Source organism: Musa acuminata, chromosome BXJ1-5 (assembly GCF_036884655.1).
Source record: "Musa acuminata AAA Group cultivar baxijiao chromosome BXJ1-5, Cavendish_Baxijiao_AAA, whole genome shotgun sequence".
In the NCBI taxonomy this organism is placed as follows: domain Eukaryota; kingdom Viridiplantae; phylum Streptophyta; class Magnoliopsida; order Zingiberales; family Musaceae; genus Musa; species Musa acuminata.
This window is the reverse complement of record NC_088331.1, coordinates 1,925,068-2,164,728: the sequence shown is the minus strand read 5'-3', so window position 1 is coordinate 2,164,728 and position 239,661 is coordinate 1,925,068. Positions and strand designations below refer to the sequence as shown.

Here is a 239,661-nt window from a genome sequence, read left to right as displayed (position 1 = left end):
ATCAATATAATATTTTCAAATTTTGTTTGGAATATCGATATATCAACTATAAATCATTTATCATAAAACTTTGAGTCTAACAAAAAAGGGATGGATATGAAACATTTTGAATACATCTTGCAAATAAATACCCTACATAAGTCAAGATAAAAAAAAAAATATTTTCGAATACCCAATTAACCCGAATTTTTACTTTTCAGTTGAAGAAAACATGAAGTATTTGCATTTTTTTTTTTGTGTCATTAGCCTCATTACTTGTATTGACATATATCCATGTTTCAAAATGGTATTACTATCAAAGCTTAAAAATAAATTTATTATTTTTATAATTTTAATTTAAAATTAGAAAATAAGAAAAACCCGAAACCCTCATATATTATATATATAATATTTTAACAAACCATAAGTCGTCGATATGGGATTTCACGCAAATATCATCAAGAGTAAAATATTTCTGCTAGCGAAATATTTGAACAAACACAAGTAAATAATGATAAAGGCAAACGAGCTCAGTATTTGCCACTTTATTTCGAGATTAGTCATCAAGAAGTTAGATCCGTAATGGACAGAATAATAAACCCGTGGCATTATTTTGTTTAATGGCACTCAACATTTGCATTTAAATCGTAAAATTAGACAATGTTGTAGTGAAAAAATAATAATTAATTAATTTGTTTTCATTAATTGGTCCAATAATTATTGTAAAACTATTTTGTTTTTAACATATGCGGTTGGGATATTATTTTGTTGTTATTATTGGTCCAATAACTCTGATCAAATCCGTTAAAATGTCATCCAACGTCTCCGATCAGATCTGATCTCGCACATCAACCGACGTTTGTGATCGAATGCGATGGAAACATTAAACCACCCCGCAGAAAAGACGGCGTGGGAGCTCCGTTATTGGTGACTGTTTTCCCACCCGAGAAATCGAGCCCAAACTACCTTTTATTCCCATTTTGTATTCCCCCTCTTTTGTCCCGATCGCGGCCCGCATTTCGTCCTCCCCCAGACCTCGAGCGCCCGCGTCCGGGGGCTCCGGCGATCAAAGATGAGCGGCGGCCGGCTGTGCGCCGTCCTGGGGGAGCTGGGGTTCGACGCCCAGGACGCGCTTGATCCGGACAGCTTCGAGTGGCCCTTCCAGTACGAGGAAGTCCGTCCCCTTCTCGATTGGATCTGCTCCAGCCTTCGGCCTTCCAATGTCCTCTCCCCCTCCGAACTCTCACAGTATAACCTCCTCCTCCTCCTCCTCCTTTCTCTTATTTTTAATCGCTATTTATCGTGTAATGAGGGAAAATTTGGGGATTACCGTGGTTTTAGGTGATGCAGGTTGGAATGTCTTTCTGTTTGGAGGATTTCTGGACTCACTGCCTCAGGCACGGTGCTATTGTTTGTTATTGTAACGACATGCCATTTTGCGTAGCTTTTGGTGCATGTGCTGGGGTAATGACCTCCTAGAAGAATGTAGCAGTCAGTAGAGGCCCCAAAAGAAATTTGAATCTATATTTGTTGATAGTCCCGGAAAAGGGTTCCAAAAATAGTACAAAAATATCAAAATCAAAACAATTCTCTCGGCGTCAATCGTAAGTGTGTTAGTCTCGAAGGCTGAAGGATCCATGACATAATAGATCAAACAAGACTGTTTTGAACCTACATTCAGTTAGACTCAAATTACATACTTCCAACTTTTGTCGTGAAAATAAGGCTCAATTTGACTCGAATAGATAAGAGTCTAATGTTATATACAACTAGGACTTAGGATCAATCTTTTAAGCTGATCTATACTGTATTAGATGTCTTCTTTTGTGACTGATCTTCTTTGGATGATTTTTTCTGGTTTGATGTTCAAGATTTGGTTGTGAACCTAATTCTCCATACTTGTGCATTATGGTTATTTCTAGCTTTGTCTCAGTGCCATATTCAAGTTAGATCTCTTCATATACTCCCCTCGTGAATGCTAGTCATATGTTCTTGGTAGTGTAGTCAAAGATGTCAAATTCTTATGAAAGTCATTTGAACAAGGGTGCAAAAATGTTATCAGCCTCGAAGAGAACAAAATCCAGGAAGAATGCTTAACTCCGAAAACTTAAACTTTATCAGTTATGGACAATTGGACACCATGTGTGTTAACATCTCAGATCTTGTCCCATTATGACAACTAATCCTGCGGCATCAGCCATCGGGGCATCTTGCCTCTAGTGCACATCTGAGTGTTGATTGTGGAGTTTCTATGCGAATGATAAAGAAGAATGATGATGTATTTTCTTTTTCTTCTTTTATAATTCAGGAGTAACAAATTCATCTCTATACATTAGGTCTTAAGATGGGACATACGGTTTTGTTGTTGTTGTATAAATTAAGTTTTGAAGAAATTTCAAGGGTTTGGACTTTGTATTTGATATGGTTGGATGATAGTGCCGTGATCATCATTATTTTTTTTAATTTTTAGTGTACAAGCCTTAGTATGTAAGAAAGGGAGTGATTATGGGCATTTGTGGTATGAATGGGTCTGGAGCACAGAAGCCTTAGAAAGTAAGCTAGAAGTTGCTTTTGATTCGGGATGGTATTTTCCTCGATATTTGGAAGAAAATATGGTGGTTAAATTTTATCTTAAATTCGGGTCCTGTTCGTTATCTAACATTTTTTTTTATTATTGGGACTGCAGGTATGAACACTTTCTGCATGAAGGAAAGCTGCTGGAGGTAGTGTATAGTTAATTTCTGAACATGGCCATTTTTATAGCACATTTGTTCTTAAAAAAAGTGAAGATGGAATGTTACTTTACATGGGCTTTGCTAAAATGAGATGAAAATGAAGCTGAAGCCCCTCCACTATGTATTACATATATTCTTACTATCCCTGTAAATAATAAAATTACTAAGGACGAAGTATAGGTTATCATGATTCATGTTGTCTACATGAACTGACCCTTAAACTTTTAACTACTTTTGGTACTGGAGTCCAGATGTGTTTGTTAAAAGTCTCATAGCTTATCTAGTAAAATCTTGTCATCGAGGCTCTCTCATCCACAACCGATGAATTCATGTTTGACAAGTATGAGATAAAATGCATATCCATGTCAATACTTCACATACTCTTTGGTTATACGATTAAATCACTTTGTGGTTGTTCTTTTTCAACAAAAACTACATCCTGTCATGCCTTGTTTTTCCTGATCTTATGTAGTCACATTCATGCATTAGTAAATTATAAGTATCCTATGGTATCCTATGTTTATCTTCGTTTGTTCAATGTTTATTCTGATACTAAACATGTTGATGTCCAACTGTTGTGCTTATGTTCGTGCAAGACTAGGTCTATATTGTCCACTGTTCTCAATTGAGTTTGTGAGTTGGACCTTCACTTAAGTTTGCTGCTGGATGATGTTGGTTTAAATCATTTTTGCAGGTTTGCTGCCATATCATGCCACTTAAGTGAGTGAGGGTTTTGATGTAGTATCAGTTAGTATTACGCATATAGCCTTGTCTACCTGTTCAAGTATGATCATGGAGTGTTGGCCTCTGGTTGGATGTTGAGCCGGAGTATAATTTAATTGCAAACAAGAGGATCACATGTTCCTCCAAGATAAGAAAAAATAGCTGAAACTGATTTGAACTATTCGGAGACCATCACAACCTGCCGCAATATGTATATTATAATCTGTCGGGACTACATTTAGCTTGACTTGGCCATCACAACCTGCCAATGTGTATATTATAATCCGTCGGGACTACATTTAGCTTGATTTGGCCATTGCCGATTTTGGCTGGTTCTTGTAGAGTCCAACCAATCCTTGTATCTTTCTGGATTTTGGTGTTGGACCTGACTGCTCATCAAGATCAGCTTTGAGTTAGGACCTGCTTTATTTGTTTAGCCAAGCCAAAATAGTCGTGAGTAAAGTTTTGTGTGGGCAGTTTCAGTTTTTAATTTCTTCTTCCTGCTCAGAAGTGTCGACGAATGAAATCAAACACTCTAGGAGGATCTGAATGCTTGTTAATTAAAAAAAAAAAGAGCAGTAGGCATAAGCTAATATATGAAAATGGTTATTATTATTATTAGTTTTTGTTGAGATGTTGCTTAGTTATCTGTCTGTTAAAATAAACCATATTGTATTATAAGCTTCTATATCTATAAGCTTTACTATTTTCATTGGCTAGGGGGAGGATTTGGATTCTGCTTTTGATAGCATTTCAGCCTTTTCAAGTAAGAAAGATAATCAGGAAGCAGTGTTTGGAACTGAAGAAAGGCTCATAGATATCAGGTAGATGCTATAGATATTTTCCTTTAAATTTTTTTATAAAGTCATGATTAGCATGTCTAGGTAAAGTGTTTGAACATAGACTATATTTTCCTTACACTAGTTTTTCCATATTTGTTTCATGTGTATTTATCAATCTGGATGCAGTCACATGTTAGCATAGACATTTACTCATTCATATGTGTATCATTTTTCTCAGATGTGATGCAGTATATGACATTAAGTTTCTGCATTTCGAAGTAGAAGTCTTCTTGAGATTATATTCACTATAAATTCAAAAAATTGATGTTAAAAAAAAATTAAAAACACAAGAGTTATCACTATTTAACTTGGTAAGACTGGTTTGACTACAGTTAAATTTAGAAATTCACATTAGACTTGTGGACATGTTATCATTAAGTAATGGATGACAATTTTGTCTACTTGTTTGCTGAAAATTGTCAGCCACTAATCTGTTATCATCGATTAATTTAGCTTTTATTAGGTCTATCTTGACAATTTTGTTTTATTTTAGGACTTTTAATATAATCAATAGGCAAAAGAAGTGTACATTTGTCTTTTTTGTGATTAATTTTTCTACGAAGCAAACAATTGAGATGTTGAGAGTTGTTGGAGATGCTAGACAAGCAGGGTTAGAGGTTAAGGAGGGTAAGAAAGTGGAGAGCAAGGTTCGTCGTACCGCAGCAGATCACTTGGTATGAGCTGTACGTACCGGTCCGTCGTTAGCACTACAATCTAAATGTCAGGTAGGTGAGAAGACATCTCTGGACTCCTTGTTTTAAGATCAGATATGCAGTTGTAGGTCTATTTCTGTTTTGTACATATCTCAAAAATGTTCTCTGTATGATACTTTTTATTTTTGTAAATAGTTTGGGTACTGGCAGATAGTATGTCTAGCTAAATGGCAGGTAGACAGCTAGATATCCTGAACTGTTATTTTCAGGTAGATATGTGCTCCTAGGTCTATTTCTCTTTCATGCCTCTGTCGAATTCCTAATGCATGCACTCATTAGTTTCCTTCTGGGGACTGACAATCACTGCTTACTTGATAATTTTCATAGAACTAATGCTTTCATTTATTACAAAAACCTTTCTTATTAGGGAGGCAAAACTGGCTTACAAAGCAGAAGTTCTAGAATTGCAAAAGCAGCTTGAGCGTCAACAGTCTCTATTTGATATGCTAGCAGGTCAAGCTTCAGCTCTTATCCAGGGAAGAAGGGCTAGAGTATCTGCAACATCTGTTGTCAATGCACAACTTATTACATTAGATGAGAAGCTTTCAGCCAGGAACTTAGAGGTAGACCTCATTTTTCTGAACTTGTCATGTCATGTTTTGATGATGGCGATTGCGTAAGTTCTTTGTTTGAAAGGATACAAATGTGCCAAAATGTTAGGTTTGATGTAGGGAGTTGAGGCAACCTTTATGCTGGTATTTCTTGCTGATGCGACATTCCCATTTCAAATTTGTGATTCTTTCAGTCTGCAAAAGAACCTCTGCTATTGTTCCAAGCAAAATTGGTTGTCCCTGTGTATGTCATTGAATACCTGCAAGATACTGGCAGCACATGTAGTTCCATGACCATATGCAGTGCTTGGATTTGGATTATTATTTCATTGTTTGATTTAGATTTATTTGTACTGAACCATCAAAATTTTTTTTCATATACTACTATAATTTCTATAATATTTCTAGGTTGGGCTAGGGTATGAGTGAAACTGCTTTTTTGATGTCTTTTCTTAACATATAATTTTGCATTCTACAGGCATATGCACATGAAGATTGTTTACCATCTTACACTACCTGTGATGCATTGCTGTTCTTGTTTTTTGAAGTCTGTTTCTACATAAATTTTAAGTTGCATTTACTAGTACTTCCTATGATGCATGGAACTCTATGTTCACATGTTGCACTATTAACTCATCAACAACTTAGCTCACTACTTTTCTTGCTTTTAGATGAATTCTGTTCTAGGGAAATTTGCCTCAACAGCTCAGGAATTGGCTCATTATCATTCAGGAGATGGTAAGTCTATCTTCATATCACTAGGGTCCAACTGTCAAGCTGCCTCAAGGATATAGGATATGTTGTTATCTTCTCCTTCATTTTATGCAGAAGTTTGCTTGACTCAAAATATTGTTTAATATCTATAATATATTTTTAGTATTCTGTGATATGCAGAGGACAGGATCTACTTAGCTTACTGTGACTTCCATCCTTACTTGATTGAAGATCTGGCCTGTACAAAAGAATTAAACCAGTGGTTCTCAAAACAGTTTGATAGGGTAATCTCTCTTATTTATTAAGTGCCATCTTTGCTAGGTCTTTTAAGATTTTAATTTCTTAAGAATGTTGTTTATGAATGTGTCACTCCATCTTTTCTCCTTAATTCAGTTACAGCAATTGCTGCAATAGTTGTTCAACTATACTTATACTAATTGAACAGATGAGATTGTTAGATTCTTAGTGCTTGAGGACTACCAGCTACTGCGAACTAGATTACTTTAGTCCAAAGAATTATGCTGAGAGGAGAATAACATTGAATTAATGGTTTAGTTATAGTTTAAATTTAGTTGGATGAAGCATGCATACTGCATAACGATTTTCCTAAAAGAGCCAAAAGGGCGAATAACTAGAAAGAGTCTTTGGAGAGAGATATTAAATAGGTAAACAAGTCTGAAATCCTCCTACGGCTGTTGCATATGTTCTTAGTCCGAAATCATCTATGTTTGCAAGTGTTAAAGTCGTGTCCCCAAATTTTTAAAGAAAGTGTCAGCAGTAGACATGCATATGAAAATCTTCCGAATTGCACTCACCCATTCTTTGTGCAGCTGCCTAGTAATTAGAAAAAAAGATGAGCTAAGTTGTTGATGAGTTGGTCCTAGGAAAGGGTTGGCTAAAGAAGGGCAGCCAGAGGACCACTCAAAAGGCTTCTATTTAGGATTTTTGGAAGACTTTTCTCTATAAATAAGAGTGTCAGTGAGCAAAAAAGCATATCAGACCTCTAATTTATTACCTTTACAGCATTGTAGTTTTTGAAGATATTTCTTAGTTTAGTGCCTTGGAGGTGTTTTAAAGGAAAAAATCATTCATGAGGAGGGGTTGTTTCTAATGGTTACAGGAATTCTTTGTCCATAACCACACCACTCATCAGACATTATATTTACTGTTATTATATCAAAATATATGTTAATGGTGGAAGTGAATTTTTAAACAATTTTGTGACATATTATGAAATTAAAATTATTTTGCAATTATCATAAAATTACAACAAAATTGTCAAATTGTTTTACTTTTAACTATTCTTCTAGTCTCCCTAGATCTTCATTGTCTTGCCAAATTGATATTCATACTTGTGTCCATGGAACCCTGCATGACAGTCATCTCTTACCACCTCATCATTTGCCATCGATCGTAACAAGTCTACCTTTGTGTAATAAGGAAGAAAAGTCATATGTATTTTTCGACCTGGGGGTCTATTTGTTGGGGTGAGGGGAAAGATATGATGGCAGTGTATCACTATGGTTGTTTTGTGGTTATAATATGTCCTGAACTGCATGATGGTTTTCATTTGACAATGTGTTGAGGCTTAGAGATAAATAGGCATTACTAATAAATAACACTGAAGTCATGTATTGTGCATCATCCTATACTAATGTATTTGACACTGTATAATGGCCCAACACGAGGTGCTTGTGTTCATTGTGGTGATGACACTTGCTACATACAAAGTTACAAATGCTAAATCTGCAATTTAAATGTTAAAGTTAATGATGATCAGGACTGGGCAATCCCAAGTCAAACTAAGGTGAGTTTTCTGATCTCTGGAAACAAAATAACCTGTGAGAAGCTTTTTTTTAAATTTTAAATGTATGTTGCTCAAGTGTTATGCCCTGGCTTGACCAAAGATCAATTTTAATGTAATTTGAGCTGGATGATTGGCATGGTCATGTCCTTTTCCTTGCTTCAAATGAATACTGTCATAGGTTGACAAATTGAAGACTCTTGGAAGCATCAACTTCTCGCTTCATGTTGTGCATTTCATGAATAGAAGCACCATGGTTGTCAGTTTCATTAAGTGAAGTATGAAGTCAGTACCACAAATTATTGCAGATCCTATTAGTGATCAAACAAGACAAGAAATATAGGCAATATTGGTATATGACATGATTGTTGCAAAACATGGTACATGCTTGAGAAGACAGGGAGAAATGAAGGGGCAGGAGAGATGGAGAAAGAAAGATAGAGAAAGATTGCTGGAGGAAAGAGATGAATATAATGTTATTATATCAATAAGTATATAGGCTTAACCCATGTAGCATTTACATGTCTAATAATGGCCACATATCAATCTTATGAACTCCATTATCAATATAATTATTCAGTAATATGTAGTTAAGTGCAATTTGATGGTGAGTACAGATATCTGTTGATAGAACTAATCTAGTTAATACAAAATAGCCTTTCAGTACTCCTGTACTTCTGTTTACTGACACTAATTTGTTTGTTTGGTTAGGGACCATTGCGACTTGTTGCTGAGGAGGGTAAATCTAAGTGTTCATGGGTGAGTCTTGATGACCTAACTAATTGCTTAATCCGAGGTATATTCCTGGTCTAGCTGTCTCACTTGTTGCACTTAGGAGTATTGGTCTTTATTTCTTGCAGTTCCTGCAAATTCATCTTTACATCTTTAAGTAACAGAAGTGATTAGCCAGATATTCTAAATTGTTAAAATGGTGGTATTGTGGAGTCAGATATCTGGGGATGATATTCTAAATTGTTGCAAAATTCCCATGTGGACAAAATAACAATTAGGGGATGATACTGTGCTTCAGATAACTGGTAAAACATAGTTCTTTTTGCTTGGTTTGATGATGATGGAAAGTCCTTCATACCTGATGATGAGTAATCTTTCTATTCTATAGTCTTAATGAATAGCAAGCTACATCAACACATCTTGATGACAAAGTCTCTTGGAAGGGGATGAGTCACCATATATTTAGTTTGGCTAGAGGTCCTATCATTGATAATTCTGTATTGCTGATTGATCATTCATTTCACGTCCGAGTTCTTCCACGATTCAGATTTAGCTATGAAATGAAGTTGCTTTTAAATACTTGGACTTTGCTTATCTTTGCTTAAGAATTAATTACGGGGGTTTCAAGAGGAAAAAACTCTCCTCAGTGCCACTATTTATTCTTATGGAAGATCATTTCATATTTGAGAGAAGGTCGTGGATTTTGTGATGGACATGTGGATAAGTTGCAATGCAGAGATTTCTTGGTTAAGGTTTACAATTTCGTGTATCAATACTGTACCAATTAGGGCTTGGGCTGGTACTGTACCAGTCCACACCAGTGTGCCGATGGTTGGTATGCTGGTTCATATTTAGTTTCCAAAAAAGCCTAAAAAGCTGAACATATAAGAAAAACTGCCTGGTACGAAGCTTGTACCGCCTTATACCGGGTGGTACCAGTCCTGTACTGATTGGTGCCGGCCCTGTATCACGCATACTGTCTGGTTTACCCTGATCAGTGTAATGTAATCACCTGTTGGACTGATAAATGGTGCCCATACCAAACCATACCTGATACTGATAGTATTGCAAATCTTGTTCTTGGTCAAGACCAAAGCTTGTACCACCTTATACTGGGTGGTACCAGTCCTGTACTGATTGGCACCGGCCCTGTACCAGGCATTCTGTCCAGTTTACCCTGATCAGTGTAATGGTAACCTGTTGGACCGATAAATGGTGCCCATACCAAACCATACCTGATGGTATTGCAAAGCTTGGTCTTGGTCACAAGGAGTGAGTAGTGGTTTGCAAGGTTAGTTGCTCAATGTGGTGAGGTTTGATGTCTTAAATGGACAGTCTGGTATTTAGTGGTTTGGCTTACCAGTCTGATCGGTTTTTATTGGTTAAATAATAATGGATAAGCAAATTGCCCTATACCACTTGGTTTTCATTAATCATTATTCCAATCCAAGACCTTATTAATCTTGGCTTCCTTAAGTTAAAGACTTGATCAGACTAGTTTAATTCTTGAGAAATCCAATCTTATGAAAATCCATTGGTTTTAATTATGCCCTAAATCTTTCAGTTTTTTTGAGGGAATGAGATCAGAAGTGAAGAACAAAATGGAGAAGGCTGAGCAACTTTGATATTTCTTATAGGAATAAGTGGGCGGATCATGATTTATATAGGGGGAAGGATTGTGGTTTCATGGTGGGGGCATGTCATGCCAATACCTTTTTGGTATGTTACAATCTCATTCGGTGTTGTGCTGGTTTGCGTAGGCCAAATATTTTGCACCACCTATGGCTTGGATTTCAAGGAATTTGTTGGTAGTTGACCAGTGCTGATCATCATTATTGATGTAGGCAAAATAGATTTTTAAGAGCACGAGGACTATGACATTTTATTTATGGGGGCAAGAAAGATGAGTGACCATTTTGTGGTTCTGCTCACTGTGGTAGGAAGAGAGAAAGGGGAAGAAGGCATTGGTTTAACATATGCATTAGCATTACACTTCTTTGTTTATTACATTGTTGGCTTATGGGCATTTAGTGTCACGACCTTACAATGGGCAATGGAATTGTTACCTAACTGATGTTAAGTGTGTACCAAAGTTGACCCACAACCATAAATTGGACTGGGCTACAAAGTAGACTTTCTGAGCAAAGATACTTGGCAGCTATTGTCTTTAGAATGTATCTTTTTTTCTTTTTTTCCTGAGAAAAGAGCTTATTTACATTAAAAGTTTTATAATTTGGGATGTTGAGGTTTGGAACTTGCATTGTATCTGTTTTTTTCACTATGAGCAAGAAATTTACATTATCTGTATGTGTTTCTTAACGCAGCAAATGTTTACTTGCTTAGTTTTTGGCTTTTCAAGTATTTGTTGACAACTAATTCTTCTTTTCTTCTCTTGGTGTTGCATCTCTAGGAGATATTGAGAAACATAATCATCATCATAATCGTGTAGCTGAGCTCCAAAGGCTTCGTTCCATGTAAGTTTCTTTATGCTTTATACATTATATTCATTCCTTAGTTTCCTGGTCACAACACAATACTAAATTGCCCTAGTAAACTGTCATAAATTTTATTATTAGTTGTTCTTTTGCAGTTGATTTTGAGAGATACTAGTGTCTAGGTTGAAGTTTTGCTTATTCATGATAAACAAAATAACATTATTCTCCGATATTTTGCTTAAAATATAATAAACTAGTAGTTAAACTGTTAGTATTAATATTTTAAAAAAGTGACTGCGGTATGAGCTGTTAAGGTACTGCATAGCACATAAAAGAAGATGCAACTTCCTATGTGATTCAGTTTAAATATTTTAAAAATATTTAGTTTTGTGTATATTATTAGAAAAATTAGGTAATAGTTTTAAAAATATTACAGTCCGTCTTGCTTTGTCTCATATTTGATTAGGCAAAATGGATCTAATTGGTCACAGTCACTCATTTTTTATCTGCATAATCTGTTTCATTGGGTTTATGAGTCAGATCCTAGAAATCCAACCAGAATCATAGCTGTTTAAGCAATACTATAGATTAAATATTGTATTCAGAATCTAGATATTCTTCTCATGACATAATCAAATCCAATCATTAGGTGCCTTTGAATTTTCCATATGCAAGGAATACGGTTTTGCTTTGACTGGCACATACTGGCCGGTATTTACACATCCAAGTGTGAATCAGGATGTGGACCACCCCTTTTGGGCTGTCTGGTCCTTTTTTTAAACACTGCTGCTTAGGGTTTGCATGCAGATGTGGAGTTGTGGACACTCCGGCTCACACCGGCACATATTACCGGCCAATATTTACAGATCTGAGTGTGAATCAGGATGTGGACCACCCCTTTTCAGGCTGTCTGGTCCTTTTTTTAAACACTGCTGCTTAGGGTTTCTATGCAGACGTGGAGTTGCGGACATTCTGGCTCACACCGCCTTACACCTGCACCACAGTTCCACTCGCTGCCATTGTATGTCCCCTCCTTCTCTCCTCTTCCTCCTTTGCCTCCTCTCCTCTTCCTCTTTCTCCTACTCCTTGCCACCTCTATGGTCACCTCCTCTTCTTTTCCTTCTCGCTTTGTGGTGCCATGGAATACACTAATGTACCATTTGTCAGTCAGCCAGCATGGATCAGATTGTACAAGTCTGGCCATGGACCAGTATAGGTCCGGTACCCAAAACTGCAAGCGTTGTTTATAACTTTCTCATGAATTCTTTTAATATGAAACTGCAAGCGTGGTTTCATATAATTTGAAGTTCTACTAATGATATTCTACAATTTGAAATCAGACACAAAAATCCTCTTAATATGATATGATCTTTTAGCCTATCTTCTCTCTTAAGAAATGTACTTGTCATGATTATGAGTCTTCTAACCTATGATGAAATTCTATCTTCAAGTACCTTTGATAAAATTCTATTTTCTTTATTACTTCATCCTGTAAACTTAGGATCTTCTGCATTTCCAAATATTTGTTGTATTTTGATAGGTGCTCATCACGATGTATTTTTCTATAGAATGTTTATCAACTTCAAGTATATCATTTCATCATATATACATATATTTTCTAAACCTCTTGTTGGAAAGAGCCTTTGGTGATGCTTTCTTCAGTCTCTCATATTTAATTTTCATGAAGTTGCAAATTTATTTTCTTTTGTTCCATTATATTTTTCTATGTACATGTATATCGTTGTGCAAAACTTAACAACCTGGTCGGTACGTACTCTAGAACGAGGTATAGGTCTCTATTACTGAATATTAATGCTTAGAATTTGAAACCACAAGAAATGATTTTTTTTCCTATTAATTGGAGAACTTTTTCAACAAAATATTTCTGTCATACTCTTTTTTCACTTTCTATTTCGCTTCATCATTAGTGGCAGCTATTTCTTATATAATATATTTTAATTTGGCTATAGATTTGCTACAAGCGAAAGACAGTGGGTGGAAGCTCAAGTTGAGAATGCTAAGCAGCAGGCTATTCTTTCAATGCTGAAGGCTCAAATATCTTCTGATGAAGCTCACATTCATCGGGATATATATTCTCTTAGGTACTTCATTCTTTATTTGGCTGCCTATTGTTTTCTACATCGTTATTATTTTACATCATTCGGTTTAAGAATTTTCTAGCTTGGTACTTTGCATTTGCTGCTTGCAATGTGTTGCTTGTGTGTCCTAAGAATTTTCTCTTACTTGGACTCACTCCTGGATTAACTACATTCCAGAGTTTTAACGGTCAAACGATCAGTCTACACATCAGCTAAACTGTTCTAAGCACTTAAAATTTTTAATTGTCTGCATATAGTTTTCTGCATCATTATTATTTTGTACCATTCGGTTTAAGAAAATTCTAGCTTGGTACTTAATATTTGCTGCTTGCAATTTTGCCTGTATGTCCTTAAGGATTTTTTCTTACTCGGACTCATTCCTGAATTAACTACATTCCAGACTTTTAATGCTAAAAAAAAATCAGTCTACACATCAGCCAAACTGTTCTAACTTGTTTTTGGATAATTCTAAATAACTATTTAGGAAAATTCTTGGCAATTTTCTTTTAACCATGAATATTGTTTTGCTTTGAATTGTGGTCCTTGATCGTGACTGATTACCAGAATGGCTTCAATTGTCGTTAGCGAAGTGGCTAAGTTGCATACACATGCATAAGGTGACACTAGTGGATAAGATTGGAAAGGTTGGATCCCAATGGGAGTTGAGCTGATTTCATGGATAAGTAATCTAGTTGAAAATAGAACACAGAAAATTGAGTCTTCAATAGGTGTTACATTCTCTCTTTGTCCATGTACAAATGGTAATGAGGCTTTTAGGTGAATCTCATTCCCAAAATTTTTTTTGGGCCAATCATGATTTATGTGCTTGTTTTAATGGGAACTTACTTCTAATTTATGTTTCCAAAATGTGATGCAAAGAGATACTTATACAACTCTAAGGAATTTTTAAATTCTTCTTGGTGACCTTTTATTATTTTGTCAATGTCATGACCTGGGCCTGATGAGTTAATTAGCCTATTAACTTCGTTTGGGCAAAATATCTAAACTGAAGTTGATAGTAGTCCACTCATCGGACTCTTATAAGCCAATCTTAATCTTGCCCACTTCCGATGTGGGACTAATTAGGGTGTTACAATCTCCCCCACTCAAGAGCTTGACGTTCTCATCAAGGTTGATGCATGTGAGGCATAGCCCAGCCCAGTGGTGGCTCTATGTCGTGACGAGTCATCAGGCTCCATCCACGGATTGCCCTTTCCTACTCGAGCCCCCTCACCATACCCAAATATTAGTTCGACTCTCATACCAAATGTCATGACCCGGGTTTAATGAGTTAACTGGCCTATTAACATAATTTGGCCTAAACCATTGACTAAAATGCTTAAGCTAAAGTTGATAATAGTACACTCATCATACTCTTATAAGTCAATTTTAATCATGCTCATTTCCGATTGTTTTTAATGAAATCCAAGGAGAATCGAGCAAATACACAAATGCCAAAAGAGATTATGAGATTGAGTTAGTTTTTCATAGCTTGATCAAAATTTATTGTTCTTTTCTCACATTTGAGTGTACTGCTACGAGTCATCTAGGAAGGAATCAGGAACATATCACCATCATTGTCAAGCAAGTTGGCGTTGACATAATGAGTGTAGAGATTGAGTGATCCTATAGTGAGAATCATGGTTCGCATTATCGGTCTGTACCGATATACCGATCAGCCATCGATACTGTACGTACCGATATACTGACACATGATACAGTGAGGTATACCGATTGATCAATATGTACCATCCATATCGGTTCCTTATCGGATCAGTACATATCGCCCATACCGAGTGGTATGTCACAGTATGGTGGACCTTGGCGAGGATCACATTGGCTAACCCTACATCTCCATTATGGTGGCGCTGGTTGCTTACGTACATGGTATTGCTGAGTCGCTGACAGAGTCAGGCTGCCAAAAAAGGATTTTTTTGATATGATACATATAGTACACTTGTAGCACAGTCATATTTAAAAGGAATAAAAATGTACTAACTGTACCTCAATGCAATGGCAAGTTACTGTGTTGGACTTAATGTCCAAACACGTTGCCTGCATGTAGCCTGGAACATTTCATAGATTATGAAAAGCCCAATTTTCATTGGTGAATACACCACCATCAATGGTATGTTCTTTTGATGATCATTCAGATTTTATATTATTAGTTTTAGGAGCTAACTGATAAGGAAATTGATAGACGCGGATTTTAGAATTTTGATATTTTTATTTTTATTTTGCAAAATTTAGAATCTGCAGAATCCTCACAAGATTTCTATGTTAACCCTGCAGGAAAAAACATTCTGAGTTGGCCGGGGAACTTTCAACTCTCTCCCATAAAGAGCATAAATTTTTGTCTGAGGTACTCACACTGTTTAATTTTACGTATGACACATCTCGTGGCTTCATCATACTAGTGGAGTTTATTGCACTTTGCTGCATTATATCAGTTAACTCTTCATCTTGTTTTATTTTATGCCTAATAGAATTCCTCAGCTGACTATATTGGTTGATAGACACTGTTGGTTGGAACCACTGATCTGTTCCTTGATTCTATATTCAAAGAATTATGTCTGTATTTGATATTTTTGACAACACAAAGGTTCTTGTCTGTTTGTTTATATCCTGCTTTGTCATGAAGAGCATATGAAAAGTTCTTTCATTTTTTGAGGCAAAATCATGTCAGCTTATCACCTCTATGCCTCAGTGTGTAAAATATAAAACCTTCATCTTGGTTTGGCCTTACAATCATTGTTTTTGACGCATTTTTTAAAACTCTACTTATTTCCCAGTCTTTCAAACTTCCAAACGAAGTCATTGTATGGGAATCATGCTGTTTTTTGAATTTTACATTCAAATTTTGGCATCAGTACCAAATACCTTAATCTGATATATTAATCACAATGATCTGATGTACATGGAGAAAGACTCGAGATCACAGCAACTTGAAATTGCTATTTTGACAAGTAATTGATGGAAGTTGATTGTTTCTCCTTTCTTAATTTCTTTTTCTGAATATTGAAATTAGTAATATGGTTTCACAGCTTTTGACAGGTAATTTAACATATGAAAAGTTCTTTCATTTTTTGAGGCAAAATCATGTCAGTTTATCATCTCTATGCCTCATAGAGTGAAATTTAAAACCTTCATCTTGAGTTGGCCTTACGATAGTTGTTGTCAACTCTCCTAACTTCCCAGTTTTTCAAACCTCCAAATGCAAGTGATTGTATAGGAATCATGTTTTTTTTGAATTTAACATTTAAATTTGGCATCAGTGCCAAATACCTTAATCTGATATATTAATCACAATTATCTGATGACACATGGAGAAAGACTCAAGATCACAGCAACATGAAATTGCTATTTTCTCAAGTAATTGATGTAAGTTGCTTGTTTCTCCTTTCTTAATGTCTTTTTACTGAATATTGAAATTAGTATTATGGTTTCACAGGACTCATCTAAATCTATAGTACAAGTTCAATAATGATAAGGACTCCCATTCTAGGGTTGTCAATGTTGAGGTTAACTCACTGGGTGTACTGGGTCCAACCTGTAGCTGATCCAGTTAAGAAAACCCGGCTGAGTGCACTTTTTGATTTCCTCGGCATCAGCTGTTTGGGTTGGTTTCAGGTAAAAGTCTTGGACATTGGGCCATGACAAACAAAATTTCTGATGGTGTAGGACTTTAAGTGTTATTAGTAAACCAAAATTGTTTTTTCTTAGACCATACTGACGGTAAATAATTGTTTCTGAAATATGGAAAGTAGTATATCTTTTTCCAATTTAATCATGATTTTTAAGCTTTGCACTTGTGGAGACTTCCTATACTAGGTTGAAGAAGAATGTCTCAGCGTGGGGCCTAACATGACTCAGAAAAGCATAAGCAGAAACCTGGAGTACATCAGAATTGTAAAGAAAAATTTTAGCTGCTTTTGTCTGCAGGAGAAATGAACCAGTAGCCACGTGTCTCAAATGACTTCTGCATTGAGTTGTGTTAGAGTGAACAGTCCATAAGAACCCTAATATTTGAAAGATCAAGAGATTGGCATGGATCTTCATTGATGCAAATCATAGGGTTTCAATGATCAAATAATTTAAGAACTAGTTTAAGTGAATTCAAAATTAGCAGTACTTTTAATAGGTGTGAATTGAAGATTGAAAATTTGCTGTAACACATTCTATTGGAATTGAAGATTGGTAATTAGCAGGAAGATTGAAGGGACACATTCTATTGGAATAGAATAGTGTTAGGCAAGGGTTGAGTCTTTCAGATTTAGACTCAATTTGGTTGTATTTTCAATTTTCTAAAGTTCAGTTTAGTTCCATCTTTCTTTTTCTATGTATCTAGGAGCTCTAAAAGAACTCCATCTTTCTAATATTATCTCCCTACAATCTACCATGTCACATTCTGTGTGTCAACTGTTAAATATGCTTTATAGACAATCTCACACATTATGATGTTATTTTGATAACTTCATCTTGTAAGCCTTCCAAATTTTTAGATAATTTTAATGAACTCAACAGCAATCGTCAAGTAATTTGTTTCATGGATGATCTGAAATTACTTGTTCAGCAACATGTTGAAGCTATTATAGACAAAAATACAAAACCATGATTCTTATATGTGATGTGGAAGTGGTTGCTCAACTTTTTTGAATCCACCATGACCATAGAAGCTCTATTGAAGCTGCAATCTTCTTTGGATCTATTATTATTAAAGTTGTTATCTAGTAATCTGACTTTATTTCAATATTATGTTTCTTAAGTGTTGAAGCCTACTATTATGTTTATCATGCTTGTTTCTGTAGTTGATTTGATCCTTTTATTGCTTCCTGTTCTCCTATTTCTTCTCCAGACTATTCCACGTCTTTGCTCAGATCTTGCTCAACTCCAAGACACCTATATTTTGCAAGGTATAATGTACAAGAAAACAAAAGTTATCATGAAGAGTGATATTTTAACCTTTTTTTTTCAATTTCTCAGGCGATTACGACTTGAAGGTTATGCGGCAGGAGTACTACATTAATCGGCAGAAAATGGTATGAGAATTTTCTCTCTATAGAATGCTGTTTATGAATTTATAACCTTTCAAATTCTTTTGTTGATGTTTAATAATTTTCTGATTGCTACCTGGCTTTTCCTTTTGCAATAAGCAACTTATTTATGTTTATCAACCAATTTCAAAAAGCTCCTCTGATAGATGATGAGGCACCTTTAATCTTGAAATTGTTATTGTGGATTGATCACACACTTCTACTCTTTAGTGCACTATATGGCATATGCAACTTTTTGTCTTGCTTCTTCATAAGTAATCAAATTCACACGAGTCAAATCCTGTAGCATCTAATGGAATATGGGCTAACATGCAGTTCATTAAGCATGAGGAATTATGGTTTGGCTAAGAATAACATTTCACATGAGAGACATTCTTTTCCTTGAATTTTCCTCCCTTAAATGCCAATTTTTTAATTGAACTCCCTCTTTTTTGTTCTTCAACCATGGAGTCTCCTTGTAATATTTGAGTTAATTTAATAAAATCCTTTGTAATATCTGTTTATCCGATTACCCATTATAGTTGTATTTGAAGAACACAGCTTGAATTGTCCATACCTTTCAGATGACTGTGAATTCCTGTTGGCTAAACCTGACACAGTTTGCTGTATGAGACCTCAAATCAGCATTTACCTGTTAAGACTTAGGTCAAATAATAAGCACTCCATGCAGGATCAGATGCTGGCCCATACTAACACAAAGGTGTGCTCTGATGTGATTTTTTTTTTTTTGAAACTGCACCTTCTTGCCTGCAGAGCAATGTAAAGTTCCATGGTTTCATGTAAACAATATAGTGTGCACTGTTTATGGTGCTAGTATCAATGGCAAGCAATCCTGATTGTAAATGCTGGGGCTTCCTGATATTTGGTGTTATAACAATAGTATTGTTTGTTGATTTCTCCATCATGCTGGAACTGTTATTAAAATGAGGCAACAAATAATTTTTGTTTAACTTTGCAGATTGTTTATTTAATATCTAGTCTTTCTTTTATTCTTGTTGCTTTTGGGACACATCATTTTTGGTGCCAGCGCCTTTCTATGTGTACACTTTTGACCTATGCCATCCTGTTCTAAACAACATGGTGATCCTTGTTTCTTATAAGAAAATTAAATTTACAAATAAGTAATGCCAGAAGTTCTGTGCAGAAGAGTAACCAATGAAAACTTTTTTTGGTACCACCATCTAGATGTCCCCATATCTGATGGTAATATATTTGGCTGAAAATATGTTTGACGTAATTATTTAGGCAATTCTCTTTAATGGTTGATGATGAAACAACCTGGAACTTTATCCCTTGTACAAGGACTATCCTTTTTCCTTTGAAGCGAAAAATAGACAGTGTATATCATTTTATCAATTAAGATTATGAAATAAGGACTACAAGAGAGAGGAAGAAAGAGTGTGACAATGAAAATGAGTGAGTGTGAGAGTGAGAGGGAAAGAAGCACAAGGCGATGACAACCATTATAGACTTAGCATCATTGCGAATTGTTTGCAAAAGTAATAAAAAAACTCTAGCTTTTTAGCTGAGATATTGACTTTCCATCCAAAAAATCCTCCTATCAGAAGTCTTCACCGAGTACGAGGACAATGTATTGTTATACATGACTTGTAAAATTAATGAATCTGGCAGTGACTGTCATGCAGCAAAATTACTGGGTAGAACAACAAAATTGTGCACTTTTGATCCCTTTTCAATGGGTAAAAGAAGCCTGTCTACATAATATGACATGACAATATGGATTTATTCATTTATTTAGTATCAAAATGTGAAAATTTTGTGGTTGTGACTTCTTATCGTCTTTTTGTATTCGGCGGAGTACTTCAAGCACTATTTTGATCTCATCATTCTATTTTACACAATATGATTCTAGTGGCACATTCTTTTCTTCTTTTGTTGAATTCATGATGGTGGATCATACTAAAGAATCTCATGTTTTGCAGTATATTAGTCATCTAGTTAATCAACTTGCCAGACATCAATTTTTGAAAATAGCTTGTCAACTGGAGCGAAAGACGATACTCGGGGCTTATTCATTGCTTAAAGTGATTGAGTCAGAGTTGGAAGGCTATCTATCAGCAGGCAATGGTCGCGTGGTATGCAAACACCTATTCATCATTTCAGCATCATATGTGGGAGGGCTGGTTCAAGTTCCAAATTGATACCAATGCTTGTGTTCTATTTGTTCAAATCCGATCCTCATTCCCATTTAAACTTTTATGTATTAGGGAGATTACCAAATAGAAATATTCTTGTATGTCACTTGTGTTTTGGCTTTTGCTTTCCATGCAGGGTCATTGTCTCTCCCTTATTCAAGCTGCATCAGAAGTACATGAACAAGGGGCAGTTGATGACCGTGATACATTTCTGCATAGTGTCCGGGATCTTCTAAGCATCCATTCGAGTAATCCTTGATATTCATAATGACTCAATACAACCTTGATTATAATATATTTAGTTACACTGATATGCTTTTCTTTTAGATTCTCAATCAGCATTACCGACATATGTATCAGCACATGGTATAGTTCAGCAGATATCAGGATTGCAGTCTGACTTGCTGTCTCTTCAGTTTGAACTAGAAAACTCTCTTCCAGAAGACCGAAGAAGATGTATCAATGAACTGTAAGTGAACTTTGTTTATCATGTGTACAAACATAGATTTAATGTACCAGAGACTGGGAATAGAATGAGTCAATATTGGACTAGCAGTTTTTGAGAAAAAGAAAGCGTTATAGCCAGCCCCATGTTATTGCATAAGTCATACCCTGTTTTCTAATAGTGGCTCATACTCGACCCTGACCTTCTAGGGATGGATCAAGTCAATCTTTTTTCCTTTTGAATTAAAAATGTTATCTAGTAGGTTACTTGGCAACTTTTCATATACTTTTTCATCAACTTTTCACATCAATGCATTAATATACATATTTATTAGTTTTTGTATATCACAATAGGATTTGTGATATGTGTACACATATTTATTCTTGTATGTCTTGTATATCACATAGCATTTGTGATACGTGTTTATCACGATAGTCACCTTTCATATGTTTTGATGTTATTCGTTAATATGCGTATTTAATAAATGGTTTGCATCTTTTACGGTGCAGATGCACCCTTATTCAGACCCTGGAGCAGTTATTGTTCTCGTCGTCAACGACAGCAGAACCATTGTTAACACCTAGGGTATGTCTTTCTACTGTGTTTGTTGATTCATACTAAGAAGCCTTGTTACTTTGTATTTTGCTTGCTTATCTTCAAATTTTTGTATATATACTTGCCAAACCTTCATAATACCATATTTGTCCCTCTAGATTTAGATTTGTGTATATTTGCTTCTTGATACATGTTAGGGTATATATGATTAAACATAATACCTATTGGGTTGGACGTGTAACTAATTTTCCATAGTGCAAAATACAAACAAAAGTGAACAAATTCTTCATGAGAATTTGGCATGTACATATTTTCTTAAAGATTCGGTAGCATGATAGACAACCGAAAAAGTAGAACTAGACTTTCAAAGAGTAACTTTTCTTGAAAATTATTGTCATGATGACCATGATAGTTAAAACAGTCTTGTATGGCACTGACACTAGACCTGGGGCTAAACATATTTATGCAAATGTTCTTGTAATTTCAAATATTTAAAGAAATTCTCTCTAAAAGTATTGGTATAGACATTGGCAACATGGCTGGAGCCTGGTGGTTGACAGTCTTTTTTTTATATATACATTTAATGTTTGAACAATGTAAGGGGTGTCTCCTCTTCTGTTTGACATCCACTACACTTTCTGTTTCCTGCTAAATGATGTGTTGAATCCCAACCATTATATTCCACATAAAATTTATATATTATGAAGTATTTTGAACATTCTACTTGGGAGTGCCAATAGTTCCTTTGTGCTGTTAAAATCAATGTTCCAGTTCTTTGATGTGCTAAAAGTTGATGGTTATTGCATGTTTCTGTTTTTTCGCTCAACTTTCTAATTAAGGTTATTCATGCAAGCTTCTCTTCTGGGCTCTTCTCATCTGACTTGTATGTGTCTGTTGATAGCCTCTGATGCAAGCACTTGATGATATGGAAAAGGTTAATTCTCAAGTATCTGCTTTTGTTGAAGAAGTGACAGAGGCTCATCGTCAGAAGGCTGAGGTATAAAGTTCATCAGACTTTTCTGATCTCCATTTCATTAAATTTAGTTAATTGAGATGTTAAGCCCAAAGATAAATGATAATGGCCATTAAATCATTCCACCCATTCTTTTGTGAGTTCAATATGTAGTAAGCATTCCTTGGCAAATTCAACAATTTGTAGATTGTCAAACATCATCCACATGAGGTGGGACGGGAGAGGCAGGTATTTGTTGACTTCTTCTGCAACCCAGATCGTCTCAGGAATCAAGTCAGAGAGCTCAGTTCTCGTGTCAAGGCTCTCCAAGAGTGAGAAGTCCACTCATGGCATCGACAATTTCAACATTTCTTGTGTTGGTACCGTGAGCAAGCAGAAGAATATCATAAACATTTATTCTTTATCACGTCATACTATATTTTAAAATTTGCTGACGGGTGGACCTTGTGCAGGCCTTTGTGAATGCAGAAAATAGTCAAGGGCAGTTTCTCCGAGAAAGATAATGGTCCCTGTTGCCTGTTTACCAAGGGAATATCCAATCCACCAATATCTTGGAAGTCCTTTTCTGATGAAGTTTGTGATTTATAGGAAGAGGAAGTTGCTGCATGTAGTGTGAGAGTCAGCCTCTCAATTCCCAGTGGTTTTTGTTGGTTAATGTTCCATGGGTGCCAGTTGGTGATCTTATGTAACCTGTAACCTTTGAGTAGCATATACCAATATGAGATTTCATTGTTGCTTGTTAGCTAGCAGTATATTGTTCCCCCGACACACCCCCCCACCCCCCACCCCCCAACACACTTCATCCAAGATTAAGATGGTGTAAGATGTATCGAAGTTATGGACTTTGTTATTCCTTCATTTTAAATTGTTTTTCCTCCTGAATGGTCAAGTAGTAGAATATGTTCTTTGCAAATTCATGGCCGAAAAAGTTTTCTTTCCATCCATCTCCTCTCCTGGGAGTAATTTGTTCCCTTTATTTTGATCAGATCTAATTAATTTTTAAGCTGGACAATATTGTGACCTGCTGCTAAAAAGCAAGACATTGTGAACCCTATTATTCAGATAGTAGTAGTATTCCTTTGTCAATATTTTGTTACTATACAATTTGTAGAGACCGCTACAGTTTTACATATGTTTGTCTTTTTCTTTCAACCCTGGTATTGAAGTTAAAAAGACACTCCAAACTTGCAGTGAGTTCAAGTCAACCCAATACAGAGAAAAAAGAAAAGAGAATTGAGATTTATTATGCCCCTTTGTGCTGTCTGCCAATTTGTAGAGACTGCATCTGGCTCGAGAGATAACCCAAGCTCAAACACATCTACCCAGTTCAACCGGCAAGTTATATGTGCATTAATTTTGAGTTTTCTGTTGATACAGTTAACATTGACATCACACAGTTATATCATTTTAATTGGTTCATAAGTCTGAGTCTTGGTTTTATAGGTAGTAAACAATCGTACCTCTCCACAATTAGATGATACCACTATTGAATTTTCATTGATACAAATGACTACCGTTATTCTTGTGATGACAGGAATTACAAATGAAGTCCAACCAATAAATATGATTAGTGCAAAGAAATGGCAGATTCAGCAATTACTATGTCAAAAATCAGAAATGTTCATATTTCACATACAGCAGTTTGCTTCAACTCTGGGGCATTAAAGCAGCCCTTTCCATACTACAGAGCACTGGCAAAGTTACATAGCAGAGGGAAGGCCAAAATCACATGATGTTGCTGGCAGGGTGAACAGTAACACCACTGCACACAGGCTGCTGTTGTTCAAAGAACAGAAACAAAAAAGCATGGCTTGAACATATTCTCCTTTGTTCTGATTCCAGTTCTTTTTCTTTCCTCCAGGACCTGATGCCCTATGCAGACTATACTTGATACGAATCAAAAAAGAGCATACTGATGCAACTTCTGTTTGATGCACCTATCAATCATAGTCAGGTATGTGTATATATACAATTCAAGGACATGTAGATTGATCATAAAAAATGATGCATCTCCCTCCCTCAGCATAAACTTACCACTACTGGTCTCCCTCACAAGAACAAAAGAGCTGGACACGCAACGAGAGCATGCACGAGGCTAGTCTCAACGTGTATCATCTATCTAAGAGGACGTGCTTAGGTTTCCAGTGTCCTCTGCAAACTCCTCCCTGTACATCTCCTCTATCATCGGCTTCCATATCCGAACTCGTGCGTTTATGAACCAGTTGGAAATCTGAACCAATAACACACCAAAATGAGAACCATCAACAAGCAGCTATTTAGCAGAGCAAATTATCCACAAGAGACTTGAGGAGGTTTGAGGTTTGGACATCACTTGGTTTCTTGTCAAGCCTGTCTTGGAAGCCAGCATGAGTTTCTCAGTGTCATCAGGATATCTGCAAGGAAAAATCAAAAACCACACACTGCACACTGTTAAGAGTTTTGGAATGCATGTTATATCAGGTGGTCCTATTTAATTAGGTAAGATAGAAAAGAAGTCCATATTACAGTAGGATTCCTTAGGAGATAACTGACAATCAATGCTAGAAGGGACATTTCTTTTCCAATGGAGGAAGTGTTCAAGCCTACTTTAGTAGTGGATCTATGCTTGGGCAGCTTAATCGATACTTCAAATACAACGATTGCCATGTCTGTATCCGATCGAACAGGAAAGCCAAGCAAAAACTCTCAACTTATCCTAGACCCTCTGCTCTCACCTATAAATAGACAGGACCTCTAGGGGCTAAGCGCATCATCTGAGTGCATCTGAGGGTATCTGAGTAGTAACTCAGCAATTGAGAGATTAAGATTTTTCTCTAAATCTTCCTCTTCCCTAATCCCCTAATCCATCAATCTAGGTAATCTTGTGAAAAGATAGGAAGAAAGGAGAAGGATCTAGTTCTCCTTGCAGATCCTTGCGATTGTAGAACAAATAAGGTTTATTCTTCTGAACAACAAGAAAGGTATCCATCGTAATATTGTTAGATCCAATTTATTTAATTTCAATCTTGACATAAAAGTTTTTCCGCAATACAGATAACATAATTATAGATTTTATGCTAACATATTAGAGTTCATACACATCGGGATCATTTCCTTTTATATATATATATATATATATCAATCTAAAACTTTTGTAATTACTAAAGACTAAATCGATTTATGTGTTAGAGAGGATTTTAGAGTTTATAGTATCTCAGGATTTTTTGTTAGAATATGAACTTTTGGAATTACTACTATTAGTCTCACATTATTTGTATGTGATGTTATTTTTCTAATAATTCAGTGCATATGATCTAAATATGAAAAATGAAAAAGAAAAAACATGGGAGCATAAGACAGTTGTAGTGCTTACGGATGAAGAAAGTTTTCGAACAGCCAAGTCCGGAGGACGGCCACAGAGTCTTCGGGCAATCCCCTGAGCGGCCTCCAAGCTTGCTGAGCTTGGATGATGGCCAGCTTCTGCAGAGCTTCTCTTTTCTGCCGCATGGTTTCGTCAGCCGGCCGCCGTTGCGGAGGATTCCGGTGGAGGCTTTGCAACTCTTCTCGGTGAGGAAGAGGCTCTCTTGAGACATGGATTTGAGTGAGGATGGCATCCCTGAGCTTAGAGAAGTGGCGGGACATGGCTTGAATTGTGAGAGCAGTGTAAGTTGCGGCAACTCCTCTGCCTGCAACAGCCTCAAACAGTGATATCACTCGGTCCATTCGATGGAAGTACTGCTGGTATCGGCTCTCAAGCTGAAACGGAAGAGAGAACACATACCACAACTTATTTCTTCAGCTGCAAAGATCTTTTTCCTTCATGTCACATTTAGCATGAAAGTTACACTAAATATGCCAACCGCAATAATTGATTCTACAACAAAATAAAGAAGTCGTAATGTCTCAACTATTTGGGATCTGTTCATATTTTTAGTTAAGTTTAAAATGTTTAAGCATTTATTTATAATTAAAAAGTAACCACAACACCATTAGCTCTCCTTAGCAAATATTGATACTCTCTTATAAGGTTTCTCCCTTATTTTAGAGCTAAAATAATTGATTTTGTTAAACTAATCTGCTACTGGTGATTTTTCCTTGAACAACAACACCAAAGTCCCAATTTTTTGGAGTTTTTTTTCCGTCATTTTTGAAATAGAAGGTGGGACATTTCTTGTTTTCTTTTCAGGGGTTACCGAGTCGGTTTGCCAGAACAAATATGAAGATATGAAAACATGAAAATGGCACAAATGCGCAAGTAGAAACACGATTTGCCAGATATGTAGACAAGTACTTATAAGGAATCCGATTTGTCATGCATGATGGATTGTTTTTCTAATTTAATTGCACAAGAAAATTGTGTCTGCAAAATAGTTTAAGCACATTTATAGGTTAGCCAAAAAATAAAAAAAATACTATGATCATTTAGAAAGTAGCATTTATATCACATTGTTCTCGAGAATGATTTTTCATGGAAAAAGGCGAAACAGACATTTTGTTGTTTGTACTGAATCAACATAGCAGTACCTTTCTAATTCATCATTTTATTTCTTACCCTTGCTTGCTACAAAGGTAATGATAAAGAACTAACATCATGATTGTGTCGAAAAAAGTATCAAGATTAATACTCACATTTTCTTTTTATGACACTACAGTTTTCTTTTCTCCGTGCAACATCAAAGACAACAAGAAGCCATAAGGTCCGAACAGTTTTCCTTTTTCCACAATTTTTGCAGTAAAATGTGGGACTTGTGCGTGTGGAAATTACAAGGTCAGTTTGCTATAGCAGATATAAAGCTAGGAAAAAATATGAAAATTGGCACATATGCGCGCAATGCAAACACACATTTCGCATTGTAGTACATGTAAGGAGTCCTATTTGCTATGTAAGATAGTGCCTTCTTTTATTTAGTTTAGGCACATTAGTAGGTTTGACAAAGAAATTAACTCATGATTATGCTAAGTTCCACCTTTCGGAATGTAGCGTTCCATTGTATATCAAACTGGCACGAGTGACTTTTGATATTCTGATAATTGTACTTGGATCGACATAGCACCTTTCTAATTCTTATTTCTATCCTTTCTTGCTACGAATGCACCTTATACATAATCACCATCATGATTTTGCCAAGAAGTATCAGGGCCAAGATTCATAGAACAAGATATGAAAGGAGGAAAGCAGGATCCATTAATAGGCCTAGTATACATGGTCGAAGACACTCGGTGTAAGCTTTATCAAGGAGGAAGACTAAATTGCAATGTACGATGCGAGATATCGATCTTTATATGCAGTTTGAGCTTCAGTTTGCAATGTAATGTGCCATTATTACTTGGGAAAAGGAAGAGGGAGTATTCAGTTGTGGTACCTCATCCAACAGGGCAACAAGCTTCACAACTCTAACTTCAACATCATGCTGCTTATCCTCCTCAGATGAGTAGTTGTTAGCTTCTTGCAAATTTCCTTCACAGTTGATGATTTCTTCCACCTGCAGAGACTTTCTACCAGCTCTGTTAGTCATTCGAGCTGACCTAATCCTTCTGAATTCTTCATCAGAACTCAGCTCGGCTGCACTTCTTACAGACACAATCTCATCAAGCAGCTCCTGAGCAGGCTTCAGATACCGAGAATGCTGGAGTACAGAAGCCATGGATGCCAGGTTTTGAGGAGTACCACAGCTTTCTCTTGGCCAATTGAGCTCCTTTAAATCTCGTCTTCCAATCTCATGTTCTTTTGCTGGTTCGCAGTCGTAAGCACCATCAGCATTGGATGATAAGCGTGAACCAAGAGTTAATGACAGGCCATGAGTCCAACCATATATGAAGTCATGCAGATCATCCTCTTTCTCACCTTGAGGATGCACCGAATGCCTCTTGGCGATCGCAGAATCTTCGGTTACTCGAACCTGAACTGGATCGGTTGGTCCGAAGAACTGCATTTCTGGTGAGTGGAGCTGATCCTGCATGCTGCTTAATTGAAGGAAATCATCTTGGTTTCTTCTGTCCAAGTGAAAAGCACAGGAATGGAAGTCCTCAAAATAGGTTGGCCGATCATCCATGTTGGTGACCGGATGTTGCCTTATAATTCTTGAAGATGATTCCTTGGCATGTTCTTCTGAGATTAAGGATTCAAACATAAGAACGGCTGGTGAAATGATGCACACACTGTGTGTTCTAGCAATATGGCATCTACTGTTAGAGCTTGCAAGATTAACACTTCTTTGTCTAATGGCATGGAGTCGATAGCAACTAAACAAAAAGTTTGTGACCGAAACAAAAGATTGTCCTTTGATTATACTTGAAAATCAACAACACTCGATCATCATCGAAGCGAGGAACATTAGTAAGAACAAATAGCCTCTGTTCTGCATACCACCCAAATCAGGCAGTTCAAAGTGAGAACTAAGCTTACATTACCTAGAAAAAAAGGGTCTGCATATATATGCACATTCAGATTTCATGCAAACGCTGCAATATCATGCAGGGTCTACCTCAATGGAATCTAACAAGCAACTACCACCATGAACATGGAATTCCCAGGTCTAGAATTGATGAACAAGGGAAGATGAGGGTTTTTCTCAGTTGACGACAGGTTGAAACATCATAGAAACTAATCAAGACTTCAAATTGAGCTGAAATCTAGCAGGAAAATTGCATACTGTAATATCTAATGCTTCTTCACTTACAGTGATGAATAGAGTGAAGATGTTGCAGAACTAGATGATGAACATCAATGAGCAATGTAACACCCTAAAACTCTTAAACCCCATCCAAGTTTCTCAATCCAACAGTACCTAGAGCATGATGCAGAAACACACATGGCATGGCTTGGGAAAGGCAATAAGAACTCCCATTACCAGCCACTCAAGCAACCCAAACAAATGGCAAGTGTTGTGCATGAGAAACCACCATACCCAGATCTCAAACATACATAGAAGAAGGAGAAGAAGATGCAACAAGGATGGCTGAGGAGAAGTCAGATAGCCTGATAGGGGTGGTCCCCCTTCCTTGAAATAAGTCCAAACAGAGTTTTAAAGCTTCAGCTTTAGTACCCTACTGTATAGTGTCATGTGAAGACTGATGGTCTCTCACTCCACAAATGATCCTTTTTCCTCTCTCTCTCTCTCTCTCTCTCTCTCTCTCTCTCTCTCCCTCTCTCCCTCTCTCCATTTCTCAGTTTCTCAGTCTTTTTGGGAGTTGTGTGCTGCAAAGAAGAGCCAGGTGAGGATTCCAAAAACATATCCAATACTCCACAAAAAAAAAAAAGAACAAAAAAAAAAGAGAGGGTAAAGTGGTGGCTCTTGAATGCTCAATGAGTAAAACAAGTACTGCCTTTCCTGGCTTCTGCTGCTCCATGAGGGCACTATCTCTCCCCACTGTGGTGTTGCAAGGATACAGGATTAGAGGTGACCCTGAAGATAGGAATGTGTGTGTTTGATTGTGATGTGGGTTTCAGTTTGCATTCACATCTGATCTTGAATTGATTTGATTGAACACCTGTTTTGCATTTGGTTTCCTATGGTAGTAGAGACTGCCACATTGCTTACCCACCCCCCACCCTTCCCCTCAAGCTTACTTCTCTCTTAGCTGGTCAGACCATAGGTGTTGATACTCTCTGTGGTTTGTTCTTTGGATATTTTGTTTCCCCCCCCAAATAAAAAATTGATTTTATTTGTTCCTTCATATTTGAAAGGAATTCTTAATTTTGATAATTAATTATTTATTTTTTTAAAAAAAATAAAAAATAATACTAATTATCTTAAGATCATGTTTTAATGATTCTAAGATGATTAATATTATTTTTTATTTTTTTAAATTGTAATAACTAATTATCAGTTTGGAAAACATATGTGATCAAGTTATTTTAGTAAAAAATTAAGCATATTTTCATTCAAGTTGAAAAAAAAGGAATACCTAATATGGGAGATGTCATTTTTATTTTTGATAAAATACCTTTTGTGGTTTTTTCATTTTTTAATGATTGTTCATGATGCTCTTGCATATGATATGATGAATTTGTCCTATTCCCACACACACACACACACTCTCTCTCTCTCTCTCTCTCTCTCTCTTGAGATGTATAATTAATAGGGTGATGGAGTGGGCAACATCAGTGGATGAGTTATGGTCTATTCACTGTAGCTACCCTTCTTTTGACAGGAGGACATCAATATATGGCTCATCTTTTAAAGCCTCTCTTAAAACCAATTAAATTCAAAAGAATGCCTTTCTTTATTCCTCAATTCTTTATACCTATATATAGTCCTTTTGTCTGTTTTATTTTTATTTTTTATAGTTGTATGGCTCAGACATCTGTCAATACAGAATAACTCATATATTCTTCCTAACAACAAGAGGACATTTATTTTCTTTATTTTATATTACCTTCTTCCTCACTCTCACTCTTTTCATGTGTCTTTTTTTTTTTTGTTGCTTATTTAATAATCTATTTGAGATTGAATAACTATTTATCTAAATTGTGACATGTACAAACACATGTTATTTATATTAAGAACAGTAGCCATATGAACCCCCTATCTAAATACAAAGAAATGTTAGATGTCCAACGATCTAACTTGAATTAAAATTTGGCACAGACAATAGAATCATTGGGAAAGAAACTTTTCAACTTTTTGGGAGACTTCTGAGGAGGAAGAAAAGAATGCAATCATCACAAAACTATGCATCATGGCAGAACAGCTTTAATGAAGAGGTTCTCCAGGAAAATGCTGTTTCTTGTTCCATTTAGATGTACTGTAGGGATTACCTGAAGCACCATTTGGAGATTTCATGGACCAGTAAACAAATACAGAGAGGACCAACAAGTATTCCATTAGATCACTACAGATATGACATCAAGAAAAATACACACATTTCAAGGATTGTGATGCATGGTCGAGCAGCTCAATCCTACATGCTCCTTGGGAGTGTGTACACCTTTCTGCTAAGAAGAAACAAAGAAGATTGATGTAAAGCACAACTCAGGATGTGCTTCCAACTCTCTGCCTTGATGCTAAGCTCTTCCCAACATCCACTTGTGCCAACAGCAATCTGTCCTTTTTCTCTGGAGTTGGTGTCCTCCCAATCTGACTAGTTTTCAGATTGCAGTTCACAGTGTTGAGTGTTAGGTGACATGACTTCATATCTTCCAAAATGGGGTGGGTGGTATTGATTCACATCTCACCATTTGGACCAGCATCCAACAACTTTCACCATCTTTGCCAAGCAGATGGGACACAGCACGGTTTGCTGGGCAGGTAGCAGGTTTTGAGGTCTTGTTGTCATGTGTGTTCTCAGTCTCCAAATGCTCCCCTGGACACGGTGATCTCCCCTCAGTGTAGGTGTATGTATGCTACTTACCAGTAGTACCTGCTCGTTCAGAGCTCAAGGAGAGCTCACTACAACCATGTTCATGAGTATGGCAACATTAAGGTGTATACAATTCACAAGGATTTGCTGTTTTGATGCTGCATCCTATCACTGCATTTAGATTGAACAAAGCCTTGCTCTTCAGGAAATGGTCAGCAGCAGTGCTTCTTGCACTGCAAGGCTTCTGGAGGAACACATGATCTTAGTTTATCTGTGATGAGATTAGTGAAAGAGTGAAGGTTAACCATCTTCCAATTCTTTGCAAAAATTGATCTCTGATGAGGTTACTATTATTGAGTTTAAGCATCTTGGATTGGTGATTCAGATTCATCAAACTAATGAGTTAATTATGTTCTTCAAACAAGTAGAGGAGTAAATGTTGGCCATGCAAGTCTGTTGATTCAAACAAGTATGTCTGTGATATCAACACTAAATAATTCAGCATCACAACTTGAAGCTAGGAAAAGAAGAGGAAAGAGAGACAAGGAGTAGAAGGCAGGCACAAGCTTGACTTTTGTCTCTCCTCATGTCCTACATAACCATCAATGAATGAGTTGATTTGAAGATGGTGTGTGGCCCGCAGACCAAACCCTAACATCTCATGTGCTCCTCCATTATGATTGGATCCAAAGTAAGGCCATGTTTGCGTTGGCTCGCCTCGATCACATGCCCACACATGGGCTGCCTGCCGTCAGATCGACGGTCGAGATCTTTCCGACGCCGTCCTTCGATGAATCCTAGCCGTCCGATCTTTGTCCCTGCATGGTCCTCGTGGGTGTCCTGCGGTGTCCAACAGACAACCCTAGCCAGTTGTCGATACCGTGATTTCCCATGCATGGAAGCCCGGAGACTGCATGCCTTCTCTCACTCTTCCTTCCATGTTGGACTACAAATCTATATCATCCCTCCTCTTCTCATCACCTGTGATCGTTGTGGAATCTAAGGGACATGGAAGCTGAGGCGAGCTACGTCAAGGACACCGAGCTAAGGCTCGGTTTGCCAGGCACCCACGCGCCGGCAGCAACGAGGGGAAGCAAACGAGCGCTGCCGGAGGACGACGAGAAGAGCCATGGCAAGAGCAAGTAAGCCTGCGAGAGCGGTTCTGCAAGAGCTGTTGGGGAAGACATGGCGGGGCGTGGCTTTTGCTGATGACTGTTTGTTGAAATGACAGGGCTCGAGTGGTGGGGTGGCCGCCGATCCAGTCGTACAGGAAGAACAGCTTCCGGGCGAGGAAGGCGGAGGCGGAAGCCGCCGGATCTTACGTGAAGGTTAGCATGGACGGGGCTCCCTACTTGAGGAAGATTGATCTTAGGGTTTACAGGGGTTACAAGGAGCTCAGGGAAGCCTTGGAGGACATGTTCGGATGCTTTTCTCTGGGTAAGGGAGCATATCCTCAGTAACATTCATGACAACCATGGATAACAACAAGCACGATGATGCAAAGAAATCTTGCATTACATCTTCCAGGAGAAGCGTCTGGGGCAGAAGGGTGCACTGGATCTGAACATGCCATGGCTTACGAAGACAAAGATGGAGACTTGATGTTGGTTGGAGATGTCCCATGGGAGTAAGTGTCTGATCTCTCTGATGGTGTTTGCTTCTCCCTCTACTGCATGAGCTGACATACATGCATCTCTTCTCGTAGGATGTTCATCTCTTCCTGCAAAAGACTCAGGATAATGAAAGGATCTGAAGCAAGAGGCTTAGGATGAAGGCAATAACAAGGCATTCAGATCTTCAAAGCATCAATGTGGAGGAAGAGGTTTTGCCTGTTCTTGTGGATTATTCCAAGTCAATGAATCTGCTGAATAAAGGGAGAAAGAAGAAGTCAGAAAAGAAAAAGAAGCAGAGGAAACAAAGCTTGGCAATGAAGAAATCTGAAAACCAACAAAATTGGTGAGAACTGCTAAAAAGATATCTCAAGCTTTGGTGTTAGAATTGCTTTGTGGTGTATAAGGGGAGATACAGAACTTGTTCTCCATGCAATTGTACAGAAATTTGCTGTAATCCATGTGCAGTGAAGAATATGGTTTCAAGTTCTTGCAAGTAGATCAAAGGCTTGCTTACAAATTCCTATTTGATGTATCATGATCTGAAAGAGAAAAAGAAACACAAAATCATGTTTGTGATGTCACCAGAAACTATCAATAGAGATTTAACTGAGCTATAAGAATATTGTATTGGAAATTAAAAAGTAGAGATTGAATGTTATCTATTATTGACTGGAAATGTTGTCTTGTACAGTGGAAAAAAAGCCACTCATTTCAATATCTCAATGATGTTAATCATCAGTGCTTCTTGTTCAAATGCAGATGAATGGCACAAGCAAACATACAATGTCTAATATTTCTATAACAAGCAACAAGACTTGACCTAATGCAGATTCAAGTTTGACTACTCCATGTATTTACCCACACAGCACCAAAATATTGTAGCCAGAAACTGGATGTTCCCAATGCAAACCTCAGGTAATAACATACTCCTAGTATAGAAAAATACTGGAAGAAACAGTGACCTCCCACATTCTTCACAACAAACAAGTCAAGTTGATCCCTGTGGCTGCATCTTGGATTGGTTCAGTTCTAATCCCCTGTTTTGTCAGCCATGTCAGGTTCTTGGAAGCAAGCAATGTTTCGTTGCTTGATAGGACATGATGCATCAGCAAGAATGCTAAAATGCTCAGTGTTCTTGTTCTTCTTCTTTATGGACTGTGAAATGATCTACCGGTTTGGAGCCCTCACGGGGATCCTGAATGTTACTGCTGCCATTGTCATCTCCCAGAGCTTTCAAGCTTGAAATAGTAACAACAACAAAAGAATGGCTCTGAGCTAACCTCTTTGTCCTCAAAATATGATAGTGTCTTCTGCCCCCGAGTCAACCCTGTGCAGTGCCCCTGTAGAAGATGCAACATATCTAATAGCAGAAGTAGCACGTAGAATAAAGCAAGGTGATCTCTCTCTCTCTCTCTCTCTCTCTCTCTGGCGCGCGCTTGCTTGCTTGCGCTTCCATCGTCTTTTTTTGGGACATGATCTTCTCCATACCATGTCAGGCAGAAAAGCTATCGACGCACACATTTGTCCCTGAGAGCGCTTGGCATTTCTTCAAACACCTTCACCTCTCTCTCTCTCTATGTATATATATATATATATATATATCATATTTAAGGCTTTGGGACCCACATTTGTCCTCGAATGAATGGGGCTAATTATATTTAAAAAAATGATATCGGAGGAAATATGTAGCTTCATTTATCCTATTAAAATGATAATTTTAACGTTCAATGATAGACGACGATACTATCGCATTGATATCGATGAAGTTGCTTAGCGAAGATGATATGATTCACCCTCATCGTGATTCCACTCGTCTTTAAGAGGAGCGTGTCACTAGTCTCATCACCACTTGTCCTACGCAACTCTACACCTGCGTTGACTCGACGAGAGATGAGAGATGATATCAGAACTGATGTGACAATGAGGGGAGCAGCATGTCGAGACTAGGATCCGCCCAATGAGTTAATAATGAGATAATCATCATCTTGACCATAGACGCCACGATCGCTATCACTATCTGCGTCAAAACGAACTTCATTATCACTTATCAATTATATCACCATCGACGTAAATATAAAGTTACATAGGATGGGTGACATGCTTCTTGTTAGGGTGGGTAACGTCGTGATAAGAGCGAATCTTATCGTCGTCGGAAGTAGCTAGACAATCACTTTGACATTACCATTCACCACCACCAAACATTAAAATTTTATTTTTATTTTTATATTTTCGCCAATAAAATTGATGTTAAATTGGTTTAGATATTTTATTTAATTTTTTAACAGGTGCTCTCTCTCTCCTTCGACATTGTAATCTTTGGCAAAAGGCTTTCCGGCCGATCGATCACCATATCCCATTGCCATGTTTTCGCCAGCGGCGCCCCTGGCGACCAAGAACCTCGGCACTCGGAGATCCACCGAGTGCTGTGCCGCGCCCGTCGCTCCCGGCAGGGGGTTTCTTCTTCTTTGATTTGATCTCGCGAAACGTTACACTTCTCGATCTCCGAAATCTGGGTAGCGTTTCACCTGGCATCTTTCTCCAACGCCCTGAACTACGTGAGTTCCTCTAAGGTTTCCAGTCTATTCGATAAATGTGCGTTTCTTTTCTGCGGATTCCGTTGGTTTCAACCCGAGATATGCTAAAGTTGCAATTTTCTCGTCAGCACTTTTTGATTCGCTGGAAGACAATCCTGACATGCCATGCGAGTTCGGCGAAGCACATAGGAAAAGAGTACGACATATGTTTCCATTTCTTGGATTCCCTTTAGCAATGTCGATTAATGAAAATTCGAATTCGGGTACGTGACGTGCTTACTGTACTGATGTTGTTCAGTTCTTTGTTTCCTACTGCTTCTTGATTGGTCTTCGCGTTGTAGTTTGTCCTCTGAACTGCCATGGCCATCTAGGTATCTTTCACGAATCAAAAGTTCTTGATTTGGGCTCATATCTTTGGATGATTAGGTCCATTGCAGCATAAACTGCAAGACAAATTGACAGCTTGGCTAGTCCTGATTCTGTCCACTGCTGATAAATGACATTTAGAGGAAACATAATATCATCCTGCTGCGGCCTGTCTAGGTTCATACCAGGTCCATCAGTATTATGAATGTCTATTTCTAAGATAATATCAATGATATTATCTTGTCGATATGGGGTTGCTTTCATGTCTCTAGTCACCTAAGTAGACAATTTCAATTGTGAATTCTTGATTCAAATTTAACAATAATACTACCTTTTTTGTACTTTATGCTTTTCAAAGTTTATATTGAACTGCATGTATATAAGTCTAAGAGACCTATATTCAAACTACAAGCAATCTGTCATTTTTCCCCTATTGGATCCTCAGAGCAACAACATGATAGATGGCTACCATTTTCTGCAATGAATGTGGTATCTATAATGGTACGTACCTGTGTATTAGTCTTTTCTCTATCCAAGGGGTTACCTATTTGTAGTTATCTAATATTTCTAATATGTTATCCAGACTGTTCATCTCTTATAATGAGTGTCACCGTTTTGCCAATTTATTACAAGTGTCTGGTTTTTCCTTCTCTATTCCCTAACTGTCAGAGAAGAAATACTTTTATATATTTTCTTACAAGTTGAAACGTAATAATGAAATTCCATTGAATAATAAATGTTTCACGTGGGTACTTTCAAAAATCTGCTAATTGTTGATTTGGTATCGTCTATTCAAAAGCTAGTTTGATGTATGAAACGATAAATATGAATTTTGAAGACCTTGTGAATTATAGGAGAAAACTCTCTATCCTTCTTTTCTTGTGCATGTGGAAGCATGATGAATTAAGCCAGCCGACCCTGATTTGATAGAGTAGATAGAATAAGGTTAACCATATGTTGAGGCACATCCATAATTATCTAAAGCAAGTCTTCATCTCTTTCATACTCTGAGTGAACTCTATGCAAATGATGACTTTTAGTACGATAAAGAGATCATAATCATGGTGTAATGCCACAATTTGCAAATGTTATATCAGTACCCCTTCCATTCTTTTTTTTCTTTTTTTCTTTTTTTTATTAGGACAATTGAGGTGGAGACCACCTCAATAAATATGTGGATCAAATACTCTGTCGGCTCCTTCATAAAAATTTGAACACAGTAAATCTTTTAGTGAAGTGTGAAATGACCTGAATAAGGCTTTAAGTACCACTTCATTATTCGCTAAGCACCTCATGTCTTCTATCTGTTCCAATCAGATCATTCACATTATGATGGTTGTGAAGCTGCAAGAACTATCTGCAAATCTAACACTCATCGGTGGCTTCTGTTTGTGATGCTTTGATGTAAAGGGGATCATGTCATCGTCACTTATTTCCTGCCTTTGTTTTCTGATTCTCTGTAGCTTTAGATGTAAAAGAAATCCCTATGTTGATACAAGATGCAGCTAAACAAAACTATTAGCTGGAATATAAGACCTATAACAAGCTTAAGTTGTATGGAATTAGGGTTCCTGTTCCACTAGGACTCATGATGGGAGCCATCTAATTAGTCTGTTAATATAGAGACCAAAGTGGTTAACAAACTAGAAAGGAGTGGATGATGATATGCAATGAAGAAACACACTAGACAAATTGCAGAGGAGGTCTTGTCTATCAACGTAAGCATCTATGGTGTACACTTGAAGTTCATTGTCATCTTATGACGTGGTTACTAGTCTTCTAAGAACATAGTGTTGAATCTCGTATTTTGATGATGAAACAACTTGATATGTGTTTATGTTTTAATCTGCGTTTTGAGTAACGCAGGATGCTTCGATCAGGATGAGACAATTAAAGCAGGAAAAATCATGTTGTGCCGGAGGAACACGTCTGAAGATTGGACGTCGGGCTGGTGGATCTGTCGACGTATCGATAGAAGGTTTCGAGCCGTGAACTCGGGCATCGGGCCAAGAAGAGCGGGTATTGTGCCAAGGATATCGGAGTTGCGGAGTCAACTGGCCGATTGGGCAATAGGCCGCAGAAGAGGACGATGCGCCGAAGAATCGGACGAAGCGTCGAGGGACCAATGACATGCCGGACAACTTGGTTAATTGCTTAGGATTAATTGTCTCGATCGAAGTTTTGTTTAAGTGTGCAGGATTAACTACGATGGAAGTAAGACATGCAACAGGAGTTGCGCCGGAGTCAGGACTATGATCACGTTGGGAGTTCGAGAGCTCGATGGAAGTTCGGACGGTCATCGGAGGTTCTGCGGGAACATATCCGAGAAGTCCAGGAGCTTGCCAAAAGAAGCTCGTCGGAACTCGCCAAGTGGATCGTCGCAAGTCCAGGAGTTTGCCGGAAGTCCGCAGGAGCATCACCGAGGGTTCATCGGATGATCGTCGAAAGTTCACCGGAAGCTTGCTGGAAGAAGCGGTTGACGCATCGGAGCAAGCTGTCCATCGAATTGTCGTAGTTAGCACGTTGATTAAGTTAGAAATGGGAGGTGATCCCACTAACTTAATCTTGGGGCAATTGGGCCCTCGAAAGACCCAATTGGGGCCGAATGGATCAGCCCATTCGGACCCAGATGACTTGGCCAGAGGTGGCACCACCTGGGTCGGCGGTGGCACCGCCCAGGGCTCGGTCTCCGAGTTCTGGCTGGGCGGTGCAACCGCCCCTGACAGGCGGTGGAATCGCTTGAGCTCAGTCTCCGAGCTCTGCCAAGTGGTGCAACCGCCCCTGACAAGCGGTGGCACCGCCCAGGAGCTCAGTCTCCGAGCTCTGACAGCGGTGCAACCGCCAGACCCCGGAATTCCGGGAATTGACAGTTTTGAGCTCCAAATTCGAACTGGTTTGGGGCCTATAAATACCCCACTCTTTCAGCAATGAAAGAGCAACTAAAACCACCGAAATCTTAATCTTACTCTGTGATTTTTAGAGCTCTAAAGTGTTGTATGAGTTAAAAGTTCTTCTCCTTCTCTTCTTCCAAGTTCAGATCTTTCAAGAGAGGAGAGAAAAGTTTGTAAGGGTTGTCTCCTAAGCCCGTCAAAAGGAGTGAATCTGTAAAAAGGTGGTTGGCCTTCGCCTATTGAAGGAAGGCCTCTAGTGGACGTCGGCAACCTCATCGGTGGAGGAAGCTAGAAGTGGATGTAGTTCAAGACTGACCGAACCACTCTAAATCGCGCTGCTCTCTGGTTTGCATTTACTTTGAGTTCATTATCTTTACTGCAAACCTCCTTCATAGCCTACTGTGTTCTTGCTTTTACGTCTGAGTTTTCAAGCTCAATACTTTTCGAATCGTGTTTAGACGTAAATCGGTTTTCTCGCAAATCACTCTAAATCGAGCTGTTCTCTGGTTTGCATTTACTTTGAGCTCATTATCCTTACTGCAAACCTTCTTCATAGCTTACTGTCTTCTGCGCTTTTACATTTGCGTTTCCAAGCTCAATACTTTCCGAATCGTGTTTAGACGTAAATCGATTTTCTCGTACGAACATCGTATTTCAGTTTGCGCTTACATTCTGATTTCTATCACAATAGCAAACTGCCTTATCAGATTCATTTTTAACTGTCTCTTGCCTAATCACAAGTTAAAGTGATTTACGAATCGAAGTTTCTGCTGAAATCAGCTTTGTCGTACGAACTCAGTTTTAAAACGCAGAAAGTTTTCCGCTGCACTAATTCACCCCCCCCCCCCCCCCCCTCTTAGTGCTCTTGATCCTAACACATAGCTATTATCATAAATTGTTCATATCTTGATAATGAAATTAGTGCAGGAAAAGTGATGTGTTGTAGGATATTTTTCTGTTTTTCAGATACATTGTCATCATCATAGTTCTGGTGACAATTTTGGATGTATTTAAAATCCCACTTTGAGTTATATTCATCTTTAGTTGTTATTTCATGTAAGGATTAGATGTTGTTATAATCAATGTCTTCAATTTCAAATAATACTGCCTGTACCGGGCGGTACGTACTGGTCCGCCAACATATCGATACACGAACCGCCCGCTACCAGGCGGTACCGTCGATTGGGTTATTTTCGCCCTGTTATCATTTTAAATCGGCAGTGACCGAGGAAGAAGAAAGAAGAGGGGTGACCGAGGGAGAAGAAAGAAAAAGGAGAAGAAAAAAAGTACCTACGCCGCTCTCCCTCCTCGTCTGTCGGCGACCTCTCATCCGCACGGGGAGAAGAATCTCAGCGTCGCGAGGAGAAGAGGTGATGTCACGACGAAAATGATATATATGTATATATATATATATATATACATATATATACATACATATATATATATAGGCGATGTCGCCTCGGCGACGTCGCCCTGCGTGGGGAGAAGAGTTCGACGACGTCGTCGAAAAAGATTTTTTTTTTACTTTATATATATACATACATATATATATATACATACATATATATATATATATACATACATATATACATACATATATACATATATACATATATATATACATACATATATATATACATACATATATATATATATATATATATATACTGAGTGGTATATCGAAATATACCGCTTGGTATACAGTATCGTACCGTAGCGAGCAAATCTCGAAACTCCAGTACCGTACGAAATTTCAATCCTTGATTAGAATTAGTGTTCTACCATGACTTGAGTTTTGATAAAATGTTCTTTTTTTTTTTTAGGTTTATAGATTGGTTAGAATACGGGTTTCAAGAGTTTATACATAAAAGGTCATCTAATGGACTCATTCGGACAAAACAAAGTTAATTAGTTAAACCACAAAGCCATTGTGCTTCTCTCCTTCTTTAAATTCTATTCTTTTTCTTTCATTGTTCTCTCATTCTCTATAATTTAGTGCTCCAGTACTTATGGTTGGAGATTAGCCAACTCATAACTTCTTTTTTTCCCTTTTGTGTTCTTATTGTTTTCCCTTAAAAGCTACCATTATTGGAGTTTTCTCTGTATCAGATCAAACCTCTACTGGTTAGAACTTAACGTTCTGCTTGGCCTTCTACTCGCTGTTTCATGCTTACTTGATAGAGACATGTAGCTTATGTAGAAAATCATAGTTCAAGTCATGGAAAATCTTTCTCTTGTAGGGATAGGACTGCATATGTTGATCCTTCTCAAATCTGCATTGGTGAGAGGCTGTGTGATGTCCTACCTAAGATGAGACAAACAACAAAGTAAAATCCAAACTAAGCAACAATATGGTCCCCAAATGTCTGACCTTTTGTTATTATTATTGGCAAAAGGTTTGGACATTTGAAGTGGTTATGTGAATGATCCACAACCATCATTGGCAAGGAAAGTTTGTTATGAAAAAGCGACTTTGCATTTCTTGATGACTTATCTAGACAAGCGTTTTATTATTTCTCATATGATGTGTTTCATCTTTTGTCACAGAAATAAAACAATTCTATACTGAATTCTATTGATTTTTAATATACTCCTGTTTTGAATTATTATCTTTTTTTCTTAATGCTTTTGGTTTGTGATATTTCAGGTGGCAAAGATTATAGACATTGCCCCTATATGTATTATGTAGCTACTTGTTGTTTTATGATCAATTGGACAAAGGTACAGAAGTTCATTATATTTTCTAAACATCCTGTCCTGTTTCAAATTGCTTGATATTGTAATCCATAATTGTTTTTCAGCAATCATATTTCACTTTCATTTTCTTTTACATGCTTCCTGCATGTAGTCACATTATTTGTGGTTCAGGCTGGTACCAGCTTTTGGTTTGTGGAACAACACCATGGATGATACATGGATATGGTGAAATCAGAGATGTGTTTCTAAAGCACTTTGGGAGAAAAGTGCTATGGTTAGTGTTTATAGTTGTACATTTCATGCACATAGACGATATATCATTCAAAGGTTTGAACCAGCTGTTTATCAAATCTGCAGAAGTGACAGAGGACGGAATATTCTTGGTTGGCGAATGGATTGCATGGTACAGATTCCATCATCAGAAGATTTTTGTATTTGAACTCTGCTGTTGTTCAAGACACTCCTGATTTGCTTCCTGACACAACAATTTAAGTTATCCTTTTTACTTATAAGTTTTTGCACTCAGGTATCTTTTGATCTATCATATGAAATTCTCTTTTCCACCCTTTTGGATTAACTTTCTGTGACAACAAACCACAACAACCTGCATAGGGTTAAGATTCAATCCCAGTGGTTTATATACTTGTATGCTATTGTTTGGTGATCAAGTGAATGAATTTTACAGGCATTGTCTTATACATATAGTTCCTTTCATGTTTCTCCAGGAAGGTGTCTCACCAAAGTTGAGTTGTTAAAGATTGTTGAGATATGTTGAGAAGGTATATAAATTGCCAGTAAGTGGTCAGGAATGATGAAATTAAACCTTTCCTAATCTCTGTACTTGTTTGATGCTTACTTTCATTGTTACGCAGGACAGAATTAAAATTGTGCCCAGATAAGTAGAGGAGCAGCTGGAGGGAACAACACATTGCTTGGGGAACCCAAACCTCCCTTGTACAGGGATCCAGGTACCTGCTGAATTCTTCTAAAACTATATCATGAATAACAGCAGCTATTCCTAGCTTGGCTGAGAGGATACTGTCTGAACGAGTTATTTCCATTGTTTCAAATTAATTCTCATTTCATTTCTTGGTTCTTTTATGTAATTATTCTGTTTCCAGTAAAACTATGGCTGTCACTAGTGAACAACCTTCATGATATGAAGCAAAATTTGGACCAACAACTTCTATTGCACTTCTTGTCTTCTAATAAGCTTTTTCCTATTAGTCAACTTAATTCTCTTTTTTTTTTTTTTCTCAGATTGGGACCGTATCTTTTGCGGACATTCTTCACAGGAATAAGTATGATATTGTTCTTATGGGAAAAAATTCTGTATAACCTAAACTGCATCAGCTAGCTTGCTAATGCTTTGTTAACACCTTCTGTTTGTTCAATATCTCGCATTAACATTTTGGTATTGCAAAACAATTATATTTATGTCTTCACACTGATTATTAAAGTTTGTGATAATAATCGAGAATTTATGGTTGGCCATCCCTCTGACTTGTGAATTAATGAACAGAATTTTCCAGGAGTAACTCATTTTCCTCGAAACTAGGTTTCTATATGATCTCGAAACATTGCTTACCAACAATTGATCTCTTTCAGGAAGTTGCCAGTTCTGCTGTCAATCTTGATTTGTTTGAATGTTACTGTACTTGAATTCATGTTTCTAAACAAAAATTAGTTAGAAAAAAGCAATGCTCTATATCATGTTATCAATGAATTTTCCATGGTAGCCGATTGGTGAACATCGGAGTAATAATTGTAGGTGGTGTTGTCTGCCATCACAATTTAACTAGAGATGTTGTCTTAGACAGAAATCAATGGTCGAAAACGAGACTTTGTTTGTGATGTCCCGTTGTTCTCTTGCAACAGTAATAGCTGGTTATTGATTAACATTCGAGTAATAGTTGTAGGCAATTGTTTGTCATCGGCAATGAGTAACTCGAGATATTGCCTTATACAGAGCTCAATAGTCGAAAATGAGGCCGTCTATGAGATCGGTCGGTCGCGGCTGATTCTTGAACATTTCGAGTAATGATTATAGGTGGTTGTTAGTTATCACAATATTTAACTAGAGATCTTGCTTGACTTATATAGAGCTTAACAATAGATAAAGATCCATGTAGCTATCCTCAAATGATCATGATATTATGATTTTATTAGTGGCGCGATGATCGTCAGTCAGTCGTCACAATAACCATATGAGCCTGCAGCAATGAAGAGGGGATAGTATTCCATTCCATATGGTACTACAGTTGCCAATGGAATACACTAACCCAGTGGGACAAGTGAACACAGTTCTGAACACTGAGATCTCACGGCAGAAGTCGGCACTTTTTGGCACACACATGTCCACTAGTTTGTGTCATGTGCTTGTGGGGGACCTGAAGCAGGAGAAGTAACACAGAGCAAGTGGCAGGACTGTGACATGGCTGGCTGTGCTCAGCTCAAACAAAGGAAATGAATCAAAGAGGAGTGGGCAGACAAAAGATATTGACAATGGTCTCTGCCTTCTCTAATGGCTTGAGAGCAACAACCAAAAAAAAGTACAGGCCACTACCAGGGATACCCCCACCACAAAAAGCAGAATGAGTGCATGATCAGCCACCCTTTGACTTATCTGAGGAGCAGCACTTCAGAGAAATAAAGCCAGCCATCACCACCACCACCATCATCAATTTCTCTGAGGTGTCATGTTAGCTCAAATCCTGCCATTATTCCTTTCCTGATCAATTCCACTACAGAAAAAGCACAGTCTTTTAAGTAGCACTTGAGAGAGAGAAAGTCATCACTGTCATCATCGACAATCATTACAACTTATAATCTCTATGTAGCATCATGTTAATCCAAACCTATCAGTATCCCTTTTCTTGATCAGGACCAGTGCCCACTACAGAAAAGCAGACCCCACAACAAAGTGCATTGTCAGTGCATTACAACCCCAGGAAAACAAATATGAGCAGGAAAGAACTTTGCCGACTTTCCTTCCATCATTCAAAAGCATATTGGAAGATTTGTCGAGATGAGTAGACTCTTCGCTAACCATAGGCTTGCAATCATACAACCTTTGACAAAAGAAAAAAGGTAGAAAATGACATCATATGATAGCTGAGTTGATTGGTACATATTGTTATACTGATGAAACAGGTTAGGTTAATTGCTTTCGTTATGAAGGGGTGTCGGGTTCAGGCTTGACTGGTTGGGCATCAGGCTGGTGTGCGTCATAGATTGCCATGGCCAGTGAAATCGGCATCATGCAGAGAGCCTTGGACTGAAGGAACTGCATTGCCGCTCCAATATCTTCCTCCATAAGCTTTGCTACTTGCCGTTCTGTGCCATCTGTCGACCACTTCTCCCACACCTGTTGGTTGGTACCGCCCTTGCCTGCCTCTCCCTGGTGACGACGAAGCAGCAAGGTCATCAGATAAAATTGAGTACTTCTTACTTAATTTTTGTGGAAATATTAATGTAGATAAACATTACGTTCTAAAAGGAGCAAATGTTCATGGGCAAGGAAAAATGGTGTATTGACAAACTGTATCAGTACGATGCACCAGCAAGAATCCTAACGACAATGATCAAGCAATGCACTATAATGTTTGTAGAAACATTAATGTATAATTGCACATAAACATTACATTCCTACATGAGCAAGTAGCCATGAACTGGATCAGTAAGATGTACAGCAAGCATTAGCAAGTGTCTATCAACAAAGAACAAAATCTCTAGATGCACTGACGGATACATGCGGTAGAAGGAAATAACTAATAACATGCCAAGTGCTTAATCAGTTCAGAAAAGAAACTAAATAATCTGAAAGTTTTTGTTTCTCCTTCACAATAAAACATGTTGCATACAAACATCACCAAGTCTGCAAGATTGTCTATTAGCCATTATATAAGTCTGCGAGAACACACAGAATGCATGGAGTGACTAACTGAAAGAAGATTGCCTGTGCATTCACAAAAGAAAAGAAAAGAAAAGCCTTCATCTTTCAAGATGCAGGTATTGGTTTATTACCTCAACTGCCAGGGGAATATCAGCAATCAGCTGTGCCACAGCACCAGCACCGCCGAGCCTGCTCATGCTTAGTACCTTACATTTTAAGGATGAAATCAGTTCAAGCATGCACTTTGGAAGAAAGGGGGTAAATAAATAATATAGATACAACATCACTTGGAAAACCTTCATAAATGGGATTCTGGCAGAATTCTAAGTATGCCATTGCGATAAGTTACTGAAATGGGATATAGAACAAGCTACTAAATGATGAACAGAAGGTGCAGTTCAAAAGCACAAGATATACTCAGTCTTGGCATGTTTCAAAGAAGACCATGCACCATGGTATGATGGTCCAGAAGCTTCTTTGAGAAAGTCTCCTGTAGCTTAAATGATGCAGATCGAGAAACTAAACTGGAATTGGAATTTTTTGGTACGCAACGAAGTGGCTGCATTTGCTGTTTCTGTTAGCATTTTTGGATAGTTCACAAACTAATGAGTGAATACGATACCATGCCCACTGCAGGTGGTCATTCCATATAATTTTTCATACATTTGGCAACAATTTAAAGTCATCAATAGATCTACTACGATTACAATAATAAAGTTGGTATGAGCTGCAACTCATGCATGACACAATGACTCTAATAGAAGATAGGTGACAAAAAAATTGGCAATAGTTTGAAGTCTTCGGTAGATTCATTATGATTGCAATGTTAAGTTGGCACGGGATGCAGCAACTAATGCAATGTCATGGATCACTGGATACAAGAACATACAAGTAAAAAACACAAATAAAGTACATGTATAGGTTTAAAAGTAATTTTTGAGAGGAAGCTGGTAAAGCAAAGGCTAGACAAAAGTTAATGTAAATTAGGTACTATCATTTAGGCAAAAGAAAGTTGAAACATTTTGGCTTCAGGTATTAACATTCATTGCAAGTGGAATGGGCATATCAATGAATAAAATTATTATTAATGGTTCAGCTTTTGACACATGAGCATCCAAAAGCAAGAGAGAGGGAGAGAGAGGAAGGAGTGCAGCAGCTATGTGATAAGAATTTTTGTTAATGCTAAAAGGGCAGCCCAGTGAATTTTTGTACATGCTTCTAAATTATTAAACAAACAGCCGCTCAAAACAATTGTGATGATAGACTGCACTGAAACAACTCTTAGATAATGCAAATTTAGAAAAAATAAGTTCAAGTCTAAATGAAGCAATGACCAGATAAATTTAGTTCAATCATGAGCATCAATTTTACTTCCAGAAAACTAATTATTCTGAAAACATATATATACCTTCACTTGCAACCTCAAAAACTTCACATAGTCTAGAATCTCATCAAGCATGGCCGCTCTATCTGTCTGCACAGAAAAAGGTCCACAATGGACAAAGACTAATACTAGTTAGTTCGCTAACCAATATCCATTAATTAAAAAAAAGACAGCTCCCATATTGCTAAGGATTGTTCCAATATTAATTAAGTTGCCAAACATTATCTAATCCACATAAAAAGAAGAATCACCTCTTCGATGCAAACAATAATGGAACCATTAACCATCTTTGTCTAGGGGAAAGATACTCTCTAGGGACAGAAATGTCACAAGACACTAATAGATCAAACCCCAAGAAGAACAATACCTAGGGGCAGAGTTTCACCAGGAACTTCAAATAATTTAAGGCTTGTGAAACTTTGTAAAGAAAGAAGAAACTTACGGTGAACGTGCTATTGCCCCTGAGTACACATGTTTACTTCATAGGAGAGCATGAGATAGAAGGGGATGAACATAATTTGTCCGACAATGGTTAAATCTGTAATATTCACCAGTTGTGGGTCTGGAAGGATGATGTTCGGTAGCTTTATATCTCCATAAGATTCTAATTTTATAAAGGTGCAGAGTTTATGCCAACAAGAAAACCCCAAGCAAAGACAAACAGCAAGTGCTTTAAGTTTCTAGAACTTTCCTAAAAGGGAATAATCTTTATCAGAAATTCTCTGGTTTCTCATTCTGGAATCAAGCATCATTGTTTTTAACTGATACAAAAGTAGCTTTTTCACTTATCTGCTGTTAGCTCACAGCTACTGACAACCCACAAGAACAGCAAATTATAGTCACAGACTCACATCTTCTGAGAGATTTATGATTGCAGCTAAATGAAGGCAAATACTTGATACTATAGCATAGCCTAGGCCAACAATGCATATGCAGACACTCTTCCATTCCAACCTTGTATCAAATACCAAATTTGGAAAGGAAATAAAGCAATAACTAGAAATCTCAATTTTATAAACTGCACAAACACCAGTTTGTATCAGGAAAAGCCAACTGAAGCGCTACTAACACCACTACTATTGATCGGGTTAAAACATGCAAAGCCAACCTCAAATTATCTAAGCTCCAAACATCTGAGCTTTTGAGGTATATAAGGGTATCCAACAGTCAAAAAGTAATTCAAAGGAGAAAAATAACCTGGTTGAAAGGGAGATGTAGTTTCATGCATACAGAAAATGGATCGTACTAATTTGCATATAATATTTACAATAGATCTGATTAATAGACATCAACGATCAAAGTTCATTTCACAAGACTATGAAGCAACAGTATTGAAATGTAGAAGTGAAATTTAGGTTTCCATGATGAATTATGTGTGCTACAGTGCAACTGAGAAGACAATTGAGAACATTTAAGAGTCATTACTACATATGAAAACAAAATCGGGGTTAGGTTGGAAGTTTTTGCTGTTCTTTAAGAATTACTTAAGGTTAAGATAAGATATAGCAGACAAAGTTGAGGATCAAGTTCAATACAATCTTGAACTTTCAAGATATTGTAATTTCTAAGGGATAACACAAAAATAAGATCTAAGATCCATGGCAATAGGACTACCAAGATGTCTGTGAAGCTTCTATTGGAATGCAAAAGCACAGAAAACAGTCAGCTATCCTCAATCATTCTGCAGATTATATCACCAAAAAAGATGCAGTAATCTTGACTTTTACCAATCTTTAGATTTTGGTATAATTTATTTACACTTCTCCCACATAATTTGTGATGGCAAACTGACATGAACTTTCTAATACAGCCTTCTTGAGAAGAACTCGAAAAATACTTGCAAATATAGAGGCCATAATGTATCTTACATGGATCATCAGAACTCCAATAGACCCATGCTCTACCTTTGATTATAATCTATTCATCAAAAGTACTACCTGATAATGATATATCACAAAACTTAAGAATAACAAGTTCTTTGCCCAATCAACTTGTTCCCCAAGGGCCCGGGTGTAGCAACTGAGAAAAGATCTCATCCATAAAGTCAAATACTCATATAGGTACACAGAGAACATTCTAAGATTTAATTGTGCTGTTGCATGTGTAAAACTTTGCTGGCACTTATTTTCTTTCTGCGGACTCTAAGAATATTATGTAGTACTGAAAAACGAGTGAAGACCGGAGATGATTTAGCAGGAAGAATAACCTTTTTGGTCCTGCCCCTTGCAACACATATAATTGTGCTGTTGCATGTGTAAAACTTTGCTGGCACTTATTTTCTTTCTGCAGACTCTAAGAATATTATGTAGTACTGAAAAACGAGTGAATACCGGAGATGATTTAGCAGGAAGAATAACCTTTTTGGTCCTTCCCCTTGCAACACATATAATAAATAACAAAGTTCAAGTTCTTTTTTCCAAAAAGAAACTTACTGACATCTAGTTAGTTTGGATATCAAGAAAATGTTGTTGTTTTATAGAGTTATACAGGACTCAAATAAAAACTAACTGAAAACATTGAATTATTTTCCTAAAATTAAGATATGTATATATTCTATGAAAACCTTAAGACCATCTTTCATGGAACTGAAAAAATGAAAAGGAAACCCATCTAGTCACCTTGTTAGTGTTGGGTACCAATTCCTGCAACGCTCTAATTCTTTCCGCTATTCTTTCTCTACGTAACTGCAATCAACAAGAAAAGAATGCAGTAGTAGAGCAGGTGTGAATATATATAAAGGAAATAATGTCTTCCATATGTACTAAAGAAAACACTAGTACCAGACAGAGTACAAAAGATAATCAATAAAACTTGATGAAATTGATTGTGCAGTATGTATATGTAAACATAAGATAAATTAAGATTGGGCAAGTTTCAAAGAAACTTCATTACTTCAATTATTGAATGCCACATATAAGACAATTAAAGGATAAAAACGAACAAGTAAAACATTAAATGCTTAAAAAAACTTTAGAATTCACAAGACTTTTTAGTAAAATCACGAACTTTAAAGTGATACAATTGATACGGAAGAATCATGTATGTTTAGAAATAGGAAAATATTATTACCATTAAGTGCAATGAAGAGTTTAGATGATAACATCTTTACGAAGTGTCAGAACTTACTCGCTCAGCAATGCTATGAGGATCAGTGGCCTGGCCACGCCTTGCCCGCACCTTTGGTCGTGGAGCTGGAGGTTGTGGAAAGGCTGCAACTCCACCTTGCTTGGCTTGACCATGGAAAGCCTACAAAATTTGGAAAGAGCAATTCAAAGAAAAGAAGATATGCAAAAATGACAGACATATGAACCCTCTCCAACAATTTAAGAAATATCAATCACATGAGAATAGGAATCAGCACGTAGACGAGAGAGGAACATACTTAGATGCAAGTACCTGCTACCATAAGCAGCTCTCCTCATCCTGGACCAGCAACAGATACTACATATAGGACCAAGCTTCTTAACAATTGGAGTTCATCTTACTTTTTGTTTTCCTTCCACTATATTTGCAGAATTCGAACATGAATTTAGCATGGAGTTGATTAACAATTAATGATTTTTCGTGTTTCTTGCTGCAGATAACCTCATTTACTTCATAATTCCACTTTTCATCTACAGAAGTTCATATGAATTTACAACCAAAAATTCAGAGAAACCATCAAGAAATTCAAATTTGGTGATACATAGTCCTCCAAAGAAAGAAATAAAAGAAGTCATTTTAGTTTATATCTGAACGACAAATGATTTTGGACAGGACTCTCAAGAACTTGAATACCTACGAAAACCGGCAGATTTACGCCATAAAACGGGAAGGACTTTGAAGAAACCAACGGACCTGAGGAGGAGGAGGATTAGGTCGCATTTGATGGGACTGGATGTGGCCGAACCCCGGAGCAAACAATCCCGCCGACGGAAACGTATCCCTCTCCTGCTTCAAAGCCACAGACCCCGGTCAGCTCATCAAAAGGTCACATTTGTCCCTCGACAAACTCACAAAAGACGAGCATACGTAACATCAACATCCGCCATTTTGGCCCAAGAGGGTGCCAAATCCGTGAGAGAGAGAGAGAGAGACGAGTCATCGGCTCACCGCCTTTCCCTCCGGGTCCTCGCGAAGACGCTTCCCGCTCGAGGAGCCCTGCTCCAAGCTCAGCCCCAGGGGGAACGCGCAACCTACGCCACCGGGTGCGTCGGCTGGCCTCCGGTGGAGGGGAACCCCGGCGAGGCTACCGTCGGCTCCGCCGAGGCCGGCGTCCCCGCCGGTGGTGTAAGACGAGGGCAGGGAGAAGATCTGCTCGAAGAAGTCGTCGGCCATGCCGTCCGGCTGCTGATGCGGCGGTTGGTTCGCCATGGCGGCGGCCGCTCGGACGATGGCTTTTCGTTTGGTAACGGAGAATGCGGAATGATAGAGAAATTATTATTGTTCTTATTATATTATACGAGAGAGAGAGATTTGTTTTAATATATTTTATTTTATGTCAAAAAAGCTCAAACTTTTGATGCGGACTCCAAATATATTTTTAATAAAAAAGAAGCATATTTTTAATAGAATAATATTATATGCAGACAAACATGTCATCAAATATTTATTCTTTTTATTTAGTCAATCAAACTTATCATCCCCAAATCTTCCCATCAACTATTATTTTTTTTTTAAATACAATACAATTATCTTATTATTTTAGTAAACTTACTATTAAATATTGATATTTGGGGTATTTTCTTATAAAACATTTATTTTAAAAAAATAATATTTTAAATTTAAAAAATCCAAATTATCCCTTAAATTTTTTTTTACTTGTTACAGTATTTTAGCTATTAAATAAAAACATTATAAAACCAACTTGAAAACACTAAATTGACTCGTAACCTTAATCAAATTAATTATAAATTTAAAAATATAATATTATAATGATCTATGAGCGATGATAATCAAAGTGATACAGATCTATAGTATTTTCAATATATCAATAAAATACTATAAATATTATTAAAAAATATTATAAACGATCTAAATGAAAGCGCTGTAATATAATAAATAGTTGAAAACTGATAGAAAAAAAAAGGGAGAAAAATTTTGAAGAAAAAAACTTTTGAGGGGTCTTTTAGATTTTTTTAAATTAGGAATATTATTTGAGAAAAAAAAATAAAGATGAGATATCTTTTGAAAAATACCCAAGATAGGAATATTTTTGTAAGGAAATCGCCCTTCATATTTTCTATGTTCTTAAAATTTTATTATATTTTTCAATCACTTTACATAGTTTATCCTTAGAAAGTTTGGAAATAACATATTTTCCATCCAAGTATTAAAACCCTATCTTTTCCTTAACATTCATCCAAACATTAATTGCACATAACCTCAAATCAATCATCTGGAAGCTCGTAATCCACTATAAGATGGATATGAATCAGAATAATATTCTTCTAATCCAAATCGCAATCCAACAAGTTTATTCGATGGATGACCAATTCGGATATGGATCGATCTCGATCCTGTCCTTTATTATGATATGACCAACATAATAAAAAGTATTCCCCTAAGAGCCCATAGAATGTTAGACCAGATTAGACCTCCTTGATCTAACTTGTCACAAGTCTAACGGTGGCATGCATGTCTCATAACCTTACTCCTGTTTGCCTCCGCTTCAAAATAATTACTACACTCATCTTGTCAAGCATCCAACAACACCATAAAGTAATATACCTTCTCCTCCATCAGGACCGATATAACACACAAGGCTTCAATCCAGATTCAGAGCCCATTAAGCAACTTAAAGAAGCTACATGCAGATTAGCATATGCAACTTCTGCAAAAAAAAATGCAGGTTAGCCATAATAATTTTGTACAAGTATTTTTCTTTTTTTCTGAAAAGGAAAAATTATCAATTACCGTTTCGGGTTGAATGTAAGAGTTCTTATATCTCTTTATTCGTCTTTTCATGCTCTCTTAGGTTTCTGGATTTATAAAACAATCTACTACTATGAGGAAACCAACCCTATAGCCCTAAAAAAAGAAAAAGGATTTGATCGATTAGCAAACCTTTTTATAACTCTGATAATCAATTTTCGTCCGAAAGTCGGACAAACAACAGGAAGGGATCCTCCGAATTGACTATTTTAGTCTTATCAATTTTGATAGGAAGTAATTCCTGATGTATATTTTGGAACGGTATCTCATGTAGTAAGCTACCATCATATCATGTTTCTTTCTCAAAGAAAAAGAAAAAAAAACACTTCTACAACAATATTCCTACCTGTGACATGGAAACTCACTTTTGAATATGAGCATTGTTCCGGGGGTTAGAGGTCAAGAGAAAACACTCGGCTCGGTTGGCCATACTATTTCTTTGCTTGCATATTACCAGGTGAATTTGGCTCTGGATTTCAAGAGAATTTCCACAGAAGTAATGATTGACCACTAATTTTGAGTGGGTAGACATAAACTATCACTCAACTTATTACTTATCCATTCAGATACCAGAAAATTTATAAGCAGCAACAGAAACTCAAGAAATGCCACGGAAACTCATGTCTGATGCATAAGAGAAGAAAGAACCCATATACCTAATAATACAACACTGAGAAATGGTTGTCGACGACAGCTCATAAGGAGCTCTCTTTGCCACCTGAGGTTTCAAGTTCCTTTTCTTCTTCACTGCTCATGGCTTTGTCGAGGCTTTCAGCTGGAGGTGATTTACTTGAATCTTCAGGACCCTTCTTCAATTCAGTTTCAAATTCTTTTGCAGCCTGAGCATTTAAGATAGGTTAATCAGTAAGATTAAAGAAGTAAACATCAACAGCAAAATAACCAAGGGATGTGATTCTTGAACTGTATATCATGCAGAATGCAGTCAAAATAACCAAGGGACTACATACTCTTAATCGACCTCAGGAAAAAGAATCATTTTAAGTGTCAATTATTCAACGGTGAAAAAACTCTGATTCTAGGATTATTTTACAATATTTACAGCCATAGTATCTCAACCTTGTTCATGATCTTGCATGCAAATGTAGCAATCATCATAAAATGTCAGTTGGCCAGCTAAATTTAATTTGTATTATATTTTATGCTTCCATGGGACCATCAATTCTCGACTCTGGGTGTGATACTGATAAAACCATACAGATACACCACATATGACCAGAGACTAATTAAATAACCAAGTATGATCATATCCTGAGTTGCAACCTCACAAATTGCATGTTTAATGAAGAATCATAAAAGCTTTCATAACTGGGGTGATTGTATCTTTTTAGAAATCAAAACAAAAGTACAAGAATAACCACACATCTTCTCCATGATGGTAAGTGAAATTAAAGGGGACCCTGCATTTGAAAGGTCATGCTTTAGTAAAATTACTAACAGAAGCAGAACGTGTAAACATGGACAACGAAGACTTTGGCAATCTCGATAAGTAGAGAAGTCAAATATTGCATTATTCAAAAAGATACCATAAAATAACTCATTGTTGATCTCATCACTAATAAGGAGACAAAAAGGGAACTTTGATTATGTTCTAAAGATCCATAGAAAGTCTCACCAAGAATTTTAGCCAGCAAGTGGCTTATTGGCATAAGCATCGCATCTCATCATATGTCATCTTAAGTCCTAATGCATCTATCTACAGTCAGTTTAGTCCACCACCATAGTTGCACTATAACCACTCACTAACTGAGTGAAATTCACAAGAGAACAAGGTTAATGCCATAAATTAGGCCATATTAAACAAAAGGATCCACTTATCCCATCTACGTTACTCATAACTATTCTTGATTTGACTGAAAATTCAAGCTTGATTTATGTAACTTGTATAATTGGATTAGAGTGGCTGAAGGACTAGGGAACATGTAACCTGCAGGAGCTACTCCACATTGCTTGAAAAAAAGATTGACACCAGTACAACTAACTACTTGATGCTGAGGAACCAGATTGCAGCTAGAATACTTGCAGGTTTTATCAGAAGTCCACTTTTATACTAATTATGATGCTTTGGAAGTGTCCCACATATCAAACAATAGGAGATCCAGAATCAGCAAGTATTGATGATTTAGCCTGCATATATCCATTCAAGATAGAGGGATTTGCCCGAGTTTTCAACTTCATATTCTAACATCTTAATCCTAAATTCTGTGTGTTCCTGTCAGGCCATAATTTTATTTGCGTATGTGTAGACCATACTGCTCTCTCTCAGAAATTAGTGACTGATAAGAGGCATGTTCAAGGAATGCTGTCTCAAACCTTAGTTCCTAGGTGCGACTCCTGAGTGTTATATACTCAGTTGTTTGGGCAACTCATACAAGGAAATTGTATACCTCGAGTCGATCTCAGTTGACCATAAGGTACATCACTCATAAAAGTTGATCCAGCATCCTAAATCTTGATCTAAAAAAGGATGTTCTCAAGATCCAGCAGACGCAGAATAGTTTCGCTACAATATAGGCACATAAAACAGAATAGAAAGACAACCAAACGCCCGAATCAAAGCCCGGATTACCAAACAAGATGCAGGATTCAAAGGAAAAAAGGGCATTCAATCCCTAAGAACAACTGGAATGAAACAAACCCACCGACCAATTCCTCGAGAGGCAAAAGAGAGGGACGAACCTGTTGGAAGCTCTTGATGGTCTTCCCGAAGCTGCGGCCGATCTCGGGGAGTTTCTTCGGGCCGAAGACGAGCGCGGTGACTCCTGCGATCACGACGAGCTCCGGGACCCCGAGGCCGAACATGCAGCGGCACCCGAGGCCCCGGTGGCGGCGGAGGCGGGGATGGGGCCCGAACGCAAGCGTCGACCGCGCGAGGGCCACCCTCTCTCCGCCGCCGGCGAAGAACGCGGAGTTAGGCGAGCCGAGGGAAAAGGCCTTCATCGGCTGCCGAGTCGTGCTCGCCATTAGGGATGCAGAAGAGAAGGTCATGGCCGCCATCTCTCCCCGGATGTGTTCGCTCCGCTGTCTCGATCGCAAACCACTCACGTTTTCCAGGTGTCTGTTATTTCTCTCTCAGCCATTGGCCTACTTCTTGACATGGGGTTACCAGCCGTGAAGTGGGACCCATGGATGACGGAACTGAACCGGCCCGGTCAATTGAGTCGATTTTAATCGGTTCGGAGCAGACCGTAGCTAACGTAAACCGATGCTTGAGCGGTCCGGTTTCTTTCTTTTTATAGAAATGGTGAATATTATTGGCCGTTTTATTGTCTACTCAAAAAGACTACAATGCCCTTTTTCACATATCCTAATTAATATTCCATCGAGGGCTAATAAAGTCTTCTTCACAAGCATAGGGAAGAGGAGAAACAAAAAGGTGAAGTAGAGTATGAAGATTTATATTGAACATAAACATGATATATCACAATTAAGATGGTTGTAATTGTAATATATTTGTATCACCACAAAAGTTGATGAGTCAATTAATATAGACTTATTACAAAGAAAAGACTGTAAACACATCAGCCATAATACCAACACTAAATAGATCTTATATTCTGTACCACAGCAAATGTGTTGTTTCAATAAAAATAACCATGATGGTCCTCCTTCCAGTCATGCAGCATACGAGGATTTCAATGCTTGCCAATAAATCCAATGAAAATAATTGCACGGCTGTACCATCCATGATAATGAGAAAAATAAAAGAGTATTGACTGAAGATGTAATTGAACATTTTGCCAAAATATATGTAGTATATACATTGCCACAAGCATAGCTGAAAAGAAAAAAAAATAGTTTCCACATAAAATGAATCTTCATCTGCAATTAGATACATCTATTCATCAAGAAATAAATTTCAACAGTTCATGTCGGCAGAGATCGAACAGACAAATGACAGAAGTAGTCAAACATTTGATGTATAAGGCTTCTTCACAAGCAGCCATAAGAATGGGTATTCGATGAATGATTCTGATAGTTTCTTTTGGTACACATGTCAAATGATATCACAAGTCTCAGATATTGAGAATAACATGACAAAGATGATAGAAACTTGAACAGATAGTAGCACAGAGAAGATTGTGGTGCTCATGGCAAAAGAATATTAAATAAAAAACACCAATCTGTGAAGCAATCTGCAAATTTCATGACCCCAAAAAACGCTTAATATCATATGTAGGATGCTTTGAAGCTTTTCATCTGTAACCATATCTTGCATGCCCAGATGATTGTGAGCATTGGCCAGGCACCATAAAAACAAGGCCCGTCCAAGATGAATGTATAACATGTTTGCTACCTTAAGAAGCTGAATACTGGAGTATCATCAGGAGGCTTCATTTAATCTGTTCTTGGACGATTGGAACCAGCTTTTTGGCGGCTATTGTACAGTGGCAACAGCGAACGAGACCCATGTTTCCTCCTACCATAACACCGCCAGTATACAAGCAGAACAAGAAGCAATATACCAATTGGAATTGCCCATCTGTTCCAGTATTGCAAATATAAAGATAAAAAGATCAGTGAAAAAGGTTGTTTAATATGGTAAGTAATCTGCAGTGTGATCAAAATGTCAGTTGAAACTATGACAAGAAATGGAGAAAGTCTTGCCTGTCCAAATCAAGAATAGGGCTATAAACTATAGTCTCCCATGTAGACACAATAATGTGCCAAGCAGGATTGTAATACAGTGATTCTGATGACCAGAACATTCTTGTGTATGTCTCCAAGAAGATGAACATCAGCCAACCAGAAATCTCCAACAAAATAAACTTGATGATAAATCGACCCACTATGGCCACAATAAGTGAGAAAGTCACCAACCAATTTGAGAGTCTTTGATTGTAGTCCTTGATGAAAAGGGACCGAGATTTTCCAAGCATCTGAAGAAAATCCAAAGTCATGATCAGAAACAATTCATTTGGTTCACTGATAAGATTACGAATCATCTGAAGAAGAGCCCAGAACGGTTTTTCTCAAGCAAACAATAATAGCAGTTAACCTGATTAGCTGATTTTCACATAGTAATTAGTTTAGATTATTACAACCTTGAACACATCTCTAACAGAAGGTGTCACATTAGTTAGAGAAACACGTCTCTAGTGAATCTTGATTGCATAATCTAATACAGATTATAAATGTCATAAAATGATAAAATCATACCAAAAATGTCGCAAACAAAAGAAAAAAAAAACAGAAACAAGTACATCCTCTTCTTATCCTCAAATACTCGTAACATCACAATTCACAAAGAATCACATAAATTCCTAAATTGAAGCATAGAAAGATCGTCAAACTTATAAATATAACAACCAAAGAATCCCTTGATTCATCACCTGCCAATTTTGATAGATCATAAGACAATTCTAAATTAGCACACTCTCAGAATACTTCTTAAGTATATACAACAAACAAAAAACTCACCAGGTTGAGTCAAAACTAAAATATTTGATATTCTCAAACTTAGGCCACCACTAAGTTTTAGTAATGACTTCCACATATCCTAATTCCTTATGGAAATGAATGAAATGCAACACAGAACACCTTCCTCGAACACAGTACCAGGAGCCCAGCTGCTAACCAAAATCACTAATAATGCAAAAAATCATTAGTATTCTACAATTCTAAATTTGTCTTGCATTGTCAAATGATCCTCTCTATATTTTGGGATGTCACCATCTTTTTATACCATGTGATCCTGCATAACAGCAAACTGGATGCCAGTGAACCACCTATCAACTGAATGCATAGTTTAGACCATAAGTACCCGGAAACTGGAATATTTTGGGTTGCGGTATGAAGTGTGGATACGCCAATTAGATGAACTTCATGGTAAGGTAAATGAGGGTGAGGTTGAAGTGGTTTCATTACTTCAGGTTGTCGCAAGGATGTGAGAAACCATAATACAACGAGCAACAAGCAAGAATTTAGCTGAAGAGGTGTTTATTTAAATAAAAAAGAAAAAGAACATGCTGCTATATGTGTCAACTGGCTGGACCTAGGCCCAATGCAAGTTGAATTAGCAGGACTCAGACCAGAGACTTGGTTGCTCAAACCAAGCCAGAGGATCTGGGTGGGACTGGTCCATTTATAGTTTACAACAGGGCAAGGCAAGATTTGAACTTCTGAGGATAAGACTGGGCCCGGCCGTTCAGGTTCATCAGCCTTGTGTCAAATCAACCCACTTCTTTTGGCACATAATTCAGCAGAAATGGTACTATCAGAAACAAATCTAAACACATTAACATATGCAACTAATGGAGCATCTAATACATATCCCTGCTGGCAATAAGATTATATCCAGTTAACGTAGCTCATAGCAAAGTATTTCAGAAGTGAAATAACATCATTTTCTTATGATAAGCTAATCCCACCAAATTCAGAATCTTCCTTTGAAGCATTGAAAAGACACCGTTATCTTTCCTTTAACACAATCTAATCACAGTCAATATTTCACCCATCAAATAAGAGGAAACTGATTGTAACAATTAGTCACAGGACATCTTACCTTCATCATCTTCTGCTTATATGTTTCTTTTGAAGGCCCAACACAGTCTCTTTCAAAAGTTTGATTGCACTGAAGAAAACCAGCATTGAATTTTGCCATGGAAGGAAGTCTCATGACTTGAAGGTGATCCATTTTATCCTCACACTCAGTGTATCTGGCTTCACACAATTTTGATGAGTGATATTCATTTGCCAGAAGGAATGTTCTATAAACCTGATAAGACAATTGTACAAGTAAGCACAAAGATAATTTCATAAGCATGAAAAATATCTAAACTGAATAAGAGCAGATATGGCCCATAAGCTACAGGTTCATATGCATTTCCTCAATGCAACACTATTGCCTGAACAGATTTCATAATCTCACTTTTAAAATTTATAAATGATGCAAAATAGACAAGTTATACTCATACTCAGATCTATATGAGAGCATGTTTTAACATCTTTTTTAGTATATCAACCAAAAAGTCCAATTACAAACTCAAATTCCCTGGTCCAAGTGTTAGGCTCTCCTTTTCCTATCAAAAATCAATTGCAATCCTCTCAATTAGGAAGCAGGTTATAAACCTTTCAGATCTGAATTCAGTCACATATTAGTCTCCATTTAAGTAAATCACAGATCAAGACAAATATGAAAAGATATATTTTTAAATACCCTTGAACAGTTCATTTTCAAATTATATACTTCGTTTCCAGTCTGACTTCTCTTGGTAGTTTTTTTTTTTCTGCAACCATCCATCTTCCAAAGCCACCTGAATTCCAGAACCTATTACAAAATTTTAAGGGCCAAAGATATTTCTAGCAGCTCTTCTACTGCACCACTAAGTATTAACCATAAGTTCATGCAAAACATTTGCAATTCCAACTGCCTGTATTTGCCAATTTTTTCACCTATTTAGTCCCCTTATGTGAGTGAAGTGAAAAAATAATGCTGGCGTAGCTCTTGGAGAGCTCTGATTTAGTATGTCTATGCAAAACTTCTAGCATTGAACACATTGTTGCACCTTTTGTATCTCATCGTCAAGTTTTAGAACAGATCTTTCAGCATGATGCCGACCAAAATGTTGTTGATCAAACAACTTTTTTGCTTCAGCCTTTGATTCTTCATGAACTTCCTGCAGCCTGTTCTCTTGTACTGGTAGCCGCAAAATGTCCATCCGTTGACTGTATAATTTCAAACAATGGTCAAGAATCACCTTGTTAAATACTTCAACAATAGAACCTGTGGATGGAATTTCTCCTTTATTCAGGGCGTCAAGAATCTGAAAAGAAACAATGGATGCAATAATTAGAGCTACTTATGATGCTCGATACTTCAAATTCAAGTTTAATGGTTTTAATTTGTGCATGAAAACCACATCAAGTATCCAAGCATAGGAACAGTAACAAACAGATAACTTGTGGAATGGACACAAATTCATGCAAAAGCACCTGCTCTAGGAAAGCTACAAAATCCTTTCCATTTAGAGGTTTTCCCTGGACAACTTTTGGACGTATAATGGTCGCAACAAGTTTTTTCAACTGGTCCCTTCTTTTCACATACAACTGATCCAGCTCAGTGTCCTTCATATCGCAAAGTTTTGTCCTTTGAAGATGAGGCTGTCAGAAGTTTCAAGGCTCTTGTCAGATCATAAAGTAACAAATTGCAGGAAATGTATATTAGAGCATATGTTAACTTATAGAAGCATAAAAGAATAACTTCCAACGTCCAAGTGAGGGCAGCAAAACACAATGATGCCAGTTTCCACATTCCAATTCAAACAATAAACTATCAGAAAGTTAACTAATATACTATCAACTAATGACAATAACAACATAAGAAAAAAATAAAAGAGCTTTTAAGCCCATGAATGTTGCAAAAGCTAAGACACATGAAACATGGACACTTAAAAGAAAATTGAGTCCTCATCCATCTCCTCTCCTCCTTGTCCTCATCCTCTCCTCGTCTCCTTCTCCTCATCCCTTCATCATCTCCTCCTCCTCTCCTCCTCCTCCGCTTCTCCTTCTCATTCTCCTCCCCTCCCCTTCGAGTACTGCAGTATATACCAGCATAAATTGGTATGCCATGTGTACTAGACGGCTAGACCCATGCTGGCCAGCCAGGGACAGGGATGGTTCTGGTATCCAAGATTGAGAACCATGATTCAGTGAATATGCAATCTTGCAGGCATCACAACATGTACCATGTAACAGAGTTACAGAATTACTAGAAAAACCTTGTTATTGTGTGTGCAACTGCACTTATGGCCCACATCACAACTGTGTAACAATTTCCATTAACTACTTAGATGATAATTCTTATAGTTAGCTATAAGGGCAAGTAAGCAAAAAATAATGCATTAACAAAATATCTATGATTTATACACAAAACCAAGTGTGATGAGCCTTTTAATAAAACAATCCTGGATTTAAGCACGTATGAAAACTAAGAATCTCAATTATCATTCAGAATATATTCATTTTTAGTACTAAATAACCAATAATAATCTCAGATTTCACAATTGTTGAACACAGTCCACATTCCAGTAGCAACAGTAAAACCAAGTCCGACTAGGCATAGCTGATGCCTGATCATATGCAATATAACAACAAGACATGATGTCATCCAGAAACATTAACAAATAAGAGACAATTAATGCTTATTGTAACAAAGTTTAACAATAAAAATGCCCTTTTATTAAGGAAATTAAATGGGCATACCAAAGAAGACTTCTGCAAAAGATCAAAATCTCCAAATTATATAATCATTGACTAAGATAAACTGTGATATTATCAACGATAACCAATGTTTACCTGTGGTAGGCTAAAGGCAGTACTATTGTCACCCATTATTGCTAAGGAATCTCGAATTTGGTTAACCTGATTCACCACATCAAAATGGATAGCAAAGGTTTTTAAGAAAACATAGGAGAGCTCACTAAACACAACTCTATTAAAAATGATATTAATGTTAACAAAAGAGCCAAGAGGCTTCAAAAGAGCAGGGAAGGACAATTTTCAAATATTGTTCATTTATACATAAAAGTAAGAATTAACAGTTGGACCATACCTGATCAATGTTTCTATCTCCTGAAACCATAAAAAATATTGAATATAAATACTAAGGTAACTTCATAAGATTCCCATAAATAGCAAATGAAAATGAAGTGACAATCAGATAAGACTGACCATTATTATTTGGTATGCGCCGAAGGGCTTCGTTCACCATTTCTTGAACAGACTTCCCTTCTGCATAATCAAAATATATAATTTTTAGTGAACTAGCCATGAAGAGATGGTAAAATTTTAATGCAGACATAAAAGGGATAAACGGCATCTCAATGTTCTGATAAATCAAAGTGCATGACTCAAAATTCTAGGTACATAACATAACAAAAAAAGTTGAGAAACTCTGATTCACTTGGCACTGCAAAGTATCAACCACATCAACCAATGTATAATCTGCTGGACTACTTCAAATACAACATACATGTCAAAATACTATCAAACAAAATCCGAGATGTAAAAAGAACATTAAAATCAAATCACTTTAGTCATTAAAAATGTTAGAAGTTGTCCATGGATCAAAAGACCTTTTCAGGTTGCTTGACATGCTACTCTCTTATTATAACATTATAACGTAGATTATGTAAAATACTAGTTGTATATATACTTCTGCAAATGCTAACTAATACAGGGTGTCTCACTTTGCAAACCTAGGTAGTAGCACCTATTGTATAAAAACTGTTTTGCAGAATCTTCTGTAGTCTCATATTCTTGGCAGTTGGCAGAATCTTCCATTACATCATATTTTTTCTTTTCCAGTAACAGTTGTCCTGATGTTCTAGTCTATCTTTTGTTATGGTGGTTGTTGCTGTTGTTGCCTACTTGTTAGCCTTTTAAAACTTTTTGTCGATTACTAACATGTATTGTCACTATTACTTAAAACTATTTCAAGCAAACAGATAAGAAAATAAACTTACGCAGGAAATCTCGTTGGATAAGCCACAAGAGTTTAGCAGGCTCAAATGCAACATCTTGCCCCTGTATAAACACACCATATTGTGAATAACTACAAGTATATTTGGTTACCTAAACCACTAAGCACATAATCAGTAGATTACCTTCACCCTGATCTCCATGAAGCAACAGATGAGCAAAATCCAGAAGTAATTAGAAAGGAAAAATCAACAAACTAACAATAACAAAATTTTTGCACTAACAGAATTCAAATTTAGACCTTCCATAAAATTCTTCTGCAATTTCAACAGCAAATGAGAGCCGAGATATATCAGCCTCGCGAATCTACAACATGAAACAGAAATTTGAAGAATAGAGATCATAAGTGAATAAAATCTCATCTAGCATAGAAAAAAGAAGTCGGTAGCACCAATTGTAGACTCATTAAATCCAGATAAATAACAAACCGTCTCAGGAAGATTATAAATGAGAACAGAGCTCATTACTGTAGCCAGCGCAAAGATCCTGTAGAAGTCAAGGACAAAGTTAACATGATTGTATTTTGTAGCAAAATTAATGATGTAAATTTTGGTATTACCTGTCATCATATACATTTGATTTGCCAACACTTTCAAATCCTTCTGTATCTAGGTACAATACAGATACTTTTGTTCCATCAATATCCAATTCCACTGGTGTTCCCCAAACCCAAATGCCTGTATCAAAAGACGCTTGCTTACTAAATACAAGATCTTGCAACAAACAAGAGAAATATTAAGAATAAATTACTAATGTTGACTAATGCAAGATTATAAGATATGGCTTGGTAATTACTGGAAAGGTAAATATTGAATAAATCAGTGTATATTGACCTTTGGTTTTGGTATCACGCATATGTCCAACCCCGAAACCTGCACATAACAATTCATTTATATTCAATAAAAATGTTAACGTTAAGTAATTTGTCAAATTAAAGCAAGAACAATAAGAAATGCACCTTCATCACAAGAAAGGGAGAGAAGTTGGTTGAGAAGAAAGGATTTGCCTGAGCGATATGGACCAATAACCTGAGATAGAAATCATGGTTATTAAAAAATAAAGAGAGATTATAATAAGGGACTGATTAAAATGATGCTAATTGACAATTATATTGGGCAATATTACTACAGAACTAAATTTTCATAATGACTTAAAAAGTGTGAAGCCATATCCATTCAAGGATATTATTTGGTGATGAGCAAGAATGATGCAAAATAGTTCAGTGATTTAAAAAGGTGCTCGGGCGAGGCGAGGCGAGGCGAGGCCCGAGCACCTCGCTTCACTTCCAGGCGGCACGCTTCAAAGAGGCGTCGCCTGGGCGCTCGCCCAAGCCCAGGCGCTGGGCGCTTCGGGCGAGCGCCTGGGTTAAACCAGGCGACCGAACCAGCGTTTTAGGTCTGGTTCGGTCTCCGATGCTTTAGTTGGTTCAATCGAACCAACTAAAGCACCGATATCAGCTGTCGTTGCCCAACCCTAACCCTGCTCGTTGCCACCCCCGCTCCCGCTGCTCGCCGCTCCTGCTCCCGCTGCCGCTACCTCTTTTCTCAGTCAGCACCCCCTTACACTCCTCTTTCTTCTTCTCCTTTTGTATATTGTTAACAGTATACTAATAATAGCATTTGTATTTATTATATTAATAATATATTTTTTTGATTTTATATTTTAGATTTTCTTAATTTAATAGCATATTTTTATTTAAAATTTTAAATAATTATATTTATTAATTATATTATATATTTTTATATCTTACCGCCTCGCTTCGCTCGGGCGAGCACCTAGCACCTCAGGTGTTTTTGGACCTTAGCGTCATTTGGCGCCTAGCGCTTTTTAAATCACTGGAATAGATTCAAGGAGAGGGATCATATGAACTTACTGAAGAAGACTCCAACATGATAGGTAGTAAAAGAACTTCTGAGAGAAGAAATCATAGTTGCAAAATTTGAATCAAGATCGAGATAAGCTGGAGATGAATCAACGGAATTGGTGGGACCAGCAAGACCACATTGGTAGTGTTGGAATTGGCAAAAATATTATTTTAAAATAAAAATATAACTAAAATGTAGGGAAATTAATAAAAAAATATGACAATACGTTATCTCTATATAGCAATTATTTCTAAAATCATCCAAAGATAATAAGTTAATTGATTAAATATATATAATAAGAAGAAATAAGCATTAAAAATACCCAAGAATATACTCGTGATAGAGCCCCAAAATGCTCAGATAGTTGAAATGTATAAAATACTGTTCTCATCATGGCCCCTTCCTATCGCAGCCATAATCATAAATCACAAAATCAAAAAGAATGAACTTGTGTATGTGAATTTGAGTGAAAAAAGAATGTAACGATGCAATAAGCAGAACTAAAACTTGCATGACCCCATCCTCGCACACTGTAAATTGTGTGAGACCAAATCTATAAATCTCAAACATCTTATAATTTGCAACGGACTCGAGAGATAAACTTAGTGCTTACTGCGACAGCAGCAATAGGGGTAGTAATTCTTTGAATTGCCTCCAAACCCTCTCTTGCAAGACGCAGTTTAGTATGTTCTGAATCTGGCTCCACAATAGGAAACCTGCAAAACAGGTATCAAGCTAAGACCAAAGATAAAAGAACCGTTGGTCGGTTCCCTACTAAGTCAACCAAAAGGAAAGGTTAAATGTTGAGCAGTATAATCTTCCTTGGTGCAGTAAAATGGACTATTAGGATTTATTCCCCGAGTTGCATAGGATATACAAAGGACCTAATCATCAAGGTAGTTCGACCAATGTCGTCACTGATCAGCAATAAGATCGAAAGTTCGGAGTCATCATCCCACTCTACATAATGCCCTTGTAATTATGATGGCATTTGCTATAATCGACAGGCACAGTCAGAAACCAGCTAAAAGATCTCATCATGCCGCATCAAAACCATTCTTTCCATCGATTCGCGCACACTACCCTAACGATTTCGCAAAACGAAAAACCATGAAAAACAGATCACACTTACGCTCGGCGGAAATCCTCCGGGCCAGAAGAAGAAGAGGATGCGAAGGACCAAACCAAGATCACCACCCAAAACGCCAAGACCTGCAGGGACGCCTCCATCTCGTTCGTTCAACCTGCCGATCCCGGATCGCATCCAGCGAATCCCACCGAGCTCCCAGATCAGTAGAGCTGCCTCCACGAAAAGCTCCAAGAGGAAATATATCCACCGGCTACGGCGGAGGCACCGCTTTCCCCCCTCAGTCTGTAGGTCGCTAAGCGAGTCTGCGATCGAAGGATAGGGAAAAGTTTGGGTTGGGGTTTCTTCCGAGAGAGAGGGATGTGATGACGCCTCCGGAGATCGAGAGATCGAGGTAGAGAGATGGAGAGAGAGAAGCATCGAGATTTGAACCGTTCTAATTCCAAATTAACCTTCCACCTGTTGAAACTTGGACTTCATCCAACGGCGATCTGCGCTTCGAGATTGGAGATTCTTACGATGAACGGTTGTAGATGCACCCGCTGCATTCATTTTAGGGCAGTTTCATGTCGCCCTCACAGAAATTACTGTGCAAAGGACTTCGTCGTTACAGCTAATAATTCTGTGCATTAGATGCCAATCAAGGTTGACTTGGTCAACCCAACCCTACTGGGAACTTGGAAATCACATTGATAACATGTTCACTATGCATAGCTCTCTGCCATCAGAGTGGATGGACAAATTGAATTATAGAAGGTAAATTATGTTTTATAATTGTTGAGGAGAAAATATTTTTTTTCGATGAGTCGACCAATCTAGTTCGAGAAACTCTCTAAACGATCAAACGAGATGATTGATACGATACAAAGGTGACTCGAAGGGGGTCTTCGGATGGCTTCTGAGTATCTAAAGTAATCTCAGGATTAGACCACGGTGGATCCAACTCTTTCATATGTTTTTTTAACAAAGGTTAGTGGCGAGAAGAGTTTCCCGGTTTGATCTTTTTGACATTTAAATTAGTTTTCAATGTTGTATAGAATATGGAAGGTTTCGGGAGCGATATCTGACTTTTATACCTGATCGATTGAGGAAATCTTTTGTAATAAACTGAACACCCCTCCTTTGGTGCCTTATCGACAGGGGTAACAGGCTCGAATGATCTCTCATAAACTATTATCCATGAAGATCGATAGAGGGGACAGGTCCGAATAATCTCTCATGCATAATAATTCACAAGAGTCAATAGAATTATACCAAATGATCTTAGAGATCCACGTATTATAACCACCCTCGTATTATTGATTAGCAAAGGTTGATTTGACCTTTTTTTTTCTTTTATACAGGTGATCACTTGATGGATTAAAATTAATTATAAAATTTTTTCTATCTAGCATCAATTAGCTTAGATGATTTATTTAACTCTAAATTCGTCTTTCGTTAATTTATTTATTTAACTCATAAAATGATATTTGAAGAGAGGTTAATTTTTTTTGCAAAAGCAATGTAATAAGAACATCAGTAAGTTAGTAAACTGATAAATGTGTTGAATAAACCAAATGTGATTTGGATCTTATTTTCTAATTTTCTTTGTAGAAGTGAAATAAATATGATCGACTAGAATTACTTTGCATGATAAAGAACCTCAAATGTGACTGTTATATGTCTAAGGTTAACTGAAATAGAATATTTGATTGATATTGTTATATCATAAATCTCAACTCAAATAAATATTTTAGTTGATTGGATTCAAAAACTGAATAAAGACATAAAGTTGTTTTGAACATTCTTATTATTTCTTTACAAAATGAGCACAAATAGATTGGATGTATAATCAGTAAATAAATAATAAAACCAAGTAAAAACTAAAGAAATAATTCGAGTGATCTCAAAATGAAGAACGAAAGAAAAATTCATATAATAAGTCTGATTTGCATCAAAGTGATCTCAGATTCTTTCTACTCTGCTTTAGGGTAAGTAAATTAATTCCTTGCAATCAATAAAAGAAAATTACTTGTGCATTATGCGACACATATTCACAATGTACTTTTAAGTAGGTAAAATCATTATATACATGACATTAAAAATCATTATATACAATATAACCGGTAAATGCTAATAATTTATATACCCAACAACTCGTACAAATCACGCCAGAATACCGGTAAATGCTATTCATCCAAATAGCAGCTTCCCTGATGGCATCAGTGACCGATCAAAGCCAAACAGACGGTCACGATCAAAACCCTACTCCCCACGTCGCTCCATATATAACAGCTGTAATCCCAACGACACCTTGGCTTTCTTCCATCGATCTTGAAACCCTAACGCGGGCCTCGCGCAACCCGAGCGCCGGCCGCCACCTTCCTCGTCCAATGGCATCGGCCGCTGTCCGCCCCCTCGTCACCGTGCAGGCCCTCGAGGGCGACATGGCTACCGACGCGCCATCCGCCGTCCCCCTCCCAGACGTCCTCAAGGCCCCGATCCGCCCTGACGTCGTCCGCTTCGTTCATGCGAACCTGTCCAAGAACAGCCGCCAGCCCTACGCCGTCTCCAAGCGCGCCGGCCACCAGACATCCGCCGAGTCCTGGGGCACCGGCCGCGCCGTCTCCCGAATCCCCCGCGTCCCCGGTGGAGGCACCCACCGCGCCGGCCAGGGTGCCTTCGGCAACATGTGCCGTGGCGGGCGCATGTTCGCCCCCACCAAGACCTGGCGCCGCTGGCACCGCCGCGTCAACATCAACATGCGCCGCTTCGCCGTCGCCTCCGCCCTCGCCGCGTCTGCCGTCCCTTCCCTCGTTCTCGCCCGTGGTCACCGCATCGAGTCCGTTCCCGAGCTCCCCCTCGTGGTCTCCGACTCCGTCGAGGGCGTGGAGAAGACTGCCTCCGCCATCAAGATCCTCAAGCAGATCGGTGCCCTCCCCGATGCTGAGAAGGCCAAGGACAGCCAGGGCATTCGCCCCGGGACGGGAAAGATGAGAAACCGTCGCTATATCTCGCGCAAGGGTCCCTTGATCGTCTACGGCACTGAGGGCTCCAAGATCGTTAAGGCTTTCCGTAACATTCCTGGCGTCGATGTGGCCAATGTGGAGCGCCTCAATCTTCTGAAGTTGGCACCGGGAGGCCACATCGGCAGGTTCATCATCTGGACCAAATCCGCCTTTGAGAAGCTGGACTCTGTGTTCGGTACCTTCGACAAGCCATCTGAGAAGAAGAAGGGGTACGTGCTGCCGAGGTCCAAGATGCTGAATGCTGATCTCTCGAGGATTATAAACTCTGATGAGGTGCAGTCGGTGGTGCGACCGATCAAGAAGGAGGTGAAGAGGCACACTCTGAAGAAGAACCCGCTGAAGAATCTCTACACCCTTTTGAAGCTGAACCCCTATGCCAAGACCGCCAGGAGGATGGCTCTGCTCGCTGAGGCCCAGCGGGTCAAGGCCAAGAAGGAGAAGCTCGACGAGAAGAGGACCCAGCTCCCCAAGGTACTGCATTTTGCTGTCATTGTAGTGTTCTTGTTTATTCTATATGTGCTAATCAATCTATTTAGCAGTACTTACTTATTATTATTTAATATAGTATCAGATTTTTGCTTCATTTGTTGATAATTGTTGCTCAATACTTTTTGAAAAGATCATTTCTGTGTTTTTTTTCCTTTCATGCTGTCCATCTGCTAGGACCTTGCATTTGGTATGATCTAAAACAGTAGCAAGCTTCTCATCATTAGTTTTGACAATTAAACTACTATTTGACATCAGTGTTTAAGATGAAATTTATGGTCTGGATTAGAATTCGTGTGGCACATATAATGTTTGAAACTCTAAATACGTTTGTTTTTTCAAGCTGTGGTTAATTTCTGTGGAATAGTTCCTTGATTGTAATTATTGTTTGTCATGTCAAATCATGTATTGTTTGTACAATTTTCGTTACTTAAAAGTTAAAATTGCATAACATGGTAAGATGTGCAAATACTATTACCCTTTATTAAAGCATGACCTGTTGTCACCAAGCCCACATGTATTTACTATTCCAAGACAAATATAGCCACTTGAGGGGTGGAACATTGTATGGGAAGTTATATTTTCGTTTATTCTAAGCTTACTGGCAACTTATTGTTACTAGCAATTAAATGCAAGTATTTAGTGTATCTAGTTTATTTTACATAGTTTATCCTGTCATCAGCATGGCCTAGGATAGTCTTGTGCTTGATGGTGCAAAACCCTAACATGTAGGGTTAAGATGTTAGCTTCCTGTTCGTAGTTGAAGTCTAATAAACTATACATTAAGTTGTTAGTTGTAAGGTTGAAAGTTTAAAGCACGCTAAATTTTCAACGATGGCGTAGAAGCATTATGTACGGTGTCTACTTGACAAAACGGAGAGGAGTGGATGGAAAGTAGTGTTTCTACTTGACAAAGGTTTGGTTAAGATATTGTTGTCTTAGATGTCATTAATAAATCCTACCGTGTAGGACCAGTGCTAAACCAGAGTGGCATACTCGATTGGGTGATCTTTAAACAATATCTTCTCTGTTTCTAATGTTGAGGCATCCAAGGATGCCTTTGTCAAGGAATATATCTCTACTCGAACAGGAGAAGGTTCAATAGAAGAGAGTTGCTTGTGGCCCAACCCTTTCTGAGATGAAGAGTATCGAAGAAATGTTATCTTATTCAGAGAACCTGTGTCCTTTGCAACGCACTAATGTGATTTTTTTTTAAAAAAAATTTGTTCCAGGAGGAAGCTGCTGCGATCAAGGCTGCTGGTCGGGCGTGGTACAAGACTATGATCTCCGACAGTGACTATGCTGAGTTCGACAACTTCTCCAAGTGGCTTGGCGTGACACAGTGATCGATCAATGAGTGGTAAGAGGGAATTCTTTTAACCAATTTGGTTCAGGCATTGAGTAAGAACCTTGCATGGACATGTTTATGTTGTCATTTCAGAACCGTGCTTGCTTAGATAAACGAACAAATGTTTTGTTGAATGCAAGGATTGTTTATGTTCCTATTCTGTTTCTTCTCTCTGCACATTGCTAATTTGTTACCTGCTAGTGTAGCTGGACTCTGCCTGACGACTGTTTCTACCCATTACCCCCACTTGATTTCGAAATGAAGTATTAGTAGGAGATTGGTACTTAATTAAACAGTGTAAGGTTCCCCCAGAAGATTCTCGCTAGGAGAGGCATTGGATTAGATTTAAAGCTCAAAAACATGGGCCATATATCTTATGATTGAAACTTTAGCTCCATATCGTAGCCTTCGAGGCTCAGCTTTTGCTTCCCTGCAGCTTGTTCTGAAGGCTGAGGACGTGTGAATCCATTTGCCATCACATGTGAACAGGTTGTTGGTCCGAAGAAGGCCTAGGACTTTGAGCAACTTCAAAGTTGATGATAATGATAGTACATAAACATCTAATCTTATGAACTGATCATTAATTACTGTGGCATTACTCTGATACAGAACTAAATTGACATTATACATCAACTTCTAGTTATGATCGTACAGAAACATCATTCTCACATCTGATATATAAACTAAATTGGGATTCCACTCTGCCTTCACCATCGAAATGTTTCATAAAATAATGATTCTCATCTAATTCTGAAAACTAATTTAATTATCTAAAGTTATGCTCTCTTCATTTAGGATGCTCTCCTTTAGAAAACATAGTAGATTGGGCATGTTGCACCTGCTCGAGTTAATTATAAATTATTCATTGTAGTTATGTCTCTTTAGTGTTTTAGATATAAAAAATTTATATTTAAATTTTTATAATTATGAAAGTGAAATATTTTACTTCATTTATTCTAACGTTCGTCGGTGTATCGACATAAGCGCGAAAACGATTAGCAAACAACAAGGAAATTTTAACATTTCGGTAGTGACAAACGATGGCGTCGTTGGAGTTTGCGAGTGGTTGTTGCGGACGAGGACAATGCAAATGTCGATATTTTACATTTGTGTCGACGTCGTTCGGTAACTACGTTCGCATCAATGTAGATGCAGAGCGACGAAAGGGTTACTTTACATTTGCATCGGCATCGACGCAAATGTAAAACGACGTCACTCTGTATCTGCATTGACCATAATAACGATACGAGGGTGGAGCCACTCTGCATTCGTGTCAACAGTGCTTGGCAACTACGTCAAAACTGATAATGTTATGATGGCAACTACATCAAAATTGACAATATTATGGTAAAAATTGATAATATTATGGTAAATAAAATTAGATGTTTCACTTTCATAACTATAAGAATTGTAATGTAATTTCTTTAGGTTTTAAGGATCGAAACGCTGAAGAGATCTAACTAACTACATGAGATAATATATAATCTTACTCTGCTACAATTATCCATCACTATGAAAAACATAACCAAAATGTTAAAATTATCCATCACTATGACAAAACCTTGCTCCTGCTACAATCGTTCATGTCAGCCTAATAGCTCTGATTATTGATTATCATGCTGTCAATGAAGCACGTCGATTCTTATTTTAGGATTATCATTGGAGAAACATGTTTGACAAGGCAACCTGCTTTGGCAACTCACGTGTCATCACCCCGTGAAGTAGGATCACCAGTCCCATACTACAATTCTGAGCATCTAAATGATTTGTCTCAGCTTAATGCATTCGCATCTTGCACAGCTATCAACTCACTATACAAGTTCCAAAGGAAGAGGGTAGTGGCCGAAGATTCCGTTGAGCAATAACATAAAACTCAAACTCACGTTAACGTTCAGACCTCAATATCTCGTTAGCAACACCAAGATGACTTTAAACACGGAAGAGCCTTAAGCAAGAACATGGTTTCTGGAGAGTTTGATGGGTTCCCCCAAACCACCATTATAAAGTAATGAGAAATACCAGGAGACTCATATGCTGCAAAGGTGAGACATACTTTTAAGCCAAGCCATCAGCGCCATTTGCAGGCGCTACCTATCAGGACTCCCATCTCCATATGCCACCAATCCATTGTTTGGCGCAGGGCTGCTAGATCTGGAGCTGCTTTGAGACCCTCCCTTATCTTCCATGTCCTGTGGCCCTGCATCAGATTTAAATGCTGATGGATGTGGAGATCTTGACCTTGACCGTCCACTGACGGAGCGGTAGCCACCTCCTTGAGGACCAAGACGAGATTGTATCCTATTGCCTAGCACTGGCTTCTGGTCATCCAATGGACTACGGCTTCGTCTTGGGCTCTGAGTACGATCCCTACGACGGCTGCGATACCCGACAGGGCTGCGTGACATGCTCCTGCTTCGGTCCCTTCTGCCACGGTATCTAACAAAAAAGATTGATATACAACATTGAATGTAAATCAGATCTGCGGATTATTAGCATGCTTCTATTTTAATTAGACATAACTGGAGTAAAACAAGGTATCCATGACACAAACTAATGGATATATGAAAAACCAAATTTCAAATTGCTCCACATTAAATTACAGGTTCTAGAATATATATATATATATATATATATACTATAGAAAGCATGAACTTGCTCTTTAAATTGTGCTGTTGTTGACAGACAGGACCTTGCTAATGCTTCATTCAGCACTTCAAAGAAACCTTAAGGAGAGGAACATTACAATTACGCATTTGATCCATATTACTTTGAATGCACTATTTGTTAAACTAAAAAAACTTCAAAACATTTCTTTGGTAACATTTGATGAAAGATATGGCATTGTGTCATATATTCCCCAAAAACACATGCTTGGATAATTAATTGATAATTTAATTTGATCTACTCAGTTGGCAATTCATCTCAATCTACTTGAATTATCATGTAAAGCCTTTACTTTTTAGGCTAAAACTTCATACTTAGAACAATCGACATTAATCCTCTCTAGTTTTCTTTTGTGAATAAGGTCAAGGAAAAAGTATCCAGGTCCAAAGGCCATTAAAATAATTACAGCAATTGTGATAATAGTTTTATGACATTTTTAGTGGTGCCCTGATGATTCTATGAGGTCAAGAAACAACTTTAAACACCACTAGTTGGACATCAAAGTATAATCTGTATATATAAGCAAAGATATCTAAAAGACAGCAAAAAAGATATCTAAAAGACAGCAAAAACTACGAGAAGGTAGAAGGACAGGCACGAGGGAGGACCTGGGTGGGCTACTGCCTCTTGGAGAGCCTTGATACCGCCGTGCAGGTGAACGCTCAGAATTGAATGTGCGTCTCGAGTACCTAAGATGAATTTCAGTCAGTCAATGTTTACTGAAGATCTATCCAAGCTTCAATTATGTTGCATCACTAGTTACCTATTTCTTCCCCATTCTTGTTCATATCTGCCTCTATAATAGTAGGAGCGAACAGGAGAACGCTCTGGAGATGGAGTCCTGTATTTCCGTACATAGGCATACTTATCACTGAATCCACGTCCCTTCCTAATGCGTTTTGGGGGACCACTAGGGGATGGCTTTCTGGACACATCCAGTTGCTTTAAAGCAGGCTCAGAAGCTTTATGCCCAGGACTCCTTGTTGGACTCGCTGAATGGCTTTTGCTTCTACTGATTCCTCCGACGGAACTTTGATTAGCACCACCAATATGTGGAACTCCACTTGGACTTGATGTAGGTCCCTTGTCTGCATGGACCCTAGGACTTCCAATGCGATCTCCCTCCAGTATTATCGGGCTGCTACTCATGCAATATCAAAATCATTCTTAATCTCTCATATACATCAGAATGTTGACAGAAAAAGAGCAAGCCTGTAAATCAACATGAAGTAGTAACAAGCAAAGGGACGGAACCTGGATCTGCTTGATTTCTCATTTGACTTGGGAGGTTGATTGGCCATTTTGTTAAATTTTCCTATAGAACGATAGGAGTCTTCTGGATCATCTCTAGTTTCTTGAAAAACTAGGCCTGATTCACGTGATGCATTAACCTGAGCAGCTACCCGTTCACTTTTCTTTGTCCTTTCTGTAGCTGATTCTTTTCCTGGGACTATTGAAAGAGATTGTTTCTTTCCTGTTGGAGATGCAACATTACCAGGTTATCAGCAAAAGTACCAACCATATAAAACAGAACATAAGCCAAGAATTATCAGGCAACAGTAAACAGAGAAACTACCATATGTTTAGTTCTCATCAGGTGAAACACAAAAGACATCAAGAAAATGTAATAAATCGTATCAATCAAATGGTAGCAATAATCAAGAAACTACAATGTTTGTATTTCAGAACTAATCAGCCAATTGATATTCTATAATAGTCATTGCTCCCATAAATGCAGAAGTGTTTACATGAAAGTACCTGGGTCACAATTAGTTCCAAGTATTTTATATACTTACATAAGGATTAGGATATTATTAATGTATATAACTAATTTTCGAACACTTCCAGTTTTGCACATGCTCTGGTATTTCTTCAGTTCAACCACAGTTTATTTTGGAAAGAGAAAATATAAGAAACAGATGTTCTCTAGAGATAAGTCTTGTTCACTAATATGCCTGAACTCTGTATCAAAAAAATATACAATACGTGCACTACACACAGAAACAAATTGTCTTATACCAATTAAGTATATCACCATAATTATCAACAAATTTCCTATGTTCATCACTTTTTCTTTCCATGTTCCACTTGCAGATTGGGTAGAAAGTAACGGAAAAATCAATCATCCCATCCATAAATTTTGTATAAAATATAAACATATAAATTTTACAAAGGAAAATAAATTATACATAACATATAAAAAAATATTAACAACTAATATATCAGAATGAACAATAGGTACAAAATATAAATAACATAATGATAGATCATAAATATATTACAAAAAGTAAATAATATAAGGAGTAAATTGTATAACCTATTACTGAAAATAATAGATTACAGGATACTCGGGGGTCACCTCAACATATAAATAAAAGAGTTATCATATCATTTGAGCATCGAAGCATTTAAACCTACAAGTATCAATTGTACATGTATGCATTCAAATGACCATTTGAACTGCTACTTGCAACATTTGTATTTGCTTGCATTTGTTAATTGCAGGTTTCTACAATTGCAGAAAACCTAGCTTCCTGTAAATACATCTGAAAGGAATGTGAAAAAAGCTGCTAGACGTAGAACAATTTGTTACTTGGCAAAAATTTAACCAGTAAAAAAACGAATCACAATTGGGATCAATTCTTAGATAAAAATAACTACTAACATATTTTTGAAAGTTAAACCAACTGAATCGCAGCCGTCTATTAAACACAAAATTTGAGAGAAAGTATAATCAAGAACCTGAAGAAATGATCCAATACCTTTTTTGGAGCTCAAAATGGACATGAACTAATATAAAGGATGACATCCTGCAATTCATATGAACTTTCATATATGTATATATCTATTATGACTGTTGACTGACAACCATGCAAACAAATTTGAAATAAAATTAAATGAATATTTGATATGTAGGTGGAATTTCAGAGAACTACTTACCAACTTCAAGTGATGTATCAGCGGTTTGCAACGCGTGCTTGGCTTTACGAGTATCATCCCGATGGCCAGCTCTTTCAGAGCCAGAGCTACTACTACCGCTGGTAGTTTCACTCTCTGAGTCACTAGAACTTGAGCTCCTATATACGAGGACAATTTAAAGCACATTAATTGTATGTTGTCCACAGCAAACAAATTGCTTAAAAAGTATTAAATCTGACATGAACCAACACACCATTTTGGCTTGCGAGTTGATTTTTTATCATGCCTTCTTTGTCGTTTATCTGTATGATGATCTCTCTTGCCTTTTCCATTCCTATTTTTCTTTTTTCTTGATGTTCTCTTTCTCCTCTTGTATCTAGCACCGCTGGATGAACTAGAATCTGATGAATCAGAGTAAGAACTAGAGCCACTATCAGATGAATAGGAGTCCGAATCAGAATCATCAGAACTAGAAGAATCAGATGATGAATATCTTCTCTTTCTCTTCTTTCTCTTATCTTTAATAGTTCTTTTATGACTTGACCTCTGTTCTCCACCAGAACTGTCATTGGAACAAAGATCTAAGCTGGACTCGTTACGTTTTTTCTCTGCAAGAAGTACAACGTATCAGATAAACACCAAACAAAACATGCATACTCCTGGTAACATCTTGCATGCCCCAGCTCTTACCTTTCTCTTTTCCCGGAGCAACTTGAGTCTTACCATCAGAAGCTTCACCACAATCTACAACTTTTACAAGGCAAAGAGGTTTCCCTTTCTCAGAACCTGCCTGTTCTATTTTCTTCAGCAGGTTAGATCCACTTACTACCTTTCCGAAAACAACATTTTTGCTGCAAATTTAATTTATCGAGTCAGCATCAAATAAATTAAAAATTATATTTCAGCTTCAATAATATCATGGCCAAATGAAAACTATGAACCTGCATTGGTAAGTAACCTTAATGATGATAAGCTTAATAAGACGAAATAACACACTAACAAAATAACAAAACTGAATCCTTTACATATCTAGACAGCAATTGCACAAAAAAGGAAAGTGTTACCCATCAAGCTGCGGTGTTGCCTTGAAGGTGATGAAAAATTGAGATCCATTTGAGTTGGGTGCAGAGCTTGCCATGGACAAAAGGCCAGGTCCATCATGCTTCAGCTTAAAATTCTCATCTATAAAAGATTCATTGTCATCATAACATCTCTTGTAGTAAGGGAAAAAAAAAAGATTGTAAAGCATGGCACCAATCACATAGTTTTTTACTTCCAGCATATACCTGGAAATTTTCTTCCATAAATGCTCTCACCACCACTGCCTGGAAATACCACATATAATTGCGCTTTCAAAGTATATATAGCAAGAAGTCACATGGAAAGTAGAAGCCTGGATATAACAAAGTAATACCATCTCGCCTTGAGAAATCACCTCCCTGTTGCATAAATTTCGATAATCATCATTTTCCACTGATGGTGAAATCCAGAAGACACAAACATGTTATTCCAAGGAAATATGTGTGGTGTTGAATGCTATATAATTTCCACAATGCCAAAAAGATTCCAACTAAGTTTCAGCAGTATACTGCGCTGTCGGACAAAAGTGAAAAGTGTCTGTAATTCAAGTCAGCATGGCAAGGAATGACGTAAATTTACATACTTGAGCAACAAATCCTTTTACAATGCGATGAAAGAATGATCCTTTGTAATGCAGTGGCAATCGTGTAGAATCTCCAGTGCCTTTTTCCCCTAGACAAAAGCCACATCTTAGGCCTTCTATTCAAGATTAGAGAATCTCTTAAGTAGAGCAAAAAGAAGCCAAAAACCAAATTTCGAATGCTAACAGTAAAATAAGACCATGTAACAACTGCAACTTAGAAAGCTAATTGTATGCCAAGCTCATCAGTACACTGACCAAAGTTACACTAGTACATGATATGCATCACGCCTAAGAAAGAACATCTACCAAATGGATGCAATTACCACCATACCATGAGCACTGTGATATATTATCCATGTCATACAACATTACAACAGAATAAAGTCTCTCTCTCAACACATGATCATCCTTTTTACTAGATATGCATTGACAATTTATGCTGCGAGTCTGTGAGCTTGGCATATCTCACTACATACTGTATCATTTAGTGCCTACTGGACAATGAGCAGAGGACAGCATAAACACTTCATAACAGGCAACAACACAAGACACCTTTGTTATAATATCATTGGTAAAGGTGCTGGTTTAACACAACATCATCAATAAACCTCTGGTGACCCTGTGCACGCACCAAAGACATGGGAGTGTTGACAAGTGATTTTTCATATAAATATGCACGATTTTGACATATATCTGGCAGTAACGTGCGAAATACAATCACCCTTATTTTTTAGTAACATTTTTATTCTTTTTAGGTGGAAACTCTGCTCTCCAATTGGATCCTGAACCCAATCCCAGCTTTTAACATCTTAATCTATTATGATAAGCATGTGAAGCTACAACCACAATCATTATATCTTTTAAAGACAACCTACCCCAAATCCTATTCACTGACTTAAACCTGACTGCTCTTTCTAGAAATATAAAGGGTCCAACTAGATGCTAAACAAGACTACAAGAACTCTTACCATATAGGACTGTAAGGATGAAATCAATGGTCTTTTTTTAGCACTTTACTCTGTTATCGAACAAGAGAACATGTCTTGATGCTTGAGTAAACATGCTAACAACCTTGGTCATATTTAAAGCAGCATAACTAATGAATAAATTATTATAATCATTTGGAATCACGTGATGAAGTGATTAAAGAAAATATTTTATTTTCACTGAGACCTCTCACCAGTAATGTGCCATAGTGATAATGTTAAATCAAGATTTTAAATCTTGGTCTGATATCAGCTTTGGAAATCAATTAGATTGGTATGCTGCTCCGTATTTTTGGATGATATACCAACTTGTACCGCTCGATATCAATGTGAAAAATATGAAAGGTTAAATACTGACTGATGCTGACCTATATGATTTCGTACCAATCCTTGGTCAAACTAGTAAAAAATGGTCTATATGTCCCAGTCTGATAGGTTTTTGAAACCCTGGTAATGACCATATGTTTGACCAGTGATTTAAAAATGAATTAAAAAGCGCTAAACGTCAAAAGGTGCCAAGGTCCTAAGATGCTCGAGGCGCTAAGCGCTCGCCCAAGAGAAACGAGACGCTCTGAAATATAAAAATATAAAATATATAATATAATTAATCAATATGATTATATAAATAAAAATACAACATTAAACTACTGTTAACAATAGTTAGAGGGGGAGAAAAAGTCACCGATAGTGGAACTTTTGGACGACAATGACAGTGGAGGAGGAAGCTGCGAACAACAGTAATGGGGGCAGCAATGGCAACGGCAGAGGCTACGGACGGTAGTAGCGGTAACAATGACAACGACGAAAGCTACAGACGACAGCAACAATAGCGACGGAAGCCGCAAACAACGACATCGTGAGCGGAGGAAGCTTCAGAGGTGTCCGTCGGGGGCGGACGAAGCTGCGATCCTCTCCCTAGACGATGGAAGGAGCTGCAGACAGAAGCAACAACAACAGAAGGAAGCTGCGGACAAAGGCTAGGCCGTCGGACCTGCCCATCGACGATAGAGGAAGCCTCGGTCCACTGTTTGCGACGGAGGCAACGAGAGAAAATGTCGACATCAAAGGCTGAAGTTGCAGCAGGGTTGATGGCTAGGGGTCACGCAAGGGTGCGGGGGGTGGCTTTTGCGGGCAGGAAAGTGGCTAGTTGGTTCGATCGAACACTAGCCACTGTTGAACCGAACCAAACTTAAAAGTCTGGTTCGGTTGCTTGATTTGAACCGGGTGCTCACCCAAGGCGCCCGACACCTAGGTTTAAGCAAGCGCCCAGGCAGCGCCTCACTAAAGCATGCCGCCTGGTCCACCCTTGAGGCACTCGAACCTTGCCTCGCCTCGCCCGAACGCCTATTTAAACCAATGTGTTTGACTAAGACATAAAAAGCACTAACTTGGCATTCCTTTGAAACAACACAAGCTACTATTCCAAATCAGACCAACAGGTGACATTGTTTACACACCTCAATGTGGTTGGTTTTGACCATCCTTGACCAGAACCAGATTTGTCAACGTATATAAGCAAATGGAGACGGCTGTTTGATATAACACATACATATCCTTAAGAATTTGTGTCAAGCAGAATAATTTTCAAAATATCATCTCCAAGTTTCTAATAGTGGGAACCATAATCAGGAATAAACCTATTTTCCCCATACTTATTCCATTTTTGTTTTCAGTACCATCATGCTTTATGTCAAAGAATGCCACCTAAAAATGATGAGCTAAGAGCTGTGGATGATACTTCAATGCCTCATAGAGCAACAAGTTGAAGAAATTAACTAAAATTTATCGACCAGCCTAACAGATAATTACATTTTGATGCTTAAAATTGTTCATATACTAAACATTATCAGCATATATGTATGCATCACAGATACATTGACATATGCACTAAAATCTGTTGAAAAAGATAGTTAAGTCTTTTTATTCTAGACGAGGCAGATGGTATCGGAAATGTACCAGTGCAAAGTGCTCGAAAATTCTCTGCAGTCTTTGGAACTACATCAGCAAAAAGCTGTCAACACAAGTGGAAAAAAGTAGTAAGACACAACGCCACCATCAAAAGTAAAGACACGGAAAGTTGAAAATCAAGTATCTCTCCGGAAGAAGTAATACTTGGTTCAGTAAAATACCTCTATCTCCATTCTCTCAGCAGGGTTTCTGTCCACTGAAATGTCCAAAAAAACTGTGGGATTCTTCTTCATGGCCATCTTCTCTAGTCCAAAATGCTGCATTAATTGAAAAAAAAAAGAACATTTCTTTCGAACTTGAAGTAAAGAAAGAATTGTCACTGTCTTCAATTCCTGTAATTTACTCGACGAATTTTCAAATTACAGGATCAAAATGGCAACCTTTGCTCATGGACCACTTGACAGATACTAATTATGGAACATCTATTTTTCTAATTATAAAAAAGTGAATCAGTCAATCAATCCAGTAGGAACGTCTACCAGAGTAGAAGTATATACTAACAGAATATGACAGAGCATCTAAATCATTAAAGATCAAATTTGATGAGATATAGCACTTCAGTTTTAGCCAAGAACAATACGTAACGAGGCATATTTGCATTTATTTTCCGGCTCTAGTCAATTTCTGAAAGCTTCAATTGGTGGTGTGAACTAGATATAACCAAACCTACGTTGAAATAGGTTATCCCACGCTCCTTCATTTTTTTCTCTTTTTTGCACTAATATTTGGTAAATTTTATTTCCTAGCCTTTTTGCTGGTTCTCGCCAGAAGGAAAAACATTACTCATCCAGGATACAGTGGAAGCTCATGTTCGAAGAGTCATGTAATATATATGTTATAAAATTATAATCGACCTTATTAAGACCCAAGGTGAAGGACACCCACCACATAGAGCTAACTAAACCCACAATGGGGAGTAAAGTTTTTCTCTAAGTTTGAAATGGACATTTCCTGTTCATAACCTCTCTAAAAGCTGAAGACAGCTTTCATATAAACAGTTACCTTGAAGATTCAAGAATACAACAAGGTTACATGTCGGATCTTTTTATTCAAAGAAAAACAAGTACATGTACATATGTGAAAATTAAACACAAGGAATCACAAACAGAGAAAAATAGGTACATAGTCACAAAATAGGATAGACAAAATTCTTCGGAAACTATACATCAAAAGCCACGTCTAGAGCAGTAACTTATGCCTCAAGAAGTCGCGATGCATTTGCATCGATTAACACAACAAGATTAGAAACTATCAAAAAGTACTTCTATTTTCCAAATACAATGCTGGAATTTGAAATTTCTTGGTTTCATCGATTGATCGCAGGAGATGCACCCATGCTAAGGAAGAAATCTTTCTCGCTCGTGATGCAAGAATTTACGCGAATCAAACCCCGAGGAGTTGTATTGGATCAGAAGAAATACGAAATCTTGGGAGTTTGCATCAGATAAGAGACAAAATTATAAGTTTTGACAGGAACCCCAGAAGATCAATCAACAACATCTCGATCTAAAACCTCGATGGATAAAACAAAAGACGAAATGACATGATTTAATCGCGCTTCAGAACAGAGAGAGAAGGAGGGCGAAGGCTTACCGGCCGAGGGTTTTCTCTTCTTGGGGCTTGCGATTGAGAGACGCGCCTTCGAAGCGGTGGTAGTTTAGGGTTTTGCATGATAACGGGTCGGTTGTCTCGTTGAGACCCGAAAAGTAGAATCCGATAACTAATTACCCAATTGGGCCAACTGGGCTTTCTGTCATCGTATCAAGCTATATTACATATAAAGTAGTTAAATAAGCTTTTTTTCTATAAATAAAAATGTTATACTCATAATATTGGTTTTGTTTGCTTTAATTATTTACATAAATTAGTTGTTTTTCATATAATTATAGTAAATTAATTGTCCATTATTGGCATGGAGATTCAACTAAAGAAATTAATGATGTTATATTTGTTACGAAAAAATATGATTCATGTGGTTCGGATCCATATGCGTAGGGTTGTTCGAGTTATCTTTGAGGTAAAAACGTCAAGCTCCCGAGGGGGTCATATGAGATGTTACCTGTATGAAAATCAAGATCGAGAGAGCTTTCCCGAGTTGATCCTTGTGATGCATAAGTTGGTATCCTATAGTAGATCAGTGTAGCTCCCAACGGTAAAAAATGTGATAACTTGAATATGTTAAAAGTAAAATTCTATACCTAGTAGTAGTGTTTTATCATTGGTATTATATATTCAATCAGTATCGATGAAAGTAGGAAGATGAACTAATGAGAATCATTTAAAATATCATATGATACATTTTGATGAAGATCAATGCGTAGTGGACAATCAGTATATAAATCATGATATTTTTTAATTATAAATAAAATATCATAACATGCAAGAGATAGATACTTCAAAGAGTACTTGTCAGTACTATATGATATTTATAGTAATATTGTCGTCGTATAATTTGAGGGACTTAGTGGAGAAGAGTGGGGTGACAGTTTGACATTCTACATATTCATTTTTAATAATATATATCAAATGTATTTTTTTAAATAATTTTTTTTAGAAATATGAACATTACTTCCACTCCCGAAAATAACTTAAAATCTATAGGTTTTTATTGGAGAATCGACTTGTCGATTACTTAATCTCCGTAGAATTATTATCTATGATGAAAATGACATTCACACACATCTTTTTTATTATCGTAGGAATAAAGAGATATTTATTATCGTAGGAATAAAGATGTATCAGATTTAGAGTTTATGAATTTGACTGACTAAAAAATAAGCCAAGTTCAGTATAGCAGGCTCTTAGAGCTTAACAAAGTTTATAAATAGTTTTTTATAATTTACAAACATGATTTATATATTGAGAATAGATAAAGTGAAAGGATAACTATATACAAACATCTTAAGTTAATATCTCATATAAAAAAATATTATTAACATATAATTGACGTGTATATCAACTTTTGAGTAATAGTCAAATTTAAGATGAGTCAAATTATCAATGATTTAATAATTAAACTGAAGGTCTATGTAAAATTAACACATTGTTATTGGTGAAGTCCTCGACCGAGCTTTACTTTGTATTTGGTAATAGATCAATCTACGTTCCATATTTAATTTGTATTTGGTATGACACTCTAGAGCATGACATCATATTTCTCATGCATGACTTTATATTAATGTGAAGATTTTTGTGGTCGTGATATTGGATTTAGCGTGATTTGAAAATATTATTTTTAGAATATATTATCATATGGATTATATTAAAAATATAAAAATATTATTTTATATTTATATCTATTCTCATCTTTTTATCATTCTCTTCGTCAAAGTCATTCTTCGATTAGAAGCCTAAGAAGAGTTCAAGAGGAGCTCAAACCCCACCTGATGCACAAAGGTACGTAATATGTCGACATGTAGAAGCTATTACACAGCATATATTCGTTAGTCTAATGTCCTCCATGCATATATTTGACAGTCATTTGTATGACCGTCGTCAACCCTTTGGTGATGGACTCCGCCCTGCAGCCTGCAACCCTCGTGCCCCCTATCTATATAAATAGCAGTACTGGAAGGCTGTAACCCTAAACCCTTGCACACAAAACCTGTATGACAGCTGTTCTCTCTCTCACTCCCTCTTCCTCTAGTCTCATCTTACTTTTAGATTTGGCTTAGATGTCCCTTAGGTGGGGAGGGAGGGGGATCTTTACTTGCACCCACCAACCCATCACTTGAGTCTTCCCTCTATAAATCCAGTCGGTGGGTCTTAAGAGCGTGACATATTCCTATCGACTTCCTCCACAAGGAAATGATGCTTCTTTACCTTTGTTTGATGCTTCTTCTTGGTTTCTCCTCTCTTCTGCATTCTCTCTGTAGCTGGTAATTCTTTTTCCGACTCTTAAGCTTCTCATCGCCTTTGATATTTCTTTCTGTTTTCTTCTTGACCTTTTGGAGCTATAATATTTTCATCAGATTAAGATCATTGAGACGTGCCCAGGGGAATGAGTGAAGCTGCCAGCATGATCTAACTTTGAATGACTTGGTGTGTTCGTCAAGGGTTAGTCATTGCTAGGTCATGCTGCGACAGCTTCACTTCTTCCCCATCGACAGGCATAGCAATCTCCTACATGAGATATAGGACAAGACAAGATGGAGACAATGTAAGTATAAGAATCTCTTCACCTGCTCACTTCACAAGAACAATAACAATGTATAGATGTGTGATTAGATGAGGTCTTCACGGTTCTCTCTCATGAGACAACATGGATGTCTGGTGGTGTATCCTTTACGAGGTAAAAGAGGCAGTATGTGTCGTGTATTCATTTGACATCATTAAGGCAAACATTACATACATGTATAAAGTCACAAGATGTCGACAATGTTTAGCTACTATGGCTTTTCTCCCCTAACTCTGCCTTGTCATGGCCATGTCTTTGGTTCAGTGTTGTCTTTGGTTCTGAAACTACAACTCTTAATTCCTCAGTCGGTATACATTGCATACCAAACTAATATAGCTCATTCCTTCGAGTTTCCTCTCCCCATCTTCTTCCTCCCCCAGTCGCCACAGCCACCTAAGAAGGTGCCACCATGCGATGGTGTGGGTGCACCATCCTCTCTCTCTCTCTCTCTCTCTCTGTGCGATGGTGTGGGCGCACCATAAGAACCTGAAGTTGCCGCCGTCATCTGAATCAAGCTCCAAAATCTTTGTTTTCCAGATGTTGGTTCGTCTGCCATGGGTGCATCGAAGAACAAGGTCTATATCGTGGGAATGGCTATGGGTTTCGCAGTCTGTTCCTTTGTTACGCCAACCGTGCCCTCCAACGTAGACGAGAAGGGCTACAGTCGCTTTCGGCCACTTCGCCGCCGTCCAATCGAACGCCTCAAAACATCCTCGCCGTTCTCGCCGCCGTAGCTCATTGTAACGAAGGCTTGTCAGGCGGAGGCAGCTTGGCAGTTGCTTTTACGTACCAATCTATCCATAGAGCGTAATATGACGAAAACAATGAGGGCATGATCGGAAGACAGGAGATTAAGGGTGCACGGCAGTCAATGTCTCTTTGTGCTAAAGACATAAAGCACCACCACCTTCACTAAGAGCAGAGAACGACTACTCTTAACATTAGAGCTAACAGAAGGGTATGACATCGAAATTAAATCATGCCTTTATACAAATCTAAGAGAGTGGAACGACTACAAATGATAGATGTAGTAAGTATCACATCACATTTTTGGGTGCCGATCATTCTGAGAAGGTATAATTAATCACAATCAGATGAATACAATAATGTAAATGTCTGGCAATCTTTTGCTAACAGTAAAGCATTTTAACTGAGAAACTATTAAACACAAACATACAAGAGAACAGAAATGATAAACCATATGATATAATTAGTTCGGTCTTAGAGAATACAATGGAATGTACCATCAGTTTCTCACTACTCACTTCTAAAAGAAAGATAGATATGGACCCTCTGGGACAAGCCCTAGAACAAGACCGGCATCTAAGACTGAGGTCGAAGTCTACACCCTGTTGTATGCCACTGATTTGTTGAATAGGCGTCGGATGTACACAACCTGAAGCCCACTTGCACAAGCCAGCACCAAGTACTCGGTCAATGTGTAGACGGTAAGGCGCCTTCTGGTGCTCTCATTTGCTGTGTTGAAAGATATAATTAGACAAGTAGGATAACTACCAAACACTCACTTGTACTATGGAATTATCGTCTCTGAGATTCCAACTATTTATTTACAGCAAGTGATAACAAAAGCCTCTTTCATTTCAAGTCGATAATAAATAGTAACTGCATCTTTACCAAAAATTAGTGAAATGGAAAAAATGACTTAAAATTTGCAATATAGATAAAACTGGTCAATCAACTATCGCTGACCATCAAATGAAAAGTTCTTTCAAGAACCCACAAACGATCAAAATCCAAAGAGAAATAATAAGTTGGAAGCATACAGAAAGAACGTTACTACTGTCTGTTAACAAAGATGAACTATGCATCCTGTGGAGTGTGGACCAGTAAAGTCCCAAAAGAAGCATATATTTCATTGTTCATGTGTGGTAGTAGTGTTTCCCTTTTTTACTTTCACCCATTTCTCTAAATGGATCTTTGGTCCTCTTGAATATTATCTGACCTTTCTAACATATCTTTAAGCTCTGTGTTTTTAGTAGAAGTAAAATGAAAATGAGTGGATTTTCATATTCCTCTTGAGTTGAACTGTATTCATTTCTGAATTATTCCGACATAACAAGAAAAAGAAGTCCCCAAAAAGAAAACATAACACTGTCTAAAAGAAAGAACTCCAGAAAACTAACAAAAGTATCCTATTTAAGAAAAATTGAAAGCCAACAATGAAGACAAAAAGTGGATGAAAGAGCATGTATTTGGTGAATCTTGAATGTTCACTAACAGGATAGGAAACTGATGCCTAAAAAACAATAAAGCCGGAAAGGCAAAACAAACACTTACAAAAAAAACAATGAACACTTATACACCGCCCCCCAAACCGCACCATAAACACACACACATCCCAAAACCCCACAAGAAAAAAAAAAAAGAATGATCTGAAAGAAAGAATAAGCATTTTCACATCAGATGAGCTGCAAAAGGAGCAAAAAGGTAGAGCATTACTTTCTTGTTACAACCAAGTAGATACTTTTGCTTTTAAGATCCCTTGATATAACATGCTTCTACCTCTTAACTCAGTCATGGAGGAGATCAGGAATGAGAAGTACATGTTGACGGAAAAATACAAGCCCCTTAGCATCCTAGTCTCCTATAACATCTTATTATAAGAAGCCAGCAATTTTAAGGACAAGTGGCTACCATCTAGAATCTCATACTTCCAGCGCTTACATTTATAAATAACCAGGGTCTTTTAAACTTTGATAAGAAAAACCAAGACTACGAAGCTATCATCTAACAAGAACCATATCAATGTGATGACTTTTATCGGAATGGATATGGGAGGTAGTAGAACATGCATCAGCTTAATAAAATTTTGTTACTTGTTGATATCTAGATTTCAGATTTCCAATGAGCATAGCCTGTTTGGTTGTTTTCTCTGAAAAGTTCCCTACTTTCTGTTACAAGAACAAAGTACAGTTTGTTTATATTTTCAGGATACAATTAATTTGGTTGAGTTAACTTGGACATGTCTCAGAGAAAGAAAGTAGACAGACCACAATGGTGGGTTTGGCTAGTCCAGTGGTTTGGGAAGAACACAGTGGGTAGCTAGCAGCAATAACATGTATAAGATAACTTATAATACAATAGGATACAATATATATGTAATAGAATCATGATGTAATAAGACCAAAATTATGCTTCTAGATGTGTGTTTAAGTTACATTTTAACTTGCAGTTTTTAAGAATGAAAACTAAAAACAAGTGCAAACATTGTTTTCATTTTGTTGTTTGAAGAAATAGAAAAGAGTGCCATAGAATAACACCAAGTGTGTTCACAGTCGCAACAAAACTATCTGGACAGCTGTACATGACTGGAGCACTCAGATTTTCCAAACAACCAGTATTCTATCTTTCTTTTTTCCTTTAAAATAATTCTTTCTAGAGTTTTTTTAGGGTTTTCCCCTAAGTTCTTTTTTTTTTTTTGAGATTTCAAAAGATATTTGTTTTCTGTGGACACTAAGAACCAAAAAGCTTGAATGTTTAGGAACAACAAAACATTTGGAACATGATTTGCATCAACAAAAAAAAATATTATTAACATCTTCAAACTATTGAGTTCATGGGTAATCAATTTCTGTAATAATCTATTCAACAAAGTATATAAATTAGATAATTTAGCTTACTGTGGCGATGACGAGCTTCACGTGCTTTTAGGTAACGTTGTTCTGCTGTGACAGACTCCAATGCTTCTCTAAGCTCCGCAATTTTCACATTAATTGGGTTTAGATGCTCTGCGGTGGGATTAGTTATAAACATTTAGCTAAAGAAAATGAAATTGACAGAATACAACATTTACCATATATATGACAGATATCACTCTAGCGTGATAATATTTTTGTTTCACAAAATAGGTATAACAAAAGTAATGGTTCACCAATTTTGCTCAATTAATTAGTTAAGATCCTCCAACAAATTGTCTCAGTGAAAACTTCTAGGAAATAATTTATAAGATCATCGACATTTAATAGAAGCAGATAAGTTTCTGGCTCCAAGTTTATTGTTACTAACCATCTTTGGCTAGGTCATGTTCGTTTGGAATATGGCCTACATGAATGTAAAAGGAGACAGTCTCTGGTGTTCTGTTTGGATTATGAAAGCAGAACTTGTACATTCCACCTCTTGGAGCCTTGAACTCAAACTTGTCACCAGAAGTTCCCTTCAAGGAATGCACAGTGTTACCAGCTGGTGATGTCACCTACAAACATTTTGATATATTTCAGTAACAATCAAGTACTACAATCTTACCCCAAAAAAAAGATATAAACAACAAATTCCATATAAAAATGGAGTCATGCATGATGATGGAACATAGCTTGAACAGTCGAACCAGTGAGTGAGAACAAAAGCAACACCAACATGCAGATTATGATCTAAAGATTAATTTTCTTGTGCACCTTAAAAATGTTGACCTTCTACAGAAAAGAATCCGCAACAACGATCAAAAGAATGATACAGATTGAAGAAAAGAACTTTTGCAAAATTTTGTTAAAGAAAAGTGAAATGTTACAAAATTAAACATAATATAAGATAGCAATCATGTCAACTTGTTCATGGTTTGTTTAATTTTAAAGACCTGTTTCAGAAAGTTAAAGTACAATTATTCAGTTTTGTAAAATATAAAGAACTTAAAAGAGTGTCCATCTCCCGCTCTCTATTATCCACTTCTTTTTACTCAGAGGTTTCAAATGATCCAGCAGGCTCTTTGATAGAAGATAGAGGATTCCCATATATAACAGGTTTATTTATTCTTCTCTTACACCAATGTCTTGGATCAGTCAAATGTGCTTTCTTTTCTTTTCATGATTCCCATATATGTATTTTCTTTTGGGCTGTCATGGATTGACTTTAACAGATACCAGTCAGACTGGCTAATCCAAATTGAGAGCAGAAAAACTTTCAGAACATCAACACCACTCAATTATATTATAAAGGGTAACCAGAAAGGCTAGTTAATTTACTCGCTAGCATCTCATACTACTCACCTATAACTAATAATAAGAATAAAATACACCTACCAACTTCATGTAGATCAGTGTTCATATTCAAGATACCAATTTCTTTGATAAATAATTAGTTTATGGAAGTATCCATTTTATTGGGCCTTTAGGTTACAATGTCACATATTATGAAGGATGACAAGCAAGGAATGTTAGCCAAAAAATAAAAAAAGTAGGCAAAACTGTGCAGGATAACTTAAAGCTCTGACGAATAGTAATTAGGTCCACTTCTTCAACGTAACTTCAAGATTATTGTGGTGGGAAGTACCTTTTAATTAAAAAAAAGGTTAATACATATGCACAAGGAATAAAATCTTGGTCCTATACATATCGAACTGGCACCCATATCAGTATGGTACCAGTGTGCATTGATATATCCAACACTTGATATAAGGAGGCAATCAGCCAGACAAGTAGGAGGAGATAGCAGTGATGTGACAGAGTAGGAAGGAAGATCAGGCAAAGGAGAGGCAAGGGACTCTAACAGAAAAGAGAAAAAGAGAAGAAACAAGAAAACAAAGAAAAAGAAACTGCAACAAATGTTAGAAATGAAAAAAGAAAAAGAATGATACCATAACCAGGTATGGACCAGCTTACAGCCCTTGTAAAGTGGCTTACCAGACTGTCCAACCCATGCCAGATCGAATTGGACAAAATTACATAGTCTGCATCCCAACTGGCTGTTTTACCAGTAAACACTGACCCATACCAACCAGTACAGGTGGCATTTTAAGCCATGTATGTTGAAAAGTCTTGATTTTGTCAAACTACATAGCCAGTCTATGCAACCATCTGCATGCAGATTACACAGAAACATGCAACTGTATCCATAAAGCATGCTTCAAATTCAAGTTGCGTAGATCAAATTAACCTTTAGATCCTAGGACTATTCAACTATCATCCTTGATACTTCAAATGTATAGTTTAGAGATGAACAGGGAGGATACGCAGCACTAAGCCTGCTATCAAGTATGTGCATCAAGCCATGGTAAATGTGGGGAGAGATGAGGGCTGGATGCAAAAGTCACTAAGCATGGTTTTTAAATTAAAGATTTACTTGTCTTTTGGAAAAAAATATTTTCCTTTCTCACAAGAAAGGGATTTCCTTTCTTATTCAATGAAAAAAGAGGGCATCCTCTGCATCAAGGACTCATTTTTAGCAATACAAAAAGCGAACTGGAGTATAGCAGCAGCCTTGATATGAGTTCAAGAACATGTCCAGAACTAGAAGAAACAAAGTATTGAGACATGAAAAGATTTGAACTTTCTACAAAATAAAGCGAAATATCAGCAAATTTTAAGATTTGAGAAACCAATGATTAGATCTCAGTCAAGGCAGCCTGATGTTGACCTCGAATCGCATAAACCTCAGAAGAAAAATAAAAATTGAAACCCTTAATGCAAAGAGAAATCGGATGAACTTACGACAAGATCGATGCCAGGGTGATCGGAGCTCCAAAAGATATCGTGATCCACGACAACGAAATTGCCCGAGACGGTATCGCCTTCGTAGAGGACGAACTCGTAGACGCACTCCACGTCGTTGACAGTGACGGACAGAGCGGAGAGACGGCAGGGTACGGTCGCAAGGAGCCCGAGGATCAAGAAGACCTCCGCGAGTCCGACCGATCTCCTCGTCCTCTCCATTGAACGCCAAGCTTGATCTCGATCCCGTTTCCCCTCTCTTCTCCCTCCTTTCGTGGGGATTTCTCCTTCGATCCGGTTCTTCCAGCCGTAGGGTTTGGAAAGCCCTCGATCGAGCTCGTGAGGCGTTTCATTCATCGTATTTGTGTTTGTTTGAGCGTTTTTGTGAATTAGTCCCCCAACGTTTCCGTAATTTTTATTTATAATATCATAATATTCTTAGACGATTTTCCTAAAAAAAAACTCTTTTTTTATATTTTTTTCGCAATTGTTGTTTTCTTTTTCTTTAAATGGTGTCTCTTATTTTTTATAATCTCATAAATGGCTCTCACCACCACCAATTGGCTGGACTAATTATCTTTAAGAGGTCGAGCATCGTACCCTCCTTATGCATCGTTAATTATCAACCTAAGAACATTCGTCAACCTTTCTCCTGTTGAGTGAAAACTAAAAAATAAATAAATTTAATCCGATTAAAATTAAGAAAAAAAATATTTAACATAAACTCGACAATTTCTTAAGGATCATAAAGAGGTTGATGCAGATTTATGAACACTAGAAAAAAAGAACATCTGAACAAAAAACAAACGAGGATGATTGCGAGGAAAACGTACTGTATTGGTTGCCGACAGCCAAAAGATGATGTAGGAAGCATAAAACTTCAGTCTTTAAAACATTCTTGCAATAAAACAAATGCAACACTTCAAATAACTTAATACATTTTAATAAAGAAATAACAGTATAATAGAAATTTTGAGTTTCTTTGAAATATTTTAATGCTAACAGTACCAGCAGTACCTTTGTCCTATATATAAATATATATAGGGTGGCATCGACAATCTGTAGCTGAGGAAACATTCAGTGACTAAAAATGGAGTTGCAGGACAAGATTCAGACCCCCAGAGTGAAGTTGGGTTCCCAAGGACTAGAGATCACACCTTCTCTGATAAGCTGAAGGGAGATGCTTCCTGCATGATGTTAATGTTGATCTCTTGGGCAATCTTCTCTTTTTGCTTCATTTATTTTCATGCAGGTGTCGAAGCTAGGATTTGGATGCATGGGTCTCAGTGGGATATTCAATGCACCAGTGAGTGACTGAGGTTGGGATGTCCATCATCAAGCATGCTTTTGAGAGTGGCATCACCTTCTTCGACACCTTCAACATATACGGGCTTGCTGAAACAAGAGCTTTACATCGCGACAAGATGGTGCCAATCGAGGAAACTGTAAGTAACAAAACCTAGAAGATCTCTATTTGTGTAATAGACAGACCAATTGTCATGGAGTTAGTTGGATTTACCAAAGCCATTCAACATCCTTGTGATACCTGCTCACAAAAGATCAACCTTCCCGTGACCTTTGTAGCCACATAGGACCTGCAAAGTGAGAAAACGAATTAGTAACACACACGCGATCTTCCTACTAAAACATAAATACTCGGGTCACAGAAGCAAAACAAAAAAATAACACCATAGCAGATGGACAACTTCATGCATGATTGCATGACAAAGGGTCATGCGTCTGCTTATACCGATCAATCTTCCTCACTTAAGACTTGACATCCCTGATAAAATCTAAATATAGCATAAAATCAAACTTCATGGTGCATGTGAGATTTAACTTCGTAGTAGCTTCATGTTGTAGATGAAACTACTGATCCACATACACCTCTCTTTCTACTTGGATCTCTTGGAGATGATTCAGCATTCCCGCACTCTGCATCCCATAAGTGCAGTGCGGATCGAGTGGTCTCTCTGGTCTCAGGATATTGAGGAAGAAATTATCCCAGTTTGCAGGTATGAGATTATTTTTGGTTGCGCTCAGAGTTGATTGATACACAACTTTGCTGGCATTTTGGAAGAGTAATGTATTGTACTTGTAATGCCAATTTCTTTGTGACCCATGCACATCCAGATGATGATGAGAAGACAAAAAGAACAACAAGAGAACAGGTTCACCTGAATTTATCAAGTGATAAGCACTGCACAAGGTGATCCTTGAAACATTGTTAGTGGAAATCCCTGGAAAAGGATGTAAGAATATGTATCAGCTTCACCTAATAACTTAATTGCACCTGGAGCACCACGATCATCTCATTCACTGATGTACAAAAAAGGGGCAAATAACACATGAAAATTCAGTATCATGCCTCCTCCATCTTTTGTACGAAGATGTATCAACAGAGGAAGTCATTCAGTTTGCCTGATTGTTTGTTTGCATACCTTCTTCAAGGTTATCTGATATAGTGTTTGTGATGATTGTTGAAACACAGGGAACTTGGCATTGGAATTGTTCCATACGGTCCTATCGGTCACGGATTCTTGGCTGGCAAAGGAGTTGCTGAAAGCTTACCTCAGGATTCATATCCGGTAGAGAATTTGACATAAATTAATCTTTTTCGAACTTTGATTCTAGATTTTGATGAAGTTAGGTTTTTGTACTAAAGATGTATTGTCATACCTGAATGATGTTTCAGTGCTATAAGAACAGCCTGTCAACTGATAACCATCCATGAATTTCTCTCAGAATTGGCATCCAAGGTTCACTGGAGAAAACTTGGAAAAGAACAAGAGACTCTTAGAGGATTAGAGAAGTTGGTTGTGAAGCATCACTGTACACCTGCACGACTGGCTCTGGCTTAGCTCCTTCGCCAAGGAGATGATGTGGCTCCTATCCCTGGTAAGTTTACAGAAAAACCTACCATCAGTGGTGTTTCAGATTATATTCTGTTCAAAAATCAGAATCAATGAAAGAGACCGGAATACCTGTTTTATACTAAAATCAAAGGTCATGTCCTCCCTCTGCTTGAAGAAGAAGATTATATTTTGTTCAGGAATCTCAGTTCTGACATATCAAGCATTTTTTGCTGGGTTATGATCCTCTGGTTGCTGCACAGATAAATTCATGATGCCATTATGCACTGGTATATTACACATATTTGTCTGGCACCTGATGTTGTGAATAATATCAGGTACAACCAAGTTCAAGAACTTGGATGACAATCTTGTCACTTCTGAAAGTGAAGCTCACAAGCGAAGACCTGAAAGAAATATCTGATGCAGTCCCCAGAGATGAAGTGGTAGGTCACACAACCTATGCTTCTGTTGCATCATTCAGTTGGAAGCATGCGAACACTCCCCCTCCCTAGTCATGGTAGTCTCTCAGCTTAGGAATTCCTGCTCATCTGCCTGGACAACAATATGCAAATTGTTCTGTTTGCCTGTTTGAAAGTTGTACCAAATCGATGCTATGTAAGACTGGTATATATTGAAGCTTAGCAGTGTCATGTTTCTGAGTTCATGAGACACATGAGTTGGCATGCTTGTCAATCCAAAAATCTAAATAATATGCACCATCAGAAACACCCTTATTTTTTATGTGTCTGTCCACATGTGGTAATTTGAATTATTGAATTTTATCAAACTACTAAACTTGTAATCACCACAGGTTTAAATATTTAACAAAATCAACAACCTTATTGCAGATAATGATATCCAGAAATGTCAACAAAAATGATCCAGTTAATCTCCACCAGAAAGATCTTTCCCTTGACTCCCTAGTACAACTATAAATACATATCACAATTTCCATCAGAATTTAGTTTTTGCCAACTAGGAGCAGATAAAACATGGGAGGAGGATACTCCCATGTTTAATCAATAGCACTGCAATGAAAGGGGTCTGACTAGATTACGGCAACAAAATAATTGAATTTCATGATATAATGGTACATGTGAAGACCCCAAAGATGATGTGATGCGGCATCACGATGAATGGTTCAACAAAATCTATTCCATGTAAGAAATTTGGGCCTAAATTTCCATATTCTGATGTACAACATGAACCATATCACCATGTAGGAAATGAGAAAATGATGTGCTGAAGGGTGTCTTTAGATTAATTGAACCAATGCAGGGAAGGTAGAAAGACTCCAACCAAGATACGAACTATTGAATTGCCACCCTATCTGGGATTGGTGGAACTAAGAAAGCCTAATTTGTCAGCCAACATATTCACAACCTCGTTACCTCCAGACTCGGTTTCAAATCTACCTTTCTCACCATCGATCCCTTCATTTAGCAAGTCCTCCCAAAATTCATCGTTCAGCTCTGCATCTGATTTGACATCTTGCAGCTCAAACTGTTCTTGATTGTTCTTGTCGACCAGTTCCTGTATCTCTAGAGCCAGACTACCCAAACTTGAGACCTCCTCCACATGGAAGTCATGTATATCCTCGGCTTCAATTTTAGTAGAAATATTCAGTTTTGGGTTTCCACTTGTGCCCACATCATCATTCTCAGGAGCTCTATCTATCGGTCGTCTTCGTTTCTTAGAAATGGCCTCTTCAAGCTCTTTAATCCTCTCTTTTTGCTCAACTAAATGCTGTAGGAAGCTGGGGTTCCGCATAAACCGGGCTAAGAATGTCATCATTTGCTGCTGTTTCTGTTCTGTTGCAAGTACCTTCTCTTCCATATCTTTGAGATGGTTTCTTGTGTTCTGCTGCTCCTGTCTCAGCTTCACGAGTTCTGTCAATAACAATTGCTTGTCACGTTTTAACCTGTTGATTTCCCCTTCCAACCCAAATTCTCCCACCTCAAGAAAGGAAGAGAGAGGCTGCTGCTGCAAAGGAGGATAAGAGACTTGCTTTCTCCTCTTTATGGTCTTGAGGAGGTGCCTCTGACCTCTGAGAAACCCCTCATTAGCAAATTCCCATCTATCTGGATCCACCTTCCTGAAACCCTGCATGGATATCCAATGTTATAAGAAGCAATACAACAGATGGAAACTCTGACCAATGAAATCTAAAGACATTCTGTTCTCATGAAACCTCATAATTATGCAGTCAAAAACATGAAAAGCAAACAACTCAGATTTAATACCTGAAAAGCTAATAGGAAAAGCCATGATAGCTGGTGCCAGAAGAACATGGAAACACAACAGCAAAATAGGTTACTCAAACAAAATCGTTTCTACTGGAAGAGTCCATGTCATTCTGTGTATCTTCTTTCTATATTTTCTTCTCTAACTTATGAGACATGCAACTTGTGAGTATTCTCCTACCCTGGAAATAAACAAGAAGATATTACCGAAGAGAAAAACTATAAAACTAAAAGAATACTCCTTCGCCTATGTGCTTATGCAGAGAGTGATGAGAAGATAGCTGCAGAAGCAGGTAAAGTGTTGCTGCATAACCAAAGACTACCTCTTTCTTGCCCTTGGAATCAAATCTTATGGTGTACATAATTACATTCAATATAACATGCAACCATTAGCAACAGAAGAATTAGAAGTGTGTTAAAATTAAGATTTTCAAGTTTGGGTACTTGACTCGTACCATTATGGATCCAAAGTCTACAAACGTACCATATGCTGATACATCAATACCTACCTAATTCTAAAAAAAATAAAAAAGGGTACAGTCCTTTATACTGCTGAACCATTACATCTTGTCCATGAGTGATTTATTTATGCACAAAAAAATGGATTTATTTATGCCGACAGATGAACGAGATAACATATTGAATAAACCAAGTAAGCTAAGAATTCGACAGCAGACAACTAGAAGGGTGTATAAAATGAGCCACATTGGAAATACTTACATAGGTATTCAGTTGTCGGACAAAGCTGGAGAAGTTGTTGTGCTTGAAGTATCTTGGGAGCAGAGTCATCGCGAATGCGTGAGGGTTCCAGACCACAAAGCTGTTGTTCCTCGGGCTCCATGACACAACTTGATCGGTGCTGGGGTCATCAACTATCTCGTAAGTCTTCATAAGGAAAGGCGGTGGACCAACATCGTGCAGTCCATCCAATGGCTTAGGAGGATCCATGGCGATATCGGTAGAAGAGGCGGATGCATCAGAGAACTCCTGATGTTCCTCTTTCACTGGGTTCAGATTAGGATCCATGGTTGAAGAGAATGTCAAGAAAGTTGGCAAGATTAGTGAAAACTTGGAAAGGAAGTTACAAGCTCGAAAGGGCTAATGCAACCAAGCAAAAAATAGATTTGAGAACACTTCCTAAATCAGCCAAATTTGTAGAAAAAGGATGTTTAAAAAGAAAGTTAGTGCTTTGATTTCGCAATGGCAATCTAACTACAAGATTGGAGCAAAGGAAGGTTTTTCCAGGTCATAAAGCCAATAAAACGTACAACATTGCGAACTTGGGAAGCTGTGAGTCAACAGATAGAACAGCAATAAAAGGGAAATTGGTCCGCAGCAAAGATCAAGAAAATCAGCGAGAACAAATTTCGCTGTAATGAATGGAATATAACGAAACAGTATCGGGAATGCTGAAGCTTTACGACCAAAACAACGACCAACAGTAAAAGGAGCTACAAAGACCCAATTTTTCCTTCAGAATAACGAGATGTCAGAGCATGAAAGAGCCGAGTTCATCGATGAAGAGGGGAAGAGACAACATATTGAGGAAAGAAATAGAAAAGGGCCCATCGGAACGATGACAGGGTGCACGAAAGAGAGACGAAAGCAATCACAAGTAGAAACTTCGATGCGACGAATGGGAACTAAACGAAGCAGAGCCGGGAATATCTGAAGCCTCGCAACCAAATCAAAGTAAAAGAAGTAAAAGGGAACAACAGTTCTTCAGTAGGGAGCTACAAAGATGCATCCTCCTCCTTCGGATTGACAAGATATCATAGCATGAACGAGTCGAGCTCATCGAACGAGGGCGGATCACGACTCCAAGAGAGAGAGATTGCGGCGAATCACGACTCCAAGAGAGAGAGATTGCGGCGAATCAAAGCGTCGAATTCGACGGAAGATTCCTGCAAGGAATCAAAGAAATTGCGGCATCTCGGCGGACCGTGTTGCTGGGAGAGCGCGACCGAGGATGAGCCGAGAAAAAAAAAAAAAAAAGGCCCTTTCCTCTTCTGGAGTGGAAGTTTCTAGAGCACGTGTGGTGGGTCCTAGAAGCTTCTAGCGCGAACCAGGTGGGATCGTGTCGGCTGGCAACCACCAAGCACGGGAAAGGTGAGGAAGTTTCTGGAATCGAACTTGGTGGGCAAACGTAGCAATACCAATACACTACCGTTAGGGACAGTTTCCCTTGACATTAATGAAAGGTCATTGGCACACAACTACTGACATAAAATTATATTTTATATGTCAAATATAAATTTTATTTTCACTATCAATGATAAATTTTTTTATTAATATATTAAATAATATACTAATATTTTATTATTCAAACATATCAATACATCATATTGGAATCACTAATAAAAATGTCATGTTATATTTCCTGATCTAATCAATCATAATATGTTATATTTTTATTTTATAAATTAATTCTGTATGATTTTTTTCAATTAATTTCATTCGACTATGATCACACACATCTTATTCTTTACCATCCCAAGTAAATCATAGAATTGAAAATGAGAGAAAAAAAAAACTTCACGAGTTGATTATAATACGTCGATTAAGTGGATAAGATTAAAATTAACTTATAAAGATTTGATAAATATACTATTATTAATATTAACTTAAATATTTTGATCAATGATTTAGATACATTGATATTTAATATCATAGTCGATCTATTAAAACTAATTAGCTTATTAAGTTCAGATCATAACATTGGTTTTATAAGAATCTTTGTCTGCTATTTGATGGCTTTGTTTCCTCATCGTACCAAATAATCATGACGTATAAACAGCAATTCACCTACAGAAATGTGTAGATATTATTATCAGCATTGATTAGCATAGGAGTTGCTGCATTTGAGGCCAATATCTCAGAAGTTTCTATCTTGGTTGTTCCCTGTTGTTTCTTGAAGTCATCAAACTCCTACATTTGTGTGGGATTCCTATTTCTTGCATGTGTTTGTATGCTGCATCATTCTTGTTCTGATTACTATTGCTGCATTGAGCTTCTATCTTGTATCATTCTTGTTCTAATTATTGTTGTTATGCTTAGTTCCACTCTAATGCACCAGTTTCCTTTTCTTTCTTTGTCTTTGACTAAAACATCCCACAGAAAGAAACATAGATTCTCATCTTATTGATTTTTTGATTCAGCAACATAGGAGTTAATTTGGAGATTGGGAAGAGGTCATTTTGGAAGCCTCTGTTTCTTGGCATTTTTGTTGTTTGGGAAGAGGTCATCTTATTTATTTTTCTTTGACTGTTTGTCGATTTGATTAGCTACATCGCTCAAACTGGATGAATCAACTGCACTTCTTTGTCACACAATGCTGAACATGGAATCTATCTGCATTATAATTGCAAAACCTAATCATCCTATTTTCATTTGACTTCATCTCCTTCTTCACTGCATCAGATTTGAAGCAATGGCCAATCATCTCTTCCAAAGAGTGTCTCAAATGGACATTCCATGTGAGGTTGGTGGTGAGATGATTTCCTGTCTGTATACATTTAGTGTTTCTTTGTTGATGTAATCGCAATCTAACCAGCAGTCTCCCTGAACATTTGATGGAGCTGGAGAAGAAGATTAGGAACTGAACCATTGTTTTTGTCTGTCTCCTGACAGATACCTTAGCCTTAAGATTATCCCTTGCTAAACTGAATAAAAGATTTGTGAATCACTGGCATTTATTTGTGTAATGTTGCAGTCATGGTTGCTAAATGACTGCCACTAAATCTAAACCAGGAAGAAAGAGAATTGTATGAATTGATTCATCTTCATGATTCGCCAGTCTGTTCACAGTGTCTGTGATGTGCACATCAAGCAACGCATCAAAGCTGTAAGTGTTCTCACAAATCTGGTGTCTTCACCTTGTTCATTATATCATGTTAAAGTCTGATCAGACCCTTCAGGTGTTCTGTGCTCCCTGCATTCAAGCAACAATGAAGTTTGACCACAGATTGGTGGCAGCACTGCCACTGAGTAAAATCTATTAGCTTGTCAAGCATTCACTGTTGAAACACCAAACTGGCTTTTGGAACAGGGGAATTTGTAGTTGAAGCTGCAGACTGCTACTATCAAAAATATTTTTTTTGTATTTTGTATCTTTAATATTTAAATATTTAAAAGGTCGAGTTCTTGTCCTCTTCCTGCGAAATCCACTCTCATCAATCATGAATCTCCGGTTCTATCATCTCTTTTGCAGATAGTGGGGCATGAAGAATGTGAAAGGAGGAACAAGTAAAGGAAAAGGGGAGAGGGGGGCAACAGAGCTTTGATCTTTCAACCACAAGATTTGCCTTTTTTGTTTTAGCTTCGGTCAAAGATTCTTCCCAGCCATGAGCAGTGAAAGCAAGTGGTGAACACAAACCACTGCTCTTTCCTCCATCGGCAGATGTACAGCAAACCCGGCGAAGAACAAGAAACAAAAAATATCTAGACTGCACAGGAATCACCGTCGCCTCCCTTCCCGTTCTTTACAATGGCGGTTGGATGCCACGCATGCGTGCAGCTCGCAGTTGGCTTTCGATCGTGTCGTGTTCAGGCGACGTGCTTCTTCTCGTTGACGATGTTGAGCAGGCGGGAAACGCCCTGAGTCCACATGTCGTACTCCCTCCGGCTGCGGCACTCGAACTCTATCACGCGTTGCTCCGCCGTCCGCAGCCCGAAGTAGCAGCGCTGCTCACCGCCCTCCAGTAGGTGCCGCCCCGGCCATGCTTGGATGTCCTTGCAGACGTCCACGACGACATCTGCAAAGGAGCAGTTTCAACGGCATGTGAGACCTGGAGGAAAGAGGGAGCTCAGGTAAGTGTCGTCGTGCATGGGACTCACTCTTCTTCTTCTTGGTGATGGTGCCTGCCACATGCCGGCTCTTCATCTTGATCATCACCTGCAGCGCCGGGAACAACATCAAGAACTCATCGTCTCGAAGTGGGGATTGTAACTGCTGCAAGAATCAGATTACCTGACCCATTTTGTTGATGTAAACGGAGACGATCTTCCAGTGAAGTGCGCCTGCTAGTAAAGATCAGCTCGCGAATTGGTTTCACGAAGCTCCCAACAAGAGATGAAATGGTGGAGGGCTGGGAACATCACCTTTCCGTGTGCGTTTGAGCAGCTCGGTGCCTCGAGCGAGGAGCTCCTGGCTGCAGAGGCCCAAGAAGTTCTCCTCCGGGACGACCTCGTCGCTGAAACTACTGCTGTTGCTGTCCAATTCCTTCTCTTGCTTGCTGCGGCGGCGGTGGTTGTTGTGGTTCGCCGTCCCTCCCTTCTCGACCGGTATGACGGCGGCGATGTTCCACACCTCCTTCAGCGCCCTCGCCTTCAGCGTCGCCGCCCCTCTCAACGCTGCCAATGCATGGGAAGTCTCATGGACCGACGAATAGACCGAGGAGAACAACCTGGGTCGTGAGCGATAGGATGTCGACATTGTTACCGGTGGCGGCGGCGGCGGTGAGAGTGACGATGTCCCCCGGCGTCCGGACGCTGACAGCAGAACTAACCACCGACGCCAGGTGCTCGCGCTCGGCCCCCATGCTCTCAGCAGCCTCGACGCACTGAGCGGCCACCAGGGTGGCGGCCGAGGCCACGGCCATGTCGGTCCTGGCGGCGCGGTCGTCTTTGCCGGAGCCCGAGGCGGCAGCGGTAGCCGCTGCGATGGCGGCGACCGCCGCGGCCACCCCAGCCACGGAGATCGCGGCATGGAGCTGCGCGTTCTGGGCCCGGGTCTCCTCCTTCTTCTTCTCCTTCCTATCCTTCAGCCACCTCCCAACTGTCTTGCTCGTCCCCCTGTAAGGTTGCGCCTTCGGTGCGTTACCAGCTCCACAGAACTGCATGGATTCCACCATTATTAAGCTCTTGCGATAGCCACGAATTCTAAAGCACTTCCCATGTTCCAAGAATTTGCCAGACCAATTACTTCCAACTTATTTCCAACACAGCTTAACAGGTTTCAAGAGACAGTAATGGAGGGGAATTGAGGTGATCAAGGATGCAGAGGAGGCTAACACTGTGAGAGAAAGCAGTTTGCCGCTTTAACGAGGGCAAAGAGGAGACAAGCTCTGCAGAGAGGAATGACAACTTCTTTGCTCACAAGCAAAACGAAGCCCACATCCCAACGCAGGCTCAGCTCAGAAAGCAACAGGACAAAAGAAGTGGCCTTTGCTCCCATGCGCAAATTGCACAGGACAACAGCAAGAGTAGAAACCAAACCATCGATGAACTGTAAGGTGGATCGATCAAAGCTCGAAAGGTGGCATTTTACGAGGACGGAAGATTACTGGGTGTGTGGAACTGTGAAACCAGAGCTATGTGGGGGGAGCAAAAAGCTCGCAGATGCTAAAGAAAACAGTCGTCCAAAAACGGGCCCTGGAAATGAGATGCCAGTGGTTTTATTGGAAGAAGATAAAGCCTCGTTTTCTCTGCCCTTTCTCCGTTTCTTTTTCTACCTTTCTTTTTCTCTCTCTCTACGCTGACATTATAGAGAGACGACCGCAGACAGTTCGGTCGTCACTATGACTTCGTGCAGTGTCTCCATCTGACGAAGAATCCGTCGTCTTTGTTCACAAGAAGACATTGTTTTCTTCGACACGAAGAGGAGCAAGAAAGGAAGCAACTGAAGAATTAGCGAGAAGGAGAGAGAGAGAGAGGAGAGGAATGACCTTGACGTCGTCCATGTCGGAGGGGGAGACGGGAGGGCTATCGGAGAGTGATCCGCCGCCGTTGAGAGGTCCACTGCTGTGGGAGAGCCGTCCTGATGTGAGAGGAGCCACTTCCTGCCATGGCAACAAGAACAGGGGAAGGAAACAGAGTAACAAACATCAGACTTCAGCATCAGATAAAAATTTGGTTTGTAGTGGAAGAGAGGATTGATAAGGGAGATGGCACGCGGCTCACCGACTGCGACATGATCCGCTCCATGACGAGCTGCGAGGTAGCGGAAGAGGCGAAGGAGAAGGTGTTCCCTGCGACCGCTGCCGCGACGCCGAGCTCCTCCACCTCGGCGGCGGCGTCCTCGGGGATGGCGGCCGGCTGCGGGGGCGGGGGCGGCGGCGGCGGGGCCAGGGCCTTCGAGACCTCGAGGGCGGAGGCGGCCCAGGAGCGGGAGAGGAACTCCATCGGGTCCTTGGTCGGCTCCGGCGGGCGTTGTAGCTCCGACCGCCACGGCTCGCCAGCTTCTTCCATGGCCGCGGCTTGGCAATGGTATAGTTTCCTAGAGCCAATCTTTCGGACGGGGTTTTATAGAGAGAAACCAGAGAGAGAGAGAGAGAGAAAGAGTTATACCGACAACTCTCTTTCTCCATCTTTTGGTCGTATAAATGTAATCTCCCTCACCGTCTCTCTTTTACATGTAACACTTTATAAAGTTTGGTGTGATATGCAATCACTAGAACACATTGTAACACCTCAATATATAATATGAAAACATTAAAATGCCATGTGATACAGTAAATAATTTCACATCAAGTATAATATCAGAATAAAGGTAATATTAGCTATGTATGGCGAGTAGGTCCAAATAAAATAAATTCGGAATATATTATCATAATTAAATAAAGTTAATATTATTAGAATCAACTTAATCTCCCCTCTTACTATGTATTATATATATATATATATGATTATTAGAATCAGATAGGTCTGGTTCGATCTTATATATATGTAGATGGAGCAAAATCTCATAACAGTATGATAGAGTCTAAGGAACACATCCTTCAAATTGAATTAATCTAATTTATATTATCTTGCTCTTGGTATTTGATAGATGGGGAAATGGAATCAATCTCACCGCCCCACACATAACATCATTTTGATTTGATTTGTCCTGTAGATTGATTCCCTACCTTTGGTTGCGTAGGTGAAAGCAGTGATACGTCTCTGATTGAAGAAGGGCTCACACCATTCGCATGACGAGTAGGCTGGTCAATTGAAGACAAAAAGGGAACAATTAATGTAGAGATGCTTAGCCGGAGAAGGGTATAAAGGGGCGGACAATTACATGATGGTCCAAATTCATGAGCTGTGTCTCATGAATTGCATCAAAAAGAGTGCATGCGCACACATAAACTCGACATTTTGTAGACGATGATCTCCAGATCAACTGCCTCAGAAATACATCTATTTGATATGTGGGACAGAGATAAAATGGAAATCAAGCATATTAGAAAAAGGTCTAAGTCTCAGTCAACCTTAGAATTGGTAATTAGATCTCACTAAAAAATTTAACCACCCATATAACCCTTTTGTCCTGAGCCAATTCACCAACCAAGTCCCAGTCCCCTTTGACCATTAGGTGCAAATATTGGTTGAGGGAGGACCCACACCACAGGGTCAAGAGGGACCCATGAACCATTGGGTGGTATCAGATGTGGCCCTTCAGCTGGGCCCCCAGCATCCCAATTTGTTGGCTTCATCTAAAAGTCCCCACATGCTCTGCTCCCATATCAAGTTTGGGATAAGCATTCTCTTTTTGGCAGATTAGGGATGTGGCCAATTAATGCCCTCAAAACCCTTCACTGGGCAATAAAACATGGAATGTAGAGGAGTCAAACCCCATAAACGCATTCTGAGATAAAGGGGAAAACCCTACCAGCTTTAGCTTTTCTAACCTTTTCTTTGCAATGAGTCAGTTGCAGCAGCAGAACTTTTATCATGTGGATCCTGAATCTTTCACCATGGCTTTACTCACTTATCTTTGCCTTGGCCAAGATGGATACTTCTTTCATGTAGCTGCTCCTCCGAACAGTCACTGTAGTTTCACATTGCTTTTGCTCATGTGGGGAGCTGTTCATTGAAAGCACTTCAGCAAGTCTGCAAAAAGAGAAAATGCTCAAAACATTTTCAGTATGTTTGGTGCAGCTCATGCTATCAGAGAGGACAATTATGCTTTGTCAACCATTAAATATAGGCTCCATCACAAGGTGAGATGCATATTTCCTGGAGTGGTTTGTATTGATTTGAGACTCATGAATATTTAGCTTTTGCTAGAAAGGAATATTGCATTACTTGCAAAAAGGAATATTGATCAATGAGAGAAAAGCCATGGATCACTCCCCTGGTCAAAATTAAATTTGGCATGGTTGGCTAACCAATTAGGCATTCTATTACTTTCTCCGAGACATGTCTAAAGGAGTAGGTATCAAAACTTTGCAAATTTGAGAAAATATCCTTGTTCATAAGAATGTGTATTAGAAGCTCAGAGATGGATTCAAACTGGATTTGTCTGATTCCTACCTTCAATATAGCTTGCAACCCATACATGACAGCAGGCAGCTGCCTTGCAGTAGACTATACTCCAGCTCTCCATAGTTTCATGATCATTGCAATATAACTCTAGAATAGTTCATCCACGGTTTCATGAACAGAACTTATTATTTTCATATTAACTTTTCCGTCCGTATTACATATTCTTCTCCTTAAAAGAAAGTTTTTATCATATCTAGCTCATTTTATTTCGAAGAAACTTCATTTATTATAACCAAACCATAAGAATGAGAAAAATAATAAAACTGTTCCCAGTAAAAAACAAAAGGTAAAAAAATATCTGCAGGCTTTACCTTTTTTTTTTTCCTCGTTCTATCTTCTGTCTGCTACATGGTACACTAAGAAACTTCTTCTTTGCCGTTGGCCTAGAATTTAATTTGAACTTGCAAAATACTTGGGCAGGCCAGCTGGTGAGAGTAACAAGTGACATGGTGTAAGTTTCTAGGAAAGGAGAGAATCTATTGAAATTTCGTAGAGGACAATGGATGATTACACCAAGCCTCAGCAATTCCGTATACAGTTATTTGTCAGAGAAGGGGGGAGCTTTTCTTACCTGGGGCTCGTATATGTGACTCCTCCACCATGATGTTGTTGCTCCTCTTGTGTTTCCAACCCTATTTTTTTCATACAGATATATAGTCAGATTTAATTGATGAGAGGGTTAAAAAAAATAAAAAAAACTTCATGCCGAAAAACTTACAGTATGTGTGAATGAGTGGTAAAGAATCAATTTTTTGAGACGATATCATTCACTTAATCTAATTCTCCAGTGAGATAAATATAAGCAGAATAGCTAAGTTAGCACCTAAAAAAGGAAATTTATGGTCATTTATGAACTCCTCTTGGCTACATGTAAAGTAGTGGGTGATTGGTGAAAGGAGATGGTGGAGACAGGAGTATCTTGTGATCATCATGAACCCGCAATAGGTAGGTCCTCACATCTGAAAATAAACTAGGTAAAGAGATATCACAAGCTCCACTCGCACAAACAGGCACAGGAAAGTGTCGCAGGGGAGTTACAGAGTTACCCCTTGACTGTCTTATCTGGAGGAGCTACAAAGGTTCCTGGGGATATGTTGCAGGTGGAACTCATCTTACGCAGATTTAGAAGCACCAGCTCAATTCGAGGGTTTTGCAGGGTGAACGCAACAAGGAATTAAAGGTTCCATCAAATCCTTGTCAATTTTGTAATGATGCTGACAGATATTCACTACGCAGCACAAGGGATGTTTCCAGGAGTAATGGTGGAATTAATGGCAGGAACAGCAACATACAGAGACCAGCATTTTGTTTCCCACCACCTTCTTCCTCCAGGTTGGATAAGAACCACCGGCTCACCAAAGCTTGGACTGTGACAAGACTGTGGATGGGATATAAATTCCCAGCAGATTTGAGACCAAACTCCATTTGATCTAAGTGGGCATCAAGTACTGGGTGAGTTGCTCCTCACTATCACCGGATTTGATTGGACCAATAAGGCACTTGCCCACCATGATCCCTTCTCTATGATGAGAAAGAAGATAAGTTTCGGGGTGGTTGTCTGGTGCATTAGAGAGGCAAGCATGCTTGCCTTCACCTAAAGCATGTTACTCCTTGTCACGTAAAAGGGATGTCGCAAGTGCTTAGGTTAGTATCAGGTCAATAACACAATCCACAGATGTCCGAGGAAAGCCTAACAACAACAAGCACCACTTAACCATACTTCGATCTACTTTCCAAGGCTTATCTCTTCCCCAGGCCACACCAACACTGGTCCTACCAGGAGATGAATTCTCACAAACATTTCTCCAAACACATGAGGTGTCGATTAGCCTCCCTACGGAAGTCGGAATCCTTAATCGCCAACGACCACCACAACATATGTCCACAAGAGTTTCGCTAAACGACGTAATCCCCAAACTCCTCGGAAGCGATGAACACCTCGTCCAGCACAAGCAACACATCCAAAGATTTGGATTAAACTATACCATGCAACCAATCTACATCCCACGATACTCTGATCAAAGCATAGTTTGTACCTTTGAATCACCGTGGCGTCAAAAGGAAGAAGAAACTACTATTGTCATGCCCATGCAAACCGGAAGAGCTTTCCGGGTGCCCGAGTAGATGCAGGGGGCTGGATGCCTTTTGTGATAAGGCCACAAAGGCAAACGACAACAGCATCAAATCCAAAGCTGCGAACTCCGAGTCTCGATGACCTACGAATCATCATCAGGTGTACGGCAAAGAATGAGACCGAAGAGAAACCGAACGATTCGTTGGTCGTTCAAACACAAAGCTGAATTAAAAAACCAAGAAAGAAGGATAAAATAAAAGACATCACAAAGTTGCCTTAATAAAGCGACAAAGTTTGCACCTTTTTTTCTTTCTTTCTTTATGATCCAAAGTAATAAAGTTCGAATCCGCATATATTTGTTTTTTTTTAACTATCAGAACTAATTATATATTATCTTTTGTAATTAGTTAGATATCTATATTTTAAAATATTATATTAAGATATTTATATTTATGAAAGTAAAATATTTAATTTCTTTATTTCAATTTTTTTTTAATTTTTAACCCAATAAGATTATTCTTTTATTTGAATCTGAATGTTTTATTTTCGTAAATATAAATATCTCAATATGATTTTTTAAAAGATAAGAATCGAAATATTAAATATAACTAATTATAAAAAGATAATTTATAATTAACCATCGGAAAATTTTAGGCTATAAATATTTTATTAAAATAATATCTTAAATTTTGATGACATCACATGACAATAATCAATTTTGGTAATTTTAATGTGGTAAAAAAAAATTTGATTAGTAAGTATATATATATATATATATATATGTATATATATATATTCTTGGAAACTATTTTCAAGCAATTAAGATAATTAGGAATCTATTTGAATGGGGAAGGAAAAATAATTAGACAAGACAAGAAGCCAGCGGCAGAGTAGTTGTGATGAGGCCCATTAGCAATAACAACACGCCCGTGACACAGCCAACGGCGCATGCGGCAGCGCCAATGGCGCACGGATCACGGCCGTCCGATCCTTGAGGACCACATCAAGGATCACATCAATGGCCATGTGACCCTGTTCGATGTAAACCTGCTTGTTGCAATCACGCACAGCTGGTGGCAATCATTCACACAACGCCCCCATCACCTCCGCTGCCCCTTCCATTCATCTCGCTGGCTCTACCACAGTCCACAGGCCATAAGGGGGAGCGAGAGAGAGAGAGAGAGAGAGAGAGAGGGTTTAGTAGACTCATCAGCCAATTCAATGCGCCGACGCAGATATCAATAAAGTGAAAGGGAGGAAAGGAAGTAAGAGCAGAGGAAGACCGGAAAAAGAAGAGACAGAGAGTATGATGGAGATCGGGAAGGCTGATACTAAGTGCTGTAGTGCCGATGTAGAGGTGTGGTGTAGATGCCATCACAGCATAGAAATGGATGGTCATTTAGGGCCACTAATCATAGGACCAGTACAAGAAGCACACTGTGGGAGCTACAGAAGAGAATCTCACTGCAGTGCCCTACTTGTTGGGTGTCGCACACCCTGTAGAAGTTGCAGTAAGTTGCAGTAAGTTGCAGTTCGGAGATCAAGAACAGGTGAGACGTGGTGGAAAGTACATGACAGATTTGAAGTGCCGTGACAGGAGCAATGGTCCTGGCAGCACAGGTATACGCTTCACAGGCTCTACAGGGGAGTGTTGCTCCTGCTTCACATCAATGTCTCGGGAGCTATCGTAATTGGCATGACAGACGTCCAAGAAGATGACTCTCACCTACAGGGACTGTAATCACCAGCTGGTAATGTGATCGTGAAAGCTTGGAAGATGTTGGAGGTTCAGTGGCCTTGAGCTTTAACTCTCGCTGTTCACAGGAGGAAACTGACATGGGATCCTAGACACACTATAATCTCAGAGATTTTGTTGTTCTAAATCAGAAGTCATTCGAGACTTGGGATGCTGTGGAAGATGCAAGCTTAAGCATGTTGACATTTGATGGAAGATGTTTAACATGAATCAAGTAATCCTTCTCTTTCTCGATTCCTGTCAATGTATCTATCCATAAGCCTTCTTAGCTTTGGCTTCATGAGATGCTCAGTCGACTTTGATCTTTTGTCTATAAGAAGATCTATTCATCATTTGCGTAAACATAAGAAGAATTAAGTAAGAGAACATGTTACATCCATTTAAATCAAATCAAAATTATGAAACCACCGAGGCATAGGTTTTTCGAATCTACATTTGGTTTTGAGTAAATAACAAGTAAAAGAAAATGTTTGGAAGGTTTAGTAAATAACAAGTAAAAAAAATCTGAATGATTGGCCAACATAGATTTAGACGGCTGCTAAAGAATTAATGCTATCAAAATGTTACCTATGCATCTATAATATTGAAGATTTTCAACTTGATCTCTCCGATATTAAATAATAAGTTACGCGAAGTATAATAGATTTTAGGAAATAAAAGTGGAAAAGAATATTTATAGTTAGATATCTGTAGTCATTTATAGTTCCGATGATTCGAGTAGATATCGAGATGGTTGATGACATGAACTAATCACCTATGTCGTGATGATTTCGACTACAAAGGTGATCGATGACTTGGTCTAATTATGTTGAGGTGATAGTTTTGATCATTGATGTAATATAATTATTGAAATAATGATAAATTAGATGAGATGGTGATTTTTATTGTTGTGATGGCATAACTACTACCATGGTGGTATAACTACTGACAAGGTATCTGATGGTGGAGCTTAATAGTCACTGGGATGATGACTTCGACCACCGAAGTGACATAATTACTGTGAAGATGATCGATGATGCAATGTGTATGACTCAATTACGATTTTAATAGTGTCATTTATGTCGGTGTTCATGTGTTGATGTTGGAGATATCAATTTCGCCTTTATCAAATAGTGGAAACAGTGAGATGGAGCCAACGATCTGCTAGTTAATGTGACCCTTAAACTAATTGCATGTGCGATAAGCTGATAATCTTTTTTTTGTTATTATTATTATTATATCTTTTATTTTATATTAGACGGTGTATATTTTATGATGTCGTTAGATCTATATATATTGTGATAGATACATATTTTTTATTTTATATTGGATCAGATATTATAATAATGAGATAAATTTATCTTTAAATATATATCTTAAATATTTCGGATCATATATTACTCGTAAAGGATATCGAGATAATCGAATAGACTGATGTGCTTTATACTTAGTCTCATAGTTGTTTGTAAAATGATACTATCGATATATATAGTATAGGGGTTTATCGGAGAATGAGTTCACTAAATGATATGCTTATGGAATGTTGGTTAATTTGATACCTTTATCGTTAAATAACGATTTTATACTCTCAAATATATATCTGGTCTTTAGACTTGAGATACCAATGATGTCTTATTTGAGTACTCGATTCTTTGATACATAACTTACATATTTGAAATTTTTATGTCTAATACAACCGATCATTGGGAATGATAGCCAATCCTACGAAGTTAATTGAGTGTCAATAAAGGATCATCCACTCTCAATATCATGAGAAAAATATCATATATATTCTCACTCAAGCAAATCTTTAGCTAGGGTCAATCAAATCATGATGAATATGATAAGCATTATATTCAAATTGAGAGAGAAGAAGTTCTCAGAAAGAATTCAATTAGAGTGAGACAGATGGATTCCGTATGGGATTGATAGTACCATGCTCGGCATATGATCCATGGGATATTAGATGAACGAGAGATTCTATGTACATAGTAACTTAGAGTATACATGGATTATATCCTCTTGTATCGTCCCTACTTCTTCCTAAAGTCGACTACCACCTCTCTAATTTGAGAGAATAATAAGAGGGAGCGATCCCTTCTTGATTGCTACAGTGTGATAATACATAAATACAAGAAAAGAATTTGTTACATGAGGAGGTGTGTCGTTGCCTCGCTCGTTGTATAGATAATCGATGGAGAAGAGTTGTGAGAGATTAAGATATGCAAATTAGGGATATACAATTTTTCTTAGGTGAGAACATCTCACACTCCTTAAGCGATTTTGTCACTTTGAGTTTTATTTTCATTATCTTCACACATCTTCACACGATGATTCGATAGGTTTATTTTGAAAAATCAATTTCAATTTTTATTTTTCGCATGATGCTCCTTAAGATTTCCCAACACAATCAACGGAATAAAGATCTCAATTACCAATATGCATGTTATAATCAAGCTTTCACATCACATGATTTGTCTATTAATCTAATTATGATAATTTGTCTTATGTGATTTAAGCGTAAATATATCATATTCAATATATATTTTATTGTTTAGATAGTTTATATTAACCAATAAAATTTTAATATTTTTTTCTATTTTTCAATAGTAGTATATTATTCTATAAAATTTGATGAAGTGATGATCCAAAATACAAAATAAAAAAACATTTCAATGACTCTATCGCTAAGATAATATTTTTTTATTTAGTCACTTTTTATTGATCACATATCTTTATGATTAAAAAAAAACTTTTTTCCTTATTACATGAATTAAATGTTTAATTTCCTCCGAGTAAAAGTAGAGATATTGAGAAAATATTGTGCAATGTTAATGCATGAGAAGTGGAGATAAAGTTACGCCGAAGAACAAACGATCCACTACGCATGTCGCCGGTCCAAAATCCAGCTAGAAATGTTAGGCCGCGAGCCGGCCCAAAACTCTAACACTCAGATTTAATTCCGTCTCGCGCCCTATTATAAATTTGGCATCTGCGTGTCGCGACGGCCCACTCGGAAGTACGTGGAACAACCGCCGCCTCGGCATTGGATGTCGAAATTCTCGCAGGGGCGCTTCCTAAGCCTCCTGGCTCTCAACCTCCCCTCTCCCCCAAAACCCTTCTCCCCCTCGCCGTCCCTCATCCTCCTCCTTCGCCGCCGCCTCCCCCTTTCACCGTCCCCGCCGGTCCCCCGTCGCTTCTTCAGAGCCTCCCCAACCCCGTCGACGCCGATGGCCCATCGGGTACGCCCCCAGTCCCGTCCCCCATTTTCTTCCCCCGCTCCGGCGTCCTCGATTGTCCTCTCGATCGAATTTTCTTGGTCTCGTCCTCGTTCGTGTTCCTGACCGACGTTTCGCGATCGACGCTTTTTTATTTCGCCGTCGATTGATGTTTCTTCGTTTCGTCCTAGATCGTTTTCTTGATTTGGTCGTCGATCTTGTTCTTCACCACACCCTCGACGCTTCTTGATTTCGTCGTCGATCGTGTTCTCGATGTACGCTTCTTGTTTTCGCACTTGGTCTTCCTCTGGTCGACATTTCTTGCTTTCCTATCGCAGGGAAAGCAGACGACGCAATGGAAGGAGAAGCAGCGGCCTGCAGCCGTGGGATCTCCTCCCTCCTCACCAGTTACAGCGTCTGCAGTGGCCGATGGAGTCGGAAGGTTGAGCATTGCCGACAATCCTGCTGCCCGTTCACTTCCGATGCAGCTTGGTGGTGCACCGCTGTCGAACCAGGGATCCGTGAAGAGCCAACAGAAGGGCTTGTGGAAACCTAAATCCTATGTGACTGCTACTAGTGCTGTGGCTGCTCCGGTTGAGAGCACCATCAGTTCGGTTCCAACAGAGGAGGAGACGGGCAGTAGCGCCAACAACTTGATGAAGCTGTTCAAGGGTCCCATCGGTGCACATTTTAACGTGGATAATAACACCTTCTCACACGCACAAATAAGAGCTACGTTCTATCCAAAATTTGAGAATGAGAAGTCGGATCAGGAGGTATTATCTGCTTAATGAGTTTCTTATTTCTGTTTTCGTTCATATTTCTGAGAGATTTATTGGAGTTTAAGCATAAGATACTTGGTTTATTCATCTTGCGACTCATTTTGGACTTGTTTGATTATGGATATCGTTGCCCCCTCTTAATTGCATCTCGCTAAAGTTGGAGACTTGTTGTGTATGTCTCACCATTGGTGCAAATAATCCTTTAGCCTCGGTTTGTGCAGCTACATGATCTTTTGCCACATTGGATGATTTGGTAGTTTTTTTTAAAAACCAACATTCTTCATTGGCATCTTGACTAGCATCTGTCAGATACTGGGTAAACTGTTTCGATATTCATGTTTAATTAGCAGAGATGAATTCAGGTGCAGATGTTGTATTGCTAAACTTTGTGGTTGTTTTTGTCTACAATGGACACAAATATGAACCTGGATATGTAGTTGATACTGATTTGAAGCAGGATTTAGGACAGAAATATGTTAATATTACATAAATTTTAATAACACATGAGCAATTAAGATACTAAATCATATGTTCGATTATTTTTCTTGGGTAAGAGATCTCTAAAGCAACTATGAAAGGGTAGAGAGAGGAGACATAGGAAATTTTATTGCATCCATAGAAACCTACGCGAATAGCAGCTATGTCATGTATATTGGTTAGCGGTGATTTAAAAAGGCGCTCGGGTGCTCGCCTAGGCGCTCAGTCGAGGCGAGGCGAAGCCCGAGCGCCTCGCTTCACTTTCATGCGGCGCGCTTCAAAGAGGTGCCGCCTAGGCGCTCGCCCGATCTCAGGCGCTGGGCGCTTCGGGCGAGCGCCTGGGTTAAACCAGGTGACCGAACCAGGATTTTAGGTCTGGTTCGGTCTTCGGTGGTTAGTTGGTTCAATCGAACGAACTAAAACCAATATCAACTGTCGCTGCCCAACCCTAACCCTGCTTGTTGCTGTTGTCGCTCCCGCTCCCGCTGCTCGCCGCTGTCGTTGCTCGCTACCGTTGTCGTCGCTCCCGCTGCCGCTGCTCGTCACTGCTGCCGCTGTCGTCGCTCGTTGCTCCCGCTCCCGTTGCCTCCTTACACTCTCGCTCCCGCTGCCGCTGCCTCCTTACACTCCTGCTGCCGTTGCCTCCTTACACTCCCGCTCCCGCTGCCGCTACTACTGCCGCTTCCTCTTTTCTCAGTCAGCACCCCCTTGCACTCCTCTTCCTTCTTCTCATTCTATATACTGTTAACAGTATTCTAATAATAATATTTGTATTTATTAGATTAATAATATATTATTTTGATTTTAATACTATTAATTTTCTTAATTTAATAACATATTTTTATTTAAAATTTTAAATAATTATATTTATTAATTATATTATATATTTTTATATTTTAGCGCCTCGCTTCGCTCAGGCGAGCGCCTAGCGCCTCGGGCGCTTTTGGACCTTAGCGCCTTTTGGCGCCTAGCGCTTTTTAAATCACTGTTGGTTAGTACTCTTTTATTTAAACCCACAATGGGAATTCTGTTGAGAATTGTTAATTCTTTCCAGTTTATATCTCTTGATTATGCTTAATCTTATTCCTGGCAGTCATGTTGGTTTTGCATTATTATATATATTTTTTACAATATAAGTAGTTTGTATTTGGCCTTAAGGACATTCTTAGGTGGTTTTAGAGCCTCAGCAACAGGTTTATGACCTAGGTTAGCTCTATGGCCTTTGTTCATGCATTTTTTTGCCAATATTGAACAAAGTACACATTAATAGAACCATTATGATCCAAATATACGTTGGCTATGAGAGAGTGATATGATGTACTACTTGATAGAGGAGTTGATGTCAAATTTTAGTGGCATCATCCTCATTGGTTTTCTGAAGAAAAGGTGTGGCTTAGTGCATGAGGTTTCTGGCAGTGCGCTGGTGCATTCTTTGGTGTTTTTGGTGCCTCGTCAGTCAGTATCTGGTTAGCTCTATGGCTCTTGCTCATGCATTTGTTTTTGCCAATTGAGCAAAGTAAGTCCAAATAGGACCATTTTTTATCCAACTATTGTTTGACCATGAGTCTATGATGTGATATGCCCATTTGACAAAGGAGTTGCTGTCAAGTTTAGTGACATCAGCTTCATCTCTCAGTTGGAAAAAGGGTGGCGAGAGCATGCTGTTTTCAGTGACACAAGGTCTTGACTCTTGAGAGGGCCAATGTGCTACGTTCATGACTTGAAACCTGGTGACCCAGTTTGCAAAGGGGCAACTCTTCCATGATTTAAAACCATGTGCCATTTGGAACTCATATATGATAACTATAATTTGCTTAGTTGGTAAAGTTGATAGTGTACTTCTTGAAGAATGTTCTAATTGGGTTATTGTGTTTGATGTGCAGATCAGAATAAGAATGATAGAAATGGTCTCTCATGGTCAAGCTACAGTAGAGGTATGACGTTTGATTCTCTAGGCTCCTCTGATTTTTAGTATATTTATGTTTTCTTTTTTAGTTGCCAAAATTTGAAAAGTAAAAGATATTGGAGAAGAATATTTGCTGAACAAATTTGCTAAGTCCATATATTATTATATTTGTATTTAGTTCTACCTTCTGATTTTTGCAGGTGTCTCTCAAGCACTCTGGTTCCCTTTTTATGTATGCTGGTCATCACGGTGGAGCTTATGCAAAGAACAGTTTCGGAAACATGTATGTTTGGAACAAGTTTGTTTAGTTATTATTGAAGTTTGATTTGTCTACCTCAACAGGTGATACTAAAGACTGCTTTTATATAGTTACACTGCAGTTGGTGTTTTTGTTCTAAGTCGAATGTTTCTTGAGGCGTGGGGCACTGAAGCAGGAAAAATGCAAGCACAATTTAATAATTTTCTGGAGGTACTGTTTATAATTTTGTTAATGAGCTTTTAGTTTGCATAGTTTTGGACCTTCGTTAATGAAGGTATATCAAGTATTGTACAACAAATTTTTATCAATGATTTTGCCAGAGATCTGTTAGCTGTACTCAAGGGTGCCATTTGGCATGTGTTAGTACAGGTCAGAGTGTATTATGCCAAGAAGTATCAGCATACCATGTTGGCCCTTGTTGGTGGTGCTAGTATATGACTGGTCAAATTTCTGGCATAAATCGGCTAGCACAAGGGTGTGTTGCCCAGCTAAAAATGTGTCAGCACGTGCTTGTGCTAAAAAAAAAAATCCTTGGGTATGCTGAAGTAGGAAAATTTAAGATCAGTAACATTTAACATGTTTTCCTTTGGGACACATCTGTTTGATACCTTGAATATATTATTGATAGTAAGTCGTCAGTATTTTGGACCAAGGACTGTCTTGTATTGACCACCTGTATCAGTCACTGGCCGTACTCTGTACCAATCAGTATGACAGTATTGTTGTACCAACAGACAGTATATTGGCGCGTACCATATACTCGAAGAGGAAATAGGAGAGGATAAAAAAAGAGAAGTGGTGGAGGAAGGAAGAGGAAGGAAGAAGAGGAGGCAGTGGAGGAAGAGGAGGAAGAAGGGGAGGCAGGTGGAGTTAGAGGAGGAAGGAGGAAGAGGAGGAGGAGAGGACAAGAAGCACACTCGGAATCGATGATGCACGATAGGTGGCAGGCAGTGACAAGTAGCTGCAGGCAGCTCGTGGGCGAAGAGGGCTAGCAAATTTGAGCCTTAAACTAGTGTTAGATAGTGTTCTTTTAATAAGTATGACCTGACCGTCAGAAACAAGGGGCCCTCCTTGTACTAGTTCATGCTCGGACTAGTACTAGCAAACCTTTGCTGTTCTTCCGTACCCTCAAGAGTTCCAAATTTTTATTTCTACTACAAGGTTTTGATAACCTGTAACTTGTTATCAGAAGCTGCATATAAGCTTAAATAATAAACATGGCCAACAATATGATTTTTTCAAATTATATAATAAAATGTTTGCATACATTAGGGCCCTCATATGATAGTTTTCGCTGCTCTCACCACATCATGTTGCTGTGATATCTGAGGTGGTGACATGACATTCTCATAATGGTGGCACAACATTCACATGACATATGGATGCAAATTTTTTTTCAGGTCATTGCCATGTGAATGTCACAATGCCACGTTAGTGCCAATGCATTACTGTACTTTGTCACATCAACGTTAATGATGTCTGTTCGAATATATTCAATAAAAGGGAATATTAAGTAAACTTTAGGGTGGCTTCTGTGCAAGGATGACATGAACAATATGTGACACCAATAATTATGCATTTATATTATTTAAACTTTGTTAGAGTTCATTTCAGAAAGAGGGCAAAAATGGTATTTTTAATATGCTGATGGTTATTCTCAAATGCTAGTTTGATGGAAACTAATCTTAGGGGCATATAGGATTGTCTAGAATAGATCTTGGGCATTCATAAATTCAAACTAGATATCAGAATCTTGGAGTATGTATGATATATAACCTTGATCAGGAATATACAATTTTCTTGATGCATTTGTTATTATTTCCGAACTTTTGTTGAGCTTTTAACTTTCTTGTATCTGTTTGTAACTGAAATATGTATAACTGCCTTACAGTAAAATTCTAGGATGAAAATTTGTTGGCTATGATAAACGACAAATTAGTGTTGGTCTATCGGAAACCAGTTGTAAGGAACATGTAGATGCATGTGTATGAAAAATTTAAAACATAATTCTTAACGAACAGAAAATATTATTCGTTTTCTTATAAATATAAGAAATAGAAGTATTTATACTTCAAAATCCATTGTCATTCCATAAAAATACTTCCCTCTCAATAAACCAATTTGTAACATATTGGTGGCGTATCATGGTGTCCGTGTCCCGTACCCGTATCCGTGCTTCTTAGAGTATGCCTTCTTTTCACTTTGAAGAATTTCACTCGAGGATAGAGACACTTCCGAATCAATCAGAGTAAATTAAACACTGTTTTTTATATAACAAAATTCAGAAGACAAATGTATTATATACCGTGCATGAATCATGATTTAGAATATCAGTTGCATTGTTACATGCCGACTGATTCAACCAAGCACCATCATATCATTTGGTACTGAATGGTATTCAGTTATTTTCTTTTCTTATTAATAGTTTGGTGATGCTGAGAAGCAGATGTTAGTAGACTTCCTGTTTGGGTAACTGCCAAGATGTTGAGACTGATATTAGATAGGTGTTTAAAACTTTGGTGTGTTTACATGGTTGTTTCATGATCTATTATGTGTTTTTGTACATGGGATTATGCTGATGAAGAAGATTTCAAGATCTAATATGACATTGGTTATTGTTTCGATTACGATCTCGATTAGTATCATATTCTAATAAGATTGGATCTAGCTGGTCTAGTCCATTGATTGCCTAGTGTGGTGGAGCGATGGCATGCTCCAAACTAGGCAGAGAATTTTCTTCATTGTGATTGAAGGTCAAAATTCATTGTTAGATGTGACATAACTTTAACATATATAACATATACAAATAAATCAGAGCAGTAGAAATGGCTTAACCAGTATATAAATAACTTCATTTATCATAACAAATGACATCTAAAATTGAGATCGTCGTATTTGATTTAATTATGAATTTATTTGTGTTGCTAAGGTCATCAAATTATAAATTGATCCAAATCTAGATCTAAGAAGTTTGTCTCAAAGCCCCTATTATGATTTAATCCATGGATAATCCAACGAAGAGCATTATATTACAACCTAAAAAGACAATGATAGCTTGTGGGTCCCATTCATATGCTCATTGCAACTCATTTCAAAGAAACATATGTTGGCTTTGCTGTTTAAAGGCATCATATAAGTTAGTGTAGGAGTAAATGACTTGATTTAAATGCAAGCTTTGACTTCTATTTCACATTGAAAATCACTATTATTGAGGCATAGAATTCAGTATATAGGGAAAAGGGTATGATAAAAATTGCAAATGCTTGACAATAAAATTTTGACATCCCTATTTTCTCATTTAGGAGCTTATTTGATTGTCATATTTTCATTGGCCAGACCTAATTCAGAGTGACTGAATGCCTAGTCGATTATAAGAAATTATAAATTTGTTTTGGTACTGGATGTTAAGTTTTATATAACTTATGCGCTTTTTCCAACTTCTTTTGGTGTCAACCATTAATCATTTTAAGAGAGGTGTTTTGCTTGTTTGATGATCCTTATCATAAAGAGCATAATATAGTTCTATTTATCTTATCAATCTATTGTATACCTACCCTAAAAAAGAATTTTATCCTTTTCTTGTATTTACCTCCACACATATTGTTTTATTCTTTTTATTTTCAGCATTTCTAGTTAGGTCTTTTGAGTTGTGTTGATGTAAACATCAAAAATGCATTATTGTATTTTGCAAGTGAATTGGCATATATTTTGGAACAGTCATTTACCAATTCATTTTTTTTTTCCTCAAGGAAAATCGAATCTGTATATCAATGGAATTGGTAACTGCTGTTTTAGGAGACCATGGGCAGCGACCTCTCGATGATTATGGTACAAAAATTTCCTTTGCCTTAGCTAATTAGAGCATCAGAGTTTCTTTGATTGTATTATGTGTTTTCATGGTCAATAGTTTCATAATGACATGAGTATAGCTATACTTAACAAAAAAATTGTGCATAATCCATTTACTTGACAGTTGGTTCCTTCCTAACTATGGTCTATTGTCTTTTTTCCTATATCCTCTTACTCTTTTTTACCAGAATTTTTATGTAAGTCTAAGTCTAACTAATGATTAGTTTGACCTACCCCAAATTTGGTTAGGAAAATGAAAGTAAAATATATAGTAGTAATTGTAATCTAGGATTGCCTTTTCGAGTATCAGACCTGTTTTGATACTTTATCGGACCAGTATGTACTGATGTACTGACACATAGTATGTTAGTACGTACTGGTGGTTCGACAAGGAAGAAAAAGAGGGAGAAGAGGAAGGGGCGGTGGACGAATGGAGGAGGAAGAAGGAAGAAGAGGAAAAAAGTGGAGGAAGAAGAAGAAAGAGGAGGAAAAGTGCAATGACAGCGGCGAGGCAATGACAGCGTTGAAACGGTAACGGTGAGGAAGCGTCAAAGCAGCAATGGCGAAGTGGCGGCATCTTACGCGAGAAGAGGGTTTGCATTTGCATGCCCTAATATATTTTTTTCTTTTTTTAATGCTGATGTGGGCAGAGCCCCATCAATTTTTTGCATTATTTTATTATTTTATTATTTTAACTAGATCGCCCGAATGGGGTGGTCCGTGTATTGGCCCACGCCCGGACCGTACCATTTTGGGCAGTACAGAAAACATTGGCTGTAGAAGCATGTGTCTTGCTTCATTGACTTTGTAGAGGAAGACCATGTAGTCCTTGCGAAATTTTTTTGAGAAGTTTCTTGTTTTCTAACATTTGGATGCATTAGTACTACAAAGTATTGCCATCACCCTTTTTTTATTGTGACAAGAAACGATACTTCAAATACAATACTGAGTCAAATTTAACTAATCCTCCATCGGCCATAAATTGGGTTCAATAGACTTAGGATGAACCAGATAAGGACAGAAGTAAAACTATCATAGTTCGTGTTGTAATATTGATTTGAACAGTAAACAATCTAGATAAGGACAGAAGTAAAACTATCATAGTTCTTTTGTTGTTATATTGATTTGAACAGTAAACAATCTTTAAAGATGGCTGCTGGTCTTTGGTGAGTCTCGAGGCAGCAGAGGCAATAGGAGAGGTTATTGGCAACCTGAAAAGGTTGATGTAGGTTTATAGTTTGGACTTTGAGTCAATTGACTGATTCAGTCTTGCAATAATATAGTTCTATGTTTGTTTTCAGCTCAAGAATGAGAGAATGAAGTTAGATAAGCTCATTGCATTCTAATGTAGCAATTTTGTTTGAGATTTTACATTTTTTTGCTGTTGTGTTGAGTTTCAGAACAACATTTGGCAATTTGGCATGTATCTTTTCACCAGCTATCCAGAACCTCATGTTGAAGGAACTTAAATCTTTGGAAAATATGTTGTTTGTTCCCTGATTAATTACAGAGCCTATGGTCTGCTGACATATTGAACTACGTCCTATTTGCTTCAACTTATGGAAAACTAGAAATGAAATCAGTGAACAATTTGAGGATTTTTAGAGATCAACAAGGATAAATTTTACCAAAGAAGCTAAACCAGACCGAAAGGTCATGGTTTGGGTTCAGCTTCAAGAGATTCAGGCCTAGTCTAAAGCATGGTTTGCAGTACCGGTCCGACAGGCTTCCGGTACGCGGGCCGTCTGTTGCCGGTCTGGTACTGTAGCAGTATTGTAACACTGTAGTACTGCTACAGTGCTCGTCACGCCTGAATATACCGCTCGGTACACCTGGGTGTACCGAGCGGTATACCGTACCGTACCGGTACCGAGCCCAGATCGAAACTCTGGTACGTTACGGTATTGCGAACCTTGGTCTAAAGTAAGTCTGACCACATACTGTGCTTTTAGTTTAGTTTTGTCTGAGGTCTGGACTTGTGAATTGTGCTGCAAAATTCTTCCATTGGTTTACCAAGGCAGTGATTCATTTAAATTATTTGAGATTTTTTACAAATTATTTGTCAAAGTCAAGATTCTTTCCTTGGTCAGAATTTGTATGGTTCACTTTTCTTTTCTTTCTTTATTATTTATTTTATATTGGAGGTGGAAATTTACAGTATCTGGTTTTATCAATCGAAAATGCTTAGAATAGTACTTATTATCTTAAATTTCTTATTAGTTGGTTGTTTAGATTAGGTTGATGAGAAAATTTTGTTCATGTTTTTGAGCCCTGGTACTCTGACTGTCCATGGAAATTAATGGTCATACACTGAAGTATTCCTGTCTTTCACCTTATGACATATGCTATGGTTGCAGTTTGTGTTTTCTTGCTCATACTACATACTCCGAAGTCCGAAGTCTGATATTTTTTTTGTCTCTTTATTCTCTCATTACATTTTTCTTGCTTGCTTAGGAGCTCCTCTCTGTTACTTTTTTCTTTGACTTGTTTCATGTTTGCATCTTTTTTTTTAATACTTTTTCCTTGGTTAGTTAGATAGTGATACTGATTTCAAGTTGTTGAGATTTGTTCAGCATCAGTTGTATTGTCATTCTTTCTGATGTTTTAATTATTTTAATATAGTTGCTTCATTACCGGAAATTTGCCTGGAACCCCCAAAGGCTTTTTCCTTGTATTTGTATCTTTTTGTTTCCATTTCTTTTAACTTCTTTTTTTTGTTGTTGTACCTCATGATATCATTCTTTTTATCCTTAATATTATAATTTTTCCAAGAAGTTCTAGCTTTTGTTATGACGTTCTGATGTATTGTTCACATTTTTGACAGTTGTGATCACAGCTGTAACAGATTTGGGCCATGGCAAGCCAAAATTCTACTCTACTCCTGAGTTAATTGCATTCTGCCGGAAATGGCGTCTCCCCACAAATCATGTTTGGTTGTTCTCAACAAGGTGGAGTTTTGTCATTTATTATACTACCTGATAGTGTTAAAAATAAATTTTCTGATTTGTTTATAACAAATGGACTAAGTGCAAATAGATATTCCTTCACTGATGAGTTTGCTTTTGGGAGCTGGTAAAATGAGACCGTGCATCTGACATGAATAAGGGTGGCATTGTACTTTAAATGCCAGCTACTTGATTAAATTTTCTTTTAAAATAGATATCTATATTTATTCAATCAGTGTAGATCTAGATAAATTCAAATCTAAACAAAAAGCGAAAAAACATGTTGAAGTATTGACATAATGTAGCCCAAGGATTTAAATATTAACTGCTTCTGCTGGTGCAAACTAGTATTTACTGATCCAATCAAGTATCGGTTTCAGAAAATATTGCTCAATATTGGTACAACACAATTTGTTTTTTTTTATTTAATGATATCGGATGTTATAGATTGGTATGCCACTCATTATACTAGTATCATATTGGTCTTATGATTAGCAAAACCGGTATTGTATCTGGCATTGGCTTCCCTTTGGCTGCTGAAACTGTGTTGGTTGTGCAGCCATTTTTAACCCAAAGTGGTCTTTGATGATTAATATGACAAATTGTCCAAGGGATCTTGGATGTCAAATTTTAATATTTTGTTAACAACATAGATCCTGAGGTTTATCAAATTGTGCAAGGGAAACACCTTGTTTTCCTTACAGTGATTATTTGCTTCTTTGCCAACTTATTCCGGTATTTTCTAGACCAAGTCATATGCTAAAATGGAGAGTTTGTGTGGGTTGTACAATTCCAAATGTTCTCTTTGTCTTTTTCTTGTTTAGCCTTTTAGTGGTGTGGGTTGTCGGTTTTAATACCCTTTTTGGCCATTACTGCTCTATTCTGTTCTATCTTCACATCTCTATTTCCTAGTGTTCAAAGTTGTGTAACTTCTTTTAAATCTTTGAACAATCTCTCTTTTATTCTCGTCTTTTTTCTTGTTTAGGAAATCTGTCACATCTTTTTTTGCTGCATATGATGCCTTGTGTGAAGAAGGAACTGCGACAACTGTGTGTAAGGCTCTCAATGAGGTGGCAGACATATCTGTGCCTGGTAATAATAACTAATTGCTGCAAGATTTACTTTACCTCATGTTTAATGTTCTAATTACTAGTGATGCCAAGCTGAAACTTGAAAAGCTTTCATTTCTGGTGTTGGTTAAGTTCTTAACGAGTCTTAACTCATAAGTACTCTTTGTTTCTTTGTATTCCATAAAATTTGGTCATGTGCTCCATGATATTTTTTACAGCTGGACATGTTTTTATTTTTCCTTTTGCAGGGTCAAAAGATCACATAAAGGTGCAAGGCGAGATCCTGGAAGGGTTGGTTGCCCGTGTTGTCAGCTGTGATAGCTCAAAACATATGGAGAAAGTTCTGAAAGACTTCCCTCCGCCAGCATTAGATGGAGGTGAGCTGGGTTCCAACTTCCAAAACTACGTCTTTCCCCAGCATTTTGGTCAATGTGCAATCTGTTAGTGGGATTTAGTTATGGAGTTTGTTCGTGTTTGATGCCAAGATGAATGATAAGCTTAGCGTCATATATATTTAAAGGGGTTAGTTTAAAAGTGACAGAAATAGGAATGAAGAAATCAGTCAGTGAACAGAAGACGTAAAACCAATCCGAAAAGTTAAAAGATATCAAAGTAAAGCATCCACATTTTGAATCAATACACAGAACCTCAACACCTCAGCTACATCCCCTTTCTTATACTTTTTCTTTTTAGCTGATATGCAAGCAATTTTTTTGGTGGCACACTCATGTTGGCTGGTGGCTGGCATGGGATGTGCCATTTGCATGACATGATGCATCATTGGGCTGACCTTCTTGTGTTCTGATAGATAATGAGTCAGAAAAAAGTGACAAGGAAAACAAAGGAGAGAAGAGGAAGGAAGAAGAAAAAACTGAAATGTATCATTTTCTCCACATCTTATATGGTTTCTCGTAGATGTTCATTGGCCCTGCAGTATCCAGATCTCATACACAAGGGTCATGGCTGAGTTGTCCTGTTACCACCTATATATTTTAGGTCTGATTAGACTGAACCTGTTTGATATAATTCTGTCAACTAGTTCAAGAATTGAATTTATCAGCTTGACAAGAAGGCTTGATACCATTGCATATCATTTCATTTTTTTTATTGTTTTATATGGTGATAGTGGTATGTATTGTTATTACTGGCCGGTATACTGAGCCTGATAGATTACCTAAATTGATACTGGACTAATGCTTAAAATCCTTAAGACAAATATTAAGTATTCTAATCTGTTGATACAGATCTGTTTAACTGACTAATATTTACTGGGTATGTACTAACCAAGGATAGATATTGAACCATCTTTGTCAGTTTGGCCTGTATGCAATTTATTATTGTTTTTTCTGGTGGTACTGGGTGGTATAGTTCCATATAACACCAGAAAGAAAATATAAAGTTTGTATCATGATAAAGCTACAGTAGAAATTATGCACTTCCACCTTCACTGTTGGTATTGCCCCCTTTTTCTCTTCATAATTTAGTTCTTTCCGATAATAAATACTGATGCTATTTTCTACTTCCAGCTCTTAAATCTTTCATCTTCGAAAGCAATCTTCTCTCAGAATTATCCAAAGTTCTAGGGATGTTAAAACTTGAGGATGTGTGTGGTTATTGGTAATCCAGACTCCAGAGTATGTTCCTCTGGTCTCTATCAACTATCAACTTCTAGCGAGTAATGGCAGAGCCACAGATATAATTCTGGGTCTACGTTGTCCATGCAAGTCGGGGACACCAGGATATGATACGTGCATTCTACTTGATCGTCAACCCATACCTTATATCTTTTGAGTATTACTCTACAAGTTGACTTGAGGAGACTGTTTCGCATTTATGCAATGATAAAAGTGCATGTTTGCTGGCTGAGATGATTGAATCTCATTAGTGTGTGAGTGAGAAATTTTGACATTAATAAGTTACTGTATCCTGACTGAATTGTTGCTCATCTCATGGATGTCTAATAGATATTTCTAAGAAAGCAATTCTCGGTCGAATTTACTTGATGAACTGACAATAGAATGGTGTTCTTTAAAACACAATTAATGGTTGAATCTGCTGATGATTTGATTGTGCATTGGTCGCAAAGAATATCCATGTTTATATCAAAGAAGATAATACCAAGAACTGCAATAGTAGGTCCTAGACCTGGAGCAGTCCATGTCCAGACTGGTACAGGTCCAGTCCATGCCATCATACTGATCAGTGATTTAAAAAGCGCTAGGCGCCAAAAGGCGCCAAGGTCCAAAAACGCCCGAGGCGCTAGGCGCTCGCCCAGGCGCTCGCCCGAGCGAAGCGAGGCGCTAAAATATAAAAATATATAATATAATTAATAAATATAATTATTTAAAATTTTAAATAAAAATATGCTATTAAATTAAGAAAATCTAAGATACAAAATCACAATGTCACATTAACAAAAAGTTTCAAAATTCAAAACATTAACATTTTACATCAAAGTCATTCATCATAATCAATATTATCGTCATTTTCACACAAATCATCTTCATTAAATTCGTCTTCTTCCTCTTGTTCTTCGATTCCTTCCTCTTCATCAAGATATGTTTCATTCTCTATGTCTTCAACAATAGCAGGAGCCGAGCTTGATGCTTTTGCACTCATTTTTCTCTTTGACATCTGTCTTGTATATGTTTGTAATTCTCCAGCACCTGAAGCTCTTGCCACATCTCCCCACGTCAATCTATCATCTTCAAATACAAGCTCGTCTTCAGCATCTTGCAAGTTAGCACCCATTTCTCCTATTAACCACTCATTTGAATCATCAATATCTTGCAATGAGATTGAATCAAATCTATTTTTCAAATCATGACGAGTCTTCAAAGCTTGATTATACTTTATGTAAACAAGATCGTGCAATCGTTGATGTTCTAACCGATTTCTTCTCTTCGAGTGAATCTGTCATGTCATATAATTTAAAAATATATTAATACATATATCTAAATAAATAAATTAATTAAAATAAAAATATTTAGTAATACTTACATGCTCAAAGACACTCCAGTTTCGCTCACAACCCGAAGCACTACATGTCAAACTAAGTACTTTGACAGCAAATTTCTGTAAGTTCGGGGTGGAATTTCCAAATAGACTCCACCATTCAGCTGCAAAATTTATGTTATTATTAGCAATAACATAGTAACATAATATATATGAAATTAATTATATCAAATTATTAATACCTGGAGAGGTAGTTGTCCTGGATCGAACGGCAATTGGAATTCCAAAAAGACCTTCAGCATTTTTATATAAAGATAATTCATGAATAATCTTATCTTGAACCTCAATGCTGGGAACTAATCTTGCAACACACTGATATAACCCACCCAAAACTTCTGCATCAAATCCAACAGATTTAATCTTATAAAAGAATTCAGGGTTCAAATAATATCCTGCTGCATGTAAGGGACGATGAAGTTGACAATTCCATCTTTCGTCAATGATTGTAAAAATTTTCTCATATTTTTCTTCATTTTCATTAAAAGATCTTTTAATCGTCTCCTTTGCTCTATCCATAGCCTCATAAATATATCCCATTGCAGGCTTATTTTCATTATCCACCAATCGAAGGACTCGAACAAGAGGGCCCATTACCTTTAATATATAAACTATATGATTCCAAAAGGATGGCATTAAGATGATATCAGCAGCCCTCTTGCCTTTTGCTTCTTTTGCCCATTTGCTTGTCACCCATTTCTCAGAGGTAAACATATTTCTCAGAGTATGTTTTTGACGATGCACGCTCTGTAATGTCAAGAATGAAGTAGCAAATCGGGTAACACCATGTCTCACTAATTCTTTATTCCCTGTAAATTCTTTCATCATATTCAAAGCCCCAATGTGATTATAAAGAAATCCAACAACAAAAATTGCCCTTTCTAAGGTTTTCTTGATTGCTAAGATCTTTCCAATATCTTCCAACATTAAATCAATACAATGTGCTGCACATGGAGTCCAATACAAGTGTTGTCTTTTTGATTCAAGCAATTTACCTGAGACAAAGGATAACAAAAATGATAAGACTTAAGAGTTTAACACACTTAATTGAAGATAAAATAATTAACAAAATCAAAAGATGAATATTACCAGCTAAAACATAGTTGCTTCCATTGTCGGTTATGATTTGAACGATATTTTGTTCTCCAATTTCTTCCACGAAGTTGTCAAGTAAATCATATATCTTGTCTCCAGATTTTACAAAAGATGAAGCATCTATTGACTTCACAAACATAGTCCCTAAAGAACAATTAACCATAAAATTAATTATACTCCTGCGCCTCCTATCAGTCCAAACATCTGACATAATAGAGCAACCATGTGTTGCCCATGATTCTTTATGACCCTTTAGTAAGTCATTTGTATAATTCAACTCTTTTTGCAGCAATGGAACTCGCATCTCATAATAACTTGGAGGTTTTAATCCTGCACCATATCTTCCAATAGCTTCAATCATATCCTTAAAACTGTCTAAACGAGTTGTACTAAGGGGAAGACCAGCCTGATAGAAGAAGCGAGCAATGTGCTGAATTGTTCTTCCTCTTATTTCTTTATCACAAGCATCACTTATATTTGTTTGTCTCAATTTTGAGCCTCCTGCTTGCCCTTGTTGTTTCTGGGATCCTTGAAGCATATATAGATCCATCGGTCCTTTTCTACCTTTTTTAGTACTCATAACTTCTTTTCCCTTTTTGTCGTATACTCTTTTTTCACTTGGGTTAATACTCGTAGAATAATCTTCTTCTTCATCTCTGATATGTTCAACATTGTCTTCTGGTAAATTCCCATAAGATTCATTCTTTTGTGTCTTCTTTTCATTCATATAATTCAGCAACTCTTCTTTTACCTCAGGTGGACATTTTTTGCAAGCTGCTGCATTCTTGAAATTTCCTACTAGATGTTGTTTTGCACGAAAAATACCACCTCTGGTAGTCTTATCGCAGAATATGCAAGTCACTGCATTAGGATCTTTCGGATCCTTCAAATAATTATACTTCCACGCAGGATCTTTTTTTGATACCATTGGAGACTCTATTGAGTTGCTTTCTGCACTTGCCATTTATGTTGAAACCTAACAATAATTTCAAATAAATAAAAATTAATAACATTAAAATCAAAATAATATATTATTAATCTATTAACAGAAAATTAATCATTTTAAAATTCAAATAAACTTAATATTAAGAGTATACTGAGCCTGATGAAGAAAGGAGGAAGCAGCGGCGAGCGGCAGCAGCAGCGGCGGCGGCAGTAGCGGTGAGCGGCGGCGGCAGCAGCAGCAGCGGCGAGCGGCGGCAGCAGCAGCGGCGAGCGGCGGCAGCAGCAGCGGCGAGCGGCGGCAGCAGCAGCGGCGAGCGGCGGCAGCAGCAGCGGCGAGCGGCGGCAGCAGCAGCGGCGAGCGGCGGCAGCAGCAGCGGCGAGCGGCGGCAGCAGCAGCGGCGAGCGGCGGCAGCAGCAGCGGCGAGCGACGGCAGCAGCAGCGGCGAGCGGCGGCAGCAGCGGCGAGCGGCGGCAGCAGCGGCGAGCGGCGAGCGGCGGCAGCGGCAGCGGGAAAGGGAAAGGGAGAGGAAGGCGCGAGCAGCGGGAAGGCTCGCGGGAGGGCTCACAGGAGGCGAGAGGGCTCGCGGGAGGCGCGAGCAGCGGAAGGGCTCGCAGGAGGCGCGAGGAGCGAGAGGGCTTGCGGGAGGCGCGAGCAGCGGGAAGGCTCGCGGGAGGCGCGAGCAGCGACACCGGCGAGCAGCGGCAGCGGGAGCAGCGGCAGCGAGCGACGAGATCGCGATCGGGATCGGGATCGAGAGCGGCAGCGGCAGCAGGTTAGTGTTGGGTTAGGGTTAGGGTTAGGGTTGGGGTTATATCGGTTTAGTTGGTTCGATTGAACCAACTAATAACCGAACCAGGACCGAACCAGACCTAAAATTCTGGTTCGGTCGCCTTGGTTTACCCAGGCGCTCGCCCGAAGCGCCCAGGCGAGCGCCCGAGCGCCTAGGCGAGCGCCCGAGCGCCTTTTGCAATCACTGATACTGATAAAGGATACACTGGTATGTACTGTGGTACCAGGACAGTTTTGTAATCCTTGGACGATACCTTATTCATTGCTTTTTTTTACTTTATTTTGGATATCATGTCTGTCTTGTTGATTGTATTTGTCTGTTTGTTTTGGGTGGCAGTTGGACTTGATCTAGGACCAACTTTGCGAGAAGTGTGTGCTGCAAATAGGTCAGATGAGAAGCAGGTAATTCACCTTGATGATGTTTGGACCCTCAGCCTTCTTCTTTTGTCTTTAAAGTTCTTTCATCTTGATGGATGACACTACTCCCTCCCTTTTTATTGTTTAAGGCATTCTTATTTTTGTTTGTGTGTGTACACTGTGCAGCAAGTTAAAGCACTCCTTCAAAATGCTGGCACCTCTATGTGCCCTGACTATGCTGATTGGTTTGGGATTGAGGAGTCTGGTGTCCATTCTCGTCAAGCTGATCGATCAGTCCTTTCAAAATTTTTACAAGCTCATCCTACTGACTATGCAACAACAAAGTTGCAGGTATGGTGCACCGACTTTCTTGATTATAATTCTACGCGGAGTGTTCAATTTAGTTTAGCCATGAGAGCATGACACATTCAAAACAATTTTGGTATCCTAGCTTATCATTGCTTCATAACAATGAAACTTTGCATAATTTGTATATTATGTATGTTTCTGTCTGTATGGAGAACACAATCTAATTCTTGTCTAGAAGCATAGAATTGACGTAGATAGTGCATGATGGTCCATCTCTAGGTCAGAAATTAAGATCTGATTTTTTTTATCTCTTAAAGTTCTTATACCATGGAAGAATCTGTAGGCTTTCATGTGTTTGGTCAAGATTGTAGTTCTTTAGAGAATTTGTTTTCGTATCTTTCCATTTGGTTTCACTAGAATTATCTTCACCTCTTCGTCTCTTCTCTTCTTTTCCTTTCCTTTGTAAAAATAATAGAGGATTGAAGAGACTCATTGTTATTGAAGCTTTTATGCCCTAAAAAATGATTTCTTGGACCTGGCATGGGTTTTAGAACGTGCTGGACTATACCTCCATATGGGGCGAAGTTGGTGCGAAACGTGACCGCAGTGAGAATGCCAGCCCTCTACATGGTTCTGTTTGCCTAAACCAAAAGTCACTGCTACTTATGGTAATCCAGAAACTGATTGGTGACGTATGGTCTGCTTATTACCCATTGGCTGGACTGGGAAAAACAAAAACCTGGTTGACCATACCTTTCCAACTGATATTTTAATCATTATTTCTCGATCCAGTCTGTCTATCTTAGTTTCTTTGTTTTAGGTTTCTTTGTAGGTTCCTTGACTAAGAAAGAATGAAGTATTAATTTAGATGGTTTTTAGTCAAATACCTGTTGTGAATCATTTTGAAACTTGGATTGGATTATAAATGATCAGTGTAGCTTTATGTTGATGCACACAGTTTTGATATTTAACTTACCAAGTGCCAGCTTGTTGCAAAATTTTTTATTTTACAAAGAGGACTTATGGCAACCATCTGACAAGAATTTTTGAACTTCAGATAGCATAAGTTGCACAAGTAATAGGGGGTGGAAGGAACCATGAAAGTAATAGGAAAGCATGATTGTATACTTCAAATTTTTATCCATTAAAAGATTAGAATCTTTAAGAACAGTCAACCTGCTTGTAGAGTCAACTTGTTACCATATTATTAAATATTATCATCCAAGATACAAGAGAGCATCAGTTTCACTTGTCAAGGCTTTCTCCAATTTAAGCACAAAAGGTCTTCTCAAATCCCCAAGAAGGTAAAAAAAAGGAGGAAATTAACCTAAAATTTGTATTACAAAAAGAAGATAACTAGAGTCATAATCGTAACTTAGTGTTTTATCGCCACTACAAGTTTTACTCTACTAGAGGCTGTCTAGAGATTTTTTTTATTTAATCTTGTCAGCCCCCAAAAACCCATTAAAAGAGACCTCTAGAGCTCTCCGTATATTACTCCTAGTTGCTAGACAACTTGTATAGTCTAGACTATTAGCATCAAGGTTTTCAATTTCGTCTACCGACTCGTCCTTGTCAATGGTCGGGTTGATAGTAGTCCGTTCTGATGTATTATAGGGGGAAAGAGGTATTGATGACGAAAAAGAAGACGATGAAATGGTGGCGGAGTACTGATTCGGTGTGGGGTTATTTTAGGGTTTTTAATGGGTAGAAACTAAAAAAAAGGAACTGAGTATACTGCCTGGTCTAGAGTAAACCATGTTTGGCAAGTGGACTGTCCATGGTCTTTGTTCTAGTACACGTACCCATATGTACCAAGCGGTATGTATCGGTTTGCCTGATTTATTGAAATATGGTCAGAGTGTTAGGACCAAGGTTCGCAATACCGTACCGTACCGGTATTTCGACCTGGGCTCGGTACCGATATGGTACGGTGTACCGAGCACTGTAGCACTATTACAGTGCGGACTGGTACCGGGCGGTCCGCGTACCGCTGGCCTGTCGGACCGGTATGATGCCAATTAGACTTTAAATCAGATTCTAGATATTTCCTTGAATATTACTGAAAAAATGTTGACAATTTCTTTCCCAAATTACATGGAAAATTGAAAATTTCAAACCAATTATAAAACATGGCTAGAAAGTTATATACCTCCTTTTCCCTAACTTAGAATGAGCTGATAATTGCTTCATATTACTTTCCCAGCCCTTGTATCTACCTCGTATGTGAAAACGATAGTTCAGGACCATGCCATTAGATTATATCCTTCGTCATTGTCTTTGCCTTTTTCTTATCGAGTGGTTGAGGGATAATATGGTTTCCATTTTAGTGAATAAATTGTCATGTCGATCTTCAGGATGTGGACAAGGTGTGAAATGAATCTTCAGAAGTTCTTGCACAGGATGAGATAGTGGATCTCTTGTTCAAATCGAGCTTTAATTGCATTGGAACTGGTAGCATGGGTGCCTCACTACTTGCATGTTCGGATAAATACGTGTTTGATAGTTGATTGGCCTCTTGGATGATGCTAACTGCTGTCAAAAGTGCTTGTAAAGAGAGGAGTGGACAGCAGCAGTGGGAGAAGTTGCATCAGCACGGAGGAGAGGTGGAGCCTAGAGGGAAGATTAAAGAGAGGGTGACAGGGAACCTGCATAGAAAGGGGAGAAAGAAGTGAGGGGAAAGAGGGAAGAGAAAACAGAAGGGAGAGAACAGAGGAGGATATTTACTAGACACAGAGGACATGCAGCTGATGGAAAGTTTGCTGTAAAGATCCCATGGTAACATGCAGGTATTCGCTGTGGATTTTTTTTTACTAATTGGCCTATGCTGTCGAACCAGGGAGCCACTTGTGTAGACAGCACCTAGTTGAAGGTACCTCCACCAGGGCCCATCGAGGCACTTAGGCTTCACTTAAATGCCTTTTGATATCAGCAGGATGGCCTAAAAATGGTAAATTGCTGCTGGTCCGAGGCTTCATAGTAAAGATTGAAATTTCGTTCCGTACCGGTGTATCGAGCTTTGCTCGGTACGGTGTTGAGTGGTACATGTATATATATATATATTTATATAAAAATATAAAAAAAATTAAAAAAGGAGGCGTACGTTGCCTGGATGACGTCACCTCCTCTTCTCGTCGCCTCAGATGAGGAGAAGAACGTGATCTCCTTCATCTCATCTGTGGTGTTTGGTGAAGAAGGCGGCGAAGACGTCGAAGGTCGCAGACGTCTCCGGCCTTTGGCGAAGAAGAAGCCACGAAATCGCAGACCAAGTGATGAAGGAGACCACCTCTTTTGCTGCTCTAGCCGTCGCCTGGTCGTTACCTCCTGGATCGGGTCGTCGAGGGAATTCAACGTCGGATTGGGACGCGTTGAGGTTCTCTCGATTCTCCCTCTTCTTCTCCTTCTTCTTTGAACGCTCTCTCTTTCTTCTTCCTTCTCCCTCGACGCTTCTTCTTCCCTCGCCGCAGCTAGGTTGATACTCCCCGATAGTGGCTGGGCGGTCACGATCGAAATCGACCTTTACTGCCCGAAACATTCCTGTATTGTCCGATATAGGGCTATATCAAGTGTTTCGCTTGGTAGCGAGTGGTCCACGTACCAGTTTGTTGGCGGACCAGTACGTATCGCTCGGTACGAGCGGTATCATTCGAAATTTAGAACCTTGCTTCATAGTGTGATTCCAGAGCAAGTTGTTGACTACTCCATGCCAATGTGGAGGGTTGTCGAGATTTCTAAAATTTCTTTCAAGGTCCAGAGGTGATGGTAGAATGTGTTGAAGATACCATACAATTGTTGACCCTTGAGAATGTATCTTGGAATCCTCACATTCTTACATTTTGTTCTTACCGCACATGACTTGCACTCCTTGCAGAATTAAGATTTGTCTCTGGTATGAAATAGTGGTGAATCTCCACCAGTGATTTTGCACAATTAAGATGCAATTTGTCACGGTAGTTGGTGATGTCAGAAGACATGGTAGATTGCCTTACTTTAATACCAGTTGATAGTATATGATCTATCTATCATGGCTTTCTCCATTTCAAGATCGGCCTGCCTTTGAGTGAGAAAAAACAAGAGATATGTAACTTACATGAATATTTAAGTGCGTCAATGAAAAACCTGTCTCAGAACCATTTATATATTATCCAGAGGGCTTGAGATTAAACTCTTTCCTTTTTTTGGTTATCTTATCATTCCTCCAATCATTTAAAGAGATTACTACTATTAATACATCCTCATAATCAAACAACTTGTTCTAACTATATTAAGGCTCCCAGACACAAATAGACTTAGAATTGCACTCTAGATTCCCTGAAATATCACAATAATAATAACGAAAGTACTTTCAGAAGTAACTGTAAAATAATAAAGTCCTATTACTCCTACGACTCTCTGAGGGAGCTTGATAACACTACTTTCTCACTCAATTAAGAATGACTTGAGAAGGCCACAATTGTTTCATTGATGGGTCAAAATCCTTTGAAAGTAATTTGTATGTTCTCCCTTTACTAAATTTTCTAGATTGGATTTGCATGCATGATTCTAGTGATCTTGTTGACGTTGAAAGCAACTTAGTGAATACTGATAGGCTTGTTCATTGTTCGTCTCTAGTTGCATCAGCTCTGATTGAATTAGATTCTGCCTATTTTTACTTATACAAGCATGCTAAGTAATAATCATGCAGGATCAATTTGAAGAAAATAAATTGAACCAAAAGAGGACTTTTGTCTTGCCTCAGGCATTGAGAGTGGGGTCTGGGTTGGGCCTTGTTTCTTTTTTCTTTATTTTTGGCATTTCATTGGCCATGATAGATTGTGAAGTTCCTACAGTTGGCTTTAGAAACAGTTCAATTTATGCAGTTCTGCTTATAATAGGCATTTTGTGGTGGATGGTCAGTTGTTTTAATAATTTTATTTTTTTAAAGGCCCTAGCAGCTTGTTGTCTTATACATGATTCTATATTAAATTTGCAACAGGAGATGATACGCTTAATTAGACAAAGGCATTTTCCTGCTGCTTTTAAGTGCTACTACAACTTCCACAAAGTCAACTCCTTATCAAGTGACAATATCCACTATAAGATGGTTATCCATATCCACAGTGATTCTGTTTTCCGAAGATATCAGCAAGAGATGAGGTACACATTGCTTATCTCCCAAGATTATTTAACCTTTTCTCTTCAAATGTGTACAACTTAGTTGTAAACATCCATGTATTTTGAACTATAAATGCTTCTTTAATCTTCCAGGAGAAACCGAGGATTGTGGCCATTATACAGGGGTATGAGACCTCTTTCCATAAGTTTCTTTTTCCTCTTTTTCTATGTTCAATTTCTTCATTATCTATTGAAATCTAACACTGTAGACCTAGTTTCCTGTCATGGTTCTTCTTATAAGAGCTGCTGTATTTCTTCTCTTGATGATAGGTTTCTTTGTCGATGTTAACTTGTTCAAAGTTAACAAAGAAAGAGCTACTGATTTTGCAAAAGACAGTAATTCTTTACTGAAGAATATTAATGGCAACCTCGAGGCCAGTTCATTAGTGGCAGATGGTCTTGCAGATGAGGATGCAAATCTGATGATCAAATTAAAATTTCTGACATACAAGGTATGATTTCTTTCTTTTGTGATATGAAGCACAGGAGCATTATGACACGGTTGTTACTGTTAGCAGAGACCTTTCTACAACATACAGTAGTTACAATAGGAATTTAGTATTTCTGTTTCTCTGGCTATCATGTAATCTGGAATCTGGAATTCTGGATATATTTTTATTATTAACAAAGTCTTTGCAATTCCAACCAATATCTGTTAACTTCTGGAAAAAGTTTCTCTGAGCAAGCTTGTTTTCTTTTGGGTACTATTTTTGTTTGTTATTATGTGCAGTTAAGGACGTTCTTGATCCGAAATGGTTTATCTATACTTTTCAAGGATGGTCCGTCGGCCTATAAAACTTACTATTTGAGGCAAGCATCCACTTCTTTATTCTAAACAAAATCGTGGAAATATGTAAATTATGTTTTTGTAATTACTAAGGTTCTTTTAAAATATCTTTGAATATTTAGGAGACAATGTCATTACAAATATCACATTCTAGTTGTGACATTATCATGCATTCCAGTATCATTCTTCTTTTTTTTGTTTGGTCATTTTGTCTATCTTATTTTTCTGCATTTTATCCAATAAAAAAACCAATACTTTTTAAATATTAGTTGTCTGCATCTTCATCTAGCTAAGATTAATTTCGTTGGTAAAACCCCCAAGATGGACGTCCAACATAAACTTAGTATCATTTATTTTCAGTAATGGTGCCCATACAAGTAAATGAAAAAACAATGGTCGCTGACTATTTTTGATGAAGCTACTGAAGCTTCGACACTCTACGGTAACTATATGTTGGACTTTTGTAGGAATATATAAGCAAATGACATCAGTGGATAAGTCAGCATTGTTTGGACTATCAATTTGGTAGTTACAAGACTTCATAGATTTGTAAGATATTGAAGCCAGGAACGAGTTTAGCAAATTGTTACTTGAAACGTTATCTTTTTTTTTCTTTAGTAACAGGTCATCTGAAAATCATTTAAATACAGAAAGTAGTGGAAGAAATTTACAGATTTGTATATGTTGAAGAAATTTACATGCATGGTCTGCTAAGGTGAACAAACCATGAACAAAATAACAAATCCTAAAATTTTTAATAGTTCCAAAAACCATTTTGGATTCACAGCTCTCATAATTGTTGAAGGCTTTATTTTCTGGTTACAATTCAAATGTCCTAAACGAACCAAGATAGGTACAATACTAGATGCGTTTGATAATTATGATAATCAGAGCTGTAAATTGCAAGCAATTTATTCAGTAATCTGGATAAAGTTCCGCTACATTTTTTTTCAGGAGGATTGACCTCCAGTTAGTAGGTCAAGTACATTGGTGGATGCAAATGTCGATCCAGTATCCAGTGCTGTGCATTAAACGAAAACTAAATGGTGCTGTTATCTGTATGTACTAGGTAAAACATAATTGAAAGAATAACTAAGATACCAAAAGTTAATTCTATTATCTTGAGCTTCTGTATTTGCCTGTGCTGACATTATAAGTGCTAGATGACCCAATGACTGATTTTCAGTCATTGTTCCCTGGACTTTGTATGCATCCTGAACATCCTGGACACATACTATATGTGCCGAGGATTCTGTGCTGCCACCGATGAAAAAGAATAAGATGAGATGAGAAGAAGAATAAGAGGAAGAGAGGAAGCAGGCCACTTTATTGCTGCTCTACTGCCCTGTGTCAGTCACTTGACAGACCTTAAAGCAAAGAGAGAGAGAGAGAGAGAGAGAGAGAGAGAGAGAGAGAGAGAGAGAGAGGCATCTCACCTAAAGATTTAAACCAAGGTTTTTAATTTCGTACCACATTGATTTTTCGAGATTTGCTCGATATAGTATGGTACAGGCATATTGAATGGTACATCAGGGTGTATCACTCAGTATATATATATATATATATATATATATATATATATATATATATATATATTATAATATAATATAAAAAATAAAAATCAATAGATAAAAATATAAAATAATATATATATAATAATATATATAAATATAAAAATACTCGTACGTTGCCTCCATTTTTTTCTCGTCGTGTCAGATGAGGAGGCGTATGTGGTCTTCTCCTCATCTGTGGCATTCTGTCACGGACAAAGTTCTAAACAAGATGTTTGATGTAATATTTGTGTATGTCCATGTCTTTCTGTTTATTCATGCTTTGCACAGCATGTAAAGGAACGGTCGAAAGCTTAACAATCTCATTTTAGTTGAGTTTGGTGGCCTTCTTAGGCTTGTAAATAAATGTTATGTCATGTGAACACTTGTGAGAGATATTCGGTTTGTAATGGACCATTTTGATCATTTGTTGTGCAACCGTTCAGAGCTTGTAAAGTCTGTTTGTATTTGCATTGTATATGAGGTGTTTTCGGAAATGTTTGCTTGTGGATCTCGAGTGAGGCGCTTTCTCTAACTCGTTTTCTCTTTTATAGGTCCTAAGGGACCATGTGAGGTTTCGGGGAGGCTGACCTTTGCGGACGGACATGCAAGGATACCGTACGACTTAGGCAAAACGAGCTAAGTTTGTGACAGTTCGGCGAAGATGTCGAAGGCCGCAGACCTCTCCGGCCTTCGACAAAGGTTGCAGGCGTCTTCGGCCTTCGGCAAAGAACGCGGCGAAGAAGCCGAGCCGTCGTCTCTCTGTTACCTCCTGGATCGGGAAGCGTTGAGGTTCTCTTGATTCTCCCTCTTCTTCGAGCGCCTTCTCCCTCGACGCTTCTTCTTCCCTCATCGTAGCCAGGCTGATACCGCCCGATTGCGGGCGGCGATGGTCGAAATCGATCATTATCGATATTTCGACTTTTACTGCTCGATACAGCTCCATATCGTCCGATACGGGGCTAGATCAACAGTACTGCCCAGTATTGAGCGGTTCGCCCAGTAGACCGATATGTATCGGGTGGTATCACTCGAAATTAAAATTCTTAGTTTAAACACTGGTTCATTAGCGGTTTCAGTAAGACGTCGGACCAACATGATATCAAAATTCCAAGCAGTATGTTGACCTATATCACTTGGTATCTCTGAATATAATTATTTGAATTTTGAACAATAAAATGAGTGTCATACTAAACAATACTGAGTTACTTTGTCCACTTCCAGTACTTGTTTGGACTATAAATACTGTTGGTTATGTATTTATTTGATCAGCATTTTAAACCATGATCTTATTCATGCTTCCATGCCCCATGCCCGATGCTGGAAGAGTGAAGGTCCTTCAACCCACTTAGTAAATGCTGTAAGCCTGTAACTCAATTAACCTTAGGTGTTGGTTCTTTATTTCTTTTGGTTTACTTAGTCAGTTAATGCTGTAATTCTCACGTTTGATCAATATTATTTATACATATTCTTCATGTTTTGGAGAAAGCATTTGCTTATATGTTAATCTCGCTGACAAGTTTTGTTCTTTTTTTTTTTTTTCCAAATAACATATCATTAACACATTTGGAGCATCTTCTGAATCTATGTTCACTATAAAAACAGTGTCCTTTTGTTTGATTTGATAGGCAGATGAAAATATGGGGAACATCAGCTGGCAAGCAGCGAGAGCTTAGCAAAATGTTGGACGAATGGTATTTGCATTTCCTTGATAGTCAGATTTTTGTTGCTTATATCTACCTGGATTTTATGATCTTGATATTCAAATTAGCGTTCCCCATATGTGCATTGATTGAACTGTTACCATTATCAGGGCTGTTTATATACGAAGGAAGTATGGAAACAAACAGTTGTCGACATCAACTTACCTTAGTGAGGCAGAGCCCTTCCTGGAGCAATATGCTACTCGAAGTCCACAAAACCAGGTATTGGTTGGAGCGGCAGGCAACTTGGTTAGGACTGAGAATTTATTGGCTATAATAGAGGCAGGTAGAGATGAAGAAGGTGACATTCATCATGATGTGGAAGCACCTTCAAGTCCCACTCATGCAGCCAAGGATACAGTTCTGAAAGATGAGGGTCTTATTGTATTCTTTCCAGGTATATCTTTTACATCTGGTTGTGCCAACCTCCTTTCTGTAGTAAAGCATTTCTGCAACTATTTCTGGAGGAATTTGACCATTCATATGCATTTTATTGGCAGACTATTTTAGTTCAACTGTTATCAACATAGTGGCTGAATAGTTACGAAACAAACTTAATGCATCTTGTAAAATAATTAGATAATGTTAGCTGAAGGAAAAAGAACAATTACTATGTCAGTGATATTACTTAAAGGCCTCTTTATTAAAATGCAAAATTCTTCTAAGTGGTTAGACTGGTCTAGGAAGTGATGTTCTAATTTTATGTAGAGAGTAGATTTAGGACATTACGGTTGGTTGAGATTACAAGGTAAGCGATTAAAGTCAAATGAGATATCAGACTTCTTCTGCTGCTTCTTCTCAGGCATGATGTTTCCTGTACCATACTGATAGCTTGCTTTCTTTTTGTGCCTTTTCAAGAATCTCTATCATTTCATTAATGATTCTGATAAGTTTATTCCACCTTATTATTTTTGTTTCTACCTTATCAGGTATACCAGGCTGTGCTAAGTCTGCTCTATGCAAAGAAATACTGAATGCTCCTGGTGGCCTTGGCGATAACCGCCCTGTGCACAGCTTGATGGGTGATCTTATAAAAGGTTTGTGAATATTCATAAGACTTAGATTTATGATGAATATTATGCAGTGATATATTACTGTTCATGATTTTAAATATATTTATTGAGCAGGAAAATACATGTCCTGGTTATTTCTCGGAATGGTATTGCTCTATCATGTTTTAAATAGTTGGCACACTGTTCTAATAAGATAGTTATCTAGGTTCTGGACAGCTGGTACATAAGATTGCACTGCCCATGATCTCTGTATACATGTGCACAATTTGTGATTGTTCTGTTCTGCATTTCCAAAAGCTTGATACAATGCAGTGATGCCTACTATGCCCTTCCAGCCAGTACAACAAATTTTGGTTATGGGATCAGCCAGACAAATATTTAAAATATGTAAATTTATACTTCTTGATGATTTCGTACGTGTTTGGCACATTTTAAAATTTTTTTTTCCTCAGTTGGGTACTCTTTGGCGTGGAGACTTTCGAATCATGGATTGAGAACTTAGTTGGCCCATTCAGTCAAATATTAAGATTTTAGTGGACTTATTTAACCAATGACTAAAATCTCAATCCAATGTTGGTGCAGTTACACTCATGGACTGGTACAGTATCATTATGCACCTATGTAGCACATCAAAACAGGTTGTTGACCGGTAAGAGCCTAACTGTCAGACCTATTTACTCCCTCTTGGTTTTAAATAAAAACAGTTTTTTTCTCCATAATGAATCAAAATTTGTTTTCCGGATTATAGATAAATCATATATCTAGAAAAAATGTGTAAGAAAGATTGTAAAGGGTGCTGGAATAAGTATATGCCAAGTAAAAGTCAAAATTATAAATGTCATACGAGTGGCTAGAGTACCAGAAATCTGAACTCTTTGGAACTTGTTGTGGGACATAGTCCCCAACATTAGATAGTTGTAGATTAAAATTATAGGTTCATGAAATTGATGACTGATAATGCTCCTTCGTCATCTAAAATTGTGCCACACATGAAGTAAATTAAGAAGAGCTGCATATAGGGAGTATGGTCAAGGTACTATTCACTATTGGGTTTATTGTTTTGAGCCCAAGAATGGGACTATTATGGTTATTTCCCCTGTGTGCGATGTCACACAACCAGAAATATTTCTGAGTTTTAGAAGGCAAAAAGAAAAACACACACTGCCAAGAAAGCAATATGGGGCTGACATTACTACTTTATGCACTGCACAAGCTGCCTATGAGATAGTCAACTGTAACACAACATTGAAAAGTGCAACAGTCAAGCATCATCATGTGTCAAAACAGCTTGGTTGTATCCGCATGATATTCTCCTACTTATTCCTTCGATGCCCTCAACAAAGCCTTTTTAAATGCCGCAACTTGATCATCTCATTTTGCAACGCGCTTCTTATTTTCTACTAATGAGTCAATTTTAATCCTCCCACTTTGTTCCAACTTGCCGCTGAACATTTTCAGTTGAGGAGTTGGCAGAGTTGGTTTGCTCCTTATTGAATCCCTTGGATTTGTTGGTCGATAAGTGAAGAACCTTCATGCTTGCAATCAATCCTTTTTGAGGTGTCACCCTACAAGAGATTGAATGCTGCTGGTTAGAGCTTTGCCAATACCATATCGTAGAACTTCAGTAGTCTATGGATTTCTCCCGCAAAATTCTCCCTGACAACTTTGAATCCTTCATCATCTCCTCCAAGTAGGTCTGCACTATTTCCCTTTCTTTAGGTAATGCAATAAGAGGGTATACTACCTTTAGTCAATCACCCAAAGGTGAGGAGTGGATGGTTGTTGGGTTCTAAGCACTTCGAAGGGACTTCCCATTGATGCTCCATTGTTTAGTTCAGGAGAATTTGGTTAGTTTGATCTGTTACACCCAAATTCCCATTCCTTTACTTTGATAGCTTATTCGATAGCTTTGGTCATGCCTTTGGGATCACATCCCATTTACGACAGAAACTGTGCTCTCCCCTCCTGAGCATAGTTTGGTTATTGCTCGGAAGACCCATTGATGTGGTACCATGCCCCATTCTTTGATGTTCATGGCCTTCTGTTCGACACTGGTACATCCAAGTTCTTCTTGGGTAGCCGAGTTCTGCCTTGACTTGAGGTCTCCGCAATGCCTTCCCTTTGCTAACCAATTGCAATAGCCAGATTCATGATATCATGACCTAAAGGTAAAGAATTCACAAGTTTACAAATTTCATTCAACAATGAATAATCAAAAGTTTTGAATTTAATATTCAAGTTTACCATGTTTCGGAGACAAAATTGTTTGATATTGATCCGAGATCTCAAATTAAGAACAATCAAGTTTGGAGAGTGTGAAAGCCTAAAGTTCAAAAATGGCAAATGGGCTGAGTTGGGCTTGAAGGAAAAGGTTGCCCAATCGAGGTACCAACAATATGCTTACTGCTAAGTACACTTGGGTCTAACTGTTGGGTAGAATGCCTAGTCTTAATGGTGGGCAAAACTGGTCAGTTCACATATTAATTCACTCAGTGTCTGTCCAGTAGATACCAATTTGTATTCTACTGATATGCTTGAAATTTTTGAAAATTTGTTTGGTTGAGGTATTTCAGGTATCACGTCATCTGGTTTGTATTGGCAATTGAAGTATCCAATTGTACCACTTGTTTAGCATATGTTTCTTAAATTTACAATACATTTGGAGAGAGAATTATTGTTTTTTATATCTTTGACTGGTGCTTAATAGTAACATCCAATGTGTTTGGGGAGAATATCTTCCTTTTTTCTTTCATCTGAAATTTTGATCCATCTAATTTGTTCTCCTGTTCATGGAAATAGTTATTTCTGGAATCTATTATTGGTGAATAAATTAAAGAACTAAATAACAGCATACACAATGTTTCTTTCTTATGGATAGATATTTTAAAATATTTTGTTGATTTGAGAGTTTATCTGATGACCAGGAGCATGACATTTTCAATAACAAGATTGATATGACCAAAAGGAATACATTCTCATAGATGTTCAGCAGATTAGGTATAGAAGAGGATTATAGACTTGTGATGGGCTACCTATTTATGAATGATGTTTTTGCAACTATCGGTAGATTATCTTGCTAGCAGTACTGCTTAATGGTGTGAGGGTGTGTTGACAACATTCCCGGCTAGCGTAATATAAAAACTGGCCTAGCCATATGTTTTTACGTATTCCATGGGTCAGTATAATGCATCTCAATACCTTTCTAGAATGATATATCTTGATTTGTGGTAATGGACCATGCCAATTTTTGGTACCTTGTATGCAAGTTGTGATGGCAGAGTTGCAGAAGTTGGCAATAGTACCATATGAAACCGTAAATAGGGAAAAAAAGGAGAAAACTGGTTGGTTGGCCCAGTGATTACAATAGGCGCTCGGGCGAGGCGAGGCGAGGCCCGAGTGCCTCGCTTCATTTCCAAGCGGCGCGCTTCAAAGAGGTGCCGCCTAGGCACTCGCCCGAGCCCAGGCGTCGGGTGCTTCGGGCGAGCGCCTGGGTCAGACCCGACGACCGAACTAGATTTTTAGGTCTGGTTGGTCTCCGGTGCTTTAGTTGGTTCAATTGAACCAACTAAATCACCAATATCAGGCTCCCTCTCGCGATTTCCCTGACTTCCCCAACCCTAACACTCGCAGATGTGTATTGTCTTGGGCTGGAACTCTGTATACCGGATCTCATATATGTGTATTAATCGTACATGCAGATGTATATTGTCTTGGGCTGGAACTCCGTGTACCGGATCTCATATAGTTCTGACATTATGACTTGTTTAACTAAAAAAAATTTCTTGGCTTGTGAACCAGATCTCCGACCAGTGTAAATGAAACCTTTGTTTGATCTGTGATGTACATGAGGTTTCCTTTTATGATGTGTTTGACAAACATGATCAAGCATATCGTTGCAGGAAGATATTGGCAAAAGGTTGCTGATGAGCGTAAGAAAAGACCCTATGCCATAACTCTTGCTGACAAAAATGCACCGAACGAGGAAGTGTGGAGGCAGGTACGCAAATCTCATAGTTACTGTTATATACTTCTTTATTGAAGGTTTTTCTTAGTTTGGAAGTAAACTTTAAAGGGTTTGTCCAAATTCCAGATTGAGGATATGTGCCGAAGTACAAAGGCCTCTGCTGTTCCTGTCATACCTGAATCCGAAGGTTTGCTTTGTTGGTTTTTGGCAAGTTAATCTTTTCCTATTTGTTTTTGCATTCTTGACTTTCTGCAACTTTTATGGCCCTTCTGGATGGATAGAAGTGGAGAGAAGAGAAGTAGGTTCTTATATTTGATAAGGAGAGAAATGGAGAGAGAGTAGCTTTCTCTTGTTTGGTTAAAGTCATGAAAGAGGTGTTAAAATTCTCTCAACACCCTTTTCATATCCTCCAATAGTTGGAGAGATTTGGAGAGAAGGAAGATATAAAAGTGATCCTTTCTCTTCCTTCTGTTGATCCAGACAAGGTAAGGGAAAGTGGTCTTCTCTTCTTTCTTCTCCTTGCCTATCTTCTTTTTCCTTGCCTCTTTTCTGTCTCTTTGTTATCTCATTAAATTATTATTTAAAGCATGGTTTCAAATGTTGGTTTGACTAATACGAGCCAACAGTAATAAAGGACCAATGTTGGATCATATGGCTCTATGCCAGCTGGATTCATTTTTAACATTTTTTAATGATACCAGACAGTATAGTTTGATATATTGCCCAATATACTAGTGCGTATCAGTTTGAAAATGTGTTGGAATTGGTATCAATTTGGTATTCAAAGTCAAAACCATGATCCAAATAGACCCATAATTAGTATAAGCAATGCCAACAATTTTCTGTTTACCTTTCTTTTATCCATAGCTAGTCCTAATATTAAATAAAATGTTGAAAGTTTTAAGGTTGCCTATAGATTTTGATGCTTCAAATAGTAAGCTTTAAGCTCCAATTAATGTGAATGATTATACTTATTTTTAAAGTGAAACTGTGTTCTTGTATTACATTTTTACTTTTAATGGAAACATTCTAGATCAGTAGGATTCATTTACATGTTGTTCAAGTTCCTTGATTACATCAGAGAATACCTTGCTTTTGGCTTCAATTTATTTTTGAGAATTTGGCTCAATAAGTTGAAATCTCAGGACAATTGGCCCATGTAACCTGCAAACTTGTGAAATGTGCTACATATTTCGCAAAAATTGTGAATATCTCACTTACCCATTTAAAGCTTGGAAGCTCTACAGGTAGCATTTTCCATCACCTCTATTCTGGGCTAAACTGGGTATATATATGGTTATTAGCACTAAGGTGCCAAAATACCATATTACCCTCAGGTGGACATGTCGACACAAACACATTAATTAGTTATAATGATGCTACTCAAAGAGAAAGCTATTGTTTTTGCTGCACAGCCATCCGTCTCAAAGGTTTAACTGAAAGGCATTTGCATTTATTTTGAAAGTTTGCAAGGAAATACTTGATATTTACACTTGATAGGTTATATGAATTATCAAACCCTTGGCTTTTGATGCACATGCCCCCTTTAACTTCTAGATACTTGAAATTGTGAATCTAGCATGTTGCTACTCGATTGTTATTGAATTAGATGATAAAATCCGACATTCTAATTGCCATGTTTACAAAGCCCTTGCTAGTATTTTTGTTTCCTTTCCTATCAATTGCCCATTTTTTTGAAGGAAGGATGGTTTCTTCCAAGAAAAGTTTGAGAAACAAAAGAGGTTGAGATAACAAAGAATGCTAAGGAACCATAGAGTAATAGTCTTGAGATTAGAAGGGTCTTCTAGTGGCATTAGAAGACCCCTTTAAGCAAAAGGGCCAATCGAGAATCAGTCAAGCCTTGACTCCAGCCTTGATTCAGGCCTTGATTTGAGTTTGGTTCAGTCTTAAGCCTTTTTTCATCGCACACAATCTTTACAAATAAGGAATGGAAATCTTTCTGTTACATGATCAAATGTTCCATTTCATATGGGAAATGCCATCCCTTTCTAGACACAGTCTTTTGTCATCCAATCCACTTGCTTTCCATTATGTTGAAATAGATTTGATAAATATTGACAATTCTTTAATATACTATTACAACAAACAGATCTGTTAGATAATGAAATATTGGCAATGAATCAGCAATTTGAAGGCTTTTTTTACATATTCTGGTAAACCAGCATTAATATTGTTGATGAACTAACATTAATATTACTGATGAACCTGCATATTCTTAACTGACAATTTTTGGTTTGATTGTCTGTTGCATATAAAAGACGAGATTTGACTATGGAAGGTATCAGCTAACTTAGCTGATAAAGATCTTGACAGTGTATCATAAGGTTTTGGACTTGAATCCCGCTTTCGTCACTTATCTTTACACCACAAAAAGAAAACTATGAACTGATACATAGTTATATCTAACAGGACCAATAGATTGGGGGCCGTTTTAAATAATTGGTGAAATTGGTATCCATGAATTGCAATGAATTTCACCTGTAGTTGGTATCAACCATGTACTGGTAACCCACTTCCCTTCAGTCTCCCTCCAGCATCCCCAGGTGGCTCCACCTGAGCCATGATGCACATGGTGGAGCTTTTAGAAGCCATCACATGCCTATGCATGCCTTACGAGTGGTTCAGCCTTAAGCCGCTATGTTTCTAAGTTGTTGGTCTGCATAATATTTTAAAGGTTAGTCAGCTGTACTAATGCTGGTCTATCCTACACTCCTAAGCCTGGCTGGGGCCTGAAGAAGGCAACCAACTGATTATAAAAATTGCATTATTTATCTAATCTATTTAGGCTAATTAAGAGTGGATATGGGCATTAAACTCCCTGTATCCAATCCATTTTTTATCAACAATGCTTTAAAATATCTGCAATTAGTTGTATATTTTGTTTTTTTCCACTAAATAGATTTTTTTATTAATAATGCAATGTTTTCTTTGTGAATCCTAGTGAAGTTTATAATGTGAAATTGTTTCTATATACAATGTAAACTTCTTGAGATTGTTCTGGTCAAAACTCATGGTTTGGAAAGTACATATCTTGATGATTGATATTAATTTGCAGGAACTGATTCTAATCCGTTTTCACTTGATGCTTTGGCTATCTTCATATTTCGTGTACTTCAACGAGTAAACCATCCGGTATTTGCTATGCGCTGATTTTCTGTTGTGATTTAGTAAAATGATGCTTTATTTATGATTTTTGTAATTTTTTTACTTATAATTATTTGTGCTTTACTTTTAAAGGGAAATCTGGACAAGGCATCTCCAAATGCTGGTTATGTTTTGCTGATGTTTTACCACCTCTATGATGGCAAGGCATGTAAATTTGATAGTCTTTGGTATGGTGTATTAAGATGAGGAATTTATATACTATTCACTTCATTTTGATAAATTGACATTGGGAATTTTATTCAGAACCGCAGAGAATTTGAAAGTGAACTATATGAACGTTTTGGCTCGTTGGTCAAGATGCCTTTGCTCAAACCAGATAGGTATGAACTATAAAAACTATTATAACATTGTTTTAATGAAAACATTGTGAACTAAGTTGTAACTTCATTACCCTGCAGCATTGGGATTTAGTTTATATTTCTTACTCAATTAGTCTACAGAACTTGCATGGTTTGGTGACTTTTGTCCTACATTATTTCCTTATGATGCAGAAGATATTTGTGCTGTTTTCCAGGAATCCATTACCTGATCCTGTTAAGGATATACTAAATGAAGGCATAAATCTTTACAGACTTCACACAAACAGGCATGGAAGGTAAAATACAATACGTATTAAGATATCTCTATATTAGTATTTCTGAAGAATTCATTAGTCTAATGGTGTTGATGCAGTAGTATTGCCATGTAAATTAGCCTACAGAAAATAGCCATTTCTGTTATATGATTGTCATTAGTAATATGCATATTTGCTGAAGTATATGAAAATATGAAATTAATTCAAAATTACTTAGACTATCAAATCCGGCTTAGCATCAAATCCATGAGAGATGAACAAGATTCGAGACCAGTCAGATGGTTTTGAAAGCCATCTCATTGGAATCTCATCCAGTTCCATCTTATCATGTACATGTCTTCATTTCATCATTGGACATGTCTTAGTGCATATGACAGACTCTTAAAGCACCCACTCTGACATTAGGATAAGTTTGGTGTTGCTTGTTCACTTCACTTGACTTTCCAACTTGGGAATTGCTAATTAATATGACAGGCTTTTCAGTACTGAATGGGGAAGAGAAGCGGGAACCATATTTAATGCAAAGTGGTTGGGAGGTTCGGCCTGAAATTCTTTAATCAGTTGGTGAGTCAGGTGGATTTTTATTGGACTTGACCAACAGATGGCCATTAGGAGTCCAAGTCATTTTGAGTGGAAAAGAAAATCTATCTGCAGGAAATTATGAGGAAAATTTTGGGGATACTTTTTTTTTTTCTTTTTTCTTAATAGGAGCCTCTCTGCATTCGAAAACATAGTTACCGTGAGTCTCATATGTTCAAATAGAACTAGAGAAATTTTATTGAATAAAAATATATCAACTGAATCTTAGTTTCATAGGCCAAATGACCCTTGTTTATCTTCTTCCCTTAACCTTTGTGTTAGTACACCTGATTCTTTTTTTCCCCTATTTACCCCTTCTACCTTTCTGTCCCTTTCGCCCCTTCAATTTTAAACAACTGTCTTATTTGTTGTTGTATGGAAACACTCTTGAGGTCTAGTGAGTACTGAACACTATGTTATGTATGTTATTGTGATGAATCTGATGATGACCTCTCTCTGTGACCTCTGATTAAGATTAGACATGTATTTAAAGCATGACTTTATCTTTGTTCTATATAGATTTGGATGAGACATTAACTACTAACAAACTTTCTTTATACATGAGGTTTTTAGAACTTCTTTGTTGCAAACTTTCATGTAGTTTTTGCGGATTCATTCACCTTACAAATCAAACACAAGTTTTCAATGATAAATCTTGGTCTGATACTAATACTGATTGGCGACCAAATCGATATGTATAAGCATAGTTATCAGATTCTTACTGAACCCAGTGTTGGACCAGAAAAATGAAGAATCAAACCACTAACTGGTCTAATTTACTTGTTGGATCAGTTATTGTTAAAAAATTGCAAAAAAACGGTTGACCTGACCTGTTTTTGGATAACCCATATGAATTGGCCAGATCAATAAAATCAATTCAGTTTTGTAAATATAGATAAGATTACTCAAATACCCATGACTTAAATGTTTTCATTAATTAAGAGGGTAATTGTATCAATTTTGAAATTAGGCTTAACATGAGAAAGAAAGTAATCCTCTCTTATTTAATCGCATCATTTTTTAAGATGCCCTCTCTTCCTCCGACCATCTCTCTCCCCTGCCTCAGCCCCTCCAATCATTATTCTCTCCCCACCTCTCTTCTCATATATTCTGTTCATATTGCAACACTGTTTTAGTGATATTTACTTGTTACTTGTTAGTTTTCTCTATTTTATTTGCTTTCCTGCTCTGCCCTTTTGTTGGTTTAATTTTTTTGCTTCACTTTGAAAACCTCTTATTTATTATTAGGTCTGACTTCCTACCTAAGGTTTTCTGTTTATCAATATGGAAATGTAGCAAAACATTAGTAACTGCAAGGTTCGCAATACCGTACCATACCGGTATTTCGATCTGGGCTCGGTGCCGATACGGTACGGTATACCGAGCGGTACACTCAGGTGTGATGAGTACTGTAGCACTGCTACGGTGCTACAGTATACTCGGACCGGTAACAGACGGTCCGCGTACCAACAACCGGTCGGACCAGTATGTACCGCCCATACCGGGCGGTACAGTTCGATACTACAGACCCTGAGTAACTGCTAGTTTTGAAAATGTAATAATCAGTAATTGTTGCTGTTGATGGTGCAGCCAATCACTTGTGATGTGGACAGTGTTGTTGTTCATCTTACACCTTTGAGCAATACCTAGTATTAATGTAATGCCATCCTGTTGTGTGCCCAGCCCTATTTTTGTTCTTTGAAAGAGAATAATCCATTCTTCTGAAGTTATTGCCCAATAATAATAGAATTTGGATGAAATCATCGAGTCATTTATTGACCTAAAGCTAGATTAACTGCAGATGATTGTATATATCGGAATACAAAAAATTAATCATGTCTCTAAATTTCTTTCCAGAAATTGGTTTTCCATTTTTTTTAATTTACTCTTCTATCTTAATAGCTAAATGGAAATGATTTCCTATTGCATGTTAACTAACAAAAAACATTGTCAACATAGAATGGAACCTGCCAAAGGCTCATATGCAAAAGAGTGGGCTCGTTGGGAGAAAAGGCTGCGAGAGATTTTGTTTGGAAATGCTGATCATCTTAACTCCATTCAGGTGCAAGACCATGTTAGGTTTTTATTTTGCACATTGTACAATTTCTTTTACTACAGTCAGCAAAGGTGATTCCTTTCTGTACATGGTTCCAGTTTAAATTCATGTAGTACATTATCATGGCTGTGACAGCATCTTTGTGCACCCTATATATATGCATATCATTTATCCTGACCATCTAGTATGCAATTGTTATTGAAGTTACAATTTGGAAAAACATTTGTTCAATGTAGAATCTACTTAAAAGCAATAATATCATTATCTGTATAAGTAAATGCTATTAAAGTTACAATCTACAGAAACCATTGTTTAAACTTTAATGCACCATGTACAGAAAAGAAGTCAAATAATACCAATTTCTGTTTGATGGCTGCCATTTTCCTACTTGGGAGGTAATTAATTGTTCAATGAAGGGCTGAATTTTCCACAAGGCATATAATCTTAATATCTATTATAACAACCTTTATCATGTGCATATCTCCTTAATTAGTTATTCTATCAACTATTGATCAGCAAAGGTGGATTTCATTCTTCTCTTGTTTGGTCTCCATCATGTAAGTTATTTCCATTATCAACTCATTTTGATTTGTCAAGTAGTAACATGATGAACAAGAGAAACACCAGTAGAGTTCTCATGATAACAATCATAATCAATTATTGATACTTCCTATATGTTTGTCATAGATTCTAGTAAGTTATGTCAGAGGGTCTACATGGCACTGTCAATGACTTCTTATCCTTTTCTTGATTGTCTAGAATGCAATTTATGGAATATTTTGATATTTGATCCTGTTGATTGAAGCATTTTCCTGTATGTCATCCATATTTTGTATTCCTTAATTTATCATTTTCTTGGACTTAAAAGTAAACAAGGTAAATGCATATATATATATATGTACATATATATATATATATATATGTACATATATATATATATATATGTACATATATATATATGGTTCGGTAAGTTGTTTATTTGCTCATATTCATCTGAGATATGTTGGCATCTACTTTCTAGGTTCCATTTGACTACGCTGTGAAACAAGTCCTAGAGCAGCTGAAGGATGTGGCAAAAGGCGAGTACAAGACCCCTGATACTGAGAAGAGGAAGTTTGGTAACATCGTTTTTGCTGCTGTCACACTGCCTGTCGGAGAAATTAAAAACCTCTTGGATAAGGTAATACCTGATCTATGCATTCTTGTATGCAGTATTTTGGACCTCACAATCCCTCAAATTCCATTGGTACCATTCCTGTTCTTACCTACTCGCACTGTAATGTTACAATGTTGTAACTGACATCTAGTGGTACTACAGTAACCTCAAACTTTTGTTTCTGAAACAGTTAGCGAATGAGGATCCAAAAGCCAAGAGTTTCCTTGAGGACAAAAGCTTGGTGAACAATCTGATGAAAGCGCATGTAACGCTTGCCCATAAAAGAAGTCATGGTGTCACTACTGTTGCTAGTTATGGTGTCTTTTTGAATCAGAATCTCCCTGTTGATTTTACGGCATTGCTATTCTCTGACAAGCTAGCTGCTTTAGAAGCACAACTTGGGTCGATCAATGGTGAAAAGATAAACTCCAAAAATGAGTGGCCTCATGCGACGCTTTGGACTGCACCAGGCACAGCACCGAAGGAGGCTAATACACTACCTCAATTGGTTTCTGAAGGTAAAGCAACAAGGATCGACATTGTACCACCGGTTACTGTAAGTGGTGAACTGGATTTCTATTAAGTGCTCTGACCAGGCTGCCCCCGCAACTTGGTGCAAGAATTGAACCACAAATTAATAAAAGGGAGATTTCCGGATGAGGCCTGTGGATTCTGTACAAAGCAGATAGATGTTCTATGCAAGTTGTTCGTTGCAGTTTTGTAGGGAAATAAGAAAGATGTTATAGCCACGTAGTCCAAGAGCATGTCCTCCTGGGTGTTGTGATGTTTTGCTTTTATTTATCCCATTATTTTTATGAGCTTGAATTTTTGTAACACCGAGCTTCAGTTTCGACACATAACTCATGTAAACAACTTACAAAGGCTGTGTCCATGTAATGTTGAGAATCATATCCTATGTGTCGACCACCTGCTTTCCCTGATTGTTTTGGTGTTACTGTTCATTTTCTCCCCTCTTTCATATTGATTTCTTCTCGTCCATTTATGTTCGACAAAGCCAGTCAAAAAAAAAAAAATCGTCCCTACATTACGCCTCGAGGGTACAACTCCAGCATTTAGAGAGCCAAAGTTGCTTTATCAGGAGGAACTCACATATCATGTACTCACTCCTTTATATAGGGAGAGAGAGAGGTACAAGAAAATGACACAAGGAAAAGGCCTGCAGGATGCGGGCACATGTTCGCACAAAACCAGTAGAAAGAGTAAAGCTCAATGAGCTCGGTATATGGAGGAGGGTCTTAAAGCTGAAAAAAAGGAAAGGAGAGCGAGCGAGAAGATACTTTGCTCAAAGGTTTGTTAGATCTCTCCTTTGACTACCCTTTCTCTCTCCTCGCGCATATAACCACTCCACATGTTGTGCAGATTGCAAACATAGAGATGGTTTCCAAGTAAAGAAAACTGGTGAGAATAATAAAATGAAGAATTCTATGCTTAAACGTAAAACAATGAGTTACAACAATCTCTCTCTCTCTCTCTCTCTCCATGTAATAAATATAATATGGATGGATGTACTTCGCTGGAAATTTGTCATGCTGATCCACTGAAGTTTGCACATACAACTCAATGGGCTGCTGTACCTCGCATGTGAATCTTGAATGATCTCCATCAAAAGACTTTGACAATGGACTCCAAATGCACATGTTCTTTCCAAAATTGTTAAACAACTAGTGGCATTTCGGGACTGAAGGTGCTGTCACACCCTAACAATCAATCAAGACAGTCAGTCTCTCTTAACAATCAAAAGAAGTGGAAATCAGTGAGTGCAGCTTTTTGAGTTCTTCTTGCAGCCGCTGGGACTTTCTACGATCAAAACTCATCATATAGAGTGCTTCACTTTCACAAGTCGCCTACACCTATCTATCTAATGAGAGAGAACCGGAAATTTAGGTACGCAACAGGGAACAGTAGCTCGCTGTTTTCTCAACGCAGCTGCTCTTCATCACAGAGGACGATCCCATGTTCCCAACTTGATCTTCTTAATATGTAATCTCTGTTACCGTCAGCTGTCGGCATGTGACTGACTCTCGGTGTGGCTGTAAGCACAGACTATTTTAGTATGGAAGAACCTTTAGATCTAATCCCTGTTGGTACTGCTTACCCATTGACTCTCTGTGTCTCCTCCTTTCTTTTTTATGCTAACAATTCGCACACCGAATTCAACTGCTTCACGAGCCGAATCCAATGGCGTTGAGCCACTCACTTAGTGCGATCATCATGTCTTCATTGAATCCAAGTCGTCTCTGTGATCTTAGTTAACCCCTCCCCCCTCCCAGTGAGTGGGGAATCCACAAGTGGAGCTCGAACGAGGGAAAAGGATCGGCATTCATCTCACGAGTGCACTAGTGATATCACTCGTGCACTTCCATCTCTCTCTCTCTTTCTTTTCTTCTTCCATCCACAACTTTCAGAGGGCACCTTCTCCTCCTCCTCCTCCTCGTCTTGTGCGTGCATGCAATGATGCGTGAATCACAGTAGTCCGATGCCCACTTGCAGATCATGAGATGCAATTTCCAGCCTTTCGATGCTCTCCAAACTCTCGTTAACCATAACTTGCGTAATCAAACCCTCCTTTCTCTCTCAGCCAAATCTAAGCATGCTAGGATCCTAGACCGGTGCAGTTCAGACCTCAAAACAGAGGCCATTTGAGGAGCTAAATCAAGCAATAGTGTCATCCAATTGCTTTGTGCATCCAAAGGCAGGACTAGGCCTCTCTACCTCCTCATCAAGCATTGAGCCAGCTCTACGGCGACCTCCAAGGGTAGGCATCGGCCAGCATCGAGTAGCCCAAAGTTCAAGGAAACACACTTGGATCTATCTCTCAGAAGCTAAACCCTACCTTTCTCCATGCAACAAAAAAGTGGGAATTCCTTTAAACATTCCCATTCCCTGTAGATCACATCCCTGTAACCGAAGGATGACAGTGGTCTCACTGTCTTGGAAGGGATGAAAGGACAAAATGGAACTCAAAGAGAGGAGAGACACACTACACTCACACCCCCCATTCTTCCAACACTTGTACTCATCTACACACACTAGCCTATCAATGAGATTTTTTTCTCCCAGTAGATGCGAGGATTTCATCTACAGAAGTGACAGTGAAGCAGTACAATGATCTCACTGCACCGGAAGAAATAAAGGGGTATATATATATATATATATATATATATATATGATGTTTTAATTTAGATTAGTAGTCTCTAAATTAATCATTATGATATTATAATATTTTTTTAATATAAGATAAATCATCCTAAAACTCTAGTGTTAGATGGGGCTCCCAAGCAGCAAAATGATATTGCACCGCGCATCGCTCGCTTGCATAGTTAAAAATCGGTGTTAGATAGTTTTCGAATTATTTTTGTGTGTTATGTCAACTACGATAAATAGTACGAAACGTTATGGTTCCTTATATAGTGTGGGATGGTGCTACACCGCGCTTCTGTCGTTGTTGACTATTTACTTATATGATCAAAAATTATTATTTTTGGATAGTTTAGATCACTTTTATATGTTACGAAGCGTCAATCATCTCAGTACCTTGAAACCTCGGTTGACATAAGGCTAGATGTGACTCCCAAATAAAACATAATTCTATCTTAAGATTTTTTATACTGATCAAAATCATTATCATATATGCTAATTAATATTTTCAAAATATCTATTGAGGTTTTCAAACCTTAATTTTTGATAGACGAATTCCATATCTCATCATTAAATTAAAATATTAGGTTAAAAAAATATTAAATTCTAAAATCTCAAGTATTTTATTTTTGTTTACTTTGTGATTTAAATTCATTAATATTAATAATAATTATAAGTGGTTAATCTGGTTCTGTAAAATGGATTTTCACGATAGTGGCATATAATTTCTTAGTATAATATAAATCAATAAAATGATATTTTTCAGGATATTTAAGTAAAAGAAATTTATTTCTTCCCTATTTATTCATCAGCTTTGCTCCGATTTTGGGTAACCAAAAAAAAAGCCTCAAAGAGGAGAGGGAGAGAGAGAGAGCGCTCAACGCTTGCGCTTTATTCTCTTCGCTACAAATTGGATACTTTGCTGTGCCCCGAGGACGAGGTTGAGGAGAAAGAAAGGGCGGTGTCTGTGAATGTGAGCGCTCCATTGCTTCCCCCATTCTCCCATTCTCTTTTTTTTCTTCCGTTCAGTGCCCATATCGGAGTTTCTGTATCCAAAATCTGATCTTTACCACCCCGCATTGCGTTAGACTTGTAGCCCGAAGCTTTAAATCGAAGTCCCATTTGCGAAAGGAGAGGTTTTTCGTTCCTTTTCCGCTTTGGACTGGAGAGGATCCTCAGGCTCCTGCTCAGTTCTCGTTGTTTTCCGCGATAGACCCTCGGGTGATGTACCTTTGTCGAGGGTGATAGCCGGCTTTCTCTTTTCCTGCGGCTTCCTAGTTCCCTGATCCATCTCCGTGGGAAAATCTTTCGAATCGGTCTTTTGTCATGTAGCACGCAGAAAAAGGGCGGCTTTTGCTGTTCTTCTCCATTGGGATCCAAACAAGGCCCAGATTTCTGAAGGCTTCTAGGTGGGGAGGGGAACCACCTCGCGGCGGCTGCATGAAGGAGTGCTGAAACAATGAGAGATGAGAACTCGAAGAAAAGCAAGGTTTTCCTGCCGAAATATTTGATTTTTATCGTTGTGCCTCTGTTTGGTCTGAAAGATTGCTGATTTGGTCCGGTTTTTCCCTCTCATTTTGTTGGAGAAGCTATCATGGTCCAAGACGCTTGTTAGGAAATGGTTCAACATCAAGAGCAAGCCTCAGGATTTCCATGCGGATGATGATTTAGCTGGAGAAGGTAGCTCTAATTGCTTCTATTCCTATGGCAGTTGTTCTCATGCTTACAGCTTCGAGTTGTTTTGTGTTGAGTTATCATGTAGTGTCTTGGGTTCGAAATTTCTACTACATGAATTTGGATAGGGGATATTATATTTCTTCTTGATTGCTTTGCCATATGCCCTGCTTGTTAGTAGGCTTTCGCCTACATCTGCAACTGAAATATCATCCTGTTGATGTGTTGTGCAGTACTAAATCTGTTCCTTTGGCTATGCATAAACTCGTAAAAGTCATTAGAATATAAGTACACCAGCCAGTAGCCACACCCTTTTTCTTGGTCTCTTCCTTTTCTTTATTCGTTATTCTCTGTGTTCATCAGGAGGTGATGGGGAATGGAGGACCAGCTTCACAGAAAGGGAGACATGCACAGTAAAGAAAAGCAGAACAGGTATAAAGTATCGGGCTTTCTCTGGTTAATAACTTTGGACCACAACTACATAGCTAGTTTCTTTTGTTTTGCCTGTTCCGGCTTTCACAATTTCTTTCTTGGTAATTTTCCTTCATGGTCCTCAGAGCGATTGTACAAGAAGAATTACGATCGAGTTTGGCAAGGAAAATTAGATGTTGACGCAGCTCAAAGTACAGATGTTCAGGACTACAAGTAATCTTCCTCTTTTTTTTGGCTCCTTTCAATCTTTTTATCGTTGAGTGGCCTCCAATTTGATATGTGATCCAAAAATGTTCTACTCTTTGGTTTCTAGAATTTTTCTCTCGACATGGAATGTAGGTGGGAAGTCTCCACCGAGAAATTTGAATCTTGAGGAGTGGATCCATGCTTCACCTCCCGCAGACATATATGTTTTGGGGTTAATTTTTCTGCTTTCCTCCTGTAAATTTTAAGATATTTGAAAGAAAATAGAAACACGCTATAGCAGTATAAAATTAGTGACACTGAAGTAGTTTATGTCAACTATATTCCTTTTTTCCTTTCAGATTTCAAGAGATCGTTCCTCTCAATGCTGGAAACGTCCTCGGCGCAGAAGACAACGTTCCAGCAAAGAAATGGCTGGCGCTTATTAGAAAAACACTGAGTACTCTTCCTGGCACATACAGTTGCGGCAGCTATAGTATATCATCCCCTGTTCCTGATCCACTTGTGGAACTAGATGCTGATTTTGAGGGGTCCTCAACAGGGAAGAAAAATTCATCATTCTTCCACCGGCGTTCATTCCATTCCATGAGCCGTAGTATGAGTATTGATGGTGATATCATGGTAATGCAACCGAGGTTGGAACGCCGGTTTAGTGTTTGTGATCCGGTGAGCATTGTGAGCAGACCAAGTAACTTTGATCCCAGTTTTAGATGTGGAGGCTTATTCGATGACAAGAAATTTGGGGGAGAATCACCTTCTACAGGTTTTTTCTCACCGTTGTCGTGTGCTTATGGTGATCCAGCATACGTGGAGGAACGGGATATTTCGTCATATCACTCTAGGTACTTCCTATCAACGATTTCATCAATTTGATTTGGTTCCGTTCTTACTGATAAGTTTTATATCTTTTAGAAATTCTGAATAATGCTATGTTACAGTTCTAGATATTGCTTGGTCGCAAGTAAACAGATGGTTGGCATATTTCTCACAGTTTGGGTACGAAGTGAAATCAGAGGTGACGTGAAGAACTTGAAGGTTTCTTGTGTTGGCAGGGGATTAATGGGTTATCTTGGAAATAAGGTAATCCAGGTCATGGACTGATGTTCTACTTCACTTAGTATCTCATGCCTTAAAGGACATGAATGCTGCAAAATCATCTCTTCTTGACTCCTGATTGATTTAATTTCTGAAGTCATGCAAAAACCATCCCTCTTCACCCCCACCCCTCCCTCAAATCCTTTTACTTTTGCATTTGTATTTGTTGCAACTTCTACAGTTCCTTTTGTGTGTGCTTGTCCTGAATAAAAAGAACTCTTCTTTTCTTTCCAGGGTTCAATATCAATCAGCATGTCTTTGCACCAAACTAGCTTCTGCTTCATCTGTAGTCATTTGACATCAGGACAGAAAGAGGGGGATGAACTACGGAGGAACTCAGATGTTATGGAAATTTTAAGAAAAACTAGATTCCCTCCGGTGCATAGAATATGTGATGAGAAGTCTCCCGAAACAATTCTCGATCACGAGTAAGCCTGTTATATTGCTATTCAATTCACTCATGTTTCTCTCAGACCACAAAGGGCCAGCACTCATGAGAAGCATGCTCTGATTCCTTTTCTTATGTCAGTCGTATCATATGGCTTGGAGATTTGAACTACCGCATTGCTCTTTCCTATCAGTCAGCAAAGGCTCTAGTTGAGATGCACAACTGGAGAGCACTGTTGGAAAAAGATCAGGTGGTTCACCATTCTTTTCGACTACATGTTTCTTAGTGTTGCTTTTTGGTTAGCATATTGTAAGATTATTCTGAAGTATGGAAATCTCTCAAGGTATTGAATCTATTTCCTTTTAGATTCTCTCTTAGGAGTGCATAAAGGTCTCGTGTGGCCCAGGAAAAGCCATTATTCTTCAATTCCTCTTTATGCATTCATAAACTGGTTGTATAAGTATCTAATCCCTTTTTGTCAGAACAGCTTCGGATAGAGCAAAGATGTGGACGTGTTTTTGAAGGGTGGAAAGAAGGAAGAATATTTTTTCCTCCAACTTATAAATATTCAAACAACTCAGACAGATATGCAGGGGATGACATACACCGAAAAGAGAAGCGGCGGACACCTGCATGGTAGAATCTTAAATAACCTCTTTGGCAAAAGCTTCTCATTATGTGTTCTTAGTTTCTAAAAGTTGCATCTTTGTCTTTTTTTATTATATCCTCAATCTTCTGAAGCTAATAAGGGCCCTTTTTTGTTCTGTTGAAGGTGTGACCGAATACTATGGTATGGTAGAGGTCTTACTCAATTGACTTACTTGCATGGAGAGTCTAGATTCTCCGATCATAGACCCGTATACAGCATTTTCAATGCAGAGGTTGAAATTATCAATCGCAACCGGTTTAGGAACATGGGCTGTTCTAGCTCTCGGGTAGAGGTGGAAGAACTCTTGCCTTACTCACATGGTTTCACAGAACCCGGTTTCTACTGTTGAGGCTGAAAATAACTGAATAAAAATAAAGGTCATAAATTTTGTCTTTTATTGAAGAGTCAGCCAGGCATGCCATCATTACAACTCCTTTTGGCCTTTTCTACGTGACATCGTGCATTGTTGATCACTTCCTGTCATTATTGATTTCTTTTCTCATCACTGCAGGTTGTTCTGCACTTATTCGGCCCAATAATTAGCTTCATAATCTTTCTGTACTCGGCATCTACCAAGGACAGCAGGTGCTTATTCCTCATTTAAACTAATTCAATAGTTCAAGTAACTGCCTTCTTTTATATCTATAAAATTTGTCTGTGAACAGTTCAACATCTTTCCATTCATAATATTTTTTATCAGATTTCTTACCCAAAGTAAATTTCAACTATGGCATGTTTGTATTTGAATTCTATAGACCTGCAATTTCAGCTAAATTTATCTTGTCACCTATGGTTTCCAGCAACCACCAGGGAACAGACACTTAGAGATTAACCCAAAGGTAATTGCTTTTCCTTTCCATTTGAACTCATCTCTGAAACTACTTTTGGATTTACAGCTTGCATTTTCTGCTTGTCTGACTGCCAGGAGAAACTATTTGGTTGCTGAACATCCAGTCAAAAGTCTTGTTCAAGGACCCCATTCCAAAATCATTTGGCTACTACTAACAACACAAATTAACCAGCTAATTCTTTTCTTTCATTCAAACAAGCAGTCGGACAGTTCATTAGGTTGATCAAGGAAGCTGCCCAGAGAACCTGGATCACTGTGGTACTGTTAAATAGGTGTCATCAGATCTCAAGTTTTGATCCATATTTGTTCTGACTGAGTGTAAGGAATTTTTGGTAGAGAGGATTAAGGCAACAAACAACTGTGTGTACAGTTCTTTCTGTTATACATGTTGGGAAAAGGGAAGGTGGAGATCTGAGTTCACTCATTGCCACAGTGATAAAGGAATGTGGCTATTATATGTTTAAAGGTCATGACAGATGGTGTTTTCACTGAAAAAGATGTGCCATTGATGATATATAGATGTTACTTTTTCTTTTTTTTTTGCTTCTTTTTTTACTGGGAAATTGTTCTAAAAGCATGAACATGACAGATCTGGTTGGCAGAACTGGAGACATGAACTTTATGAGGACCCAAGAAATTGTCAGAGTACAAGTGTGTGTATATATATATATATATATATATAAATATATTGGGTATACCTTTTTGGTTGTTGAAAGATCAAGTGGGGGTATTCATTACAAATTCATGGATCACAGTATAAAACTGCTGCTTGGGCTTCTCTTTTGGATGAACAGTGAGTTACATCTCATGGATATCATTTAAACTATTTGAGATGAGTTGACATATGCAATCTTTCACTCTTTTTATCATGCAAATCAGATGTTGAAGTTAATTTATTGATAGAAAAATCAGGGCAACCAATCCTATTGATGGAAACTTATTAGATTTGGGTTAAGAACTAAACCTAGTGAAAGTGTTTTCATCATCCTAATGTCAAATGAGTTGGGGCATTTGCTGAGCCCATAATGTAGAATTAGATTCAGATATCCAAAATTTGTGAGATTATGAACTTGTATGCGACTTGATACAAACATGCATACAAATTCATCAAAATATATCTTAATCCACCTTGAACATGAACTGCTATAAGTGCATCAGAGTTCTTCAGCAAGAAAGAACTCGGCTTACAACACCTGCATCTGAGCTTTGATGCCGACGAGTTGTTCTTGGCATGGTTTACGTTGGCACAGAGATCTGAGACTGCTCAGGTCACACCAATCTCCTCTTTCAACGCAGACCTGTCAATGTTGTCAGAAGTACTTGAAGCACTGCCTTGACAAATTGCATAGAAAATGATCTGACGAGACATCCAGCCACAAGTAAACATGAACTCAGCTTTTATCTCTGCGACCATGAAAACTGTCACTCCATGTACAAAGTTTCTGAGGGAAGCTGTGAGACTTGTTTTGATTAGAAGAAGACTGCTCGACTGAACAAAGAAAGAGAGAGAGATGGGAGAGATTTCTGCACTATCTTCCTTTGTGATGTTCTCTCTCTCTCTCTCTCTCTGAGCTTTTGGACAGTCCATCAAGCGAACTGTGTTGATCTTTTGCAACCAACACGTATTTTTGATGTCTCATTGCAGAAGGATCTCAAATATACTAAAAAAGAACCATCAGACCACGGTAGACATGCTGAAGAAGAAGAAGAAGAAGAATGCGTATCCACGTCTCTGCCAAACCTCGGACGTCGGCACGAGCGGCGAGACACGCGTGGGAGGGAAGCGGGAAACGACGCGACGGGGCACGTACGTCAGCGTTCGTACGTGCCTGCTCGTCAATCAAGCCCGACGCGCTTACGCCTTCCGAGGCTCGTCGCAAAGAAGTCTACGTGATGTGTGCATGGCTCTGTCTTGGCACGTACGTCATGAGGTGACTCTTTCCTTGGCTCACTCGCTGGTCGTATAAGAGGCTTGTGTCAGAGAGAGAGAGAGAGAGAGAGAGAGAGAGAGAGAGAGGAATGAGGTGATGGAAGTGGCTGAGATGGAGATCACTGTTTCGGGTCTTTGTGCACGTTACTGTGCTATTAATGTTGAGAGAAAGATAGGTAACATCTGCAGTTATAACATAAGAGAGGTATAGAGAAGGATTACCATATGATAGATACAATACTGATCATTTTACAGAATACTAATCAGATAAAGCTCACATTTTTTGTTGCACGGCTCAGTGGAGTTCTTCTGTAAGATGATTGAAACGACACCAAACATTTTACTTGAAAGATGATCCATCAACATGAAATGCCTCGACAGAATCTGCTACGTATCACACGCATCATTTATTGGATATGATCAAGTTAGATGGGTGATGAACTGAACTGGTGCTTGCAGGAGCATCATGTGGCGTGCGTATCAAGTTGTCAGGTGTGTGTGTCGGGCTCTCTTTTGTGTGCTTGAGTTGATGGTGCCATTTGAACAGTGCTTCTCATGGGACTGTGTGTTTTGGGCACGAAGCAATAGAGAGAGAGAGAGAGAGAGAGAGAGAGGTGATGTCACACGAGTTGGAGTGTGTGTCATGGTGTGTTCCCCCCGGCAGTTCCCAAGGAGGTATTGGGGTCACGCACCGATGCATGCTCGAAAGGAAGATGAGATACATCGCCGAAAGGGAAAGCCGAAAGATAAAGGGTCATGCCATATGTCGTCACCCTCGCGTGACACTTTTTATGGGGCTCGGCTTCAATGGTTTCTAATTTTATCCTTTCCTTTTACTGCCATTTGCATGTCCTCCAAAGGTTGCTGCGATAAATTATCGAAAAATATTTTTAAGTTTGAGAAGTTTTCAAGAATTTTTCGGAGAGTATTTAAACTTTTAAAAAAATTATAGAATAATCTCGATTACGTGTAAATATTATTTTCTTTTCGTCTTCGTCGAATCTATCATAGTTTCTCGGCATGCACCATCGCCTCCATCATCGTCCATTCACCAAAGGCATTGCGGGCATGGGTGTGGGTGCTTACGTCAATTCAAATTTTCCTAGCCAAATCCTAGGATCGTCATGGATGCGGAAGGGATGGTCAACAGAACTAGCTCACATTTGAATGTGTAAATAACCAAGAGAAGGGATGTAAATGACTGACGTTGAGGTGAAGACATAAACAACCATGAGAGGAGAGAGGGTGGCAAACCGGGCATATGGGATAATCAACGAGGCAAAGGACAATAGCTGACATGAGTATGATGGTTATTTTTGAAAAAAAAAAATATGATGTTTTGTAAGAATTTTTTAAAATTTGGATACTATCCGAGGAATTCTCAGAGTCAGAATTTCTTTAGGAATCTATCCTTATATAAATATAAAATATTTATATATTATTGCACCGAAAGTTTTTTTTTTTGACCTAACAAGAGATTTTAGAAGATATTTAGTAAAATCTCCGGACGATTTATGATATTTCACTATCATAATATGTCAAATGTTAGTGGATCTATAGAGGATGAGCGATTCTATAGTAGTATATATATATATATGGTATTTTTTAAAAAATTACACTTATTTTGATTTTTCTCAAATCATGCATTGTCCTTTGTTTTTCACCATCGTCGTTGGTTGCCTCTACTAGACCCATCATCATCTTTTATTTCCTATGCTGCCTCCCCTTCCTTTTGTCCTATTGGACCTACGATTCATAGCCCTCACGTGAGGAAAGAATGGATGCGAGGGTTATTGTTAGTCCTTTACTCTATCATCTCTCTTTGCCTCATTGGAGCTGTCATCAGCAACTATTGTGAGAGGAAGGAGAGCATATAAGGGCTATTATTGGCTAATACTTTCCTATCGTCATTTGTCTTGCTACCCGTAGCTCTTGCATACGAAATGAGGTAGCCCTCTCACACCCTCTTTTCTCGTACAAGGGTTATAGGCGACGACTCTAGTAGGATAATGGGTGACGATTGAGCATAGGACTAACGAAAGCCCTCATGTCTCCTCTTTCCTAATGCGAGGGCTGCAGGTAGCAACACCAATGAGATAGAAGAGGGGGACACAATATAGGAGGAGGCAACAACGAAAGAGAGTTATTAAAGAGTATTGGAGGGGGGCAATTTAGATTGTTTTCGAATTAGAGATAAGTTTAAGAAAATTTAAAATATGAATAACTATATGAAAATACTCAAAATATTTTTTTTTAAATCACCATATATATATATATATAATATAATATAAAGTATTTCGAGTGATAATGTGCTATCTAACTTAACAATTGCATAAAATCTCGTCTACATTATTTATTTTTTAATATATATAAAATATATTTATATTTAATTGATTTACATCAATTATTTTGATTTGATTCACACATCAACTTTAATATGATTTACATATGAGGTAATCTAATAGTTCCGTTCACTAATCAAATTATTTTGAGTATGAAAATATTGAATTACCCTTAAAATTACTTTAAATTATCTTTATTCTATAAAGCAAATCGATTCTCCTACTGCATCCCACATGACTAAATATAGGCCAAAATCAAATTATACCTCATATTGGTGCTATTTCTCATACATAATATACTATGAATTACTAGCACATTTAAATGTTTGGATCTAAAATAAGTGATAGGCCCAACATAGTCGTATGAGGCAACTCAACCCCTGTGTGCGTGAAGTATGATTTAGGTAAGAACACATTTGAAATTAATCCAATGAATTTTGGATTATTAGAAATATATCATCGTAAACGATTTCATATCCGGGATGAGAAACATGGAGTAAGCTCGAATCATTTAACATGTTTCTATCTTGCATTGTGCTCGAGTCAATTAACAAGCGTAAACCTTATATTACAAGAGTATCGACAATAATTATTCTTGATCCAACATAATTATATATTTGGATTCCAAAATCAGGTCGGATTAGATCCATGACTTAAACATCAAGCGAAAAAAAAAAGAAAAGGAACTCTAAGTAGATATCAAATTATTTTTTTTTAACAAACCTATCTTTAGTATTTTCTTTTAATTTATCATATAGTTATTCTTTCCAATGATTCATTTCTTTTTAATGTTAAACATGAAATTAAAATGTCTCCGTTGAGACATCCGATTGGTGAGTATATTGTTAAATAAGTGAAAAAAATTCAGGTTTGAATTAATATATGAGTATTTTGTATATCATTTAGTTTAATATTTTTAAAAACATGAAACTAAAATTATTTCTTAATACTAAATTAGAATGGATACCATATCTGACACACAATCATTAGCCCAAAACGATGTGGGCCACCAATTCCAATCCGGCCCAAATATTACTCCGTGGGCTCCTAAGCTATATATATATATATATATATATATATCGTGATCAATTAATTAATAATATTATTATTACAGGCAGCAGGCGCGCGGCTAAACACGCAGCTCAAAGACGGCGCCGAGCCAACCGCCCCAAAGACTCAAAACCCTTGAAAACCCTCGGCGTCTTCACCTATCTCTGTTCCGCCCTCGACACAGCGGGAGAGAAGCAGCGCTGCGGCCCTTGCCGTCCTTCTACAATGGCGACCTCGCAGTCGCACGCCGTCAAGTCACTCAACACCTCCTCCGGCCGTCGGCGCTTCGTCGTAAGCTTCCTCGCAAACCCTAATTTCACTCCTCTTTTCTCGCTCGAGATTCGGTGCTGGAATCTCTATAATTCTGCCCTTCCTTGTAGTTCAAAAGCTTCTCCCAGCGGGTGGAGGAGATCGATATCAACGTGTACCGTAGTCTGGACCCCGTGAAGGCTCAGCCCTCTGCTGGTTCCTCCTTCCTACGAGAGAGTCTCGTTTACTGGAGGGTATGTGTGCCTCTCTACCCCCTCCATTCTCGCTGTCGTTTCTGTATAATTCGTGCTTCTACGATTAGTCGTGGATGGAAGCTGGCCGCACAAGATTGCTCCTTTACGTGACGGGAATCGAACGATTCCGATTTTTATTTGTTTTTATTTTTTTCTATTACAGGAATTGAATACGGCGGAGGACTTCATCTCGTTTTATGAAAAGATGATGCCGTTGGTTCAGACGCTCCCGCAGGTCATACTGCACAAGGAAATTATAATGTCAGAGCTTCTTGATAGATTGCATGTGAAAGCAAGATTGTCACTCGAACCAATCCTAATGTATGTGGTGTTCACTATTTGCTACCTTTTTTTCTTTATACTTATGTTTCGTGCTTTATCCTTGAATTGATTCTTTGTATGTTTTATATTTCAGAACATGAAACCTCTGGGATTATTTACTTTGTTGTGTTGACATTAGAAGCTAATTCTTATACTATGTAGATGCTCTTTGGTGTGACTCGTCCTCAGTTCTTGTTATGAAAACACAAATATTAACAAGAGTTGGTTAAACTGCAATTCTAGTGGTTGACAAATGACATTCACCTGCCGAACATTGTTTCCTCTCCAACTTGTTAATAGTCATTATTGTATTTGAACTTCCTCTGAGAAAATTGAGATATTTTAAGCGACTGCTAGTCACTGTTGGAGAACTACTGAAAAGAGTCAAGTAAACCATATAGATTTGTGTTGCGATATTATAGGTTTGCCCATCAGCACTTGTAGTCGTGTAGAATCTTGGTGTGGATTTGAAAGGTGAAAAAAATAAGAGAGAATTTCTAGAAGATACTATGAAACTGAAGAGAATTAAACATGGTGGTGTCATTCTGCTAGAATATCTCAACTCGGCGCTGTTGAAGGAGTAAGGCCTTTGAACAAGAGGTTGTATCATAAAATGTTTGTAAAATAAAGAAAAACAACTTATGATTTTTATTTAGAAGATTCTTATTGTGATACCAGATAGCTTGGCTGGTAGCTGTCACCATCTTTCTCCTTTCCTAATTATTTTCTCCTTGTGAAGTCTCTTCATGAAGTTGGTAATATGTTCTCCACTATCATGCACCTTACTGATATTACCTTACATGGATTCTTATGTCTTCATCCAAAAAACATTCGGATAAGCATCCATAATTCCATGAGTCAGATTCTTGTTAGACTCTTTAGTTATGCCTTTTTCGATTCCAAGTTTTGTAACGATATTAGTAGTGGATTTTTTTTATTCCAGGCTTCTTATGTAATTAATTTTGGGTTTCACATTTTACAATGTAAGTATTATATTGCGTTTTTTTTTATTCTTCTCACTGGAGTCCTTGTATCATCAGTTTGTCCATCTATTTGTTGATTTGGACATGTGGATGCATGTCTGTGGTAGATTTTCTTGTCTGCTTTCATGAAATGCAGATTGGTATGTTTTTACTGTATTTGTAGTTATTGTCATGCTAAAATGTGCAATTCGGTAAGGACTACTTATATATTGTGCTGCATATGAGACATGTATTAATCTATGTGCGCTTTCCTTTCATGATCTGTCTGCATCATGATATCTTATAGCTGTGTGGACTGAAATATCAACCCTTTATGAGATGAAAGCTGGGTCCAATATTAGCAGTTCCATGATAACATCTTTTGTACTGGTTGCTTTAAGAATAGCATTCAACAAGGAAATAATAGAACTTCTTCTACTCTGCAGGGTTGAAGGCTGTTATAAGAGATCTGTTGATTATCTACTTGTTTGATGTTCATTCAATTAGACAACATTCTATCTATTTTCTTATAAGCTATTTTTGACATGCAGGTTAATCTCAGCATTGTCCAGAGATTTACTAGATGAGTTTCTACCGTAAGTCCTCTTTGTTGGTTCCTGATATTACAAAATGTTTTATCTGGTTTTTCTCTTCTTGTGCTTTCGTTCCTTCTATGATTTTAATCTTGACTTTTTTATGTAAAAATCTGCGGTCATTTACATATTTCTTCTTTTCTTATATGTGATAATGTCATCAAGCAAAATAAACTAAAAGATGAGTTTTATGAATAAAATTGGTTGTGCTTCTACTTATGTTTTCTGTCCACTGCTTACAAATGTTAAATTTTCTGCAGTTTTTTGCAAAGGCTTACAAATGCTTTAGTAGATCTTCTTAGAAATGGCGGTGATCATGATCCTGAAATCTTAGAACAGGTCATTATGTAATATTCAGACTTTTAACTTCTTTGCTATTATTGCTCGAAATTATAGCTGAATTTGTAAGGTTACTTTGGTTTCAGGTCTTTACATCTTGGTCATATATCATGATGTATATGCAGAAGTATCTTGTGAAGGATGTTGTTTATGTTCTCAAGTAAGTATCTCAGAATAATTTATCCCATACTTCAATATAATTTTATAGAAATTGTCCACACTCTCCTTGCAATGTCATGCTACTCATGTTGTACTATGCTGATGCGGAATTGGCGTGATGTACATGTTCATGTGTCGATGTTCCATATAAAGGAAGGACTGCGTCCTTGTGGCTTGTGCTGCTTGAGACATTTATATGATCAAGAGCTTTGAACATGACATTGGAATCCATGCCGGTGTCTGTGTGTGTTTCCTTCTTGTTGTCACACAAATAATGATTCATTACGAAGGCACCTCATATTGCAGTTCTGTTTTACATGGGATTTAAAGAGTGCACAGTTAATGTGTGGAGGCATCTTTGATGAAGTTAGTCTTTATCCATATTTTATGGATTACAAGTTACTAAATATTGTTGTTTGGTTTTGTTGATAAAAGGATGACAATCCACTTAAGATATTTCCCAAAAGATTATATCCAAGAATTTATGGCTGAGGCTGTTTCATTCTTGCTGAGGAATGCATGCAAAGTCCAGCTGTGGAAAGGTACAATATTTTGCCATACTTCTTTGTTAGGGTGATAGATGATTTGATTGTTCATCTGTTCAACACACAAATGTCTGAAGATTTGAACAGGCTGTTGTATCTTGGCCTTAGAGTTATTTTGCTGTGTTGCTCATAATTGCACTGAGTACCAGAATTATTTTAGCACAGAGAACAATGCCGAATTCTGATCTGTTGTTAGTAAAAATAGTTAAACAAGGATAATAGATTTTTCGTTATTGGTTAATTGCTTCTGTTTGCATTATCATATTATCAATGGTTTGAAAAATTACTTATTCACAAAGTTGCTTTAAGAGAATCATGCAAATATTATACTGCTTGCCTTGCTCATCATGATTGATTTATGTATCTGTTTGGAGCAGACTAACTCAAACTGTTGCATAATAGATTCTGCTAGCTTTGTGATGGACTTTTGTGATGTAAAAAATTCCATGGCATACATAGACTTCAATATGGTTTCGGGACTTGTATCAGAATCTGTTCATAATTAACCACTACATATCAGATATGACAGATACTTCCTGAATTATCTTTTTTTGTAACTATTAAAATAATTGAGTACTTGAGATACTTTACAAATACTTATTAGGTGTACTTTATTTATCATATTTGGTGATGGATTAGTTATACACGATTTTGGAAATTTTTGAAGTTATCTTTATTGAGAATCAAATGCAAATCAAGCTAAGAGTTTTATCTTACTTATTTCTAAATAGTTCTAGCTGCCTTCTACATGTTATGTTTTCAGTAACATCTTTGATAGCATGTAGAGATGCTTCTTTGTTTTACTTGATATTCTTTTCATAAACTTTATTACATGTTTGATTGTGAAATGAACAAAATTTTGTGATGTACTACATTTAAATTATTATGGTCATATCCACGCTTAATGAGTTTGATTTGTTCATGTCAAGTAATATTCGAGCACTGGTATATGCTTCTTAGATGAAAATTTACTAACAAAGCTTGCCTGATGCTACAAACTGTACTAGATCTTTTTTGCCCCTTGACCTGTTGCCACTGGGTGTGTGCTTGTGTGGGTGATGAAAATTCTAATATGTGATTGTTTAGTCAGCCTGTCATTTTTGTGTGATTGTTCCTTAAGAAGTAATAGTTTGTCTTGGCTTGTGGACATTCAGATTTGTATATCTCTGTTGATTTTTTCAAATGGAAACAAAAGGAATGATCACTGATGCTACAGGTGTTAGCAAGGTTATAATGGAAGTCGCAAAAAGTTCATCTATGAGGAAAACAGGAGTTACCGCTTTGCTGTGGCATGTGATGCGGGGGGCTCCATCAATGCTTCACTCAAAAGCTGAAACAGTCTGGCACCTCTTGATGGACAAGTTCATTTTTAGTCTTGGTGAAAAATATCCTGAAGGCAAGTTTCTTTTGTATATGTTATTAACTCTCTTTTTTTATTTCTTCTCCACATGTTGCTGAAATGTTTTCATAATTGTTTATCTGATAGAAGAGCTAATATTTGATTATGGTAACAGATTAAGTGATATAATGACTTAATAGTACATGCAGTTTATGTTGAGCATCATGATTTAGCATAATTAAGTTAATAGTATAATATAAATTCATATTTTCATTTTTTTTCTCTTATATGCCATCTTGATCTCTGCCATTCAAATCCTTGATGTCTTAGTCAGGATTTGTTGGACTAGCATGATCTTTTTTAGTGTAGTGGGTACCAGGTGCTTCATGCGCCCAATGTGCTAATGTCATGAATGCTGGGAACCCAGTCCCCAATTGAGCTGGTGTTCACTTAGATGTATCTTAGGTTTCTCTAGCAGTCTTACACATCATAAATGACGTCCTAATTGGACTTGCCAATTAAGGATGGCCATAGTTTTTACTCATGGGTTCAATACAGAATAGAGAAGATGTCACTAACACAATAAATGGCTGGTAGGATTGCTTCTGATTAGTTTCCATTTCATGATCTGTTGGTACTTGTATGAAAATGATCTAGCCAATTGGCTCAAACTTCTTAACCTCAAGCTGTTAGTGCTTCTAATGTCCATATCCACCAATCATTTTACCTTTTCTAGCTGAAATTCTAGACCTCCTCATTAGGCACCATAAATGTCCTCCCTCGAATTACTGACATCTTAAAAAGCGCTAGGCGCCAAGGTCCAAAAACGCCCGAGACGCTAGGCGCTCGCCCGAGCGAAGTGAGGCGCTAAAATATAAAAATATATAATATAATTAATAAATATAATTATTTAAAATTTTAAATAAAAATATGCTATTAAATTAATATAATAAATACAAATACTATTACTAGTATACAGTTAACAGTATACTATCGAAAGAGAAGGGTTAGGGTTAGGGAAGTCACGCTGATATCAATGCTTTAGTTAGTTCGATTGAACCAATTAAAGCACCGAAGACTGAACCAGACCTCAAACGTTGATTCGGTCGCCTGGTTTAACCCAGGCGCTCGCCCGAACCGCCCGGCGCCTGGGCTCAGGCGAGCGCCCAAGCGGCGCCTCTTTGAAGCACGCCGCTTGGAAATGAGGCACTCAGGCCTCCCCTCGTCTCGCCTGAGCGCCTTTTTAAATCACTGCTGACATCCTAGATAGGTCGCCACTAAATCTATGTATATCTTTATATCTTCTTTGGTGTTCTAGTGTGATAATAACTGGATGAAACCTCCATGTTGGTAGACATGAGAAACCTCCCATGTGCCCCACATGAAGGGCTCAAATTATTATGACATGTTAACCTACTATGTTGTGAGTAGTATCAAAGGGGCTTGGTCATGGGTCCACCACAAATTAAGCCTGTCATTAGTAGGTTGCCCATATTTTCAGTTGCTTTACTCTCTCATGATGCTGAAGATATCACCTTGTACGCCAACATCCCCACAGCTTAGCACATATTTCGCAGCCTACAAAGTCATTTGGGCATCATACAGTATGACTGATTTAACCTACCTACTTAATAAGTTATATGGAACAGTTCGAGAGGTGTATCGAATGTGTAAAGTTATTGATGGCAAATGTTATATCTACATCAATAATTGTTACACACTTTTTATTTTATGTAGTAATACTGGCTTACTACACAATTGCCTCGGAAATCCATCTTGAAGGACAAAAAGGCGAGGCAAGGGAGATTGGACTAGAGTTCACTGTGGCTGTGGCTAGACGGTGGTAGCCAAAGTCAGAGGAGGGAATACTTGATGTGTTTCTGCCCCAGGATCATCCATATTTTAAAAAAATGAAGTGCTTGATATTGAAGTTCAAAGTTTCGAATACTAGACATCTACTAGGCGGTGGGGCAATAGATGGGCAAGCAATGAGCTAAGGCTAGGAGAGATGCAATTAGGGTCTCACGACTTCCATCCAGGGGTAGATCAAAAAATGGAGGGGGAGAAGAGAGTTGGTGTTTTGGGGCGGATGTGGCTTGGGAGGGAGAGGGGGATCAGGACTGCCCGAAAGGGGTGGTCTAGATCCTGATTCACATCCCGACCGTCAAATTCTGGCTGGTATTTATCAGATGGAGCGAACCAAATCCCTGGTTGAAATAACTTTCTAGTGATTGATGGCCCAATTTTTATTTTCAACATTTTCCTCATTTGGGGAGTATTGGGATACCAATTTGTAGTTATGTACATCAAAAGAGGACAATAAATGGAAAATTGAGTTTTCCATAGTTCATCATCATCATTATGGTTGTTGCTATCACTATTAGTTACCTGATAGAAACACTAAAAAGGCTTTTCTGCAGGTCAGGATGCTCTTCTTCAGGTTACAATAGGCATTATCCGTCGGTTATGCAATGAGATCAACCCTGAAGAACTGAAAGTGATATTCCACTCTTTGATCAAAGAAATATCGAACTGCATCAGTGATGGTGACTTGGAACACCTGAATCATTTATTGTCTCTTCTTACATTTGCTGTCTGCAATATTGATGGGAGCAAAGTGTATGGTGAGATGCGGCCTTCTTATAATTATGACTCCTTACTAGGCATTTGATCATTTTTCACTAGTTATTTTCTGTTGCTTTTCTTATTTTGTGTGAATCTGCTACCATAACTGTATTCTTTATTTTGTGCAGATAGACAAAAGATACTTGATCTTGTTAGCTCACTCATACAATCATTTGTTGTGCCTTCCATTAGTGTAGAAATGGAAGACCTACCATCTAAAGTTCTTAGTAGAGTACTGGAATTGATGCTCTGCCTTCTAGATGTTCCGCTTATTTCTGTTGATATGTCTAGCATCTTGCTGCTGTATGCTCCTGTATTCAAGTTGAAAAGTTCAAGGTAATTGTTGCAGACTATTATCATTGCTTGGAATATGTTTTTTGGTTTATTATTTTGTATACTATTGCATGTTCGATTATTATTTCTTGATAGACCAATTTTTTGGTTTTCAGGCTACTGGAATTTTTAAGGGGGTTTATCCTGAAAGATCCTGAGATAGTGCATGTATTTAGAAGCCATATATTAAGGTACTATATTACTTTTTTTCTCTCTATTTCCAAATACCAATCTACTGGAGAAGTACATGAGGAATGATGTTTTTATTTGTCATTGCAGTGTCATGGGTGATTTAGTTGAAGTTTCTCCTGAAGAAGCTCTTTTTTTTATGATGGCATTCTTTGAAAAACAAAGGAAACAACAAATTTGTGATGTTGTAGGAGTATCTGAAGACAAGGTTCTTAAGTTGTGCAAATTTTCAAATGAGTTCATCATATACTGGATCAAGTTATTACATGATAACACAGGAAACAGTGATCAATTAAATGAGCAAGTTTCTGAAATGGAGATGGCTATCTTATGGGGAGTTGTTAGTTGCTATTCTTATTTACCATATTCACAGGATAGTTTGGTGCTCATAAAAGATCTCATTGTTACTATTGATCAACTTCTGGAAACTGAGATAGGTAAGGATTAGTTGCTTCATCTAATGCTTGACAATTATTAAGATGAAAACTCTTTGGAGATGATTCCCTACTATGGTTGTCTGCAGAAAAATATGCAAGTTTTCCAAAGTCCACTTGGCAGAGTATTATTGGTGCTGCATTGAGTTCTTTTCATAAACTACTACTAGTCAAGAAGCTTGGACCTTCAGAAACAAGCATATTTTTGCATCTTGCAAAGAGACACAAATCATCTCTCCAAGTATTGTCTGCAGTTGCTGAATATTCGGATTCTGTCTTTAGGTATTTTTTTCTCTTTCTCCATATTTTTAGCTTAGTTTCTTCTGACTATTGCATGTCATTATTCTAAAACTCACAATTCTAAGTATAGGTCCAAGGCTGAGGGAGCTTCCAGTTGGAATGTATTTCAAGAGTTTGATGTTCAGGATGTTATAGACTCAGTGACTTCATTTGCAGATAATTTGAGTCTTCCGAATAAGGCAGTTCGGGTATCCACTTTGAGAATATTGTCCCATTATGCACCATTAGATCAAACTCTGCTCACGAGTGATGTGCGTCCTCATAAGAAATTAAAAACTGAAGAATCTGAAGCAAGCGTTGTAGCCTCCCAGTGCATTGATGTATGTTCCTTTATTTAAGTAAAATTTTCCAGTCTTTTGTATGTTCTGCTGACTTTTGTTATTGTCCTAAACCAGGTTATTGAGCTTCTCCTTTCTGTTGAGATGACTCCTCTTTCTATCTCCACAAGCCGGAAAATAGTTATACTTCTTTCCAAGTTACAAATGAGTCTATCTTCAGGAAGGATTAATGATATTTATATTCCTCTTCTCTTAAATGGAATTATTGGAATCTTACATAATCGGTTTAGCCATATATGGGAGCCAGCATTAGATTGCCTCACTATTTTGATAGGCAGACATAAGGAGCTTGCTTGGAATAGCTTTGTTCATTACCTTGATAGCTGTCAGTCCAAATTTTTATGCTCTAGCAATCACTTGGTGAAACTTAATTCTGGAAGTTCTCAACCAAAAGGTATGACATATATCCTGTATGTGTATGTTAGATATCTTATTGGGAATCATTGGATTTTATATTATATTATATTATTTGAATTGTGAAGTGAATAATTTAAGCTTAGAAACCTTGTTAGATCTTTTAATTCTGGATAGTTTTTGCTTGAGTTTTTTTATATCTTAAATTGATGGAGTCCTGAACCAGGTTGTGAGATCTCAGAGTTGCACTTTTGGCTTGCATGGGTGGAATTTCATGTTCTTAAATTACTAAAGGAAATTTAGAAGAAAGTGGCTTTACAGAAATTTCATTCATTCTTTTTCTTTTTTGTTTCACTGCATAAATTTTGTTCTTGGTTTATGAGCCACTGCCTGACAAATATCTGGAAATGTTTCTTTCTGTTGCATTAACTGTGGCTATGGATATCAGATAGTTCCTCATGGTGCAATTTGGTTTGGGATAGAAGTTAAGAACCCCTCGAATATCCCATACTGAACAATATCTAAATTTGCATTCTTTTTGTCAGATCTGATTGACTGCTTCAAATTATTTCTTGTTCCTGAATTTGATTGCACGCCTTCCATGATGGTAACAACACTGTTACTTCAATCACTTCAAAAGATCCCTGAGATTGCTGAATCTCGCTCTCGACAACTTATACCATTGTTCTTCAAATTTCTGGGTTATAGTGGTGATGATTGTTTCAGGTATCTTTTTAATAAAACAATGTTTATGATAGTTTGACTGTACTGATCAACCTGTCATTGTTAATACTTAATAGTTATTTGCTGTATTTTCTGTTTATCACAGTGTTGAATCATATACTGATCATGCTTGCAAAGGAATGGATTGGAAGATGATACTCAAAGAGTGGCTGAACTTACTGGTACAAATGCATAATGCTCGATCTTTATATCGCAGTCCAGTTCTCAAGGAAGTTCTAGTGAAAAGGTCGGTCATAACCAACATGTACAATTAGTACTGTATGCCATTTCCTATAGTTTCTACTTTCTACAACATATGTTAACATATTAAAAAAATTTGTGTTACTGGTTATCTTAGGCTTCTTGACGAAGTCGATCCCAACATACAGTTAAAAGTTCTGGATTGCTTGTTGAATTGGAAGAATGACTTTATGGTCTCATACTATGAACATCTTAAGAATTTGATCTTGTCAAAGAACATCCGCAACGAACTTACTACATGGGCTGTTTCAGAAGAGTCAGAGTGCATTCAAGAAGGACACAGGCATCACCTTATTCCTATAATAATAAGATTGTTAACACCAAAAGTTAGGAAGCTAAAGACACTTGGTTCACGGAAGGTTAAATTTCTTAACATACTAATTATGATTAATTTTTCTTAACATGCTGATTGTTTAGTTGGTCTGTTCTCTGTGATTCATGTTTGCAGCATACAGGTGTAAGTCACAGAAGGGCAGTTCTTTGTTTCTTGGCACAGCTTGAAGTTGAGGAGCTTCAGCTTTTTTTTTCTTTACTTCTAAAGCCATTAATTCCCAGGCATCTTACAAATGAACTCTTTGATTCTTTGAATGATGAGCCATCTGGAGGGTTGATAGGTGGATCTCAGTCATCCATCCTTATCAAATGTTCAGCCTCAATTGAGGTAGCTAATGTTTCATGGAAAAAAAAAAATGGTTTCGTGCATGTCGTTGAAGAAATTCTAAGAACTTTTGATGAGTCACGCATCAAGCCATATCTCAATCCACTAATGATGATTGTTGTTTGGATACTGGAGAACTGCATGTTGAATCTTGCAAGTGAAAACAGAAATAGAGCTGTTAATATTGCAGAGAGTTTATCTGGTAACTTCCCAGACCATGAGATGAGGACTGCAGCAACAGATTCTCTTTTGGTATGAACTTTCTTATATTTGTTCTTTTGGTAGATAATCTGTACTTCTTACTGAATTATGAAACTTTTGAATCTTTTGTCTCATTGATAAGGATGTTTTGGTCAATCACTTGAGTAATTAATATTAAACTCTTATCTATGGAAAATAAATACTGGAGAATAGTTGGATGTTGTAGGGCAATTGTCTTTTTCTAGTGAGGAAATTTTTTACCTTGCTTCTTAGAGTTATATGATGCTTAGTTTTTGTTTTCTTTTTGGGTTAAATTTTCATATTTTAGTATGTTTTTGTAGATCTTTGTGCTGCATCTCCATACCTCTTCTTTTCCTCCTTGTTGGCAGCATCTTGTTAATGTCGTGAAATATCTGCCTTTTGATATTCTGATATTTGACTCGTTTCCAATTAGCATGCTTTTGGTTAGTAGTGTCTGCATTTATTCACTGATGCAACTGTCCACTACTCTTGTATGCCTACATGCTAACTTAAAATGTTTACCTTGTTATGGAACTTGATGTTTTTTATACAGATCACTGCCAAGCAATTCAAGGATTTGCGGTCCTTATGCTTAAAGGTCATTTCTTTTGTTCTTAACAAGTATGGGAGTCATGATTTTGGATCAGATTTCTGGAACATCTTCTTTAGTTCTGTAAAGCCATTAATAGACAGCTTTAAACATGAGGGTTCCAGCAGTGAAAAGCCAAGCTCACTTCTTTCGTGCTTTGTTGCAATGAGCAGAAGCCATGTGCTTGTTCCATTATTAGATAAGGAGGCAAATCTTGTCCCTACAATTTTTTCAATGTTAACCGTGAGGACTGCATCGGATGCCATCATATCTTCTGTACTCAGTTTTATTGAAAATTTGTTGAATTTGGATAACAGTGAGGATCATCAAGAGAATGATTCTCCGAAAGGAATTTTGGTGCCTCATCTAGATGTACTCATTCAGAGTTTCCATTTGCTTTTGCAGTCACGAAAAGTTCACCGGTAATTACTACTATTAATTTTTATTCAACTAGTTTATAACATAATTTGTTCAGAAACAACTTTTTCTTTCCAGCAGTTACACTTCTTCACTTTCACATTTATTAGGTTTTGTTCATTTCAGTTGAGTTTCTGACTTATGGGTGTTCTTCCTAGTTACGCCATAAATCTGAACAAGGATATTCAAAATGTTACTATGAAGAAATTAGATGGAGATTCATCCCACTTATGTTGTAAACCCAATATTAAAAAAATATTTACAATTTATGATGTCAAGCTTATACTGCCTTCTGTTTAGATGGGATATTACTAGGTGAATGCAGTACCTCGGAAGATTTCCACTTTTGATTTTGTGGTATGCTTGCATTATTAGCTTCTCTTGAAAATTTTGCTTCTATTTTTGTGCCTTTTTTGTTTTGTTTTATTTTATAATTTATTTTTGAAGAATTGACCCATAATTCAGATGTTGCTGGTGTAGTTACTTTCACGGAGTGTTTGATTATCCTTGTTTCTGGTTTTATGTCTGTTGTCTGCAAGGTTCTTTGTCCTACTTTCTTTTTAAAGGTAAAAGTAACATTCACATTTTGTTCCTTCTGCAAAATGAAGGTAGACATTTAGGAAGAGGAGAGGTCACACAACACAGGCTGATTGGTATCTTGGATAATGGAGATCATGATATCTGGGCATACTGAAATACGGATGATTCTTGACATTTTGACCTGTGTGACACGAGATAGTGTCTTCAGTGAGGGAGGACACAGTTGTTCACAGATTTAGAGATGGGGAAGTGGTACTTATGCTGAAGATATTAAGATGATAGATAGACATTTATCACACACTATTTGTCATCATTTGACAAATTTAGACTAGAGCCAAACTGGGCAACATCTTGTTTTGTGCTGATTCTGCCATGCTTGTTCACTTGGTTGTGGGTTGGCTGGGTGGTAGAGGCATAATCCATTCATGCAGATAATTATTTAGGTAGTTAGACATTTGGCTATCTTAAGAGATACATAATTGTTTTTATCGATAGTCTAAACCTAGCTCCTGTCCTTATTGGCAGGTGAACAACATAGCACTTGGTGAATTTTGTTTTATAATGCTAGGAGCCTAAATCCAATGATCAAAAAGCAATATTGTTTTTGATGTTTGGATGCTATCAGCTAGATAACTCTATGGTGACTTTCATTGTATCTATTCTGAAATTCAAATTTCAAATGAGTTTTTATGGTTTTACCTAAGGTTTTTAATTTCGTATCATACCGGTGTACTAAGCTTTGCTTGGTATGGTACGGTACGGCATACCGAGCGGTACACCCTTCTTTTAAGAAGAAACCATCTCGCATGCGGGCGAGGATGGTTTCTTCTTAAAAGAAAAAGAAACCATCACCCCCTTTCCATCTCGAGAGATGGAAAGGGGGTGATGGCGAAGCGAGTGAGGATGCGACGAGACGCCTTCGTCCCTAGCTTAAACTCATCTCTTGTGAGGCACTCTGCAATGCTCCCATGACAGTCGATTCGGTGGGGATCCAGCCTAGGGTGAGCTCATCTCCCGCTCCCCCGTTGTCGTCGCCCTCAGCGACTGTGAGGAAGAAGACCAAGATGATGGCAAGAGCGAGAAGGGGGAAGCAGTAGTCCAACATGGACCAGGATCCCTTCTTTCGCCGTCGACTGTGACCTCCTCGACCACAGCGGCCACGATCCCTCCGCTCCCTACTGCGTTTCGCCCGACGGAGTGAGGACTCGCCCCCTACAGTGTTCCACCCGACAAAGCGAGGACCCTCCCCCTACCGCGTTCCGCCCAAACGGAGCGCTTCTTCATGTCCCGCCACGTTGAACTCTCTTCTCCGTCATGCCTTCTCTGTCCTACGAGTGTCGCAGCCTCGTCTTCCTCGCCGTCGTGCTCCTCGTCCTGTCCGCCTAGTAGCGAGATTCGAATGCTTGGTTTTACCTTTACGCTGAGTTCTTAGAATACCTGCATTAAGTTCTGGTATTTGTCCAAAAAACTATTGATTTGAATTGAATCTTTTTTAAAGACTCTTTAATTAGGTTGAACCAACTTATAAATGAAATCAATCATTAAACTGTAACAAAAACTAATGAATTTTCAATTGTGGTGATTAAAAGATTATTTCTCATGATCTTCCACCATGGTCTTTGGCTTGTTACAAGTTTTGTGTTATTCTTGCTGGCATTGTATTGGAGTTCATGCTGGTGGCCACAAACCCCATGCCAAGTTGTCAGAAATGCGAGCCACGTTAGCAGCATGTCCCTGTTCTGGGAAGTTTAAAATCTTGCTACTACCACAAGGAGTCAAGTTGGCTGTCTTGAACTAGACACATGCATTAAAATGATTGAGTAGGATCCTTTAAAAGATCAGTTTGTCCTAACTAAAGGAGTCAAGTTTGGCCATCTTGAACTAGACCCATGCGTTAAAATGATTGAATAGGATCCATTAAAATATCAGTTTGGCCTAACTGAACGTTAAGGAAACCAGTCCTAACACAGCGCAAATCAACATTTAGGATTACCTAACTTGGACTTGGTTTGTGGACCCATTAGGCTAGGTTAGACTGGTGTGGTGCTTGTTTAAGTTGATCCAAAGGATAGCGTATGTTTTGGCCTCTAATATTTCTTGGTTTGTAGTCTTCCATGTTTATTGTCCATTTTGCACGTGACTACTTTTGGATCTAATAATACAGAAATATGGCACTTTTGCCATAATACAGAAATATGGTACCTTGTCAGCTCACCTTTTGAGATAACAAATGTCACTGCTGATGAAGAGATCAGAGTATAGTAAATTGTTTCATATTTTTTCTCAAGTTGAAAGCTTATGTTGCTATATGTTCAACTGTTAGTTGTTGTTTGTATTCTTTTTCACATAGACTCCATTTTCTATGTTGCCTTTTCATTCGAGCTTATGATTAGATCAAGGTAATACCACCATACTTCATTAATGGGATGTCATCTACTGGCAAAAGAGGTTTGCTAATGAGTTCCTTTTATTTAAGGACTAACCTCTTATGCAAGAACATGCTTTCTGTTCCTTTATGGAGGTATGTTTGAGCCTTGAGGTTTTGACAAGGCTCATACATTTTCAGAAGAATTTGCTCAGGCAGAAATCTATTTGATGGAATTTTATTTGAATTTTTACGCTCTTAATGTTGGAAATTTACTTTTGGATTCTCTATTTACTTGTGTTACCTTGTGACAATGATAGGAAATGTACCACATGGCCCGGAACTTCAGAATTGAGAATATTTAAACTCTTGGTGAGATATATCACTGACCCTACCATAGCTGAGCAATTCGTGGACATACTTATGCCTTTATTTAAAAAGAAAGACAGCAGTCCTGGTGCGTTATATATATGCAGCTTCCGTGTTCTATATGATTATCCTTAGACTAGATTGAAAAATATATAATTCGAATGTGTAAATAATTGCCCTTGTGGTATGTAATGTTGCTTGGTGGTGGAATCCAACTATACTTTTTACATATCTTTTAAAAAACCATCAGTTATGGTCTTGATTAAAATTGTCTGTATTTGCTTGTTCAATTAGATGAGGCCTTGGAAGGTTTACATGTTCTCAAAGGGATCCTGCCGGTTGTGGGGTCTGAATCATCTGGCAAAATTCTAGAGGCCATCCACCCCTTGCTAGTTTCTGCTGGATTGGAATTGCGGTTATGCATCTGCGATATTCTGAATAGACTTGTGTTAATTGATCCTTCATTAGCCTTTGTGGTAATGATCACTGCTCACATGTCTTATTTTTATACTTGGTCTTTTGTTCATGAATGAGCTAAAGCTCTTATAACATTCATGTGGCTCATTGCTTTGATGCCTTTTTCTTGGTCTTGATTCCAGGCCAGGCTTTTGCATGGGTTGAATGCAGTTTCTTTGTCAGAAATTGGTGAGCTTGATTATGACACAAGAGTCAATGCTTATGAGACAGTAAGGCCAGAGTTGTTTGCTAAGCTGAAAGTGGAGCATGCGTTGTTGATATTATCACATTGTGTATATGACATGGCATCTGATGAACTGATCTTTCGACAAAGTGCATCTAGGGCATTGCTTTCATTCATTCATTTTTCTGCATCGGTTTTGAACAACAGTGAGAGCAATTCTGCAGAGATGTTGTTCAATGATGGATCACATGAAGACACTACAAATCTAATTGTGAAAAAAGAAGATACTGTAATTACTTGGACAAAATCCTGCATCAAGCAGATAGTGAATAAAACATTTCTGAAGAATATAGGGGATGCTATGACCAAAGACATTTCCGTCCAGAAAGTGTGTATACTGTAAACTTGTATTTGTCTTTTCTCTGTTCACGTTGGTGTCTAACTAATTTGTTTCTGTGCTCTTAGGAATGGATTGCTGTGCTACGTGATATGGTTTATCATTTTCAGGGATTGCCATCTCTGAATTCATTTAGACCTCTGTGCAGTGAGGATCCTGAAGTAGATTTTTTTAATAATATTCTTCACTTGCAGGTAACCTTCTTGATGGCCTGATGCTAATATGTGATAAGATAACTTATTAGTTTCTGATTTTCATTTGCACTCTCTTATGCAGATCCATAGGAGAAGAAGGGCACTGTCACGTTTTAGAAATGTCCTTGGTGCAGGGAACCTAACGGAGGTGATGATCAGAAAAAGTTTTAGAATATATTATTTTTATTTTTACTGCATAGCAAAAACTACAAGTTGCAAATAATAATTTCTATTGTATTGTACTATTAGTATATCTAAACATTGATTTTTCTAGTCTTCTTTTAAGGTGTCTTTTTCCTAGTGTGATTCTGAAGTAGTTGCCTTAATACCTCATCTGTCATGTAGACCATCAGCAACTCTTGTCAGTTTTGTTTAAATTTCTTGACTCTCTTTGAATTGCAGGATGTTATCCTCAAAGTCTTTCTTCCACTGTTTTTCAATATGTTGATTGATGTTCAAGATGGAAAGGGAGAGGATATCAGAAATGCATGTATGGAAACACTTGCTTCTATTTCAGGTCATATGCATTGGGAACCCTACCATCGCTTTTTAATGAGATGCTTCAGAGAGATGATCCGTAGGCCTGACAAACAAAAAATCCTGTTGCGTTTGATATGTGCCATCCTAGATATGTTCCATTTCTCGCACATGAATCTCAGTGAAGTCATGGAAGGCGGGACTGAACTAACTACTGAAGTGAAGTCCACAAATGCATTGCCTTCAATTGAGTCCCACTCAGATGTCTCTGAAGTGCAAAAGTTTTTGCAAAATATACTCCTTATGCAGATTCAAAAGCTACTGACTTCAGACACCGAGAAGGTCAATGTTAACATCAGTCTTGCTGCCATCAAAGTACTAAAGCTGCTCCCAGTGGAAATCATGGAATCACAGCTTTCAAGCATAGTTCATCATATTTGCACCTTTTTGAAGAATCGTCTTGAAAGCATACGGGATGAAGCAAGATCTGCCTTAGCTGCCTGTGTGAAGGAGCTTGGACTGGAATACCTGCAGTTTGTAGTTAAGATTTTGCAAGCAATACTAAAAAGAGGATATGAGTTGCATGTTTTAGGTTATACCCTCAACTTTATATTATTGAAGACTCTTTCTAATCCAGCCGTTGGCAAACTTGATTATTGTTTGGATGAACTACTCTTTGTGGCTGAGAATGATATTCTTGGAGATGTTGCTGAGGAAAAAGACGTTGATAAGATTGCCTCAAAAATGAAAGAGACAAGAAAGAGGAAGTCATTTGAGACTCTGAAATTGATTTCTCAGAGCATTACATTCAGAACACATGCTATGAAGTTGCTTTTACCTATCAAGGCACAGCTCCAGAAATACACCACACCAAAGATGAAGGTGAGGCTTGAGATGATGCTGCAACATATTGCTCTAGGTATTGAATGCAATTCTTCTGTTGAATTGTCTGAGCTTTTTATTTTCGTCTATGGGCTCATTGAGGATGGCATCAGTCCAGAAGGATCTCATGGCAACGAGATATCCACTAATGGGATAAATAAGAAACCTGTTCATGATGGGTCTCAAAACAGGGATACTTCAAGTCACTGCAAACTGGGGCCACATAATTCTCATCTGATTGTTGTATTTGCCCTTGGATTATTGCATAATCGTTTGAAGAATATGAAGTTGGAGGAAGATGAACAACTATTGTCAATGTTAGATCCCTTCATAAAGCTGCTGGGAGACTGCTTGAGTTCTAAATATGAAGGTGTTTTGGCAGCTTCTTTCAGATGTCTTGCCCCATTGGTGAGACTTCCTTTGCCGTCCCTTCAAGGTCATGCTGATAAAATCAAGATTTTGCTTTTGGAAATTGCTCAAAAATCAGGAAATGTTGGCAGTCCGTTGGTGCAGTCCTGTCTAAAGCTGCTAACAGTGCTACTACGAAGTACTAGAATTTCACTGTCAAAAGATCAGCTGCACATGCTAATTCAGTTTCCAGTTTTTATAGATCTTCAAACTAAACCTTCCCCTGTTGCTCTCTCTCTTTTAAAGTCAATAGTTGATCGAAAGCTGGTTGCCCATGAAATATATGACATTGTTATGCAAGTTGCTGAACTGATGGTAACAAGTCATTCAGAACCAATACGCAAGAAGAGCAGCCAAGTTCTGTTGCAATTTCTACTTGATTATCGTCTTTCTGATAAGCGTCTGCAACAACATATGGATTTCTTACTATCAAATTTAAGGCAAGTACATTACTGGCTCTCTTTTACCCTTATAATATTCTCAGTTTTCCTTGTTCATTCTTAATTGTTTGGCAGCTATGAACATTCATCCGGAAGAGAAGCTGTGCTTGAGATGTTGCATGCCATCTTGATCAAGTTTCCCAAAAGTGTTGTTGATAATCAGGCACAATCCTTTTTCCTCCATTTGGTGGTGGCTCTAGCAAACGAATCTGATAGTAAAATGCGAGCCATGGTTGCTACAGTGATAAAGGTACTGTTAAGTTGCACGAGCCAACATGCAGCACGTCCTATTTTGGGGTACAGTTTGTCATGGTATATGGGTGAAAAGCAGCACTTATGGAGTGCTTCTGCGGAGGTATGTAATTCGATACCCTTCTTATGGTTGCATGTGCATGGCATATATTTGTTTGTTAGTTGCTTTCGAGTTGTCATTACACACACTGCTTGTTATGTACATAAATTCATTCATGGTATTCATATATGGTACTACAGATTCTTCTGGTAATCATTATGTGTGACTTTCTTTTTGGTACTAATAATTTAAATATTTGATTTCTTGTTTGCCATACATGGCATTATGACAACTACAAATTCAATTTTTCCTCTCAAAGCCTGAGATTTAAACACTCCATATTCTGATGGTTCAGTTGGTCATGGAAACGCCTTTTTGAACGATTTGGTCTGTGCAAGTTTAGCACACTGTAAAAAGATGAAGTTGCCCTTATTGTGGTGTCAGTTCTGATCACAGCTCAGCCAAGCCTTTTCGTTTTTGGAATCAGATTATGTTGCTTACTCCCGAAATCAAAAGAACACTTTGAAATCAGTATTTCCTTTTTAGTTGTAAAGAACCTACATGCACAATCATAATAACTTCAATGTTTTCTATATTTCTGAAATTGCATCTTTAACACTGTTTATCCGATGTGCATGCCAATCCTTTGTTCATAAGTAAATGCAAATGTTCTTATTTCAACTACAAAACAGATTCTGGAATTAAAAACTTTAAGATTTTATGAAGATAGCATGTTAAATAATAATCTATTTTCATATATATGTAGTTGCATGTTATAGCTGACAGCAATAATGAATGACCTGTCACTTAACCATGAATTCAAAAGTGCAAGGCTGATCTGAGGTTCTTATAGTTGAGTTATAAGGCATCTGGACCGAAATTGAGATGTTGGATGGCAAGTGTATGCATGCCTTCTTGCGGCAGGAGAAAATGCTCCAATGTTTTATATCCTCCTTTAATATATTATTTAAAAAGATAATGCCTAGGACCATCTTTTATCTCGATCCAGGTAGTTGTAAATTCGCTGACAATCTAGTTATTAAATGTTTGGAAACAAAGTTTAAGAATCTCGTCTGCCTGTGCAAAGCAAATGCAGGGTTCTATTATGTATAATTATCTACATCGTCATAAAGTAGAGTGGATAGGCATAGCCTAAGCTTCTCCTTAAGCAGTGAAGCAACAACTAGTAACAGTAATGGAATAGGTAAACAGTTATGCAGCTTAAGCGACTGGAGGAGTATTAGGAGTTGGTGAATGAACAGAAGATGAGTCGGTGGACAAAAACACTACCTGGCCTTTCTCTGACTTCAATACAATATTGGTTTAACCCTGCCTGGTAATATCTTGACGAAACAGTTGTGCAGCTTAAGCAACTGGAAGGATACTACTAGGTATTGCTGTAGATAAACACTATGTAGCCGTTCTTTCACTTTAAACCAAGACCTGTTTAACACTGTCTGATAATATCTTGATCAAACATATTTACTTTTATTAGGTTTTCTTAGGTTGTAAGAGAAAATAATAAGAGTTCTATGTAATGATCGAACTAGTTCATCGTTTATTTTAATTTGCAAGACCTTCTAGGACTCCAGCAATCAGGAAAGGAATGATGCGGATTAGATTTATGAAAGGACAGCTTATCTACACTAATTTGTCCATATCAACACATATCGAGTTGTCCATATTAAGTTGTCCATATTAAGGTTCTCCACTGGCCTCAGAATTTGTCCTGCTGCTACTTGTAATATTCCTCAGGTGGTGATTACCTGCTTTAACAAGTCATTATCTTCTGAAAGATAGCTTCAAGGTGAAAAGATCCTGCAATTTACTCCTCTCTGTATTCTTTCAGTTCCTCGACATTATCCATTTTGGAACTATTCGAGAGGTTTTCTTATTGGAAACTTGAGGGCCATAGATTGACTTATTTCACTGTCATACCAAATTTTATATTAGTACACTTATCTGGTGGTTTTGCTTGTTCATACTTGAGGTAACCTTATTTAGATATCAATAATCTATAGCAAGGTTTGACTTACCGGTCCGAGTCATACTGGTGTACTGACACATGGTACACCGGTGTGTACCGATGTTTCGACGAGGAGGAAAAAGAGGTTTAAGTGGAAGGTTCAGTGGAGGAACAAAGGAGGAAGGAGAAAGGAAGAAGAAGAAGAAGAAAGAAAAGGAGGAGAAGAAGTGCAGCGATACCTGGGAAGCAGCGACAGTGTCGAAGGGAAGCAGTAGCATCACAGTGGCGAAGAGGCGGTGATGCTACAGCATCACAACAGGAAAGTGGCAACGCCGCTGCAGCATCGCAGCGGCGAAGAGGTAGTGCCATAGCTTCGTACGTGACAAGAACCCTAATATGTTTTTTTTAACCGTTGAAATGGTCTGGGGTCCACCACTTTTTGATTTTTTAATTATTTTAATGCAGACAGCCCAAAATGGGGTAGTCCGTGTATCGGTCCATGCCTGTACCGGTACATACCGTCCAAATCATACCATTTCGGGCGGTACAGCAATCCCTGATCTATGGTCCTATTATAGCTTTTAGTGCAAAGCATGCTTGCAAGTCAACATTAATAATATGAAGATGATAACTAGAGCTGAATAAGTGATAGAGAATAAAGGATAAATTGTTTGAGAAAAAGAAGATATAATATGATAGCAAGCATGCGTACCTTTTGTCACTTGGAATCAGACATTTGATCGCACAAAGTTCAACTCTCTTCTCCTTATACGAAGTTTTAAGTCTTTCTAAGCAATCTCGACTCAACTGTGAGCTTCCATTTCACTTAATAAACAAGAAAGTAAAGAATTGAATAAAGTTTATACCTGCTGACAACAGCGGGACCCTGGTGCTGAAGCTAATATTAAAAAAGGCAAACTAACAATTTATGCTACTGTTTGAGCTACATGAAATTGTATTCCTAAATTAAAAAAAAATCTTACATACCTAGATTTAATTAACCAAGAACTGGCCAACTGAATCACTCTAACAGATATATAGCTGCACCCCAAATCAAACATGCCTCTTACACACAAGCCTGAACATCCCAAGGCCAACTTGATTAAACTTAAACCTAAAATATAATAAAGGATTGCAGCAGAAAGTGACCACAAGAATAGGCCACTGTGATAGAAAACTGATCAGATCTGATTTCATCAGATGTGTGTGTGGCTTTTTGGAGCAGGTAAGAAGATTTTCAATAATGTTATTTCGTAGTGGTGAATTTGAATTTGGTTCTGTCATTCTGATGGAACAAACCAAATAATTGTCTTCCTTGTCAAGATTATGAATTTCTATTTTTCCGCTTCAATTTGAAAATAATTATAGGTGGAATCTTTTCTTTTTTGTGTATACTACCAGAATGAGGGAAGGAATTTTCTTTTTTTCCTGTGAGCTATATTACTGATCCTATAATTCTTACGGTATATGGTTATCAGGTTCTTGGTTTGCTGGTTGAAGTTATGACAAAAGATATTCGGGAACATATAACTAGTATATTGCATGTTGCAAAAGGTATCCTGGAAGCTTCTATTCATGCTGCTAGCAATAAGGGTCTTGACATTCTGAATGAACCTGCAATTCCACTATGGAAGGAGGCTTACTATTCTCTTATTATGCTGGAAAAGATGCTGCAGTACTTCCCAGAGTTATATTTTGAGAGGAACCTTGAGGTATGAGAACTTTGCCCTCTAAAACATTTTTACTTATTTAAATGGCTGAGATAGACACATGCAGGAATGCTCTGTTGGTTCTATTTTTCTCTCATCACAAAATCATGTCACCACTTGCTGGTCTCTCGCCAACGAGACCAGGCATCAGTTTGAGCAGTTTGAAGTCGTATAGCAAGGCAGATAGAAGTTGAGAGGGTTTAGTTAGAGGGAAACTAAGACATAAAATTGGATATTTTGCTAGAGTTATGGTGGAGGATTGATGGCAATAAATAGATAGAGGGAAGGAATGAGAAATGGTCTGGAACAAATGACTATAATGTATCATGAGTTGTCATGGAGTGATATTGTTCAATACATTTTGTAGGAGGCTTATGGCTGGTAAATTGGTTAGCTTTCCTTTTCTAAATGCTTCTCTCATGTTTCCTGTAAGAGGTAATCTTAGTGGCTCAATAATATGGAAGCATTTGTATTACTCCAAATTATTTTTTTTAATCTGTAAGATTGAAGATGTTAATTAACTAAATATATTTTCCCTGTGAAGTCTTCCTTTATGGTCAGCCAACATGGTATGCCTGTGTCGTTCACTTTTTAATATCTCACCCTCTCACTCTTTGATTTCCCTTCAACAAGGTAGCCAACATTGTGCATAATATTTAATGGGTGCAAATGAGGTTTTGATAAACTGACATGTAAAAGTACCTATTTATTGAAGCATAGAAATAAAGAAGCCTTCAGTGAGGGTCTGAGGAATATTCATGGATTCCTGAAAGAAAAAACAACAAAAATGCAGTTTGATGTGAAATAAACTGATGTTCTTTTCCTCTTATTTTGTCACTGTTGCAGTCTATTTATTGTTCTTTTAATCATACATCAATTTTTAAAAATCTCAGGAAATATGGGTGATTATATGCAAGTTTCTGCTGCATCCACACATCTGGGTCCGGAATATTTCCAGCCGCCTTGTGGCCTCTTATTTCATTGCTGTGACAGAAGCCAGTAAAACCGATAACCAACAGCTGAAATCTGGAGGCTATTTTCTTGTAAATCCAAGCAGACTTTTTGCTGTAGCTGTTTCATGCTTGAATCAGCTGAAAACTTCTCTAATTGATGACACAATGAGCAATCTCATAACCCAGAATCTTGTATTTTCAGTCTGTGGTTTGCACTCCAGACTAATAAATTCACTTGTGCCCCATGACTATTGGTCGCCTCTTGATTCTAGTGAGAAGGGTGTCTACCTCGAGGCTTTTGAATTTCTTGGTTCAAAAAAAGCGAAGAGTTCATTCTTATTATCTACCACCGTCAGAAGTAATTTTTCTGGGACAAGTGATGAAGCTGATGAGGACAATGGTGAAGATTTCAGGTCATTGCTTGTTGTACCTCTGATCAAGAGGATGGGAAAAATTGCAATGCACATGGAAGATGTACAGGTGGGTACATACTTGTCTGACTGCCAATGGGCTCTGTGACTTGTTGGTGCTCGTAGTGTATTGTTTGGATTTAGAGTAGCAAGCCTATTTACTCTATTATTGATCTGTACCTTTTTTATGATATCTTGTATGCAGATGCGGATTGCCTTCAATTCTTTCAAGATGATTTCATTACAGACTGGTTCTGAAGGTTCCCGTTCTTACGCTATCCACATGTTGGTTCCGCTCTATAAAGTATGTGAAGGATTTGCGGGGAAGGTCATCAGTGGTGAGTTTATATTTTACTCAATTGAATGCCGTTGTGCAGGTGGTTAATAATATTATCCATAATGGAAAATATTTGGAGTTCGTTTGTCTTTACTATATTGCCAATTTTGCTGTAACTTAGCAAATCTCAACTTCTAGAATGTTTAGCGTATATGTTTCTGAGACAGTAGACCTATAATTCATTCATTATAGGTCATTTTAAACATTTTTCCTTGTTTTTCTCAAAAATCATGCTAACATGCTGAAGGAATAAGTTTTGGGAACTAAAACAATAGATAACATGATATGGAGGGAAATTGTCTTAATGGAGCTAATTGCAGATCAATGTTTTTCCATCTGTGCTTGGCAAACTTATACTTCTCAGGAGTCATATTTCAGTGCATTGTAGCATTTTGTACCACAGAGACTATGGTATAATACCGATTATGACTCTGAGGCAACAACATTGAGTAAAAAAGGAACAATTGTTCACTAGAAAATCAGCAACCACTACATAGGTTGTTTTCTAAACAATAGACTTTCACTTAAATCTTCTGCTTATTAATGGCTTGAAGAAACTGGCTGAACTCGGTTGCTTAAGATATAGTTTGCAAGAATCTTGCTTTCAAAGATTCTTTTGAATCTTTGTTTTGTCACTTCTGTTGCTTACGCTGCATACTATTCTGCATCGGCGCGGTAGCTGCATAATCAAAATTTGCATGAACTTTGAGATTGGCTCTTCTACATTTCTACGGTGATATGAACTCCAAAATGATAGGGTTAAAAAATGATCTTCTTGGGCCAAACTCTTGTGTATGCTTCATGTGATGTCTGTAATCGTATCTCTGTAACCAAAACGATGTAGTTTTGGACCCAACTGATGAATAGTACACTAGTTTTGTGGGATTAATAGGAACTTGATTGTTTCTCTTGGCTTTCTTTTGTGAAGGCATCTGAACTATTTTGTGCTTCATATTGTCACAGGTGAAATCAAACAGTTAGCCGAAGAGGTCCGTGACAGCCTCAGGGATGTGCTGGGGGTTGATAGCTTTGTGCAGGTTTACAATCGGGTTAGGAAGAACGTCAAGCAGAAGAGGGACAAGAGAAGACAGGAGCAGAAGCTCCTTGCTGTCATCAACCCCATGCGCCATGCCAAGAGGAAGCTGCGAATCAGTGCCAAACACAGAGCCCACAAGAAGAGGAAGATCATGTCAATGAAGATGGGAAGAGGATTAAGGTAGGTAGTGATGGCCCATCTTCGTGTTGGAGCTTTCGTCCTGGTGAGCTGAAGAAGTGTGTACTATGTCGTCAGTTTTCTTCTCCATTCATTTGCAGCTTCCGGCAAAATGCTGGAGGTTCTCAATTGATTCAGAGTGACAATTTTGTAGGGCCATATATATGTTGAGTTAAATATGATTATTTTTCTTCGTTGTCTTGTTTTTGTCGGTTGCCGACTATCGATCACTGAAAACTATAGTTTCAGTGATGGATAGAAAGCCACAGGTTTGGTCATGTATAAATTCTGGACAGGTATCATCAAGTCCCAATATCGGAGTTGGTTGATCCACCAAGCAACACAAAATCCACCCGATGGAATGAACAACAAATAGTATGGTCGCATTATGAACTCTTGCAACGATTACATAGAAGAATTAATGTATCAAAGAACATCAAATTTCCACCGTCTGCAGCGAAACAAAACAAAAACAAAGGGGCCTACTCGAGCAACATGGTTCCAAGCAGAGGCAGAGTGAATACAGCTATCGAAAAGGCGCGATGAGTAAGCTTGATAGCTGAACTCGGCAGCAGCAGTGGACGTTGGCCCTCGTTTAACCCTTGGTCTGCCGGAGTGCCGGTGGAGACCGGTGAAGCTGCTGGTGGAAGAGCTACTTGTGGTGGCGGCGGCGGTGGTGCCGGTAAAAATGGAGCTGCATCATAAATAAGTTTTTAGGTCTGGAGGGATTTGAAGAATGAATATAAAGAAAAGAACCAAATGCGATGGTAGAGAGAGAGAGTCTCACGTAGCGGTGGAAGCGAAGGCTCGTTAGCAACAGGAGAACCTGTCAAACAACGTTAGTTAGCAAACACATTAAAGTAGACTCTTACATAAATAAATAGTAGCAGGAAGTAATCTTGACACAAATGGCAACTCAACCTGGAGTTGGAAGTGTCGCAGATGTGCCTGCAGACAGCATAGATGATCGTCAGCCGTTAATAGAGCACATGAAGAATGCAAAACACTTGTTTGCTTGCGTCTTCCGGCAGCCCAAGTGCCAGTGGTGCCTCGAGAAGAACGAAAGACTACATACCTGTGCATTCGAGGGGCACCGACATGGAATCGCACATCTTGGGTAGCGAGATGGACAGCGTCCGGTTGATGGGGAGGCTGAAGGGCACGTTCCCGGTGAGTATGAGGCAGGCGCAGTCTTTGCTGCTGCCGACCACGGCGCCCAGCGCCTTGCAACAGTCCTCCGTCGGCGACCCCCCGCCGTTGGTGCTGCCCGTTATGTAGTTGAGGCACGGGGTGAAGCTGCTGATCAGCGCCGCCGTGCACGCCGTCGTGATCTGGCCCGAAACCACCCGCACCGCCACAACCGCCGCCAGCAACAAGACGAAGCGCTTGGCCTTCTCCATGCTCTTCTTCCTCTTCTTCTTCTCAGCAGTCGAAGCAGAGTGTGCGTGAGAGCCTTGAGAACTGACGGTGTGGAGGAAGGAAGATAGAAACCACGGCTTTCTTATAGTTTCTGTGATGCGGTTAGATTCGAAGGTGGGCGATAGTGTTTGCCAACCTCAGCTAACATCCATCGCCAGGAGTAGATTCTGTGATGTTGATTCCGCGAACAGCAAATCCAGCATGCACGTCACCATCCTGCGGTCGCCACCTGCTCGCACCTATTGCAGAGACGGATTAGGTAGGTGGTGGTGAAGCTGTGTATTTGCTGCAACTGAGGTTTGGATTAGGTGAGGTTGGCATGCGACCTTGGCAATGCCGTTTAACCACTGCTTGCCTTTTCCTCTGTTGTGTACTTTTGTATACTCCTTGAGGCTCTCTCTCTCTCTCTCTCTCTCTCTCCATATATATATATATATATATACTCTCTCTCCATATATATATATATATATGGAGAGAGAGAGAGAGAGAGAGAGAGAGAGAGAGAGAGAGGACGCCCTCTTTTCTATTCTCATGGATGCAACCTCAGCCTCTATTCTCAATGAAGGGGCCCAACGATTAGGCTGAGGCCCATATGCTGAAAATATGAAAATATATCTAATGTGGTCCATTTTACTGATGAAAATATGAAAATAATAAATAAATAAATAAATTTAATATTTCAATTGATGATGGTGGATGTTGTCGGTTAGAGATGAGAGCTCCTCTACATCTATGTCGATGCCAACACAATTATTTAGTGATCCTTTCTTCACTCTATATATGCATCAATGCATCAATGTCGACGTAGTTATCGAACGATAAAAGGGTGATTAATATATATCCCAAACAACCTTTTTTCACTAGACAATTACATAACACAAGGTTGCTCAACAACTATAGCAACACCGATGCAATACAGAACGACCCTTAATATAGATATAAAATGACAAAAGAGTTGTTTGACAATTGCATCGATGTCGATGCAGACGCAAAAGCAGTCTCCATCTCTTGTCGTCACTCTTATCATCCACAGTAGATACCTGTGGTCCCCGGTGGCACCGTCGTCCGCCACCACCGACATCATCCATCATAATCAACTAGAATATTGAAATCAGATTTTTGTCCATTATTTTCATATTTTCGTCAATAAAATCGACGATGTTATAGTAAATGAATCTAAATATTTATAATTATAAAAAAATTAAATATAAATTTCTTTAAGTCTAAATATTTGAATATTAACGAGGTCTAATAACCGTAATAGCCCTAAAAAGAATAGCCTAGATGGGATGGGCCAGGCTGCAGCTCACAGAGGCCGTGGGAACCTTCGGTTCGCAGGATGCGAGACGGGTCCCACGGCCCAACCATGGATCTGATGGATCTGACCAGAGAAGTTGGCTCACCCTAAAAAGTGAACCATGCATTCATTACCTACTTCCGTGATGCTATGACTATTAGTTCACTGTTAGTCTTAAGATATCAAATCGTCTAAAGCCAATATCAAAAACCTAAATCAGATCAATGCAAGGCAGCTAATCGAATCTGAGCTCTTGGGAATCACATAGCACCTGTGACTGACGCAGGACTTCTCTGAGTTCTAATGCAACACCTGTTTCAGTGTTGAGCCCACAGCGTGATCAGTGGTAACAAGTGTCGCCACCTATTCATGCATGGGATGTACTATTTAAGCCCTTCCGGCACCGTTTGCACGCACACCCGCTCGGCTTCGGCGAAGAAGCCATGACCCAGCAACAGCCGCCAAGAGCTGGACTCCAGCGCGTGGGACCCGGCGATGTGTACCCGGTGCACGGGGACCCGGCCGCCCGAGTCCAGCGTGAGGAGGCCCTCTCCGGTAACCGTGACCCCGGCGAACCTGGCCTCGCCGTCACCGAGACTGACCTCCCCGGTCAACGCCTCATCACCACCGTCTCCGGCGGCCAGGTGAAGAGCCCGGATCTCCTTTTTGTTTGATGTTGGCTGGAACTGCGGGGGGCGTCACTCGCCGCTGTCTGTGGCTTTCAGGTGGTGTCGCAGTTCGCGGTGCCGGCGCCGTCGGAGGCGAAGGGGGCGGGCGACGAGGTGACGATCGGCCAGGCGCTGAAGGCAGCGGGAATGACGGCCGGTGACAGACCCGTGGGCCGCGCCAACAAGGCCGCGGTGCAGGTGGCGGAGGTGAGGGCCACGGGGCTCGGCGGTCCTCTCGCAGGTGGACTGGGGTCGGCGGCTGCCGAGGCGAACGCCCGGGTGGGGAACGCGGCCCAGAGGGCGACAATCGGGGACGTGCTCGCGGACGCGGCGGCGCGGCTCCCGGCGGACAAGGCGGTGACGAGGGAGGACGCAGAACGGGTGAGGGCGGCGGAGGAGACGAACTACGAAGGCGGGGAGGATAGGGAGCAGGAGGAGGGCGGGGTGGCGGCGGCGGTGATGGCGGCCTCCGGTATCAATGCGGCGAGGATCAAGTAGAGCGCGCGCTGTAGGGAAAACGGATATGGCAAAAGAAACGAAGGGGGTGTTTTTGTAAATGAAGGATGAGGAAGAATAAAGAAAACGTAGGCAAGCATTAAAAACGTTAATGCACCAAGTGATGAGGCACGCCTGTACCTTATAATATTTCATGTTTGCTAGCAACTCATACATAATCTAAAGGTCTATCAGCCATAGATGATGGAAGAATCTACAATTACGCTGTATGGTAAGACGTCAGACTAAACACTGTCAGGCAAGTAGTGGCCCTGCTGCCACTACGGGTGGTTCCCGTGAAGTGCAGAGGTAAAAGGATCAACATCGTAAGAAGCACAGAGAGGGCAGGACAAGACTACAAAGTATGAAGGAGAGAGGTAAAAGGATCAAGATAGCCATCGTAAACTTGTGTCAAAGACGTGATAGCCATTGTCGAGAGAGTGACATCTAACTCTTTCGATCGTAGATGTCAACACAATTACTACGACCCCTAACGATGTCGATAAAAAAATATAATTAAAATATTAATATTATTATTTTTATTTATACATCATGATTAGAGTATTAACATTACCTTTTTATCTATATAAAACTGATAATATTAGAATAAACAAAATTAATATATTTTTTATAATTACAAAAAAATTAATATAAAAATTTTAAAAGAGATTCAATAACCCTTACTATGTGTAAGGAAAGAACTGAACGCCGTCAATAATAAGTGGGGTAAATTGCCGGGAGAACATAGTACCAAAAACGTTACGATATAACCCAGCATATGCAAAGACAAACGGATAGACACATCTAACCACATTGGGAAAGCAGGCAATCTATAACTAAAATGCGACAAGACAACTTCAGGCCCATTATTTCCAATTCAGGGGATATTAAACAGCAAGCGGGACTTAAACTAGGACAGACTTGACGGCGTAGTAAATGAAGCAGCAAGAGTAATGTGAAACTTATGGGAGAACAAGGAGAATGTACATGTTATCAGAAATTATTTACTGAATATGTTCTACGCGGACCCAAATGTGTTCTCCCCACTGTAACTCATGTACAGAAAACCATCCTCATCCTTGTTTTCCTCGTAGATCGCAGACATCAGGGAAGCTGCATAAAAATGACCGTCAAACTACATAGTCAAAATAACAAAATCAACACCAACGCTTTCACTCTATCTCACCAGTCGGTGGTAGTGAATTCTTCACAAAGACGAAGATGGCCTTTTCAGCACCGAGCTTAATCCTTTTGCGCACCACATAAACAAATTGTCCCACTGTGAGATCGGCAGGAACCAGGTACCTGCATCAGAGTTGTATGTCAACATCATTGTACAAAACAGCATTGTATCAATAAATCTCCAATAAGGTTGATAGCAATCGAAAATAATCCAGATTCGTGCTGCATTGAACTATTATGCACAAACAAGCAAATGGTCCACATGGATTTTTCTCCTATCTGTTATCAAACAACACATCCACACCACTGGGAACAAAGGTTACAAGTGTAATAACTTCTATATCCCTCTGAATGATCATCATTCAGAGACCAACTGGAAATTCTCCGCTTAAAGATATCTAATAAAAATTAGGCTTTTGATATATTCAGATTTGCAACAAACACAGACTATAGAGTTGCAGGGAAAACATTAAAACAAAAACATCTCACATAGAGAAAATAACTGACATTCAAGCAGAAAAAACACTGAACCTCATTGCCTAAAAATGTATTGTATGTATCTTCCTCATTGCCTAAAAATGTATCGTAAGCATCTTCCTCTTTTTATCATTTCTTCCACTACATAAGTAGTGTAGCATTCCATATTTAATAAAAGGACCTATTGATGACGCCCATAATCTTTGAGCAATAAGTGTTTATATGGATGCTGAGATTGATTACGGCAATGAAACAGGGTGACATGATATTGAAATGTGGACATCCAAGTCATACTGAAGGATTTCTCTGCATGCACAATTCCATCAAGGTTAAACAAATGGACATCCAAAATACAACTCCTAAAGAAGCCCAAAAAATAAAAAAATGAAAAAGGAAAACTTGAAAATATTCCAACTATCCATGATATTGACATTCAAAGTGGATGCTAGCAAAAGCTCAATAAAAGATAGGATCCCAAACACTTTCCCCAGCATGAATTATATCTTAAATATACTTGTTAGTTGGATCCTAACTGATAAGCCTTCAATAGGTCAGTGGAGTCCTTATAACTGCTATATGCCAAAAAAACACCGCAATGACCGAACTCAATCCTATTCATCTATGGTTATTTGGTTGGTCATTAGTCAAATACTGAGAAAAGAAATAACAAAATACCTTGATTAAATATGAACAAACATTAAATCATATATAAATAGATTGAACTGTTGAGAGTTCATTACAGTGAGAACCGATCTGAGAGTTCTGACCTTTACCACATAGATATAACATAGATATTTGGTTGGTCATTAGTCATATACTGAGAAAAGATATAACAAAATACCTTGATTAAATATGAACAAACATTAAACCATATATAAATAGATTGAACTGTTGAGAGTTCATTACAGTGAGAACCGATCTGAGAGTTCTGACCTTTACCACATAGATAAGAAAGATTTGAGAACAGCTAAGGGTTAAATCCTCATGGAGCTTTTACTGTCATGTAGGATATAGTTCCATTATTCATGTCATACCAAAATCAAATCATAATGAAGACGGTCTTGGCATCTAGATTTCAAATCATATGGAGATGGTCAACACAATAATATTACTATGAATAACTAAGATAAATAAATTAAATGTACCCATGCAGATAGAATCATATAAGGCACCAATGCAATGGTACATAGTGAAGAAAGAAATGGCACCAGAAATAGGAAATATAACATAATAGATGATGAATAACTAGAAGAGACAAATTATACGTATCCACATGGACAGGATCCCAACAAGGTACTGCTATGATGACTACATGGTGCACACAAGGCAAAAGAAAGAAAAAGTAGAAATAGGAAATATTATAATTAGGACCCCCTCTCCTTGTACCCACATGAGATCACATATATTTCACAAATCAGCCACATTAGCACAATGCAAGTAGATGACAATCATCAACACATAAGCATAGAAAAATAGTAAAAAGAGAGTAAGTATACATGACATGTCATTAACACATCAGCATCAATTGCTACACATCATAAAATAAAATGTCAAACTTCAAAAGTCATAGATGATAAGTGTTAGTAAGTGAATGACATTAAACAAAATGTGGGTGTTCTAGAATAAATACATTGAGAAAAACATGACCAGTGCAATTAAAAAGGGAAAAAAAAAAAAACACTGCATAATTGTATATAACCTTCAGAATGAAGGAGAACCTTGTCACAGTCTTAATTTAGTTTAAAATAATACATCCCTTCAATATAGAACAAACAATAACAACAATTGATAATAAAAGATTCTATATATTCAATAAGATTTAATGGGTAACAAAAAGAATGTGTTAAAACACTAACTTCTTCTTGTCAATATCTGGTATATCACTTCTTTCAGCCTTCTCTACAATCACCTACATCAAATGAAAACTTAGACAACACAGAACAGAACAGAGACTGGTTACCTCGTGCATAGTCAAAATGACATCAATTACTCACAGGAATCCTATCAGGATATTTCTCCCGGATACGAGCAGCCTCAGCTTGCCTCCTTTCTGTAGATTAGAATTTACATGGATAATGAAATAAAACAAACTTGATTCATCACGATCAAATTGAAAACATTAGAATGCAACCATACTAGATGCTAAAAGATATATGTGGCTTTAGAGAAAATAAATAGTAAGCTAAAACCCCATCAATTTGCATTTCCTTCCTGCTTCTCTAGAGAGCAAGCATATCTAGACCAGTTAGAAGTCTAAGGTCTACCATCACTTGTAATACCAAACACATCGATGAACAAAGTTTTAGTATTAAAAAAAGTAACAAGCCATCAATTAAAGATGGGGAAATGTGGTGCAAACGTTCTGTGTCAAATTACTAATATAATAAAAAGTGTTGCCTAAGTGCAGAGAACTGTCTTCTCAAGCTTTCTTCAAGTAAGAAAGAACAAGGACAACAAATTAAAAAAAAAAGATAAAAATATTGCAAAATGGGGAGAACATGAAATTTCCGAGTTAAAAAGGATCAAGGAATCGCCGGTTGGAAAATAAACATTAGAATCTAGTAAGATAAAAAAACAATGCAAACAAGAGAAAACCTAATATTGGAGTTAATAAAGATTATGAGTTCACAGGATGGATACCAACTATCACAATTTAAAAAATTCATTAATAGAATATAGGTGAGAATCAGAGAAAACCATTTGAATATATAAGTCCAAAACCATTATACACAGATGGATCCACTAAACGTCTCCAATTTCATCGTGCAGCATCATATTCATGTTCTGAAAAAGAAAATAACAATCTCCATTCACCAGTTACTACCATTACCTACAAGATGTTGAACAACAAGACTTGTACACCGACATCAATATAATTCCCAAAACATGCACTATCCAATCCATGATCCCAATTTTTCAGGTCAACTTCAAATAGATCAAATGAAACCTAGAAGAACCACCAAGAAACGATAAAACGAAGAGAAAATCATATTCAATCGAAAACAATCTAATTCCAAATATCTCACGAAACAAGAAAGAAAGAACGGCTTCCAACCAACGTTAAGTAGGATTTCGGCTGCACAAACCCTAATCGACTCATGTACTTTTTTCTCAATCAAACAAAGAAAGAAAAAGAAAGAGAACACAGACCAAGGGGATTATCCAACTTGAAGGAATTCTTCGCCATGGAACCCTCTTAGTCCTGCAATTCCACAAACAACCCGGCATTGCCATGTCATGATCACGAAGTAAAGAAGAAACACAAAAAAAAAATCGAATGCTCGTCGAGCAAGATCGCGAATCAGACACGATTATCGAAGAAAGACGAGAGACCGTATCGATCGATCGGCCGGCCGACGGAAAGAAGAACCGAGAGTGGAATTGGGGGAAACGGAGAACAATTCTTGGGCTCGGCGGTGGGTTGAGGGTCAATTATAGGCGGAAGAAACCCATAAAGTGCCCTTTCCTCACCTGCTGTTTCATACCCAACAACTACCCTATCCTTTATTGCCAAAGCTGGTGGTCCCTAACTATTTCTGCAAAGGACAGCAGGTGCATCGATCTGTAATTATAAGTGGAAGTCCGTTATTGCCAGCGAATCCTTGGCGTGTTCCTTCTATACGTAGCCAATCACCGCCCGCAAAATTAGCGAGGCTACGGGGCCCATTATGTGGGGCCCGCGATCGACCCCGTCCGTCGGAAGCGGGTAATTCGTCGAGCCGGTAAACTAGAAATCCTTTTCTTTCTCGGAGTGTAAGTTCCAAGAAGAAACGGACGGGTTGTCGTCCACACCAACTCAACTACCTCCGCATGGTTGATCCTCACAGGTGGGTCCGGCATTTTCCTCCAATGATAATACAGGTACAATTCACGCAATGAACGCAAGACGTGAAGTTTATTTCTATAATGAATATTTGGTTCGTGACATCTCTTCATTACTCGATCGTTCATTAAAACAAATATAATGGATGTCAAATAATTGCTAACTTATGCAAAACAAAACCTCAGGATAATAAAATGATGCATTCATGAATTGTTCCTTTCGTGTATGTTAACCCAAGGCATAAATAATGCAAGAAAAATATCATTCATATGATTAAATCAAATTAGTACAAACATCAGTATACGTATTCATAAAAATCAAGACACAAAAAATAATATTATGGCTTTTTACTTTTCTACGTGTACGGTCTGTGTTCGTGGGTTGTTTTGGGCCGGCTCGAGCTTTAACCAATTGGCCCGAGCAGCGAACAGACCAACCAAACCAAATCTTGTCCCTTGTTCCCGTTCCCTTAACGGTTTGTACCCTAATTTATTACCCGGCCGTTCACCTACCTGGTTGTCCACACACTCGTGGGGTCTTACAGAATTACCAATCAAAAGGGAGGTAGCACGTACAGGTATAAAAAAGTAAGAAATAAATGTCCTGGCCGTGAAATTTTCCGTGGCCAAAGTCTCGCTTTTGTCCTACTCGAAACCGTACCCGCGTTTAGTGGGACCCACCGTTTGCTCACGGACATTCAATGTGGTAGAATCTGACCGTGAAATATCTAGGTCGAAATCCTTCCATCCGTATACCGAGGAGTTGGAGGGAAATTGGAAACAGAGATGGCTAATAATATTTATTTCATTTTTATACGAGCCCGAAAAACAAAAATAAAAAAAGGAAAAAAAATATAAAACTTGTTTTAGAGCTCCAAAGACACACCCAAACTCCCCCATCGCCTCTTCGAGAGCTCGCTCTCCCTCGTCTCCGCTTCGATCCAGGTACCCCAAACCCCAATCGATCCCCTCGGCTCCGTTCGCCTCCATCGATTCCTCTCGCAACCTTCTCCAATTCTTCAAAATCTCCATCTCTCGTAGGAGGTATGCCGGATTCGCTCTCCTTGGTCCCCTAAGTTTCAATTTTGTGTTGCTGTTCTGGGATCAGAGGCGCGCTGGTCTTTTACTAGATCCATACGGGATGGATGGTGACTGGGGATCTTTTTTTCTTACCGTGGATTCCGTGGCGCGATCGGTTTGGGTTCGTGCTTTGGATTAGGAGTGACTTCTCTTGGTGAAGGGATATTGGTGTTTCGTTGCTATGTCTTCGGTGGAGGAGGAGACGGTTGCTATGAAGAGGGGGGTCGCGAACGGGGTTTCTGCGTCGAAGGAGGTCCGTGAACCGAATCGGCAGAAGAAGAGGCGGTTGGTTTTGAGCGATTCGGATTCAGACGATTGTTTGTTTTCTCTAAGCAAGGTGGATCACAGGACCGATCAGAACGGAGACAGCTCGAGCATCGGTGAAGACAATGGCGTGGAGCGGATGGAAGAGAAAGGCAAGGTTGAGGTAGAGAATAAGAAGAGGGTTTTAAGGCCAGATTTCATGAAGCGAAATGAAGAGCTCATAGTTTCTGACAAGAAAGAAGTTACCAAGCCAGAGTTGGAAAGAAGGAGTAGAGAGCCAGCTGATGCCAAAGTTCCTGCAAAGAAACTGGAAATGGATTTTTCAGAACGAGGAGGAGGCAACAATTCTGAAATATCAAAAAGAAAACTGTTGCATGGTCGAGATGACACAAATGATATGGAGGCAGAAAAAGATGTAGGTTCCAAACCTCTAGATCCCACGAGCATCAAGAGGGATGGGTTGATGGAGAATGACACGGAGACAAACTCTCCCAGGACTAGCAGGAGAGAAGCTGAAAAAGACAAGCCAATACAGTCATCAGGTAATCAAACACTTCGTATGAGACATAATAGCAGCAGTTCTGCTAATGAAAAGAGAGCAGATACTGCCATGTCACAATCCAAAGCTGGTGTTCTGACGTTGCAAGGGAAAAATGGTGTCTTGAGGGTCTCACCAAGTAACAAAAGGGCAGATGGGCTGAAGAACCATTCTAAAAGGAAAGATGAGGAAAAATTAAAGGCTGTAGGCTCTCCTAAGGATTCCGCCCGAGGTATACCAAAGAGACCATCTCTTTCTCCAGATCAAAGAGTACATGGAAAATCAAGTACAGGAGCTACATTCAGTAAGTATCAATCAAGAAAGGCAAAAATTGACAAAACTGAGGAAATTAGATCCAGTAGACGAAAAACAAAGCCAGTAATTGTTTCTCCGAAAAGAGAAAAAAAAAGAACGGATAAGCTGAAGAGCAGGACTGGTTTGAAAATAAAGAGCAGATCCAGCTCAAAAGCTGCTTTTATTGCAAAACAAAAATTAAATAAAGCAAGTGTAGCACGCAGCACTGAAAAACAGAACCTCAGGGATCAGATAAAAAACATACTTCTTAATGCTGGTTGGACAATAGATCTGAGGCCAAGGAAAGGCAGAAACTATGAAGATTCTGTTTATATTCCTCCTGAAGGAAAAAGTGGTTATTGGTCAATTACAAAGGCTTATGCTGCATATCAGGAACAACTGAACAGGGCATGCAATGAGAGGGGCAAGAATTCTTCAGGAAGATCCTCTAAAACATCTTCTGGCAGTGACTCTGTCGTACCGATGGAATCCTTAGATATACTAAAGAGAATTGTTAACAAGAGAGGGAGGAGGGAAGAGCTCAAGGAAACTCAAAGGGGCAAAAAGAAAGTAAAGAGAACTTCTGACATGAGGCATGCTAGACATCAAGACACTCAGGATAAGCTTGATGATAATAGAGGCAGAAAGAAGTCAAACAGTGCCTTGCCCTCAAACATGAAGATTGCTGTTGGTTCCACTGTTCTTAAGCATGTTCAAAAAGGAAGAAACAAACAGAGAGGATGCACTCTGTTGGCTCGTGGCAGCAACCAGGAGGCAGAAGCTGAAGATAATGATTATGTTCCATACATGTGGAAAAGGACAGTTCTCTCATGGATGATAGATATGGGTGTCTTGACCATAAACGGAAAAGTGAAATACATGAACCAGAGAAAAACAAAGACAAAGCTGGAAGGCCGGATAACAAGAGATGGTATTAATTGCAGTTGCTGCAGTAAAATTATTCCTGTGCCAAAGTTTGAGCTTCATGCTGGAAGCAAACTTCTCCAGCCATCACAATATATATTTCTGGAAGATGGAGGAGTTTCCCTGTTGCAGTGTCAGCTTGATGCATGGAAAAAGCAGGATGAGTCAGAACGCCAAGGATTCTACTGTGTTGATGTAAGCGGTGATGACCCAAATGATGATACTTGTGGCATCTGCGGTGATGGTGGTGACTTGATCTGTTGTGATGGTTGTCCTTCAACATTCCATTTGAGTTGTTTGGGCATTGAGGTGCGTCAAATAGAATAACAGTAGTCACTTACAGTTTTGGAACTTCTATTCATATGTCATTGCATTTTGAAATTTAAAAGGGTCAGTCATGACTTCTTCTCTTTTGATCCTTTATTTATGGTACCTTTTCTTGATTTTCACTGACTTGGTGGAGGTTGGAGATAAATGAATTTAGTGGCCGTGGTACCTTCTGCAAAGCTAAGGAAAAAAAAAATACTTTGCAGTAGTATAGTGTCTAAGTCATGCTACATTATTACTGTTACATTTTTTATGCTTCACATTTTTGCATTGGCAGCCCGGTCCTCATACTGGGAGCCTGGTCTTCTGGTATATGCTTGCCTGGCTCAAGTAATTTATGTCTCTTTTGCAGAAGCTTCCTCCTGGAGATTGGCACTGTACAAACTGTTGCTGCAGATATTGTGGGGGTATCTCTACTGATGCCACCCGAGAAACGGATGGAACAGTTTCTTCGTTACTCTCGTGCCACCAGTGTGAGGCAAAATGTACAGATCTTGCAATTGCTCTTTGGATATTATTATTTTTATATTTTTTTAAATTTCAACCTTGATAAGGTTTACATAGTGATGAAACTTCTTGTTTTGCATTTTGGGTTTTCTAGACCACCAAGGCTGTGTTCCTGATGCAGAATCTGTTTCTGCCATTACCAAGAATTTGGGCATGTCTTTTTGTGCCCAAAGTTGCAGAAAGGTATAATTGGTAGCTTTTTAAAATTTTCAACCAGTAGCATTATTTGAGATTTGGTAACTCTATCTTGTTTTTATATTTAAATTTATTTCTAGATGATTCAGAAGGCATCAACAAGATCTTTTTTGTGTAAAGTTACTAACCTGCACATGCTTAATTTATACACATAATTTAATTAGATCAAATATCTATTTTACATGCCTGGTTCTCTGTCAATTAGGTATATTCTTGTTGGCTATCAAGTTCTAGTTTCTTTTCAAGTAGATATTGTTATGTGCTTTCAGATCAGCAAGCATATCAACAGTATGCTCTACAGATATGAGGAGCTTTTTTTTAACCTATAATCTCCTACATATCTCCATTTTGGATGAGCAATGACCGTTCTTGCACTTAGGGCATGCTCATGACGTTGTTCAATTGAGACTCGATGTCAGTTGTTTGAGTAACATAAGTAGCTTCCCTGGGAAGAGTTAGGACAGCATTGATCTCTCTGTCCAAAGCCCGATCTCATGCACAATGTGAATTACATCTTTTCGTCTCCACAAATCTGATGATAACTAGATTTTTTAGCATCAAATTGATGCTTGTTCCAACTCAAAAGATCCACACACTTACAGGTTTTACAGTGTATGTGTCACATTGAATACAAACTATTGGATGTTTGGTATTTAAAATGGGTTGTGTCTTTATTAATGATAATATTAAGAAATATAAGAACTATGAGAGAGATAGAAAAGCCTTGAAGACTTAGTAGTTTAAGAGCTTTGATAAGAAGTAATACATTGAAAATAAACTTGTCATAAGTCATAAAATTGTAACTCTTAAGAGTTAATTCACCTTTGTATGACAAGATGTTATTTCCTCTTTCATCAATTTTATAGATTTTGCAAGCAATTTCTTTTCCTTCCTCCTGAAGCAAACAAATAATAAGTTTTGTATTTCATTATTTTAACTTAGGACCACTTAAGCCAACTTTGCTATTAGCCATGATATTTCCATAAAGAGTTGTCATGATATGAACTAAGAATGTTGTTTACAGGTTGGATGAAATGTGTGCATCTGTTCTTTTATGCTGTCTTTTCCTGGAAAATTACCAATTATATTTGAGAAGTGGCTAACATAAAATGTAGGAACCAAGAAAATTATAAGCTTGATGCTTGCTTTAGATAACTTGTATATAGACCAACGTGTGGGCATTAATTGACTTTGTTGTAATGTTCTGAAGCAGCCATGTTTGTTCAGTGGTGATATGATCTTGATTGATATTTCTAAGTTCATGTTAGAGACGGTGACATTAAGTTCGTGTAAACTTCTGTTGGAACAAATGACTCTTATGAAGCTTTGTTTTTCTAAAAATCTTCTAGAAGTTAATCACTTAATTGTAAATATCTAGCTTGTGCATCTATTAGCCTTTTAAGATGAACCTATACTACTTTTCATTGCTGCAGGTTTTCAAACGATTGCAGAAGATTCTTGGGATCAAGAATGACTTGGAAGCAGGATTCTCATGGAGTGTTATTAGGCGTTTTGATGAGGATGCTCCCAAAACACCACTGAAGTCTCATTTAATTGCTGAATGCAACTCGAAGGTTGCTGTTGCCCTTGCAGTTATGAACGAGTGCTTTCTTCCGATTATTGACCAGAGAAGTGGTGTTAACCTGATTCATAATGTTGTGTATAACTGTGGGTAAGCATCTATCAGATTTCCTTACTTTAGAACTTTGAAGCCATACCTGTTCACCAACAATGATCTAGTATGCTTCTAACTTCTACGATCAAATGACAGATTTAAAGCATATTTATAGAAATGTGTTGGCTTTTAATTTGGAACTTGTAGAAGATTACTGGAAGTTATTCCTATTAAAGTTCTTAATCTTGGTCCGATACCAGTTATGGTAATTACTGGCCTGATCACCAATTAATGAGTAAAGAAGAAAGGAGGAATAAAGGCATGGCCTTTTTGTTTTCTTGAAACTAACATACATTTTTCGCCTATGAAAGGCAATGCACTTCCCCATAGAAAACTATTTAAGGTCAGCCATTGGTACTTACAGCCTTACTAGATCTTCATTCATCGGAATGCCTCGGAGGGCCAATTTATACTTATGCTAAAGTTAATTTCTTTATTTTTTGACTCTTCTAGTAACTAAATATGGTTTACTGATGTTTTTGTTTTACAATGCAAACCTATTAGCTAAATTTATCCTTTTATTTTTTCAAATTTGTAGATCAAATTTCAATCGGCTGAACTATAGGGGTTTCTACTCTTTTATTTTGGAGCAAGGTGATGAAATTATTTCTGTGGCATCTATCAGGTACATGTCTTGTTGTCTGTGTTAAATTGAAGATATCTTGATGGATGATTACTTAACTTTGTTGGCATCTGGTTTCATGAAAAGTCATTGGGTCAGATTTAGTACCTTAGGTTCATTCATTCTGTTGTGTAGGTGGGTTGTTAAATTAATCAGCAATTCTTCATCCTTCCTGCATTTGTTATGAGAAATGAAGATCTTCCTTCTTAAATAAGAGTTATTAGTGGAGGTGACTGTGATTCATCTGCACCTGCAAACTGATGTCCCAAGGCTGTCATAGATATAGTCAAAAGCTCCACTTATCTTAAAATGTAAGCAGGACATGTTATGTTTCAGTTGAAACTTGAAAGACTGCAACTAATCATGCTCTATGTATTCCGTTCCACTATGTCAAAACACCTAAGACGACTTCCATACTTATATTTAATATCTAAAATCAAGATTCAAGAAAGGCATTCAGCCCAGTTCGAAACCTTTTTTTCTTTTTTCCCTTTTTTAAATTTGGACAGAACTGATTTCAGCTGTCAACAGCTGCTGGCTATCAATAAGAGGTGTTTAGATGGCAAAAAAACATTAAGGATTTTCAGGGAAGCTGCTATCAAAAGTTTTCCCTTCTCTCTCTATTGCTGCCTCATTCACTTTCTCTCATCATTGCTACTACCTTCTCCTCGTGGCAACATTTCCCTCCTACAGTATGTGTAGCCATCTCTTCCTCCTTTTCCTTTATCTCCTCATCCTTCCCTCCTCCCCGCTTTCTCGTTGGTCTGTGTCAGGGGTGTATCTTGTGTCAACACACATGGTATCCCAGGAATCCATATCGGTCCAGCCAGGGATCGGTTCAAGTCTTAGACTGGAATTTGGGACCTTGGTCTAGATGTCTATATTTCTTCACCTAATATTCTTTTCCTTTCTTCTATCTTCTCTTCCATTCTCTTCCTTTTTCTGCTTTCTTTCGCCCTTCCTGATTAACTTCTCTTTAGGCTACTCTATGCCAAACCATTCAGTTCCTTATCCTGAACACCCACTACCTGTGAGTGTCGTGGCTGGCCATTTGCCTTCTGGCTTCCCATTATCAAGTGTCAATCACGTTTGGACATCCATCACCTCCATAAATGGCATTAATCAAGTACTGCCGTTGGCTAAGAAATCAGGTTCATAGTTAACCTTCATCTTCCTCCTCTTCCCTCTAGATTTTACTGCCATCACTTCTGTTCTTTCCTATGCATGATGGCAGGTTGTAATGGGTTAGTTTTGGGTACATTGGACCTTTTTATAGAGTGTTGACTTAGAAGCCAAACATTCTTACCCAACTACGGCTAATTGTTATACCTTGTTTATATTCTAATAAGACTTAGCTAATGTTTTCTAAAAAGTAATTAAGTAGAAAGTTTGATCTAAACCATAAGTTTTCTTTAGATACTCAAATCTTTAATCAGGATGTTATTTCCTTTTAATGTCTTCATCTATAGATCTTTTTTCTTTCATCTTTGTTTTTGAAGGTCTAGTGATTTTATTGTGTCAAACAGAATTCATGGAACTAAGCTGGCTGAAATGCCTTTCATCGGGACGAGAAACATGTATAGACGCCAAGGGATGTGCCGTCGGCTTCTAGATGGAATTGAATCAGTATGTTAGCTTGATTTTTTTATTTTCTAGCTTTTTAATATTGTTTTGAAGATACAAAATTGTGATTGTCTTGTTCTGTCTTTTTGTCAACACATTCAGATTCCAAATATATTTTGACAATACTAAATACAAATCATTATTGGCAAGCAGTACTTGTTTCGTTTTGTGGCATCTTATGTGCTACTTAGCTATTTAATTTAGTTTGTTTGCTCAAAAGGATAAAAAGAAGGATGGCTAAATGCACAAAGCTCCTTTCAATGTGAGATATGGGAAGAGATATGACCTGTCTGTATTCAGCTCCATGATTTCTGATTTACCAATGAATTTATTCTCATTACTTAAACAAAGTTTAGACATGCTGCAAGCTAGAGGCCAACTTAGGCCATGTAGGCTATTGTCCACTGTGATCCAGTATATAGCATCTGCCTGCAAGGAAGCGGAGATTTCTGTTTCACTTTTCAACTATCTTACAAGTATCAAGGTCTTTACAACTGCCTTTATATGCATGTGTAAAGTTATAAACCAATTTGTCACTTGACAGTAGTCATTTATAACCTCAATTGAAGATCTACAGTTATAACAAGTGGTTTAAGCCTTCATTGAGAACTCATGAAAGTGTTTTTCATAAAACATTTTAGTTTTTTTGGTTTATATTGTTTTGGTCATAATATTAGTCTAGTGTTCATACAATTTTGATGGCTTTATTGCTTTAAATTTAGGTGAAGATTGGTGATTTTATTTTCTTTGAGCCACTATTTAAAATGCATGTGCATATGCGTGGATACTGTTTGATACATGTAAGATGCATATTATAATGAAGAAAAACACAGCATTTTATATAAAGCATTCAGGTCTGTATCCTGCAGTAACATCATTTTTTTTCTATATATCTTATACGAACTTCACAAAGCTCGCGAAGTCTATCTACAATCTTATCAAAGCTTGGGTAAGTCTTAGGAAATTTAATACTGTTTTTTTGCACTTAGGGTATGTACCGGCCTGATAGGGGACTGGTATGAGTGGTCTATACTGATCTATCGGTACATCCTATCGTATCATGTGTCGGTACATCAGTTTGTACCATACTGATGGCTGATCGGTATGTTGGTATGGATCGATAAGACGAACCGTGATATGTACTATTGGGTAAGCATGTTATTTGCATTTGCACTTTGGTGAGTCATGAAAAGAAATTTTTGATACAGCATAAGAAGTTTGAGCAAACATATAAGGGCATTCTGGGAAGGAAAAATTCATATGGCAGAATTTTGCCTCTTCTATATCAAAGTTGATTGTACTTTAAGATAATGTGCTGGCATTTCAGAAAAATAAATTGGAATAAAATATATTGCTATTTTATGTGGTACTGTTGACAATGAAATTTCTTTATCCTTGTGCTAAATCTTTATTAGCCTAACCATTTATGATGTGCAGAAAATTATTACTGAAGAATTTTGAACTAACAACCTATTTTGTTTGATGCAAATTCTTGCATGGGCTTTCTGTAGCAGCATGTAATAGTTATTATGGTACCAATTCAAAGATTAGTTCATTTTCATTAATTAGGGTAAGTCTAGTTGCTTGTCAATTTCTTAGACTTCCTCTGTGGTTGATGACTTTATAATCATCTATGTTGTTTGATGTGACAGATTGATGTTATTTGTCTATAGAAAATCATTTTTGAGTCATTAAGGATGCTAAATATCATTTACCAAGATTAAAATTCTCATCCAATTGATATTTCTGTACTGAACTGACACAAAATATTTATGTTCTTAAGAAATGACATTGCAACAGTACATATGGACCATCTGAAATTGGGGTGACGTCTGTTGTGCACATGTATTTTGACCAGTGACTTATTTGAGCTTGTTTTCTGCTTGGGCATTTTTAGCAATGCATGTACAGTTAGCTTATTCATAATTATTGCTGTAATTTAATTGTTTTCGTAATTTATTTCTCAACATTTCAATTGTTATTTCTTTCTTCTTGCTTCTTTTGCAATAATTTGTTCTCATTTTCAGGCCCTCTTCTCTCTTGATATCGAAAAGCTAGTTATACCTGCTATTTCTGAACTGAAGGACACATGGTCTAATGTATTTGGCTTTAAACCTCTTGAGGTTTCACAAGAATTAGAAGTTAGATCCATAAAAATATTGGTTTTTCCTGGTACTGGTTTATTACAGAAGCCACTCCTGAAAATGCATTCTTCTGTACAATATTCAGCTGTCGATGGAGGTGCGTGATGAATGCTATTAATAATTTATAACTATTATTTTTATAACTCCCTTTCATATTTCTTGTTTGTGGTTTATACAGTTGATAATGACATCAAACATCAGCATCAGACAATATCAACTCATATATCATCTGAGTTCTCATCTATTGAGCCCAACCTCCATATTCCTGGTCAGGATGTTGTCCATTGCATAAATCCAAATCAAGATGCAGAACCTAGCTTGTCATCTTCTAGAGTTTCACCTGATTCTTCTGATTCTCCTCGACCCAATTGTAAATTTCAAGAAAACAAGATTTCGGAGACTGCTGGTGATTTATGCATGCACAATTTTCCTGGGGGAGGTTTATCAGGTTCTCATGATGAAGATAAATGTCAAGTTGATTTTTCAACTAATCAACAAGCTGAGTTGATTAGTGAGCTAACTTTTTTTGATAGTCAAGAAGGGGAAAATGTAGAAGCTAATCCATCCGCCGATCTGCAAGAATGTGATTCTGTTTCTAAGCAGAGTTATCCGGATGGTTTTGCCTCTGATACTAAAAAATCAGGATCTGCTTCTCTTAGCATGCATTCCACAGAATTTAACTTGTTGCAACATAAATTGGAGGATCATTGCACTCCTCTAGGTATTGATACTTTCACATTGAAACAGAATGTTAGGATGAATGTAGAACTTCCACTAGGCTCCTTGGAGTCTACATCAACTCCTAGTTTTCAATGTCATGTGACAACCAAAGCTCATTCTCCAAATTCATCAGAGAGCAATGACCAGGTATCTTCTGAATCTGCCCATGATGCAAATCATTTTGAAAAATCTCTTATGGTGCATTTAGAGCCATGCTTTCTGTTAAGCAGCATTTGTAAGGTGAAAGCTAAAGATTCCATCCTTGATCCAAACTCCTCTGTAAATGATGGGAACTCAGAACCTTATGCTTTTGAAATTGTTAAAAGATGTCTGAATGTTGCTGCTACAGAAGAAAATGGGGCTTTTTGCTCAAGTGCTGCAGTTCCTGATTCTGATGAAAATGCTAGGTTTTCTATACAGCAAAGTATTTTAGACACAGTTTACGTAACAAATGGTACTGTTTGTGAATCAAACTTATCTTGTGTTGTTAAGAGCTGCAGGATACCAAGTGAGACTAACCATTCTCACATGGCTTGTTCTGGGATGCTAGATGCAGATATCCATGATGTTCAGCCTAATTTAACACCTATCAATTTCGTTGCTGCTGATATTTTGGACAAGTCTCATCATATTTGCAATGAGTTCACAAATGGAACTGAAAGTAAAAAATGATGAGGTATCCTTTGTCCAATGTATTGATGATTGTAGTCTTCATGATGATTCTGTGGACATAAAGAAGTTTGATTTAGGTTCAGAACCTTCTTAATGGCTACTGATAAACCCTCTGTGGCTTAATCCCAGCAGAACATCTGTTTACTGGTGTTGCTGGGTTTCCTGTTGGGGATGATATTCATATGATACACAAGGTTTTTCTGAGGCAAGATGCACAAGGTTGTTAGTGGACCCCGCAGGTTGCCAGTTGTGTACTGGAGAATTATTTTGTTGATTCATCTTGTAAATAGTAAAGGCCTTTAAAATCATCCAAGCCCCTCTATTGTGAGTTAGAAAGATTATCTTAAAGGAATCTTATCATCTGAGCATGGTGAGAATGGTGTGTTATTTTTCACATGAAGTATATGGTGATCTATTGCATAATCATCCTCAGTTTCAATCAACATTTCGCTGAGTTACCATTGAGTTTCTAACAGAAGTGCAAAATGAAGTAAAGTAACCTAGTTTTGGTATGTATGCTGTCTTCACTTCTATCTTTCTCCAATTTATTTTGAACTCTGATGATCTGCTCTTAGTTACAAATCTAATGATGGAATTGACATTGAAGTTTTGCAACTTATACTCACTGCAAAATCAATTTTGGCTGTTAACTCTTGCTGCTAGTTGATGAGATGTTCATAATTTCACTATTCATGATGTATGTTCTTGTTGCTACATCTATATGCTGTAGATTAGTACTTGCCGCGAACACCTTGCATCATATAATCATAATCTCAATTATTGCATGTGGCTAGATGTCCTTTGCCCCAGTGATTGCAAAAGGCGCTCGGGCGCTCGCCTAGGCGCTCGGGCGAGGCGAGGCGAGGCCCGAGCCCAGGCGCTGGGCGCTTCGGGCGAGCGCCTGGGTAAACCAAGGCGACCGAACCAGAATTTTAGGTCTGGTTCGGTCCTGGTTCGGTTGTTAGTTGGTTCAATCGAACCAACTAAACCGATATAACCCCAACCCTAACCCTAACCCTAACCCAACACTAACCTGCTGCCGCTGCCGCTCTCGATCCCGATCGCGATCTCGTCGCTCGCTGCCACTGCTCCCGCTGCCGCTGCTCGCGCCTCCCGCGAGCCCTCTCGCTGCTCGCGTCTCCTGCGAGCCCTCCCGCGAGCCTTCCCGCTGCTCGCGCCTCCCTCGAGCCATCCCGCTGCTCACGCCTCCCGTTGCTCGCGTCTCCTGCGAGCCCTTCCGCTCCCTTTCCCTTTCCCGCTGCCGCTGCCGCCGCTCGCCGCTGCTGTTGCTGCTACCGCTGCTGCCGCTCGTCGCTGCTTCCTCGTTTCTCCGTCAGCAGGTTTATACTGTTAATGTTATTATATTTATTAATTATATTATATATTTTTATATTTTTATTTAAAATTTTAAATAATTATATTTATTAATTATATTTTATATTTTTATATTTTAGTACCTCGCTTCGCTCGGGCGAGCGCCTAGCGCCTCGGGCGTTTTTGGACCTTGGCGCCTTTTGGCGCCTAGCGTTTTTTAAATCACTGCTTTGCCCTCATCACCATAAATTGATTGCCCCATCAATTATAGTTGATCTGGTCGCTGCAGGTCATACTTGTCACTCGCTGTAGCAAGTTCGCAGACCTAGCCTCCAGGATTGCAACTGTCATCATCTGGTCATTTCTGTTCTATTCATCCACAGCTTTGAACAGTCTCTCCGACACCTTTCAATCCTTTTGTGTTTTCTTGTAGCCAATTTATCCACTAGATTAATTCTGGTATTTCCAGAAACTTGGTTTTGAGCCTAAGATTGATGTTATTATACTTGCTGATGGATGTAGATGAATTGGAGTGCATGAATTTAAGGGATTCTAAAACTTAAAGGAAGGTTCAAATAACAATCTCGTAGTTGTGTAAGATTTGAGTAATGTATCTAACTCAAGGGTATGTTTGTTATAACTTCTGTGAGGTTTTGGTTGGGAAATTGAGGGCCGCAATATGTTATTTCTAATAACATGAAGTTCCATTTTAATATTAGAAAGTGTTCTTTGAACAAAATGTACTTGATAGTTCTGATTATTCGAACGTTGAAAGTTCAATACAGTGTATCTTCTTGTTGGGCATTTCTTTCTAGTTATTTTGTTATCTTATGCAGATATTAGTTAAATTTGTCTTTTTTTGTTGAGATCACCCAAGCTTTGACCTTTTTTTGTCCAACTATGAAGCTGCATCATTCAGTCAAATCTGCCCCTTCCTGGGTTGGTTGTGGTTGGTCATCAACTTAATGCTGTTACTAGTACATTCCAACTTTAATAAAAAACAACTGGATCTAGTTGAAAAAGGGAATAAGTTTTTTCTACAGCTCTAGTTGGTTCAGAATTTTCTAGACTGCTGTGTGGTGGTTTATATTTTTTTTAACTAGTTTTTCCCCTGTCAAAATTGATTAACAATGGTTTGTGAAGATCAACATACAAAATCTGGGTCCTGTCATAGGACTGGTAAGGTTCCATCATGGATCAATATGCTAGCACTCAGTACGGATTAGTACTGTTCAGAATGAAGAGAAACAGTAATAAGAGGGGATGATAAAGAGAAGAGATGGAGGAAGACGACTGGTAGAGAGAGGAGGAAGAAATATACCAGTAGGAGGATGAGGAGAAAGGAGCGGCATGGTAAGGCAAAGGCAGTGGTGGCCAAGGAGGGGGGAAAGAGTGTGTGAGAGAGTGCATGAGAAAGGCAAGAGAGAAATGGAGAAAACAAATGGCAATTTAAAGGTACAAGGCAGTAAGTTAAATGCCCAACACAATTCTGTACCAGTTTGTTTACCATTTGGTAAGCAAGGTACGTGAGCTTGCCAGGTGTAATAGTCCAAACTGGACCAAACTATACTGATGGAGAACTATTGAGTCTTACAAAGGATTACAGAAAAATTTATTCTAGGCAAATATATCAATAAAAAATCATCAATTAGTTGACCTAGAAATTCTAACAGTTAGGTTGAAAATTGAAAAGTCTTTTGGTCTTTCTAGGGACTCCCTTTGTATTAAGTGCACTCTTGTATTAATTGTGTTGATATACTATTTAGGTATCCTAGAAGTTACATTTTGGATTTTTAAAAGACATACTAATTCCGTAGGAGATTACTCTTGGAAATCATTGGCTTATTAATTGTTTCAAGGCTTCTAAACCCCTATATATAGTGGAACTTGTTAATGGATCAAATATTTTCAGATTTGAATGAAAAGAATTGCATCTTCTCTAGTCTTTTATTCTCTTTTGTTATCTCACACTTCTCTCTCTACTTCCCTATTCTGTTCTACATCAGTTCGGTACCAGAGGATATCAACAAACTTGCCTTATACCCCATTAGGTTCCAACTAGCATCAAAAGGTTCTTGCCTTATACCCCATTAGGTTCCAACTAGCATCAAAAGGTTCGATCAACACTCAAGGATCCTTGCACCTCCAATGTCAACCCCTTGCGTGTGGAGTTGGTCCTTAGGGTGACTGTCCCATGTGGAATTGGACCATATAACTCTTATTATCGAGTAAAATTTTGAAAACTTTACTAATATTTTTTATTGGATTGAAAAATTGTATATTTCATCGGATCATAATTTTCATCACTTCTCCCCTTGTTTTCTTCTTCTTCTTTTTTTCTTAAATTTATCATCTTCCCTCACCCCTTTAGTTGCAACTACAATACTACTAAAATTTGAACCCTTGAAAGTTATAAAAAAAAAGACAAAAAGTGAAAAAAAAATGAAAACCATTTGAAACTTTACATTTCTATCTTGTGCATTACAACAATTAATAATCTCATTATCAAAAAGTAATTTGTCGATAGCATTAGAATCATGACTTGACGAGGTGAAAAGCCAATCAATCATGATGAGTCCCTAAACCAACAGAGTGAGGTAGACACCCTTAAAGACCAAGCTAGCAGATCATGACACAATATTGAATTAGTTATGTGACCAAATAACTCAAGTCGTAAGAGCTTTCTAACATTTTGAAAAACGACCCAAGAATGAGGAGATTGATGAGCCGATTAGTTAACATGTCTATTCTCCCCAATTCGTAGCTTCAAATTAAGGAATTTTACCTACTTCCCAAGCCCTAGTTCAAACAAATCCTAGGTCCACCTATAGGGCACCTATTCACAATCATGCTCCAATAATTCCTGATGGTCAAGCTTTTGACCTTAATGATGAATTCCTAAAACCTATAGAAATCCATAAACCTGAGTAATGGGCCAACAAGTTCGACTTGCTGACAATATGTGAGAAATGGCTAGAAGAGTTAAAGTGGATGTGTTGGACTTTGACAGTAGGTTTGACCCTGTGTTTGTTGACCGGTTATATAGCATGGAAGACTACTTTGAGTGGTATGGAATGATTAATATTGAATGTGTACGATTTGCAAAAATAAAACTAATAGGCTCCGTTTGGAAATATTGACAACATGTCCAACGTAGTCTCGAACACCGTCGAGAGCCTCTCATCACTCAATGGGAAGTCATGAAATAAAAACTTTTAAGGAAAAATATTTAATAACCTACTTTCGAAGCTAATTAGTTGAAAATTTGTTAAACCTTAAATAGTTGAATTCTAGTGCGGTAGAGTATTTGCCCCAATTTAAGAAACTTTTACTTAGGTGTGAAATAGAAAAGGACCAAATTATCATTGTTCGGAGATTTGTTTATGGGTTGAGGTTTGACATCCAACTGGAAGTCTCCCTTAGTTTCCTTAACACCATGGAGGAAACTTCCCAATGAGCCCTTGAGATTAAGGACATCAAATCTTATCCAATTCGTCAAGCATCGTCGCAGTTTCTTGACAATAGAACTATTACCCAATCTACCCCAAATAGTGGCTCTATCAAGTAAAAAATCCCATGAATTGTCAAACTCATTCAACTACTGATTCTCAAACTAGTTCGTTTTCAATCTAGTGTTATTATTACCATAATAGAGGTCACTTGGCCTCTCGTCCTCAATGTACCCTTACCTTAAAACAATAACCAAAGGATCAAATCGAGGGAGTAAACCAAGTAGTTGAATCGGAAGCCTACTTAGGTGACGAAAACGAACTAGTAATTGAAGGTGCTCATGTTAATGTTGTTTGCATAATTCTCTCTACTGCTAGTGATTCCAATGAATGGAAGAAGATAAGTATCTTCCATACTTTTATTCGAAGCATGAAAAAACTTACAAATTGGTTATTGATGGGGGTATCACACTATCACTATGAACGTAGTCTAAAATTTGCTATCAAGAGATTAAACATTAAGGTAGAGTCACACCCGATTCCATTCAAACTAGCTTGGGTTGAAAAAACCACACTTCCCGTGACTGAGAGATGCCTAGTACCTATTAAAATGGGTAAGATGAGATTTACTGTGACGTTCTACCATTAGATGTTGCCTACAGTCTTTTAGGTCGGCCTTGGTTGTATGACCTTGATGTTACCAACCATGGAAGAGAAAACACCTGTCTTTCCATACAAAGGTAAAAACATTATTCTGCGACAAACAAAACTGTCAGAAAAGGTCAAATCAAGAACATTCAAATCTCATCCACAAGCCCCAACAACCAAGGGACTTCACTTATTGGATCCTAAATCTTTTGTAATTAAGCTTTGTTCTGGTACTCAAAATAAAGCTGTTGATGTCTAGACTTTAGTCACATATATCGAGAAGTCTAAGATGGAAACCGTCATGAACATACGAACTTCATTCCTAAGGGTGGTAACCTTTTTCGATCCACTAGATTGTGTATTCCTCGATCCTCCCTTCGAGACATTTGTTTGGGAAATGCACGTGGGTGGATTAACATATCACCTAGGTCAAGACAGGACCATTGCATTAATCGAGGATAGATTTTATCGGCCTTCCTTAAAGCAAGATGTTGCTCGAGTGTGTCGGAGTGGCACTTGTCAAATTGCCAAAACTCGCAAACACAATACTAGCATATACACTCCATTACCCATTCTATAATTATCATTGCAAGATGTGAGTTTAGATTTTGTTCTTAGGCTTCCCAAAATATCCTGTGGAGATGACTTTGTTCTTGTTGTTATTGATCAATTTTACAAAATGACTCACTTTATCTCATGTGACAAGACCAACGTCGTCTCACATATTGCTAAATTGTTATTTTGAGAAGTGGTTAAATTACATGGTTTGCCTTAACCATGGTATCTGATAGGGATGTGAAATTTATCAACTTCTTTTGAAAAACTGTGGAAACTGTTTGACACAACATTGAAGTTCTCTTAAGCCTTTTACCCTCAAATTGATGGTTAAACTGAGGTTGTTAACCATTCCTTGAGAATCTCCTTAGATGTTTAGTTGGGGAGAAACTCGAAAAACTGAGACTTAACCTTACTCGATGCAAAATTTGCATACAATAACCCAATCAATCTCTCCACCAGAAAAAGCTTATTTCAAACTGTCATCGATTATACTTCTCGCACCCCCATTGGCTTGCACCCCTTCCACTTTATTATCATGCCTCAGAACCATCCAACTCCTTAGCTTAACATATTCATGATTTGCATGTTGAGATTCGATGTAAAATTATCGTAAGTAATGAAAGTTACAAACTTGCTGCTAATGCATATCGTAGAAGTCCAAAGTTCCAAATTGGTGATTGTCTTGGTTCGCGTTCATCCCAAAAGATTCTCAAAAAACTCATTCAAAAAGTTGTATGCCCAAGCCATTGGTCCTTTCTTCATTATCCAAAAATTGGGATTTGATGCATATATGCTTGAATTGTCTTCCGATTTAAATATTAGTCCAGTTTTCAGTGTGGAGGATTTAACTCCATATCATGGTACCTTTGAGCCTCCTTTGTCTATCGGTGTTCCTGCATGTGATAATCCTTCTAAAGCATTGATTCTCCCACAACACTAGGATGACATAGAGGTCATTCTTGATGATTGTCTTGTTACGTCTGCTACTAGCATTGCTCAACACTTTCTTGTCAAGTGGTGTGATCGTCTAGCTTTCGATGCCATGTGGATTATTACTTTAGAGGAACTTCATGATTTTGCACTAGATTTATTGGATCAGTACCTTGCAGATCACTCTTCAGGATCGAGTTTTTTTTCATCGGGAGAGAATGATGGAGAACTATCGAGTTTTACAAAGGATGTAAGAAAGGTTTATTCTAGACAAAGATATTAACAAAAAGTCATCAATTAGTTAGTCTAAAAATTCTAAGTCACATTTTAGATTTCTAAAAGATATACTAATTCGTTAGGAGATTACTCTTGGGAATCATTTTCTTCATTAATTATACCAAGGCTCCTAAACCCATATAATAGTGAAGTTCGTCAATGGATCAACCATTTTCAGACTTGAATGAAAATATTTGCATCTCCTCTAATCACTTACTCTCCTCCCTTATCTCATACTATTTCTTTTTCTTCCCCTCTCTTTCTCTCAACTTCCCTACTTTGTTCTACATCACATACATATACCACAAGGGTTCATGCTCCGTTTGGTTGTCGGACTAGTAATTATTGACGTGAACCCCTTGGTCAATATATATATGGTTTCACCATTTTAAAGTTGATTTTTTGTGTAAGTACTTGTTGAGTCCCATTGCCCTTTTATTAGCACTCTTTTGGCAACATTTTGTTAGTATACACATTTCATTTGAAGGTTCTACCTTGCTAAAACTGTAAGCGAGGTAGTTTCACTAAAGTCATTTCTGATATTTATACAAATGGGCTTTCTACTGCATTGTTCATTTTTCAGTAGATGATTCATTTTTTAGCATTACTGTAGTCAAAATAACTTTTGCAAATTCCTGGTAATTTTAGAAAAGTTGTTGGGAGCTCATGCCACCTATTTCCGTTTCTTCACTTTGAGATGCATGAACATTAGATTTACTTGTTGCAACTTTTTAGAACCCAGATTTATCATTATTCATATTGTTGAATAGGCGGTTAAAAAGACTGACAAGCCAATGTTCATCAAGGACTTACGATAGTTCCTACTCATGTACAGAGCAGATTCAGTTGGAATAATCAATCACCACATCCGGCAGGTTTTTCTCTGCCATGTATAGAAATCGTAAGCTTGTTTTGTTTGCTCATGTTTCATCACTTAGACCGACACGGTTAAACCTATTATTGAATCTTCGGAAATTTTTGGAGGCTTTGGATGGAAGTTTTAGATGCACCATGAATGTACAGAATCATGAAAATTTTTATGGAAGTAGCTAGCCTTCTTAATCTCCAGGCATGACCAAGTGCTGTGAACAGGAAAGTTTTGTTGACCATGTAAAATGGTTATTCTCTTTTTTGTATATGTATACATGGCAACTTATCTTTGTTTTCCATCTTCTGTTAGTATGACTAGTGATAGCTTTTTGGTCATCGTTTTATTTAATTTACAAATTGGTTTCCTTGCATCTTTTATTTATTCTATTATTAATTTTGGATAAATGTTTCTGTAAGATGGATGGAGTTGTTTCCAGGTTATCGAACTTATTATCGACCAAAGTTGGTTTCCTTGTATCTTTTATTCAGAGATGTTTAGGGGGGCGTCTTTTAAAATGTTTATCTGCATAGATAGAAAAACATAAAGGAAAATTGTTTGGCTAAATGGGTTTCATGAGATTTTTTTATTTCTAACGTTGAATTGTCGTGTAAAGGTGGCAGCTAAAGAAGCAGAAGCCGTGTGTTCAGATGCTGCCCTGCTGGTTTGCCTTAATCCTTGTACCGATGCCAGCGCCAATCACTCAATTTTTTGCTGACAATTACTCATAAATTATAATATATTCGTATTCTTTTCCTCAGACTTTGTCATGTGGGTTGATGTCTGCCTTCCTAACTGACTCTGTTGGTGGTTTTAGAACAGATGGGTGTAGGAACAACTACATTTCCTATTAATGGTTAAAAGGGATAAATTTGTTGTCGTTATATTGAAATATAATAAATTTGAATTTAAATATTCAATAATTTATTAAAAAGAAAAAGAAAAATAAATTTACTATTCTATGTTGTTGCCATTCTCAGAGGGAAATGTATAATGTTTATGTCGTTACATTTATAAATGAATATGGTTATGCTTTGTTTACAAAATTATGCTATGCAAAAGGAATTAAAAAATATTTATCATATTGTTGATTTTTTCTTTGATGCAGAGTGAGTGGTTATCTGCTACTTATGCAATGGGGGAATTACTTCATCAAGGACCTGATTTGGCGAATCAAAGGAATGGTCTCCACAATGAATCTAAGCGGATTAGGAATACTGCTATAGCGCTGACTAGGGTGAAGGCTAGAGGGTTTGGTATTCTTGTCAAGTTAGTTTAGGTCGATTAGGAAACAGGTAGCATATGGTGCTATACCCTGTTCTGCTTTAACGGCCTAAACGAGGAGTAGACGGTGCAACCCAAAGGGATGATCAGATCTATTAAAGACTTGGCACGAACGGAGTGAGAATGGGTGAAGATCTCAAGGTACGTCCAAAGTCTCCTCTAAGTGTCTTTAGAAGAAATAATAACTATCAATTCGTCACTAAAAGTGATTGTGTTTTGTCTTCTTCGTCTTCTAGTAGAGCATTGGAGGTGTTGCTAACAATTGATGGGCAAATTTTGAAGGTTCTTTTTTTTAATTCCAAGGCACTAATGGGTAACAATGAAGGTCATTTTCAGGTCATTTTCCTTAATGGGATTTATAGGTATCAGCGAAGATCAATACTCAACTACCCCATATTTTTCCTTGCCAATACTTTTTGCTCCATCTCTCACCCAATTACCCAATACAGGGTACTTTTCTCTAATTTACTACATATTTTGGGGTCCTAAGAATTCTTGAGTTTTTAAGTGTGACATATTTTAATAAATCTTTTTTTATCTTGTAAGAGATATTATATATATATATATATATATATATATATATATATATATAGAGAGAGAGAGAGAGAGAGAGAGAGAGAGAGAGAGAGGATTTTCTTAAGCATAATGTTTACTCTTAACGAGGATGTGGTAAGAGGTAGTTGATTTTTAATTATTGAAAATACAATCATTCCAACAATCAACAGTAAAAGCTAATGAACTCGAGGGAAAATGAATTGGGAGATTTAAATCAATTTATCTCTTTTTCTTGGTTTGGTTAGATTTAAATAATTTTAGTTTTATCAATCAAAATTCAAAGTTTGTTGAAGTCTCACAAGCACTATTCATCCTCTCTTAATGTTGATCCTAATAGATTAGATTAATCGTATAAAACATGGAAGTTGTATTACTATAGTTGAAATTTGTATTCGTAAAATATGCAAGTTTTATTCCTATATAATCCTATTTCTAATTAGAATTTAACTATATATATATTCCAATATAGTTAGTTATATTCTGAAATAAATGTGTTCCTAAAAAGTCCAAAAATATTTTTTGAGTAAATAGCCCCATATATATTAAAGATCTCCTTGGTTTTAGGATCTCGTTTCGATTTCAACATGGAAGCGGAACTGTCGGAGGGTGAAAGCGAAGAGAGGGCTCAAAGCAAGAAACAAGAGATAGAGGAGAGGGCTGATTGGTCGAACCTCAAAGCTGATGCGTTGAAACTCATCGCCGATCGACTGATCATCAATATCACCGACTACATCTGTTTTCGTTGTGTTTGCAAGGCATGGCGTGCCACCAACCCTCGGAGCCGCTCGCACCCTCCCCAGCTCCCGTGGCTTGTTCTGGGATGCGAAGATGACTTCGACCGTCTCGTCTTCTACTCCTTCTCGGACTCGAGAGTCCACAAGATCAAGCTTCCAACGATCGGTGATATGGTCGTCATCAATGGCTCGTCCGATGGATGGCTCGTCCTCGAAGATAGACCTTCCTCGAGCATCTCTCTTCTCAATCCTCTCACAGGTGTTCAAATCCATCTCCCATCGGCCCCAGGTCAACTGAGGAGCACTCATGACAATGCCGATACGAGCATCACAAAGGAATTCATGCAAGCACTGATTTGGAAGATTTCGATGTCTTCAAACCCACTGGCGACCGATCAAGATTGCACCATGATTGTTATCGCCTCTTGGAACCGTGCTCTCCTATCCATTCGTTTCGGGCACGACGATGACTGGAGCTTGCTAGATGACACGACCGTGTACCTCGATGTCATCTACTTCAAAGGAAGCTTTTATGCTATAGATTACACCGCACAAGTCTTCGTGTTCGACTCCCAACTCAAGAAGGTGGCCATCACCGAGCCTCGACAAGAATCGACCGACACGTTATGGCAGTTCGCAGAGTTATCAGGTGAGCTCGTAGTCCTTGGAAACATGGTGTCCGAGAACCCTATCGTCGATGAGTGGGAAGGTACTATGACGTTCACGACGGAGAGGATCGATATCTTAAAGTTGAACATGGAAGGTTTGTCATCATCGTCACTAGAGGAGACAAAGAGCTTAGACGACCACATACTTTTCTTAGGCGTTACTTCTCGATCAATCTCACGCCCAGCCGCCCAATACCCACATGGAAAACACAACACTATCTACGTTCATGAGGTTTATTCTTGGCACGATGACGAACTTGCTTGTTGTAGGTCAGGAGTATATGACTTAGAGACTGCCTCTTTGAGGCCTCTACCATACGACCATGATAATAGTGAAGTAATATTGGATTGCATCATAAACATTTGGCACGAGCCATGCCTATTTTAGTATACCACATCTTCGTTGATGGATTACTATGTTGTATTTCTCTATGGGTTTCGTAATTTTCTTATTTATAATATTGGTAGGATCTTCCATATAATCAAAATGTTTGTTATACAAGTGTTTTTTCTCTCTTTTTATTTCTTACTCTCATTTTAGCAATAATCGCATTGCATGATCATAAGTTTCGGCCTACTCGATCATTCGACTATCATTTTTCATCTTAGGAGGTTGCATCACTTTCATGATTTTCATCCATTGATTTTCTTTTTTGGGTTCAAATTTATTATATGATTCCTCTATTTACGATTTACAAGTGTGTGTGTGTCTCAAATTTTCAAATAAGGAAGTATGTAAAGATTAACAACACAAGAAGGAGAAGAGATGCAAACTTTTTTTTTTGTGTAATAGTACATCACATCCTCCTTTTGAAGGCTTGGGAGATATTTTTTACACTTAGAGATACATTTCTCTTTAGAAGACTGAAGAAGAGAAACTTTACCAATCAAGAGTGAGATCAAATGTAAATGAATTCTCAACGAATGCTTCGATTCACTTGCCTCAAGCACTTGGATTCACTTTTTTTTTTGTGTAACAGTACTACCACTGTTTAATCGAAACGATGTGGCCACCATTGCTCTTTTTTATGATAAAATTAATTAATTAATTTAAAAAGCTAATCCTATGTTAAGCTAAGCGATACAGAAGATGCTTCGATTAAGCGTGTAGACTATCGGAGAATCAGATATTGGGTCAAAAACATGTGTCGAAGGTTGATGTGCCTAAGGATTGATCGACGAGCTGAAGGTTTGGATGACGTGAAGATAAAAGTTCTATCGATGCGCGAAAGGATTTGTGGCACAAATCATGTCATTAGTTCCAAATGACATGATGGTAAAATCCTCATTCGTTCGGGAGTCCACACGCCGAAATCCTCGGATCAAACCATGCAGGTTATACCTTGAAAAATATGGTAAAAATCCTGTGAAATTGCCTAAAGAATTTACCTCGTGTAACTTAAACATGAACATAATTTATTTGGTTCGCTAAATTTTTGATCGGCGGAATCTTAAACACCAAACACATGACTTCTTTTTATATGAATGAGTTACTATGAACACTGCATTAGCTTAAACACACGACCTCTTTCATGATAATGACAAGTTCATGATATCTGACCCGCCATGGAACCACCTAATGAGAAGGAACTAAGATTATCCACCACCCAAAGTCGAGTTGTTTATTGGGGCAAATTGTAAGTGGAGCAATCAATTAGCAAATTCGAATGAAAGAAATAAGTGGATATATTTCCGTGACCACGACTACATGCGTATATCATACATATATCATAAATATGGGAGTAGGATCAAATGAAACTGTTGATGTCCCACTATGATTATTGCTATCACCATAGAGATATATAGTGCTAAAAATTATTTATGAATATAAATATCCATTAAATGCATCATAATATAGAGATTGTTATCCCGATATATGAAAATAAAACCATTGGAGATATAAGAAGCAAACAAAAATAAGTAAAAAACTAAGTTATTGAGAATTATGAGATAAATCAAAAACCTCATAGTCCACCATTTATTTATAGTACGAGGATAATAAGACTTATCTTTCGAGTAGTCTACTAAAATAAAGATGTTGCATACAATATAGGTAAAAAGCCATTGTACATTCCTTCCTTCGATGTTCCTGTGTGATATCGGATGAAAATATACATTTTCTAAATTATATATTTCGGGCTTACAATACAAATGTTGTTCGTATTATTTGATTATTTCCCTTGAACCATGACCAGTAAAGCAAAGGCATCATAAGTTTTCTTCTGGCTATCAACAAGCAATTAGAGATGAGGTAGATAAATTGTTAAGAGTAAAGTTTATTACCGAGGTATAGTACCCCTTAAGTGGTGTGTTGACTATACGTCAATAAGGCCTGCATGGTAGAGAAATCTAGGGCGTTAACAAATGCACAGCGGAAGAACAGAAAACAAAAATCTCAGATTTCTCAAAAAAGATGTTTATCATCGTACGAAAATTAGTGCGTAAAAACTCACGAAGCTAGAAACCACTTGAGAGATAGTTATGTTACCTAAGGAGATCGTAAATCCATGAAATCCTATGGATCTATGGGAGAGGATGAAGGAGGTCAATTGTCCTCCTCTCTAACGGTGATTCACACGGTAGGAACTATGAAGACACTCCTCGAATCACTACCCAAATCTCCACATGCCCTTGCTAGTTGAGAAGGAGAAGAGGGAGATGAGAATAGGAGGTGGCAGTTAAAAAAGGCCTAGCTTATAGTTCTTTGGTTCTCTCCTATTTATAAAGGTCCCCTATCAACTTAACCCTAATGGATCGTGCTCTATTGGGTATTAAATCTCCATCTAATTACTCAAGCATCTTAGATTAGTGGGTTTCTATACAATAATCTCTTATTAACACTTATTGGATCTCATCTATGGGATCCAATAATTTAGTGGCTTAATGGATATCCAATAAGATAAGGGCTCCAACGAATATCTTATATCTGAACCTTTACTCGTCGCAACACCTATCATATGTGTGTGATCCTCTAAGTTCAATATCGAGCTGGTCGTAAGTCATACCTGTTAGAACTTCTTCTGGCTTAGTGAATTATTATCTCTATAATAATTTAGTCATCTCATCGACTACAAGTGTACTAGGCCACTATGTCACAGTCCCCACATGATATAAGAGAATCCAATCATTTTGATATATATATCCTCAATTACTATATACCTATAGTCTCTCATATATCTAATGTCCCTGAGATCATATACCGAGCATAGTGCTGTCAGGCCCATATGGTTTTTCCTTGAGTCTTGCTCTAATCGGATTCTCCCAAAGAACTCTTTCTCTTTCAATCTGAATAACCATGGCCAAAGATTTGTCTAAGCAAAAACATATAAAATATTTATCTCATGATATCAAGAGTGGATGATCCTCTATCAACACTTAATAGTCCTCAGAAAGTTAGCTACCACTCTCGATGACCGATTGTACTAGATCTAGAAATTCCAAACCTATAAATCTGGTATCAAAGAGTAGAGTACTAATGCAGGACAACCTTAGTGTCTCAAGTCTAAGAACTAGGTATACCTATCGGGACGATAAAATCATTGTTTGATAATGAGGTATTATTAACCATTCAGCATTCCGTGAGTGGATCAATCAGTAAACTCATTCTCCAATGAGCACTTACACTGTAGCCCTAGTGTCCCCACACCAGCAGCTATAAGACCAGTTGCCTCCATCACATGGATGAGTATATGACATACCAGTCTATTTGGTTATCTCAATGTCCCTCTCGAGTATCCTATGACTAGGATTTTTTAGGCTTTGTGATTAAAAGTGAATCGATCTCATTATCGTGATATCATCACGATTTGATTCTCATTGCATAGATCCATGGACATAATAATATATTTATGCATCAAGCAATATAAAGTAAGGAAATATCATAATAATAATAAGTAAAAAGAGTGCATGTCATGTCATACATGCTATCACTCACGTGATTGACTTGCAAAGCACCTATGACTAGCATGCACGAAGGACAACTACCCCGTCCCTAGAATTGATTAGTTGTTCATGCTATCCTAGTTCATGAGCCCCTCACTTTTATGTAGTTTTTGGTTTCATATCTAATTATCATATGTGATTTGATATAAATATGTTTTTGGGAAATCGATTTCTATTTTGTTTTGTTGAGGAAGATTGAGGCTAAGAAGAGAAAGTTCCTAAAGATATCACATATCACACAGAGGCTAAAATGAGATAATAAACCTCACCCCCCATGGCTAAGAGGGATTTATAAGGTAAGGATTGACCTCTCCTCTCATGTATTAAAAATTAAAGATAAGTGTCTCATTGGGTATCGTTTCCAATAACTCTTCAAGTTGGATTTGAAGAGACACTAATTAATGAAGGTGATACCCTAACTTCCTAATTAATTGCAACATGGTGGTATATTAGGAAGGGTAGGAAGCACACCTCCCTTGAAACTGAAGGCAATCCCAACCCATCAAGGGATACCTTGGAAAGCATGAAGATCTCCAATTTGTCCCCACTAAGGTGAACATCTTAAAGTACACCTAAGATCATGAAAATGTGTCCAAAGCATGAATGTTAAAAAAACCCAACCCGTATAAGAAGAAACTTATCATAACAGAAGGCAAAAGGGAAAATTTGCCCGATATGCATTGGTCGAGAGAACCCGACCCCATGAGAAGAAACTCACTACAATAGTGGAAGGCACAAGAAAAAATATATTCGAGATGTATGTGTTGGAAAAGCTTGATCGTATAAGTATAAATGTATCACGATAAAATATACAAATGAAAATATGCCTAAGATATATGGGTCGACAAAACCCAATCTTCGGAGGACCCCGTTGGAAATGCCCCCAAGGTGCTCAAGGTGTTGAGGTTGGGAACCTTCGGCCCTCGCATGTGCCCTAGGTGTGAAGGTCAAGCACAACATGCTTTGGGAATGCCCAAATGGAGTCAGGGTACTACCCGACCTCCCCATCTCACATAATGAGGTGGGGAGGTTGGGCACCCTAACCCTCTCGTTGCCCAAGGTGAGGCAGTCAGGTACCTTGACACTCATTTGGGCACTCCAAAGCATGTTGGTCAAGCACCCCTACTCCCCTTGAGAGAAGGAATCAAAGGAGTGTAAAATCAATATGTCAGATGAGTTAGACGTCAAAACCCTCGCTAAAGAGCTCCCAAGCATACCTTTGGGGTTAACAAATAATAGAGAAGGTATCGATAACCAATCACCGGATATAGAAGAAAAAAACAAAAGTTGCCTCTCACTGGTTTGCCCATGTAGATAGGTCCAATGTAAAAAGTTGTAGGCTGACTCCACCCTTATCACCTATGTAGACAAATGGTTAAATTAAAATTGTTAGAGGTGGTTAAACTCTTCTAGAATATTTTATGGAATATATCACTCATTTATTACCAAGTATAATAGCTTACTTTTTAATAGGACTATGAGGATCATTTTATACCATTTATTATTATATTCATCTATCTCGAATTACTAACATAGGCGTCGGAAAAATCAAGTTAGGAAACTCCTGTCAATCTCGATCACAATCTTCGTATAGGTAACACTTTGAGAACTCGATATTTTCACCTTGAATGCATCTCAGCCACACATCAGAGATCCCTATGCACATGGGTCAGAATTGCATCGAGCTGACCAGGATATTGACAATATTTTTTCATAATAATATCTATCTTGGTGCTAAGATCATGATTGGATGTAGCCTCTTAAGTTGGAAGATCAAACAAAATTATTAATGTCCCATAATGATTATTACTAAATTGAAAGAAGAACAAATAACTTGTTGCCATCACCGTAGAGATATAGATTATGCTAAAAATTGTTTACAAATATAAATATCCATGAAATATATCATGATACAGAGAATGTTATCCCAATGTATTAAAACAAAACAATTCAAGATATAAGAAGCAAACAAAACTAAATAGAAAAATAAGTTATTGAGATTCATAAAATATATCAAAAAAAGTTATAATCCACAATGACGATAGTAAGATTTAGTTATTGTCTAAGGTGGTAAAAAAGGATATACTAAAATAAGGATGGTGTAAACCACATGGGTAACATTCCAGTGCATATCCTTTCAAATCCATTATGTGGTGTTGGCATGAAAGAGGCATTCTCTAAATCATATATTCCATGCCTACAATATATATCTTGTTCTTCATCATCATCCATGATATAAACATGATGTATATAGATAGTATCATGTTTTCCACGAGGATATTGGGATATTGGGCATGAGATGGAGCGAGAATTAACACCTAGGAAAAGTATGTGATTGCCTATGCTCTTTGCCTCCTCCAGCGACGGCACTAGACCTTTCATATTCAACTTTAGGATATCTATCCTCTCTGTCGTGAGAATCGTAAGATTCTCCATTGCATGGTCAACGGAGTTCTCGATCAATATGTTTCGAAGGACTATAAGTTCACCTGATAACTCTGCAAATTGCCATAACAAGTTGTTTGTTTACCATTGAGGACCGACGATAGCCACTTTCTCAAAGAATGAATTGAAGATGAACACCTGTGCAATTTCGTCTACAGCATATAAGTTTCCTTTGAAGTAAGTGACATCATGATACTTGCTCCTATCATCCAACAAAGCCCATAAATCATCCTCCCATAAACGGATAGAGAAGAGCGCATCATTCAAGGTGGAGATAATGACGATGATGCAATCATGATCATACATTGATGGGTTTGAAGATATTGCAATCTTCAATATGGATGGGTAATAATCTTCAATGTTTATTAAATAACTCGGGAGCGCCGGGAGATGGATACGAGCACCTGTGAGAGGATTTAGGAGAGAGAGGAATCGAGAAGTTTTATGATCAAGGACCAGCCATCCATCACATGAGCCAACGATGTGTTCATCATTTGTTGGAGGTCGAATTGAGTGAAATCTTTCATCTGAGAAGGAGTAGAAGATGAGACGATTGATATCGTAGTCACATCTCATGAGCAACCATGGGAGTTGAGGAGGATGCGTGCGACCATGGTGGTTGACAGCGTGCCATGTCTTGCAGACGCCATGAAAATGAATATAATCAGCAATGTCGACGGTGAGTTGATCGGCAATGAGTTGCAGTATATTCATATCGAGATTTGACCAATCAACTCTTTCCTCTTCTTTCCCTTCTTCTTCTGTGCATTTAGCTCTCTTTTCTCCTTCACCCTTAAAAGGTCTTCCAACCATGTTGAAGGATGAAACACTATCCTAAACCCTAATTCAAGGAGATATATATAGATTCATTTACCCCCCAAAAAAAAATCTCATGTTTTGAGCTTCTACATGAGAGCAGCCCAATGTCAAGAATTTAATATTTGTAAATATTAAATATTTATAAATATCATTTTTTTTTTTGTATATGTATGGGAGTTGTCTTTCTAAAATATGAAAATTATATTAGTAGAATATGAAAGTTACAATCTTCCTATATAGTTATATTCTTAAGTAGCTATATTTCTAATTTAAATAGGATGGTTGTTTAGGATTTACATGGATAGTTGTAATCCTAATATATTAGGAGACTTGCAACAATATTACTAATGTGAGGATATTTGTATTTTACATTTTGGGATTTAAATCCTTTCTATAAGTTTTAAAGCTCATTTATGATAAAGGTAGGAGACTATTCATTCTACAAGAAATATCTTCCGATCACTCATTTGTGCTCCTCGATCCATCATAAAGTTTCATTTGTGCAGATAGATACTTGATCTCTTTGAGAAGATCGACCTCCTAAGATATATCAAAAGACTGAATAATATTTCATTGCTCGATGAAAATATATATATAAATCCATATTTATAGAGTTAGTCCACGATGACTTGAACTCTTAATAATAAATAAATATTAAATAAATCCTTATCTAATTTTTACTGAACTAAATAAACTCAATAAATATTATTCAAATAAAGATATCCTAATACTATATCATTTGCTACAAATCCCTCGACAATAATCGCCAGCCACCTTTTTCTTATTTTTTTTCTTTAGAACAATAGCTTCATGGCACCACCTAATAAAGAATCAACTATCCATCACCAAAAGTTTACTTGTTTATTGTATAGTATAAGCTTGCAATCCTTTTTGTATTGCCACTCGATCATAGGAAATTGGTTGATGTATATCCATCCTGGTGCTGAGATCATCACTGCATGCATGTATCATACAAGTGATGCAGCTTCCTAAATTGGAATATGGCAGCAGAACATGATTATTACTAAATTCAAAGAAAAAAAAAACTTGCTGCCATCACCATTGAGATGTATATTATGCTAAAAATAATTTACGAATATAAATACCTATGAAATCCATCATAATATCGAGTTTGTTAGCACAAACCATTTGAGATATAAGAAGCTAACAAAGTAACTAAAAACATAAGTTATTGAGACTCAAAAATAAAAAAGGTTATATAATTCACCCAATAAGGCTTAGTTATTGTTTAAGGGAGTAAAACAAAATTAGAGCACTAAAATAAGCATGGTGTATACCACATTGGTAAATAGCCATTGCATATCCTTTCATTTTTACCGTGTGATATTGGCTTGAAAGAAACATTCTCCAAATCATATATTCCAGATCTACAATATATATCTCTTTTGTCATCACTCATAGCATAAACGTGATGCATATAGATAGTATTAGATTTTCCATGTGAGTATTGGGCAATGGGGTACGAGATAGAGCGAGAATTGATGCCTAAGAAAAGTATATGGTTGTCTATGTTGTTTGCCTCCTCCAATGATGGCAGTGGACCTTTTAGGTTCAACTTTAAGATCTCTATCCTCTCCGTTATGAAAATTATAGCATTCTCCACCATATTGTAAACGGGATCCTCGATTATTATGTTTCGAAGAACAACAAGCTCATCTGATAACTCTGCAAACTGCCATAACATATAGCTTAATCCTCGTTGTGCACCGATGATAGCCACTTTCTCCAAGAGGGAATTGAACACGAAGACCTGTGCAGTTTCATCCACAGCATAAAAACTTTCTTTAAAGTAGATAACATCATGGAATTTACTCGTGTCATCCACCAAGGTCCATTCATCGTCCTCGCCTAAATGGGTAGAGAGGAGAGCATGGTTTAAGGTGGTGATAATGACGATGATGCAATCTTGATCATACATTAAAGGGTTCGAAGATATTGCAATCTTCAATATCGACGGGTAAGAATATTTAGTATTCCTTAAATGACTTGGGAGTGCTGGGAGATAGATATGAGTATCCGTGAGAGGATTTAGGATAGAGAGGATCCAAGAAGTATTATGATCGAGAACTAACCATCCATCACATGAGCCAATGATGTGTCTATCATCTGTCGGAACTTGAATTGAGTGGATTCTCTCATCTGCGAAGGAGTAGAAGATGAGACGATTGATACTGTAATCCCATCTCAAGAGCAACCATGGGAGTTGAGGAGGGTGAGTGAGATCATAGGAGTCGCTAGCACGCCATGTCTTACAAACACCATGAAAGCATATATAATCAGCAATGTTGATGGTGAGCTGATCAACAATGAGATCTAGTATATTAGCATCAAGAGTCGACCAATCAACTCTCCCCTCTTCTTTCTCTTTTCCTTTGCTTCTAAAGCTCTTTTTGCATTCATCATCAAAAAGTTCTCCACCCATGTTGAAGTTGAAAGATGAAAAACAGTCCTAAAATTTAATTTAAGGAGACAAATATAAATAAATAAATATATATATATATAAATATATATATATATATATTCATTTATCCAAGAAAAAATATATCATCCTTTGGGCTTCTACCTAAGAGGGACCCCAATACTGAGAATTTGCATAAGAGGGCCCCTTCTTCTTTAATTACCATTTATTTTATATTTTTATGAAAGTTGTATTTCTAAAATATGATAATTAAAATAGGATAATTGTTTAGCATTTACCTGTATAGTTGCAATCCTAGTATATTAGGACACTTGCAATATTATTGCTTGTATTTTACATTTTGGGATTTAGATCCTTCCTTTAAATTCCAAAGCTCATTTATGATGAAGTAATCAAAGAAAATATTTATTCTACAAGAAATATCTTCCAATCACACAACTGTTTGCGTTAAAATAAAAAACTTAGCAAACAAATGTGATAGAAATTCCATAATTCAGTTTTTCAGCATGATATTCAACATATGTTATTGAAATTCTCTACTTGTAGTAGTGACAACGATGTCTTTGTCGACCGGTTTCGAGATTTTCTTATACAACATGAGTTGTCTTTCGATTTGGAGCTCAATAATTAGTGCACCTCTATTCTTATAGCTTACGGAGTTCCAGTTTTTGTTTTTGTTTTTCACTTGAAGTTCGAAGGAAGGTCGCGGGAAAAAATTGTGAGAGTTCACTCAATATAGCATCTATTCATTATTCAAGCATCTGACGTCGGAGTAGTCGAAGCATTATTGGCTCTAATGATGGATGGATAATGCTCCAAAACCAATATTCCTTGAGCATCTCCTGCTTAAAAGACTCTCACAAGTGTCTATGTTCATCTCCCAAGTCATTCGAGGAGTGCTAATGAACGTATGTGCTATCACCATGACAAGCAACAGTAAGAAAATGATATACAAGCAACCACTGATCATGAACAATGCAATGTCTTTGAATCCTTCGATATCATTGCCATCTTAATCTCCATTTGGAATTGTGCAATCTGGCTTCATGATTGGCCGAGCTATTGGGTGAGCTTGTAGTCCTTCAATAGTGTTTTTGATAACCCCGTTATTAATGGGTTATAATCCTGAAGCTAAACCTTCTATAGTTGTCATTTGGAAGTGGTAATAGCTTATGTGACCACATACTTTCGTTCTCGATCCAACTCACTCCCTGCTGTCCAATCCCCTCGTGGAAAACGCAATACTATCTTTGTTCATGCTGCATAGTTTGGGATCCATAAACTTATATGACTTAGAAGAGAAAGACTATTCGAAGCCATTACCATGCAACAATGAGAGTGATAGGATGTTGTATGGTTACAAATGCCAATTTTAATATGTCTTTTTTTCTTTCTTTACTATCTTTAATTTTAATTTATAAATCATCTTGTCAAAGTTCTTAGAATCGGTGGATTACTATGTTTTATTCTTGAGTCTTAGTAAACATCTTAGATTGTCACTACATAAATTTATTGATAGAATTATTGAAAACCTCTTATTACCCACAAAAGTTTTTGTTATAAATACTTCAATTAATCACTAAAATATGATTTATTGATAGAATTGTCACTAGATAATTTTAATCACAAAACATAATTGGGCAATTTGTCCAAAAAATGCTTCCAATAATGGGGTTTTATCATATGGCACCCCCACGTTTGCTTTTTATCGATGGTGTCTTTTTTTTTTAATTAAGACTAAAATAACTTCTATAAAATTTTAAAAATACACTCGATATCCATTAACCTTGGTTGACTCTGGCTTATTTGTATTGAACGGGTTTGTTAGACTTGAATCACGTTTTATTTATTATTAGGGTTTAGATTCCTCTTTTTTTCCCCAAAATTATGTATTTACCCATTCTACCAATGCAACAACAATGTATAAGAAGGTCACTATTGCCGACCTTCTTACCCGTGGAGGTCACCACCATTATGGTCTTCGTCGTTATCATCGTCTTACTCTAACAAGAAGCAAGGATAGAGTGAGCCCTAGCTTCTTTTATAGTGCCATTAGGAGGCTATCATCAGAGGGGAGAGGAATTGGTGGTGGCGCCATTAACGGCAGTTTCATTTAAGTATAGGGTACTTTATTACGAGGATGATCCTATTTCAAATTAATTATTTAATTTTCTAGATAATATGGATAAAACACGATCTACAATGACCTATCCAAAAGTTTTTTTTGGATATTAGGTGCATGTTTGCATAGTTTTATTCATTACATTCATCTAGTTAGCGGCACAGATGCAACACATTTATCTAAAATAATCCTTGTATATTAACGATGGCAACTAGTGTTGATGGATCTAATAAGTTATTTACTATTGCATTTCGAGTAGCAAAGATTGAGACGAGAGTCATGGGAATGATTTCTTTTCGAATTAAAAACTATTTTAATATACATTATGATTCTTTAAGTACCATCAATAATAAAAAAAATCTAAAAATTCTTATCGTAGTGAAAGAAATATTTCTAGTGAATCAAGTAACGCATGCAATAAAGAAATGCATCGTAATATCAAATTGCGATGTACCGACACAAAATCATTCGAAATAGAAGAATCAAACAAACAAAGTAAAGAAATAAGTTATTGAGACTCAGGAAATAAATGATAATTGTTATAATCCACCTATCGGTACAATAAGACTTAGTTATTCTTTAACATATAAAAAGAAAAGCCTAAAATAAGCATGGTGTATACCACATAGGTAAAAAGTCATTGCACATCCTTTCAATATCATCATGTGTTACCGGCGCGAAGGAGGCATTCTTCAAATCATATATTCCGGATCTACAATATACATATTGTCCATCACCGTTCACGATGTAATAGTGATGTATATAGACAGTATCCTGTTTTCCACGAGGGTATTGGGCAACCGGGCATGAGATGGAGCGAGAATTAATGCCCAAGAAAACTATGTTGTTGCCTAAACTTGTTGCCTCCTCCAATGATGACGGTAGTAAACCTTTCATATTCAACTTCAGGATTTCTATCCTCTCAGTCGTGGAAATTATAATGTCGCCGAGCCTATGATTAATAGGGTCCTCGATCGATATGTTTCGAAGGACTACGAGCTCACCTGATAACACTACAAACTGCCATAACGTGTTGCTTAATTCCCGTCGAAGACCGATGATAGTCATTTTCTCGAAGGAGGAATCGAACATAGAGACTTGTGCAGTTCCATCTACAGCATAAAAGCTTCCTTCGTAATAAATGACATCATGGTACATAGTTTTGTCATCCACCAACGTCCATTCATCGTCCTCACCTAAACGAATAGAGAGGAGAGAATTATTCGAGGTAGAGATAATGACAATGATGCAATCTCGATCATGCGTCGAGGGGTTTGACGACATTGCGATATTCTTTAACAATGGGTAAGAATCTTCGATGTTAAGTAGGTAACTCGGGAGTGCTGGGAGATTGATATGAGCACCCGTCAGAGGATTTAGGATAGAGAGAACTTGAGAAGTTATTTGATTAAGAACTAACCATCCATCGCATGAGCCAATGATACGTTTATCGTTTGCCGGAGTCTGGATCGAGTGAAATCTATTATCCGAGAAGGAGAAGAAGATAAGATGTTGGATGTTATAATCACATCTCAAGAGCAGCCATGGGAGTTGGGGAGGGTGCGTGCCACTATGGGGTTTGGTAGCATGCCATGTCTTGCAAATGTTGCGAAAGCGGATGTAATCAGCAATGTCGATGGTGAGTCGATCGGCGATGAGTTCCAATATATTACCATGGAGATTCGACCAATCAACTATTCTTTCTTCTTTCTCTTCTTTTTTGCTTTTAGCCCTTCTTTTGCCTTCACCCTCGAAGAGTTCTCCACCCATGCTGAAAGATGAAACACGATTCTAAAATTTAATTCAAGGAGATATATAGAGTTTCATTTACCCAAAAGAATTTACCTAAGAGTGCCTTTTTTATCTTTGTAAATATCATTTTTTTCTATATGCATGGGAGTTATATTTCTAAAATATGAAATTGTATTTGTAGAATACAAAAGTTACAATCCTATATAGTTATATTTCTAATTTGAATAGGATAATTGTTTATGATTTACATGTATGGTTATAATAATCCTAATATATTAGGACACTTGCAATATTATTGCTAATGTTAGGATATTTTTGTTTTGCATTTTGGGATTTAGACCCTTCCTATAAATTTGAAACCTCATCTATAATGAAGTAATGAAGGAAACTATTCATTCTACAAAAAAAATCTTCCAATCACACACTTATATACATTAAAAAAAACCTTGTAGTGATAACTTTGCCAGCTTCATGATTTTCTAAAACAGTATTAGTGAGTAATAATTCGGTTTGAAGTTTAATAATTAAAGCAATTGAACTAAGGCTACTTTGATAATGATTTTGATCTCAAACAAATGTATTTGGACAACAATATTGACGAAAAATGATTGATCTAAATTATAATCTATGCAGACAAAATAAATAGTAGATCCACATCAACTTGGAAGCTTCCAATAGCAGGTTTTGGTCCAGTGCAAGTTCCTCCTTGATTTTGCCTTTGCCAATCTTCTTCTGATCAGTCTTTGCATATTATCTAGCAATCTCATATGATCACTAGTTATATGATCACTAGTTACACTTCCTGCTAAGCATTGTTGCCTTCCTGATAAGAAAGAACAAAAAGAACATCTTGTTCCAAATGGTTTTGATATGTCAATGATTCACCATGTTAATTTTCATCTCACTAAATTAGTCACTGGGCACTACTAAGACTGGGAACTTGGTGGCCATGCTGTAAACTTCCTTTGGCACAAGTGCATGGTGATGCTTCTTCCATGCAGCATACGATGAGGCCAACAGGGCCCACCTCAGGCCACTGTTGCAGCATCAATGTGGGGTGTGCTCCCATGACCCTCTTGTTCTGGTGGTGGTGGTGGTGGTGGTGGAGTTGGGGAAAAGAAAGTGAAGTAGAGAGTGCAACTCTTCCAAAGCATTGGGGTGTGGAATACAATTCTTCCAACTCCCCACATCAAAGTTGTCAGCAAAAGCTCACAGTATCTTCTCAGTGGAGTTTGATTCTTCCCTCATCCATGTC

At 37.9% G+C, this 239,661-nt stretch overlaps 20 protein-coding genes, 1 long non-coding RNA gene and 1 pseudogene across 48 annotated transcripts; 10 read left to right on the top strand and 12 right to left on the bottom strand.

Moving 5' to 3' along the window:
- The first annotated feature begins 919 nt into the window (after positions 1 to 919).
- LOC135672944 (AUGMIN subunit 3-like) lies at positions 920 to 23,386 on the top strand. 3 transcript variants are annotated; one of them, XM_065181504.1, is made up of 19 exons: positions 920 to 1,227; positions 2,666 to 2,702; positions 4,158 to 4,261; positions 5,360 to 5,555; positions 6,215 to 6,281; positions 6,438 to 6,541; positions 8,773 to 8,857; positions 11,204 to 11,267; positions 13,199 to 13,330; positions 15,620 to 15,689; positions 18,183 to 18,240; positions 18,311 to 18,366; positions 20,325 to 20,477; positions 20,674 to 20,785; positions 20,865 to 21,006; positions 21,492 to 21,567; positions 22,439 to 22,534; positions 22,697 to 22,821; positions 22,963 to 23,386. In XM_065181504.1, exons 1-19 carry the CDS (start codon positions 1,052 to 1,054, stop codon positions 22,970 to 22,972), a joined length of 1,863 nt encoding a protein of 620 aa, XP_065037576.1. In that variant the 5' UTR covers positions 920 to 1,051; the 3' UTR covers positions 22,973 to 23,386. The 3 variants fall into 3 exon arrangements, with proteins under 3 accessions (XP_065037576.1, XP_065037578.1, XP_065037577.1); XM_065181506.1 differs by having other exon boundaries at positions 921 to 1,227; positions 22,697 to 22,865; XM_065181505.1 differs by having other exon boundaries at positions 921 to 1,227; positions 22,697 to 22,869.
- A 711-nt stretch (positions 23,387 to 24,097) lies between these two features.
- LOC103983804 (BEL1-like homeodomain protein 11) lies at positions 24,098 to 30,015 on the bottom strand. Of its 3 annotated transcripts, XM_065181500.1 has the most exons (6): positions 29,278 to 30,015; positions 28,335 to 28,598; positions 27,853 to 28,220; positions 25,863 to 26,245; positions 24,843 to 24,903; positions 24,098 to 24,740 (listed from the first exon to the last, which is right to left on the bottom strand). In XM_065181500.1, the coding sequence occupies exons 1-6, from the start codon at positions 29,306 to 29,308 to the stop codon at positions 24,630 to 24,632; spliced, it is 1,218 nt and encodes a 405-aa protein (XP_065037572.1). In that variant the 5' UTR covers positions 29,309 to 30,015; the 3' UTR covers positions 24,098 to 24,629. The 3 variants fall into 3 exon arrangements, with proteins under 3 accessions (XP_065037572.1, XP_009399363.1, XP_065037571.1); XM_009401088.3 differs by having other exon boundaries at positions 27,853 to 28,598; positions 29,170 to 30,015; XM_065181499.1 differs by having other exon boundaries at positions 27,853 to 28,598.
- A 2,733-nt stretch (positions 30,016 to 32,748) lies between these two features.
- LOC135674897 (auxin-responsive protein IAA4-like) lies at positions 32,749 to 33,969 on the top strand. The gene is made up of 4 exons (XM_065185155.1): positions 32,749 to 32,934; positions 33,024 to 33,229; positions 33,320 to 33,419; positions 33,498 to 33,969. Exons 1-4 carry the CDS (start codon positions 32,801 to 32,803, stop codon positions 33,562 to 33,564), a joined length of 507 nt encoding a protein of 168 aa, XP_065041227.1. The 5' UTR covers positions 32,749 to 32,800; the 3' UTR covers positions 33,565 to 33,969.
- Positions 33,970 to 35,727: 1,758 nt separating this feature from the next.
- On the top strand, positions 35,728 to 43,427 carry LOC108952856 (uncharacterized). Its single transcript, XR_010513765.1, has 8 exons — positions 35,728 to 35,960; positions 36,068 to 36,202; positions 41,844 to 41,917; positions 42,065 to 42,167; positions 42,251 to 42,419; positions 42,619 to 42,687; positions 42,766 to 42,861; positions 43,154 to 43,427. It is a non-coding gene; the product is annotated as an uncharacterized LOC108952856 (long non-coding RNA).
- Positions 43,428 to 44,740: 1,313 nt separating this feature from the next.
- On the bottom strand, positions 44,741 to 51,574 carry LOC135672943 (transcription factor UNE12-like). Of its 3 annotated transcripts, none has more exons than XM_065181496.1 (7): positions 51,265 to 51,574; positions 51,010 to 51,105; positions 50,299 to 50,418; positions 49,791 to 49,856; positions 47,197 to 47,262; positions 45,920 to 45,994; positions 44,741 to 45,293 (listed from the first exon to the last, which is right to left on the bottom strand). In XM_065181496.1, the coding sequence occupies exons 1-7, from the start codon at positions 51,523 to 51,525 to the stop codon at positions 45,066 to 45,068; spliced, it is 912 nt and encodes a 303-aa protein (XP_065037568.1). In that variant the 5' UTR covers positions 51,526 to 51,574; the 3' UTR covers positions 44,741 to 45,065. The 3 variants fall into 3 exon arrangements, with proteins under 3 accessions (XP_065037568.1, XP_065037569.1, XP_065037570.1); XM_065181497.1 differs by having other exon boundaries at positions 51,010 to 51,102; XM_065181498.1 differs by lacking the exon at positions 51,265 to 51,574 and adding an exon at positions 51,189 to 51,218 and having other exon boundaries at positions 51,010 to 51,102.
- A 1,007-nt stretch (positions 51,575 to 52,581) lies between these two features.
- LOC135581190 (sec-independent protein translocase protein TATA, chloroplastic-like) lies at positions 52,582 to 56,165 on the bottom strand. The gene is made up of 3 exons (XM_065181495.1): positions 55,783 to 56,165; positions 53,742 to 53,924; positions 52,582 to 52,984 (listed from the first exon to the last, which is right to left on the bottom strand). The coding sequence occupies exons 1-2, from the start codon at positions 56,098 to 56,100 to the stop codon at positions 53,781 to 53,783; spliced, it is 462 nt and encodes a 153-aa protein (XP_065037567.1). The 5' UTR covers positions 56,101 to 56,165; the 3' UTR covers positions 52,582 to 52,984; positions 53,742 to 53,780.
- Positions 56,166 to 57,007: 842 nt separating this feature from the next.
- On the bottom strand, positions 57,008 to 66,952 carry LOC135672942 (uncharacterized; annotated as a pseudogene).
- Positions 66,953 to 68,829: 1,877 nt separating this feature from the next.
- LOC103983798 (large ribosomal subunit protein uL4) lies at positions 68,830 to 71,534 on the top strand. Its single transcript, XM_009401082.3, has 2 exons — positions 68,830 to 70,016; positions 71,264 to 71,534. The coding sequence occupies exons 1-2, from the start codon at positions 68,910 to 68,912 to the stop codon at positions 71,375 to 71,377; spliced, it is 1,221 nt and encodes a 406-aa protein (XP_009399357.2). The 5' UTR covers positions 68,830 to 68,909; the 3' UTR covers positions 71,378 to 71,534.
- A 1,684-nt stretch (positions 71,535 to 73,218) lies between these two features.
- LOC103983797 (peptidyl-prolyl cis-trans isomerase CYP63) lies at positions 73,219 to 83,204 on the bottom strand. Of its 3 annotated transcripts, XM_009401079.3 has the most exons (14): positions 83,173 to 83,204; positions 81,741 to 81,836; positions 81,568 to 81,622; positions 78,626 to 78,714; positions 78,377 to 78,401; positions 78,249 to 78,287; positions 78,027 to 78,144; positions 77,653 to 77,813; positions 77,216 to 77,570; positions 76,984 to 77,120; positions 75,298 to 75,517; positions 74,807 to 75,184; positions 74,652 to 74,732; positions 73,219 to 73,815 (listed from the first exon to the last, which is right to left on the bottom strand). In XM_009401079.3, exons 2-14 carry the CDS (start codon positions 81,816 to 81,818, stop codon positions 73,467 to 73,469), a joined length of 2,085 nt encoding a protein of 694 aa, XP_009399354.2. In that variant the 5' UTR covers positions 81,819 to 81,836; positions 83,173 to 83,204; the 3' UTR covers positions 73,219 to 73,466. The 3 variants fall into 3 exon arrangements, with proteins under 3 accessions (XP_009399354.2, XP_065037564.1, XP_065037565.1); XM_065181492.1 differs by lacking the exon at positions 83,173 to 83,204 and having other exon boundaries at positions 81,741 to 81,975; XM_065181493.1 differs by lacking the exon at positions 83,173 to 83,204 and having other exon boundaries at positions 74,807 to 75,181; positions 81,741 to 81,974.
- A 3,726-nt stretch (positions 83,205 to 86,930) lies between these two features.
- LOC103983796 (transmembrane emp24 domain-containing protein p24beta3) lies at positions 86,931 to 92,548 on the bottom strand. Its single transcript, XM_009401078.3, has 4 exons — positions 92,197 to 92,548; positions 89,783 to 89,969; positions 89,398 to 89,505; positions 86,931 to 87,232 (listed from the first exon to the last, which is right to left on the bottom strand). Exons 1-4 carry the CDS (start codon positions 92,416 to 92,418, stop codon positions 87,099 to 87,101), a joined length of 651 nt encoding a protein of 216 aa, XP_009399353.2. The 5' UTR covers positions 92,419 to 92,548; the 3' UTR covers positions 86,931 to 87,098.
- Positions 92,549 to 93,075: 527 nt separating this feature from the next.
- Positions 93,076 to 99,275, bottom strand: LOC103983794 (heat stress transcription factor A-2c-like). Of its 12 annotated transcripts, none has more exons than XM_065181485.1 (6): positions 98,015 to 99,275; positions 95,181 to 97,154; positions 94,876 to 95,091; positions 94,638 to 94,740; positions 94,374 to 94,515; positions 93,076 to 93,791 (listed from the first exon to the last, which is right to left on the bottom strand). In XM_065181485.1, the coding sequence occupies exons 1-2, from the start codon at positions 98,318 to 98,320 to the stop codon at positions 96,378 to 96,380; spliced, it is 1,083 nt and encodes a 360-aa protein (XP_065037557.1). In that variant the 5' UTR covers positions 98,321 to 99,275; the 3' UTR covers positions 93,076 to 93,791; positions 94,374 to 94,515; positions 94,638 to 94,740; positions 94,876 to 95,091; positions 95,181 to 96,377. The 12 variants fall into 12 exon arrangements, with proteins under 12 accessions (XP_065037557.1, XP_065037559.1, XP_065037558.1 ...); XM_065181487.1 differs by having other exon boundaries at positions 94,374 to 94,436; XM_065181486.1 differs by having other exon boundaries at positions 93,076 to 93,639; positions 93,716 to 93,791; positions 94,374 to 95,091.
- A 2,297-nt stretch (positions 99,276 to 101,572) lies between these two features.
- On the bottom strand, positions 101,573 to 104,730 carry LOC103983793 (VAN3-binding protein-like). The gene is made up of 7 exons (XM_009401076.3): positions 104,195 to 104,730; positions 103,960 to 104,073; positions 102,735 to 103,128; positions 102,395 to 102,646; positions 102,264 to 102,313; positions 102,131 to 102,188; positions 101,573 to 102,048 (listed from the first exon to the last, which is right to left on the bottom strand). The coding sequence occupies exons 1-7, from the start codon at positions 104,480 to 104,482 to the stop codon at positions 101,840 to 101,842; spliced, it is 1,365 nt and encodes a 454-aa protein (XP_009399351.2). The 5' UTR covers positions 104,483 to 104,730; the 3' UTR covers positions 101,573 to 101,839.
- An 8,632-nt stretch (positions 104,731 to 113,362) lies between these two features.
- LOC103983792 (tRNA ligase 1) lies at positions 113,363 to 154,029 on the top strand. The gene is made up of 27 exons (XM_009401075.3): positions 113,363 to 113,594; positions 113,909 to 114,346; positions 116,713 to 116,763; positions 116,936 to 117,018; positions 117,105 to 117,204; positions 120,744 to 120,822; positions 123,668 to 123,791; positions 124,774 to 124,880; positions 125,107 to 125,235; positions 131,038 to 131,102; positions 131,244 to 131,408; positions 136,342 to 136,502; positions 136,614 to 136,645; positions 136,791 to 136,972; positions 137,251 to 137,330; positions 140,486 to 140,551; positions 140,671 to 140,957; positions 141,490 to 141,597; positions 145,473 to 145,570; positions 145,664 to 145,724; positions 148,614 to 148,690; positions 148,796 to 148,867; positions 148,967 to 149,043; positions 149,238 to 149,318; positions 151,836 to 151,938; positions 152,954 to 153,112; positions 153,279 to 154,029. The coding sequence occupies exons 1-27, from the start codon at positions 113,403 to 113,405 to the stop codon at positions 153,669 to 153,671; spliced, it is 3,570 nt and encodes a 1,189-aa protein (XP_009399350.2). The 5' UTR covers positions 113,363 to 113,402; the 3' UTR covers positions 153,672 to 154,029.
- On the bottom strand, positions 126,562 to 128,698 carry LOC135672941 (uncharacterized). Its single transcript, XM_065181478.1, has 3 exons — positions 128,056 to 128,698; positions 127,859 to 127,977; positions 126,562 to 127,771 (listed from the first exon to the last, which is right to left on the bottom strand). Exons 1-3 carry the CDS (start codon positions 128,696 to 128,698, stop codon positions 127,316 to 127,318), a joined length of 1,218 nt encoding a protein of 405 aa, XP_065037550.1. The 3' UTR covers positions 126,562 to 127,315.
- A 3,073-nt stretch (positions 154,030 to 157,102) lies between the features above and the next one.
- On the top strand, positions 157,103 to 162,074 carry LOC135672940 (type IV inositol polyphosphate 5-phosphatase 7-like). 2 transcript variants are annotated; one of them, XM_065181477.1, is made up of 13 exons: positions 157,103 to 157,736; positions 157,837 to 157,927; positions 158,285 to 158,353; positions 158,479 to 158,566; positions 158,667 to 158,771; positions 158,899 to 159,399; positions 159,502 to 159,637; positions 159,887 to 160,080; positions 160,182 to 160,290; positions 160,528 to 160,676; positions 160,813 to 161,274; positions 161,490 to 161,528; positions 161,615 to 162,074. In XM_065181477.1, the coding sequence occupies exons 1-11, from the start codon at positions 157,707 to 157,709 to the stop codon at positions 161,036 to 161,038; spliced, it is 1,698 nt and encodes a 565-aa protein (XP_065037549.1). In that variant the 5' UTR covers positions 157,103 to 157,706; the 3' UTR covers positions 161,039 to 161,274; positions 161,490 to 161,528; positions 161,615 to 162,074. The 2 variants fall into 2 exon arrangements, with proteins under 2 accessions (XP_065037549.1, XP_065037547.1); XM_065181475.1 differs by having other exon boundaries at positions 159,496 to 159,637.
- A 4,866-nt stretch (positions 162,075 to 166,940) lies between these two features.
- On the top strand, positions 166,941 to 192,850 carry LOC135672939 (uncharacterized). Its single transcript, XM_065181474.1, has 31 exons — positions 166,941 to 167,152; positions 167,242 to 167,364; positions 167,528 to 167,685; positions 169,199 to 169,243; positions 169,501 to 169,579; positions 169,666 to 169,739; positions 170,174 to 170,280; positions 171,500 to 171,679; positions 174,043 to 174,246; positions 174,376 to 174,583; positions 174,697 to 174,771; positions 174,860 to 175,206; positions 175,293 to 175,485; positions 175,574 to 175,823; positions 175,899 to 176,235; positions 176,741 to 176,921; positions 177,025 to 177,165; positions 177,277 to 177,538; positions 177,628 to 178,089; positions 178,613 to 179,070; positions 182,291 to 182,427; positions 182,634 to 182,815; positions 182,939 to 183,367; positions 183,445 to 183,570; positions 183,653 to 183,718; positions 183,973 to 185,777; positions 185,853 to 186,132; positions 189,514 to 189,747; positions 190,638 to 191,177; positions 191,313 to 191,445; positions 192,408 to 192,850. Exons 1-31 carry the CDS (start codon positions 167,087 to 167,089, stop codon positions 192,662 to 192,664), a joined length of 8,139 nt encoding a protein of 2,712 aa, XP_065037546.1. The 5' UTR covers positions 166,941 to 167,086; the 3' UTR covers positions 192,665 to 192,850.
- Positions 192,851 to 193,019: 169 nt separating this feature from the next.
- Positions 193,020 to 194,138, bottom strand: LOC103983789 (non-specific lipid transfer protein GPI-anchored 20). The gene is made up of 4 exons (XM_009401071.3): positions 193,733 to 194,138; positions 193,579 to 193,605; positions 193,445 to 193,483; positions 193,020 to 193,351 (listed from the first exon to the last, which is right to left on the bottom strand). The coding sequence occupies exons 1-4, from the start codon at positions 194,055 to 194,057 to the stop codon at positions 193,140 to 193,142; spliced, it is 603 nt and encodes a 200-aa protein (XP_009399346.2). The 5' UTR covers positions 194,058 to 194,138; the 3' UTR covers positions 193,020 to 193,139.
- Positions 194,139 to 195,816: 1,678 nt separating this feature from the next.
- On the top strand, positions 195,817 to 196,539 carry LOC135675045 (late embryogenesis abundant protein D-34-like). The gene is made up of 2 exons (XM_065185304.1): positions 195,817 to 196,017; positions 196,099 to 196,539. The coding sequence occupies exons 1-2, from the start codon at positions 195,817 to 195,819 to the stop codon at positions 196,537 to 196,539; spliced, it is 642 nt and encodes a 213-aa protein (XP_065041376.1).
- An 810-nt stretch (positions 196,540 to 197,349) lies between these two features.
- On the bottom strand, positions 197,350 to 201,633 carry LOC135581025 (autophagy-related protein 8C-like). Of its 2 annotated transcripts, none has more exons than XM_065181473.1 (6): positions 201,529 to 201,633; positions 201,346 to 201,397; positions 200,190 to 200,245; positions 200,052 to 200,104; positions 197,723 to 197,841; positions 197,350 to 197,649 (listed from the first exon to the last, which is right to left on the bottom strand). In XM_065181473.1, exons 2-6 carry the CDS (start codon positions 201,380 to 201,382, stop codon positions 197,555 to 197,557), a joined length of 360 nt encoding a protein of 119 aa, XP_065037545.1. In that variant the 5' UTR covers positions 201,383 to 201,397; positions 201,529 to 201,633; the 3' UTR covers positions 197,350 to 197,554. The 2 variants fall into 2 exon arrangements, with proteins under 2 accessions (XP_065037545.1, XP_018681294.1); XM_018825749.2 differs by having other exon boundaries at positions 201,505 to 201,607.
- A 1,256-nt stretch (positions 201,634 to 202,889) lies between these two features.
- On the top strand, positions 202,890 to 223,269 carry LOC135586705 (uncharacterized). 7 transcript variants are annotated; one of them, XR_010513184.1, is made up of 11 exons: positions 202,890 to 205,426; positions 205,797 to 205,929; positions 206,046 to 206,134; positions 207,580 to 207,818; positions 208,360 to 208,446; positions 209,970 to 210,069; positions 212,094 to 212,307; positions 212,389 to 214,111; positions 221,548 to 221,678; positions 222,754 to 223,070; positions 223,169 to 223,269. XR_010513184.1 is itself a non-coding variant. In XM_065181472.1 (8 exons), the coding sequence occupies exons 1-8, from the start codon at positions 203,279 to 203,281 to the stop codon at positions 213,600 to 213,602; spliced, it is 4,224 nt and encodes a 1,407-aa protein (XP_065037544.1). In that variant the 5' UTR covers positions 202,890 to 203,278; the 3' UTR covers positions 213,603 to 214,114. The 7 variants fall into 7 exon arrangements, 1 of the variants encoding a protein (XP_065037544.1); XR_010513183.1 differs by having other exon boundaries at positions 223,166 to 223,269; XR_010513182.1 differs by having other exon boundaries at positions 221,548 to 221,652; positions 222,754 to 223,269.
- A 799-nt stretch (positions 223,270 to 224,068) lies between these two features.
- LOC135675043 (putative F-box protein At1g65770) lies at positions 224,069 to 229,963 on the top strand. The gene is made up of 2 exons (XM_065185302.1): positions 224,069 to 224,981; positions 229,767 to 229,963. The coding sequence occupies exons 1-2, from the start codon at positions 224,069 to 224,071 to the stop codon at positions 229,961 to 229,963; spliced, it is 1,110 nt and encodes a 369-aa protein (XP_065041374.1).
- Positions 229,964 to 231,354: 1,391 nt separating this feature from the next.
- Positions 231,355 to 232,086, bottom strand: LOC135675042 (F-box/kelch-repeat protein At1g57790-like). Its single transcript, XM_065185301.1, has one exon. The coding sequence runs from the start codon at positions 232,084 to 232,086 to the stop codon at positions 231,355 to 231,357; it is 732 nt and encodes a 243-aa protein (XP_065041373.1).
- Positions 232,087 to 239,661: the final 7,575 nt, after the last annotated feature.

Coding starts and splice junctions, on each gene's coding strand:
- LOC135672943 (XM_065181496.1), bottom strand. CDS start 51,525: ATGGCGAACCAACCGCCGCATCAGCAGCCGGACGGCATGGCCGACGAC. Junction 49,857..50,298: donor CTCATAGCATTGCTGAGCGA/GTAAGTTCTGAC, acceptor TGTTGATTGCAG/TTACGTAGAGAAAGAATAGC. Junction 45,995..47,196: donor TTTTGAGGTTGCAAGTGAAG/GTATATATATGT, acceptor TTAAAATGTAAG/GTACTAAGCATGAGCAGGCT.
- LOC135672940 (XM_065181475.1), top strand. CDS start 157,707: ATGAGAGATGAGAACTCGAAGAAAAGCAAG. Junction 160,081..160,181: donor GAAACAATTCTCGATCACGA/GTAAGCCTGTTA, acceptor TTCTTATGTCAG/TCGTATCATATGGCTTGGAG. Junction 160,677..160,812: donor AAGCGGCGGACACCTGCATG/GTAGAATCTTAA, acceptor GTTCTGTTGAAG/GTGTGACCGAATACTATGGT.
- LOC135672939 (XM_065181474.1), top strand. CDS start 167,087: ATGGCGACCTCGCAGTCGCACGCCGTCAAGTCACTCAACACCTCCTCC. Junction 167,365..167,527: donor AGAGTCTCGTTTACTGGAGG/GTATGTGTGCCT, acceptor TTTCTATTACAG/GAATTGAATACGGCGGAGGA. Junction 175,824..175,898: donor TAGCCTCCCAGTGCATTGAT/GTATGTTCCTTT, acceptor GTCCTAAACCAG/GTTATTGAGCTTCTCCTTTC.
- LOC135674897 (XM_065185155.1), top strand. CDS start 32,801: ATGGAAGCTGAGGCGAGCTACGTCAAGGACACCGAGCTAAGGCTCGGT. Junction 33,230..33,319: donor GTTCGGATGCTTTTCTCTGG/GTAAGGGAGCAT, acceptor TACATCTTCCAG/GAGAAGCGTCTGGGGCAGAA. Junction 33,420..33,497: donor GTTGGAGATGTCCCATGGGA/GTAAGTGTCTGA, acceptor CTCTTCTCGTAG/GATGTTCATCTCTTCCTGCA.
- LOC135581190 (XM_065181495.1), bottom strand. CDS start 56,100: ATGGCGGCCATGACCTTCTCTTCTGCATCCCTAATGGCGAGCACGACT. Junction 53,925..55,782: donor CCATCAAGAGCTTCCAACAG/GTTCGTCCCTCT, acceptor TTAAATGCTCAG/GCTGCAAAAGAATTTGAAAC.
- LOC135672944 (XM_065181504.1), top strand. CDS start 1,052: ATGAGCGGCGGCCGGCTGTGCGCCGTCCTGGGGGAGCTGGGGTTCGAC. Junction 5,556..6,214: donor TTTCAGCCAGGAACTTAGAG/GTAGACCTCATT, acceptor TCTTGCTTTTAG/ATGAATTCTGTTCTAGGGAA. Junction 21,007..21,491: donor AGAAGATGTATCAATGAACT/GTAAGTGAACTT, acceptor TTTACGGTGCAG/ATGCACCCTTATTCAGACCC.
- LOC103983797 (XM_065181492.1), bottom strand. CDS start 81,842: ATGCAGCATTTTGGACTAGAGAAGATGGCCATGAAGAAGAATCCCACA. Junction 78,288..78,376: donor TGATTTCTCAAGGCGAGATG/GTATTACTTTGT, acceptor TGGTATTTCCAG/GCAGTGGTGGTGAGAGCATT. Junction 73,816..74,651: donor AGAGGCAGTAGCCCACCCAG/GTCCTCCCTCGT, acceptor CTTTTTTGTTAG/ATACCGTGGCAGAAGGGACC.
- LOC135581025 (XM_065181473.1), bottom strand. CDS start 201,382: ATGGCGAAGAATTCCTTCAAGTTGGATAATCCCCTTG. Junction 200,246..201,345: donor CAAGTTGGATAATCCCCTTG/GTCTGTGTTCTC, acceptor TCTAATCTACAG/AAAGGAGGCAAGCTGAGGCT. Junction 200,105..200,189: donor AATATCCTGATAGGATTCCT/GTGAGTAATTGA, acceptor CATTTGATGTAG/GTGATTGTAGAGAAGGCTGA.
- LOC103983792 (XM_009401075.3), top strand. CDS start 113,403: ATGTCGAAATTCTCGCAGGGGCGCTTCCTAAGCCTCCTGGCTCTCAAC. Junction 125,236..131,037: donor TCCGCCAGCATTAGATGGAG/GTGAGCTGGGTT, acceptor TTTGGGTGGCAG/TTGGACTTGATCTAGGACCA. Junction 137,331..140,485: donor TATAAAACTTACTATTTGAG/GCAAGCATCCAC, acceptor TTGATTTGATAG/GCAGATGAAAATATGGGGAA.
- LOC103983793 (XM_009401076.3), bottom strand. CDS start 104,482: ATGGAAGAAGCTGGCGAGCCGTGGCGGTCGGAGCTACAACGCCCGCCG. Junction 102,647..102,734: donor CACCGCCGCCGCCGCCACCG/GTAACAATGTCG, acceptor ATGCATTGGCAG/CGTTGAGAGGGGCGGCGACG. Junction 102,049..102,130: donor CATCACCAAGAAGAAGAAGA/GTGAGTCCCATG, acceptor GCTCCTTTGCAG/ATGTCGTCGTGGACGTCTGC.
- LOC103983804 (XM_065181499.1), bottom strand. CDS start 29,308: ATGCCATGTGTGTTTCTGCATCATGCTCTAG. Junction 24,904..25,862: donor TTCGAAAACTTTCTTCATCC/GTAAGCACTACA, acceptor TTTTCCTTGCAG/ATATCCTGATGACACTGAGA. Junction 24,741..24,842: donor CAGGCTTGACAAGAAACCAA/GTGATGTCCAAA, acceptor TTATTGGTTCAG/ATTTCCAACTGGTTCATAAA.
- LOC135675045 (XM_065185304.1), top strand. CDS start 195,817: ATGACCCAGCAACAGCCGCCAAGAGCTGGACTCCAGCGCGTGGGACCC. Junction 196,018..196,098: donor CCACCGTCTCCGGCGGCCAG/GTGAAGAGCCCG, acceptor TGTGGCTTTCAG/GTGGTGTCGCAGTTCGCGGT.
- LOC135672941 (XM_065181478.1), bottom strand. CDS start 128,698: ATGATGAAAGAATTTACAGGGAATAAAGAATTAGTGAGACATGGTGTT. Junction 127,978..128,055: donor CAGGACAACTACCTCTCCAG/GTATTAATAATT, acceptor TAAATTTTGCAG/CTGAATGGTGGAGTCTATTT. Junction 127,772..127,858: donor ACTGGAGTGTCTTTGAGCAT/GTAAGTATTACT, acceptor ATGACATGACAG/ATTCACTCGAAGAGAAGAAA.
- LOC135586705 (XM_065181472.1), top strand. CDS start 203,279: ATGTCTTCGGTGGAGGAGGAGACGGTTGCTATGAAGAGGGGGGTCGCG. Junction 205,930..206,045: donor CCACCAGTGTGAGGCAAAAT/GTACAGATCTTG, acceptor TGGGTTTTCTAG/ACCACCAAGGCTGTGTTCCT. Junction 208,447..209,969: donor ATTTCTGTGGCATCTATCAG/GTACATGTCTTG, acceptor TGTGTCAAACAG/AATTCATGGAACTAAGCTGG.
- LOC103983796 (XM_009401078.3), bottom strand. CDS start 92,418: ATGGAGAGGACGAGGAGATCGGTCGGACTCGCGGAGGTCTTCTTGATC. Junction 89,970..92,196: donor ACCCTGGCATCGATCTTGTC/GTAAGTTCATCC, acceptor AAATGTTTGTAG/GTGACATCACCAGCTGGTAA. Junction 87,233..89,397: donor TGAAGCTCGTCATCGCCACA/GTAAGCTAAATT, acceptor CTTTCAACACAG/CAAATGAGAGCACCAGAAGG.
- LOC103983789 (XM_009401071.3), bottom strand. CDS start 194,057: ATGGAGAAGGCCAAGCGCTTCGTCTTGTTGCTGGCGGCGGTTGTGGCG. Junction 193,606..193,732: donor GGTGCCCCTCGAATGCACAG/GTATGTAGTCTT, acceptor TGCTGTCTGCAG/GCACATCTGCGACACTTCCA. Junction 193,484..193,578: donor TGCGACACTTCCAACTCCAG/GTTGAGTTGCCA, acceptor GTTGTTTGACAG/GTTCTCCTGTTGCTAACGAG.
- LOC135675043 (XM_065185302.1), top strand. CDS start 224,069: ATGGAAGCGGAACTGTCGGAGGGTGAAAGCGAAGAGAGGGCTCAAAGC. Junction 224,982..229,766: donor CTTAAAGTTGAACATGGAAG/GTTTGTCATCAT, acceptor CATGTGCCCTAG/GTGTGAAGGTCAAGCACAAC.
- LOC103983794 (XM_065181479.1), bottom strand. CDS start 98,320: ATGGATCCTAATCTGAACCCAGTGAAAGAGGAACATCAGGAGTTCTCT. Junction 97,155..98,014: donor TCCGACAACTGAATACCTAT/GTAAGTATTTCC, acceptor ATATCCATGCAG/GGTTTCAGGAAGGTGGATCC.
- LOC135675042 (XM_065185301.1), bottom strand. CDS start 232,086: ATGGTTGGAAGACCTTTTAAGGGTGAAGGAGAAAAGAGAGCTAAATGC.
- LOC103983798 (XM_009401082.3), top strand. CDS start 68,910: ATGGCATCGGCCGCTGTCCGCCCCCTCGTCACCGTGCAGGCCCTCGAG. Junction 70,017..71,263: donor AGAGGACCCAGCTCCCCAAG/GTACTGCATTTT, acceptor AATTTGTTCCAG/GAGGAAGCTGCTGCGATCAA.